This window comes from Podarcis cretensis, assembly GCF_951804945.1.
Source record: "Podarcis cretensis genome assembly, chromosome: 1".
Classification (NCBI taxonomy): Eukaryota; Metazoa; Chordata; class Lepidosauria; order Squamata; family Lacertidae; genus Podarcis; species Podarcis cretensis.
The window spans coordinates 85,972,762-86,214,973 of NC_137170.1; the positions used below are offsets into that span (position 1 = coordinate 85,972,762).

At 46.3% G+C, this 242,212-nt stretch overlaps 11 protein-coding genes and 2 long non-coding RNA genes across 32 annotated transcripts; 6 read left to right on the plus strand and 7 right to left on the minus strand.

The window, feature by feature from the left end:
• Window positions 1-11,996: 11,996 nt before the first annotated feature.
• On the plus strand, window positions 11,997-21,900 carry RAD9A (RAD9 checkpoint clamp component A). 3 transcript variants are annotated; one of them, XM_079996154.1, is made up of 12 exons: window positions 11,997-12,162; window positions 13,958-14,129; window positions 14,746-14,816; window positions 15,330-15,470; window positions 16,618-16,732; window positions 18,071-18,170; window positions 18,487-18,596; window positions 18,860-18,966; window positions 19,051-19,115; window positions 19,545-19,634; window positions 20,207-20,408; window positions 21,444-21,900. In XM_079996154.1, exons 2-12 carry the CDS (start codon window positions 14,096-14,098, stop codon window positions 21,546-21,548), a joined length of 1,140 nt encoding a protein of 379 aa, XP_079852280.1. In that variant the 5' UTR covers window positions 11,997-12,162; window positions 13,958-14,095; the 3' UTR covers window positions 21,549-21,900. The 3 variants fall into 3 exon arrangements, with proteins under 3 accessions (XP_079852280.1, XP_079852278.1, XP_079852279.1); XM_079996152.1 differs by having other exon boundaries at window positions 11,999-12,162; window positions 19,545-19,640; window positions 20,210-20,408; XM_079996153.1 differs by lacking the exon at window positions 11,997-12,162 and adding an exon at window positions 12,244-12,621 and having other exon boundaries at window positions 19,545-19,640; window positions 20,210-20,408.
• Window positions 21,901-23,798: 1,898 nt separating this feature from the next.
• On the minus strand, window positions 23,799-32,848 carry PPP1CA (protein phosphatase 1 catalytic subunit alpha). The gene is made up of 7 exons (XM_079996189.1): window positions 32,626-32,848; window positions 29,811-29,942; window positions 28,640-28,870; window positions 28,256-28,360; window positions 25,550-25,773; window positions 25,198-25,332; window positions 23,799-24,201 (listed from the first exon to the last, which is right to left on the minus strand). The coding sequence occupies exons 1-7, from the start codon at window positions 32,678-32,680 to the stop codon at window positions 24,091-24,093; spliced, it is 993 nt and encodes a 330-aa protein (XP_079852315.1). The 5' UTR covers window positions 32,681-32,848; the 3' UTR covers window positions 23,799-24,090.
• A 170-nt stretch (window positions 32,849-33,018) lies between these two features.
• On the plus strand, window positions 33,019-51,765 carry TBC1D10C (TBC1 domain family member 10C). 2 transcript variants are annotated; one of them, XM_079996133.1, is made up of 10 exons: window positions 33,019-33,111; window positions 35,393-35,646; window positions 40,474-40,573; window positions 41,447-41,554; window positions 42,393-42,499; window positions 46,372-46,486; window positions 46,878-46,943; window positions 47,628-47,817; window positions 48,355-48,509; window positions 49,656-51,765. In XM_079996133.1, exons 2-10 carry the CDS (start codon window positions 35,456-35,458, stop codon window positions 50,076-50,078), a joined length of 1,455 nt encoding a protein of 484 aa, XP_079852259.1. In that variant the 5' UTR covers window positions 33,019-33,111; window positions 35,393-35,455; the 3' UTR covers window positions 50,079-51,765. The 2 variants fall into 2 exon arrangements, with proteins under 2 accessions (XP_079852259.1, XP_079852260.1); XM_079996134.1 differs by lacking the exon at window positions 33,019-33,111 and adding an exon at window positions 35,106-35,124.
• A 35,314-nt stretch (window positions 51,766-87,079) lies between these two features.
• Window positions 87,080-120,172, plus strand: CARNS1 (carnosine synthase 1). The gene is made up of 10 exons (XM_079986561.1): window positions 87,080-87,405; window positions 99,086-99,105; window positions 100,063-100,315; window positions 100,624-100,713; window positions 109,043-109,530; window positions 109,802-110,003; window positions 110,767-110,852; window positions 111,369-111,600; window positions 114,622-114,893; window positions 117,051-120,172. The coding sequence occupies exons 2-10, from the start codon at window positions 99,100-99,102 to the stop codon at window positions 118,281-118,283; spliced, it is 2,862 nt and encodes a 953-aa protein (XP_079842687.1). The 5' UTR covers window positions 87,080-87,405; window positions 99,086-99,099; the 3' UTR covers window positions 118,284-120,172.
• On the minus strand, window positions 107,705-114,641 carry LOC307221894. Its single transcript, XR_013841586.1, has 3 exons — window positions 114,523-114,641; window positions 109,738-109,912; window positions 107,705-108,213 (listed from the first exon to the last, which is right to left on the minus strand). It is a non-coding gene; the product is annotated as an uncharacterized lncRNA (long non-coding RNA).
• LOC307221886 lies at window positions 118,148-128,757 on the minus strand. The gene is made up of 3 exons (XR_013841582.1): window positions 128,173-128,757; window positions 118,344-122,152; window positions 118,148-118,284 (listed from the first exon to the last, which is right to left on the minus strand). It is a non-coding gene; the product is annotated as an uncharacterized lncRNA (long non-coding RNA).
• Window positions 128,758-131,352: 2,595 nt separating this feature from the next.
• RPS6KB2 (ribosomal protein S6 kinase B2) lies at window positions 131,353-145,210 on the plus strand. 4 transcript variants are annotated; one of them, XM_079986570.1, is made up of 15 exons: window positions 131,353-131,505; window positions 131,857-131,891; window positions 133,744-133,867; window positions 135,973-136,041; window positions 136,131-136,278; window positions 136,422-136,479; window positions 138,490-138,590; window positions 138,952-139,042; window positions 139,183-139,273; window positions 139,783-139,890; window positions 141,080-141,142; window positions 142,548-142,625; window positions 143,740-143,847; window positions 143,987-144,099; window positions 144,360-145,210. In XM_079986570.1, the coding sequence occupies exons 1-15, from the start codon at window positions 131,431-131,433 to the stop codon at window positions 144,523-144,525; spliced, it is 1,428 nt and encodes a 475-aa protein (XP_079842696.1). In that variant the 5' UTR covers window positions 131,353-131,430; the 3' UTR covers window positions 144,526-145,210. The 4 variants fall into 4 exon arrangements, with proteins under 4 accessions (XP_079842696.1, XP_079842695.1, XP_079842697.1 ...); XM_079986569.1 differs by having other exon boundaries at window positions 131,394-131,505; window positions 136,131-136,245; XM_079986571.1 differs by lacking the exon at window positions 131,353-131,505 and adding an exon at window positions 131,542-131,615.
• A 175-nt stretch (window positions 145,211-145,385) lies between these two features.
• On the minus strand, window positions 145,386-151,240 carry PTPRCAP (protein tyrosine phosphatase receptor type C associated protein). Its single transcript, XM_079986597.1, has 3 exons — window positions 151,157-151,240; window positions 150,751-150,885; window positions 145,386-146,229 (listed from the first exon to the last, which is right to left on the minus strand). The coding sequence occupies exons 1-3, from the start codon at window positions 151,223-151,225 to the stop codon at window positions 145,621-145,623; spliced, it is 813 nt and encodes a 270-aa protein (XP_079842723.1). The 5' UTR covers window positions 151,226-151,240; the 3' UTR covers window positions 145,386-145,620.
• A 2,856-nt stretch (window positions 151,241-154,096) lies between these two features.
• Window positions 154,097-168,801, minus strand: CORO1B (coronin 1B). Of its 2 annotated transcripts, none has more exons than XM_079986022.1 (11): window positions 168,556-168,801; window positions 165,945-166,147; window positions 164,808-164,930; window positions 163,909-164,038; window positions 163,567-163,748; window positions 159,115-159,234; window positions 158,606-158,710; window positions 157,667-157,812; window positions 157,489-157,546; window positions 156,224-156,505; window positions 154,097-154,996 (listed from the first exon to the last, which is right to left on the minus strand). In XM_079986022.1, the coding sequence occupies exons 2-11, from the start codon at window positions 166,143-166,145 to the stop codon at window positions 154,868-154,870; spliced, it is 1,476 nt and encodes a 491-aa protein (XP_079842148.1). In that variant the 5' UTR covers window positions 166,146-166,147; window positions 168,556-168,801; the 3' UTR covers window positions 154,097-154,867. The 2 variants fall into 2 exon arrangements, with proteins under 2 accessions (XP_079842148.1, XP_079842149.1); XM_079986023.1 differs by lacking the exon at window positions 168,556-168,801 and adding an exon at window positions 168,263-168,401.
• A 3,439-nt stretch (window positions 168,802-172,240) lies between these two features.
• Window positions 172,241-187,116, plus strand: CABP4 (calcium binding protein 4). 2 transcript variants are annotated; one of them, XM_079986204.1, is made up of 7 exons: window positions 172,241-172,538; window positions 179,432-179,462; window positions 181,139-181,282; window positions 183,234-183,343; window positions 185,103-185,250; window positions 185,430-185,475; window positions 185,568-187,116. In XM_079986204.1, the coding sequence occupies exons 1-6, from the start codon at window positions 172,305-172,307 to the stop codon at window positions 185,456-185,458; spliced, it is 696 nt and encodes a 231-aa protein (XP_079842330.1). In that variant the 5' UTR covers window positions 172,241-172,304; the 3' UTR covers window positions 185,459-185,475; window positions 185,568-187,116. The 2 variants fall into 2 exon arrangements, with proteins under 2 accessions (XP_079842330.1, XP_079842329.1); XM_079986203.1 differs by having other exon boundaries at window positions 185,430-187,116.
• Window positions 187,117-187,571: 455 nt separating this feature from the next.
• On the minus strand, window positions 187,572-197,071 carry ACY3 (aminoacylase 3). 7 transcript variants are annotated; one of them, XM_079986097.1, is made up of 8 exons: window positions 196,339-197,071; window positions 195,573-195,736; window positions 192,344-192,596; window positions 191,748-191,943; window positions 191,546-191,663; window positions 190,496-190,603; window positions 188,498-188,607; window positions 187,572-187,912 (listed from the first exon to the last, which is right to left on the minus strand). In XM_079986097.1, exons 3-8 carry the CDS (start codon window positions 192,574-192,576, stop codon window positions 187,718-187,720), a joined length of 960 nt encoding a protein of 319 aa, XP_079842223.1. In that variant the 5' UTR covers window positions 192,577-192,596; window positions 195,573-195,736; window positions 196,339-197,071; the 3' UTR covers window positions 187,572-187,717. The 7 variants fall into 7 exon arrangements, with proteins under 7 accessions (XP_079842223.1, XP_079842222.1, XP_079842218.1 ...); XM_079986096.1 differs by having other exon boundaries at window positions 196,280-197,071; XM_079986092.1 differs by lacking the exon at window positions 195,573-195,736 and having other exon boundaries at window positions 191,546-191,639.
• Window positions 197,072-201,313: 4,242 nt separating this feature from the next.
• On the plus strand, window positions 201,314-214,424 carry TBX10 (T-box transcription factor 10). Its single transcript, XM_079986076.1, has 8 exons — window positions 201,314-201,555; window positions 205,654-205,915; window positions 206,880-206,981; window positions 209,129-209,300; window positions 209,788-209,943; window positions 210,680-210,747; window positions 211,672-211,760; window positions 213,188-214,424. The coding sequence occupies exons 1-8, from the start codon at window positions 201,498-201,500 to the stop codon at window positions 213,460-213,462; spliced, it is 1,182 nt and encodes a 393-aa protein (XP_079842202.1). The 5' UTR covers window positions 201,314-201,497; the 3' UTR covers window positions 213,463-214,424.
• Window positions 214,009-237,736, minus strand: TCIRG1 (T cell immune regulator 1, ATPase H+ transporting V0 subunit a3). 6 transcript variants are annotated; one of them, XM_079985948.1, is made up of 21 exons: window positions 237,619-237,736; window positions 234,257-234,594; window positions 233,544-233,694; window positions 232,791-232,869; window positions 229,168-229,397; window positions 228,218-228,315; window positions 226,911-227,037; window positions 226,586-226,668; window positions 225,567-225,660; window positions 224,990-225,202; window positions 223,869-224,019; window positions 223,121-223,260; window positions 222,464-222,621; window positions 222,275-222,365; window positions 221,163-221,281; window positions 220,520-220,733; window positions 218,888-219,001; window positions 218,431-218,547; window positions 216,788-216,905; window positions 215,870-216,041; window positions 214,009-215,464 (listed from the first exon to the last, which is right to left on the minus strand). In XM_079985948.1, exons 3-21 carry the CDS (start codon window positions 233,658-233,660, stop codon window positions 215,383-215,385), a joined length of 2,517 nt encoding a protein of 838 aa, XP_079842074.1. In that variant the 5' UTR covers window positions 233,661-233,694; window positions 234,257-234,594; window positions 237,619-237,736; the 3' UTR covers window positions 214,009-215,382. The 6 variants fall into 6 exon arrangements, with proteins under 6 accessions (XP_079842074.1, XP_079842076.1, XP_079842075.1 ...); XM_079985950.1 differs by lacking the exon at window positions 237,619-237,736 and adding an exon at window positions 237,294-237,590; XM_079985949.1 differs by lacking the exon at window positions 237,619-237,736 and adding an exon at window positions 237,284-237,590.
• Window positions 237,737-242,212: the final 4,476 nt, after the last annotated feature.

Sequence of the window (242,212 nt, forward strand, 5' to 3'; positions counted from 1 at the left end):
TTAAGATTCATGCCCTGATTAGTAGTAGTTCTTACACAGCATTGTCTTGTGTTCAGCACTTGGAATTCCCTTACTACACCCTAGGATCTCAAACAGTGGAGCAAATGTCTTCGGGATTTATGCAGGAAGCCTGTGAAGAGGAGGGCAAGAGTTCCCTCACTACTTACATACACAGATGCACAACCTTTAACATTCTTGTGTCCCATTCTGCAGACCCTCCTTTGTAGCTTTCTATACAGTAGTACCTCAGTTTAAGAACAGTCCTGTTTAAGAAAGAGTCGGTTTACAAACTCCACAAAACCGGAAATAGTGTCTCAGTTTGCAAACTTACCTCGGTCTAAGAACGGAATCCGAATGATGGAAGGGCACTGGCAGTGGGAGGCCTCATTACGGAAACGATTTTGGTTTAAGAACGGATTTCCAGAATGGATTAAGTTTGTAAACCGAGGTACCACTGCATGTACATTTGTGTGCCCAAGGATTCCTATGAACAAGTTGTGAGCAAATTGTTGATAACTTGCTTGGAACCTTGCACGTCTTAACATATAAAGCGTCTGTGAGCCGTGAGTTATGCATCAGTGGGGAACAAACAGTTAGTCATCACAAAACTTCGCAGTCATGTGGGTTATGCACCTAGCAAGATAATTTGACTAGTCTTTCATTTCAACTATGGCCAAGGCAAGTTCCGTTTTTGCATACAAACAAGGCAGGTGTTCTTAAAAGGTAACAGCCTCAGCTCCTGCAACAAAAAGTATTTGCTCTGAGTACAATATTGATGTGGAATGAACAAACTACATCATGGAAAAGCTAGCATGAAATTACATAACGAAAACTAGGTGTGTGCAGACACACCTCAAAACAGGAGTGGGCGGGTACGTTTTTATCTCCTGCCAGGCTTACTTCCACATTCATCTTGCAATTTAGGATGTGTTTGCTTCCTTTTCCAGTGCTGATTTAGGCTTCATGTCCTACTCTTTCTTTCTTTCTATCCTCCCCCCCCCCCCATGTTAGCAGGGCTGTCCTTTTTATGTTTTAAAGAACAACTTGTACAGTTATGCAATTAAAAGCTCACTTGGTGCTTAAAATAAATAAATTAAAATCTGCTCTCATGAAAGGCGGTTGTTTCTTGGTGATAACATAGATACTAGCCTATAAGCCCCAGCCACCAAACACTTCTAAAGGAAACTCCTTGGATCTTGATCTTGAAGAAAGGCTTGTGTGCCTGATCAAAATGGTGTGAGTGCCCTTCTTCCTTCTTTGGACTCCACTTGTTCTTAGGCACACCTGTTTACACCTGGCGTCATCTTAGTATATATTGACAAAGAGACAGAGGTAAATTGCACCAAATCTCTGCCATTGCCATTGAAGGTCTGAGCAGGCAAACGTATTTCAGAAGAAGGGTGCTTTTTATTAGATTTTTAAATGACATTTTGTGAGATCATGGGATTCACAACTGTTATTGGTTTGGCCCAAAACAGTATTTCAGTTCTTTGAAAGGTGAATTTTAATCCCACTCTAGGAAGGCAGGTTCATTCCTCCAAAGAAGCCATAGCTCATCTGTAGAACACAGGGCACGTATCCCAGCTCACTGTCTGGCACAGCAAGTTCCGAGTATCAGGCCTTGGACAGGCATTGCAGTAAGGTGAGCTGCTTGAGCCAATGGCATGATGAGACTGTGGTGAAGCAGCCATGAGATTTCTTCAGAATACTGTACATGTTGCTTGCAGCTGCTCATTTTATTATGCCATTGCAAAAACTCCCCAAAGTGGACTGAGCAACAGCACAGTAAGTGTGAAGAAAGTTGGATGGGGAACACATGCGTGACTGTTGAATCCACTACATGGATTCATCCGACCTACACAAATGCCAAATTAATCACGGAAATTAACATATAGGCAATTTTTCAATGGGTTTCTCAGTGTGATGGGAATCTAGAATTCCCTTTTGTATCCCAGGGTTGCTTCCATACTAGAGTGCTGCCAAGGCATTGCTTTTCCATAGTTAATTGGAAGGCAGCAGAATTAAATTAGCAGTTCTACACAAGGATTATATTATCCAGCAGTGCCCTTCTCCATGGCCAAGATCTTGCTGTAATGTTTACTTAGAATTAAAGGTTCCCAGCAACATTAATTATAAGTGCAACCCTATGCTCAGAAGCCCCATTGAGTTTGATGGAACTTCTCAGATAAGTATTAGAGTTTTGCAATCCAGGTTTCCTGTTTGAAGGTTTTGCTTGTTCCATGACTTTCTGAGGACTGGTAATAAATGACCCTTCAGTAGCCAAGTTATGTTTCTGTATGGAGTGAGAAGCATTATTTACTTAAGCCATCATTCTTTTGCTTCCATATATGCAAAATATTATTTCAATTAAAGATTGGGAGGGGAAGTATTTTAGTAACTCTTGTTACCTTCTAAACTCCTGAAATGGAAGAAGTAAAAGGAAATTTGGTGCTAATTGCCCATCTTCAATCAACAGGAAGCCATAAAACAGGTAGAACTTTCAAACAGAAAATTTTAATGAAAAGTACAGAAGCTCATTTTTTAAAAAACTGCCACATGTCATCCTCCCCCCGGCCATCCATGAACTGACAACAGAAAATACTGAAATGCAGTGAGCTAATAAAAGATGTATGGATGCTCCATAAAAAATCTAATGAAAAGGTTAAGTGGGGAAGTAGTCTCTGATCTGTGGTGGTTTTAGAACCTTAATCTATATAGTGACCATTGCTTTTTCCTTAACCTTGCATTCTTCTCATTGATCCTATCAACTCTTAGCATATCAAAATATCATGTATTCCTACTGTGGCTAAAGAAATAAGACAGTGCCTTTAATAATCTGTTTATTGTTACCCATGTGTTTTAACCTTTCTTGGAAATAATTATACATACCAGACAAGATGTTGAATTCCTAGAGACCACCTACTCCACTGGATACCATCTTCATTTATAATGTACAATAGAGATTGAGAACTTGTGACCCGCCCTCCAAGGTGTTGTGGGACTCACCCCCAGGCAGCATGGCCAAAAAGATGGAAGTTGTAATCTATAGGAGGGTCACAGGCTCCCCATCCCTGATATACAACGAGAATGGTAACCAACCTCCATAGAGACATTTTGGCAAAGGAGTTGCTGCAGTCAGTCCTAAGTTAATTGGGAATCGGTCAGTTGTGATGAAACCAACATAAGGATAGGACAATGGCAGTACGGCATTTGCAACCAGCCACTTATTTCAACTGGAAACAGCCATTAAAAAAGGGACAGTTTTTCATCATGATGTGATCTGCCTACACAAACCTCTTCTTCACATTGCTGCCAGTCAGATTTTAGCTGACACTGTCTAGGATGCAATTTGGATAAGACAGTTTCAGCCACCTTAGCCTAATAACAACAGTACCAAGAATTTATAGGGTGTGTCTCAAGCACTTTACATCTCAACAGTTTTTACAGCCATCTGATAAAGCAGTTCAGTAGTATGATATCGCTGAGGAAAGAGACACAATGACTTGCAACTTTGGGTGGGTGCTCCCCCTAAAAAAAAGTTCAAGTTCCAGCACCTCTTTTTCTAGGGAAAAAAAGCCCTGGATTCTACCCTTCACAGCCAGCAGGAGGAATCCTGCAAACAGCAAGATGCTCCCTGCTTGTTGGCACTGCAGCACCCCCTGGCGGTCAGGAAACACACCTCTGTGTGGATTTCCCTCAGACTTCCCATCCGATTGCTGGCTCGCTCAGAGTGCAGACAACTTGGCAATCTCTTCTGCCAAGTTCTTAAAAGTCTCTGCTAAGCATGCATAAGCTGCAATGTTTTGGAGGCTTCCAATCTGGCCAAATGTGGGCAGATTTTCCTGAGGCCGACAAAAGAAGGCTCTTGCGTAACACCAAAGTGAGACCTGTCTGTTGCCAAATTTCAAGTCCTTGCTCCAAAGCACAGAGGTGCTGGAATTTCTCAATGAAAACATCGGAAGAACTAGGCTTGGGGTTTTTTAAAAAACAAAAACACACACACATGCATTTTGTGCCTCGGGCCCATCATTCCCATTATGACTGCAACTTTTTCTTTTTAAAAAATCAGCCCAAGGGAAACACTGGTGACTGCACAGCTTTTGCATTGATGGTTATAATTGGGCAAAGATATGAGGAACTGGAAATGGTCTTATAGCGGAAAGTTAAGCAACCTCAATAGACGTCATTGGCAGCTTCAGTTTGAATGAAAGCCGAGTTGGAACATCTAATGTTACAGTTTTCCAAACTTTTTTTTAATGGTTTGCCCCCTCATTTCTATGGTTACTATATACAAATTCCTCAAATCTTGGCAACATAACATCTGTATGGTGTAAATCAAGTTTGTATACTCTGTGTATCAAGTTTACCACCTAGTTAACCTGTCTGAATAACTTCCAGCAGGTTATCTCTTGCTCTCTTTCATATTGCCAGAAGGAGCAAAGGAAAGGGCAGTGTGGAGTGATAGCTAGTGAACTAGCTTTGGAATGTTCTTATCCCTACTTGGCTTTAAAGCTTTGAGCAACATGTTCTCATCACTGACAGGATGGTTGTTAGAGAAAGCAAAGGAATAAGAAAGCATGTAATAAATCCATTAATTATAAGAAAAAGCGGAATGAAATAGCTTACCTAATTTTCACTAACAAAGAAAAGGAACTTCTCACATCAGTCCTAATTCTTTTCTTCAAAATTCTCATTACCGCCATCCTTTCTCCCTGTGCATTTAAAAGTACGAAGGACTCATCCACACGGGATCTTAGATATGAAGCTGCTTGTGCATCTTTTTGTGGCATCCACACAACATCCTCCTCACCCTGCTAAATTCAGATTTTCTGATCTGCAGATAATCTAATAAGAGAAGAAAATCCAGTAAGAAATTGCAAGTTGTCCAACTGTGGACACACAAAAACATGTTATGTGAGCAGGTTTTTTTACAGGTGTGCTGGCATTTTGCTGTATGTCAACCCTGTTGTTTTTTTTGCCTACTATGCAAATTTTTCAATGTGTTCAGTTCTACAATTATTAATATTTATGACTGTACAGAATAGCATTGACATTGGCTTTCCATCTCATCAATAAATGCTATTTTGCCCAGTAACCACTACTCCTGGAAAAAAATTGGATACTTATTACTTACAGTGGTACCTCAGGTTAAGTACTTAATTCGTTCTGGAGGTCCATTCTTAACCTGAAACTGTTCTTAACCTGAAGCACCACTTTCGCTAATGGGGCCTCCTGCTGCTGCCGCGCAACCGGAGCCTGATTTCTGTTCTTATCCTGAAGCAAAGTTCTTAACCTGAAGCACTATTTCTGGGTTAGCAGAGTGTGTAACCTGAAGCGTATGTAACCTGAGGTACCACTGTACATACTTTTACTCAGAAAAAGTTGCACTTTCTTCAGTGGGATTTGGTTCTGAATTAGAGTACAATCCTTAGTATTTAAATAAGTGATCCTGCTCTTTTCCTTGCATGTATATATGCTCACCTATAAGCAGACATAATTCTACAGCACAAAAGGTATGTGAGTTGCACAGTCAAAGATTTTGACTATCTCTCTTGGCCTCTCTTTTCCCAAGTTGATCCCAAGTACTCAGGAGAAGTACGAAGTTTTCAAGTAATGGGTGCAGATTGCCCCCTACTGTCCAAGGAAAGCGGGGAAAACAACAAACTTCATACCAAAAAGCCTTCCAATTAAGAAGTAGCCAATAATGGATGCTTCCAGACTGTCACTATTTTGGGGTGGAATTCAGTCACATACCAGCAAATTCAGACTGGACTTTGCAATAAGGAAAGTGATGGTGAAATGCAATGGAAAGTGTGGAATAATGCTTGATACAACATTATCTAACCTCCCTGCAAACAAATCAATATGAATGCTCATTAAATAGCCCCTGTCGTCAAATCTCCCCACAAACAAATCAGGATAAATAATAAACAGGTCATCAGAAGCACCCCAATATGTTTTTAAATAAGAATAGAATGGACAATCATTTTGCTCTGAAAGCGGTATAGTAGCATATACCTTGTAGCCAATCAAATTGACAAAAGTAATTACAGTCGTACCTTGGAAGTCAAATAGCCTAGTTCTCGAACATTTTGGCTCCTGAACTATCAAAACCCAGAAGTGACTGTTCCGGTTTTTGAACCTGCTTTTGGAAGCTGAACATCCGATGGGGCTTCCACAGCTTCCAATTGGCTGAAGGAGCTTCCTGAAGCCAATCAAAAGCCGTGCTTTGGTTTTGGAAGTCGAACGGACTTCCAAAACAGATTCCATTTGACTTCCAAGATACGACTGTATTTATAGCCTGTTCTACAATTGCACTCGGAGCAGCCCTCATTAAAAAATATCATGCAAGTGCATTTTGAAACAATTAAAAATTAAAAGAAGAAAATACAAACCAACTTTAAAAACAAAACAAAACCCTAAGTTAGTTTTAAACAGTTAGGAATATTTTTATTGTGTGCAACCAATGACCATTACAATGAAACTCACAAAAAGCAAACAATCCTATCTAAGAGTAAGTTCTTAAAACATACAGTTCTCATAATCATTTAGATTAAAACAATCACCTTGGCAGTTAAGATTGTGTTGGGTCAAAAATGTAGCCCATAAGTTTCTCATTGCTAGTAAATGAAAAGCTGTAGTAGAAAACAAAATGAACTACTCAGCCAGCAACGATCTAATTTCGCAGAGAAGTTTTTAATTGGTCGATTACAAGCTACCTTTTCAGCTCCTGTCTAAAGGAGCTTAGAGAAGAGACCAAGCAGATCTCAACTGCAAGGGCATTCTGGAGCCAATCCCTTTATTTATGCCATGACTATAGAATAAGTTCAGATGGACACACACACCTATTCACAGTATATATACTCATCTGAAAATGTATTTGAGTGTTTGATGGGGTTATAACATTTCAATCGGACATTTGCCAAATTTACAATAAATTGTTGATGTCTTTACAAGTCTTCAGGTCATCTCTTGAAGTGGGTCAAATCACAAATAAGGAACGCAGAGCCCTCCAGTTGTTGCTGGACTACAATTCCCATCATCCTTGGCCACTGACCTTGGTGGCTGAAGCTGGAGTGCTACAGGTTCACAATCCTTGTTCTAAAGGATACGTTTGTTTTGTGCTGTAGTTAATAAAGATGTATTCGTTTTCTTTTAGAGGAGGGATTGGGAACCTGAAGCCCTCCAGAAATTGTCGGACTCCCAACTCCCAACAGCCCCATTGCACAAGCTGGTCTCACATGATGTTGGATATCTCCTATTATTCAGAACTTTAAACTATGACACTCAGGCTGTGTACACACTAACCCATTTCTAGCAAAATAATAATAATAAAAATATAGATTTTCTCTCTAGAATTGTTCATGATCATCCTCAACATGTTGCTTTCAATCTAGATTGATTCTAGATCCTGCCATCCAGAAGAGTCAGTGTGGTTACCTGAAAAATCCTCCCCTTGATTATTCCCTGCACATACCCCACATAAATGAAGAAAGAAATGGTGATTGTGATCTTTGTATACCCCCCCCCAAAAAAAAGCAACATTGGACAAGTGTAGATACACCTCTGCATTTCTGGGACCACCTACATCTGTTTTCAAGTGGACACATATCTGCAGTGAGCTTTTATTTTCAAAATGAAAACAGTTTCCCAAGAAGGGCTTTTTCTGAGGCAGAAAAATATATAGACCTGGACTGTGTGTGAACTATGTAAAAAAACAACAAGGTACTCAGTTTCCACTGATTCTAGAAGTAAAGTGTCATGTGTATGCAAACCTCAGACAACCAAGTTAAGTAAAGATCTGTGTGACAGACCTTGACTATTCCAAACAATTTATGCAGAAAGCATAGTTGACAGCTACAAAAGAAGACACAGTTACTTGAGCATGGACAGAGAAGGATAAGAAAAATAAAACCTAACATTCAACATAAATATCTTTTTAACATGTATACATAAATATTGGCACCACCTATATGATGTACCAGCTAGCCAGAACAAACAGACTGTAGCATATAAGAGAATGAAAAACAGAGACTTTTTCGACTGTAATACTTCCTTAAGTAAACAAAATGAAGGACCAAATGTTTTTTTTTTAGTACTGATCCCCCCCTCCAAAGTGTTTTCCTTTGTAAATACTGTGGATTTTGCCCACCTATGTACCATCACTGTAACTTGTCCCCCACTTCCCAAGTAAGGCTGAAAGAACAGCTTCAGGGGAAGCCATTTCTATTGTGGCACAAAGTGGCAGGGGGAGGTTAACCCCCCCCCTTCATCTAGTACCATTGCCTAAATCTAGTCCTCGCCCCAAAGAGCTGCTTGTAAAGAAAGATTAAGGAGAGGGGAAAGAGCCAATCATGGATTTCCCATGTCAAGTCTGTTTTGGCACTCACAAGAATTACTTTGGGCGCTCCCAGCAGACTTCTGATTTGTTTCGAGAAACCAAAAATCATCAACCACAAATTTCTTTTAAAGCTCCCCTGAGTTTCGGAAAGTGTTTGCTATGCAGTATTGGGAGCAGCTGCTGGAGAAACACAAGACCAAAGCCCCCACTGGGCAACCAGAGTTATTCACAGGGTTCCCTGGACTGTGGCCAACTCAGTTTAACAGCCTGATTCATAATGCATTTATTTAAGACAAAATACTTGGATTTCTTAATCCCATTGTGTAACTGGGACTCAGTCAGGTTAAATCCAAAGAATTCAGCTTGCCTTGATTGTGGACTACAGTTAGTATTAGGGGGCAATTAAGTTTCAGATGCTTTAGAGATATTCCTGGCCTTGATTATTCTAGACCACTAATTGTCCAGGCTGAGCAGTCGAGAGAGTTGGATTTTTGCAACTGGTTTTTATTGAAGAGGTTTATTTTTACTAATGTATATACCCTGTAGTTGATTAAATTGGGCCTGGATGCAATGAGGTCATAGGTTTACCTTTCAGTTCTGTTTTGCAGTATCCGGGTGCCAAGTTTATCCCCAGGTGCTCACTTAAAGCAGGCAAATATTGCCCTCTCCTGTTTTTTAAAATATATATATGTCAGTTTCTGCTGCCAAGAGATTTTTGTTTCAGAAAGGAAATCTATTTGAATTTTATGGATTTTTAGGTATGGGTTCAGGGATGCTATTTTTTGTTTCTAGGGAGTGAAAAGGGGAAGGAAAGGGTCAATTTTCAGCAAAGACTGAAGGTGCTGCTTTTGAGGTTGTTTAAAGCTAAAATGTAAAATGTGTTTGTTTTTAGGGGTTTTTTCTTCCCATGTTTTATAGCACGTTAATTACTGTAAAAGTAACAAGAAACAGGCAACCACTGAAGCAAAGCAAATTTACATCTTTTAGCATGCAGATGCAGTACTGGACACAATACAATTCAGAATACAAAAAATAAAGTTACAGCAATTTCCCAAACAGCAGTGTCATGCAATGAAGCTAATAAAGTGGTACCTCGGGTTAAGAACTTAATTCGTTCTGGAGGTCCGTTCTTAACTTGAAACTGTTCTTAACCTGAGGTACCACTTTAGCTAATGGGGCCTCCCGCTGCTGCTGCGTCACGTGATTTCTGTTCTCATCCTGAAGCAAAGTTCTTAACCCGAGGTACTATTTCTGGGTTAGCGGAGTCTGTAACCTGAAGCGTCTGTAACCTGAGGTACCACTGTATTGAAATGTTGAATACTGCTGCTAATACCTCAGCTAAGAAAAAAAAGCTTAATGCAATCCTTTGTATGCCTTTTTAGAAGGGACTTTCTGCCAGAGAAATGTTCATAGGATTGCAACCTTAATCTCTCTCTCAGGCCCACTTGTCCTCATAAATCTTATTTGAACAAAACTCTCAGTTTCAAGTTCAGATATATGTTAATTTCAGGTGGTCACATGGCCACATGGTAACTTTGTACATGGTGGTCCTTACACATCTTATTCACTTAAGGGTTGTATAATGAGAACTAATGTGAAGATGTGGTTATAATGTTGGACCAAGGCCTGGGAAATCAGGGTTCTAGTCTTCACCTTGGGCCAGTCACTGTACCTCAGTCTAACATACCTCACAGAGTTGGTTGTGATGATAAAATGGGTAGCGGGAAAAGCAAGTACGCCAGTTTTTGCTCCTTGGAGGAAAGGTGGGATATAAATGTAGTAAATAACAGAACTAAGCAGAGCGCTTCAGGACAGAAAGGAAATGAAATGTTGGGATGGGGGGGGGGGTAGGGGGCCTCCATGTTCTCCCTGCAGTTTGCCCAGGGCAAAGTGGTGTGTGAGCTCATGCAAAACTCAATGTAAGATCTTACCCCTAATTTAGAGCCACCTAGTGCTTTGTCTTTATGAAACTAGGGATAATGTCAATAAATAAGCAACTGTATGAGGAAGTCTGGGTGCCTCCAGACTGTATTTTATAGGCAGGCTGCAAGTGCATGCCACAATATCAAGCTTATGTGTTTAAATAGGATTTAAGCACTTGCTTGCCCTAACACAATCAATGCACCTTTTAAAAAAATCAAGTTCTTGATGTTTAGAAAACGATAGGGAAATGCAGAGTGTGAGATGAACAAATTACAGGAAGACGTCTAAACGCCCCACAAGCAAATGAGTATATGAATGTGGATTGTCATGTAGTAGCCCCACAAACAAATCAGAATGGATGTTCAACTAAGACTGGATATAATAGAACCCCCACATTAGCTTTGTGTAAAACAAATCAGGATGAATGCTCAGTCATCTCCAGGGGTCGTTTTGTTATTTATTCCAGATTTCTTCAGCAGCATTGTTAGAGATGAAATAGTTCTACCTATGCTACCCTTTCTATGTGACATTTCATCGAAGTGTACTAGCATACAAATAGCTGGGACCCAAATACCTAAAGAAAGATGTGCATCCTTTCTGATGCTGGAGGCCCAGACCATGCAAAACATTATAGGTCAGAATCAGCCCCTGGATTCATGCATGCGACAACGGCCGTGAGAGTTCTGATAGCACAAGGATGGAAGACTGAATAAACCCCAGCTAAAGAATCATGGCAAGAAAAATTGATGGACTATGTGGAACTGGCAAAATTGGCATATAAGCTATGGGACAAGGATAACTGTGACTTTAAAGATGAATGGGAACCCTTTACAAAGTATTTGAAGACGCAACAAAGCGAACTGGACTCCTTGGCTGGCTTTGAATAAACATTCACAAACTTTTATATTGATGACAATCAGCTAAATAGTTTGAGGATCTATACAACTGTGTAACGTGCAGAAAACAGCATTCTTAGAGAAATCAAAGACGAACTAAGGGAAGCCGGTGGGTGGGTTTTGTGTGGGAGGGTGGGAGGAAAAATGGGGGAAAAATAAGGATGATATGTTTCTGGATATGTTTTAATTTTGAATAAAAAAGTTTTTTTTAAAAAAAAAAAATCAGCCTCTGGAACTGGGCTTGGAAGCCCAAGTGCAAACAGCAGGCGAGAGTCGAGGGCGCAATAGTTCCCGAAGAGTCCGCACTGTCAAGCACAGCCTATGAATGCTCGGCTGTCTTAAAGGCCCTCCCGGTCCAACGTGGCAGGAAAACACAACCACTAAGGGCAAGAACAACTGCTAGCTCTGGGAGCTTAGCGGTGTGGCCTCTTCTCTCCTGGCAAACCAGGTCCCTGACGTCCGTTTGCCGCGTTAAGAACGTAAGCTCGACGGGTGACAAAAGAGCGAGAAGGACAACTCGGTGCAGCGCGGCAGGAAGGCGACAGAAACGCATTTGGACTGCAAGGAAAGATCCGTATGTAAGCCGCCTCCTCACACCAAGCGCCCCCACCCGGCTGCATTAACTGGTGCAGGAGCGCATCGTTGCTCCGGCATCGCCATAACATAGCGCGTGCGCAGTTGCGCTCGTCTCTATTCCTCCCGCCTTCCTAGAAGAAGGCGGTGTGAGAGGCTGAAGCGGGGGCGGGGCTTCCAGAGGATCCTACGCGAGAGCCCAGCCCCAACTTCGCCGACTGGGAGGAGCGTGAGCTTGCTTCCTCCACTCTTGTTGGATCACGTGAACGGAAGTAGGGATCGATCCTTTGCCCCGACACGCCCGTGCTTGCGTTCTGCTCTCCTGGAAGATGACAGCTACGCTGTCCAATGAGAAGGCAGAGTGGGGCGCGCGGAGGTGGGCGGCCTGAGAGCGCGAGTTCGGAACTTTGGTTTGGCTTTGGTGGGGAGGTAAGAGGAGCCTCCTGCGGGGCGGGGGGGCGGCTGTAGCTCCTTAAAGCAACCGACCGCGTATCTAAGGGCGCTTGAGGCCGCCGTAGGGGGTTGGGAATTAACCGTTAAAGACGTGCTTCTGTCGGTATGCCAAGGCGTTCTTGGGAACTCCGATGAGGCATTTCCTTCCTCCAACTTTGGGTTGCCAACGTCGGCCCTTCTGGAATGCGCCTGTGCCTCTGGAACGCGCAGTGTGGCAAGGTCACCAGCTGCAGCTTCTGTCCTGAGGCGCTCTTATTTTGTCCAGGGACAAGAACCCTTCCCCTCTTGCACGCGCTCTTCAAACTGTTACCCTCTTTCTGGACGCCCGCACCCCCAGGGCCAAATCAGTCTGCCTAGGGAACACTGTTTGTCCCATGCACAGTTGCCAACGCAGAGATGAGAAAGGTTTCTCGAAAGTGTTAAGCCAGTTGCTAGGTGAATGGACTGACAAACCTACTTCTCAGTATCTTTTCTAGGCATTTTGCTGCATCAATGAAAAGCACTCAAGCTTGGAGTGCTCCAACTCTGTCATAGAATTGTAGAGGTGGAAGGGACCCTGAGGGTCATCTAGTCCAACCCCCTGTCATTGGGGGGCTCAGTGGCTAGGAGTGCCTTTTGCAAACTTTGGACAGTTCAGTGGTGGGCTGAGTTCAAGATGCTGTTCTTGGTATATAAAGCCCATAAGTCCTTCTGATCAGTTTACTTAGCCAGTATGTGTGAACTGCATTCCTTTGATCTTCAGAATCGGCACTTCTAATGCACAGGTGTTGCCATGCAAAAGGAATGACTCCTTGCAAAGTCCGCATGGGCATAGCCAGGATTTTTTTGGGTGGGGGACAGCTGTCCCCCTGCCCCTCCTTGGCCCCCAAAGCTTTTAGCATGCAATAAAATTGTAAGACTGTCATGATGCTGGCAGTGGGATGGGGAGCAAAGGAGAACACTGGCTGCTGATCTGGGAAGGAGAGAACAGCAGCCAAGATCTCTCTGTCATCATCATCATCATCATCATCATCACCACCACTGGTGGTGCTGGGCGGGGAGGGGAGAAAGTCTGAAGTGCAAGGTGTGAGGGGATGGGGCCTGGGTGAACTGTAAAGGAAGAAGGAGGGACAGGGTGAGTTGTAAAGAGGAGGGGTTAACTGGGATGGTGAGCAACACAAGCAGGGGCATAGGTAAGAAAAGATTAAACAAGGGGTCACCAACCAAAGGCCCATGGGCCAGAAGCAGCAGGTGGAGGTTGTTTGACCAGCCCACGAGCCGCCCCCAAACTGAGCTGCCCGCTTGTGCGCTGCGCTAAGGGTGTATATTTTCCCTCATAGGGCGAATAGCACCTTCTGGGGGAGATGGTTTTAATTTTCAGAATGGCATAGCGCAGTCCAAATCCTCCAGCCTTGCAATTTAAATTCTACCTATAGTTCCTATAAACCCTTTAAAAGTATGTCTCATTTAGCTTTTATGTTAATGGGGTAGAGGGGGAATGAATTTTTAACCTATTGGGGATCTTACAATACATCTGTGTCAGAAAATGATAAATTTATTTATTTATTTACAAACTGTTAGATTAGAACTTTGCTTTGGAAGGCAACTGGAAAAAATAGGAAATAAAAACTCCAGTCGCAATGGGTTATACTTGATTTCAAAGTCTTCTGATGATCGCAATACTAGTGGAGCTTATCCTTGGTCTGTAGAAGCAGTCTAAGAAATGGTTAGTTGTAACAATGTATGTGTGATGTATGTGTACATATACATTCTCTTTCTCCTCGCCCCTCAGCATCTACTTGGAGTTCTGGGGAGTTCCTTCCATTAGAAAACAGAGCTGGCCACAGTGTACTTGGTGAATACATCAGATGTTTAGTTCCCCCCACCTTGTGTCTGGTGTGGGGGAACTTTGAGGCTTCTCTGCCTTGGCATGAAGTGCACAATTACTGGGGGCAATGTGAAAGGTGAGGCAAGATTAACTATTTGGATTTGGGGTACTCAGCGGTGGGCAAAGTTGACTATTGCTTGATGTTTCACCGGGAAAGGGGCTTGTGTATGGTTACAGGAAGAAGGGAAGCCTCCTGAAATGAGCTTCTAAACCTGTGAAGGCAGGAGTAGGGAACCTGTCATTCTCTAGTTGGATTTCAGTTCCCATCAGAACCAGCAAGGTCATCTGTCAGGGATGATGGGAGTTGTAGTCCAGCAGCGCATGGACTACAGCTTCTCTAGCCCTGTTATAAGGGGACTTTCCTGATGAGACGATAGTAAGAGTAGCAAGTGAGAATGAGTGTGTGTGTGTGTGTGTGTGTGTGTGTGCATGCACACATTTGTGTGTGTGTGGAGGGTGGGGTTATGATACCTGTATGGGAGTGTGACATGAGAAGAATGACGCACGTTTTGGCATGTCTGGGGCTTCTGAGTAAATAATAGGCCCAGGTGGTTATTTAATAGAAGAGGGATTCTGCAGGGGATGGTCTCTGCCTGCACAAAGAGGCAGGCTAAGGTAGAATGCAAGATCAGACATCAGAAGAGGCTTATGTTGATCCATACCTGCTCAGTGTTCTTTTGTCTCTTGTGCAGCCCTGGGGAAAGCGGTGCACTCTCTTTCCCGTGTCGGAGATGAAATCTACATTGAGCCTCTTCAAGAAGGGGTAAGATGGCAGGCTGGGAGGAGTAGGGAGGGTCTGTCTTTTGTGTTTATTGCTTATAACTCTCAGAATGGAATGTTTAGCAGTGAGACATGATCTGTGAGCTAAGTGAAAGGAGTCTCTGTTGCAGAACAGCAACACTATCCTGGTATTGCAATCACTCTGCATGGCTGGGGATGGGGTATGCGGCCTTGGACTTGGACTGCCAGCTCCCACTTGTCCTGGCCAGCACATCCAGGGGTCAGGGAAGATGGGGGTTGTAGTCCCTCAGCATCCAGAGAGCCACAGGTTCCTCTGGCCTAAGCCATTGCAGCTGCCTCATTGATCAGCATGTTGTATGTGCTGGGAGCTGTTTGATGATGCAGGTTTGTCCTGTTTTGGAGGCAGCAATGCTGTGTCTTTAGAAAGCAGGATTTGAACTACTTAGGACAAGGACAAAGAAGCTAAGAGGGGTGTGGGGAATCTTCTCTGTGACAATGATGGAGTTAATGACACTTCCCATCCTTGTTTCCCCAGCTCTCCTTGCGTACGGTCAATGCGTCCCGCTCGGCCTACGCCTGCTTCCTGTTTGCCCCGCTCTTCTTCCAGCTTTACGAGCCAGGAGAATCGGAATCTGACTTGGATGCAGGTGGTTTCCGGTGCAAAGTGCTCATGAAGGTGAGGGGCCCACATGGGGCTGTTGAAAGGTCAGGATGGGGCAATGCAGGCTTTTATCAGAAGACCAATGAACTCCAACCTGATACTTGTTGCCTATAGTTCTCTTTGCAAGCACCAATGATGGCCTGGTCTGCAGAAACACCCCATTTGAACCACTTTGTACTGCAGGTGATAGTGATGAAAAATCACTGCATAGTTGCAAAAATGGCATGTCAGAGAAGAGGCTTGGCTAAGGAATTCTCTGACATTTAGTTATTTTTTCCGCATGCACTATTGTTTTTTTAAGCAAAGCACTCAGTGGGTTGAGTGGTTGAAATGTGTTCCATATTGTGCTGCATAGATCCTTCCAAGTCAAGGATTTTCTGTCTCCCTGAGTTCTGTTCTGATAAGATGGTGAAGTAATAGGTGTCTCAGTAAGTATTAGACATGATGCTGAATGGAACTTCCAGGTTGAGGAGCAATATACCTCTGAGTAACAATGCTAAGGGGGAAAAACTAAAGGACATTGCCTTAATGCCCTGCTTGCTAGCTTCTCAGAAGCATCTAGATGACCATGGTCATTGGAACGCTGCTTTAGATGGATGCTTGGCCTGATTCAGCAGTGCAAGGATAGGTAGAAAAATGTTTTTTGGTGTTTGTGTGTTTCAGGGTGGAGGAGAGCTTTCAATATACAGGTTATTTTTATAAGCCACTGTGATTTTTCACCCTCTGTGCACCCTCTGTTGATTGCCACAAATACTTTTCAAGGCTGAATTGTTTTTACTCCTCCTGGAAGTAACTCTGCCAGAATCAGAGCACCCCAGCTCAGTTCTCTGAGACAAAGTTAGTGGCTTCAGCAGTAGAGTGTTTCTCTCCCCCCCCCCCCCATTACATTCATTATATCCCATCTTTCCTCTCTGTGGCATAGGTGGTCTCTGTTTCCCCTCAGGTTTATCCTCATGACAAACCTGTGAGGTAGAACAAGCCTAGAGATAGTGTCTGGCCCAAGATGACACATTGAAGCTAAGTGGAGATATGAACCTGAGTCTTCTTAGGCCTAGTCAGACACTAACCACTGCCCCACACGGGTTCTGACTTTCCCTTTTGAGGAGGGTCTTTGAGGAAAACACATGCACAGAACTCTGGCTTTCCTTCTTGTTCCCTCCAGTCTTTCCTGGCTATCTTCCGCTCACTCCCCTCATTGGAGAAGACGGTGGAGAAATGCGTCATCTCGCTCAGTTCCCATGCTAGCCGGTTCCGTGTGAAGCTGTACTGCAAATATGGTGAGCGTTGGGGGTGGGGAAGAGGAGGAACCCTACTTGGGTGTGCAGAGTGATACCCTGGAAGATGTAGAATCCTTGAAATGTAGTCTGGGAAGGGACCCAAAGGGTTATTTAGTCTAACCCCCTGCAGTGCAGGAATCACAGCTAATATGGTAGGAATAAATATGGCTGAAAGTGTGGCCTTTAGTGCCATCTCCAGTGCAGTCCATCAGGCTGCCGGTACTGAGTTAGGAGACAGGGCCATGAGATGGGGAGAAAATAATACAACCAAAAAAGGGAGAATCCAGTGAAAATCAGTTTTGTGAGTCATGAGCCCTCTGCCTCACTTAATCCTGAGGAGCAAAGAGATGCAGAGAATCCACAACCCTGAGTAAGGATCCTAGCTGGTTTCTGCAAAAAAGCATAATTGAAGATCATGGTCCTGTTCTAATGCGGGCAGAGGGTAGGGACACAGCGGTGACTGATGTCTCCCAAAGGTGAGGGTTTTCACCAGTGGTGGCTAGTGCCCGTTGAGACTGGCAGGCCAGAAGGCAGAGAGGCCAGCAGGAGGAGAAGCCAGAGCCAATGGTAGGCAAAGCCCACTAATTCTAGCTTTATTCGTTCTTCTTTTATTGTATCTGCTTTTATCTTTCTCTATCCCAGTGAACAGCATTTCCATTGAAAACGCTAGCATAAGCTTATTTCATTTAATCAGAATCCTCATTTGAAATCCCTCTGCACTTTTGCTTTAAACTTCATGGGAAAAAGAAAGGTTCGTATGAATAGAAACAAGCTTCTCAGTTCTTTTACACGGCAATTTGGTGGTTCAACCACTGATCAGCCCGTTTCACTTAATGCAGAAGATGGAGGAATCTTGAGATGCATGAGAAGCAAGAGGAGATGGAGGCTGTGCTGTGTGAAAGCTTTGCTTCCACCCTACAGGAGCAGTGTGCCTGGCAGACTTCCAGATTGGGACATTTAACCTGAAGGTGTCTTGGCATTCTGCAACAATCAAAAGCACTTTTCCAGCGACAGCTGTTGCTCGTGCAGTAATCCAGTCACTATCTATGCATCTTGAATCTAAAGATTTGTAGCAACATGAACTGGCTGTAACAATTCCATTTTAAAACAAGGCTTTAAAAAGTATTTCGAAAGAAAGAAAGAAAATACTTCATTATAGTTTTTCCTCCATCCCCTATGTCTTGTGGCGGCTGTTCTTTTCCATTTTAGGCCTTGGGTGGAGTAGACCATTGCTGCCTTCTCCTTATGTCTGCTCCTTGCGTTGCTCAGAGTCTTCTGGGAGACAGAATGCCCTGGAGCCATTTCCCACTGTGGCACTCTTTATCTATGTCTCTGCAGGTGTCATCAAGACCCATGACTTGTCATTCCAGGACTGTGAATCCCTGCAGGCAGTCTTTGACACAGGGCAGTGTGCTCATGCTCTTCATGCCCCTCCCAGGTGGGATCATGGTATGGTTGAGAGAGATTGCAGTATAGGGAGAAGGGAATGGGATGGATGAAGCTTCTTGCAATTGATGTGCATAGACCAGTCTACTTATACTAAAGATGCATCAACTGCAGCGTGGAAGGAATGAGGAACATGGGTTGCTATTGGGTCTGGGAATCAACGGATGCTTTGTGTGGGCTGATGCTGTGCCATGGTTCTTTAATTAGGGCAAAGAGTATTATATGCAGAAGGAAAGTGGGGATGTTCAGCCATGAAAGCCACTTCCCCCTCTCAGCCCCTTTCTCTGCCCCTCCTTCATCTATTTCAGGTTATTGGTGGATGCTGTGGTGCATTTTCCATTGACACAGGCTGAGGTGACCCTGGGTGCCAGCCCTTCTGGGAAGGTGACCTTGCGCAGCTACCTGGAAGAAGAGACAGGTGAGTTGTCCACCGTGACCCGGCTTCCATCTTATCCCCAGAGCCCATCAAAGGAGGTGATACTTAATTTGCCCAGCTCAAGAACATATAGATGAGGGCATCCTATATGTGCAACTGGGGATGATAGGAGGTGGAGAGTTCCTGCAGGGTCCCTGGCCTGCCTTTATGTGGCTAGCAGTTTCTCCTAGCAGTTTTCTTGTGGGAAGCGTTGACCGTGGTAGCTGTCAAACGAGGGCCTTCTTTGATCCCCACCTCTCCCTCAGAGCCCAGCCGGATGATGGTGACTGAGCTCTGTTTGAGCGAGGACGAGTTCCAGGCCTTCCATGTCAAGGAAGAGACGCAAGTCACTTTCTGCCTCAAGGAATTCCGCGTGAGTTTGCTTCCCCTCTCCTTGCCCTCATTTGAAATGGGTGGCCTTGTGCTCTTTCCAACCCGTTTCACTTCTCTCTAACAGGGCCTCCTGAGCTTTGCTGAGTCCTCAAATCTCCCCCTCAACATCCACTTTGACATCCCTGGCAGGTAGGCCTTCACGAGGGACGTTCTGGGGGGGGGGGGGGAAGCACCTTTGTGGCTAAATGAAACTCCCTTCTGCAGGAGGCAGTAGGCGACTGAATGCCAGCTGCTGGGAAACATCTGCATGGGGGGGGGTAGTTGCCATCATGCTTGTGAGCTTCCTAGGAGGACCCGGTTGGCCACTGCGGAAGCGAGAGTGCTGGACCAGATGGTCCTTTGGTCTGATCTTGTAAGGTTGTCCAGAAGAGCAGCCCTGGTTTGTTGCCAGTCCTGTAACAGCCAGCAGCCAGACTTCGTTTGCTTCATTGCAAGAGTAGGGTCCTTGGCTCCATTAGCTGCAGCTTTCTCTGCTGCCACCCCCCCCCCCCTTGATTCCCCTTTAGCCCCCAAGCCTGTGCCTTGAGAATCCTGCTCTCACCAGTTCTCTCCTCACAGGCCAGCTATCTTCACCCTGGAGGACCCTGTGCTCAACGTGCACCTGGTCTTAGCCACTCTGGCTGAGAGAGAGAGTTCACAGAAGAACAACAACAGGTAAGCAGGGTTGAAGCTCCTGCACCACAAAATCTGGCACGCCCTGAAGTGGAGCAGGGTGCAGGGAGGATCCGAGAGGACAATGACATATTTGGTAGGAGCACCATCTCTGCTTGGCACATAGAAAGGATTAATTCTGTGCTCTTGGCATCATTTTGGCATAGGTGTTTTTATAGCATAGTGAACAGATCTGCCTGTCCTGACCTGAGGTACCATCTTAGCAGCTATATACGGTTGCCTTGGTTACTCTTGGAACAGCTCAGTATCTCAGCTTTCTGTTAAGCATTTTGTCATTTTTAGCCTTTTAAACTTAGGTAGTTTGTGTCAGTGTGTTTGGAACTGGGGCTTGCTTAAATGGATAAGGATGTGAGAGATGAAGGCCTTATGAAGTCCCTTCCAACCTTATGATTTTCTTCTAGCTTATTGAATTTCTCTCTTGGAACTCTCTTGTCAGTAAAACAAACACCTTAGTCATGAACCCCCCAAAAGAAACCATTTCTATTTGTTGGGGTGTCTCTTCACAGAAAGTGCTTCCTCACAGCTCTGCTTCTTTATCTCTCTCATGCCAGCACATCCAAGCCTGCTTACGATTTCGCCGGTGATGACATCGATGCCTACATGATAGCCATGGAAACCACCTGCGATGGCACAGAGGGGGCAGAAGCCCCTCCCAGCCCCACCTTCCCCTCAAGACGCACCTTTTCTGATACAAGGGAGTTGGAAAGCGATCCTGAGGGAACTGTGCCTGGCACACCACCACAAAAAAGGGTACGTGCAGAGGGATCAGAGCATGAATGTGTAGTGGAAATTGTGAGGCATTGTGGCCCTGCAGGTCTCTTGACCACTTTACAGTTCTAGTGGGTGTGCATTCAGTGGGTCAGAATGTACCCATAATGCAGGAGGCAAAAAAAGGTGGAATCTGTTTTCAGTACAGGAAGGCATGATAGGCATAGTCTGTTTCAGCAGTGTGCATCCACACAGTACAGGTCACAAGAGGGTGCATGTTGAGCCTTGGAATATGTACCTGCTAGCGCTGTAATATGTTGCACATCCCTTACTTGATTCAGTTAAAGTTCATTGAAACTAGACTTCCATGGAAAGCAAAGAGGCTGCAGTCACTTAACAGCTTGCTTGTTCATTGGCCCTTAATCATGACTATCTGTAGCTGGAGCAGAGCCATAGAATTCCAGTGGCAGCAGTCAAGCTTTGGTAATGGCACGATTGCAAAATCTGGGTTTTTTAAGACAGTGGAAGGGAATCGGTAGGGTGTGGTAGAAACTACACTTAAGAGATGCTGTTAGCTTGGGAGTGGTTTGGAGGCACATGGAAACTAGCTGAACACTCAGGTCGTGACCACAACATGCCCCCCACTGAATGTCATATGCTTATTTTCAAGTATCGTATTTTTTGCTCTATAAGACTTCACTTTTTCCCTCCTAAAAAGTAAGGGGAAATGTGTGTGCGTCTTATGGAGCGAATGCAGGCTGCTCAACTATCCCAGAAGCCAGAACAGCAAGAGGGATCGCTGCTTTCACTGCACAGCGATCCGTCTTGCTGTTCTTGTTTCTGGGATTCAGAATTTTTTTTTTCTTCTTGTTTTCCTCCTCCAAAAACTATGGTCTTATGGTCTGGTGCGTCTTATAGAGCGAAAAATACGGTATATTTCTATGGCTTTCTTAACCTAATACATTTTTAATATTATCAACCTTGCAAGATTCTGGTATATCAACAGCGTACTATTTCTAGATCTCTTGCAAACCTGCACCAAGACATGTCTTTGCCCTGCTTTTGTTTCATTTGCAGTTCCGCTCCTTGTTCTTTGGGTCGGTCCTCAGCCCATCACAGCCCTTGGTCCACTCATGTACAAGCCAAGAGGTATTGGCAGAAGACAGTGAGGGAGAAACGTGAGAGGTCCCCCAGCTACTGGTGCATGATACCTCTACTGCTAGAAATGAGATGTTTCAAGCTAAGCAGCTTGAGCCCTCTTTTGGGCTGGATCCCAGGCTGCCCCTCTTCAGCTCTCCTGCTGCTCCCCAGAGAATCAGCACTGAATTGTGTGGTTCTTCCATCATGGAGAAAAAACCTTCTGTAGATAGAACCACACTGAGACAGACACATAGATCTACCTTCTTTGCTAAAGTATTACTGCACGTCTTTGAAAGGGAGGCGGCTGCGAGAGATTAGACCTTCCTCCAGTGGGTTCGTGGCTAACATCCATAGACGTAGAATACTTATTTTCTAATAAATTTTTTTAAGATGTTTTGGCTGTGGTGTGAATTGTTGCTGTGGTTATCCATCAGTTGCTGTAGCCTTCCTTTTACTGCCTTCCATTCCACGCCTCTTGAGCCAGCCTTCTCTTCCTCCCTTGTAATTAACCTGTTTCATTGCTAAACCTATAATTTAGCTGTCGGGCAGATGGGAATTGAAGGCTGATTACAGGAAAGGGATCTGTAGCAGTCAGGGTGGTATTAGTAAACTGCAGTACTGTGTAAAGCACAGGAGGTAGCAAAGGAGAGCATTGCTATTTCCTCTTTCCTTCTGCAGGCAGGTGAATATATTTCAGCCCTAACTACAAGCATCAGAATCATTGGCAAACATACTTTGTTATCCTCTGTTGCCACAATATAAAGGCACTTTAACAAGTCCGTCCCTCTGGTAAAACAACAGTGCCCATCCACAGTGCAGGCCTGATGTCTTTTCCAGATGGACTCCAGGGGAGGAAGTCAGCATTGTGCTCTTATCGCATTTTGGCTTGCCAGGTAGAACAATCCTCATCCTGTGCTGCTCTAGGGGTTCTCCTAACACGTCCCAGAGCTTATTTTGCAATGGGGGAACCAAGCGGAAAACCTTGTGCAATTTCCACTGGTGGGATTCATCAGCTGAATCCCACTCCTAATGCAGAATCAATCCCCACCCTGTCAGTGTAGCTCAAAATGCTGTTAGCTATCTAATAAGAACTCTTGCCTTTCCTAGCCCAAAATATATGTCCTTAGTAGGCCTCTAGTTCTATTCTACTGGCTAGGCACAGCTTCCTGTGTCCTGCCTTGCTTTTTGCTTAAGTCCCGCAGGATTGCCTTGGCTGAAGACCACAGCTAATTCCTACAAACTGCTGATAACTGTGCTGTGGCTTGGGATTTAACTAGAGATTAAGCAAGCAACAACGGACCAATTCACATTAAGAAGGCAAGGGAAAAGGCTCCATTAAACAGCTTACGGCGAGGAGGTGGTGTTACATAACCCTGTTAGGAGTGTCATGTGTTAGAAGTATCATAGGAGCTTTCAGGACAGCCCTACTGGAATCTAAACTGGGTGCATTAGTACACAGTATTTTACCGATTCCCAATCCACTGGTCTGTGTGAGCTAATGGATATAGAAGAATCTAAAATAAGGACCTTGTCTGCATCTTTAGGGTCCCTTGCGCAGCCCATGCTATTCATGCCACATACACTTATGCTCTTCAGAGCTAGGAAGCCTTCATGCCTCTACGAAAGGGGCTGTCTTACCACATAGTGCCACTGCACAGCTCAGCTTCTCTATTCCATTTAAAGCTTGCAGGCAATGCAGGTAGGTGAGGAGAGTAAGATGGACTACAGAGATACCGAAGCAAGCCAGTTTTTCAACATGAAAGTCTTAAAACTGGTAAGCAGAGGAACCTGAAAAGGTAGTCACAAATGGCTCCATGTCAGCCAAAGTGCAAAGGGATTTTAGCAGGCGAAATATGGAAAGGTAATTGGGGACAGAGGGAAAGATGTCTTTTAAGATGCTTCGTCTTGATCATGTAACTTGCTCCCATTTCTAAGAATGTGTGTGCAGCCTTGCTGCACCAAAGCCCCATCTGTCCCAGCATCCCATAACTGCACTCTCTCCCTACTTTAAGATTCCCAACAGCTGGTATTGCTATCAGGCCCTACCCTCCATGAATTTGCCTAATCCCTTTTTCAAGCCATCAAAGCTGTTGGCCATCACTACATCTAATGGAAGCAAGCTCCACCGTTTAGCTAGGCACTGTCGAAGGAGGACTTCATTTTATCTGTCCTGAATCTTCCAACATCCTCTCCTCCACACCTCCTAAGGAGAGCTTGTTTCATCCTCCAAGCCGCATCATGCAGCCCCATTCATTTTATTCTCCCCAAACAGTCGACAAAGGAGCAGCTACATAAGAATCTTACATGTTTATTCAAAAAGATGTAGTAACCCCCCATGGGGGAAAGGGAGGAGCACACATCAGGACAAAGTTGGCAAAAAAGTCAATCAAAAATACCCCCAAAAATAAAGACATCCCCAATCCCAGGGGAGCAGAATTTTTGGTATTGAATTCTTATTCAGCCGTTTTCTTTAAAAAAATTACATGGCTGGGCCCTGGGGAGGTAAGCAGCCGCTGTACAGTGTAACCGCTACGCAAGACAGCCTGGGCCCCACACCTACAGCTAGGGGGGCAGGCAGGGCTAGTTACTTCTTGGCTTTGGCAGAGTTGCGTGGCGGAGTGATTGGGCGCCCACCAGGGTTCAATCCACTGAACTGGCCATATTTGCCCTTATTCTTGTCAGCCGGTTTCAAGATCTGTAGAATTCAAGAAATGAGGGGTGGGGAAGGGGATAGGAGAGAAAAGATTAGTTTCAGGGTAAAAGTTTAGTGTCTCATTGCAACCCACAACCCCATTTTACCTCTCGTTCAGATGCTAAATAATCAAAACAACAAAACAAGGACTGAAACCCTCTAAGTCAGATTTTTAGCACTTAAATCCAGGTCTTTAAACAGGCCTTAAGACCTAATCTATTTCAATACATGTTTTCTTTCTTGGTAGCTTTTTGATACTGCTAATTCTGGCATAATTTTTAAATCTTTTAAGCTAAAATACAGTGTTAATTCTTCTATTTATTGTTCTTTTAATTGTTTCATGATCACTTTTATACTTTCATTTTAAGGTAATTGTATTTCATGTACATAAATAAATAAAATGTACTGTAAAAGCTGCCTCAGCGGTGTTTTTATATCCCATTTTCCCTTCTCCCCTCAATACAGCTCCTAGGGGTGTTTGTGTTGATGGAATGATCAGAAGAGTGCAACACTGAATTTCTTCCATACATATTATCACCCTGTGGCTTTGGGATTTTTTTCCTAGTTAAAAATAGCACAGAGCTCTAGATGAGCACTGGGCAAAAGCTAACTGGAAGAGCTCCCAATGGAAGAATGTAAACAAGTTTCACATTTTTTAAAAAAAATTACTGTAGCCCCAGAAGGCTGGTTATTTGGGCATCCCAGTTCACGTTTGTACAGAAACATATCCTGTTAAATGATTTAGCATACAGAAAACAATTTTGAAATAGGACAGATAATTTATATGATACATTTAAAATCAAAAGAGGAATGTTCATATCCTGAGATCCCACACATCTTATGTGGCATCCAGCATCAGGAGAGTGGATCACCAAAAAATCTGCCTCTATTTTTTTTTTTTTTTAGGCTTCTATCCTCCTTTACAACCTACACACTATCAGAAAGGGTAGAGTACTGGCAACAGGAAAAGAGGAAACTGCTATGCTCAATAGTCTTTACCTGGAAGGAGCACATAAGAGTCTCGTCAACACTCATCATTGCACCTGCATTATCAAACTCCCCACAGTAGTTTGGGGCAGAAAAGAGGGTCACCAGCTGCCGTTTGGCAAAAAACTCATAGCCGTCTTCTACCACCTATTGGAGGGGAAAGGCAAAGAGAAACAGAGGGAGGGGACAGAGAATTAACCGTGAAGCAGGCATAAATATGTACATATTCCCCACGTCCTGCTTGTGGGCTTCCCCTTGGCCAGGCTAGATGGGTCCTTGATTGACGCAGCAGGGCTGTTCTCCTGTTCCCACTCCCACAGCCCAGACACCCTCCCCTCTTCCAGGGCGGCCTCAGTGCCCCAACCTGGTGCGCTCGGCAGATCAAGTCCAGATCATGCTTGTGAAGGAATTTGGCGACAACTTCTGAGCCAAAGGTGAAGGAGACCCCGCGGTCATTCTCGCCCCAGCCCTGCACGTCTTTGTCAGGATCGGACCAGAGCAAGTCACAGAGCAGGCCCTGGTCAGGGACATCCGTGGGCCTCATGATCCGCCGAATCTGTTCCATGGACTGGAGGTCAGGCGAGAGCCCTGGAAAACAAGGTATACATACCGTCAATACTGCCAAGGGACAGCAGGTGGAGAGGGGAGTTGTGCCAAATTTACACCCTCTGCCAGGGTCAGCTCAAGCCATTTTGCTGCCTGAGGCAGAGCAGCGAATGGCACCCACCCCCTCCTTGAGTCAAGGCATATAGTACCCAAGGCCAGCCAAGTTATTCTGGCGTCCAAGGGAGAAAAATTACACAAACCTCTCCTACAGTTAAAAATATTAATAAAGCAAAGCAGCCATTTGCTGCCCTTTTACATCACCCAGTATCATCTCCCCATGGCAGCCTCCTGACTCCGCCTAATGGTAGGGCTGGGCCTGCCCCTCTACGCATACTCTTTCCTTAACTAACCCCAACTGCTACTTTATGTCTTGACACACTGCAAGAAGGAAAAAAGAAGCAGTATCAGGAAATTACAGAGAAAGAAAAGCTAAATGGAATTAAGTATTCTACAGCATGAGTGCGCAGAAGGTAGCCTGGTAAATTTTTGGATGATTTGTAAGGATCAATCGTGGTTTCCGATTCCTCATTATTTACAAATGGCACCAAAAAAGAGAGAGAGAAATCTAAATTGGAAACAGAATTGTTAGAACCCAATACTAAGAATTTATCAAAAATGTATAACTTGCTGCTGAAATGGAATACGCAGGATGAAACAGTTAAATCAGCTATGATCAAGTGGGCGCAAGATATTGGTCACAACATTTTGTTTGCTGACTGGGAAAGGTTGTGGACCACCGGAATGAAATTTACGGCGTGTAATGCCCTGAGAGAAAATATTATGAAAATGATCTATAGGTGGTACATGACCCCAGTCAAGCTTGCAAATATTTACCACTTGCCAGATAACAAATGTTGGAAGTGTAAGGAAAATGAAGGTTCATTCTTTCACCTCTGGTGGACGTGCCCAAGGATAAAGGCTTTCTGGGAAATGATATATAATGAAATGAAAAAGATGTTTAAATACACTTTCCTGAAGAAACCAGAGGCCTTTCTCCTGGGTATGGTCAGCCATGTGGTGTTAAAGAAGGATAGAACTTTGTTTTTATATGCAACAGCAGCAGCAAGGATCCTTATTGCAAAGTATTGGAAGACATCAGATCTACCCACGCTGGAAGAATGGCAGATGAAGATGGCAGACTACATGGGACTTGCAGAGATGACGGGCAGAATCCGAGACCAGGAGAAAGAGACAGTGGAAGAAGAGTGGAAGAAATTCAAGGACTACCTTAACAAATATTATAAGATTAAAGAATGTTAGATTGACATGGATTTAAAAATATTGTGGTTTTCAGAGATATCAGAGTAAGAAAAGGAATGGAATTTATAAAAAATTTGGGGAAATAAGGGAATGGAGTTGCTGATGGGATAATGAAACTAGAATACAAGACGGTGAGGTATGAGGAAGTCGGGGAAATTAGGTTATGAAAATAAGTTTTAAAATTATACTTGTTGTTTTCTTTTTGCTTGTTTGTGTTTGTTTTTATTGTAGCTGTTTTGTATTTGTATGTTTTTATTGGAAAGTTTAATAAATATCATTTAAAAAAAAAAAGAGAGAGAGAGAGAGAGGCTGCAGCCGCTTGCAAACCTACATGCCTGATCCATGGACAAGTTGTAAATATTTCAGCTGCAGCAATCCTTAGCTCAGTGGTAGGTAGAGCACCAGGTTCAATCCTTGGCATCCTATTTCCCTAAATATGCTTAGGATTGCACACAGTTTCTTAAAGTTGCAAGTTCTTCTTTTTAAGTCTCCTCCGTGCCTGGCCTTCTACTAATTGCTAGTCTCTCAGCCTCCGTGCTCCTCACCTATAGAATATAAGTAATAACTGGTTGCCATCAACCAGGTCTGTGCAGCTCTGTTGGATGGTTTTAAACCTGAGTATTGGACTCCCTTATCTGGAGCAACCTAGCTGCAAATGTGTACTTGTCTACACAGGTCACTTGCTGGGTAGAGGAGGCAGCTGCCTCTGCCAGCAGCCACTATTGTCCACCTGCCTCCAGTTACTGAATGTTATGGTGCCGATAAACAAACAAAACAAATCCTGCAAACCTGAATCCAGTCCACCCCTGCCAAACACGCGCTGAGCTGATGCTCTCCCAGTGGGCCAAAAGAGACCTGGGGAAAGCCTTCGCTCCAAACTCCGCAGTAAAAACAAATGAATAAATGATGAAACCCTTGTAAAAAGTCTTGACCTTCTTCCCATTCGTGTAAACATTTCCCCAGGCTTTTATTCTGCCCGCCCCCCGAGGAAGAGCGCCAGCTCACCATGTGCCAAGGCACCTAATTCCAAGGTAGGTTGCTCCCACGGCCTGTGGCTGCAGCAGCTTTTTGCCAGAGACACTGCTGGTTGCAAACCACCTAGGACAGGCCACGCAAACACAGTCGCCAGTACCTGCCACCAGGCAGGAGGAGCAGCATTTTCTCCCCCCCAACCCAATCCCCATCTTTTCTGGGGCTGGCCCACCTCCATGGCAGCAGAAGATCTTCTCATCAACAATGGCAGCGATAGGCAGGCAGTTGAAGCAGTCCGTGAAGGTCTTCCACAGTTTGATGTTATAGCGCCTTTTACCTGCAAAAAGTGGGGGAATCGGGAAACATTAGCAAGGAAAGAGAGAGAAAGCAGGGGGTCTATTTTGAGAAGCCATGCTCCTGCAATGTAGGGGGCCAGGGTCAGGGGGAAGGGAGAAAAAGAAGAGCATCCCAGTAAGGACAGACAGATGCTGGGGGGCCAGACTGACAGGTTAGGAGGGCCACATTTAGACCCCGTTCCTCTGGTTCCCCATCCCTATCCTCTCTCCACCCTCCACACTTGCACACCCACAGTTCCAAATAGGAGCCTTGCACTCACATTCATCATAAAAGCCATAGATGCGGTTGATGCTGGCACACTCGTGGTTCCCCCGCAGCAGGAAGAAGTTCTCAGGGTATTTAATCTTGTAGGCCAAGAGCAGGCAGATTGTCTCCAGCGACTGCTTCCCTCGGTCCACGTAGTCACCCAAGAAGAGGTAGTTGCTCTCGGGGGGGAAGCCCCCGTATTCAAAGAGTCGGAGCAGGTCATAGTACTGCCCGTGGATGTCACCTGGAAAAGGGGAGGGGGCAGTTGATAACAGAAGAGGAGCGCTGATGGAACTGTTGGAAATGTATGACGGATCATAACACAGCTCTCTCTTGTTCTGAGCATGGGAGAGAGCAAGAGACCAAGAAGGGAACAAATGCAGATGATCCTCTTTCCTCCTCTCAGCTGCAAGGGTCTGATGTGCTTCTAAGGAAGAGGCGGCGGCACAGGTCCAGGTCCAGGTTACTGAGGTCTTATGCACAGGGTCCCAGTGAACCCCTTTGTCCTCTCCATGTCCTCATGCCCCACCCCTTCTCCGCTCTTGGCCCCACCCCTTACCTCTTCCTCTCTGCTTCTTTACGTTCTCAAATATTACTGTCCTCCTTTCTTCATCTTCTCCCCTCCTTCTACTTCCTTTCACCTGCTGATATTGCCTGTCTCCCTCTCACTTTCCTTTACATTTTGCTCACTTTCTTCTGACTTCTGCCACTTTTAATTTGCTCCTCCCTGTGACTTCTGCCCCTTCCTACTGTCAACTTGCCTGAAACCAAAATGAACAGGGAATCAGATGAAGGTTCATCACGGGCAGACAGTGGCGAGGTTAAGTGACCTACAGAGTGAGCAGGCAGATTGCAGTCTTAGAGGGGAGGTCTGTGGGCCTCTCAAACCACCTGGGCCATGGGCCAGTGCCCCACTAGCATAGGACCTGGGCTGAGGCAGCAACAATAGCATTAACTTACCACCCATCTCCACAAACAGTACAGATGTAGCAGAACTTAACAAATACATTCATACATGAATGTAAATGCCACAGATTGAATAAAAGTATGATGAACAAAAGCCGCTCGTGGGGAGGGGGATATAGGTATTCCCAGTTTACCAAAATATTGAGATGCATTTCAGATTTATCCCTCTTGAGCAATTATAGGCTGATGGCTGTACTAAACAGCAGGTCGAAACTTACCGCAAATCTTAAGCGGGGCTTCCAGCTCCAACAGGATGGGCTGGCTCAAGAAGATTTCTCGCGACTTCAGGCACAGGCCCCGAATTTCGTTTTCGGTCAGCTGCACATTCTTGCCCGGGCGCGAGCCTTGCACTGGAAAACCAAAACATGCCAGCTGACATCTGCAACACATGCCGCCCCATCCTTCGTACACGCCAGTCTTCCCCACTCGCACCTCCTTCACAGAGACATTCCCAGTGATCTCCTCTCTGGAAACAGTCCTGGTGCCCTGTTCAAATTTACTTCCTCTCCATGCCATGGAGATTGTCACATCACCAGAGGCAGAGCTGCATTCTTGACTTTGGGATGGCGAGGAGAGTTGGGCAGGACATGCGAAGCCAGCTCCCTTGAAGTCCACCAATGTATAAGTGCCTCAAGAGGCTAGTACTGGAAATCTTCGCTTATCACATTAGAAGCTGCACCACACCTGCATTATTTACTTTAGCACGACTTCTGTTCCAGCACCTACGTTACTCATTGCCAGACATGAGGCTGGTAGTTTTCCTGCCCCCCCCCCCCCCCCCCGCGGCAAGTCTGTTGCCAGTCTGACCTATACCCTCTGGCACAGAAGCATTACAAGATGCTACGAGGAGTCCAAAAATCTCAAAAATGCAGGTGGCTACTTCTGTTTAAAGGAATTCACCACCTTTAGCCATGCTCATGGGGACAAGAGCAGCAGAGCAAAACAAGCAGGATCAGTACACGGCGCTGGCATGTGAAAACCTAGAGCTTTGGAATTGCAGCTATGCTACCAGGAAGCCCCACCACCATCTGGAATAGGCTGGTGCAGAGAACTCAATTTTATAATAGTTACAAAGCAACTTTCATAAGGCCACCAGTAACAAGGACTGGATCCCAAATATTAGGCAGACTTGGAAGGTTTTTGTTTTTAAATACTTCTGTTTACTAAATGCAAGTAAATAAACATGCTGTTTAAAGGCATCTAGAAATGTCCTGATGCGGTTTTTCCTAATATGCGCAGTGTGTGTGCAACATTTTTAATTTTATTTTTCTCATTAAACCCACATCGCAAGCAGAGCATCAGCTTTGATTGCAAAAGATCCCATGTTCAACTCCTGGCATCTCCAGGGAACCCAAAAGAGCCGCTTCCAGTCGGTGGAGACAATCTGAGAGCTAGATGAACTGATGGTCTGACTCCATAGAAGGCAGTTTCTTGTGTTCCTATGAGTAACCAATGCTGACTAATACTAGTATGCCAGGTGAAGGCCTGATGGGCAAATCCAAGCAAGCTTAACTCTGACTGCCTGTTCTCTGTACACTGCTGCTTTCTTTCAGCTTCTATCCTCTAGTTGGGCAATAGGAACAGAAGCGTCCTACCTTACAAGGAAGTGGTTCAGGATAGTCCCAGCCAAACTGAAATCTCATCGCACCAGCAGAGGTGTACATCTAGCTGGCCAGGAAAAACACAGCACCTTCCCTGGAGTGGTTACAACCCCAGTCTTCCCCAACTGCTGAACAGAGTGGGCCCTACTCTCAAGTAAATATGCTGAGGCTTGGGGCCCTTAGTTTCTTCCTGGGGCGTTTTGCCAGCGCAATGCCCCGTCTAGCTTCTTGGCCAGATCCACCTGCGAAGTGGAGAGGTTTGCTAGGGACAAGCCCCTTTCGGGGGCCTCTGATCGCGGATCCAAGGCTACAGCCGCCTGCGAGAGCGGACAGGAATCCGCCCCGTCCCGCCGGGCTCCACTCCCAGGTCCTGACCGTCGCCCAGGCGGAGGTGGGCCGACACCTGCGCTCCAGCCCGCCCACAAAGCCGAGCCAAAAAGCAACGCTATTTCCCCGTAAAGAGGAACAGCGCCTCTCTCTCCCCTCGCCGGCGCCTGCGGAGCATCGGGGCGGCTCGGTTCCCACGCTCGCCATGCTTGCCCAATCGCTCAATAGGGTTCCATCGCCGTCATTGTTCGCATTACGTCGCGAGGGGCGCTCCCCCGCCCGACACGCGGGCGCAAGGAAATCCCACGGGCGTCGACACGCCCTTCTGGAGGCGCCGCCGCCCCCAATTCCCCTCGCCGAGCCTCCATCCTGCTAGTTGCCCGCTTCGGATTCAGAAATCCGCCGTCCTTATCCAGGCCTCGCCTAGCGGGATGCCGCGAGGAGGGAGCCGCACCCGGCAAAAAGAGGGCAACAGCGATTTCGCGGAGCAGGGAAGCTCCGAGTTGAGTCCGAGGGCGCCCACGCGAGATCACGTCTGTCTTAACTGCATTTAGTTCTAGTAACCCAACCCTCCCTGCGGCGCGTTAACAGCGCCGCTTCCTCCACGGAAATTCACGCCAGAGCCTCACTTTATGGGGGGGGGGGGAGAGCAGCTTGAGTTGCGAGTTTCACAGGAGTGGACTGGGGGGGAGGAAGCGTGAGGAGCACTGAATCCACGCAAAACTTACCCTGGTGATATACCTAATGGGAACCTCCCCCCCCAAAAAAAAATAGACAAAGGAGAATGGTTCAGCTCACACACTCACACCACCCCCTCCCCCGCAAAAGTGGTTGTTGCGTGCGTGGGTGCAAAGCTAGTGCAGGGGTCTGCGCGGATTTCTCGCCGCCACGCGCGTTCGCGGTGGAGGCTGAAGCAGCAGCGTGAGCGGGGGCGCCTCCTCCTCCGCACATTCCAGCGCGGGGAGGGGAGCAGGAGGGCGATCGGGAATCTCCAGCAGCCCAGTCCAGCCCCGCGCGCAATTCTCCTCGCGGGGCGGCGGCGCCGCAGCCAATGGCAAGGGTCCCCCCCCCCAGCCCCGCTGCGCGCCCGGCCCCCGCGGCTCACCTTCCAGGAGGCGCCCGATGATGGAATCCAAATTGAGCTTCTCGCCGTCCGACATGGCGGCCCGCTTGGAGAGAGGAAGCTGCGCTGCCTGGGCTCCGCTCTCTCTCTCTCCCTCCGCCGCTCTCTCTTTCCGCGCCCCCTCCCGCCGGCCCGACTCGGTGGTCCCAGCGCAGGCGAAGAACAAGGGGCAGCGCCGGCTTGGCTCTTCTTCTACCTCTTCGCCGAGGAGCCTCCGCCGAAAGAAGCAGCGAGCAGGAAGGGCAGACGCGAGCGCACAGGCCCTGGCGGCCGCCCTCGCCGCCACCACCACCTACAGGCTGGAGGGATCAGCGCGCGCCCCGGAGCCGGCGAGCTGCGACTGCGCGGGCCGTGGCCTCTCCCCACAAAAAGGGAGGCGGCGGCCTTTCTCGCTTGCAGCCCCAGAGCCTTCCCTAAGGCGACTGAGGAAACGGCGTCCCAAGTGCCCGGAACGCTGAGCTTCCCAAAGTACTTATTTCCATGAGAATACGTATACTGTATCTATGTAAAAGAAAACATGAGCGACGCTTTAACGTGTTCATTTCCACGACTAACCTGTGAGGTCAGTCCCCATCTCCCACCACACCCCACCCATTTTACAGATAGGAAGATTAACCCTCCAACATTCCTCAGAAAATAGGGACATTCTACTGATGTAGAATAGTGTCCCTGTTTTCTGAGGATTGGAGTCAAGAGACCCAACATTGATGTGGTGCACCACTGTAGTAGGATATAAACCCACTAAAGTAGAAATTTGCATTTGGCCTCTCTCCAGCTGCTTTTTCTGAGAATCTGCTAGAGTGGAAATTTCCGTTCCACTTCCAGGTTGTAGTTTCCCCAATTCTGAGGAACGGAAAGTAGCTGGAGCCATATGCCAAGAGAGGAGGGCAAGCCTGAGTCTATACTTCTTAATAGCTTTCCTTGAGTATAGGCCAGGCTGCAGCTTCACAGATTACAAAATAAGCACATGGAAGGCATTTATTTGTTTAGCCGTTTATGTGCACATGTGACATTTATACCTTTTTCATTCTCTATTCACTAGATTGAGGAGCTATGATGTATGCTGCATGAAAAAATGCACCCAAATTTGTGATCCTTTGATCTACATGTGCCTATACAGTGGTACCTCGGGTTAAGTACTTAATTCGCTCCGGAGGCCCGTACTTAACCTGAAACTGTTCTTAACCTGAAGCACCACTTTAGCTAATGGGGCCTCCTGCTGCTGCCGCGCCACCAGAGCACGATTTCTTTTCTCATCCTGAAGCAAAGTTCTTAACCTGAAGCACTATTTCTGGGTTAGCGAAGTCTGTAACCTGAAGCGTATGTAACCCGAGGTAGCACTGTAGATAACTGCCTTCCATTTGGAAATGTGTGAAGCTGGCATAGGAGGGCTTTTCCAAGTCCAGTTGAAATATATACCGCAAACCCCAGATTCAGTAAGTATTACAGGGAAATCATGGCTCCTAGAGAGCAGTGCCTATGCTGCTGCAGCACTAAACAGGGCAGTAACTCTGTGGTTTCCAGATGCTGGACTCCCAACTCCCTTCATTCTTGACCACTGGCTATGTTGACAGGCTGATGGGAGTTGCAGTCTAACAATATCTGGAGGGCACCACCTGGTATGACTAGCCCTGGTATGGAAGAAGAACTCTTAACCCTCTTAACCAAAGCGGGTGGGGTGAGGGAGGCTTGGTCAGAGAACTTGAAGCTATTGTTTTCAGCATCTTCTAGCCAATAATGTTGTGCTGGGTGGTTGTTTATGCAGTCAGTGACTCAAGCCAGTGACTTTCCAAATCATGACGCCACACGCACACCACTGGGAACTATGTCTGTAAACACAGCCTTCCCCAGAGATTGCAGCCTCATTTGTTTGGCTGAGTGGTTGCAGCTAAGGCAGGAGTAGCACACACTTGTTTCTGACTGATCTCTAAATGATCCAGACTAGCTGGATTCTTTCACGTGCCCCACTGGGTCCATTTTGTATACCAACCAGTGGTTTTGTCATAAATTCAGTGGAAGCTGGTCCTTTTGGGTGCAACCTCAGCCACCTCAGTCTGTCCTCAGCCTACCTGCCTCCTTACACCCAGCCCAGGGAGGGTAGGAATATCTGTCAGCTTCCTCTTCTTTATCATCAGTGTTGCTCTTATAGAACTCAGCAGGAATGAATATGGGAGCAAAACTAGATTCAATTAGCTCCACCCGACATTGACTCTGGCTCCACCTACTGTTGGGCTCCCAGCCTTCTGCCCTACCAGTCTCAATGAGCATCAGCCACCACTGCATATATAAGTGTTCACTTTAACCACACATTTTTCAACATAGTGGTATAGTGACTGCAGTGCCAGACCTAGGATTGGGAAAACCCAGGCTGAGAACACATTGAACTCAGTTGCCAGTCAGTTTAGAGTGTACTAAGTAACATGGCCAACAGCCTGACTTGGAGTAAGGCTATGTTTGTACATGGGGAGCAGGTGAAAGAAGGTAAGGCCATTCACTGGGGGTGTTGGCTACCTTCCAAGTCTCCCTGTAGGAAGCTGTTTAGCTTCCCACATATTTTCAGATCCCCACATTTCTCTCTCTCCCCGCCCCCTTTGCCTTGTTCACTTTGCAAAGCTCTGGGTGCTGTCAGTTGCATCAGGAAATGGTTGTGGGAGGAAATAGCTTACAGAGCTTTGTGGGGAACTAGAGTCACAGGAGTACTGAGAAGGGGCCCAATCATAGACGCAGCTCCATGTTTCTCATTATTCAGATGTGAAGTCAAGGGTGCAGTAGCAACTAGCCTGAGATAAGGGTGCTGTTCTCGGACAGAAGGATGTCGGACCTCACTCTTTCCAAAGAGCTCCCTGATGTGAGCCAAGCTGCGGCTGAATTGCCAGATGCCTTTGATTTATCCCTGAACGATGATGCCAGCTCTCTGGGCTCCGACTCCGAGCTGAATGGGATGCCTCCATATCGCCAAGCTGATCGCTATGGCTTCATCGGGGGCAGTAGCCTCCAGAATGGGTAAGGCAGGCCTTCTGTTGCAAAGACCATGGGGAAAAGGGGGAGGAAGCTTTGGGAGAGGGTGAAGCAGCACTTTTTGGAAGATGACATTGAATACCTCTGCATGGTAGCAGTTTTCAAGATGGTGGGACACATTATGCCCCAGAATTATCATTTCTAGATCCTTGCTTGCTGGTCCAGTTTGTAAAGGCAGGTACAGGTTTCTGGAATGTGATGAGCATCATCCTGAAGGATACTCTCATTCTCATCTGGGTCCACAGATCCCAGAATAATAATCCTTAATTTCATTAGCAAGAAATGTGATTTAAAACCAAGGAGAAGAAACATATAATTATTGCTTCCAGTTTTGTTTAGGTAGCTCTAAAACACATATTGATAACTGTGAAATGAAAAAGAAGAAGAATGGATCAGGGAATGTAATCCACTCTCATATTTAATTTAAGTGAATTGTGGCTGTTTGGGATACTAGGAATGGGTTTTATTTATGGAGAAGATGAAAAGGGGTCAAGATCCCTGGTACTTAGTTCTAAACCTTCCTTCATCTTTCCATTCCTAGTCTTCCCTTTTCTACAGAAAGAAATTCACAACACATAATAGATGACGATGACAATAATAATTACAACAACAACAACAACAACAACAATAATAATAATAATAATAATAATAATAAGCCACCCATCTGACTGGATTGCTCCAGCCACTCTGGGTGACTCCCAACAAAATATTAAAGACACAATAAACCTATAGTGTGGTCCCAGGTTTATTACGTAGGAACATGTGGCTCTCCAGATGCTGTTGACTCCAATCCATGAGTGCCAATGGTTAGGGTTGGATTCCAGTAACATCTGGAGGGCCATAAGCTTCCTGTCCCTGATGTAGGAGGACAGAAATCTTGGCTCAGCTCAAACAATCCATAGAACTAGCAAAAATGCATCCAGTCAGATCAGTGGGGCTTCCCTAACCATTGTGACAGACATGCTCTTCTCATCTGCATCTTTGCTAACTGGGAACATGGAGGCCTGTTTCCATATGTATATATCATTTGCTGAAGCAGGACAGTGGCTATCGCCTTGCCTGGGGAAACAGATAATTATCACAGATTCAAAATTTGGTACCTGTTAACACTTCTACAATTCAGCATATTTACATGAATAACATATTGGCCAATTGTACAACTGGTGTCATCAATTCGTCTCATTATCTAGTTATTTCTTTATGAATTTTTCTTGTTATATAATTACATACGATCCTCCTGGCTCTCTGCTGCAGACATTGGTCATAGCCCAACGTATTCAAAGTATTATATGACCCTGTATCACCCCAAATAATTTTTTCCCAAACTTTATTCAGCATTCTGTGTGTTACTTTGACCTTCCTTGGTGAAGCTATACTAACTGCGACAGACTGGAGATGTACCTGCTTCATGTGTACTCTAATGGCAATCTTGAGGCAATCTGAAATCTCATTTCTTGCAAAAACTCCCTTCTTGTGTTGAAATTGATAAGGTCTTATTCAATAGTTAACTTATTCAAGGTTGAATTCTTCATAGAATGCTAATTCTATGAATGCTAATTCTATGAATTCTCACTAATGCTTAACAGGAAAACCCCAGGGGATGGTTGGGAAACTAAAGAATTCTGGGCACTGTAAATAGCTAAGTGGTCCTGGGAATTGTAACTGTGAAGGGTAAACTATAGTGCCCAGAATTCTTTGAGGGAAAGAATGTGCTTCAAATGTGCTTTAAATACGGTATATAATTTGTTTGCAGTCATATAGAAACAAGCCCATGTGTTGTTGTTTTCCGCCTGGTCAGTTGCCTTCCTTAAATCACCATCAAAACCCTATCTTTATTTTATTACAGTTATTTGCAATGGGGAAATGGCTGCAGTAGGTAAGGTTGATAGATGCTGTTGATTGGGATGGTATAATTTGAAACAAGGACTTCTAAGATGTAGAGGGGATGCAGTCCATAAGCTTCATTTGTCAAGCTTCAATACTCCAGGAATATTTTCAGTGCAGGGTTAAAACTGCTTAGCAAAGTGGTTGCATGTATTGGAAAAGACAGAAAGCGGTGCAGGGGAAATTAAAAAGCAATCCAGATTGACTTTTTGCATAATGGAACTCAAGAGAAATTGACCCAATCATTGTTGCTTGCAGTCTAGAATTTAGGTAGCTAGTAGAGAGTGGGGAGATTAAGTCTTGGTGGAAACAGATTGCCCACCTCCCTCCCTTACTTCTACATAGCTCACCCTTTAATGTTTGTCCCATTTTCTGTGGTTTGTTTTAAGGTACACCACTTAGATACGTAAATGATTACGTGGTATACAAGTGTGATAAATAGATAAATGAAACAATGCAATGCAAAGTCGAGCTCTCTGTGATATTACTCATGTATGCATATTAATACTAGATAGATTCTCTAGCTGGCTTGAAGTCCAACTTGTAACAGGGCTATAAAGACTGGGCTGGAATGAGCAATGGACTGAATGTTAAGATTTACTGTAAGGTAGAAGAAGAAGCCTCCATAGGAAAATGTCTCTGCCTACCTATGAACTAACACTTCCTGTTATAGCAATCATGAGTGGCCACATCCTCTCACTGTGTCCATGACAACTTGTGCGCCATGGCAACAGGGGTGGTTACAGTGGTTAGTGACAAGGTTTCTTCAACTTGCCTGCGTGCAAGGCGTACTGCACAGGAGATTCAGAAGCCCTGCAAATCTACATCAGTTTGACACCTACACTGCAAATCTGCATCAGTTTCAGTGCAACTTAATATAACTTTAGCTTTCATAACTTCCCCCAAGGATCATAGAAAACTGGAGTTTAGTGAGATGCTGAGACTTACCTGTTAAAGATAAAAAGTTTTTCCCTTCTTCATGGCCAATGTACAATCTTCTTCCTGGGAAAGAGAGCATGAAAGTCAAATTTATGAAAAGGCTGCTCCTGACCATCTATATTTATTGAACATTCATCCTGATTTGCCTGCACAAAGCTTACGCGGAAGTTAGATAATATCCAGCCTTTATTTAACATTCTTTCTGATTTGTTTAGTTACAATGACAGTGATGCTTCATCCTGATTTGCTTGCAGGATGCTAACATGTCTTCCCGTTTTTCATTCCACAATTCTCAGTGCATTTCTCTGTCACTCAAGGAACATGACACATAAAAACAGGGATGTAAGGAGCCATGCTGTGTTTCTGGATCTACAAAACTGAATATTTCTCTAGAGGGGTGGGGGAGAAACCAAGTAGCCAACCCCCCAAACGTATTTTAAGATTTATTCAGTGTTTACGTGCTCATTACACCATTTGTTTAGGGCTGCTCTGTATTTGCTTACTAATTACAGTTAGAACTTAAACCGAGAGGGCAGAAAGTAGATCGGGATCAACTGGTAGATCTCTGGCTAATCTGCAGTAGATCAGCAACAGCTGGTTAGGCTGCTGAAAAAGAAAAGCAGGGGAAGGAAATGGGAACAGCTTTTTGTGCAAAGGGATATGTGAAGTTAGTTCTCCTACTGCTCACAAGTTCCTATGCTGAGCATGTGCTCAGAAACATCCTGCTTCTTAATTCTTAGCATATGCCTGCCTGCCTGAGTCACTATTTGGCACCGAGTTCCAGCTGATGGGCCTCGGGGTTCTAAGAGAAAAACCCAAACTGGATCCCACAGACCTGAAGTGCATGGGGCTGCCTTTGACTGTTTGGAAATCACAAACAGAGCAGAGCATGGTGGCTAGATCCATAACTGGGACAAGAAGATGTGAATATATAGCACTGGCAGAGCCGTCTTTCCCATTGGTCTTAGTGGTTCGTTGTGCCAGGGCGCGGCCTCTCAGGGGCGCCCAAACGAGTGGGGGAGCTGTGCAGCTTTGCTGGCAGCCTCCCCTTTCCCTGCACGCCCGCCATTTGCGCCCCACCAACTATATGGCTGGCATGCGTGCGGCTTCCTTCCCAAGCCTCCGCAGGAGGAGAGCAATCCCCACAGAGGCTTAGGATGGAAGCTGCGCACGGCTTCCCTCCCAAGCCTCTGCATCTGCTAAAGATGGCCCTGCTTCCGGTCGTTGTCCTCCTCCTCCTTCCTGGTGAAAGGCGGTGTACAGCCTTCCTGGGCTGCCTTCTCTGGTGCCCCAACGCCGGAGAGCACATCCGCCAGCATGTTTTCCTGCTTGATCGCTGCCACCATGCCGGGGATCAGGGCAGTGGGGGAGGTAGAGGACATTTTCCACCGCCCCCTCCCTTGTTTTGGAGTTGCTGGGGGGGGGCGCCAAAGGGATCTTTGCACCACGGCGCTGGATATGCTTAAGACGACCCTGAGCACTGGTTCTCACATTACTATGTTAGCTGCTGATTTGTTTCCAGGCCCAATTAAAAGTGCTGTTTTTTTACTTTTAAGGTCTTATATCGCTCAGGACCGCTAAATCCACAGGAAGCTGCCCAGAACCCAAAATCATCAACATCCTGAGACCTGTGGGTGGCAATGAGTGTGCTTTTTCTGAAGTAGCTCCCTGTAGTAGTGGCCATTTTTGCATTTGCACCTCAAAGGAAAGTGGTTCTGAGGTGGATCTGAAGGAATGACAACTTGCCTCATTTTTACATTAGTATTATTTGATTTGTTTGTTGCCTAATACATAGCAGCCTCTAGATTAATTGCAAATAATTTTAAAATGCATTAAAAAAATTTTAAGCAGCCCTCAATAAATTAAACATTGTAAGATTGGCTAGGTGCATCTAAAGAGACATGATGGATGCGTTAAAAAAGAAAGTGGCAAATAAGTGAGGGAAGAGGAAGATGTCCTCAGCCTTGTTCTTGTTTCTCCCACATATAGCCTAGGGCAGCCCACAGTTGAGCTCATCCGGCACCGTGAGACCAAGTGGCTGGAGATGACAAGTCATTGGGAGAAAACCATGGCCCGGCGTTACAGAAAGGTAAGAGGAAATTGGAGATAATTTGCTTTATTGTTGATACTGCTATCCTCTTTAAATGGAGCATTTGATGAGTCCCATTAGGATCAGAAAATAATGTTCACAAGGAGTTTCTCTCACTGACTCATAGACAAAGAACAACAGTCCATATTCTGCCTACACAATGAGAATTTGCTCCACGTTTTTGGAGATATGCTCATCCCCTAGCAAGGGCATTCACCAGCATTTTTAAATCCACCCTCCCTGATCTTCCTTCAAATACTAGCACAGTGAGAAGAGATCATGGCAGAACCATGGTTCAGCTTGGTGGAAGTTGTAGTCTAGCAACATAAGCGGTCCCTATTTATCTACTTGCACCCGGAGGTGCTTTCGAACTGCTAGGTTGGCAGGCGCTGGGACCGAGCAGCGGGAGCGCACCCCGCCGCAGGGATTCGAACCGCCGACCTTTCGATCGGCAAGTCCTAGGCGCTGAGGCTTTAACCCACAGCGCCACCTGCGTCCCTATGAAATGACAATATATACTCTCAAAATAAATGAATCCAATATATACTCTCAAAATAAATGATTCCAGTCCATTACTGGTCCCAGACGCCAATCTAGCATTTATGCAGCCTCAACAAAATGAAATGTAAAGGAGAAACAGAGCTGGGAATCATCATCAACCACATACCGATGACACCTTGCCCTAAATCTGCACTTGACCCTCATTCAGGGGTTTTGTGTGGATGTTAAAAGGCATGGGAAACAAAATGGACACCTGCCAGCTATCTCTGGCCCCAGCCTTGACTGGCTCTATGATGGGCCTGCATTTGGGTCCACCTTATGATGGAGCATTGTACAGGATCACTGTTTTGCTGATGAGGTCTGTTGGCTCAGGTAAAGCTGCTATGCCGGAAGGGGATCCCTTCATCCTTACGTGTCCGCTGTTGGCCTCTGCTGTGTGGAGGACAAGCCAAAATGATGAGGAACCCCGGAAAGTACCAGGTAAGGTCACATCTCGTGCAGCTGTACTTGCACTCTGACATTCCTGTAGGTCTCTGCTTGTTTCAGTTTCTGCCATTACTCACCTCCTCATCCTCTTCTTCCATGTCCTCTTCCTGTAAACCCTCATTTCATTTCATGGTTCGTTGGGCAACCCATCACCTTGTTCTTACTGGCTGAGATTGCTGATTTGGATATTTTACATTATCATCTGGTGGCTGCCCAGACATAGTTATGGCTAGAGCAGTTCTCATAGCAAGTAAGGAATGCTGTGCAGTGCAGTATAATGCTACAAACAATTACCTTGAAGTAAGTCTCCTTTAAGATAATGGGATTTAAGTCAACATTCATAGGATTCGGCTGTTAAACTTGCTGTTCTTCATTCTGGCTGGAAGGAAACCTTGACCTTGCCATTGTTTATTCCTTTGCATGTTTCCACGTATTTAATCAACTCATATACTGCCTTTCAGGGCAAAGCTTTCTCAAGGCAGCTCACAAACAATCTATGGAAAAACAATCTGAAACAATGTTTAAATACATCCAAAACCACCCAATTACAAAACTAAAACAGCAGCAGATGAAAAGCCCAGCAATTTTGGTAAAATGTAGTTTGAAACAACAACAAAAGTTTTCTAGGTCTGTTTGCGGCTAAAAAAGTTGGAACCATATATACTTCCTTCAGTAATAGTCTGTGTCTTCAGCATCTGTGTATCTCTCTCTCTCTCTCTCTCTCTCTCTCTCTCTCTCTGTGTGTGTGTGTGTGTGCGCGCGTGTGTGTGATCTCTCCTGAATCTAGTAACCCTTCTATCCAGGTTATTCTGAAAGTAGTTTGTTGTTGTAGGAGCTGCAGGAGATACCTGGTGATCCTCAATGGGTGGAGACCATCAGAAAGGACATTCATCGCCAGTTCCCTTTCCATGAGATGTTTCTGTCCCCTGAAGGGCCTGGGTAAGTGAAGGGCTAATAATGTGAACAGGAGAGGCAGATTAATTTCTGAATAGACAACCACAGGGTTTAAAAGATGTGGAGTTGAATGGAGGGTCTTTCAGCAAGTCAAGTTTCCTGAATGCTGCGTAAGAGACACTTTTAAAATAAAATGTAAACATGCTTCTTCTGTAAGCCATATGAAAGTGAAAGAAGGCTAGGCTGGCTGTGCTTCTTCACTTAATGTGGAGGTTTCATGGAATCTTGCTGTAGAACTTGAACAGGGGAGCACACATCCAAACTTTAAATGAAAACAAAACTCGACAAATACTAGTAAATGGGCTTCTGACACTCATTCCCACAACAAAACAGTTTTGGTGTTCCTTTTCCTTTTATATTTAAACAGAATTCTTGAACGGGTGTACTCTACCATTCTCCAGTTGCCTAGATGCAGACATGGGGTTGTATTCAGTGTAACACTCAAGTGAATTTCTCCATGTGCAAAGGGACATTCTTGCCCCTTTGGTCCCTCTGTGCACTCCCTAAGTCTGTTCTAGGGCTTCCTCCAACCCTTCAGAGCAGATCTGGAGATGGCCGGGGGCAGGGGGAGGAGGAATCCCTTTGTACTTAGTGGTCATCCCTGTGCGCACATGCAACTATTTTGTTGAACACTGCCCACAATCTCCCTGTTTGAGAAAGGAACCATAGCTCAGCGGCAGAGTATGCAGCAGGTCTCTGGTTCAACCCTTGGCATCTCCAGTTAAAAAGCATTAGGTAGCAGGTAATAGAAGAGATATTTGCTTGAGAACCAGGAGAACTGCTGCCTGTCAAAGTGGACAATACTGGGCTGGATGGGCAAGCAGCCTGATGTGATGCATGGCAGCTTACTATGTTCCTATTACAGTTTCATTTCTCTGGCTTTGAGAGCAGGGAAGTGAAATGCGCAAGTTTCCAAGCCTGAAGTTCTAGCACATGTTGTGAATTACAGAAGAGCCTCACGAAGGAAAGCAAACCTGTGGCTGGAGGCAGGGGCAGAGGAAGGGGGGTGCGGTGGATGCGGCCCACCCCGGGTGTCACCACTGGGGGTGACAAAATGCCGGGCAGCACTCACCACGGAGCCTGCAGCGCACCCAAGCCATGCATCTTGCCTGGGAAAGACGTGGTGGCTTGGGCACGTGCAGGCCCCGCACTGCCCAAACGGTCCACCTGCTGCCTCCCCCCAGCTGTAGGGCAGCAGAGTGGGAGGAGGCAGGCAGACCCCAGAGGCCCCATGGTCCGCCCCACCCCTTTGGGCAGCTCACCCCGCCCCAGGCGCCCAAGCAGCTTCATCCACCGCTGGCTGGAGCACACTTTACACACACAGTCTTGTGAATGAGGACTCTGTCCATGAGATCACAACCTGGAAGGCCTTGCCAACAGCAGCCAAGTTGCCTAAGTTCCCTCCAGAGACAAAGCAGCAAATTGTATCTGTATTGCCTTTCTAAACATGGCTGCAAAAGACACACTCTTACCCCATTAATATTAATGGAGACACACAAGAGGGAATCGTCAGCACGCTGATGCCCTGCTTGTGAGTTTTCAGGGGGGTCTGGCAGACCTGCGGCAGAGACAGAAGGCTGGAGGAGAGGAACATGAATTAGCAGCAAGGCAGTCCTGATGTTCGTAATGGATATTTATTTACCTGTAGGCATCCAGGGAAGGTGGGTTGCACTCGAGAGCACGTCCAGTACAATTTGAATCTCCCAGAAACCTTGAAGACAGAACACAAACAAAACAAATATCAAAATTATTAAAGCATTAGAGTATAATTATTTCAGCCACAGTTAAATACTTGCACACAATCTATCACCCTGTAGCTGCGGGGCAGGGAAGCTGGTGCCCTCCAGATGTTGTTGGGCGACAACTCCCACTATATGACCCTTGACCCAAGCCATGCTGGCTAGGGCTGGTGAGTTTTGAAAGTCAAACCACATATGGATGGCCACAGATTCCCTGTCAGGCTAACAGTGCAATCCTATACATGTCTACGCAGAAGCAAGCCTCACTGAGTCCAAATAGGATTTCAGCCTCAGAGTACCTAATCTGTACTGCACTGCTATCTGTGCTAGCATAGCGCTCTCCCTCTCCTCCTCACAGGTAACATGAACTTGTTTCCTTTTGGATATATTGGCATGTGATCAGAGGCAGGGGGAAGGTTGCATATGGGAAGCCCTGTTTCATTGTCTTCTGAAACAGACTGAAGCTTTCTATGAAGTACAGGTTGCGATTTCCGCTTGGAACAAGGGGACCGTGTGACGCTATCGTAACCAACCCAAGGAAGCCCTGCTTTTCTTTTTGTTTCATTTCCTCTAGGGGGAGCCAAAGAGCCTTTATTCCTACATGCAGCTGACATAGTTCAACCCATACTAGTTCAAACTTCTTTTTACTTTTATTTTTTTGTTTCCTCTTTGTTTTTTGTTTCCTCTTACGTCATTTTGTTTCCTCTTGTCATTTTAGCTACCTTGTTTCATCATTATCATTTTAGTACTATCTAATGTACTACGACTGGGTTCTTATTTTTCTCTGATGCTGCTGGCATAGAAAACTGCTTTAGCCCAAGTCAGATTCTTTGCCCCATCTAGCCCACTGATTGCTAGTCTGGCTGTTGTGACAACAGAAGGACCCAGCTGTTGTGGAGGAATCTAAGGAGTCATCCAAAATAGTTTTTTCAGACCTGGGACCCACCTTTAACCCAGGCATGCATTTGGGAACCCATTTCTTCTTGTGTTTTTACTATATATTTGCCTGGTGGCAGTGCTGCTATTCCGACCCACCTCAGTTCAGGCTGGAACTCAGTAGTGGGTTCTGACCCAGCTCCCTTTGAAGACCAGTGATCTGAAACACTCTTCCTGCATTGCCAGAACGTGGCCAAACAGACAGTGTGCATGCCCTGGGACTATAATAAACAAATCAGTAATCCAGATTCTGCACACAGAACACCAGCTATATATGCATACACTTATTTCCTTTTCATAATTAATTTAGGCTTTAGTTTTTCAAACAAATTGGAATGATCTAGCAAGGATTGGGATGGAAGAGATTAGAAAACAAAAGTGTTTGGGGAGAAAAGGACATCAAATGTGGTAATAGGTGGGCAGAGGGACAAAAGAATAATAGCTGTGGCAGAAGGAGAGGAGTGGGGGGAACCACTTTTAAAAACCACGAAAAACAAGGAGGAAATAGAGCGGGAAGGAAGGAAGATTGATGGGGTGGGTGAACAGGGTAGCTTCAAAAGCTGTTGGTGTATACATGAAATGAGGTCAGGCTATGGGTTGTACTATTTCACTGACCACTTGGAAGAGACGCTTAACGCTGCATTCATTTTTTCATTTTCCTCCTTCCCCCCTCTCCTCCACAAGCATGAGAGCTGGCAATTGAGGGTTGCTTGTTTCTAAATGACATTCTTTAGGATGCCCAATTCCAAGGCAGCTGACTCTGTTTATTCATTTATTTATTGGCAGTATTTATAAGCTATTTAATATTCAAATGTCTAAAGCAGTTTGTACACATAGGGCTGTATCCAAAGGAAGGCTGAGTAATGTGTCTCATCAGTGCAAGTGATTCCCCCCTCTCCTACCCTGTGTATCTCCTAAATCTGCTCTAGGGGTTCCCCCAACCCTCCAGAGCAGATTTGGGGAGAGTGGAGGTGAGAAAGCCCTGCTGTGCTACTGGAAGTCCTTGCATGGGCTTCCACTAACAGGACCAGTTCATTGAATCTGGCCTGTGGTCTAATGTAGGACAACAGGAAAGTGGAGCAGGTTTGCTTTTTCTGTCTGGATTGATTGGATGGGTGTAACTTAATGTAAGGCTGTGTCTATGAATTCCGGTCTTCTCTCTAAGCCTCTGTTCCTTTACAGGCAGCAAGGACTCCTGCAACTACTGAAAGCCTACACGGTGTATCGGCCCCAGGAGGGTTACTGTCAGGCCCAGGGACCACTGGGTGCTCTGCTGCTCATGCACATGCCTGCAGAGGTGAGTCTCATGCCAAGTTACACATACTGTCTGACTTTTTCTGACCCAAAACCAAGCTTGTGTGCCTTCTAGGGCATGCTCTCACCCCAAAAAAGCATGGGGTGTGTGTGTGCAGCGTGAGAGCATGCAAGATCACAACACCCAAAATGGCCACCAAGATATTGCACAAAAAGAATGGGATGTCTGGGATTTTCCATGGCACTTGGAGGGAATGCCCTTTGTTCCTATTGGTATCATGATTCCTTCCTCTTCTTTATTAGCATCATTTCTCTCATTCTTCCCATCGCACTCCTTTCCCTTCCCTCCTTCCTCCACCCCTGCCCCCCACCCCCCCGCCGCAGTTCCCATTTGCCTGACTGTTTCACTAATTCAGCCTACTTGTCCTTTCCAGCAAGCCTTCTGGTGCCTGGTGCAGATCTGCGACTGCTACCTGCCTGGCTACTACAGCCCCAAGATGGTAATAGACTGGGGGAAAGAGGAGAGTCCTTCCTGGGGCAACAGGAAGTGGGCACTTGTGACGCTGAGTCAGGGACATTTCCCACTGAGGGCAGAGCTGTGTAGAAACCCCTAAACTTATCTTCTGAGAGCTGTTGTCAGATAATTTGGGGGAGGGTGGAGGTGCTGTTGGACTACAACTCCCATCAGCGCCACCCAACATGGCCACTTGTGAGGCGTCCAACAACATCTGAAAGACACCAGGTTGGGGAAGATTGATCTAGGATTATTGTGGATGTGGGCTGACTTGGTGGGAGGAAAGAAAGGTCTGATTTGTAGGGTCTCAATCTCAAGTACTAGTAGGGTCACCACCATTTTGAAGATATGGCGTTTGCACGTTTGAATAGCTGAATAAAAGACAGGGATTCAAGAGCTGCAGCTTTCAACAGCGATGACTGTGAGGGAACCTTCAGCAGTTGCTTTTTGGCCTGTCCCACAGCTGCTGAGGTGCAAGAGTTCTGCCAGATAAAATGAGCAACATAGACTCCGGAAACAGTTTCTGGCAAATTAGAAAGCCATTCATTTTGAAAGATGCGAAAGGTGGAGTTTGTGGGTTATGACGGGATGAAGTCCTTCGGGACAGAATCTGAGAGCATGTGACCCACCATATATTTAACCACGACATTTTCTCTCCCTTCTCCTGCAGGAAGCGCTGTTGCTGGACAGCGAAGTGTTTGTTGCCCTTCTGCGCCGGGTGTGCCCCAAGGCGCTTAAGCACTTGCAGAAGCATGGCGTGGGCCCTCTGCTCTACATGCCAGAGTGGTTTCTGTGCCTCTTTACCCGCAGCCTGCCCTTTCCCACAGTGCTGAGGGTGTGGGATGCCTTTCTCAGTGAGGGTGAGTGGCTGTCATGGATTTAAGGAACTGTGGGCCTATTCAAAGAGTGGAGGAAGAGAGAATCTGTGGGCGAAACATCACAAGGCCTCAATGAGGCCTAGGTGGGGAATGTTTGTTTTGGAGCATAGAAACATAGGAACCTGCCTTTTACTGAGTCAGGTCATTCATCCATCTAGCTCAGTTTTGCCTACAATGGCTGGCAATGGCCCTTCAGGGTTTCACACAGATGTCTCTCCCCAGCCCTACCTGGAGATGCCAGGGATTGAACTTGGGACCCTCTGTGTACAAGGCGAATTGTCTACCTCTAAGCTATGTGTTACACCAAAGGTCCCACCTCTAGCTGAAAAGGTCAGGTAGCCGGTGATTTAGAAGGTGTTCTCTGGCCAAGACTCTGCCAAGAAGAAGAGACATTTCTGAGACAGATAAGCAAGTAGCCTGGCCTAGTATAAGGGAGTTTCTGACCATATCTGAGTGCCCTAAACTGAGTGCCCTAAATCTGAGTGCCCTAAACTGAGTGCCCCGATTTTTCTTCTGCAGGGATCAAGGTGCTGTTTCGTGTGGGGATGCTGTTGATCCGCTTAGCCCTGGGCTCCTCAGAGAAACTACGTGACTGCGCAGGGGTGGTGGAGACCCTGGAGAAGCTGCGCAGTATCCCAGCTCACCTCCTGCAAGAAGACACATTCATGGCTGAGGTAGAAACCACTGGAACTCCTCTTCCTGGGACTTTTACCCAGTCTACTGAATTGCCATCAGCAGCAACAGGAGATCATCCTGCACCTGGGGTCGGGGACCTGTGGCCCCTCAGATGTTGTTAGACTCCAACTCCCATTAATGCCCCCGCCCTGCCAGCATGCCCAGTGGCCAGGGGTGATGAGAGCTGTTGTCCAGCAACAACAGGAGAGCCCCAGATTCCTTATCCCTGCCCTACATTTAAATTACCTGCAGCTCCCTTTCTTGTTTCTGTCTGCATCAGATACAGCAGGCTCCCTCTGTGTGTGTTAGGATTGCCAAAAAACCTGCTCTTATGCCTTTCACAGAATCCTGATGTGCAAAAATAAGCAGGCAAAGCTTTTCATGACATAGAATCATTGAATTGTAGAGCTGGAAGACATGAAGAAGTGTGTTCACCTGTTAATGACTGCAGGTCCTGCCTAGGAGCAAGAGGTGATTAAGAAAATTGGCAGCCCCAGTGAGGGTGATCATGGGGAAGAAATAATTGTCAAGCTTCAGTTAAACTTTCATCTAGGCACCCCTCAACTGCATAGTCCATGGGACGATTGCCCTGTAGCTTATATGCTCACACCTTTTGAGTCCCCTTCCAACTCTGTGATCCTATGACAGGGAGCCATGGCCAAGCTTGGCTGCAAGATGAACATGCTACATGTGCTTGTGAATGTGTGTGCCATGCTCCCAAATTTTATTTTTATGTATATGGTTACCTATAAAAACAACAGAATAATGGGGAAAGGGCCGTCTGAAAACAACCTTTCCCCAGCCAAGCTTTCTCGGGGCCAACACCAGCTGAACACATTGCCTCAAGGAGCTCTGCTCACAACCACTAGTCTGTGTACAAACACACACACAAGTGTCAGCTGCCAGATCTGCTTGGCTCTGCTGTCTCAGACTGGGCAGCCTCTGCCCAACAAGCTTTCAGTTTATCGGCTGCTATTCTTCTGCTTCTCCCTTCCTCACTTTCTATCTGTTGATAGATTCCTAACATTATGCCAGCCATTCCAGATTGCCTTCTTGGGAATCCCCTTTCCTTAGGCAGCAGGCCCCAAATCCCAAGTTACAGGTTTGAGGCCTCAGATCCTAAAAGCTTTCCTTGTATCTGGCAGGTACATGACGTGCCCATCTCAGACCGTGATCTGGAACGTGAATGCAGAGCCCAACTGAAGAAGCTGCGCGCATCTCGGCCTGACTTCCAGTACAGCCCAGAACTTCGGCTGTCTGGCTCAAAGGCCATCTTTGATGCACAGCAGCTGGAGTACACGCAGAATGACAAGGAGGATCCTGGAAGCCGCACGCATACATTTACCATCCCCCAGATCACGGTTGATCCTCCTCCTCCATCCCCCAATGAGAAGAAGAAGCTGGAGAAGGCCTCTGAAGCACCAGGCCAGAAGAAAATGAAGACGAGAAAGAAGCCGGATACACGAGGGAAGACCTTTCACTTCATGCCACGTCCCACCAGCAGAACAGAGGGAAGGCTGGAGCCAGACATTGTAGGAAGGAAGTCTTCCTTCTATGTAGATACATGATTCTGAACGTGGATCTGAAGAGGTTCTGAACAGAGCTAGGCCTCTGCAGAGGAAACAAAATCCAAGCCTCTATCACTGCCCTGGTTTCATTGTGCATGTGATCATCTGTAGCACATGATGCCTTGAAGCCTCTGCTCAGTTTTTAAAAAGAAAGACTCAACACTTCCTCATTCAGGAGCCCTGCTCCTTAAGCCCTCATGTGTGGCAGTGCATGGAGGGAGATTCCATTCTTCCTACCCTTGGCGGCAGACGTTTTACCTACAGATTTAGGAGGTGGGTATTATTTGGCTAAAAGGGGTAGGGGTTAGGGTTAGGGTAATGTGGATTTCATTGAGGGGGGCCCCTCTACCTTTCTCCTGGACGTGTGGAAACTGGCACTCACCATATAGCTAATGATAAATCTATGCCAGGTGAGACAACGGCACCTCATCAGTTCAGACCTCAAAATGATTGCAAAGCCACTGTGTGACAAGAGAGTGTTAAAAGTCAATGGAAAACAGCAGCTGGGAAAACCAGGACTGCTGGAAACAAGAGCCAGGAATTCCAGCTATGGAAATGGTTTGGGCCAATCATCATCTGCATTCTCAGGAACTGGGTGAGCAAATGGTGTTACTATCAGAGAAAAGGCCTGGTGTGCAAATGCATATACACACACATGTGTCATTCAGACTCATGCAGCCAGGTGGCCCCTGTTGCCAGTCAAGAGAAGAAAGTGGCAGTGTTATAACTAAAATCACACACACTATGTTTCCCCCAATCCTTAGTTTCTCATACTAATAAGATACACATCACTGCACACAAGGATTTCCCCACTCAGGCAGCAGGCATAAGAGCTAGTGGGGAGGGGAGGTTCTGGAAAACAGTGTCAACTTTTATCAAGGCTAGCTCGCATGCAGAATGTAGCTTTAATAGAGTATCTCATTTTGTTTTTAAAAAGATGTAGCCCCCAACAGCATGGCAAAAATTCTTTTAGTTCCTCCTGTGAGCAGTAGTACACACACGCCTGAATAATGACACCACAGGGGAGAAACTTGCCATGGCCTGGGCAATTCCATCACCCCACCCGCACCCCTGATAAATGTTATCGTCCTTGCTAGTGGTAACTTGTTTAGTCCCTTGTCAGATTATGTGGAGAGAGACAGCAGAGCACCTGCAGGGATGTCTTCCCAGCTAATCCCCTCCTCAACCTGGCCTGACGCCTGCACCTGTTCGGCTCCCCCCAGCATTAGTGCTCAAACAGGATTAAGTCCACCCTGCAAATTGCACGAGGTTTGGAAGTCTCTCCCTATGACAAGGCATAGGCCTGAGAGTAGATGAATGTACTGAGCGAGCCACAGATGTGATCCGGTCCCAGGCCATTATGAGGAAAGGTTACAACATTGATATCTTTTAGACAGTTTAAGTCAAAACGGAAGCTGTCCAGCTTGTGTGAGTCTACACTTTTTAAAAAGATATATGAGTCCTCCTAACTCCTAGCTATGGGGTGGGGCCAATTTGTATTTCTTGGTCTTCAATCTGTCTCCCGTGTAGCGGTGGCAGGCTGTAAGACTTCCAGCCAGGCCTCTACTGTTGCGCACTCATGGGTTTGCGCGAGGGTCCTTCCAAGTTGCCCTAGTCACCCCCCTGAATCTTAAGAAAATGAGGGAGGCGGGGGCACATTTATTTGGCCTGCACCAGAACCAGGGACAATCCCTCCATCTTAGGCTGAGATTGTATATATGTGTAAATAAACCATACTATATATCATTGAGACACCACAGTCTCCACTGTCCCCCATTCCAAGGAAACTGAACCCGGGGCCTAGAACCCCTGAAATCTCGCACCACTCGCAGGGTGGGGTGGGATGCAACAATACAACTACTGGGGCCTAGGAGCATAAGGCCAAAAGCAAAGCACAAATGCAGGTTCTAGCAGGGATAACTGGAAATGGGTGTGGCATTTATAGGGGGAGAGGCCAATCAGGAACTAGCTCAGTATCAGCTGACTTGCCTAATCGGATGAGCAGGAATGGTTGGCAGAGCACAGTGCATGGAATGAATGTAAACAGTGAAATTTGGCTCATTATTTTACACTGAGTGACAAATTCCAGAGGGGTAAAAGCCGTGTTGGTCTGTTGCAGCAAAAACAACAGTGACAAAACTTACTAATTGCCAGCCAGGGACATACACAAGTTATTAAAATGGGAATATATAAATCGACCACAAGGTGTCTCTGTGTTGTGTAGAAATAGTGCAAGTTGTGGTTTAATTGGGCAGGGATCTGTTTGATTTCAGTCTGTAGCTCTTTGCCTTACAAGGACTTTCTGCACCTTGCTCCTCTCCATTCTCAGTGGCGATGGCATGGCATTGTGCTGCCAAAGGAGAAATAGATAATTAGGATCCCAACTTGCCTATTGAGGGACCCATTTCAGCTGTGAGACAAACAGGTTTCAGGTTACATACAAGGAATGAGGCTCTCCTTTGAACAGTGAAGCAGATCATGGATTGACATGTGCAGAACTTTCTGCATGTTTACAGATGCCTTGTAATAATACAGCTCACAACATCTTAAACCATTTTTTAAATTTTACTATTATTTTTTGGCGGAAGGGAAAGAATAATCACCTGGTTGTCTGGAGTTCTACTCCACTATCTGTATAAGCTGATAAGAAGCAAAATCCTTTACCTAGAATACTGCCTCTAGTTCAGCTTACACTTCTTCTAAGTTGTCCATCCTGACTTCTCAGGAATCCCAGAACTCTTATGGAATACCGAATGAAAACTGCCACTGTGGTCTTAGTTGAAGAGATTGAAAAAGAGAGCCTTTTCACCCCACTGCAGTTCTGGAAGGTGGCGTGCTTTTTTTCCTCCCCAGGGGAAGGGCCCAACTACACACAGGCCCAACTACAGACTTATAGAAGCCTTCAGCAAAGTGCACCATGGTGGGGCCCCTTTTTAGTCAGAGCTCCCCACCCCAGCCATGGGATCACCTGGCAGTGGCAGCAGTGGACAGCCATTTAAATTCCCCACCCACCCCAAGATATAACATTGCCCCAGGGCATTGTGGGAAATTAAAATGGTCACCTGCAACTGCCAAGTAAGCCAATAGCCAGGTGCCCAGGGTGGGGGATGTTACTTTGAAAACTCTGGAAATACAGGTGTGTTTTATTTATTTTGTTACATTTATACTAGTTGCAGAAAAGTTCAGGAAGGGAGAGTGCTGCTGCACTCAAGTCCTGCTTGTGGGCTTCCCACAAGCGTCTGGCCGGCCACTGTGACAATAGGACGTTGGACTAGATGGGCCATTAGCCTGACCCAGAAGGGCTCTTCTTATGTTCTTATGGCCTGTGCTTTCTCCAAGGATTTCAGAGCAACGTACAGAATTTCACACACTCCTTCACACATACAACATATCCTTATAACAGCCCTATGATGTAGGCTAGACTGAGAAAGAGCTGCTGGCCCAAGGTCAACCAGTGAGATTTGTGGTAGAGTGGGGATCTGAACTTGGGAATCTCTAGCCCCACCATCTAACTACTGTCACCACACTTGGTGATGAAAGCAGAACTTTCATTGTCCCTAGTCACATGCATAATTTCAAGGGATGATGTGGCTATGTAAACTCCGAACTGGTGTAAGTAGGGAGTCAGGTGTCCTCAGAGTGGACTGACTCAGCTGCTCTTCCCAACTGTCACAAATTCCTTGTGCAACCTTGGGGAGGTCACATTCGTGTCAATGAGCATCAGGTTAGAGCTTCGTCTGTTGAGTAGGGATAATCCCTTGCCTGAACACCAGCTTGAAATGCTCTGCCACTCTGATGAGAGATGCTACACTTCAGCAATGATGGGGGGGGGGGCGTACTGGACATTTTTTAAAAATTGAGAGCATTCCATACCATATTGCAATGACATAAATAAAGCGGTATCTGATTTAGCATGCTTACTTGACTTAGTAACCGAAACATTGGAAAGTGCAGCCATGTTAATTTTACATGCCTACTTGTTTGTTTGTTTGTTTGTTTGTTTGTTTGAAAATGTATAATCTGCTCTTTCATAAAATATAACAAGGCACTTACACTTGAAACACGATAAGATCAGTCTATATGTATAGACTTCTTTAGTCTATACTTCTTCTTTAGTCTATATGTATAGACTAAAGCTTAGCTTAAAACAGCAACAAAACATCCATAGATTCCAGTTTCAAGGAAAAATCATATTGTGGAGGCTATCTAAACGGTGTTTTCAGAAGACATTTGAAAGAAGGCAGGGAACCTCCACTGGTAGGAAATTCCACAGGGCAGGGCCTAGTACACTAAAGACTCAGTCCCTCGTGAAGGCCAACCGAAACTCGGGCGAGGAGGGAGCCACCAGAAGTTTCCCATCAGAAGGACACTGACCAGCTAGCTGCTGACCAGCAGCAGCAGTGACCAAGATGCTCTCAAGATGCCATGTTTTCTTCTCTCCCCTGGACTAAATGCATATAGAATTCTAGCAAACAGTGATATTTCCCAGATCGAGCATGGATTGTGAAATACTATTTCAACTGAGAACATTCAAGTGCCTGTAAGTTGTTTTGGGCTAGCTACGTTAGATGTGCACTGCCCCATATGAAGTAAGCCCTAGATCTGTATGCAGCTCACCCGTGTGAGGAGCCTTTTAATTGCAGGAGGCATCTTCTCAGTGAAGTACCTTCAGGCCCTGGGCTGACTATAGGCTGCCTACCCGGTAGTTCTACACAGGAAGGTGTATAATAAGGCTCAGTCCAACTACACATCCTGTTTTGTGGAGTGGGGCCTGCTTTGTGCACTCAGTCCTAGGACAGCATGCAGATTCTACCTCAAGGGTCTGGAATTTCTCTCTGTGGTGGATGGAAGTTGCCATCAAGGATTCTTGGGTCAACTTTCTGGTGACTTGGTGGCCATTGTCCATTAAGGTGGGGCTTCTACCCATTTTACATCCTACTTTGGTTATCACTCTTAGACCATACTCCTAAAGCTGGGATGGGGAGTCCACCTTACTCTAAGCCAGGCTTCCCCAGGCTAGTGCCATCCACTGTCTCAACCAGGGGTCAGCAAACTTTTTCAGCAGGGGGCCGGTCCACTGTCCCTCAGACCTTGTGGGGGGCCAGACTATATTTTGGAAAAAATAATAATGAACGAATTCCTATGCTCCACAAATAACCCAAATATGCATTTTAAATAAAAGGACACATTCTACTCAGGTAAAAACATGCTGATTCCTTCCTGGACCATCCGCAGGCCAGATTTAGAAGGCGATTGGGACGGAGCCTGGTCTTAGTTTGCCTACCCATGGTCTCAACCATGCACTGAGGCTCCTCAGTTCTGCCTGTTTAGCTGGTCCTGTACATGGAACAGGTGGTATTTCAAATAGAAGTTACTTTGAATAAACAGGTAGAGCCTAGGTGAATGCAAATAGTTTAAAAACTCCAACGGACTGTGAAAGCACACTGTTCCCACACAAAAACTCCGGGGAGATAACCAACACCCAATGTTGTTTGCAGTACCCACACCCACCCAGCTCCCCCTGTCTCTCTCTCATTCTCAAATTTCAGTCTATTCTTTGCACACACAGAAACACCTTGCACCGCCCCCCTAGTTAGCGGGAGGAGAGGAGTCTGGATAAGTACTCTCTTCTGATCTTCATCTGGTCATATTAGCTCCCATGGAGCAGTGGCGGAGGAACCCTCTCTGGCACCCAGGGTGGGACGCCGAAGGGCGGGGCAAACCGCCCGGTGGTGCACATGCAACGTCTATACAGACTGTGCACATGCGGCACCCCATACGGTCTGCCGTGGTCTGCCATGCGTGCAAACTCTGTACAGGATGCCGCACATGCGTAGTCCGTACGGGCTGCCACTCTCGCACCCTGTCTCTACGGGCTGCCGTGCGAGCGGCATCCCGTACGGACTGTGTATGTGCAGCATCCCGTATGGAGTGCGCATGCGCGGCAGCCTGTACAGTCGCCATGCAAGAGGCAGCCCATACGGACGCTGCCCGCCCTCGGCCACTCTGCAGCTGGGGGGAGGCAGGGGCCATCTTGTCACACACACCCCGAGAGTGGCATCTGGGACAGCCTGCCCCCTCTTCCCCTCATTTCGTACGCCCCTGCCAAGGAAATACGTATTATGTATTGCCTTACACTTGCTTACATTGAATAGCATTTGCCATTTGCCCATTCACCTGACAAAGTCCTCCTGGAGTTCCTCACAATCCTTTTTGCTGTTGTTTCAACCATCATCAGCAAACTTTGCCACCTCACTTCTCGCCAGTAGCTCTAGATAATTTATGGACAGAGATTTGCTTTTTTCCTTTTTCTCTCTGCAAAGGCTCGAGTCTTTCTTCTTCTTTTAAGGAAGCCCACAGTTTGGAACTTCTGGCTAGCAGGCCTAGCAGGTTTGCTTATATGAGCAGCTGATTTCCTCAGAGCAACACATGCTGGTAGCCACTTTCACAAAAAGGACTCCAGAGTTGCCAGAAATCAGGGCTCCTGAGTCCTTTTCCCCACCTCAAGGAGTGGTCTGCTGTCAGAACATGGCAATGTTTGGTGGTCTTGGGGCAGTGGTTTTGGCATCAGTGGACCTGGCTCCCTCAGCCGTGCCCTCCTTTAATCTAGAAGGGGTGTGTGTGCAAACTGAGACTTAACTCATGGCCTACCTCTGACCTTGGGTGCTCTTTGCAAAGTGAGAAAGGCATTGCTGTTTCAGCAGTGGTTTGTTTTTTAGTTTTTTTACAGTGGTTTTATTGCACCATTTGCAACGAGTTTTTGCAAGGACACAAACACTTTCTCCCAATGTTTTTTATTTATTTATTTATTTCAGGAATGTCACGTTTTCCTATCACATGTGCTTTCTCTGTGTAATCTACCTTATGAAATGTGAGAGTACTAGCGCACAGAGCCCTAAATGGCTTGGGACACAAGTACCTAAAAGAGTGCCTTTCTTAATATCAACCATCTTGGACCCTACAATTGGCAGGTGAGACCTGGCTGGTGGTGCTGTAACTGTGCAATGCCTGCCTGGCGTTGACCCGTCTCAGGGCCTGCCTCCCTTATTGTATCTGCCTCCTTTATTACTGACTTTTAGGAGGAAGTTTAAAGCATTCCTGGTTACCCAGACATGTGATGACTGAAATATACTGTTCCTGGCAACCTTGAAATCATTGGTTGAATGTTTTTAGAATATTTTATAATTGTTTTTATTACTTATAGGTTTGCCACCCTGAGCTCCTTTGGAAAGAAGGGCAGGATAAATATTGGTTTCAGTGGTTCTCAACCTGTGGGTCCCCAGATGTTGTTGGACTACAACTCCCATCATCCCTGAGCTCTGGCCTTGCTAGCTAGGGGTGATGGGAGTTGTAGTTCAACAACATCTGGGGACCCACAGGTTGAAAAAGGCTGGACCGTTAAGTGCTCAGTGCTGAATCATTGGAGCACAGCAGAATTCATGTGGCCTGTAAAATTAAAAGACAGTCATCACTAGCAAGTCTTCCTCAGCCTTTACCTGCTTCCCTGTATCAATGTCTTGCTATTTTGTGAAGCTTTCTATCTTTGGCTGCCTGCAGCCCCTCTCCAGCACTATGTATCTTGCTTGTGAAAGGGAGGAGAAAATAACAAGCAGGCCGTTTCCTCCACAGAATAGCTCTCTCTTCCGCATCAAGCTTTCCCCACCGACACATCATGGTATGAGGTTGATGATGCAGGATTGGAGTGCAAACACCTGGGAAACTGCAGCCTACAGTGAGCGTTTACCCCTTTCCACCCTTCAGATACTTATCTGGAGTTGTTTCCACAGAGGTGTGAACTTAAAGGCCTCTCAGCTGGTGAATCATTGTTTACTTGAGGGATCTCTGCTGGCCTTGTGCTTGGTGCATTTCAATGAGAAGAACCATCTGCTTAAGATTCTTTACAGATATTTCTTCTGCTACAAGCATTTATGAGCACGGACGGTCCTACCCTTAGGCAGAGTGAGGTGGCTGCCTCAGGCAACAGATTATGGGGTGCGAGGTGGAGCAGTGCCATTCCTCCTGAGCATCCTAGCTTGTTCACTATGTTGGAGGACAGCCTATGTGCACCACACAGCCTGCTCTGTGCCCCACGTTAGCCTGCTCCCCTCAGGTGTGGTGGAAGGCAATGTTCTGTTGACACTACTGAGGTAAGGCGTCAATTTCCAGGCCAGTCATCTTCTGTGTCAGGGATTGGCAAGGCACTGAGGAGTGGGTGGCGGCAGTTGTGGGGCCAGAGACTGACCTAGGGGAAGGGAGCAGTGGGTTTTGGGGTTTTGCGCATCCTGCAAGGTCGGAGCCAGAGCTGGAGGGAGGGGAAGAGTCTGAGCAGGAGGAGGCAGGGGAGGGGGTGCAAGACAGGAGTCATGCTGGAGAAAAGGCAGCATGTGCCAGGAGTGGAGGATGAGATGGTGCCTGAGGGGTGGTGGTGATAGAATCCCCTATATCCCCTCTTCTGCTGTCCCCCAGGGCCAGGAAGAGCTTGAAGAGACAGTCACCATGACAATTTCTGTACAGGAGAAGTCTCAGGCTGCTTGCGGGTTTGCCATCAGACAAGGGTACTTAAGTTTGAGTGGAGGCATGGTTACGCTGTCGTTCTGACCGTCTGGCTCAGAGCACAAGCCTGGGGAGGGGATGCCAGCTACTTAGTTGTCTGAAGCGTGCTACGCGTGTGCTTTGTCAACTACCAGCCATTTGTCCTCCTTGGGCAGGGCATGCTCAGGACATTCTGCATGTGGAATGGAGGGGGAGGCCATCTTGCCCTTTGCCTCAGGCAGCAGAATGTCTTGGACTGGCGCTGGTTAAATATGAGGAAGTACTGCAAATGCTTCTAGAGACCCAGACCTTCAGAGTGGAGAAATAATCTCTTGAATGCATGAGACGCCTCCCCCATTTTTTCACTTTTACTTGGCCCTCGCCCACTCCTTCAGGCTTTAACCTAAGAAGCCATGGTTCTTACCAGATAGGTGTACAGAATCTTTGGGATTGCACACCTGTTACTGAGTATATTCTTCTAACAGGTTGGAAAGGGCAGCTGAAAATTACTCAGTATTTCACGCTTATGGTATGACGACTAATGTAGTGGTACATTTAGCAGGACTAAATGTCAGATTTTATTGGAGTAGTGACCCAAGGCTCTTCTCAGATGACATAATCCATAATGCATTACAAAAGAAAGAAAGAGGCACTTACATGGGAGTGCTGGTTTTTATTTTTATTTTTTTGGCATCCCTCTCACGCCCCCCACCCACAACTGGCAACCTCTCTGGAAAATCTTCTCCATTTCCAAAACGAAAGTGGATATTCAGAACTGACATTTACCAGCCCCAAACCTGGGAGTGCTTGTAGAGTCAGCTAAGATAGGTAAAGACAACCAGAAGACACGGTGATGGATGTTAGCAGGGGGCGGGGAGGGCTGTTCCAGTTCCAGGGAGGCCAGCTGAGCCAGGTTTTGAAAGGGGAAGAAGCCAGAGTCTGGGAAGATTGAGAGTGGTTAAAGTGTCAGCCCATCCATCCAGCTGGTGGGGAAACAACTGCGTGAGGAAAGATGATGAGGACATTCTGTAAAGGAGAGTTCCCTCCTGCGTGGTACTGTACATTCTTTTTTTATATACTGGTGGTGGCGTGCATTGTGTCACACAGGAATGGAATACATTCTCCTATCTCTGCTGCTCCCTTTTTTACTTCCCCAGGATAAATCACCCCTGAGAAAGAAAGTAGGTCGAAGGGGAGAGGATGTGTGTTGAGAGAGAGCAAAGCAACTTACAGAGGAGTGTCAATAGTCTCTCTCCCACTCCCAGGGGTACTTTCAGATAACTCGAAATGGAGCAGGGTTAGGATGTAGGACCCTTATCACATGTCAGTCATGCTGAACTTGACCTGTTTATTCAGCATTCATCCTGAACTGCTTGCACAAAGCTTATGTGGTTTTTGGACTATATGCTCCTCCAGACGTCCTTTTTATTGAGCAGTCAGGATGATTTGTGCTCGTGGTATTTGGGTGATTATACACATTCAGGCTTTCAATACTGTCTGCACCTACAAAAATTTCAGTGAAAATGTTCCGGTTTGTTTCCATACAGTGAGTGTCAAGTAGTTTTTTGATGAAATTCTGTAACTTTTCAAACCACAAATGTTCTTGGTTTGTTTACTTTTGTTTCTTCTCCAAATGCAGCAATGTGGGAAATGTGCAGCATATACCTACAAAACAAAACAAAACAAAACAAAACAAAACAAAACAAAACAAAACAAAACAAAACAAAACAAAACAAAACAAAACAACAGACACCAACCTGCAAAGGCCCTAAATCTAGATTTGTTTGTGAGGTGGTTTTTAATTAGATATTTTCTGTTGCTGAAGGGATGTTCGCTCACTACTGTTGATCCTAGCTATGACACATGCAAGTGACTTAACAGTATTGGCTTCTACACTTGAAAACTAGCCACGGCCACATCTGCACATTAAAAATACTTGCACCCCAGGGCTAAATAGCTGCTCGCTTCATTGACTTCAGAAAAGCGTTTGACTGCCTGGCACTCAGCAGCTGCCCTTAAATAGATACAAAGTGGAACAGAGGGGAAACGTACGACCTTAAACTGAAAGTACCAAACCCTATTCAAGGCAGGATTTCAAAACAAATGCCATGCAAAATGAGTCCCATGAAAAAACAAAGAGGAGTAAAATTAGAACCTAATCTCTGTCTAACCATTTCCAACATACATTTCAATGACCTACCAGGTTGGCTGCAACAGTATTCCCCCTCCTCCAAAAGGCATACTTGGGGTTAAGCTTCATTGAACTCACTGGGATTTTATTGCTAGGGAACATGTGTAAGGATGGACTACACAAAAGCAGAATGAGAAAGGCCTCTTAAGAAGGGGTGGAGAATGTAAGGATAGCAGGAACCAAAGTATTCCAGGTGCATGGAGGGAAGCAATTTTGTGGAACACCAGTGGAGAGCTGAAACCTATGGTAGAAGCTGTTTTGATTTTGGTTGTAGTAAAAGTAAGTCAATGTTTCTTCTTTCTACAGCTCAGTCTCCTGTTGTATAATTTTACAAAGTTTGTACTAGCATATTACATTGAGTTTCCCACTGCCTAAAGCCCTGTGCCCCGCAAATGAATCTGAAAATTCAGATTGTAGGAAATGACATTTCTACTTAGGTAATCAATAATGCTTGAGTTACTGCTGGAAGAGTTCAACGTGATTGTTTTCAGGTGACCATGAAAACTGGCATGGCAAATTTTGTATACTGGTATAGTAACCAGAGTCCTATGCTTTTCTTTTGGCTGATATGACTTTAACTCTGTAAGATCAAATTCATAGATGAAGTGAAAAACAGCCAGGCCAGAACTTGCTGTCTTGGGGCACCTGTGGGGACCCACTGCTATTTGCCACCATTTTAATTTCCCTCAGCATCTCTGAGGAATTGTGGGAAATGTAAGGACAGGGTAGACCTATCCCTCTAATTCTGTTCAAAGTCCTATCACCACAGCGAGATAAGCCCTGACAAAGGAGAGGCCTCACAACCCAGTATTTTGCTAGGGCCACCTCAAACTTGAACCTTGCTTTGTTGGAGGGTCTATTAATTTTGAACATGTCTTTGTTTCTTCAAGTTGTTTGGAAGGAGAAGAAACTACCCAGCTTGATTATAAATAATAAGTTCCAAAGAAGAGAGAGCGAGAGAGAAGTTTCAAATATGAAATGAATAACAATCAAATACCACCCCAACTATTTTGAGGTTGACAAACTCTGAACATCTCTACTATGGCATAATGCAAATCAAACACTTTTTTGCAAAGCTTGAGATTTATTGGGACCCATGTACATCTATGGGCTTGTCCAGCCCTAATGACTCATTTATTTGAGCCTCTGCCTTCGAAAATTTGTATTACATCATTCATGAAATTTTCAAACTTCTTGTTTTGCTTCTAGACTGTCGCTATTTTAGGGTGGGATTCAATCACATACTGGAAAATCCAGGCTGCACAATTATAGATTGGGAAGTCATTTGCAATCATTCCACTTCTGCAAAATATCAGACTTTCTGTGATAAGCAACGTTATGGGGAAGTATACTGAAAAGGGTGGGAAAGCACTTACTTCCCATTAAATAGCCAAAGCAATCTAATCTCCCTGGAAATAAATCAGGATGATGCCCATAAAACATGTAGTCTAACTTTCTAGTGAAATTGGCAGACAAAGCAATACCTAACCTACTCTTTTAACAAGCTTGTTTCTGACTATTAATTCGTTTTTTTGTGGTCCAGAGTGTGCCTAGAGAAAGGACCCACCCAGCTGAGATTTCAGCAGCAAAATATCCTTCGCTGATTCCAAATTCAAATGTAAAATTATGATGATGATTGCATCCAAGAGTTGATGGGATTAAATTGAGCCCAAATGAGGTAGAATCTTACTAAGGAAAAAAATCCCAGGCATTTGGGAAAGTCAGTAATATGCCTTAATCATCTTTTCTTTAAAAAGTGATGTTATGATAAAATTATGCCTATCACTTAAAACACATATTTCTATCCAGACACTAGATTTGAGTGTGAATCGGTGACTGTGTATGGTTGTGTGTATGTAAGCTTTCTGATGCTGCCTTTGTGAGCATAAGGCCATTGTTTGTCCATTGTTTGTTTGTTGTAGAATGGCCTTGGACAATCCACACCATCCTGAACTGTTGCTGATTGATTGTACCCTTTCCCTGTTCACAGCAGTGAGCAGATCATGCTGGGATGTGTTTGTAATAAAAAGAGCTCTTCCACTGCCCTCCTCATCACTCTCACCACTCAGAACTATTTGTGGTTGCTGAGATGTAGGCAGGCATAGACCTGTGTGCACTTATTTTATTTCTATTTTAAATTCCACTAGAAACCTCAAAATTCTGATTTGCCGTGGTCGGTCGTCCCCTCCCCTTACCAATGGTTCTTTCTTTGTAATCATATTGGCTTGTGTTCCATGTTAGTCCTACTTAGAGTAGACCCATTAAAAAATAATAATTAGGCATGACTCATTTAGATCCATTTATTTCAGTGGTCCTACTTCGAGTATGCATGCAACCCACCGGCCCTAGCAAATTGCATAAGTCTTCATCTAACTTTGTACAGAAGAAAATGCCAACTAGAAGAGAAAGGCATAGGAAGATATCTAATGGAGAACTGAGGACATAGACAGGCTTTGTAATGCAGGACCACCATTTGCTAGACTTTGCTGTGTTATGAAGGGAAGTGCTGCCCTACCCATCTGGTGTTGCCTTTTTGTATTTTGAAATTAAGGCATTTCAGCATTCTGTAAACCTTTCCTTTTTGTTGTAAAAATGGGTTCCAGCTTGCCAAGAAAGAAGTTAAGTTTTCTGCTGGCACATGCTAATTAGCATTATATGAATGAAAAACATGGCCTAAGTGTTCCATATAAAGACACAGGTTAAATGTAATTGCCAGATACCACCTCACTTTAAGGTCAGAATCATTTATAGTGGTGGATTGTTATAAATAGATACCAGAATTATTGAAGACCTTCAATTTAATGTTTTAAAAAATTTAAGCAACAAGCTGTAGCAACATGTCCACATTCACTATTTGGAGGTTCTGAGCTTCGGAACTATTATTTGTACAAATACAGTAAAAGAAATGGCAGGCTGAAGCAAAATGGTTTGGGTGCAATCAAGTGAGGAGCAACCAGAAGAGGAAAGTTACCCAGAATGTCACTGCTCCCTAGGGATGGAGGAGAAATGCGATTCAGTTCACATTTAACGGTGAACCTGCCTAATTCCCACTTTCCAGAACAATACATGAACTGAAACAGAGGCATCCTTCAAAATGTCAAAACAAAAAATTCCTTCCAGTAGCACCTTAAAGACCAACTAAGTTAGTTCTAGGTATGAGCTTTCGTGTGCATGCACACTTCTTCAGATACACTGAAACAGAAGTCACCAGACCCTTCTATATAGTGAGAAGGTGGGGAGGGGTATTACTCAGAAGGGTGGTGGGAATGGGTGATAGGCAGATAGCTGTGATGAGCCTGTTGACGACTCTTAACGACTGCAATAGGTCTTACAGGAAAAAGCAAGGGGTGAGAAGGTGAAAAATGGCTTTGTCATGTATAATGAGATAAGAATCCAATGTCTTTGTTCAGACCAGGTCTCTCCATGGTTTTAAGTTTGGTAATAAGTTGCAATTAAAATGAGGCTACATTTTAATATTTTAATGTTCCATTATTTTAATGCTGTATTTTATTTTTGTTTTTAAGTTGTAATCATTCTTCTTGTTTTTATTATTGTTTGTAAGCCGCTCTGAGCCCGGCCTTGGCTGGGGAGGGCGGGGTATAAATAAAAAATTATTATTATTATTATTATTATTATTATTATTATTATTCAGCAGCTTCTCTTTCCAGTCTATTTCTGAAATTCCTTTGTAATAGAACAGCTACTTTGAGATCTTGTATAGAATGTCCTGGGAGATTGAAGTGTTCTACTAGTGTATCTCTGAATTTTGTAAGGCAGTTCTCCAGACAAGTAATGTGCAAAAATTAAATTAGGGGAAATTGCTTTGCAAGAATGTGTACGTTAGGAGAAATTTATGGTAAAATGCTGGTAAATTTTCATGAAGATTTTTTTTTTAATATTGTAAACTGATGTGAGAATGGAGAAGTGATGTCTGGAGAAATGAGATACTGAGAGAAACCAAAATTGACATACCGATTTCACCCGTCCCTTCTGCCCATGTCAAAACCACACCCTCCTAAAGCTAAGGGATGAAAGTGCAAAGAAACATCTGCACCTTTTTGTGATGCTGTCCCAAACCTTTTACAAAATTTGGATTTTCCAAGTTTGCTGAAGAAATGGGTGAAAGGAAGCAGGGACATGGGTTGATTGCAAAAGGCTGATGGTGTCATGAACATGGCCGGGGGCGGGCGGGTGGGACTAAGAAACTTTGTGGAGACAATGTTTTAAAACAGCCATCTGAAAACACCCTAGATCTCTGCACTGAAGAAAAGTTGAAATGCTTGTAGGGGGGTGACTATGGCTACGTACACAGTATGCCTTTAGAGCACATTGGAAGCACATTCTTTCCCTCAAATAATTATGGGGGATCTATCTGCCTCAGACCTCTGCTTATCGCTTCTCCCAAGTTTGTCCAGAAGTTGGACTGGACTGCTGTTAAAGCCGTTTCCCAGCACAGATTTGGCAGGCTAAGGCCTTTGTATATCAGACCTGCTGGAAACGTGGTTCATAGACTCGTGGCCTGATCTGTGTTTTGTTGGCTCCTTCTTTTCTCCCCACTCCTGCTGTGGGCACAACTGCTTTGTCATTTAAGGCTTCTGTATTCCCTTAATCAAGCTCTGTGTTGTTAAACCTTTTATACTGTATTTGCTGAGGCAGAAGCAAGGGGTGGGGGCGGAATTGCAAGTTACACAACCAGTTTGGTTTTGTTTAACTCTATTGAAAAGCCTGAAATCGGATCAGAAGAATCAGATTGTGGCTTATAGACAAAGCTACTTTCTTTGGGCTTTTTCATTTGCTTCCTGGCGTGATTGTTCGCAATCTTTATAGAAAGAAAACAAAAGAAAAGAAACCAGAAAAATGGATGAGAAATAATCTCCAGGATAGGCCTGTGACTGTTCTATGTGTAGAATTTACGATAATTTCAGATGGCTGGCATATAAATGAGTGGAGAAATGTTAATGTACACCTGTTGTGCCAGTTGTCTCCAGGTAAGGACTGGCTAATGACCTTGCCTAGCACCATGTGACCAGGCTGAGTCTTGCCTCACAATGTAATAGCATAGTCTGTCTTCAGACGCCATTCTCTGCTGCCCAACCCACTGCATTCTCCCGGGGGGCAGGGGGCATGGAAAGCTCATGGTCTCTTTCAGCTCTTTGGTTCCATGGTTATTACTTGCATTCTGCTTAAAGATGTTACCATTGTCATAATAGTTTTGGAAACATTTGCTCTGGCTGCTGGTCCATTTCCAAAGACACTTCCCTTTGAAGCCCACAACTGCATGTGATGTGCGTACCTACAGGAAGGCCTTTTCCCACATATCCCTGCCCGTGCATTAAGATAATTGGAGGCAAGGTAGCCATGTGTGTTCTGCTGTGCAGAGGTAAGCCATCTTTTTGAAGGGCTGTCTGATCCAAGCCTGGTTTAAAAATGTGTAAGAAGGGAAAGCTGCCATCCACAGTTAGACTGCTGTCTGAGCAGGCACACAGCTCACCTGGCCAGAGCTTTCCCCACTATGGTGAGATGTACTTTATTTATATTTAAAAGGTAAAGGTAAAGGACCCCTGACACTTAAGTCCAGTCACGAACTACTCTGGGGTTGTGGTGCTCATCTCTCTTTACTGGCCGAGGGAGCTGATGTTTGTCCGCAGACAGTTTTTCCGGGTCGTGTGGCCAGCATGACTAAGCTGCTTCTGGCGAAACCAGAGCAGTGCATGGAAACACCATTTACCTTCCCGCCAGAGCGGTACCTGTTTATCTACTTGCACTTTGATGTGCTTTCAAACTGCTAGGTTGGCAGGAGCAGGGACCGAGCAACGGGAGCTCACCCAGTCACAGGGATTCGAACCGCCGACCTTCTGATCGGCAAGCCCTAGGCTCAGTGGTTTAGACCACAGCGCCACCCACGTACCGTATTTCTATTTAAATAATAGCAATTATGCACCTATGATTTCACGCACACTTCATATGTGGATTTAATGCACATGTGTGCTCTCTTTTTGACCCCCATTTTGGCGACGTGATTCCTCCTTTCCTGAATGATGCATAAGCGCCCCCACTCCCGGATTGGAGGCCTTTCTGCAAATGCTCCCACTCTCTGAAATTAGGCGGGAAGGGTATTTGCACTCGTTTGGGAAGGCTCTCCCCAGAGAGTTCTTGTAAGGATTACTGAGGCAATGTTTTCAGGCTTGTTGAACATGCTTAAACCTCTGTGTAAATGCTAAGTATTCGCTTGTTGTTGTTGTTGTCTGAAGAGTTGGCCTGTTGTCTCCCAATGGGATTGTGCCAGTGGTCATGTGGACAGGGGCAGCCCAGTTCTATTTCATTGGGTATGCTGTGCAGGGAAGACGGTGGGGCCATCCCCTGCAAGGGTTTCCTAATCCATTTACTTGTTTACAAAGTGAGAGTGGGGAGAGAGCACACAAAAGAAAGAAAGGAACACAGGCCGCCAGAGCAGGGCCTGGTGCGTGAAGAAACAAATGACAAGTGTTCCTCTAAACAAAGGATAAAGGCAATTCCCAGCCAATGGGGCCCACAGAGCTGCCTTTGTCTGCAGGGCCTCAGGTGCCCCCGCACCACCGCAGCGGCCGGGTGCCTGCATGCCAAGAAAGAGAGGTAATGAGAGGGGGAGGTGGTGGTCCAGGAGGAGCCTGGCCTGCCAAAGCCCCTGGGGATATTTAGGGAAAAAGCTCCACTCAGGGAGGCAGAAGCAGGGAGGACGGGTGTCAGGAAGAATCAGGAAGAATGGCTGGTTTGGAATGTATGGGGCATTAACGCTATTACCTATTAAAGGGAATGGATTAGCTGCATGTTTCACATATCGTGAGAGACAACTATTTCCACAATATGCTTCTACTTATATTGTTGTTGTTGCTCACCTACATAAAGTGATTTCCCCCCCTCAGAGTTGTATAGATATTGAAAAAAAGTTAAGACTGTGTGCAGGCTCGCAATCTAATAGACACAATGAAAAAGCAATGGGGTGGGAACAGGAAATCAAGCCCTGGAACAGAATTATTTCAGGCAGGAAGCGGGAAAGCTGCTCATTTTCTGGCCAATGGATGGGGCCAGACTGATCTTCCCCTGCTATGATGTTTTTTGTGGGTGGCAGCAGGAGTAGCCTCCCGGTGATCCATGGTCCCTTGACTGGTGGCATCGGCCAGAGTGTGTGCCTTATCTTTCTGCTTTGTAAGCCCAGGGCAACTGGCAGGAAGCAAACTGTGACTAGTTAAATATATAGTATTGTTGTGAGTTTGTGGGTGTTAAATTCCTGGGATCAGTAAATGTTAGAATTTAATTAAAGATTGTGTGTTAAAACTGTATCAGACCCTCAAGTGTTAGAATGTACTCAATTCCCATGTATATGTGTGTTGGACACTTTTCATCCTCTGGAATTAATATTTTAATATCAATTTAAAAACTAATTAAGCCAGGCAACTTCCTAAACTGTGTATTTGACACTTCTAAATCTGAAGGACTCAACATGTGTTAAGAAGCTAATAAAGTCAGACTAATTTCCTTGGAGGTGATAGCAGGCGGGGCAGGGATGAACCATTCAGACAACGCATAGGCTCAAAGTGCGAAAAAACAATTGAATGGGGACCCCCTTGCTTTGCAGATAAAAGGCAGCAGTTTAAAATAGAGAGTTAGATGTAATGTATACAGAAGCTTAAAGACATGAGATATGTGACAAGGAGAAAGCAGAAGGCAGACAAATGTCTGGGGGCTGTTTGCATCCAGGACTGTGGCTATGGAAGAAGCTAGACGAGTTTTGAGGCTGGGACTCCATTCTGTCAGTTGTGAGGGAATTTCTGACAGGCCCATGGGATTGACTTTATCCTCACTCTTCTAGATCAGTCACGTAGGTTTGCCACTGTGCACTGAGGTAACCCCATCCCTCGATGGGGGATTATTCTTATTTATCAGAAACACATAGCTCAGCCCAAGGGAATCTTGTTACCAAATCTCCTTGTATCTCTACCCATCCAGTGCATCTGCCCAATTGGTTCCCTTGCATGTATACTGTACATACTGAAAGCAATCAACAATGGCAAACTGGTGGCTGTGGTGAATATGAATTAAACCAGGAGGAAAACATTGGGACCTTTCTTGTGCTGACCGATCCAACAACCCTGCATCCTGTTCTCAGAGAGACAGTGTGGTTTGAGAGCCAGTGTGGTGTAGTGGTTAAGAGCGCTAGACTCGTAATCTGGTGAACTGGGTTGGTGTCTCTGCTCCTCCACATGCTGGGTGACCTTGGGTCAGTCACACTTCTCTGAAGTCTCTCAGCCTCACTCACCTCACAGAGTGTTTGTTGTGGGGGAGGAAGGGAAAGGAGAATGTTAGCTGCTTTGAGACTCCTTCGGGTAGTGATAAAGCGGGATATTAAATCCAAACTCTTCTTCTCCTTCTCACATTGGCAACCCCAAACACCTATAGGAAGCCCAAAGCAGGACCTGAATGAAAAAGCACTCTCCCCACTTGCTATTCCCAGCAAGTGGTATTCTGAGGCATCCTTCCTCTGCCAGTAGAGGTAGAACACAGCCATCCTGGCTAGTAGTCAGCCGATAACCTTATCCTCCATTAATTTGTCTAAAACTCTTTTAAAGAGATCCAAGTTGGTGGCTGTCCATACCTCTTGTGGAAGTAAGTTCCATAGTTCAAGTATGTACTGCATGAAGAAGTACTTCCTTTCGTCTGTCCTGAACCTTCCAACCTTAAGTTTCACTGGATGTCCATGAGTTCTGGCATTATAAGAGGAGAACAACTTTCCTGGTTCCACTTTCTCCGCACTGTGTATAAATTTATACACTTCAATCATGCCTCCTCTTGTTCACATTTTCTCTCAACTAAAAGCCCCAAATGATGTAACCCTTCTTTCAAAGGGGAGTTGCTCTACCCTCTTTGTTCATTTTGGTTCCCTGTTTCCGAACTTTTCCCAGCTTCATGTCCCCCTCCTTTTTTCCCTCCCCATCTGCTTTTATTTTATTCAGCATCTTGCTTGATGAAGAGTTCTGGAGTACTCACAGTTCTGTGATATTTAGTTGATTCTATTAAGGAATTACAGTACCTGTGACTGTTGAGGGAGTTTTTCTTTTTTGTTGTTGCTGTTATTTATTTTTTTAATTTTCAAAACAGAAACAAGCACAACAAAACAATACAATACAATACAAACTAAATCATAATAAATCAAGGCCGTGAGTCCTATGTGTACAAGGGAGCAGGAGTGGGGAATTGCTAGTGGTCCAAACCAGCTGACTGTTAGACATTCAAACAAATAGAACTGTATAAGGAGTCCAAATATTAGAGAATGTTCTATCTTTCTTATGTTTATGGAAAGTCACCTTATTTGTTGCCGCCTGAGTCATGTCCTCTGTCCACTGCACAATTGCAGCATGGGGGGAAGACTTCTGCTTCCAGTACTGAAGCATTAAGACATTTAGCCATCTCAGGGAGTTATATCATGATGCGGTGGGTCTGACCTGACTAAAAGAATAGATCAAATTAGATGACTCGGATGTATTGGATTTAGAGGGAGTAGAGACAAGATTTGGATGGCATGCCTATCTAATAGATGGAAAAGTCAAAGTGCATAAAGGCTTCCTAGGTCATATAGTTAGAAAGTCTATATATAAAATATGGGAGAAATATAAAAGACTTCTAGAACCGAAAACTCCTTGGTGGGCATCGCCAGCAGAAATTGTCGCAGTGAAAAAATTAAATATGAAAGAAAACTGGGCTACCTATAAAATGGTATTAAAAGAAGAAAACGGAGAATTGGAATTAAAGGATTATACAGCAATTAAAGCTCATATTAGTGATTGGTTTCAATATATTCAAATTAAGTACAGATTAGCAAAAGACAAAAAGTTAGGATTTGAAAAAGAAATATCAAAATTCGATAAATATTTAATACAAGAAAAATCAAAAAATATATCTAAATTGTATAATTTGATCTTAGAGTGGGAAACAAAGGATGAATTGGTTAAAGCATCAATGATCAAATGGGCGCAGGATATTGGGGAAAATATTATGTTTGAACAATGGGAAAAATTGTGGAAGGGAGATATGAAATTCACTATGTGTTATATATTGAAAGAAAATTATCTCAAAATGCAACACGATGGTATTTAACACCTGAAAGAATAGCAAAAATGAATAAAAATTGTAGCGATGTCTGCTGGCGATGCAACACTGGAAAAGGTACTATGATACATATATGGTGGAATTGTTTAAACATCAAACAATTTTGGGAAACAGTATATAACGAAATGAAAAAAATGTTCAGATATTCATTTAGGAAAACACCAGAAGGTTTTTTATTGGGAATAGTACCAGGAAGCCTAAAGGAAGAAGACAAGACCTTATATTTATACGCCACAGTAGCCGCAAGGCTATTGATTGCGAAAAATTGGAAAAGTGGTACTGTACCAACAAAGACAGAGTGGCTTGCCAAATTATTGGAGTACTACAATATATCTAAAACAATGGGAGAAATTGGAAGGATCTCAAAAGAGAAGGCAGACAGGGACTGGAAGGTGTTTAAAAGATACTTGCAAAACTATATCGAAAAATCAGAACTCCTGTTAGAATAAACAAGTTTCGTTTCAAATATTGGAATACTAAATAAGATGGATAACAATGTGTAATAGAAAAAGAAGTATGAAATTAGGTTAAAGCTGTGTGAAAGAAAGTAATAGAAGTGGAAAGAAATTGCAATTGAGTAGATTGGAAGTCTAACACAAAGGGTGAGGGGTGGTGGATGGTGATGGGAATTATCTGTGGGATTGAGTGTAGGTATGTTGTATGTATGTAGGTATGTTGTATGAAATGTATGTTTGTATGTATGTATGTGTATTAATGTTGAATTATTTTAACAATAATAAAAAAAGACATTTAGCCATCATAAGTGTTCTTAGAAGCCAGTCAAATTGTCTGAGCATTAGCATCTGTAAATCTCAAGGAGGTATCCAAAACCACATTTATGCAGCGGATGACCTCTCACCAAAAGGCTGTGACTCTAGTTCAGGACCAAATCATGTGACAGGGCACTGTGTGGGGGACACAACAAAGTCAGCACTAACATGGCTGTCTTGAATTTTTGATTGTACAGACTCTCATGGATCAGAACATGTCTAATGGGATTGGATCAACCACGTAGTTTTTGCCATGGGTTTCTGATGGGGCAGTACTTAGATCTTACTGGACTGGTCAAGCTCTTAACTAGCAAGGAAGCAAGGAATCCCAGTGTGTACATGGGGAATACAGTTTTTGGCGCAACCTCTACTTCCCAGTGACAAAGTTTCCTCCCTTGGTCCAGTACAGAAATGCCTATGGGAGCTCATTACATTTGCAGGCAAGCAGTGGGGATGAGGCTGCCGGTGGTTGCTGCTGCTTGCTTTGACACTGTTTCTATGGCTGCAGCATCTCTAGGGTTGCCATGTTTTTCTGGCAGAGCTCTTGGTGCCTTTACTAGCAGATTATTGTATTTATGATTTTAGTATGTTGTTGTTTTAAAGTTTCAAACTGCCCTGGAATTTGATAATGAAGGGTGGTACATCAAGGCTTTAAGTAACAGCTGTGGGACAGACAGAAGTTTGACAGTCTTTCCTGGCATGGTGCGTATGCTATGGCTGTTGAATTTTTGTCTCCCACGCAGCTCTTAAAGGCACAGGAGCCCTGCCACAGAAAAGCATGGCAACTTGAAACATGAAGCTCTTGCAGCCCAATCCTCAGCATGTAAAGTGTGCTCACTGTGTGACTTCTTTCCAAGAGAAGAAATTACTTTGCTTGCAGAAGCCTATTTGGTTGTTGCTCCCCTTGAGTAAATTACTCGATACTATTTCACCCTGCTTGCAGTCCCTTTCATGAAACATGAACAAAAGTGTCATTACCCCATGGACCGCTGTGATGACTCATTAGCATGATGTTTGTGCACAGCTTAGAAGACAGTGCTGTGTTAATCATTCTTTAATAATTATTGCTTTTCCCCAAATAGGGAGAAGAGATGGTATGATGGTGCTGCAATCTTGATGCATTTGTGTTGTTGCTGTTGTTTAGAAATGCTTTCTCTCCATTCTGGCAGTGAGTTAGAAAGAAAAAGAGTTAGAAAGAAAAAGAGCAAAATGAGGTGCTTTAGAATCCTGGCTCCTGAATGGCTCCATTCAGTTTTACAGAAAACTGATAGCAATAAAGGGTTCGTAAAGGAAAAGTCAGTTCACAGTTTTCATGGCACAACTCCATCCCCAATTCCCAGAGAAAAACAGAGTTAGGTAGGACAATGACACTCACTAATTCTCCAGATAGTCTTATGTCCTTGAAATTGGAAATACCTAGCCAATCAGAATGCAGCTATTTGCTGAGGTTTGCATAAAGAGATCTTCTTCTTCTCTGGCCATCTCTCATAGTCGAGTAAGATTGTCTTCCATGAACATGGTCTTAACAGTGAGTCTGTAAGTGACTGTGGAGGCCAGTTCTGGATCCACATGTCCTTCCACAGTGGGGACATAGGTTTCCAGGCGGGAGCTGATCATGGTGAGGGTTTGCCAAACCTCTTAGCACATTTCTCCCATTCATCCTGAGTTCGAGCATCTTCATGACACCTTTGGTAAAGGCTGTTCTCCAGTTGGAGCACTCACAGGCCAGTGTTTCCCAATTGTTGGTGTTAAGCCTATATTTTTTAAAATTTGCCTTGAGAGTCTTTAAACCTCTTTTGTTGAGCATCACACTTTCCATTGTTAAGTTCGGAATAGAGTAGTTGCTTTGGAAGACGATAATCAGGCATCCGAACAACATGACCAGTCCAACGAAGTTGATGTTAAAGAATCATTGCTTCAACACTGGTGATCTTTGCTTCTCCAGTACACTGGCATTAGTTCGTCTGTCTTCCCAAGTGATATGTAGAATTTTTCGGAGACTCCATTGATGGAATCTTTCAAGGAGTTGGAGATGGTGTTTATAAGTGGTCCATGTTTCACAAGCATACAGTAAGGTTGGTAGTACAATAGCTTTGTAAATATGCGTTTAGTTTCCCTGTGAATGCCCCAGTCCTCAAACACTCTTCACTTCAATCAGGAGAAAGCTGCACTCGCAGAGCTCAGGCAATGCTGGATTTCGGCATCAATGTCAGCCCTTGTGGAAAGGTAACTGCTGAGGTAGGAGAAGTGATCAGCACTTTCCAACGTTACATCATTGAGTTGGATTTGTAGCGTTGCAGAGGTGCAGCATTTTGTTTTTTGGATGTTGAACAATAGGCCAAGCTTTTTGTAAGCTTCTGCAAAGATATTTAGGATGGTTTGGAGGTCATCCTCTGAGTGTGCACATGCTACATTGACATCAGCAGACTGAAGCTTTATGACAGAAGTTATGGTAACCTTACTCTTTGCTTTCAGCCTACTCAGATTAAAGAGCTTTCCATCTGTTCTACTCTGATGGGAAGTTTCCCTTCAACAATGTGTAAGATCATGGCAATGAAAATAATAAATAGAGTTGGAGCGATAACACAACACCTGATCCCACTGTGAATGGTTCACTTTGAGAACCATCATTATCTGTGATTGTTGCTGTCATATTATCATGGAGGAACCAAAGGATGTTCACAAATTTATCTGAGCAGCTGATTATCAGAAGGACAGTCCACAGGGCATTACAATTTAGTGTTGAAGGCCTTAGTCAGGTCAATAAATGCCAAATACAGGGGTTAGTTTTGCTCTCTGCATTTTTCTTGAAGCTGTGGAGCAGTGAAAATCATGTCTGCTGTCCCCCTAGAAAGTCAAAAACATTTTGAAATTTAGGAAGTGTAGCCTCGGATATAGTTAGGAGATAGATTGCTGAGATCCTTTCAATAATTTTGCTGGCCGCAGCTACTAAATAGATGCCTCAATAGTTTCTGCAATGCGTTCTATCACCTTTTTTTTAAGAGATTGATAATTTTGGCATCCCTAAAGTCTGCTGGGATCTTTCCCATCTTTTTTCGATGAGCTTTTGAAGTTGTTGTGTAAGTTCAATTCTGCCCACTCTGAAGACTTCATCAGGTATCTCATCAGGTCTGCTGGCTTTGTTGTTTTTCATTTGGTTAATAGTTGTACACAGCTCTCCCAGATCTGGAGATACTGCAAGCTCATCTCTAATTTGTTTTTGCAGAATTTGTGAGAGGAACTCAGCAGCTACGGGGGAGTTGAGGTTTAGGAGATGCTGGTAATATTCTTTCCAGCACAGTGCAATAGCTTCTTTATCTTTTAGAAGTGTGGCACCGTCTGTTGAGCGTAGTGAACATGTGCCATGATTTATTGACCCTTTGTGGCTTTAAAGAAACTCTGTGAATCATGAGTGTTGGCTAAGTGCTGGATCTCTTGAGCTTTTTTTAAATAAATAATAATAATAAATCCACCAGATGTTCTTTAGTTCTCTGATTCTTCTTTGAACCTCAGCCTTAGCATTGGCATAGGGATTTTTTCTTAGTGGCGCAGTTTCTATCTCTTTGCCAGATCTGAAAGGCCTTCCTTTTCTTGCCAATAATACATTCAATCTCACTATCATTCTTATCAAACCAGTCCTGGTGTTTCATGGTTTGGTATCCAATAGTTTGTTCACAGGCTGTAATAATTGATGTTTTTAGCTTGGTCCAGTGTTCCTTGATGTTATCAGGGAACTCTGAAACCAGATGGTCCTTAAGAGTCGTTTGGAAGCAATCCCGCTTAATAGGATCTTGAAGGGCTTGAGTGTTCATTTTGTGCCTTGATTTCCTTCCTTGAAGCCTGTGTTGAGGTATAATCTTGATAACCATTGTGGACTGTATTAATCAGTGATCTGTCCAGCAGTTGTCGGCACTGATAAGGAGCACATCACGGCGATCTTCAGCTTGGACAATTACATAATCTAAGACAGGCTTCCTCAACCTCGGCCTTCCAGATATTTTTGGCCTAGAACTCCTATCTAGCAGGACCAGTGATCAGGGATGCTGGGAATTGTAGTCTCAAAACATATGGAGTGCCGAGGTTGAGGAAGCCTGGTCTTAAGAGGTGCCAGTGGCCTCCATGATGTTTTAAATTTATATTTTTGTCGAAAGAGTGTATTGGTAATAACAAGGTTGTGCACTGCACATAAAGTCAAAAGTAAGATTCTGTTCTGGTTGCTGTTGCCAATTCCTTCTTTCCCAATAGTCCCAGGCCACAGATCGAAATCTTGTCCAACTTTTGCACTGAAATCACCCAGGAGAATAATTTTGTCCTCCTTAGGTATCTCTGATAGGATGGCATCCAGCTGAGAATAAAATTATTCTTCAGTGTCTTCCTTGGCATCCAGTATTGGTGCATAAGCGCTTAGAATAGTAGCCTGTTGGTTTTTGGTGAGTTTTATTAGAAGGGTTAAAAGCCGCTCATTAAGTAGGGACTTCTGACAAGAGCTTCACAAGATGGTTTTTGATAGCAAAACCTACTCCATGTATTTGATGTTCTTGTTCAGGTAGACCTTTCCAGAAGAATGTGTAGCCTCCTTTTTCTTCCTTCAGTTGTCCTTCTCCGAGTTTCTTGAAGCACTGCAATATTGATGTTAAAACATTGCAACTCTCTTGCAATGATGGCAGTTCTGCATTAGGGATGCTCTTTATCTGTGTTATCCAATAAAGTCTGTATATTCCATGTTCCAAAGTTCAATTGTCTTTTACAACCACTGGGTGGTGACCCCACTGGGTGCGGTAATCCAGTCAGGGGAAAAGGGAGGCAGACTATGTTTAGGGCACCTTTTCTAGCCCCTCCCCCTTTTCGGGGTGAGTAGAGTGGATTCTAAATAGGACTGCTCAGTCATGGATACAGCTGCCAAGCTACTCAACTGCCTCATTCCTTGAGTCAGAACGACTGAATCTGTATCCACCGCCCATGACTACGGGCTTCCAGATTTCACAGTCATGCCCCCTTTCAGTGCTTTTTTTCTAAAAAAAATGTTTAGGGGTACTCTCATTTTTATTCAAGAAAATCACCATTTTATAGTTCAAACCGGGAACAATAAATACAGTAAATGGACAAAAGTGCAAAGAGTCACAAAACATTTAGGGGTATACATACCCCCCCCCTGAAAAAAGCACTGCCCCGGGGGCCACTAGGGGGCGCATCGGAAGATGGCTGACAATAACATCTTTCCAACCCACACGAGGCAATTTGGAGGCTATTATGGGAGTAATTAGCCTCCCTACCCCCCCCGGATGGTGGGGGGGGACTGCCTTGCCTGCTGTGCCCTATACCACCCCCGAATTTGTGGGGATGGGGGCACTAGGCACAAAGCCCTCCTGTGGGATTCCGGTGCTCCTGGACGCCGTCCCTGATCCGCGCCACTAGCTGCAAGAACTTCAAAAGAAACAATTTGGATGAAGGAATGCACATATCTCGAGGAAGAAGGGGGAGTAAAGACTGCTAACAGAAGAGATCTCTGATAAAATAAGACGAGTCGGAGGAACAAGAGAAATCATGAGAAGATATGCCAAGACTCGGTATGGCAAATGACTGAAGGGGGAGGGAAAAAAACCTTTCCTTTGTTTCCTTATGTGATTAAACAAGAATCCCCTCCCCTCACGAGTCAGAAATGTCGTTTTAAGGACTTAAGCTGTGGATTTAAGGCTGTGTGGAGATAAACTTTCGAACCAAAGCATGTTTTAAGAAGAGCGTGGAATGTATAAGAGCTTTGGAATGACGCAGTTAAAAATGCCGTCGCCATATTGGGAAGTTCTGTCGGAGGACTTAAGTCTGAGAGGAGAAATAGAGAAATAGAGCTGTTTTTATATTGTGGGTGAAACTCCTCAGTGGGACTTAAGAGCGACAGTTTTGCGAGATTAATGATGGAAAGAGCGATGTTATCTATGAAGGCGATGATATATGGAAACCATCTCAATTTGAGGATTGGAAGAACGGAAAAATTCACACAGGATTATTATTGGTGTTTATCGGCTTAAGGAGACTATCAGAAGAGATCATAAAGAAAAAAGAGAAAATATATGAACAAGATGTGATGTGGAAACAGCAAGATAAGACTGGATAGAATTATGAACTCTGTTTGGATTGATTTGGACTGATTTGGACATTAACGCAGTAGCAAGAAGATGATCAGAATCCCCCTTCGGATCTTGAAATATGGGTCCCCCCAACAAAATTTAAAATTCGGCTTTGTAATTTGGAATTTATGTGATTTAATTTCATTCGATTGGCCGGTTAATAAAAATTATTTAAAAAAAGAAAAGAAAAAAGCACTGCTCCCATTACCATTTGCCAATCGCCATGGGACTTTTTTGGGTTTGGGTTGGGTTTTTGGAAGACACCTGTGCGTGAATTTGTTTCATGTGTCAGGACAAAGCGCTACCTTTCAGAAATCCCCCTCCTGTCAATTCTGTTTTGAAATCCCAGTAATGTCTGGGGAAATCCGGACATTTGGCAGCCTAGCTCATTCCTTAACACTTAGTTTTAATATAGTGTCTAGTTGTTGAGTTGCTTCTTACTCCTGTTTCATTAGGAAACCATTGAATAGAACTTGCTTCTACACTTCAGTTAATCTAACCTGGGCATAAGCGTGGTGTTCCAGTGTGGTGTAGTGGCTGAAGTGTTATGACTAGCACTGGGGAGATCCAGGTTCAAATCTTAACTCAGCCATTAAGCTCACTGAGGCGACCTTGGGCCAGTCACCATCTTTCAGCCTAACCTCTCTCAAAAGGGGATGCAAGAACCATGAAAGCTGACCTGAGCCCATTGGAGGAATGGCAGAGTCTCAGTTCTCACAGAAAGCTTAATGGTTGTGTGAACATTCCTCACCACTGTATCTTCATGCTGAAGAAAATCTGAATGTTGAATTTCTGCATGCCAGGCAGCTGTTAAGGCATAGGAGCCCTGCAGAATGGGCAGAGGTGGCAACCCTCTGACATCCCAGTCACATCTTTCCTAAACCTGCTTTCTACGTCTGTAGGCAATGGTAAAAGGAAGCTGTTTCTGTGTGCAGTTCAGGGCCTGCTGAATTTGGGCCAGTTTCCTTAAAGCTACAATAACCAACATGGTGCCCTTGAGATGTTGCAGACTACAGTTCCAATAATTAATGGCCATTAGCTATACTAGCTGGGGCTGATAAGAGTTGTAGTCTATTACAGTGGTACCTCAGGTTAAGTACTTAATTTGTTATGGAGGTCCGTTCTTAACCTGAAACTGTTCTTAACCTGAAGCACCACTTTAGCTAATGGGGCCTCGCACTGCCATCGTGCGATTTCTGTTCTCATCCTGAAGCAAAGTTCTTAACCCGAGGTACTATTTCTGGGTTAACGGAGCCTGTAACCTGAAGCGTATATAACCCGAGGTACCACTGTATATCTGAAATACACCACATTGGTTAACCTTCCCTTAAGGATGGATTCTTGGTCTTTGATTTCTCTGTTTTGGCAAATGATTTATTTGTTTAGATTTGATCAGGAGCAACAAGATATGCCTGAGCCTTTTGACATGAAGGATCTTAACTCATAAAGTGTTTCCTGATCCTCGCCTTACATTTACAAGAACTGAACAGAGGGCATGTTCAAGGTTGTTGCACATGGAGACAGAAAAAGAGTCTAATCTCCTGAGCCGGATCCTGAAACGGAATTCCATTGCTTACAGAGCCAGACTCCACCACACCCCCTTATGCCAGGAATAGAGCAAAGGGAGCCTGATGCATAGCACCTCTGATATCATCCATCTGAAAGTGGAACCCTGTGCCCTTCATCTCTTAACCCCATTGACATCCCCTCAACCACTGGGTCTTGTTTGGTCCTCAGAAGTATCACTTGCAGCATTAATGATTCTGGAACACCCAGATCTGTAACGGGAAGGCGTTGTGCTTTTCCTCTTTTCGGCATCCAAGGCTGCCACCTGATATCCAGCCTAGTTAAATTCCTGGTGCCCCAGCGCACCAGGGAGTCCTGGAGGACGTATCTTGCCAACATTCTGATCTGTGTGGATGCTGGCAATTTCCTATACGGCACCTGTCAATCTGCCCCCCTCTGGCAATCATTCAGTACAGGAAGAAAATGTGCCCAAAATTGTCCTAATAACTTGCTACTTAGGCGCAAGAGTCATCTTATGCATGCAGTTGCAGCTGAGGCAGGCAGACAGTTTTATGGCAGATCTGGGCATGCTTCCTCTCTGCATAGTGCTGGCCCTCCATTCTCCCAGAGCAGGGGTCTGCAAACCTTTTTGCAGGGGGCCAGTCCACTGTCTCTCAGACTTTGTGGGGGGCCGAGCTATATGTTTTTTTTTGGGGGGGGGAGAGAATGAATTCCTATGCCCCACAAATAACCCAGAGATGCATTTTAAATAAAAGGACACATTCTACTCATGTAAAAACATGCTGATTTAGAAGGCGATTGTGCCGGATCTGGCCCCCGGGCCTTAGTTTGCCTACCCATGTCCCAGAATGTTTTCTCTCTACTCTTCCATGACCTGATGCAAATGATTAGAGCTGTTTGGGAAAGGGGTTGTGCAAACAGAGGCGGCGTACACCACTATACATTCAAAGCACACCCACCCCACCCAAAAGAATCCTGGGAACTAGTTTACCTTTCACGGAGCTACAGTTCTCAGCACCCTTAACAAACTATAGTTTCCAGGATTCAGGGGGGTATGCTTTAAATGCATGGCAATTGTGGACATTGGGCTTTCCAATAGCAGTGGCACCCTTTGTGACTCCAAAATACAGCACCCCCTGCCTCTTGCCTTCCATTCTAAGTCATTGCTGCAGTGCCTTCTCAGCTCGGCACCCAGTGTGGATGAACCAGCCATGCTCCCCTAAATCTGCCTCTGTTGATCCTAAAATACAGGAAGCTTTGGTTACGATCCTATACAGCTAAATGCAGAGGCTAGGGAGAGGCAGGTGTACATGAAGTCTGAGGTATGAAGGCATTCACCACAGCTGATTGGGTAAGCTACTATTTCTTATCTTTTATCTGCTAATTTTGTCTGCCTCTAGTGAGTGTTAGAGTGACCTTCCTGTGTGTGATTCCATTTTGCTCTCATAAACAAGTCTCTGTGGTAGGCTGGCATGCCAACTCCTAGGGGTGGAGGGGTATTCGGCCCCCTCAGTGTTGAGGGGGCCAAGTGTGAGAGGGTTCAATGGCTGGCTCCTCCCAAGCATGAGAGAGGAAGCCGCACTGTGCAGGACTCCCTGCTCGGCCTCCTCCCGACCATGCCCCCCCCCCCAAATCTTGGGTGCAAGTTGGTTCCTCTTGTGGTAGGTGAGAGTGAGATGGACGATTAGCCAAAGATGACCCAGTGAGCTTCATGGCTGAACAAGGAATGGAACTCAGGTCTCTCCCCAGAATGGCTTCTTTAAAGCTGGCTTGCTTTTTCAACCGAGTGAGCGCTGGTACTACAGTGAAATCATGTCCCGCTGTGCATTATTCTCTTCTTCCTGAGCAATGGTATTTTCTCTCCAACAGTATAAAGTCTCAGGACTTGACCATTTCTCAACACAAAGATGGAATTTGTGTTGTCTTTCCTTCCTGGGGCTAAAAGTATGAAATGAAATCATCCATTCATTTTCTGTTTTCAAGGGGATTCAGAGTCTTTTCCTACCCAGTCTGAAAAAGTAGTACAACTCCTCTTCATTCTGGCCAGACTTCCTTTATTATGGGTGCAAATCTGGCATTGGACAGACAAGTTCCTTTCCCAGGCCACGTGGCAGAAAGTCCCTGGTACAGCTTAGCAATTCCTGCTGGCTTCCCAAATCTACCTGTGTCTGACCCCCTCCATGTGGCTTACATAAGTAGGCCGTTGCTGAAGCTGAAGTCTTTAGTACCATGGTTTTGCATGCATGTGTTTGCCTTCATGTGGATTATCTCCTGCCTTGAGAAAACACTGGCCCCTAAAATTTCCATTTCCTCACAAGGAGTCTCTTGTGATCTCTGTATTATTGGATGTTCAGACTCTTTTTGTTGTTCAGGAGCCCCAAAGCAAGTGCAGATGAATGTGGACTGGAGACGATCCAACTTTGTGCAAAGGCAGAATGCAGCTTGTAAATCCCTAAGCCTTATTCCCATGGCCAAAATCTCTAGGGTGTTATATTAAGGGTCATTTTTGGACAGTAATCCTTTGAACTCTGAGAGCTGCCCATACTGGCCCATCTACTCAGTATCGCATCTCTAGTCCTCCTGGCCAATGATGGACATTACAGTAGAAGTGCCCAACAGCACAAGGTAACTGTGATACCATCCTGATTATGGTGTGATGAATACTGTAAATTAATCTGACTGGCAACTTTTGGGAACAAAAGAGGGCTGATTTGCTGAACCTGGTCTTTTCTTGTGTCCCTTTGCCATGTATACACTCCTGACAACATTAGTGGTTTGCTCTTGCAGTTATAATTCCCATTCAGCAAGGATTTTGTAGAAATGTGGGGATGGAAGGAAGCCTCAGGTGCCATCTGGACAACCCCCTGCAAGCACCCAACATGGGGCTTGAACCCAGGGCTCTGAGATTAAGAGTCTCTTGCTCTACCGAATGAGCTATTCACTATTGTCCTGGAATAATTGTTGGGTATACAGTATAAAAGTGGGCTACTGGAGTACAGGCCTCGGGAGAGGCTGCTGATCCTGCAAGCCATATCTGAGTCCTAGAATGGCATATTCCTGTTTCTGCAGGATATTTTTTTCAAATGAAGCATACCGCTGGTTGCCCAGTTTGGGGGACGAAACCTAGAGGAAGGCTTCGTCCCTCATGCCCTGCCCCCGAGAGTGTCTAAAATGCACCTGGCTGGTTGATATTGGTGACAGAGGCCACAATCCAAAGTGTTACTCTGATGAGCTCACCATGCCTACGACAGGACTGCTGACAACTGGGGAGGGAGCAGTAGGACCTTGTGCAGTACTTCAGGGTTTCCCCCCACCCATCTGGCTCAGCCAATCAGAGTTTTTTGGATTTTGGCTAGCCTTCTGAAATAGACTTAGACCTTGATCCAGTGAAGCAGTTAAGTTATTATGAGGTCTACTTGTGTAAGAAGACAAGTTTGACCTTCAGCTATGCATTTCTTGGATGTTTTTTTTATTCTGGCAAAGGTGGGAGTACAGCAATTTTAGATGCTCTACGTAGGTTTTTTGGGGGGTGTGTGTGGCATAATCCAGTGAAGGGATTTAGCTATGATTAAGCCTTGTATTCCACAGTATTTTACAAAATCCAAGTAAGGGAATAATGCTGGAAAGCTAGTAAGATACTTAGGAGGTAGAAACTATCCATCTGTTTGGATCTAACCATTGCAACTGTAGACTAAAAATCATTTTCAAATATTGGAACACAGGAAGCTCCCTTATCCTGAGTCAGACCATTGGTCCATCTGGTTCAGCACTGTCTACCGTGACCGGCAGTGGCTTTCCAGGGTTCCAGGTGGAAGTCTCCCCCAGCCGTACCTGGAGGCATGGAATTTGGGGCCTTCTTCATGCAAGACAGCTGCTCTACCACTGAGCTATGGCTCTCCCCCAATGGTTTCATGGGATTTTGTTGTTTCAGAAGATAAAAATACTTCAGAACAATTTGCAAAAGTATATGTGGTAGGTATCCAGTCATAAACTAAAGTGGGGATCTGAGGTCATATAATCATTAAGATCAGTGGTTCCCTTTAGGGTAGCTTTTGTTAAGTGAATGGTGCCCCAGACCCCCTGGATGGGTTATGCGGACTCCCAGTTGGGAACCACTGACCTTAGATAAACAGGAGCAGAGCAATGCCCTCGCTAACCTGTACTTATTATGGACATCTGCTTATACTAAACAAAAGCAGCCGCAAATTCTCATATATGGCCATGGTTAAAGCTATTGCTTATACTCTCTACCACTTGTTTTGTGCAGTTATATTTGATGCCAAACACATTAAAAAGAGGATTCAGGCTGTTCCTGAAGAATTATGGGAATTGCAGACTTATCTGGATGCTGAGAGCTGTTAGAATATCCCAAGCACGTTTAGAGAATTGCATTTCATTGAGTTATTTATGAACGTAGCGGATGTTGTAACAGTTAAAAGTGTTTAGGTTATAGCACAGAAATGTTGCCATTCTGTCTGCAGAAATCTAACCCATTATGCCTGCATATGAGAGATTACAATATTGACCATTGCCACATGCAGCCTAATCCTATGGCTGTCTATTCAGAAATAAGGCTTACTGAATCCAGTGGGTTTTACTCCCAAGTAGGGATTGAGGGGGGATTCAATTTGCATTTGAAGGTGAACCTACCTAATTCACACTTTCTTGAATAGTATGGAGACTGAAAGGGAGCCATCCTTTCAAATTTGCATTTCTCTGAATTTTGCAATGCAGTTCCACAACCAAGCAATGTCTACAAAATAAAGTGCCCATATACAGGCATATATTAGTGAAAATAGACCGACAAAACACATTGCATTAGGGGAAATGACTTTGCATTAGGGGAAATGTGTATTGTCCAACAGTACTGTGCAACAGTACATGCACAAATGTGTATATTAGGACACATTTGCAACAAAAAGCTGATGCTTTTTCATGAGGACCTTTTATAAAAATCACAGACTGAAGTTGAGATGTTGAGAACTGAAATTCATTTAAAAATGAGAAACTGAAACAGACAGATTTGCCCACACGCAGATTTGGCATTATATTGCGTATGAAACTGTGTGTCAAGAAACAATGGAAAACAGAAAGGAAGGAAGGAGGGAAGGAAGAAGGAAAGAAAGAAAAGGAAGTTGTCTGTCATAATGTCATTACCAGTACACAGTGCTGATGATGTGAGGGATGTTCCTAGACTCTGGACAGACAGAAATTGGGAGTAAGCAGTGGAGTGAAATACTCCTTTACGATCCTCTTCTCTAACATCTAATCCTTGGCTACAATTCACATGAAGATGGGCAGATAATTTGAACACCTCATCATCAACACCATAATTTTATTATTTATACCCTGCCCATCTGGCTGGATTGCCCCAGCCACATGTGATAGATAGGTTGATTCCATAGTTGGTAGCCTTTGGAGGTGGTTGGAAGATGAGTGACAAAGAATGGGAGCACAATGCCACGATTTATGCTTCCCCTCTAGGAGGCGAGAAGTAGGACTGAGATGGCGAGGCTTTCCTTGCTGAACAGCTATGGGGAGTTTGGTATGTGACCTGCAGGGCATTGTGATATGGAGCCTCTTGTCCCAGCCAACTCCAAGGAAGATTCCTCCAAATGCTGAAGATACACCTCTTTAGCCTAGCGTTTGGCACATGAGAAATATGCTTTCAGGGCTCACTCTTTTCCTGGTAACAGTTTTAACTGTTACCATTACTATTTATTAAATTTGTATACCACCCTTCATTTGAAGATCCCAGGGCAGTTCACACCATAAAAATACAAAATACATAATAAAACAAAAATGAAAACAAACTAATAACCCCACTCAATAAATAAATGCCCCCTTATCCCCAAACCCTTAAAATATGTATACTTCCATTGCTGCTCACAGTGCTAAACATACTCCTGCAGAAGATGAGCAGAAATAAAATTTTGCCAGCATTCTGAATACACCACATGCATGGGAATTTGAAGCACCATGCAGGTACTAGAAAGATGGAGCAGCCTAGACTGGTCTTAGCAAAAATAATACCTGCTTTTTTTCTCTCTAACCCAGGTTTCCCCAAACTAGTTTTGAATTTTAAATCGTTGTAATATGCACTGGCACCTGCTGCTGAAGGATGGGTAATAAATTCAGTCATCACCATTGTATGGGCATATGTTTTGAAATGTCCACCTTTTCATTTTCAGGGATTCTTAACAAAAGCAGCAGACTATTTATCTAATATAGTGCAGTATAGTGCAGTCCAGTGCAATAGGCTGGCTGTAGTGCAGAGTCTCAAGTCTCACTGTCCCAGTGTGACCCCACCTCAGCTTGTCTGTCCCTTCCTGTGCTGCGCACACATTTGCTGCAGCACACTCAGGCCCTATCGCAGCCCATGCTCCAGGGACACGCTGTGTAGCCGTGGAATCCATGATACTATTTATGAAGCATGTTTCCAACTTCCAGGCAGCATTTCCTAGATGTTCAAACTGCACTCAGGACAAAGTTGCAAACAACAACCCCATATTCAGTTGGATGTACTTGGGGAAGTATATTCCCACCACCCTTCTGAGTAATACCCCTCCCCACCTTCTCACTATATAGAAGGGTCTGGTGACTTCTGTTTCAGTGTATCTGAAGAAGTGTGCATGCACACGAAAGCTCATACCAAGAACTAACTTAGTTGGTCTTTAAGGTGCTACTGGAAGGAATTTATTTTGTTTTGACTATGGCAGACCAACATGGCTACCTATCTGTAATTGGGGAAGTATATAAGTTACACGGTATGTAGCTTATATACATACATAGAAATTGTTGCTCTGCTTTATTAATGCATGCTAAGATGGCAGTAGCGCAACCAAGTTCAGTTTTTCCTTGCTGCATTTAGGTGATAGCTGGATCTGCTCACATGCTCAGATGTTTAAAACCCTTAAGTTGTTATCAGTTCACTAATGTATGGGTAATCCACATTTATCTAAGACAAAGTGATTTATTGCGGCAGACACTCTTGTGAACTAGAACCCGCTACACCGGGTTCAAGGTGTGCTAGCTGTATACACCAGGGACCAGGTGGTGAAAGATAAAACTGTGAAGCCAAAAAGGTCATGAAATGCAAGAGGAACCTCCTGTAACATTTCTGTGCAAAACTGGAACGTCCAGCCTCGAATTTGGTTTTTAGCCACCCACCAGGGGTTGGGGAACAGGTGACCTTGGGTGTTTTTGTTCCTCCTTTTCTTATGCATGTCACTGTGGTGGTTTCTAATCTCCTGGGTCAACCATGAGTAAATTGCTAAGCCGCTCCTTCCATCCATTGTTGTGCGGCTAACACCCTCCTTGGAGGAAGGGAGCACAAAGGTTATAAAGGAATAAATAATAAAAACGTGTGCTTTACAGAGTTCTGGGAGCAGCGCCCCCCACCCCAGCCTTTAGGAAAGCCACTTCGGTTGCCCATCTGTAAAATGGGCATAATAAGGTTTGCTTAACCCAGCGAGAGTGAACGGGCTCCTCACCAAGAAAGCACTTGGCGTTCGTTAGAGGAGGGCTACAAAATGGTTAGCAACAGCCCCGCGTGTATCTGCCGCACGTCATGGGAGCGGATGGGCTCTTTCAGCAAGAAATTCCTCGGCTCCGGACCCCCCCCCCGCCCACCTCTCCCCTCCCCCGGGTGGAACCCCTCCCACCTCCGCTTTGCATAGCACTCCTCCGCCACCTCTGCGAGGCGCTGCCAGCCCCCTCGCGCCCATTACGCTCCCGCGCACACCCACCCCGGCGCTCACTCGCTCCCAGCCCCCGGGAGCGCCTATCTGCTTCGGTCAATGGCTGTGGGTGTCTCCGGCGCTGGCGAGTGCCTGCCCGCCTTGCCCCGATGCTCGATAAGCTGGCTCGCCTTACTGGGCATGCCCGCTTCGTTTCTATATAAAACCCGCCGGAGTTAATCCCTGGACATTCCCCGGCTCCTTCCACCCCGCCCCTCGCCATCGGATTGCGCTGGATCGCGCCGCTCGCCCAGCCTCAGCATCGCCCGCAGATCTGCACGAGAGCTGCGCTGCAACAAGGTAACGGGGGCGGGGGGCGGCGGGGGTGGACGTTGGGTTTCTCCCCCAGCCCCGGGTGAGTCTCGGGCGCCTTTCCCGCCCGGAGTGAGGCCCGGATCGGGGGGTTGGGGGAGGGGGCGGCGCTGGCGCCCGGGGGTCGCGCGAGCGCAGCCTGTTGCTGGAGAGGACGGGGAAGAAAGGGGGTCGGCCGGGACCACGTGTGTGTGTGTGTGTGTGTGTGTGCGCGTGTGTGTGCGCGCGGCTCGCTTGAAGAATTGCGGTGCGCCTGGTGAGCAGGACGGACGGAGCGGGAGTCATGCCATTCCCCTTCTCATGTAAGTCTCCCCTCGGTTACAATGGGCCACCTGGAATTGGTGCAACCTGTTTTTATTATGCCTGCTGCTGCGAGAAGCGCGCGGATCGCCCTGCAGGTCGCGGAGGGAGACGGGAGGCGGGTTGCGGGAAGCACAAAGCTGAGGGACGTGCAGTAAGGCTGCTGCTCTTCTGCCTGGCGGTGGGGGGCAGGGAAAGGGGCTTCTCGAGCGCCTGGCGGGGTCCCTGCTTGACCCGAAGTCCCGCCCACACGGGCCGTCTCCGCCAATCACCCTGCTCCTGGGCGTCCCCCCCCTCCTTTCCTTTTCTTTTTTAGAATTGGCTGGGGAATAAAAGCATCAAGTTCCTATGGACAAAAAAGGTTGGGCAAGGCTAGGATCCCCAGCTGATGCAACTGGGCACTGGCTTCAAGGGAGCCTGCGGGCATCTTGATGCTTACACTGGTGTAGGAATATCGGCACGCGAAATCGTCGCCTGAATTTTTTTCTCTTTTTCCTCGATTAAAACGGTCTGGAGTACCTCGCCCCCCCCCCACCGCCCCACGCCTGTTCTCACCTCCTCTTGCAGACTGGACGCACTATTTCTCCTGCACATAAGCAGGAGCTGAAATGGGGGGGGGGGAGGGTGGTATACATTCAAAGCCCTCCCTCTTCCTCCTTGGTGTGTGCTAACAAAAGGAAGGTGGTGCTGGGAAGCGCCAAGGGCTTAGGCTGAGAACATAGATGGCAGGCAACTTTCTGCATTCCCCATGGGAGTCTTGGAAAGCTTCTTTTGGCATTAAGTGAGATACACACACAGAAAGATAATTTAACACAAATACACACATATTATACACACAGAGAAAAATTTGAAACAACCCTGGAATTCTTCCCCCTTACCAGTAATAGGAAGCCAGATGTGCAGACTTTGTGCCATGTACAAGGGCCCCACAGTCGTCCTCCACCATGTGGCTAAGTGGACTTAGGGTAGGGGACCAGAAGCCCTGCATATGAGCCATTTGATCCATGCCACAGCCCAAGCTCCATGAAAGATGTGCCCTTGCCGTAATTCTTCCTCGGTGAATTTGACAATGTACAGGTATTTCTGTTTACCGTTTTCCCCATGCCTGTGGCCTAATTTTCCCCAACCAGATCAAATAGTTATGAGACATCTTCACCCTTCCAGCTGGTGAGCTGAAGACCTGCCAAGTGAGCTCTTATCTGTGAGTCTCCAGGCTTGTGGCAGTGGGTGCTGGGGGCAGCGTGGCACAAGAAATTAAGGCAGCCGTGAGCTTGGAGAGAAGGCTGGGAAAGCGCAGTGGGTGGGGAGAGCTGCTGCTTTGCATGCCAAAGTCCCAGGTTAAATCCCTGGCTTCTCCAGGTAGATCAGGGAGAAACCCTGAAAGATGCAGAGTTGCTGTTGGTCAGTTCTGAGACAGTTCTGAGCTAGACAAACCCAAAGTCTGACTTGGTAAAAGGCAGCACCTTATGTCCCTAGATGCAGCCCCTGCATAAAAGTCCTAAAGAACAGGAGCACTCTATGGGTGTCTCTCCTCAGTGAAGCTGTTGGGTCTGCAGGTAATGATTGATTAATTATATTACCTTGCAGTTGCCAACTGTGGGGAAGCCATTCCACTGTTTATATGTAAACCATTGGCTGTAAAGTATCCCGTGTGGAATAAACTTAACACAATAGGGATCTCTGTCTTTCTTCTTTGGCGATCACTCCTAGCCGAGTAAGATTGTCTTCCATGAACTTGGTCTCTGATGGACTTGTTAACAGCATTCAGGAAGTGATAGAAGTTTGTTTATTTAGGGGCTTTATATCCTTCTCTTCACCACATGGTCTCAGGGCAAGTTGCTGATCGCTATACAGAGCCTGGCGTGCTCTGGTCCATGGGGTCACGAAGAGTCGGACATGACTAAACAACTAAAAAACAATGAGTAAATTTTTTTTTTTAAAAAATCACACTATACAAGTTCCTTTATTAGATGAACACAATGCCACTACTGTGATTTGAGGGCTTCAACATCTGTGAACCCTGAAATTGGGGTCCCCTCCAGACCTTTTGTATGGTTTTGTAAGGCAAACTCTGTGTTTTGTAGGGCCCCCCAAACTGAGAAATTGATACATCAATCCGGAGTTTGTGGTTAACACCCAGAAATCCAACACTGTCCACTTCACACTCAAATTTCAGGGTTCATAGTTAAATGAATTTTGCTTTGAGGTCCCCAGCATTGGTGCCCATTGCATCTCAAGTTCTCTCACCATGGAGAACCTTCTGATATTATCTTGGGGGGGCAAATGAAATGGTGCCTTGTGGTTACCACACCCAAAGGAATATGTAATCTCAGGTGAGAAAATATATTAAACTTTGGGTGGTGGCACTTTTGCATCCTGGAAAGGTAATATTGGGATGACACTCCCAAAAAGGGTTTTAGTCAGTTGACCCCCGTCAAATATTTTCAAGGAATGGTAAAGTATATTTAAAGCACTAACTTCATTAGAACAACTAATGAACAACTAATTTCCTGTTACTGTGAAACAATGAAAATAACATAAAAAACCAGTTACAACATATTGCTATAAATTTTAAGAATGGTAGCAAAGGGTCCTATAATAGTGAATAATTCACATTCCCTTTGGTGGTAATCCTGCTACCTCAGTCAGCCTGCAGCTGTACCTTAAACAAAAGTAAAACAGAAATAAAGTAGAAGTAACTATAAAAGAAAAATGCTGTCAAAAGTCAGTTTCTAAAGGAAGCTGTGCTAAGTAGGCAGCAGACCAGATCTTCAAGCATCAACTCTGATTCTTAAGGCAAGCAAGATGGAGTCATGGACCGTCTTAGGTAGCAACTGTTGCTAATATTTGGAGATGCCTGCAGTTCTAGCTGGTGGCCAACAGGAGGAGCTTGGCTTTGCTGCAAGGCTTGTCCAACACAGTACTGTACTGCTTCCAGGGGTTTTATCTGGGGGAGGGGGGTTAGGCATCGTCCTTTCAGTGGGTCCCCCTCAATGCACCTGCCCCCTCCTCTCTATTATTGCTGGCACCCATTAGTTTGCCTCTCCCTTTGGCTCCTAGTGCACACCATCACATGGAGAGGGAAGACAAAGCATGTTCCTGCCCTTTTTTCTCACTGCTTGCCTGGAGAGGGCAAGTGAACAGGCAGCAGCACAGCAGAGGAGCTGGGCTGTAAAGCTCCAGGGATTGGCAAGGGGCTCCCACACCTGACCGTGGCCCTGGGTTTGGCCCCAGGAACTTCTGCGTGATCAAAGGCAACCTACCCTTCACTCTTGCTCTTGCTAAGAAACGACACCCTAATGAAATTTAAAAAAAGAAGGTTCAGTGGCATTCTTGACTTCATGAAATAGTTGATGGCAATCAGATAATAGACACTCAATCCAGTGCCATTCCACGTCCTAGATGTAGGCTTGAAGAGTGAATGATTTTGCAAGTGGAGCTGAAATAAAGAATGGTCTTTCAAATAATTGAAATCCAAAGTTATTTTTCCTCGGACAAGTACTCGGACTTTTACTGAATCTACATTACTCATCACATGATAGCTGCAGCCAACACTTTACACAAAGTTGTTGAATGATCGCAGATCATTCCCTGCTTTCACTTTAGATAGGAGCCAAACAATTGAGAAAGCTGCTGATAAGCCACTGGTTGGGAGCAGCGACTTACCCCTTGTCTGTGGCAAGCATGAGGCACCTCCAGGTAGTGTAGCTTTTTGGAAGTCATAAAAAAATGGTCTCCTTTTTCATTCAGACAATTTCCAGAGGGGAAGTTGGGTTAGTCTGTTGGAGCAAAATCAACAAAGAACACTGTGGTGCCTTAAAGACTAATCAGTCTATTGTGGCATATGCTTTCGTGAACTAGAGATGAGCAGATACATAGTATTTAAGAGTGTCAGTTTAGGATGGGGAGAGACCCAGGTTCAAATCCCCCTCAGTGGACAGCTTTGGGGCAGTCACAGTTTCTTAGGCTAAAATATGTGTGTGGGGGGGGGGGGAACCAAGTACTCCATCTTGAGCTTAAAGAAGGAAAGATGGAATAGAAATGTCATAAATAAATCTCCTAAACATGGCACGGGGCGGGGGGAGATGCAAATATATACGCACTATACCTTTAAAGCACTTTTGAAGCACATTCCTTTCCTCAAAGGATTCTGGGAACTGTAGTTTGTTACGGGTTGCTGAGAATTGTACCTCTGTGAGGAGTGAACTGCATTACCCAGAATTCTTTGAGGGAAGTAAGGTATTCTAAATGTGCTTACAGATACAGTGTGTACACATCCCTAGTGGTAAGGAGTGGGAAAGCAGGTGACAGAGAGAGAGAGAGAAAGGAGTGACCCTACCCACTTTGACTCTCACTCTGCCTACTGCCATTATGTGACCCTTGTCAGATCACACTGAGGGAATGCAGCCCTGGAAAGGAGACAAAAAGGGTTGCCCACCCCTGATGGAACAGGCTCAAGCTGCATAAGCATAGGAAGCTGCTTTGTGGAGTCAGGTGTTAACCTCAGTTTGTTTATCCAGTTCTTACTTGGGATTCATTTGATTTGAAGTAAACCTTTGTTTCCAGCCGCACTGCAGATGTGACATACATGCCACCAACCACCAAGTTGCATCAGCACATTACTCAACACCAGTTTCCCAAACAACAATTTATGAATTAGGTTTTCATAACAATGAAACGGCAAGCTAAAACTTCTGATATGAATGTTTTCCATTTTAAGGAGAGATGCAAACACATCCCCAGATGGTTTGGGGAAACCATTCAGTCTCCTGGTGATCATTTAAACTTTACTTAGCTCGATAAAGTAGGCTTAGGGCAGTTCGGGACTAAAAGCACACTTTGCCTTTGGTAAAGTGAGTCAATATGTGTGGTTTGTCACCCAAACTCAGAGATGCCAATGGACAAGGAAAGCTGGCCTCATCTCCTCTTCGCAGCAGGTTGAGCAACAGGGGGAAAAGAGGGAAATAAATTTTTAAGACCTGGAGATCTCATCATGATCACCTGCTAATGTCAAAAGCTTTGTGGGGCCAGTAAAAAAACTGTCAGCCTTGCTGCCAAGATCATTTGCAACCCATCCAGTTTAATATGCCTGGCAGGAAAATAGTAGATGATGATTTATCACACTCTGTCTCATACAGGGAGAGTACATAAATCCTAAATACCATTTCTGCATAAATCCTAAATACCATTTCCTGCCGTGAGCAGGTGCTTGCTCACCTAGGCTGCATTACGGTGGTACCTCGGGTTAAGTACTTAATTCGTTCCGGAGGTCCGTACTTAACCTGAAACTGTTCTTAACCTGAAGCACCACTTTAGTTAATGGGGCCTCTTGCTGCCGCCGCGCCGCCAGAGCACGATTTCTGTTCTCATCCTGAAGCAAAGTTCTTAACCTGAAGCACTATTTCTGGGTTGGCGGAGTCTGTAACCTGAAGCGTATGTAACCTGAGGTACCACTGTATTGGGAATGGCTACTCACTGTGGTGGAAGGCAGCACACTACTTGCTACATCAACCCAGTAAGGTAGTTCCCTAGTAACAGGTGACATTCCTTCCTCCCTCCCCTCCCCTCCCTCTCTGCTTGTCACCTAGGGCAAGGGAATTCTCACTGCCTCAAGGTGGTCTATTCAGGAGTAAAGGAACAACCAGCTGAATTCCAGCTCTCCTGCTTGGCCACCTCAGCCCACCTCCTCTTCAGATATTCCAGGTACTTTAAGAACTAATAGCCTAACCGAGAAGGTTTAACCAATGCAGGGGGGGGAGGCAGGGGACAGCCAGCTCTTGAGTGTGTCCAGAAATTCACAAATCCAAAACAGCGAGTGTCCAGAATCAAAATGAAAATTAAACAGCATACCAGGATGTTGGTCTAACCCTACACCAGGCAAAGCTAACAGAACAATGGTCTGGCGTTGGTGGCAAGAGGGGCAACAGACCACATGGACCATGCATTTATGGTCTTTTATGCTAAGGTGGCTTTGAGTGACAGGTTGCTATGCCCAGCCAATAATAGGATGGCCATGCACTTCAGGAAGGTGTGCTTCACACTTCTGGGAAAGTTGAGAGGTGGGCAGTTAACTGCTGCCGGATTTGCCCACTTCTGCTGTGAGGTGACACTGATGTGCCTTGGAAGAGGAGATGTAACTTTTCCGCCTGGATGTAATAAAGAACTGGGCAATCCCAAAGTGACAGGATGGGGTGGGCAGAGCCACACCGTTCAACCATTTCTGTTTGAAGGGAAGCATGTGATGGCACAGCCCTAAAATAACCTGCACCACCCATTTTAACACAGGGATGTTTGTGCTACTGCAAGAACTTCCAGTGGGAAATAAATTGGAGTTAACACCAAACGTCTGCCAGGTAATGTGTAAACTGCAAATCACCTCTCTTAGTAAGTTCTGCAGCAGCAAAGCAGCTGCGCAGTCCTGGCAGAAATGCAGGTGGCATTTTCCCCAAAGAAAGGGAGCTGTCCCTTAAAACAAATGAAGCCTGACTGCATGCTCCCTTGCCTCACCTAAAAAAGGTAAAGGGGCCCCTGACCATTAGGTCCAGTCGTGGCCGACTCTGGGGTTGCAGCGCTCATCTCGCTTTATTGGCCGAGGGAGCCGGCGTACAGCTTCCAGGTCATGTGGCCAGATGACTAAGCCACTTCTGGCAAACCAGAGCAGCAGACGGAAACGCTGTTTACCTTCCCGCTGGAGCGGTATCTATTTATCTACTTGCACTTTGATGTGCTTTCAAACTGCTAGGTTGGCAGGAGCAGGGACCGAGCAACGGGAGCTCACCCCGTTGCGAGGATTCAAACTGCCGACCTTCTGATTGGCAAGTCCTAGGCTCTGTGGTTTAACCCACAGCGCCACCTGCGTCCCTTGCCTCATCTAGTGAACTGTTAATTAACCTTTGGGCTTTCAGTGATTATTTAGCAGCCAATTCAAACTGATATTCTTTGTAGTAGATAACAGGTTCTCTTGACAAAAATCATACAGGCAGAATTACTTCTTCCTTTGTAGATTAAGTTCAATGTGTGTGTATGTACATGGATTACAACTGTGCTTTTGCCACCAAGTACCCATTTCACATAGTTCAGTTTAGATTAAAATCTTACTAATGGGCCCCAATTTTTTTAAAAAAACTTATTAATGGATTTACTGATGAATTAATTACTTGAGTTATTGAAGACTCAAGTAATCCTTTCTACCCTAGCTAGACTTCGAAGCAAGATTTTGCCAAATTTAGAGCACTAAGTAGGTAGAGCTTCAATCCTTAATTGATTAATTGGTGAGATTAATCAACTAAAGCTTTAATCACAGATTAAAAATTGATCCCTGATTCATCAGTGGGACTCACAGCAAGTGAAGACTCAGGGATTTAGGATTTAAAAGACTTGCTGCTGTAGAGACTGTATTGGGGTGCTCCTGCTTTTCTCGTTGCTGGTGATTGTTGCCATTACTAAGCTCCGCAGACCAAACGTCATAGCAGTACAGTAGTACCTCTGGTTACATACGCTTCAGGTTACAGACTCCACTAACCCAGAAATAGTACCTCGGGTTAAGAACTTTGCTTCAGGATGAGAACAGAAATCGTGCTCCAGCGGTGCAGCGGCAGCAGGAGGCCCCATTAGCTAAAGTGGTGCTTCAGGTTAAGAACAGTTTCAGGTTAAGAATGGACCTCCAGAACGAATTAAGTACTTAACCCGAGGTACCACTGTACTAAGTTCCGCAGACCAAATGTCATAGCAGTACAGTCTAGATTGTGTATAGGTTTTGAACATGTCCATTTTAAAGCTATAATTATACTGTCACTTGGGAGAATTCCATATCCACAGATTTGATGGTGAGCACATGAAAGGAATCGTCTACTGTCAGATCAGTGGTAATTTTGTTCATTAAATTCCAGGGTACCAGCCCTGCTGTATAACAGTGCATAGCGTCATGTTGCCAATCTGGGGAAGGGTGTGGCAGCAGTATGGCACACCAGGCATCCCTAACCTGGGATGCTCCAGATGTTCTCGACTACAATTCCCATCATCCCCAACCAGCACAATTTCACTCATGCTGTTGGAATTCAAGTATCCTGTGAACAGGACTGCAGCCAATACCTTTATGGTTGTGTGAGATTCATCCTTGCAGAGATACGATTGCCTCTGGCTTATAAGAAACCTTGGAGCTAGAGTTGATGTTTTTATTGGTGGAAATAACCCTATATGTTTGTTAATATTCTTCCAGATTCTGACTGTTTCCCAGGTACTTCTCTAACATATCTGGATGTATGGGAGTAGCATCCAAGACTAGACGGGGTGAAGAGGGAAAGTGATGCGTTACAGACTAGGGGAAAGTGTAGTGGGCTGAGAGCCAGGAGGTACTTTCCCACCTGCATGCTGTTTCAGCTCACACCTTCAGTGGCTCTCATGTTACCTGCAAAGGGAATGGGGATAAGTGCCTAATAAGAATTCATATACAGAATGTGGCAAAGAATGGGAAAGTCTAGCTGTTAAAACCCCTTGATCACAGCAAGCCCATCTGTTAGGGAATGGTTAGGGAATGGCATTAATGGTCGGTTGTTTCAGTAGTTATTTAAATCAAGGGTTCTCAGTCTCTTGGGACCTGAAGACATATTAGTAACTGCTGTGGGTGCCGCAGGTGATGCTCAGACCCCACCTCCCTCCAAACAGGTAAAACTGCCTCCCCAAAATACAAATAAAATGGGAGGGTTAAGGGCACCACATTGGAGATAAACTAATGAAAAGTAGATAAGCTGTACAAACTTTGTTGTTGTTGTTGTTAAATGACATGCTTTTATTTTATATTTGAATCATTGCTTTGGAATAGGAAATTCAAATGGCTTCTGGAGACTTTAGCGTTTAGAAAAAAAATTGGAACTAATATCCAAGAAAGTGGTTTCATCAGATCATTTCAAGATGAAGCTCAAATTGTATATAGTAGCTGGGTTTTGTTTGAATGGTGATGTTGCCTCAAATGGGTGTGTCAGAGGAGCTTATCTAGAACCTCTGAGAGCCAGGAAACAAATGCAGGAATCCTGCCTTAAATATGTTTGTCTTGTTGCTTGGCCCATAACAGTATTGGTTGCTATCCTTCCTATGAATCAGGAGGAGAAAGTTACTCTGCACCAGAATGACTTAACCAGTGCCTTTCCCCTCATGGACCATTTGAAGATTGCTATGACACTTACATATTGCTTAGTCACACACATTTCTAAGGGTGCCATAGAATTCAAATTGTAATACAATAAAATGCAACATAAGAAATAAAAATACAATTAAAAAACAAAATAACTACATAACGTGGACATGCCTTGGACCACCTGAATGAAGCTCATGGGCCAGACAGTTACTTCAGAGGATGCAAGAAACACTGTGGCTTAACTAAAAGCATATATATATATATATATATATATATATATATAATCTGTATCTGTATCTATATATCTCTATCTACCTATCTATGTATTTTTGTGCTTATTGTTCTTATTGTTAGCCACGTTGATTTCTTTTTGAAGCTAAAGGGGGATATATGTTCCTTAAACAAACAACGTGTAGCTACACAATGCCTTTGTGAGACAGGTTAGGCTTCTGTGCAAAGGCAGTCCTGGAGAGCGAGAAGCTGCAGCTGCTCAAACACCCTTGTCTTCAAAAGTATTAAAGGCACAGGAACCTTGTAATATATTGAAGTTCTGGGTTGGTGCTACTGCCAGTTACCAGCAAGTGTATAAAGGTGACGACTGTGTTTGTTGCACAAAAAGGACTAGATAACCTTGGCACCATGATGCAGTCTTGCAGGAAAGCATCATGGAGGGTTAGAGGCCAAGATGAAGCTTGCCTTTCTGTAATAATGTATTGCTGCTGCTGCTGCTGATATACATTAGGGAAATGGAGAAACTTGCATCAAGTTAACTTTCATTTGCATACTTCATTTGCAGAGCATTTGTGCGCAAGCACCATACTTTTCCATCTATAAGACGCCCTCATGTATAAGACACCCCCCCCCCCCGGGTTTGGGGGACTCAATTTTAAGAAAATGAGGGGAGATGGCCCAAAGTTGTTGACCTTCTCCCCCCACGCAGCTGTGAGCAAGAAACACGCCCTAGATCGTTTCCTGCACGCAGCAGCAACAGGGAAAGTTGTGCTCCCGCTGGCTAGCGGGCACGCCGCTTCTCCCCTCCATGCCACTATCTGTGTATTGGATGACCCCGTTTTTTTGACACAATTTTTGAGTCAAAAAACATCATCTAATACACGGAAAAATACAGTATGTAGAGATGGGTAGGCAATAAGGCACATTGAATTTTTCAAATTCCAAGAAATGAGGGGTGCTAAAAAGTTGCACCATGACATGGGAATTTAAAATATATTTTGGTTAAATTAATATAATTTATTTTTGTTTGCCAAGTAAAATGTGTGTTAAATTGCATATAAGTAGTTAAAAACAATTGCCAAGTACTTGCAGTAAACCTGCCATGTCCCCCCCCCCCCCCCGTTGTCCTTTCTGGCAGCCGGGCAGCCTTCTCTTGGGTCCTGGGGCAATTGTTATCTAGTGGGACAGGAAAGCCACTGACAGACCAGATAAAATGGAGGCCTTGCATGAACCTTCTGAGCTAGCAGTAGTAGACTGAGGAGGAAGGGTGGGTGAGCATGTTAGTTTAATCCTAACCTTATCCCATGCCCCCTTAATCTTCTTGAATAACTGGGAATTTCACAGCTCACTGATCCCCAGGGCACTGCTCAGAAAACAGCCTGGCCTGTATACACAGAGCAGGGCACTTGCCTGGCACCAAAACACACCCAAAAGCCCAGCACAGAGCCCCAGGCACATACCAGCTGCAAGTGTTTTCTAACTGTCCTCTCTGTGCCAACCTTCATTGTGGAATAGGGATGAGCACAGCACTGTTTGATTGCTGTCAGTGCTGGTCAGCTGCAATCCTCAACACACTTACTAGGGAGTAAACCCTGTTGAATGCAGTGGGAAGCATACATGGGGTTGCCTTGCTTAAAACTTACAGCCTTTGTTCTTTGATATGTGCACACGCAAGACAAAAATGGGCATTGAAAAATCATGTAACAGATTGTCAGTTCTTAAGTAATTTAATGTTCTCTTTTCTGTATGGACTAAAGAAGCATGATTGATTTCAAGATGGCAAGTTAAAAGCCAGATATCCTCTTGCTCATGGGTGTAGTGAGGGCAGCAAATCGGGCAGTGTAGTTCCATTGTAGCGTCTCCTTGGCCCTTGCACCTTCACAGCCGAGCACAATAAAGTGTGTCATTTCACCATTCATAACCCCACTTGGAGATGGGACAGCCCTGGGTCACAAGCAGTACAAGAATATATTCACATATCTCTTTTTTCTTCTTTCCTTGCAGCATCGTCACCTGGAATGATGGTGAGTCTAGCCTTTCTTTGGCTTTCTTCTCCTCGCACCTTATATAGCTCCCATTTGGACCCTATGGTCCCTCTTTGGGGAAATTCAAAACAACAGTAATTCGAAAATGCAGCATATCTGAATTACTGTTCTGTAGAATTACTGACCCAGTAGAGTACAAAACACATTGGTTCAGTAGGCCTTTTTCTTGTCTGCTCCGCTTGGGGTGTTTTTGGTTTTGTTTCCAGGTACTTGTTCGTATGACCCATTTTTGTTGAACTCCCTCTGTTCTGGCCAAAATAGCCTCCTTTTTTTGTCTCTCATTGAGACATGTTTATTTTTGTAGCGGTTAAACAACATGAAGAAAAAAAACCTGTTAGATGTAGTCTGGGCAACACCAGAACTTGGCTAGTACCATCTTGCCTTTCTATGTGAAAATTATTCAGTTCTCCCATGGGTTCCCAGCCTCTTTAGTCCTCCATGACACTGAGGATAAGCTACTCAGCCAGCCAGTGCCACATTGCAGCAACAGACCCTTGAGCACTGTTGTTGTTAAAATGTCTATACTTCATCTGTGGATCATAGGGCAGTTTTCTCTCTCTCTCTCTCTCAATATAATGTAACATAATAGTAGATAGAAACAATAACCCCCCACAGTTTAAAAGATCATAGATCAGTGATGGCCAAACTTGGCCCTCCAGCTGTTTTGGGACTACAACTCCCATCATCCCTAGCTAACAGGACCAGTGGTCAGGGATGATGGGAATTATAGTCCCAAAACAGCTGGAGGTCCGAGTTTGGCCATCACTGCCATATATAATTTAACTAGCCAAAGGCCTGGGAAAAGACCAATGTTCTCCACTGGCTACTGGCAGGAATGATCTTCTCCCCGTTTCTCTGGTGGGATCTGTGCTGTGGCTAAGTTCCTTCTCCTTTTCCAGGCCTATTTCCCAACCCTTTGTCTTTCTCTTTCTGTAGCTGTCTCTGGACCAGATCCACACAGAGCCACCTCCAACTCCCAAGGAACTGGATTGGGCAGAACAGGGGTTTCTACCACCCCTGAGCCCCTTGCGCTGTGCCTGGCGCCGGGATGTGCCTCTGGACTGCAAGATCAGCCCTGAGGATGCACAGGCCCGGGCCTGGACAGCTTACTACTATGACCTGCTGCAGTGCACTTTGCAGCAGGAGGGGCTCCCAGAGACAATTGACCACACAAAGGAGCCTCGAACAGGTGAGTCCTTCTTTGGCTGGATGGCTGCTGTTTCTCTCCTTTAACCTGGAATGTGTCAGAGCATCTGCATTAATGGTAAATGTGATAGGTGGATCACATGGTGGCATCATCACCATTTCCACCTCAGTGCTTCATCTGAATCCATCTGTAGAATGACTCTAGGATATGGGCTGTGGCTAAAAGAGCAGAGTTAATTACCGTGATTCTATCTTCAAATCCCAGCATGTGGAGTTCATGGAGCTGGGACATTAGGATTCCCAGATCTAGTATGAGAATCAGGTCACCAACTCATTTCTTTTCTTTCCCAGGGTTTGGACCATCAGACATAACCATCTGTGTCTTGGGCTCTCCCACTTCATACTTGTCTGTGCTTCTGGAAGGTGGCAACCAGTGTCCTGGTGAGTTCCATCCTAATGCCATAGCCAAAAGCATTAGGTCGTCTCTTTGCCTTGGCTCTGCTGGGTGACTCATTCATCCTTACTCATGGCTGGTGAAGCACTGAGGAGTCCAGTGGTGTCCCACCTCACCTCACCCAGCAGGACCACAGGCAGTCAATGAATTTCCAAAGCTTTGCCTCCCACTAAAGCATCTTGCCAGTAAGAGGCAACTAGCTTTATTCCCTTCCTCCTCAATAGAGGAACTGAGCAGTGCTTTCCTCTAGAGGCAGACCAGGAAATCTGGAGAGGGAAGGAGAGAAGGGGCTGCCTTTTTGCTTCCTTGCCACACAGGTCCTTAAAATCCAATGGAGATGGTCTCCCAAGGTGACACCATTTAGCATTTTTGAAGGTCACTCTGGTGAGTCACACCCCATTTTTGTACATTCTCCTTAAAGGGAAGGAGGCTAAATGTCATTATCTTTGGTAACCAGGCACCATTAAACTCCAAATTGGGGGAAAGCTATCTGTGAGGGGCTGCCTAAAAAGGTTGCTTGAATCCTCAAGTCTTGACTGGCTGCTGGCTGGGATACTTCCTACTATTTTGTTTCTGAAACAGAAGCTGTGCAGCTTGAATTGTATTGAACCAGAGCTGCTTACCGTTTTGAGTTACCATACAGAGTTCCACCCCAGCTGGTGTCTGCAACTGAATTTATCCACTTCCTTTGGGGTTGATTCTTTTCTTTTAGCTTAAATTTCATCTTCAGGAACTTTTATCTCACTGGATTGCTTCACTTACCTGTATGCCAGCTGAAGGCACCTGGAATTAACTTTTGACACAGCAAGCAGTTGTATATACCTGCTAGGGCTGGGCAATAACTGGTTTTCAATATTGCGATATATCACCAGCTGAACATTGTGATATATCAATATATCATGATATCTGAAATAAGGAAATACACAGAGGTGAACAGGACAATGTCCTGGCAACTGCTACTACTTAAGGGTCTAAAACTGATAAATGATGATACTATCAATCACCTCATGGTCACTTTCAGCAGCAGGCAAGCCAAAATGCATCCAAATGACACTTTTGGTTTTGGGCTTGGCTACCAAATGGTGGTATTCAGGACAATCCAAACTACTGCGATGAGTCATATTGAATACAAATCTGCTAGGTGGCAGCAGCAGCAGCAGCCTGGCAGTGGCAGAATCAACAATGGGGCGTGGGGGGGGGGGAGCAGCGGCAGCCTCGCAGCAGGGGCACAATAATCAGCAGCCTGTGAAGCCTCGTTATGGCTGTGGGCAGGGGGTGGCAGAAGTGGCAGCAGCCTGCAAGGCCTTGTTATGGCGGTTGCAGTAGTGGCGGCAGGAGTGGCAGAAGCAGAGGTGGCCTGCAAGGCCTTGCTGAGGCGGGCTGCCACACCTTCTGCCAACACCTCCCACTACCTCCAGGAGGACTTGCAGACCACTGTCAACTTCTTGCCACCATGGTGAGACCTTGCCACCATGATGAGACCTTGCAAGCCCCACTGCTTGTGTCGCTACTTGCAGGCTGCCACTGCTATTGCCGCCATCTCCCACTGCTGCTGTAAGGCCTCGCAGGATGCCACTACTGCTGTCACCTCCTGTCACTGCCCTGAGTCCCTGCAGGCCACCTCTGCTTCTGCTGCCAAATCCTGTCACCACTGCGAGGCCTTGCAGGCCAGTGCCATTACTGCTACTACTTTCCATCACCACCATGAGACCTCACAGGCCGCCACCTCCTGCTGTCACCTCAAGGCCTTACAGGCTGCTGTCACTAATGCCACCACCTCCCAATAACTGCTGTGAGTCCTTGCAGGTGGCCACCACTCCTGCCACTGCCTCCCATCTCTTCCTCGAGTCCTCACAGTCTGCCGCCCCTAGTGCCGTCACTATCACCACCGCAAGGCCTTGCAGTCCACTGCTGTTTCTGCTGCTGCTGCTGCAAGGCCTTGCAGGCTGCCACCACTACTGCCACCGTTGTTGTTTTTTGCTGTTGTGAGGCTGTCCCGTTTGCCTCTGTATAGTTCAATCCTTATTTCAGACATTGTGGTAGATTGCAATATTTAGCTGGTGATAACACTGCAACATTGAGCAGGTGATATTATGAGATTTAGCTGGTGATATTGTGAGCTTTAGCTGCTGAAAACATTTAGCTGGTGAGTTATCGCGACGAAAACCAGGTATCGCCTAGCCCTTAAACACATTGTGATTCGCGATATATTGCCAGCTCAAATACTATGAAGCAATTATCACAATGTGAACTTCAAACCAGTTTTGGACAATGCTTAATTCTTCATGTTTTGTCAATTTATTATGGAAAAGTTGCATGTGTTTAACACAATTATTTCCTCAAAACCGTACACTGGTTCAAACTGACCGGCTACATTATGAAGGTACTTTAAGTCCCAATGATTGTGACAGACGAGCCATAATCATATGCAAATAGTGAACTGGGGTGTTGACTATGTAGCTGAAATAGGACTACTGAGAGATAAGAAGGGAGTGTCAGCATGCTCAGAGCAAGCCCAAGGTTTGCTGAAATAGAAAGAGAAACTTCAGGGGAGGAAACCCTAAGGGGACAAAAAATGCATTCAGCCCAGTGAGGACTCTGTATGCTCAGTAGCCCTTCTGAGTGTCTGGGTGTGGATAGGGTGGAAAACCAGAATGAGGAACCATGGAATGGAGTAGCTTGAAAGAAGGCCTGGCTGGTTGGCTGCCTGGAACACTGAACAGCAGCACTTCACACAGCAGCATTTTGTCGCAGGTCACAGTTGTATGTATTTTATTTCTTTGATTGCAGTAGTCTGGTTAAAAGGGACAGAAGTGGGGTTTTTTTATAATAATAAAAAAAAAATAACAGGAATTAAACTTTGCTCCCTCCCGTCAATAAGCTCTGTCCCTTCAGGCACATTTCTCTCCCCTTTGGCTCACTTGCAGCATATGAGCTGGGCTAGAAGGAAATAGTCTCAAACAATGGAGTAAAGCAAGTTAAGACAAGGGAAATGTTTTTGCTTTAAAAATAGACTTTCTTAATAGTTCAGGGAGACATCCGAATAAAATACCAGTGGATCTCTTGTCGCATCTAGTTTGGCTCAGACTGTGGACTCAAGCCATATAGATCAACAGTATATTATTTGTCCCCAACCTTATGCTGCCAACTGTCATCTGTAATAAAGGGTTACAGTTTTAATATGTCACAACCTTTTGTTCAATACTGCCTATTTCACCAGAAGCATGCTGAGGTCTGGAAAGTGTGTGTTTGCTTACACACACGAACACAACCCACACACCGATGAAAAGGAGTCTTAAAAAGCAAGGCAAAGAAAATAGAAAAGATGCAATACATTATCAGGAAGACAGGTAGTAGTTTTTTTCAGAGGGATGAAGGTAGTTGCTTGAGATCTCCACTTAAAAGTATGTACACTTATCACAATTCTGCCACTGGTAAGCAAGTTTTATACCAGTTTTGAAAACTTTTATAGCAAAATTTTCTTGTTTCAACCACAGAGTTTATACAGGTGTAAATAACATTCTGTAGCCAAGGGATCAGTGCCCCTTTCCCAAGCTTCAATTTTATTTGGAACTATGGCATGTGGGGAAATGGTTAAATATTCTTTCCTCCTCCCCTGGCTGCATCTCCAGTCACGATTGCCTTCCCCCTCCTCAATTGCAGTTTAGGGTGGAAAATAAAATAAATGGGTATAAAGGCAGCGCCATTTGGAAAAGGGAGGGTTGATTAAACTGATAAGAGTGGGTTCCTAGAGAGGGGAGATGGACCATAGAGAAGGAGATGGTTAGAGCACAATCTATGGAGGCCATTACCAAACTGTAGGCTGGAAGAGCTGGATTATGGGTTACCTATGCCTGAGGAAACGGTGCAGCTGTTCCATTGTGAGAAAAAGTAATGGAAGCTGACTTTTTGATCAGTGGCATGCAAAAGCCTTGTTAAAAACAAGTCAACTCTATGCTCAGCATAGAGGCAGTTCCAGAAGATGAGGAATTTGCTATCACAATTCCTATACAAACAAAACAGGCAACTTGATAGATAAAAACAAACTATTGCTCTCTCAGCCTTATTGAAGTGACATGTGCACTGGATTGGATCTTTTTCCCCAACCCAGTGAAATTGGATTCAGTCATGACAAATTTTGATTTATATATCTGAGCCTGCAATATAATTATTGTATTTACAAGTACATTGTAACAGACCACTTCATTACAAACCCAGTGCCTGAAATTCATCAGAATGCTGTCTCTAGCTGCAATCCTGTCTCAACCAAGCTATCTGGCTGTGCATGCTTCTTAGAGACTCTCTTGGGCAGCTGCTGCGCTGTTTTCCTGGCATTCTTCCCGTCTCTTCTCAGAGGCCGAGACGGGCTGGTGGTAACCAGAGCTCTTGTGGCAGCTGAGCTGCTCAGATTTCCCGCTGGCTAAAGTGCATATAGAAGAACAGGGCTGGAATAAACCAGAAGGTCAACTCTCCAACCTCCCACACCAAGGCACAATCCCTCCACCCTTCAGCCTCCCATAGAGCTTGGCAACTCTTTGTTCGGATCAGTGAATGCTCTGGCACTATTTCTGCTGGGATTCCGAGGGCTAATTCACACTTTAAAAGTGCCGGATTCTCAATGGCAGAATACACATGCAACATTGGGTTCTGGGAAAGGATCAGGTACCATTTCTGTGTTCAGGGCATGGAAATCCAGCCTCTAAAATGCACAATCTGCTTGCAATTAAGACTTCATCATATTTTTATGTTGCTGTTTAAACTAGAATTGTGTGTGTGAGAGAAAGAGAGAGAGAGATCGTTCAAAAGGTGACCTCTTTTGAAGCCAGACTGGACAGCTCCCAGCTGCAGGGAAAATTAAAGGTGTGGTTTTAGAGCAGGGCGTATCCAAATAATGCCCCCCTCCTTTTTTTATGTTCTGAAAGTGCTGTGATTTCCTAGAGCTAATAACTAGCCCAACCTATGAGCACTTGTAGAAAAGAAATTATTCAGTCTCTTTCCCAGCTGACAGATACAAGAGTGGCTTCTGTGGCCTCGTAGCTTTCAATCATCTATCTGCTAAGGTGGCAAGGAAATGAGTCTTAATAATGGAAAGGTCTGCACCCGAAAGTCTTCTGGTCCTGCAGTCCAGCTTGATGTCCAGAGCCCTCCATAGTCACTGTGTGATGAGAGGGCTCCTTCCTACTTTACCTCCACTTCTCCCTCTGTGTCTTAATTCCGTGTGGTTCGATTCTGCAAGTATTGTCATGGTATGGGAACGTGGTGACCTCTGTACAAAGACAAGGTCTTTTGTGCTGTCCGACACATATACGTTTAGAAATAGATTTGCCCAGCATAGCCACTAATTTTGGTACCAGCTAAAATAGCAGTTCCCAACATGGCTGGTGAATCTCAAGCGTAAGCGTGTGACACGGGTGGGAATAGCTTTTTCCTTCTCTAGTGCAGTTGTTGCCCCGACTGTTAGGGGAGGGTTCTGCATGTGCTGCTTCCCTACAGCAGCAGAGTATGAGGAAAGGGTTCCCCCCCTCTGTTTAGGTCTTCTGACAGACTACAGTGCATGTACAAAGAAAGTAGGGTTGCATATGCTGTCCCCATTCAGCCTCTCTGTGTTAGGCTGACTGTACAGATTCTACAAATGCTGAACATACACACAGCTCCCTCCCTGCAACTATCGGGAATCCTGAGGTTCCACGTGATCAGTTTGGGAGACTGAGAGTAGGGACTGCTCTTTGGAAGGCTCAGTGGCTAGAGCATCTGCTTTGCATGATCCTTGAACCCACGTTGAATCCCCAGCATCTTCAGGTAGGGCTGGGAATGTCCCCTGTCTGAATCTTAAAGAGCTATTGGCAGTCAGTGTTGTGACAATTTTGAGTTAGATGTAACAGTGGCCGGGCTTGGTATAAAGCTACTTCCTGTGTTCCATCTGAAAATGCCCAACGTCTAGAGGTAAAGTGAGGGCTGCATGCCTCTCGGAGTGCTGCTGACGAAGGAAGTGGAAAAGGGCAAAGTTTCCCTAAGGCCACATTCACACCAAACATTTAAAGCACTATGATGCCACTTTAAATAGTCATGGCTTGCTTCCCCCAAAGAATTCTTGGAGGTGTCATTTGCTAAGGCCCGCAGGCATGGCCAAACTTGGCCCTCCAGCTGTTTTGGGACTACAATTCCCATCGTCCCTGACCACTGGTCCTGTTAGCTAGGAATGATGGGAGTTGTAGTCCCAAAACAGCTGGAGGGCCAAGTTTGGCCATGACTAGCTAAGGGTGCTGAGGGTTGCTAGGATGTCCCACTCCCCTCCCAGAGCTACAATTCCCAGAGTGGTTAAACTATAGATCCCTCTTCACAGGGAACTCTGGCATTGTAGCTCTGGGAGGGGAATGGGTTCTCCTCTCAAAACCCATAACAAACTACAGCTCCCAGAATTCTTTTGGGGAAGCCACTTCTGATTAACATGGCATCAAAATGCTTCAAATGTATGGTGTGAATGCGGCCTAAGAGAATTAAGAACTCTGCATCCCTTTAAATTAGATTAGGTATGAGGGACAGTGGATATGCCTCAGGTTACTGCTGCCCGAGGTGAGACATTTCTGAAGGATGGAGCAGCTGCGTTACTGCAAGGCACTTCAGTGGAGGTGAAGTGGCTTATAGTGCTGCTGTGTGAGGGAAGGTTTTTTCCTCTTTGCCTCCCTGCTGCCAGAGTATGAGAATTTGGTTACAAAACTGGAGGATTTTGAAACTCTGTCTTAATGGACCAAAACTGATAATCTGACAGCTCAGTTCCAGGTATGGCTGGCTTAGAAGATAAGAAGTGCTTCTCCCCGCCCCCAGTGCTGTGGGTTAACACACACATAATATCTCAGTAAGGGAGTGTGTGATGGTGAAGAGTTTCTCTTAGTTTACTTTTACTTTGCATGATGAATATCTTTTCTGTGGGTCAAAGGAAATGCCTCACCCTTCCATCTGTTGCCGTGGAACTGGAGGTAAACAAAAGGGTGTGGGTTTAGTTTCAGATAGCCAATGCATAAAATGAGAAACCAAAACAAAGAAGCATATATATATCCACACAGAGGCAATAACCTTCAGCTTTGTAAAGTAATGCATTTATAGTTGAAGGTTTTGTCTTATCTAAGTATATCTTCTATATTTGGGGCATGCTCCCCTCCTCAACTTTGGATTGAATACCACATTACTCACTAGTTTCGGACGGGGGGGACGGACCCCTGAAAGATTAAAATGCATTAAAGATTTAAAAGATTAAAATTGGGTTGTGTTCCAAAGAGGGTGACCAGAATGGTGAAGGCTGGTGGAGAAGGCTGGGTGTATTTTGCCTGGAGAAGATTAAGGGGAGACATGATAGCAGTTTTCAAATACCTTGAGGGCTGTCACACAGAAGATGGAGTAGACATGTTCTCTGTTGCTCCAGAGGGTGGAAATTGCAAGGAAGCAGACTTCAGCTAAGCATTAGGAGACATGTCCTGATGCAGTAAAAGCTGTTGGGACAGTGGAGCAGACTTGTCTTGGGAGATGGTGGACTCTTTCTTCACTGGAGGTATTTAAGCAGAGGTTGGACAGCCATCGGCCAGACTCTGCAGTGGGGTGCACTAGAAGTCCTCCAAGTTCCCTGCCAAGCCTGTGGCTCTAGAGCAGACTGGACAACCTCTGTGGCCCTCCAGAGGGTTGCTGGGACTTCAAATCCCATCACTCCCAGTCTGCATTGCTAACAGAGGTGATGGGCATTGTACTTCAGCAACATCTGGAGAGCCACTGGTTCCCCCATGCCTATTCTAGAGGGTAAAATTTGACTTGTCACCTCGGTAAGCCCTAAAAGCACTGCCATTATGAACAGACCAGTTTTGCTAATGTGATATAAATGGAGCATTAGTGCCACTGGCTACTGTTGGGGAGGAAATGTAGAAGAGGTGCTAATGATGTCACAACAGATGATTCCATTTCCTTTCCCCTGTTCAATCTCTCTCCATTCATAGGTGACTTATGGGGAAGCGTGACAGAGTAACACTTTCCAGAGAGCCAGAATAAGATATACTCCCGCTTAGTTGGCTCCAAGGCAGTTGTTGGGGCAGATAATCAGGGTGTTGACTGCACCGAGAGCATGTAAGGCGCCAAGTCTCCCAGCTGCTGCTGATTACTCTGACGCGACTGTCGCACAGGCTGCCGCATTTTGGCAACCCCTCCCAGAACCTTTAGTAGGGGAGAGATTTTTGCCACCCTGGTCCAGCTCAGGGCACGTTTCTCTGCTGTGTGAGTCTTATCTTGCACACACTCATGGGCTGGGTTTGCCCTCTGCCTTCTCCTCCCCAGGTAACATGCTGCTCTGCCTGTCGCCAGCCTGGCTCTCAAAGGCACCATCAGAATCCCACCCGGGAGAGTCGTCCTTGCTGGTCTTCAAGGCCGTGACCTTTGAACTCGGTGGCCGCACAACCCTGGAAGAGTTTGCGCCCCCGCGCCGTGTCACCTACTTTACTGGCTGCTTTGGGCCCTGCAAGGTGCAGGGCCAGTCGGCAGCAGAACTGGCCCGAGACCTCGACTGCCCCACGGGGGGCTCAGGAGAGCTAGCTCGCCTGCTGGAGGACAAGCTCCTGACCCGCCAGCTGATGGACCAGCAGGCATGCGTGGCTGTGCCCCCCACCCTGGCCTTCACCTTCAAGCGCCCGCTGCCTCTACGAAGTGTGACAGAGGAGCAGCGTGTCCGCATGGTGGAGCTGAGCGGCCGTGAGGGGCAGGACAACCTGCTGCAGGAGGAAATAGCAGCCTTCCTGCAGAGTGGCGCCATGGAGTCCTATAGCCAGGTGAGGAGCCCTGAACCTGAGATGGAAAGCTACAAACAGGAGGTTTGGAAAGGTGCGTTATTATATGGCAAGAGCAGTGCACTTCCTGTATCCGGGACAGGGGTCGCCAACTGATGGCCCTCCCATCAGCCCCAACTAGCATGGCCAGTGGTCAGGGTGGGTGCAACTTACAGTAAAGCAACATGTGGAGGGCCTCAGGTTCCTCACTCCTGGAGTTTGAGCCAAGATAATCCTCTGAGCCTAAGTGTTGTCTCTATTGTGCTTCCTATAGGTGGTGGTAAAACCATCAGGCTGGCGCTGGAACGGAGCCCAAGCTGTGTCATTCCATGCTAAGTCAGAACAGGGATGTGTCCTTCAAGCTGTCCTCACGCTGCTGGAGACCCTGGAAGAGGAAGAGAGCATTTTGCTGGAGGCCTTCATTCCCACTGCTCATGTGGTCCGGCCTGGCCCTCCTGACACGAACGGCTCCCCATGTAAGGGATATATTTTCATCCCTTCTCACTGAGGTCGGTCCACATAATGAACTGTCCTCCAAATTAGCACCCACAATTATGATAGTTTACTCCATAAGTGAGTCTCTCCCATTGACTGCTTCATGTCATCTCTTGCCCACTCAAGAGCATTTGAAAGAGTTGCCTCGCACCAGCTATTTCCTGACGGGATCTAAGTGGGCAAAAGATGGCATGGGCAGATTGGGGAAGCTACCATATTGGAATCTGATAATTCTTCAGGAGCATGTTGCATTGCTGATTTTACTCCAGACTCTGGGCCTCTTCTGATGACCTGTTTACTGAACATTCATCCCAAATTGCTTGCGCAAAGCTTATGCAGAGGTTTGATTACATCTGGTCTTTATTGACAAGTGTTCTGAGTTGTTTATGGGGTGGTTATACATCAAGGGCAATTTGTCCTGCATTCATCCCCAATTGGCATTTGGGGTATATACATGTCTTTCCACCGGTCATTTGTTTATCCCGCACTGTCACTTTCCAAACCACAGAAAGTATTTCTTTTAAAAGTGCCTTTGTTGTGCTAAGCCAATAGAGCCCTTTGGTACCTTGTAAACGTGCAAGGCTAAAGTTCCAGCATGCACTTGAATCCCTCCTGCAAAATGATGACACTCTGGAGGCACCCCTTCTTCTTTTCACTCCCCTCCACATGCCCCACTCCTATCAATTTGCCTCTCTGATATATTCTATCTCCCTCTCCCTCCCTCTCCTACATCTCCGATTCCAGGCAATTCATCTCCACAGACCAATCTAGCAGTCCGAATATGTGCTGTTGTCTGCAGATCCCGAAAAGACCAGCCTCTACTGAGCAAGGTAACCAAAGCCCAGAGCTCCACTACAGATTGGGGGAAGAAATCCCAAGGAATCCTCACTGGCAGAAAAATTGTAGCCCTGTACTGTAGTCCGTTCCTCTTACCTGTTTTCAGGGGAACAAATTGTTGGTTGAGGGCAAGGAAATAAGTGGCTGTGCCCAGTTTTAAACTGTTTTGTGAGGAAGACACACAAACACTGATTGGTATTGGTAGATTTGGGTGATCTTTTGACTCCAAAATAATGTCTTGTTTGGAACCAGGCTAGCTTATTTTATCAACTGTCCCACTCACAGTCTCTAACCTTCACCTGGAAAGACTCCAGAAATCATAGATCACGGCACAAAATCCCACAGACACCTTGCATGCACACAGCCATAACCCACTGTATGAACAGAAGAAAGTAGAGAAATTCCAATTTGGACTGTTGGTATGGAGATGTTAAGACTAACTGGAGGAACAGATGCTTGAATGTCAGCAGCCCAGAGAGACTGCATGCATTTTTTGGGTTCTCTTTCAGGTGGTGTGTGGTGTGGGCCGGGCAGATAAGCCCCTGAAGCACCAGGCCACTGTGCCCCAGACTTTGGAGAGCAGCCTGCGTCAGTGGGGACTAAAGGATGAGGCCCAGATTGCAGCCATTCATGCCCAGATAAAGCAGAAGGCTGAAGCAGCCATGAAGGCCTTCATGGACATGGAAGCTGGCCTGTCAGTTGAGCAACGAGGTGGTCGCCGAGCACAAACCGACATCATTGGTGAGTTGCCCTGTCAAGTCATTATGGGGCCCTGCACTTTCGATGCCCAGAATAGCATGAGGCTATCAGCATTCCTCAAGCCCAGGCTCCATCAGCTGTGGGGCAGCAGTGCAAAGCAGCTGCACTTAGCTATGCACCAGCAAGCAAAACTCAATTTTAATCAGCTATGGGGAAGTCCTTGCCAAGCCCTTGTTGTGTTCAGAAATCCTTGCACTGGCAGAATGATTGGCAAAGTGTGGTGCTGAATTCCTCCTTTTGAACCAGTGGCAGGTTGGGACCCTGAAATCCCACAACCCCAGAGATGCATACACCTTTTTGTCCCGGCCTCTGATGTGGACATGAAACTGTCTTAAGTAATGATTCCCCAATATCTTCAGTGTATGTTTCTGGCAGTGCAAGAACCAATCCCTTAAGTTTCTGCAGCAGAGTGATGGAGCCTGAGTTGCTATTGTGGAAACTTCTGCTGTAATGCCTTTTGTGAACTCTTTGCCTCAGTAAAATTCTTGAGCAACAGATTCCTATGGCAATCATTCTTCCTAAAACCAAACAAAAAAATGACAAACCCAGTTGCCGCCCCTTAGTTATGTTTTGATCTCATTGACCAGCTTATCAGAAACCATTAATTCTCATTTAGATTTATTTCCCACTGTATGACGTGTACTGTACTAAACTTTTTCATCCTCTCTCACTCACTGCCTAATGGCAGTGGCCTGCAGATGTACAAAAGCTGCATGCACACTCTTCTCCCCTTGCTTATTTTATTTATTGATTTCTCACCCCTTGACCATTCTGACTGGGGCTAATGGGAGTTGGAGTCTAACAACATCTGGAGGACCACAGGTTCCCCATACTTGGATTAATCCACTGTTCTTAGTGCACCTTTGAGGTTTCTTCTCTTTCATTCCTTTTCTGTCTTTATGACACATTTGGCCCAATAGTTCATTTCGATGAGAGGTGTTCTCCATTGGCCCAATGTCTAATCCTCCAGCCTTTACGGAATGAGGGGCTGGTCCAGCTGCTCCTGGGAAGAGGGTTGTTTCCCGCTGCCAACCTCTAAGGCAAGAGAGCCAGGAGCAGCTGCAAATTTGGCCTGACAGCAGGCAAGGAAACTGGCGGGGCGAGAGGTACAGCAGCAGTGGCACAACTTCTCAGTGTGTGCAGCAGTACAGTGGTACCTCGGGTTAAGTACTTAATTCGTTCCAGAGGTCCGTACTTAACCTGAAACTGTTCTTAACCTGAGGCACCACTTTAGCTAATGGGGCCTCCTGCTGCTGCCACGCCGCCAGAGCACAATTTCTGTTCTCTCTTTTTTTTATATAAATAATTTTTATTAACAGGCCAATCACATCACATTATCCAAATCACATTAGTTCCATATTATACAGCCAAATTTTAAATTTTGTTGGGGGTACCCGTACATCAAGTTCCGCACGAGTCCAAAACTCCGGACAAGTCCAAGCATCACTTATATTACTGCTTTAATTAGACAGTTCTATCCAGTTCGATCCGGATAGTCCTTTATTACTTTCTTTCTCTTCTTGTTGTTATCGTATATTCCTTTCTTTGCGATCTCTGATGATTTTCACAAGCAGATTGAAAACAGGCGTCTCTGTGTGGGTTTTGTACTCCTCAAAGATCATATCGCTCAGGAACAGCCTCTGTTCAACACTTCCATAAACAAAATTAATCTTCGGTCTGTCCTTTATTTTTCTCAGGCTTGCCAAATAAATCAAATGAGTGAGTCAGGGGGCTCTGTCAGGTCAAGTTTGCGTTCCAACATTCCTTCTCTTTCGAACGATCCTGATTCTCTCCCCCTGTCCTTCTTTCTCCAGCAAGCCTGTCTTGGCAAGTTGCCATTTTTTAACTGCGTCATAAAAATTTTCCTCTTTCTCACTGTTCAATCCTCTATCCTGTTATAATCCATCCCACACAGTTCTTGGATTCCTGCTTGTGTTTAATAAAAACTCAATGATCTTATTTCTATCTGGGGTGAAGAGTTATTAATATAATATCGTGCAAAGAGAAAAAAAGTTTTTTCCTCCACCCCCCCCCCTTCGTTCCATACATACAGTCTCCTAGTGGTGATTCATCAGAAGATTTACTTATCCATCCGTCACTCCCGGTCACAGAGATCCATTAATCAGCAGTCTTATCCTCGAGCATTACTTGATGTATGTGCTTCAGCTTCATTTCCAATCATTTGTTTCCAATTATAATTCCGAGCTGAAGCAACCAGCACGCGCTAATTGGAATCGGCGTCAGGAAGATCTGACTCCACCGAGGGCTCGTGCCAAGTGTTCAGCACCCCCATCTCACGGATCTGGGGGTGCATTGTGAACACCGCTGGCAAGGCAGTGCCCCCTCATCTCCTGGGGGGGGGGAGGAAGACTGCATACTTCCCATAGCAGCCCCTTAATTACCTCGTATGGGTCAGAGAGATGTTATTGTCGGCCATCTTCCAACGCGCCACCTGGTGGCCCCCCTCTGTTCTCATCCTGAAGCAAAGTTCTTAACCTGAAGCACTATTTCTGGATTAGCAGAGTCTGTAACCTGAAGCGTATGTAACCTGAAGCGTATGTAACCCAAGGTACCACTGTAGTGAAAAGTGCAAATTCCACATTAGGAATTATTAGGGAAGGAATTAAAAATAAAATAAATTTTTGGAGGCTAATTCTGTCATGTTGGCCCTGTAAAAAGACCATGTTCAGAAAGCAGGGTGGGATGCTCAGTTATCAGATCCTAGTGGGTGACAGAAGAGTACTGCTGCCTTGATGGTTTCCTGTGGGGAGGCGTGTGGTTGGCAATCCATGTGAAATGGGATGCTGGATGAGGTGGACCTTTTGAGCAGATCCTACCAGGGCTGCTCATACGTATAATGAAGGAGCTCTTACTTCAGTGGGGTTATTTGTTCCATCAACTCACCCTTGGGATTCGGCTAATGGTTGAGCTGACCAGAAGTTCAGTGATCTTCAGCCACATGTTCTTGATTGACAGGGCCTCCTTTGCTTCTCCTTTCTCCAGGTGTGGATTTTCTCCTAAGCTCAGAGGAACAGGTGCTGCAGCTGGTGGCCCTGGAGATGAACGCGCAGCTGTGCCTAGAGACCTGCTCCGTCTTCGAGTCCATGGGCCGGGTGGTGGGGGCTCCAGCGGGCGAGGCAGCACGCCCCCTGGTGGAGACGATGATGCGTCGTGCGCAGTGCCACCTGATGGAGGGCAAACACGTGTTGGTCATTGGGGCCGGCGGAGTCAGCAAAAAGTTCGTCTGGGAGGCAGCCAGGGACTACGGGCTAAAAGTAAGATGCGGAAACCGGAGCCATGCAGCCCCCCACAGGCTGCAGGATGGACTAACTAGAGCAGCACCCCCCTAAAGCCCCCGTCCATATAATATAAACTTTATGGGTGCCATCTAAGCACAGAGAGGGGAGAAAGGCACAGTCCCCCTGCCAATCAAAAGGGCTCACCATTGTGCTATGCATTTACGCCAGTGGAGCTGGCCTGCTTGCTGCATTGCTGCTCCCCGGTCATGCTATTCTTGAGGCTGGCCATCTTATCAGGATTACTTCGAGCAGGGCATCGGACAGCCCAGTCTGGAACCAAGTTTTAAGTTGGACGAGTCACTGGGGATGGAAGTGAGTTCTTGAGGATTTCAGGCGTAGCCAGGTCTGCTTCTTTTTAATCACATCTTGCCTCCATTTAAAAATGGTAGGAAGCAAACATGAGGCACGACTGTTGTGCGGGTTCTGGATCCCCAAGATCCCAGTCTGCCAAGCAGCACTTGCTTTCTTGTTCCTAGCCTTATATAGCAGCCAGGAGGCTTCAGAGGCTTAAGCTTCTTCTGTCACTGCTTCTCCACCACAGTGTGCAGCTGTTTAAAGTCACAGGCTAAAGGAAATGGGATGGAAGCCTTACAGCTGAGGCAGCAGGGATACATAAAAAGAGCTTTTTCAATGAAATACCCCTGCTTTGCCTCTCCCATCCCTTGTATCATTATTTATTAGACTTATTAGTCACTTGTTAACTAAAGGTCTCCAAGTGACTTTCATTCTTACCTTTCTAAACATTGTAGTTTTGTGGCTTCTCCAAACTCAGAAGAGAAACCCTGTTCCGTTCTGGGTGCTGGGACATAACTGTGCTGGTTATTGTCTGCTTTGGAGGACATGGGTGTACAGTGCAGTTTCAAGAATGAACTGGGTTATCCTGTTTCCAGGACCTCTAGATTACCTTTGGAGCCACAAAGGGGGCCCCCTCTCAATAGGCAGGAGACTGACAAGCAGAATAGATATGGGGATAGCATGTGTGGGGAGGGGTGGTGGTAATGTTGTAATGAAATGAAAACTAAATTGGTAGGAGACAGCTGGCGGTTTAGCCAGCAGCAACTAGTCCCATTTTTCTTTCAAAAGCCCAAGTGCCTTGATGCCACTTTATTCCTCTGAGGGCTGAATTTGCCCCTGTTGGAGTCTTGCTGCCATTTTGCAGTTCAGACCCTGAACAAAACATGTTGACCAGAGACTATGTCAACAGCTACGGTCTTCACAATGAGACAGTCTGTATGCTTTACTCTCCTGGAAAATGGCTGTGCTCCGGAGTTACTTTAAAGTGGTGGGGGGGGGGGAGCCTGCTTCTTGGATGTCCCCATGTCTCTGGAGTTGCTATATGTCCCTGTTAAAATCATCAGCAGTGAAACTGTTAAGGCTGCCTTTCCCATCCACTTGGCTTATTTTTTGTTTAGTTATTTACATAAGCTATTTATATTAAGTGGTGTAACATAAGACTTAAAGGCACACAGTGGATATGCTTATGGCTCACAAAGCCCAATGAGCTGAATGGAGGCACCTCCCTGATGCAAACTGAATCCAGTTTAAGGAGGCACAGTGGACACGCAGAGCAGAAGAGTGACTCCCTTTTGCACACACACCCATGCAACCACCTGGCTCAGCTTTTTGTTTCCGCCCTCTTGCCAGCCATGGTCCTTCCCCAGCACCACCTCCTACTACACCTAGAGGACAATGTCTCCTCATTCTAAATTCTCTTGTTGCTGAAGCAGGCATGTAGAGAATGATCAGATCCTGTCTCCCTCCCCTGCCACCAAACCTGTGGGTTCCAATGGAAGCTGTCCCACTAAGAGCACAAATGGGATGCCTGCAAGATGGGGAGTTGCTGCCCATAGATTGGAGCCTACTTCCCAGGGGGCTGTTGTGCCGTGCCTGGTCCCAAGGAGCTGTCCTTCTCTGGTACTGTCAGTAGTGATGCATCTCTGATTTTTCTCCCATCTTCTCTGCATCTCTGCCCTTCTGTGTCTGCCCTTCCTTATTCCCCATCCCTGCTCCCACTCCTACCTCTCTCCTACCCCCCTCTCTCTCTCTCTCTCTCTCTCTCTCTCTCTCTCTTCCCATCTCCACCCCACCCCCCTCTTTCTTTCTCGCTCTCTTTCTGATCTTTCCCATCCCCAGATCCACCTGGTGGAGTCCGACCCCAACCACTTTGCCTCCCAGCTGGTGCAGACCTTCATCCACTATGACACCACAGACCACAAGAGGGATGAAGAGCATGCCCAGAGGCTGCTGGGGCTTGTGCAGGAGCGGGGCTTGCATCTGGACGGCTGCCTCTCCTACTGGGACGACTGCATGGTCCTGACGGCACTGGTGTGCGAAGGGCTGGGCCTGCGCTGCAGCTCCCCGACAGCCATGCGCGTGGCCAAGCAGAAGAGCCGCACTCACCTGCACTTGCTGCGCCGTCGCAAAGAGGGGGCTCGCTGGCCCTCGGCAGCGCTCTATGCCGTGCCCTGCTGCCACCTAGAGAGCCACACGGATGTGGAGCGGGCTGCGAGCCACATCAGCTTCCCTGGGGTCATGAAGCTAGAGTACGGGGCCGGGGCTGTGGGGGTCAAGCTGGTGGAGGATGCACAGCAGTGCCACCTGCACTTTGACAAGATCTCCAGGGACCTGCAGGATGATTCAGACCACCCGGGCATCGGGCTGGGCTGGGGCAACGCCATGCTATTGATGGAGTACGTCTCCGGCACTGAGCACGACGTGGATCTGGTGATGTACGAAGGGCGGATGCTGGGGGCTTTTGTCTCTGACAACGGGCCCACCCGGGTGCCCAACTTCACTGAAACGGCAGCCTGCATGCCCACCTGTCTGCCCCCTGACCGTGAGGCGCAGCTCATCCGCGCTGCCTACCAGTGCTGCTTAGGCTGCGGCCTCACCGACGGCGTGTTCAACGTGGAGCTGAAGCTGACCGCGTCCGGCCCCAAGCTCATCGAGATCAACCCCCGCATGGGCGGCTTCTACCTCCGCGACTGGATCCAGGAGATCTACGGTGTGGACATCATGCTGGCCTCCGTCATGGTGGCCTGCGGGGTGGTCCCCCTCCTGCCTGCTCGCTCTCGCCCCCGCATGCACCTGGTGGGAGTGATGTGCTTGGTGTCGCAGCACCTGCAGGCCCTCAAGTCCACGGCCAGCCTGGAGACGCTCCAGGCCCTGCATGAGCGTGGCGTCATCCGCCTCAACCTGCTCGATGACGAGCTCGTGTCCAGCGAGTACGAGGAGCCCTACTGCAATGTGGCTTGTGCCAGCTCTAGCCGCCGCGAGGCCTGCCTCAAGCTGCTCGGCATCTGCCAGGTGCTGGGCATCGACTCCCCACACTACCCTGTGGCCCACTTCCTCTCGCATTTCAAATAGCCTTGGAGATATGGCTCCCTCCGTCTGGAGCTGAGCCTGGGCCTGCTCCGGAGAGGGAGCCTTGCCTGCCCCTGCTCCTAAATTAGCCTTCCCCTGCTCCCAACTCACCACTGGGGTTTGCATTATTACACAAACGCCCTATTTCCTACAGTCTTTCTCAAGTGGCTGCTGTCTCCCTCAGGAAGGAGCGTGGCACCATCTGGTGCCATCTCTGGTAAGTGCCACACACACACACCATTCACACCCTTGAATGGGCTCACATCCTCCTTTTGCGGGGGGGTCCTATTCAATGCAGAGTCCCACCCTTCTTGAAGTTATCTCCTCTTCCTTTATTTGCAGCTCTGCTTAATTCCCCAACTACAACCTTGGGTCCTACATTGTTCCTCCCCACCACCATACACAGAGGCAAGATCTCGCCTCTTCACTTTCCCTTTCTTCCGCTGGGGGAAAAGTTGTTGGCTCATGGCCAGGCATCCCCTGGAGAGATCCTACTTCATGCTTCCAAAATCAGTGGAAAGAGGGCTGGGGTCAAAAAATTCTTACAGTCCCCACCAGCCACAATACTTCAGTGATCCTGCAGAGCAAAATAGTGCAAATCTGACTCTGAGCATTCTCCCCCCCCCCCGCCCCAAATATTGAACCCCCGTATGCAAACGTCATCTACTTGCGGGAAAGTCCCGCAAACTCCTCTGCCAACCTACTGTAACAAAAGGACCATATGCAAGCCTGCAATAACAGATGTTTACAGAGCAGTAGAATGTAAGACATTAGCAAGCTAGTTCCACTGACTCAGCACTTGCAAACCCCCGCAGTAACATCCTAGCGCCGCGTGATCCTTTTAGGAGCTAATGAGCATGCACAATACTGTGCTCATAAAATGACCATAGAAATAACAGGAGGGCAAACAGTGATGCAGTGGCAATCTCTGACATGCATGCTTAGGTGCTAGGAGAAGCCGCCAACCAAGTTTTCAGTGCTTGCAAGAGAAACTGCTGTAACAATCTCCCTGCAGTGTCCCAAGAGAGACCCTACAGTAGGATATCACTGTGACAGCGCTTCTAAGCACCCACCAGTAACACATTAGCATATGAGAATCTCCAGTGAAAAACAGCACCAGCACTCCTGACTTACCTTAAAATAATAAGCCTTCCAACGGAAGCCCCTTCCAATGCCCCTGAAGACCCTACACTACTAAGAAACCATAGTGCCAGCATTCCTGAGTGTTTCTGCAATAACAAGCCACAACCTTGCCACCACTCTGAATTATGGTGAAGTAGTAATGCTTTGTGCATAGTCCTAGCATCCCCAAATAAGTGACGTTACCAATATAGTACCAGCATCCTTAAAAATGCCTATAACCAGCATAAAGGAAAAAGAAGCAAAAGCAGTTTTGACTGGCATGGTGGAAGAGCATCTCTTGTCTGTTTAGCACGCTAGTGGAAAACTCTGGCCCTCCAGAAGCGGTTGGATTACGACTTCTGTCAGCCCCAACCAGACATGGCCAATGATCAGAGATGACGGGAGCTGCAGTCCAACAGCATCTAGAGGGTCCATCAGCCTACCACACTTGTTTAATAGCTCATGGGTTTCCTGCAGCTTCTGAAAGAGCAGTTGCAGGATGGAGCACCTGAAGGGCCTGGGATGACATTCCAGAGCCTGTGAGGCTTAAAATGACAGGCATATTGATCCCGTTGGGGGAGAGGGGAGGCAGGAACTGAGAGATTCAGGGTGCCCATGATTGGGTGACTAACAGCAGGACCATTAGTTAAGTGTGCCCTCCTAACATGGGTTGGTGACCCTGCCTTCCTGCCTGCCTATCCTTCCCAACACTTCTGTAACCAGGCAGGCATAATAGTTCCTCCCCCACAATAAAATGCCGTGTAAAAACATCCAGACTGCAGAGGTGTTATTTGCACCTGCCCCAGAGCTCAATACCCAATTGCTTACTGGCTGGTGAAAGAAAACCTGGCAGAGAATGAAGATCCACTGAGAAGCAAGTGGACTTTGGAGGACTTCACTGGATGGATAAGTCTCTTCACAGCCACCACCACCCTCACCTCATGGACCTGTTCACTTCAGGGAGGCTTCCAGATGCTTCTATAAGAAGCTGCTCCCAAAGGGGGTGGGGGGTGGAAATAGCGTTCCAGAGTTTGGCTGTTCATCATCTTATGTGAAGAACAAAGACTGGCTTCATTCAGCACCCAGACCAGATGTTCTTTTCTGCACTGTTCTGCCCAAGGGTGTTCTCTCCTCTGACCTAGGGTGTTTAGAGCAGTTGAACCAGAATTTATCCCCTTCCCCGATTCCTGAAAGGAAAGAGCAGCTCTCCCTTTGTCTTAAGCACTTTGCAGGTTTAGGCAGAGCTACTCAGTTGAACTGTTCTCTAACCAAAATGACTGAGAGGAGGGGTTTGACATTCTCCAATAAGGAGGGTGAGGTAGGTGTAGCTCTCATTCTCTTACCTTGGTTCTGCTTTAACCAACCCCTCACCTACAATGACCTGTGAAAAATAGTCTTCTCTGCTGCTTTGGAATGAATACTGATACTTTTCAGGCCTTGCCATCGGAACCAAAGCTTCATTTGCTGGATCTACCCCACACATTTCCTGCCTTCTCTTCACAAAACAATCTTTGTACTTAACTAAGACCAGCGAGCTCGTGAATTCTAGATACAAAACGTACCATGAAGAAACCTAAGTACGTGACCGGAATGCAGTAGTCTCATTGAAGAGAGGGAAGGAGAAATGGGAAAAAAGCTCTGGCAAACTTTCTCAATTTGCATTAACTTCTGCTCATGAAGTAATTCCATAATGTCATGGAATTTGTAATGCTTTGGCAGTGATGTAGCATGAGAAAAGTGCTTCAGCAGGAATGTGCTGGAGGGTAAAAAGTCCAAAGCTGTAAAATGAAATGGGGTAAGGGGTGCTGTTGGCAGAGGGACAGAGCAGTGGAGAAAGGGAGAGGAAGTAACTGCCAAGCCACTTCTGTTCAGCCATGGAGAATGCACAAGTCCCAGGCATTTGACATTCTGTAGCCTTAACCATTCTACCAGGGATACTGGGAGAGCTCAGAACTCAGGGAGCCCGGTCTTTTGACATCTAATCCATGCTAGTTCTTCCCTCAAAATAAGTGCCAAGGGAAGAAAAACTTGGGGGGGGGGGAGAGAGAATGTCAAGAGCACATAAAAATATTTTATTGGGCCAGTGCTTTTGTGTTCTCTTGGTTACCAAACACATCAGTGTGCTTTGTAAACGGCTCTGAATAAGCAGGATGCTGTCAGGCCAGTTAAATCTTGCAGGTTTTTGTGCTGCCTTGAAATGCACTCTCCACTTTTTATCCTCTCTTCCGTTTGAGCCTTCTATTCTAGTTTTTCAACAGGAGTGCCAGCATGAAGGTCATTTGCTGACCACGTGGGTAGAAACAATGTTCACAATCTTGTGTGTCCTTCAGCATGTGTAACCCTATACCATAGAGGGCTTTAGCGGCAGAATACGGAGGGCTGATCAAGCTGCATGTTAACCTACATAGATGAAGAATATGAGGAAACTTACATCGGTCTTTATTAGTTAGGTAACATTTTAATGTATCCCCATGAGAGGATTACCCGTGTTAGAAAAATCCACGCTTCCATTGGCCTTTGAGCTGGGAGCCTACCAAACGTCTCAGATCACAATGTAACTTCTATAAATCTCTGGTGAATACCTAGTCTTCCTGCAGAACACTAAGAAGATCACAATGGGTGGCTGGCTAGGAGCCACCTCTCTAAAGGCAGGATTTGGCACAGGAGTCTGTAGTTGCTGACTTCTATAAAGCCATATGGCAATAGATGGACTGAGATACCACCAGAATGTTTAGAACTGGACAACATATCTGGAGTGCCAAACCAGAAAATGATTTTTATTAAGAAAAGAAGACAACAGCCACAGTGTCTCTATATTAATAAGTCTCAATGCCATAGTGAAGGACACAACAGAGGGCTTCTAGCATAGTGGAGGAGGTTCTCTACCAATGGTGCGGAGAACCTATCTTTGTAGAAAGATAGCCCACCCAACCTTACATCTAGAACTTATGGGGTCTCGGGTTTCTGCATGTCAGTTGCCCTCATGCTGCTAACCAATTAACTGCAGAATTAAAAACAACACATGCTAGTTAAAGAAACCACAGCTTGCTAAAGAGTAAGCAGTTAAACCAGTAAGTCTTACAGCTTTTTAAAAAGCAGAAAGGCCCTTCTCTTAGAAGCTGATGTTTGGACTTCATAAAGTGAAGATACAAGGGGTATTATTTATACCCCACCCATCTGGCTGGGTTTCCCCAGCCACTCTGGGCAGCTTACAGTGCATATAAAAGCATAGTAAAACAGCAAACTTAACAACTTCCTGATACAGGGCTGCCTTCAGATGTATTCCAGAAGTTATGTAGTTCTTTGTCTCCTTGACGTCTGATGGGAGGGCGCCACTGCCAAGATGGCCCTCTGCCTGGTTCCCTGTAACTTCTCAAAGTGTGGGAGCCGCTAGAAGACCCTCAGAGGAGGACTTCGGTGTCCAGACTGAGCAATGGGGGTGGAGATGCTCCTTCAGGTATACTGAACCAAGGCTCTTTATTGGATTGATGCAGGGAGAGATGGCTCCAAAGGCATGCCAAGTCTCAGGCCCTGAGGAGCTTTAAAGGTAAGTCCCATGAATTGGCCCTGGAAGCTAACAGAATGACAGTGCAGAGGCCACAAGACTAACTGAATATGCTAATGCCTCCCAGAGTCCATCAGGAGATGAGCAAGAACATATTCCTGCAGCTTCTTGATGATCTTAAATGGAAACACCACAGGCCACATTGTAGTAGTCAAGCTATAAAAGCATGCATAAACGTAGGGGAGTACCTCCAAAAAGCAGTCTATGTAACAGTCACCATTGGTAAAAGTTTCCTCTGGCTACCACCAATACTTCCTTATCCAGGAGTTGGATCCAGAACTATACCTAGATTACAAATGTATTCAAATCCTGATATCTCCACCACATCCATCATGGACACACTAATCACGTCCACAGCCTAGGTTTACCCCACCAGCAATATCTTGTCTGGATCCCTTTGGCTTTGCCCCTCTAGTTCACTCCTTCACAACCTCCAGACACTGGTTGCGTCAGCCTGTCAGTCCTGTCTGTTTAGCTAGTGATAGAGAATTCCAAGGCTGTCCCAGTGCCTTCATAGATGATGTAGACATTAAGCGGCATTAATAAGAAAAAGTCTTCTGGAACACCCCATGCCAAAGAGCATCACAAACGACAACTCGTTGAGGGTGGGAAAACAAAAAAGGAAAAATACTGAAAAGCCAGCTCCAAAAAGCTAGCTGTTCTTTCCATCTGATCCAAAGTATCAAAAGCCACTGAGAAGGCTAACAAGATCAACCGGGTAATAAAGAGGACTCTTGGAGGGTTGCCAAAACTACTATGGAAAAACCCAACAGTAAAGAGTCAAGGAAATAAGTTTCATCTCGAAATGTTTAGCTCAGAAGACAGGAGATGAGGGAATGGACTTGATTGTTTTCATAAGTGGCTAAAAAATGCCATAAAGAAGATTGAGTAAAGTAGTACAAGAAACACACAAAATAGATTACTTCTTCATAGCACACATACTTGAAAACTACTGAATTTGCTGCTAGGAAATGTACTGACCACTGACTTGCATGGCTTTAAAAGGGGTGTGCACAAATTAATGGAGGATAAGTCTCTCCATGGCTTCTAGCTACAATGGCTGTGTTACTTCTAGTAGAGGTAGTATGTCTATTAGATGCTGTGGAATACAAGTGGGGAGAGTGCTTTTCTGCTCTCATGTACTATTTGTGGGCATCCGTCAGCCATCCACTTGGCCACTGTGAGAACAGGATGCTAGGCTAGATGAGTTTTTGGCCTGATCCAGCTGTACCCCCCACGTTTGTGGGGGCCCATCTATACCTACAAGTCTTAACATCTTTGAAAACTCCCAACATCACAGTGCAGCTGTAATCAATGTACTGGTGATAACTGCTGAAGTACATGGGAGATGGTTTTTGAAATTTATAGACTGCTGGAAGTAATAGAAAGTCATTCCCGCCTCCCACTTGCTGATCATGTAAAGTTTACATATTTTCCCTCCTTTCTGGTTAGGTAAAAATTTTCCAAAAGCGGCAACAGGCATCAGAATTGATATGGCTGGTGGAATTCCTGCTGCTTATGCTTTACAGATGCACCCATGTGGAAGTTATCTTTCTGCAATACAATTCCACACGGTGTGTGAATTTTGCAACCACGTGGTCAGGGCAGATTATGTGGGGCCTTCCCCTGCAATCAGCAAACGACCCAAACTATCTGACTCACCCTCATATTTGCATAGGTTAATAAAATTGTAGAGTTGGAATGTTTCCCAAGGGTCATCTAGTCCAATTCCCCTGCGATGCAGGAATCTCAGCTTGTAGGTCCAAGCCACGTGACATTGCATCAGAGAACAGTGGCTTCCATGTGGAATTCAACCAATGTTATGGACGCCTCTTAACATCTATTAGCATCTGTGAAAGCAGGTGACAACCAATCTCATCATGTTACACTTCATTTGATGTCATGTTACAGTAAAAAAATATGTCTGATTCTAGTTCATCACCAATGGAGGCTTTGAGCTGCATATATGGGCTACCAGAAAGCAGCTACAGTAGTTCCTAATTCCACTTCTCTAGCACAATAATTAACTCTTCTCCACAGCAATATGTCAAAATCAAACCTTCTAAGCTTACTTGATCTCTAGAGGTAGACAGACCCATTAAAGTCCAGTCTGTCCCAGTACAGTGGTACCTTGGGTTACAGACGCTTCAGGTTACAGACTCCACTAACCCAGAAATAGTACCTCGGGTTAAGAACTTTGCTTCAGGATGAGAACAGAAATCGTGTGGCGGCGGTGCAGCAGCAGTGGGAGGCCCCCATTAGCTAAAGTGGTGCTTCAGGTTAAGAACAGTTTCAGGTTAAGAACAGACCTCTGGAACAAATTAAGTTCTTAACCCGAGGTACCACTGTACTACTTGGGGATGGGTCTAAGTCCATCCTGTCCTGTTCCCATGCAGATTTTAAAGTGTTTGCACATTGGTAGCCATGTTTCTGCTGTATAATTCACTCAGAGTGAGAGTGGCAAGAAGCCGTGCTAACCACTCCAGGCTGTAGATGGCTGGAAGACTTCCCTGGGTCTTAAAAAAAATGGGAACAGAGGAAGTACTGTAGCACTCAGACCATCTCATAAAGGAATCCATTGTAAAGTGGACTCCTGATTCTATCCAAATCTTGATTTTCCCAGATGAGATCCAGTAACTCCAATTTGGAATCTGAATTCTGTGGATTCCTCCCTGCTAAGAGCTTTCAACTGCACGTCTCTAGTTACACACCCAACTAATAAACTCCACATAGCGCTTAGTTGCAATCTCCTAATCCACAGGCACCATTTTAATGCAAACACCAAATTTATCCACTGTTTTTGCAATAGTAGCTTCCAGCTTAAAGTTTTATATACTCGGGAGCTGTTTAGAGCTAAGAGCTACTGCAGTAATAATCCTGTCTGTGTACACTCTACATGCTTTGTTTTTTGGAATCATAACCATTGTGGATTAAACCAAAATAGTGGTTTGAAGCCCTACAAAGCCAATGCAAATCACAGAAAGGCAAGTATTACGTGAAGGATCTTTTAAAGATGAATAACAAGGTTGTGTAACAGAAGGTAGATGTGCTTCCAGGGTATGGTCTGAAAGGAATATGATACAAAACCTTGTCAAACCTAAGTTGGTTTGGGTCTAGTCAGTACTTTGATGCAGTGTTTGAAACTCCCATTGTTCTAGGCACATTTTGCAACAGGGAATTTCATTAGTGCAAAGGTTCTGAGCTCTGGGTGCAGTACTACGCCTAAGATTTCAGATTAAAACTGCAGAGTGGAAGGAAAGGAGGACCTTTTTGCCTCCCCACTTCCAGCTACTCTGAAGACTGGAGAAGAGACCCTCTTAAGAATATTAGGGGGGTGGGCAGAGGAAGGACTAGAGTAGACCATGTGAAAAATGAATGTAATATTTTAACTGCAGTTCGTTCATTTTCAGCTTTGTATTCTTGTTATAAAAAAAGCTCGCCTAGACATTCCATTTTTGCGCCCATAACCTAGGTTTAAGGTGCCATTTAGCTCCTAGCTTTCATATTTCAGTTTCTAACACTGCTTTGATGGGAGATTGGACAAGAACCCCATGTACATTACACCCTGAACTCTGGGATGGAAGAAAGGTGGGGGTACAAACATAATATACGTTTAAAAAATTTAATTTAGAATTAGTCATGTTACTAACTCAAACATCGGCATATCCCAAATAAGCCATTACTCCTACTCCACAGTGGTCTAATTAGGAAGCCCATATCAGCACAAATGTTTTTGAAAACTGAAGAATAGATTGCTCTAGATTTCTATCCTAGGAGATTTAATTTACTGCCTTTTTCTAAAAACAAACCAACTCAAGAATGTGTTAAGCGCACTCTTACTAGGCTGCAATCTTAAGCATATTTACAATGCAATAGTTTCCACTGAACTCAGATGTATTTGGGTATGTCTAAGGCTGGTAGCTCCTACACAACCATTGCTCTACTATTGTAAGCTGCATGTGCAATTTTGTATGCTTGCAATTTTCAGATTTCAGGAGTGCAGCACTCTTTGTCCGTATACATTTTCACTATCTTCCCATTCTGGTGAGCTTGACATGGTCTTGTGTGTGGAGACAGCAAATTAGAAGTGTTTAATAGCAAATTAGAAGATGAGGTGGGAAAGAAACAGTACTAAAATGCTGCTCAATGGGAGGGGGGACCCCTGGATTTTGTTTTTAAAAATTGTGTTAAAGTGCTTTTTCATTTTGGTGCTGTGAAATTAAATTATTGTGTAAAAAAATAAGCATGCTGATTAAATGCTGCCCCTGGGAAAGGCAATGACAAATGTATGTCCAACCAGATGTGTGGTAATAGATTCACAACCACACTTTTTTTAAAAAAAGGTGGAATATTAGGTCCAAGGCAATCTGAGTTGCATTCAACAAAGCACCGGGGTTTACTTTAAGATTCTTGTCCCACTGAACAAGCAGCCAGTACACTGTTCTCCCCTGAACTTTTTGTAGCTGAAAGAACATGAAAGATAGAAGAAGAAAGTAAGAATTAACAGAGAGAGAGAGTAGGGAATAAAAAAAAAACAGAGAAGAAAGGAAACCTAGGAAATCTTGGGAAATGAAAAAAAGAGTGATGGAGCAAGAAAAATAGAGGTGAATATGAATGATGGAAGAATAAGGGGACCCCTCCCATTATTTTGGGGAAGAGATTACAGTGGTACCTTGGTTTACAACCATAACCCATTCCGGAGGTCCGGTTGTAAACCAATACAGGTTGTAACCCAAGGTGTGCTTTCGCCAATTGCCCCCCCCCCCCCCCCGAAAAAAGGGATTGTAATTTTAAAAAATGGATTGTAATCCTAAAAAAGGGACACACACTTCTGGGTTTGACGTGGTTGTAATCCAAAATGGTTGCAAACCAAGGTACTACTGTAGCTCACATTCTTGACATATAGTTGGGTTCTGAGACTCCCTTGTCACAGAAAGCAAAACTATGGATCTGAGCCCCCACACTAAGTTATAATTTTTGTGGCTAAAAGTTTTCCTGTTATAAATTGTTATCCCTGTAAAATATGTTGAAGATTATGTTTCTGTCTTTACCATTATGATATAGTAAGGGTTAACAGAGATCTTCACAAAATGGTTGCTCAAAACTAAATGTTTGTTGCCTCTAACACACATATTATTTACAACACTGTCTGGAATAAGGTCCAGGATGCAAATGAATTAATATCAAAAGTACCTCTTGGCCTACCTTGTTCAGTCTGCAAAGCCTAGCAATCTGTTGGGCCTTTCAGAGGGTGGCCTCCTCTCAACCTTGGAGTCGCTCTGAGATGTTGCCTTCTACAGAACAGAACTTTCCAGAAGTCTGGTCCTGTGATATGAGTCTTCTTTTCAACATTTAGTTCTCCAGGTCAGGAGCAAAGCTCCAGGAATCTGTTATAGTTGAGAAAAGCAAACCAGAGGGTTGGAGAAGGAAGGTCAAGGAGCCAGCACAAAGAGCTGAAAGGAAAGTTGGGGGCCTGTCCTGTGATTTGTTGAAAAGGCGAGAACTAAATGTGTTTTGGAGGCCTAAGTTTTACTGAAGAGCTGAAGCAGGAAGGAGTCACTTCAAAGCCTGAGCAGAACTCAGCTATGGCTGCTGGAGACTGCTTTAGGGCCACAGGTACCTGAACACTAAACTGCACCACTTTGCCTTTGTAAAGAGTTTATTGCTGGCTAGGACAAGCACAAAGTCTCAGGGTGAAATTCTAACATGCACCCCTACCTGTCCGAATAAAAGTTTGATCGTTTGATTTTCTTGTTTGTATTAGCCCTTAACCCGGAACATTATTTTGCACACCACATATCTCTCTAGCTCGATAAAGCACCATGGGAACATTGGATGAACTGTTGTTCCAAGGACTAGGGCCTTGATCCAGTTCTCTGTACAGGCAGCTCGTCGTATGTTACAACTGATGGGCCTGGATGCAGATGTACATCCTTCTGCACATTTAAAAAACACACACACATATCCACCCAGTTCAATGATGCTCATATGGTCAAAAACTTCGTGGACATCACAAACAAACCCACACTCCTAAAATGTTGAACATGTAAAACAAACCCTGAGGGCATGCTCACATAATTCTGAAATTGTTTCCAGTACATGCAGGAAAAGTATTCTGACAATCAAATATATATTTTGCAAAAGTGTCACACCTGTGAGTGGAAACTAGGCAGATGGAATGGAAAGATTGAATATCTTCTGTGTTCTTGGTGCTACAGCTTTTCACACCTAAGATTTACCAAGTGTTTATGCAAATAAACAACAGTCAGCAGATATGTTAAACATCTTTCATTTCGTCAGCATACCTTGTGATTTGTGCTGCAAGATTTGCTACCCTTGCCAATGCGGGCTATAGCTATGATCTATTAGCACATTAACCTACTGGCAGCATGGTGTCACAACTTGATCTAAGGTGTGTAACAACAGCTATACTACCCCCAAACAAATAAATGGTAGAAAAATTAAGAAGTGGATTCTCAAATGCATTCTTGGTTGACCTAAGATGGATTCTGGGTCTGAAAATACTGAAGAGTTCTGGTTCATTTCTGATCCATGTAAACGTAGAGGATAACATAGCAGTTCTTGGAACTATCACAAGAGGCCACTGTTGAACAACCTCACTCCATGGAAGAGAAGGTGGAATTTTTGCAGAGAAATTAAGAGTTGTGCAGATAGAAAAATATCAAATGACACACATAGCATAAACTTCTAGTAAAAGCAGAAAGCTGTCACCAGCCATGATTCCCTTATGGGCACCATGGCTTTGCGGTGTGATTCAGCTAACAACAAAGCCTGCAGGTTTAGCAACAAAGTTAAGGCTATCTTGAACTGGCTCAAACTCCACAAAGCATGAGAACCAGAAGCTAAGGCTGATGTCTTCACATACATGCCTCTTGATCACTAGTCAGGTTGTGCAATGACACGTGCTGACTTAAACTTACCCTCCATGCACCCACAGTTCTTGGCCTTTCAGGCCCAAATCTAGATGAGCATGGAGAGCAAAGATGCCCCAAGTTCTCCTGACCTTAAGGAGCATATAGTAAAGGTAAAGGTACCCCTGACTGTTAGGTCGAGTCGTGGACAACTCTGGGGTTGTGGCGCTCATCTCGCTTTACTGGCTGAGGGAGCCGACGTTTGTCCGCAGACAGCTTCCAGGTCATGTGGCCAGCATAACTAAGCCGCTTCTGGCGAACCAGAGTAGCGCACGGAAATGCCATTTACCTTCCCACTGGAGCGGTACCTATTTATCTACTTGAACTTTGATTTGCTTTCTAACTGCTAGGTTGGCAGGAGCAGGGAGAGAACAATGGGAGCTCACCCCATCACGGGGATTTAAACCTGTGTCCCTTAAGGAGCATATACGCCTTACTAAATACAAGCCTGAGAAGCAAGAAGGGCAGGGTAAGCTGGTTGTGGTCAAGTTTATTATTCTAGATTGGAAGCTGTAACATTCTGAATGAGAGGAAAATGTTAATTCACTATCATGTTGAGGTTTCCCCGAGCAGGTAAGACGTCTGGGGTGGCTTTAAAACCAAGCCAGATGGGTGGGGTATAAATAATAATTTATTTGTATTATCAGTGGCAGGGCATCTGTTTTGCCTCCAGGGCTCAAGTTCAACCTCCAATATCTCCAGTAGGGCTGGGACACACCCCAGGGGTGGTCTGTTTTTATTTTTATTATGTATTTTGTGGTTTTATATTTTGATTTTATTCTGTGAACTGCCCTGAGACCCCCAGGTATAGCGCGGTATATAAATTATTTTTAAAAACCCAAAAACCATGGAGAGGCGCTGCCAGTCGGTGTGCAGAATACTGAGCTAGTTGGACCCAATGGTCTTCTCAGTATAAACATTAGGAAGAACTTCCTGACAGTAAGAGCTGTTTGACAGTGGAATTTGCTGCCAAGGAGTGTGGTGGAGTCTCCTTCTCTGGAGGTCTTTAAGCAGAGGCTTGACAACCATATGTCAGGAGTGCTCTGATGGTGTTTCCTGCTTGGCAGGGGGTTGGACTCGATGGCCCTTGTGGTCTCTTCCAACTCTATGATTCTATGATAACGCTGCTTCCCGCGTTGCCTATGCAACCCGAGATGCTTGGTGGGGTTAAAACAGACTATAGTGCTACAATTGGAGCAACAAACGGAAGAGTTAAGCCCCTTCTGCCAACACACCACAAACGGCTGTGTGTGTGTAGAAAGGGGTGCGCGTGCAGGAAGGTGTTGCACTTCTCCCTCTTTATTCACAGTGTAAAATGGAGACGACCACTTCCCCCACACCCTTAAAACAGGAAACCGGGAGTGAGGTGCGAGTGCGGCCACTCTTCTCCCGCCTCTCTATGATACGCTCCCGCAGAAAGGGCGGAAGCCTCGGTCCCATGACGACGATAACACCCGCGTCGCTGGGGAGATGACGACACTCAGGGAGGCGGGGCCTGGAAGGCCGCGGGGGTAATCGGGGATCCCCTGCTATGGCCGGCGTCTTCGACATCGACCTGGAAACGGAGGAGGGGAGCGACGGGGAGGAGCCTGAACTGGGGGCCTTGGTGAGGCGGGTTAGAGACTGATAGAAGGGAAAAGGGGGTGGGCCTAGCAAGGAAGGCAGGAAGGCAGGCTGGGGAGTGGAAAGGAGGGAGGGAAGAAGCAAGTTAAGACAGTAAGTAAGAGCGCAATAGTATAGATCCTTACTCGGAAGTAAACCCCACGGAGCTCAAGGGGGGTTCCTTCAAGGCATGTTGGTATAGGATTGCAGCCCATCAGTGCGGTCCTGTGCATGTCTACTGAGAAGGCAGCAGCCTTAGTGCCTAATACGTCTCCCACTGGCTGGGACACTCCATTTTCCCTGGTACTGATTGACCTCTGCTTTGTCTCTCCATCTCCCCCCCCCTTTTTTTCAGGAGGTGGACCCAGATCTTCGCCACACAGGCTCTGAGTGAGTATAATACAAAGTCCTCCATTGCATCCCTGGGAGGATTTTGCTGTGCTTCTTTGACCACAACCAGCTTACCCTGTCCCTCTTGCCTCTCAGGCTTGTCTGGACTAGGTTTCTTGTCTGAGATATAGGCAGACTGGCAAGAATTGCAGTGGTGAGTCACTGGGGGCCCATCTGTAGTCCCAGCTAGTCATATGGTCTTGGCATCTAGTACTTAGAGGCTCCCCTAAGCCCAAAGGCATGTTGTCATTTTGTTATATGGTGCTGTCATTGTTACATGACAGCACTTCAAAGGAATGTGTAAGTCACATTACAGGCCCTGCCCTAAGGAGCTTACAGTCAGCCTTTTGATGGAAGGGTGGCAACAAAGGGATAGGATGGGAGAAGCAAAGCTAACCAGGATGCTACATGCAAAATTTATTAAAACTACCACCACTCGATTTCCACTGCTAATGCAATCCACTGTTTACCACTCTCATAGGGAATATGTTGGAGGTAATATAATTGCCTTGCTGAATTGGAGACTAAGGCCTGTGTAGCTGAGCATATATTTTTTCCAAAAAACAGCCAGCTAGATCAGATGCTTCAGGGCATTCACAAAGCAGGGCATGGAGGTGATGGTAGCAGTGTCTGACATTTAACAGGATACAGAGCTTCCATTTAGCCATCAGAGATAGCTTATATTTCTTTGGCAGTGGGTTCAGTGCTGACAATCTAGGAATTTTATGAGATCTTAAGTATGTGAACTTAGTCTTGTGCCTGTAGCTACAGTAACAAGACTTCAGGAAAGTGTGGACCACTGTATCCATACCCTTCAGTACCTTTTGCTATCAGAGAACCCTTATCTACTCTGTTTGCCTTAGTTTTCAACTTTTGTTCTGTTCCAGTGAGCAAGCAGCAGTTGCTGTATAGATTAGTCAGAATGTGACTAATGTGTTCTCACACAGTGTGAAAAAGCTATTCCTTTCCCACCTGTCAGGAAAGTCAATTCTCTAGTTAGACTTCAGCAAGGGTCCTGATTTTGCTTTTGAGGCCATTTACCCCAAACCATGACTACCTGCTTCACACCTGATGTCATTTGTGACATCAGGTGTGGGGCAGGTAAATATACAGCTGCAAAGGAGCAAATCAGGAGCCAAAAGTGTCCTTCGGGTTGTCCTTTGGCAAATGGCGCTCTCTGCAAGTAAGTCTCACTGGGATCACCTGGGCTAGAGAGTTCCTCACCAGCTATTTGGTGCCGAGAGCTAGCCTCATTAAAGTTTCCTGTTTGCAAGCATGATTTGGATTCAAACCACATCTGCAAAAAGACATTTTTCTTCTGCCATTTAGCAAAGAGGCTTGTTGTAACCCCTGATCAGCATTTATAGCTCTTTGAATGCACAGTCTCTTCACCTCTCAGAGTTGGCCTGCAGTGGGTGGAGGAGGTAAGGATCCAGTTGGCCTGCCCCTGATCTAGACTATCAGATTGCCAGAGGAGTAATGGTTTTCTTTCATTTCTAAACACTCTTTCCTTGTGTTCTAAGGTAACGTAATTTAAGGAACTTCACAGAAGGTAAATTTCCTGTTCCTGCCTCTCTACAATAATGCTCCATTCCGCATGGTTCAGGGAGGCCCTGCGTTAATCCAGTGAGGCTTTGCAGGGGGAAGGAGGAAATGGGAAATTAGCTTTCTGTAAACTTTCTTAAGTTAACTTATCTTGGAGTCCCTGCCTATACCTTTATAGAACACATATGACAATTTGTGGTTTCAGTGGTTCTCTTCACTCTTTTTATATATTTAACTGTCAGACTTCACTTTAAAGGACCTTCTCTGCTGTTCCTTTATTTCCCTTGTCCTTCTTTCCCTTCCACAGATTGGTGCAAGGTCATTATGAGGAAATTGAAATCTCTGAGAGTATTGTCAACAATGGCCCGGAGCGCATTGGGCCCCACTGCTTCGAATTGCTACGTGTTTTGGGCAAGGGTGGCTATGGCAAGGTGAGCAGTGCTTTGGGGTGGTGTGCATTGGGAGGGTGGGGAAAGTAGGGTAGTTACACTTCGGAATGTACATATCCCTGTCCCCTGTTGTTGAAAAAGAACAACAACTAATTAACAACAACAAAAACCAAAAAAAGCCAATCTGTTTTGTTGCTATTAATTAGTTGTTCTTTTTCAAAAAAAGTCAACTCAAAACAAATATTAAAAATAAGTGTGAAAGTGAGAGTAAAAACAACCTAAGATTCACAAATATTATATAAGAGCTGCCAGGCTGCTTAGTAGGATGTAAAGCTTTCTACCACTGTTTAAATATCTGCACTGACTCCCAATTGGCTACCACCCAAATTCAAAGTTTCCATGCTGACTTTTAAATCCTAAACAACTGGAGACCAGGATACCTGGCAGGTGGCCTCTCACTGGAAGTAGAAGCCAATCTTTACAATTTTCCATAAAGCCCCTGCTTGTCCTTCCATCACCAGCAAATGACCATTTGCTGAGCTATCCTCTAGGTTGCTCTCCCTTGGGTAATTTGTGAGGTGGAGGCAGTAGTGATCTTTAAACACCTCTTTAAAATTTATGTTTACCCAAGGTAAGTACTTTCCTGCAATTTGACTCCTAATTTTTTGTTGTGTACTCTGCTCAGTTTTATTTGTGATCATCATTTTTCGTGTTTATCTGGTTCTTAGGTAATTTCAGGCTTATGGAGGAAGTGAGATGGATGAAACAGGAAGAGAGACATGTAGGAGGCAGGGAGCGTTTGACTTATGCCAAAGTTGACCAGTTAAAATACAGGTTATTTTTAAGACCATGCCATGTTGATTAAGACTTTCTTTTGTTTTCCTTGAATCTGCTAAGGCAAATAGACTGGGAAACCATAACATGCCCACTTCTCCTTATCCTATAGTTTCATCGACTGTGTGGTATCTGACTATGACTGGGGACTGACCCTGGGCAGTCAGATGGGAGCTGAATCAGACATGCAGGCTGTGTATCTATCTATCTATCTATCTATCTATCTATCTATCTATCTATCTATCTCCCATTATTATTCATTATCACCATCATTACAGTCATACCTTGGATCCCAAATGCCTTGCTAGTTGAATGTTTTGGCTCCCAAACACCGCAAACCTGGAAGTGAGTGTTCGAGTTTGCGAACGTTCTTTGGAACCTGAATATCCAGTGCAGCTTCCGTGGCTTCCAGTTGAGTGCAGGAAGCTCCTGCAACCAATCGGAAGTTGCGCCTTGGTTGTCAAACGTTTTTGGAAGTTGAACGGGCTTCTGGAATGGATTCCATTCGACAAACAAGGTACGACTGTACTTTATTAAGGGCCTTTGACGCAGTCATCTCAAGGAGATGTACGACAAAAAACAGGTGCTTCTGTCATCCCTTCCCCAAAGGACTTCCTGCATGGTTGCACAGTTCATAGAAATGTACACACGCATCGTTGCATCATGGAGTTGCATCATGTTGAAGCAACCCTCATGCTGCAAGGTGGGCTTCCAGTTTTGTAGTTGACAGGATTGGGGCCTCTCTTGTTTAGTTTCCAGATATGTGGTTTTTTGAGTCCTTGACAGGATCGCCCTCCCTCTAGCCCAGCCTTCTCCAGCCTGGTGCTCTCGAGATGTTTGTCCTACAACGCCCAGCATCCTCAATCAATATGGCCAGTAGTCTGCAATGATGCAAAATTATCGTGCGAAACTTATCTGGAGGGCACCAGGTTGGGAAAAGCTGCTCTGCCCTTTGCCCCTTGAGTTCTGTAGCAGCCCCTGGGGAAGAAGGCGCAACGCTGTGAGTCATTGGCAGTGGCATCGCTAGATGCTTACTCTGAAGCAGGAGTGTGCAGAGTACCCAGGGCTATGTACTGAGGGCTGTGATATACCTGATCCATTCTGGATTTTTGCCAGCATGCTGTGCAATGAGTCTTGCTTGTTCCCTGTGCCATTCTCTTATAAAATGGAGATGAAGGTTGCAGAGACTGGACGGGGGAGTCAGAGCCAATGATACCTGGCAAAGCTAGAAAATGGGTGGGACCTCATGAGGCTCCTCTCTTCTGTCTGCCATGGGCCGCTCATCTTGCTTATTGCTTCTGTGCCCACTGTAGGTATTCCAGGTACGGAAGGTGCAGGGCACAAATGCTGGGAAAATATTTGCCATGAAAGTCCTAAAGAAGGTAAGCTGCCTGTCTCTTTGCAGTAGAGGGTATGTGTGCCGTTTCATCCTGTAGCAGGGACCTTCATTCTCTCTCGGTGTCTCCTGCAGGCCAAGATTGCCTGTAATGCCAAGGACACAGCCCACACAAGGGCAGAGAGAAATATCTTGGAGGCCATCAAGCACCCCTTCATTGTGGACCTCATCTATGCCTTCCAAACTGGTGGTAAACTCTACCTCATCCTGGAATGTCTCAGTGGTATGGAAACAAAGATCAGCCTCCGTCAGTGGAAAGGGGACTGTCCCAGTGGCTTGGTGCAACTCCCTGGGAGCCAACCCCTTCAACTCCAGGTGGATTTGGGGGTGTGGGCTGATGGTTTCTCTTCCTCCTGTGTTTTCTAGGTGGGGAGCTTTTCATGCAGCTGGAGCGAGAAGGCATCTTCCTGGAGGACACAGCCTGGTCAGTGCAAGCACCACTCTAGACTGAATGGGGGTAGTCGGGAGGACTGGAGTTAGCTGCAGGATCTCTCTCCTGCTTCGTACACTGGCCATATAATCTCTTATGTTAGGGGTAAGAAATCCGTGGCCACCCACATGGTCAGGGATTGTGGGAGTTGTAGCCCAACAACACCTGGAGGGGCCTAGGTGGCCCATCTCTGCTCTGTATCACTTGCAGCAGTTCTGTAGATAGGGTTTGAATGAATGGGTTTTCTGGATATGCCTTTCAAAACAAAACAAAGCCAAGACTGTTTGAAAATCCTAACCTAATCTATTGTTTGAACATGGGATGGTAAATTGGCCCAGATCCTTAACGGTGACAATTCAGTAGCTTTGTGCTCACTGAACAATGCAGGATAAATATAGGAAAATGACCCTGGTGTGGTTTCTTTAAAGCAAAACAAAAACCTTGTCTTCTAATGTGGCTCTCTTTTTTGAACTATCTGGATGACATTACTAAACTAATGTGCCATATGAGTAGTAGGTTGGACCATCTGGTTTTACTTGATACATGAAAAAAGAGAGATTTTGTTGTTTATCTTCTCAGGACAAACATCATAGGGTGCAGCCTGCCTTGCCTTTGTTCCATTGCTGACTCAATCCCCTGTGTGTTTACTTGGAAATAAATCCCAGTCTGCTGAGCATAGTTTACTGTTGTGTGTTTAGCAGTACTGCTTTAATCAGTGTCCTTTCCCTCATAAGAATTTTTGTTGCCTTCACCTGTAACAATTTATTCTAAAATAGATTGTATTGGTCTTTTTAAGCACCACTGTCAGTTGAACATCCACAGTGACTTGTATTACTATGTGGATTTTTTACAGCACACCTAATCTGACTTGAGTACCTATTAAAAATTACAGCTTCAGTCTCAGAGCTGTTTCTTTGGGGATTTAACCCTTGAGCAGCTACCGTATTCAAGGACTGGCAGCCCTCTGGGAAGAGTCCAGCGCATCAGGCAACACAAAATTGTCAGCTAGCCAGGGCAGTGATTTTGAGCTAACACCCCTTGTGACTGATCTTGCTCACATCATTGCGGGCTATTGAACATACATCTGCATAATAAGATGACCCCATGGAAAATTGTGCATGGTACAACTGCAAAAATTCACTTGAAATGACTCCTCCTGCAGCCACGGCATTGGTTTATCTCCTGCGTGCACTGTAACATCAAACAAGCTTGCTGTTTTAAAAATCCATAGTGCACACAGTGAGATAAACGCACAGTGGGATAAATGCAGATGCGACAGAAATTCAAAAGCACTTGCCAACCAGGGAAGAGGAGCAGATCGAGCATTCTCAAATAAGGCAGCTCTCCCCATTGTTGTCCAGTGAAAGAGGGTCATTGTATTTGTGTGCAGCGGCATGTTGCTGCTCCTCCCTCCGGCCTGACAGGAAGGAGTGCCCTATAAATGCGTGTAGCTGTTCTCAACCCTGATGATTCTTCTGTGGGGCTTCCAGAGCTTTAACTGTTGCTAGAAGTGGGTGGGCATGAGGTAATGCAATAAACACCAGCATAAAATACTGGATTGCTCAACCATGCTCTTGAGGCACGTTGGAGCAAACGACTCAATGACGTTCAGAAAGGATTCTTGGGAACTTGTAGGTCTTTAATGAAGAGTAAATTTTGGGTGCCTTGCCCCTGCTCATTAAAATTCCAGAAATCATCACATTCTTTCCACTTCCCCAAGCCAAAAGGAACCTTGACTTACCTGCACCAAACAGGTATTCCTGGCTGTACCGGGAGATGCAACTTCCCATCCAGCTGCTTTCTTAGCAATTGGGTCCCACAGATGGACTGAATTTTGTGGATTGCCCTCCCCTTTTGATTGACACCAGGCTTTCTGTTAGCAGTTTGCACTGCCTGTTGTTGGGACCCGTGATTCCTCAAATATTGACATGACAAGCCCATTCTGAACTGTTTGGGTGGCTTGTGTTCCTGCTGCTGACTGAGTACTTTTCCCTCTTCTTCCAGTTTCTATCTGAGTGAGATCACTCTGGCCCTTGGTCACCTGCACTCTAGTGGCATCATCTACCGGGATCTCAAGCCTGAGAACATCATGCTAAACAGCCAGGGTAGGCAGCAGCATTCCCAGTGTGCAAAAGGAGTGTGTGTGAATGGGGGGGGGGGTACCTTGGTTTCAGTATGCTCCTTTCCCTCAGTTTATTTATTACTCATAATGCTAATTTATTATCCACTCCTCACCCTTTGAATACAGAGCCCCTTCCCTGTTCTCTATCGGAGTCCCAACCACAAGTTTCAAGAACAAAAGATCTCTTCCCTTCTGTGGTTTCCAGCAAATGCATTTTGGACCACTTGAAGTTTCTAAGTTATCCTCAAGGGCATCCCCACACACAGCACATTAAAATAACCTAATCTCGAAGTTACTGCCAAGTCAGTAACCGGAACTCACTTTCCTGGTTTCCTCTTCTGCAGGGCACATTAAGCTGACGGACTTTGGCCTCTGTAAGGAGTCCATCCACGACGGCGCTGTCACTCACACCTTTTGTGGCACCATAGAATACATGTAGGTGACTTGGACTCTGGGCATTTTTGAGAAATCAGCACATGCTTTCTTCCAGTTCAGTTTGGGTGGGAAATATATGTGGGTGACTACCACCACAATATTATTTCTCCCTCTGCCCCCGCCCCCCACTTGCCTTCCAGGGCCCCAGAGATATTGCTGCGCAGCGGCCACAACCGAGCAGTGGATTGGTGGAGCCTCGGTGCTCTGATGTATGACATGCTCACTGGATCGGCAAGTCTCGCTCATGCTGTGTTTGAAGGCGGGGTTGGAAGCAACAGGGCACAGGGTGTCGACAGAAGGGATGCCACACGTAACTGAGGGAGGGAGGAATTGTAGATCGGTGGTTAATGATGGGTCGGGTTGCAGATAGCCTTGTATCTGGCTCAGCTGGCAGTGGTCTTAGATACTAAGCAACCAACTGAACAGGTTCTGGGGGGGGGGGAATGGCAACATCTCACTACTAGTACTGTCTAGTAAGGTGTTTGAAGGGGGGGGACTGCTGCTGCTTCCTTGTCTGTGTGTCTTCGTGTCTCTGTCCCAGGGCCTAGCACAACTTCATTGTCTCCAACTTCTATTCTCAAAGGGTTTGCACCGATGTTTTGCTGTTGGTTTCCATGCTGCACCCTTAGCCTTTCCTTCTCTGTTTCCCTTCTCCCCACCCTGGCCACCTGCACTTGCTTGAGCTGTCAAGCAGATTCTTCCTCCTCCTCTGCTGAACCCTCTGTGTCCCTGCCTTGCAGCCGCCATTTACAGCCGAAAACCGCAAAAAGACCATGGACAAGATCCTGAAAGGGAAGTTGGCGCTTCCACCCTACTTGACCCCCGATGCCCGTGACCTGATCAAGAAGGTACCAGCCCACCTGTCATTGAATTGGGTCCTGCAGATTGCATTTTGACTGTCTTGTTGCTTAGGTTGCTATCACACCTTCCTCCCCTGGGCATCTTGCAAATGCTGCTTATATGCTTTAATAAATGCATTACTTATGGGTATGGGTATGTAAGGGTAGGCAGGGCCAGCATACTTTGGCAGCCAAACCACTTGTGGTTGTTGAGAGAGATGGGGAGGGGAGAGTGTTTCTATTCAATGTGACACTCAGCTTTGGAGGTAGGAACCCCTGAGGTTCAGCACCAGCCCAGTGATTGCCCTTCAGAAGGGCTCTCCAGAGCAAAATCGTAGATCTGTATAGTTGGAAGGGATCCTGAGGGTTACCCAGTCCAACCCCCTGCAATGCTGACATCAACCAGAACTGCCCAGTACCTTTCAGTACATGACCTACCATTTCCTTCTTCCCAGAGCTGCTAGAACTGGGAAGTTTGTGTGTGTGAGTGTGCATGTGTGTGCATAGTTTGCATACCACCATGCAGACAATCATCTTCCTCCTAAGCTTGGAAATGGTGAAGCGGAAGGAGGGCTTGCCGTTCCTTTCTCTTGCCTGTGGCTGCTGTGTGACCACCTCTTCCCTTCCTGTAATCACCGGTCATGGTGGAGAGGCCAGCTGTCTCTCCAGTATGGCCTGTCCTCTATCTCTCAGCTTCAGGAAGTACTTGGTGCAGAAGCTGATGCTGCAGAGCATACAAGCTGAAATGGATGGGGATGTAGTGGGTGGAGGGCAGCAGCGCCTCTCACACCGAGTGCTCCATTGCCCCGAGAGGCAGTGAGGAGGGGCAGGCCGTGTGCCTGGTACTGGCTAGTGTTGGGGAGGGAAGCAGGTGGAAGCTTGTGCCTCCATGGATGGTGGTGATGACATGGCAGCATGGCCAGTTGTTTGCTGTTATGGAAACTCTAGTCCATAAGATCTGGAGGTGCCAGATGGGGGAAGGCTGTCATAGTTGATGTGTAGACTCCTGTTCATGTGAAAAGTGTTCTGATAATAGTGACTCAAACCTCATCCTGCGTTCTAGAGTCCTGAGTAGAATAAAACGGAGATTACTGTGGAAGTGCTATGCTTGTGAGTCCCATCTGCTTCAAGAGTCTGCTTCTGCCCTTTGAGCTTACCTGAGCAATATTTCTTCCATGCATTCTCTCTCTTTTCCCAGTTCCTCAAAAGGCATGCCAGCCAGAGGATCGGGGGCGGGCCAGGCGATGCTGCAGATGTACAGGTAAATTGGACGAGGGGACAGTGGCAGGCTGTGCTCTGGATGGAGATGGTGTTAGTGAACTCAAACAAAAGTGTAGCCCATTTCCAGGCCTACTGTGGCAGGAATGGAGCAAAGAATTCAGAATCCTGAGAATCTATACTTATAAGAATCTATAAAAGGCAAGTTTCTATCCTTTAAAAATATGTAAGCACTGCCTGGTGAAATTTGTGGAGTGGAGCAGGGAGGGATCTGTGCTCTGGGCAGCATTTCCAAATCTTCAGCAGCTTGCATAGTTCTTTGCCTCTTCCAATAATGATTTAAAGCAGGGTATATTTCTGCAAATGTGCTTAAACGAAACCATCTAGGTTGCAGAAGTCAGCTTTTCATGGTATAGGATTTCAATGAGGTACTTTCATTTCTTAAGTGCATCTGTCCTGAGTTCTTTGGATAGAACAGGCCAGATAGAAGCAGCCTGAAGTCCTTTCCAGGCTCCTGTCCTCTTCTCCCTTTATCCCCTCCCAAGGGTTTTTCTTCTTCTCAGCTCATAAAATTCTGCACTACTGATACCTGGTGATTCACCTGTATGCCAGTTTTAGTAGCTGAGAAGATTGTTGGAGAAAGCTTGTTGGGAAAACCAATGTTACGTTCTATGCCATTTGTGTAAGCAGTACCATGTTAAGGGGAGGGAAATCTGGCACACACAATGTGACTTTTGTGGTCTGTGCTTAGCCTTTTCACCACCATTTCTCAATAATTTTGTGACCACTGATTTTCATCCATAGCTGTATATGGTGTTCTGTTGTTCAAGTCACCCATTTAATTTGAAGTCAATCAGGACTGAGCTCTACATTCAGGAAAAAAGCGTGCAGTACAGCCCCCCATGGACTGCGGCACCAAGAATCTTCTCCTTGACATGCTAACTTTTATAGATAGGAAAATTTTGTTCTTGCAGGAAACACTCCAATCCCTGATCCAGTATTCACATTCTGAAGTGGCACCATCTTTAGAAGGCTGTACCTCTAATTCATTTTCTGAAACATGCAGATTGGGCCCCAATTCTGTACTTGAAAAGGCCTACATTTGTTGCCAAGTTGAAATGACCACAAATGGGAATTTTACAAGAGGAAGTCAGCTTTTTGTTTGGTGTTCGAGTGATGGGTAGCCACTGTGGTGTCTATGAGCACTGTAGCCATCCTGCTTCTCTGGCTTTTGTGCTTGATAGACAAGGAAACGGGGGTGGGGGGAGTTTTCCTGACACCATAACTATAAATCTATGGAGTGCAATTTTTCCACCTGGTTGTAGATGTGTCTGCCGTCTTGCAGGCATTATGAGAGCAGCCTCAAATTTTAGGATTTTGAGGGCTGCTTTGTTTCACGAACGTCAGATAGTTCTGGGTAGCAATAACTTCCCTGCCTTGCCTTTCAGAGACACCCATTTTTCCGACACATTAACTGGGATGACTTGCTGGCTAGGAGAGTTGACCCACCCTTCCGGCCATCACTGGTAGGACCCCACTCCTTTCTTCTTACCTAGGCCATATTTCAGCCCATGGCCTTCTTGGTTCTCAACACTTTAATCCTGCATTGTAGCTTATGAAACTGAAATAGTAATTGCATTCTGCGCCACACACCCTTTCCTTTGGCTGGCTAAAAGCCACGGTTCCTGTTAAACCCATGTGCTCTATGTCTCCCTCCCTCTGCATGGGAGCTCTGCTAAGGTGCTGTGTTGTTTTCCCCAGATCCTAGTGCCAGATTTATCCAAAGAGCCATTATCAGATCATTTCACTCTGTCCTTCTTAGCTTCACCCCTTGGGCAATTCCAGTATAGTTGTGGCTAACCTTGGTTGGTTAACTGTGTGGTTCCTGTGGAACAGACTCCCCAAACCTGAGGACCACCACATGCTTTGGACTGTAAGCCCTAGCCAGCATGGCCCAAGGGTCAGCAACAATGGGAATTGGAACCAAAATATCTGGAGGATGCCGGGTTTGGGAAAAGGTTTACCAGAACTACCACATGTTCTTTGTTACCTGGTCAAAATAGCAGCCCTTAGTTTGTGTAGGTAGTTGATAAAATGGGTGATAACTCTGTTTCCTCATAACCATGCATGGAATTGATGGCAGAGATCAAAGATGCAGTGTAAGAAAAACAGGATGGCTAAATGGATAATTAATCCATGTTGAGTGATCTTGACTTCAAGATGGTCCCCTGAGCTGTTGTAGGTGGGCTATAGTACCTCTGCATTCCATTCTTCCTGTACCAATTTGTCCTGCCTAGTCAGCCCAGAGGAGGGCGGTGTGGTGTCTCCCTGGAACTCCTACTAGTTCTCTTGCTCTCTGTACAGTGGTACCATGGTTCACAAACTTAATCCCTTCTGGGAGTCCGTTGGACTCCCAAAACCATTTGAAAACCAAGGCCTGGCTTCCGATTGGCTGCAGGAGCTTCCTGCACTCAATCAGAAGCTGCGTCGGACGTTCGGCTTCTGAAAAATGTTTGCAAACCGGAACACTTACTTCCGGGTTTGCAGCGTTCGGCAGCCAATTTGTTCAACAACTAAGCCGTTTGAGAACCAAGGTACCACTGTATACTGATCACCTCTTCCTCCCTTTCCCACCTGCAGCAATCCGAAGACGATGTCAGCCAGTTTGACACCCGCTTCACCCGGCAGACCCCCGTGGATAGTCCTGATGATGGCTTCCTCAGCGAGAGCGCCAACCAGGCCTTCTTGGTAAGGGACACACAGCAGTGTTTGCCTTTCCCTAGCGAAGGGGCTGCAGGGTTGCTGCTGCTTCTGAGTTAAACCAAATCCTGAGGTTCCAGTAGTGGCCCGGATCGTAGCCGTGTTGACCAGCTGTTTCCTTCTGCAGGGATTCACCTACGTAGCCCCATCAGTGTTGGAGAGCATCAAGGAAGGCTTTTCCTTCCAGCCCAAGCTGCGATCTCCCCGCCGTCTCAACAGCAGCCCCCGCACCCCTGTCAGGTAAGGGAGAGCCACGAGGTGGCCTAGATTCTAGAGTGCATTCCTCGTGGGACTAGGGCAAAAGCAGGGTGAGCTCAGGGCCTCGCTTACGACAATAAATGTTGTCTCCGGCATCCCTTCCCCAGGGGAACGGCTGCGCTGTCTGGGCCTTGGTCACTACGATACCTGTGGTTCTATGTGGAATGGGGGGCAGGAGAGGACAGGGAGGCATGTAAGTGGTGAAGTCAGGAACTGGCTTAACTCCAGCCCATGTTTTGCAGCCCATTGAAGTTCTCACCCTTTGAAGCCTTCAAGCCAAGCACAAGCACGGAACAGATGGAGCTGTCGCCGCCCTCGCTCATGCCGGTGCCAGAAGTCTCCGCTCCGCTGCCCATCAAAACCCCATCGGGCACCAAGAAGAAGAAGGGCCGGGGGCGGGCCCGGTAGCGGAGGCAGCAGTGAGATCCTTAGACCGTCCGCCTTGGCAGGGCGGAGCGCTCTGGTTGCCCAGGTGGACGGGGGCTCCGAGGTGGAGAGAGCTGTGCCACAGCAACGTCAAGCCCTGTTTGGGGAGCACCTTTTCTCCCCTGCTGCAAGGGGCCACCTTCCCTCCCAGCTGCAAAGGGTGGTGTGGTGTTGGTGCTTTTCCGTCATAGGGAACGATCCCTACGTGAGGTGCTTTCTTTTGAAATATATAGTGAAACGTGGTGGGAACGGAGGGAAGTTGAGACACACAAAGGATCGGTCAGAAGGCGCCTGCCTCAGGGCTGAGTACGCTGCCATCTTACTGGTGGTGCATTTTGCGTGAGTGTGAACTGGGGGTAGGGAGGACTTTGCTGTTAGGACATGCAGTCTGGCTCTCCTCGCTGCTGCCAGACCCGTGGCAATTAAAGCTTTAGGACTTGTAAAGCAAGGGGCGCAACTTTGACCAGATGGAAAGGATTGAGCGAATCCTACTGGGTGGAGTTGCACCCTCTCGCGAGAAACATCTGCACCCGTCTACTTTCCCTAGTGTGCACCAAGTGCCAAAAACTGATGCTGCTCCCTAAGTGGCCGTGGCCAGGTCAGTCTTTCCCCCGGGCTACTACCTATCTAGCAGTGCCTCTTTCTGTACCCTTGACTGTGAGTGAATCCTAGCGGTCTAGTTGCCGCCCAGACGATGGGCTGGTAAGTGGCAAGGATTTAACAGCTTGTTTCTGTGGACTGCTGCCACGATGCCCATGAAGCTTGGCCTTTGCCAAGTAGTGCAGTTATGGTAGGAGAGAGTCATGCTGTGCTTCAGTCCACAAGGAGACCACTACGGTGTCTCTTATCTCCCCTCTACTTTATTTGTCATAGGAAACTTTCAAAACAAAATGGAAACTCAGGCTGCATTTTTGGTGGGGCAGGCGATTGAGCAAGCTAGGTGCAAACAGGAAGGGGTCAAAAGGCAACACAGGGCAAAAGCAGCTTCTGCTATGTCCATGGGATGGGGCGGTGAACTGCCTTCAGTCTGTAGCTGTCTTTGCAGAGAGTGCTTCAGTGCCCTCTATCCTGCTGCTTCTAGAGGGCAGTGACATGCAGCTGTTTGCCTGGGTCCTCCCAGGCTGCTGTCCCAGAGAAAGAATGCAGATCACTCAGGAGAGCCCCTGCGCTGCTCTCGGTTGCCTTTGGGTCCCCTTCTTCCTCCGAGGCCTCCTGCACTGCTTTATCTTCTGCTGGCTCCGGATCGGCCTTCTCCTTGGATGCTTCTTGCTTTTCCTCCTCTTCCTCCTCCTCCTCCTCGTCTTCTCCTTGGAGGAGCTGCTGCTGCTCCCTCTCATCCCCCACATCAATGGGTTGCTCCTCCCCGGACTCTTCGTCTCCCAGCTTCTCGTCCTGGTGTCCCTGTAGCGGCTCTCCGGGGAGTTCCCCTCCCCAAAGCCCTTGCCATCGGAGCATCAGGCCCCTCAGCAGGCGCTGGGGGTGGTACCTTCCTCCTGAATTGCGGCTCAGCCGACGCCACGCCAGGAACAGCAAGAGGAGCAGCAGCAGCAGCAGGCAGACCAGGAAACTCACGACGATGTCATCGCTGCTCTTGCCGCGGCCGCCACCTCTCTCTGGAGCTGCTCCCATGGCTTTCCCTGGAAACAGCAGGAGCAGGGCAGAGAGCGCGTGGACGAACTGGGGCCTCTACAGAGAAAAAGGAGCCAGGATGAGTCCCTGCCCCAGCAATTTTAATATGACAAGGAGCCTGCTGTCTGCAGCTGTGGCGCTGTTCCCTGGGCTGTGTGGATCATGGAATCGTGCCCTAAAAACTCCCACTTGCACAGTGTTAATTGGACTCTGATGTAGATATTAAGGAGGGATCATGGTGAAAAGAGCAGGGCACTGCCATTGCTCGGAAGCTGTCTTAGTTTTTAAAATGTTCACCAGCAACTGCCTGCATATATATATATTTTTAACCTACATGCTGCAGCTAGGAGGGCTTGCAATTAAAGAAGACAAAAAAATGAGTTCCTGGCCTTGTGTGATGTTTGGGGATTTTACTGGGTGCTGCAGTAGATCTGCTCATGGGGGCTTTGCATCATCAGTGGTGGCTCACAGACCACTAGACATTTGCTGAAGCGCTATAATGTAAGAGGAGCAAGAGTGCGGGTGATTGTTTCCTAGCACAAGCTCCACTGATACAGTCATAAAGACATATCCAGGTGGCAGAGGAGAAACTACAGCCAATAAAAGCTTATAGCAAATTGACTATAAATTATGCAGGCTTAAGAAAATGTGCATGCATATATATATTTCTTGCATATTTCCCCTGCTATTTTTACATAATTTACTCTGCTGTTAGGGAGGGACAAGGAGCTATGTAGGGTCTTTGGAAGTCATCCTCAGTGACTATTGTGGTTTTGGAAATTCAGCAAGAATTTCTCATGCTTATGATTGTGAAGATATGATAAAGCATGTACTTTTAAATATAAAAGCTGTGATTCTTTAGAAAGCTGAACTCTGTATACAAAGCCACCCTCAATTTAATCTCAACCTTCGCTTCAGAAGGCAGAACCTCTATTTGGTGCTTTGGCCATTGGCAATTACTGTACTGTCTGCCCCAAATGACCTGAGACTCAGTATGTCAGGTGAGGGAAGAAGATATATTTTTGCTAAGCCAGCGTATGAAGGTAGACAGTGCCAATTATCAAGCTTTGTGGTTACCAAGAAAGAGCTGGTCCATTTAACTTGGGAAACATGGTGTTTCCACCCGGGAACGAACCGGGGACCTTTCGTATGTGAGGGGTCCATTTAACTTGGGCAGGTCTTGCTTCAGCTAATTTTACAGGGTGTATTTGTCAAATGGTGAATGTCCTATTAGACGTATGGAAGGAAGCGGGCTGTAGAAGCAGACTGCAGGGAGTTTCGGCTAACAGTTTTGGTTTAATTGGATGCTGCATAGCCACACCTCTGTGTTGCACTGGCGCTAATGGAATACAGGCTGGGCGACAAGTCTGTTCCTTTCTTTTTCCTCCATGTTACTGAAGCGAGGCCACTGAATATAATTCAGCAATGGAGGAAAAGGCTGATGCTATCAAGGAAAGGGTAATCTGGGAGAATATTAAGACTGAACATGCAGGGAAAGGGAAGTTCCAAATCAATCTTGGGAGACAGCCTGCATAACTAAGCTTTAACAACCTGGACTTTGGATATTTGTGGTCTTCTGTGACCTGAAAGTAGTGAAGTAAGAAGAAATAGTAGCATTAGGCAGAGAAAGCAGCAGCAAAGGAAACTAATGTTGAGGCAATGGGACAGGATAAGAAGTCTCTAGCAGCACAGGAACAGCAAAGTCTTTCCCCATGTTCCATGATACTAATCAGCAAGGTATCTTTACAGGAGATTTCCAGTCTACTAACAGGATTTTTTGTTTTTGTTTTGTTAGGGGGTGGTAGAGTAGAATAAAGTTAGGCTAGGAGATGAGAGTTTGATAGAGCTATCAACAGGTTTCTTACATTTTGAGGCTATTTTCTGTGGGTGCTGGATCTGTTTTCTGATCCGCTAAGTTCACACCTATACCAAAGCCAATGGTTGCCAACCCTTTCAATAGGCACACTTGGAATCTGGAGTGAGTGTCATGGGCATCAGTCACAAAATGGCTGCCACATCTAAAAAATGCAGAACCATAAAATGGTGCAGGTACCCCCCTCCCCAGTCAACGGGGAAAAAGCACAAATACCAGTCACAGGGAAGCCCTTTGCAGAAGAAAGAGTGCATGTCTAGTCCTAACCTCCAATGAAATGTGGGTATGTTTAAGGTTGTGTGCTAAGTGAAGGAGAGTCTAAGCCAATAAACACAGGAAATGCGAATTTTAGGGGGGTATTTCTAGAGACCTTTTGTGGGCATGTGCACTAGTGAAACCTCGGGGTTGTATTCAAAGTTGTGCCAAAGAGATCTATCCCATCAGCACAAGGATTTCTCATGTGACACAGCACTGTCCCACTCCTCTCTCTGTGCCCCGCATAAATCTAATATATTTAGTTGAATACCACCTCATGTGCCTGTGTGCCTTGCAGCCTTGGTACTCTCACTTCTAAGAACTTGTCCTCTGCATGTTTAGAAGAGAGCAGCCATTTGGCACCATCAAGTCCCACAAGCAGCACAACGTGAACATTAGCAAATGACTGCAGCAACAGCTTTCTCTGAAAGGTTGCAGGCCTTTGCAACCGGTTGCTTGCTCCTTTACACAGAGAAAGTAACTGTAAGAGCAAGAGCATCGAAAGGCCTGTGAGGGAGAAAGGAGGCCACAGGATAGACATTGCCACTAGGGTAGCCCCTGCAGCAAGGGTGGAGACCTTGTGACCCTTTAGCTTCCATTTTAGTTTGGGGGTCGGGAGGGAGTGGCCCCCCAGGATTCCAACTCCCATCAGCCCTAGGCAGCATAGCCAAAGGGCAGGAATCATGAGAGTCCAATGATAGCTGTAGAATCCCATCCCTGAGCTACACTAAATGGAAGCCGAATTCTACTCCACCCACCCTCCAAGCGAGATACCTTGTCAGAAGGCTATTTGCATATGTATTACAGGTGGGCCGTGGGGTTAGCCTTTATCACACTTTTAGCATTTTGAAGAAGTATCAGCTTGTTAAGACAACAAAGCCGATGCTTCTTCAAAATGCTAAAATAGTTACTGAGCGCTATTAGGAGACCACAGTTCTCTGTGACCCATTTTTTCTATAGAATCTGTACATCAGTCTCCTTCCTTGAAACAACTGGAACGGCAGCCAATGGGCCTATGCTACAGTATTTCTGAAGAATGCAGCAAGACACAAAGCACAGATGGGGATCTTGTGGCTCTCCTGCAGTGGGTAGACCACAGCTGACATAGGGCCATAGGTCAGTGGCAGAGCAAGTATCTGCTTTGCATACTGCAGGTTCCAGGTTCAAGTTCTAGAATCTCTAGGGCCAAACTTGGGTCTCCAGCTGTTTTTGGACTACAATTCCCATCATCCCTGACCACTGGTCTTGCTAGCTAGGGATGATGGGAGTTGTAGTTCAAAAATAGCTGAAGACCCAGTGTTGGGAAACACTGGTGTAGACAATACTGAACTAGATGGACCAATGTTCTGACTTAGTATAAGGCAGCTTCCTATGTTTCTATAGTCCCTGACCATTAGCCATGCTGGCTGAGGCTAATGGGAGTTGGAGTTCAATAATATCTGGTGAGCAACAGATTTCCTATCACTGCTATCTACTGCAGCAGAAAAGCCCTTTGCTCCATCCCATATTAAAGGAAACAGCTTTACCAACAAAGGATTGAAGGCGGCAAAAAGCCCAGTTTTCAACTACTCGCAAAGGCCATTAAAGAGGCTAGCATCAGAGCATAGGTTAACCATGGCGTTCTCTAACCCAAAAGCAGAAATGTCATCTGATGGAACAGAAGAACTTTAAGAGTTAAGGCAGAACATCAAAGGAAACAGAAGCGTCCAAGAAGCCAACGTGCCAGAGTAGTGCGCCTTATCAAAACTGCTCAGTGGAATAAGGAGGGAACACAGAACAAAGGACTATAAGCAATGAAAGAGAAGCCATTCCAGTGCTGCAGGTCCCGGGCTTTCATCACAGCAAAAGGGAAACCAGGCGCCATTGATACCTTTTAAGAGCTTTTGCCGCTTCCAAGTGGTTTCACACACAGGGAGGGAGAGAATGCGGCACCTCAAGGCATCTCTTGAATTATTTTACGATTTTCCGTGCAGCCTTTTCACTGAAGAAAACACCCAAGGGAGCACCTTCTCCTCCACTGCAGCAAAACAAATTATAGAGCAGCAGCAGCATGGCCGCTGCATTCCCCCCCCCCCCACCAGTGGGAGAAGAGAGGGGACAAAGTGGAGTCCCTCTGGCCAACTAGGGATGGCGATGGGCAGCATCTAATCAGCCTATGCCAACCCCCTCTCTTATTCTTCCTTATCTGCCTTGGTACCACTGCCTGCTCAACTTCTCCTGGAGAAAAGAGAGCCTGGCAGCTTGCAGAAGCCAAAGAACAGCAAATGGAAAGAGCCCAGTGAGAGGCTCAAAGCTTAACCAGGAAACATTCTGGTTTCTAAAAGCCTTGGCCACTACTGTCTCAAGTCCAGTAGGGTCGTGCAACTTTGCCGCTTCTTGCTCTCACACACACATGCCACCCTTCCAAATCCATCTTCTCCAGCCCTGTTGGGTTTACCCTTCTTTCTTACCATCGTCAGGAGTGGAGTGCTTTTTGCTCTGCTGCTCTGCATGTAGCCTGGAGGAAAATGAAACTTTGCAAGCAGTGGCCCTGTGTGTGCACTTTGGGGGTGGCGGAGAGATGCTTCCTGCCTCTGCTCTTCACCCTGCACAGAGAAAACACTGCAAAGCTATACTTAGCACCTGATGCAAAGAATCAACTATTTACCTCTTTTGGGTACTTCCAACCATTATCAGGCTTAAGCAGAACTTCCCCATTGCACTGATAAACATCTCTCATTGGGAAGAAAGCCAGAATTATTAACCAAATTTGTTTCTCATGCCAGTGTCTGTTCTGCTTAAATTTGGGGTGGGGAAGAGGGAGATATAAAATGTACCAAATCAAGTACTTTGGACAGCTATCAATGGTTGTCCCACCTTATTCACAAGGCTTTCAGAGCCTATGCTATGTACTGCAGCAGATTCCTGTGTTTGTTTGCTCCTCATCTGGGCTTGTACAACTGGATTAAGGACTCCTGATTGTAAAGGATAGTCCACTGCAGCTGATAGAGGAGTTTTTAAAAAAGTAAAGCACACTTCCACACCACCTACATCCCGGGAGGACAGTGGCGGGGCAAGGTGTGTAATATAGAAGATGTACAGAGGGTGCTCAAGAAAACTTTGCAGCTGTTTCCTTGCCCAGGAAAAGTAGAGCCAGGATGTGCTCTCTTCATTTCCACCACTTCATAGCCCTTGCAGTCGTATGGGAAAAGAGAGCAACCACTTTTCTATCCCGTCAGCAGCTTTTGTCTATGCAGAGAGCACAGATCACAAATTGGTACTGCAGCGTGGAGGCTTTTCATGCACGGTTTGCATTCACCTTACAACAACACTATTTCCTGCAGGCTCAGGCAGCAGAGGGCCTTAATTTAACAGTGCCAACCACAGGTTTCCTGCCATCCCACCCCCAGAACAGCTTCTGCTGCTTGGTCTAGGACAGGAAGAGAAGCACACCTGCCTCCCGCCACCTACACTCTTCCGGAGAACCTTAATGCACAGCGTGCATGCACTTTGGTAGAAATCATATTGGCTTCTCCAGCAGCCACAAAAGACGTTGCTAGGAGCTAGACGCCCCACAAGCCCAGGAGATATTCTCTCTCTGCACATTCAGTGTTTACTGTGGTGGGAGATTGAATGTTTCTGAATTACTTTGCTTTGAAAAAACCTTAAAACTGCTTTTCAGAAAAAGCTCCTAAGGGAGCATTCAATTCATTGTGGTATTTTTAAACAGTGGAAACAAACAATAGATTGTGTGTGCACATACACACACAGAGTAATGAATATAGCAGTTGATAGGACCGCATAAAAGGCAATCCGGCAGGAGCTAATTCAAACCAAAGGCCTGCCTGAACAATGTGGTCTTCAGCAGCTTGCAAAATGTCAAAGGGAGGAAGCTAGAGATGTATCTCTCACCCTTCTGAACTATGCTTCAATAGAGGGAGGTGGAACAGAAACACACACACCCTCCAGCAGATCTCCCAGGGTAAGCAGAATCAGCTATTACTTTAAACTCCCTGAACTGGGCTTGGTTGGAAATACACCAGAAACGAGTGCAGATTAAACAAAGGAGCCCCATGCCTCATGTCACAAGCTCCTGACATCAGCATCCTGCATTAGCTGCAGATTCCAAATGATCCAATGCAGCCCCACAACATTGCAGCAGTCCAAGCAGGATGTGACCCAGGCATGACTGTTGCAAAAGTGGTGCAAGAGTGTTTTACATCTATGATGTGGCTGTGACCTTGTATGCCTTGATGGGAGAACAGAGAAGAGATGTAGGAGGGAACTGTTGTTTTTGCTCCTGGCCCTGGCCCTGGCCCTTGGAAGTTTGCCTAGACGAGAATGTGACCCTCAGGCTTAAGAAGGTTCTCTGCCCCGTTCTGTCAAGATTTGCCACAAGTCATCAGCTCCACGGTCTCATTGCTCCCAGTTCCTTATCAAACCAAAGGCACTCAAAAAGGCATGTACCACTTTATGCACATTAGGCATGTGCCTGTGCACACAGCTGCAGAACACATTCCTTTTGCACATGCCCAAGGCTGGCTGTTCCAAGCTGAAAGGAGGGATGCACCACTGGAACAGAAGGAAGCAAAATTCCTTCATTGCCAAGGAGTTTCTTGCAACAAATACAAGCACTGAGCAAAAGCTCAGGCAGATGCCAGATCAAAAAGAAAGGGGAGGGAAGATGCAATGGGAGTTGCAGGAGAAGACAACATGAAACTTCTTACAGTCAAAGCACTGTAAACCAACTGAATATGAAAAGCCCCCTGGTGGAGAGTGCCAGAAAACCTTTCCTTTAGGGACCTATCCTTTTAAGGATACCAAGAGAGAGATTGCCAAACTAAACCCAGATCAAACTTGGCTCAGCAACTAAGATAGTGGGAAGTAGCAGAAACAAGAGGGAGCCTGACCTGCTCAAGTCAAAATGCAACCACGAAAGCAAGCCTGTTTCCCATACAATTACCTATCCCTCCTTGAGCAGGCATCTCACCAGGTAAATATCTAGGCTGGCATGTAGTAATTTGCTCTGTTTATGTGTGAGGGATAGCTCTACCTACATTCCTCTTTCTTCCAGAAGAGGGAGGCCTCATTTAACCTCCTGCCTCTATAGTGCACACTTCTCCAACCTTGTTCCTCTTTTTAAAAAAATGCAAGCTCCAGTGCTACACATACACACAAGGATTGTTCCAGTTACATTCAAAAGTAGCAGCAAGCATGCATTTTACCTTGCTTAAAAATCCAGATTATAAGTAACAGGAAATAAGCTTTGTTAGAATTCAAAACAAAAGTGGAGCAGCCAACAGGAAAAGGCCTGAATATTCACACATGTTCAGGGCATGCAAGACGCTCTGAAACCCAGTATAAACACAGAACAAGTGAAGCAATCTTCCCATTAAAAAAAAGTGAACATTAAAAGTTCAGGTTGGAAAGCCATTGCTTACTCACATAGACAGCCCTACCTTTCCATGTAAAATTTGGCTCCTATACCCCTGAAAGCTATATGGCACATGCAGACACCAGTCATTTCCTAACACTGATTTAGAAAGGCTGAAGTTTAAGTGAAGTGTTCTTGTTTTTCCTGCAAGCATCCAACATGACTTGTGTCCTCCTTGGTTTCTTTGGGCAGCTCTAGGTGAGCAGAAATGCCAGGGCTCTTGCCTGTTCCGCTGTGTTTTTCCACCACACGCTGAAAGTGAACCCACATAAAATGGTGGGAATAAAGCAAATGCTCCAGGAAAAGCCTGCACTTACCCTGAACTCCTCTGAATTCATCTGTGGAAAGAAGGGAGGCAACAGCAACAGACTCGTGCACAGAGCTGTGGCTTTATAAAGACTTTTATTTGGAATGAAAATATAGATTATTGAACCTGAACAGTTTCTTTTTGCCTCCAACACCCTCGTGTGTTTCGTCAGAACCTGCTTAGCATTTGAGGGCTGGAGGGAGGGAGAGAGGAGTGGTCCCAGAGACAAGAAACTTAAGGACTGTGACTAGATGGCAGATTTATTTCTTAGTCAAGCCTCAATGATCCCATCCATGGTCTCTTTGAAGTAAAATAAAATTCAGGCAAGGAAGCAGAAGAATCCTCAACAGGATTCTCAGTGGTCCTAGCAGGGAAAATGGGGAGAAGAGGCCTGGCCCACAGGAAGCACTGGCTTCCAATAAACCGCAAAATCCACCTGCTATGAGAGATTGGGAAGGGGAATCCCAGCCTTCTCTCCAGTGGAAAGCGTGGGCATGTCAGACTGTGCAGTTAGCTAGTCCTGATCCCCACAGGGGGACATACAAGCCAACCGCAGCCATGGGAAGGGGACAGGGCCAGAGGGATTCTGGCCAGAATAAGGCAAAGGGAAAGATGTGGGGAGACCAGCACATCACCCCTTGGGTAAAACAGGGTGCGGGAGAAGGAGGAGATTTGGTCCGAGACAAAACCCAAGAAACATTCCCAGTAGCAGCAAGAGAGGGCAAGTCCCTGTCTCACACCACAGGGCAGGATGAGGCAGTGTATAAAGGGATTACTGGCAGCTCAAAAAAAGGTGAAGCGTTTAAGAAGATCCATGTTGGTGAGGTCTCCTCCGCGGGGACCCCTCCTAGACATCGCCGTTCTCAATGCGGCTCAGCTGCTCCTCTAGCCGCCCAATGCGCTCGCCCTGCGCAGCCACAAGCATCCGCAGTGACGCCACTTCACGCAGCACTTCTTCAATGACCTGCCCGCCGTCCTGCAAGGAAGAAGAAAGTGTCATGCTGCTCTTCCCAACAGGATCCCAGCTGCTCAGCTCAAAACCACCCCATGACCTGTACTCCTGGGACCAGCAGGACTTGCGCCTCCTCCCCCAGTGCATGTATAAGAGGGAGTGCACCATGTCTGTGTGCACACACGTGTACGTGTGTGTGTGTGTGTACCCACACACATGTTGGGGGGAAGGAAGAAAGCAACACTGGCAAATGCTTGGTCAACACATGCACACACGCAGTGGAAAGAAGCAGGCTATTAGACATCCAAAGAAAGAAATCTTCAGCAGACTGACTGACTTCATAGGATCTGTTCAACTAGGAACAGCCTGGCATTCAGGTTAAAAATGCCCTAAAGCATCCTTTGTCCTTGACAAATTGTCTAGTAGCTGCAGACTGCCAGGAATTCCACACAGATGCCTGAGTGGGCTAGCGAAGAGCAGAGCATGGATCATCCTGTTCCTCCTCTGCCTGTCTGCTTAGAAGAAGGCATTTTCTTCTTCTTTTTTCGATCTGCCTCTGTTTCCAGGCTGGCTATGGAGGAGAGGACATCCTTTCCCTTGCAGATAGCATGGAAATGCAGATTGCTAGCTGATTAGCAGGCTTGTAGAATGTAAGGAAAGCTCTGCTGGATCCGGCCAAAGGGTCCATGTAGCATGGCTTCCTGTGGCCATGCAGATGCACAGGTGAAGCCTGAACACAAGAGTCCTCTCCTCTCTAGCAACTGGCATTCAGAGGCATCCTGTGCCTGAAGGTAGAATATAGCCTTACCCTCCATGAATTTGCCTAAAGCCTCTCACACTGGTAACCTTTGTAGGCTTATTTGCTCTCTGTGGCAAGGGTACTTTGCAGGGTATGGGAAGCCCACTTTCTAACCACAGCCTCTGGTCAAGCCCTACTGGCTTTTCTCCAACAACTGAAATTGGATGACTGCTCCAAAACTACAAAGGCTTTGCTTTATTATTGGAGAGAATGCTGGAGAGTCCCAGGATGCAGTGAATATTGGACATGCAGACCTTCTCCTCCGTTCTCCCTCCCCAAGGCACATCAGAATCCTGTTCTGCTCCTTGCACTTGGCTCTAACCCACATCCACCCACACCCACACCCCAGCTCAACCGCTCTGCAACCCTGCGAGGGATGACAGAGAAGCACCAATCAAACAACCCACCCACAGAATCCCCTGTTCCGGCGCAGGCGCCAGCCCTGCACATACCCCACTGGCAGCGCTGACGCTAATGGCAGGTGTGGCAGCAGACTGAGACATGGCACTGGGGTGTGTGGCACTCAGCCCGGCACTGGGGGCAGCAGCGGGGCGGCTATCTTGCAGCAAGCTCCTCCGGCTGACTTTGAGGTCACGCTGCTTGGTGGGCACGTAGGCTTCGCGCAGCGAGATCAGGATGGGGCCCGCTGTCTTCCCTGCCACCCATTCCTCGGCTTCCATGGTGGCTTCTGGCCCAGCTGTGTCTGGGTACAAATCATCTTGGAACAAATCTGACTGCAGAGAGAGAGAGAGAGAGGGCAGTGTTAAGAGCCTGGGACAATATGGAACAGTGCTGCTCTCCCCTCCCATGGGATGTACAAGGTAAAACACCCAACAAATTTGCTGTGTTTCAAAATTTCCAATTCTCAGTCTCCACTTTATATTGGCCTGTCTTACAGAGCAGTTTTAAAAGACGAAACAGGCAGCGTGCTTTGACTATCACGCTATTTAAGTGTCAAGCAGTAGCATTATTATTAAATCCACATAGTTTCAAAGCTAGACAGGGGCACAGATTCAGTTTATATGCATACAGGCATATGTATAAAGCTTGAGACCTGAACACTAGAGGGGGGGGAGGGATTTGCTTAATAATAAATAATAATAGGCACTCTGGGCGGCTTCCAACACATATAAAAACATAATAAAACTTCAAACATTAAAAACATCCCAATACAGACCTGCCTTCAAATGTCTGCTAAAAGTTGTATAGATATTTAATGCTTATGTAATGCTCAGCTTGGTTTAAAGGCAAGTAAAGCACACACAACAGTCATATGGGAAAAAATAAATGTTTCTGATCAGAGAAGGAACAGGGTTGAAATGGCAATGGTTTCAGCATATGACTTTAGAAGATCCTTCTGGACAGCTGGAAACCAGAGGGGAGAAAAGCGCTGGATGGAAATACCAAGCTACAAAGGGACACAACCACCTGTCCCAATGGACAGAACTGAAATACTCACAACCTTCCAGGGTATATGAGGTTATGTGTGAATCTCCTGTCAATTTGCTGTGTGAGCACAGCAGTGGCAACAGCCCCATGGATTAATGTTTCAAGATTCTAATGCAGAACCATCAAGCCATCCACAGACAGGTCATGGCTCATCTGCAGTTGCTTGGTCCCAAAACAGCAGCAAGGGAAGCCCCCCCTCCCCCGTGCCTTGTAGCTTAAGCAGCAGTTTCTTGAAAAAGTAGGCTAGCCCCCACTATCAAACACTCACCTTCCTTGGCACAGTCATGATAATGGGCTCACACTTGCGTTCGTGGAGTTTGTAAAACCTGCAGAAACGCACCAAGAGAGAAAGATTGATGCACAAGCAGCCAGTCAAGACTACCAGTTCTTTCACTGCTGTCTCTCTCTCTCACACACACGCCCAGCCCCAGCATTATTCAGAATACCTGGCAATCTCACACTTGTTGACATCCAGACCCCGCTTGGGCATCCATCCCATGCCACGCTGGGGTTCTTTGCTAGTGAATGTGTTCAGGAAGTGGATGTAGGGTGCTTCTGCCGTGATCTCGAAGTACCGGATGCTGGAGTCGCCCTGGAAGGGGGAGAGGGCAAAAAGGATGCACACAGTGTTACTAAGCCTATAGAGCAGTGTTTCCCAACCTTGGGCCTCCAGCTGTTTTTGAACTACAACTCCCATCATCCCTAGCTAGCAAGACCAGTGGTCAGGGATGATGGGAATTGTAGTTCAAAAACAGCTGGAGGCCCAAGGTTGGGAAACACTGCTATAGAGGACATTGTGATGCTTGGCATCCCTGAGTGGGCCACTTCCCCCCTGAGCACTTCGCTTTCAGTGGGACAGACAGACTGGTTGAGGAAGAGGGCCAAGGGAATGCCCACCTTGCATGGTATTCACTCCCACTTCAGAGAGAGGGTACTAACCCAGAGTTCTGGAACCCCAGAAAGAAGCCAGCTTTGCCCTTTAACCATCTTATACGGAGGTCAGACCCTGGAGTCCGCTTAGTTCAGTATTATCTACAGCAGCTTTCCCCCAACCTGACGCCCTCCAGACATTGGTAACACTCCAACTACCATCAGCCCCAGCCAGCATGGGATATGGTTAGGGATGATGGGAATTGTAGTCCAAAGCATCTGGAAAACACCAGGTTGGGGGCACCTGGCCTGCAGGGCCTGGCTGCAGGTGTCTTCTTTTGCCCTATTTGCAGATGCCAGGGACTGAAACTGGAACCTTTTCCATTTTTATTTTCCTTTATTTATTGGATTTATATACTGCCCTATACCCAAAGGTATATTAAACTGCAAGCTGTCAAATGCAGACTCTGATTTTAATTTAATTTCCCTAATTTCTGCTTAGTAGGAAAGCATACCTTGCCACAGACATACACCACGTTGGTGTCCGGGTCATAGAAGGGAAGAAGGGCCCCATTGCTTGAGTCCAGCTCTTGCAACGCCATGGGCTCCTCCAGATTCTCCTGCAAAAACAGAAAGGCACAGGTTACAGACCTCCTTGTTCAAATGCTATCCTTCACACCATCACAATCTTGATGTGATGATTCACCTGCCATCCATCCTGACACCATTCACTTGAGAGCAAGAGGGGAGCGTGCTCCATATGCCCATGAACCCTCCGAGATTGAAAACCCTGTGTGGTTAACACCCTAATTGAGGGGTAGGGACAAGTCTATGTGCACAAAGCAGTCTCTCTTCAGATGTTGCCTCTCACCTCTCAAACACATGGAGTTCAACAGGAGTTCTTTGCTCAGGACAAGAGACCCTGAACACACAGAGAGAGCTTACACACACACACACACACACACACCACCACCACCACCACATTCCACACACACCTCACTCCAAGATCCACCTTCCCACTCACCGGGTCCCAGAGTGCCAGCTGCCGTTCACTCATACGGCTGAAACCGGTCGTGAAGATCTTCCCATCCGCTAAGAATATGGCCCGCATAGGGCGCGCTCCCTCATGGGCTTTCTCCTTCTCCTGTGAAGCAAAAAAAAGGGTAAGATGTGGGGAATTCAAGAGGTGAAGCAGCAGGCAGGCTCTGCTATACTGCAGCACAAATACGGGTTTTGCTCCCATATCTGCTATGCTGGATCCGAACTACAACAGGAGAGTCACTCATCTGAGTTTACATTCCCCCTAAAATCATGAGCACCTTTCCCCATGATCAGACTGTGTTTGGCCCTCAGCAGCTCATTCCACCCCACTCCAGAGGAAGATAAGTGGAGGTGTCTTGTACGCAGAAGGGTCTGAGATTCAAATCTAGGGTCTGAGATTCAAATCTAGTTAGGAGGGCCTCTCACCGCAGGGCTGAGAGACTCGTTCTGAGAGCCACTGCTGTAGTCAGTGCAGGCAACATGGGGCTGTGCAGACAAAGGGTATGATCTGGAGTCTAAAAAGACATGGTGTTCAGATAGGCAAAGGCATTTGATGTGTCTGTGTGTTCCTTTAACAACAGCAGAATTTAAAAGCCTGGCAACCTCTCCCAAGTACCACATCTGTTAAAACTACTTACTGCCATGTTGCTATTGACAAAGCAATCCCACTCCAAAAAGGTCATAAGTTAGAAAGTCAAAACTTGTCTATCAAACCCAGATAACTTCCCAATATCATCTCCTCCACCCCCCCCAAAAAAAACCCCCCACTCAGAATCAATCCACTCTTGGTGCATTGTTATATATGGCTATACTGTTTATATGGGTTTATGCTGCGCTTGGGGCTGCTGCCTCAGCTCACTTTCCCCCCCAAACCCCACCTTCCCATCATCCCATTGCCCTTCCTTTACACCTCACCCCAACCCACCTGTCCCCAAATTCCCTTTACCACAGCCACCACTGGCAGTGGGGAGGGAATGAAGGAGAGAACGTTTTTCTCCTCTTCCGTTTCCCCCCCAGTCTCAGGCAGGACAAAGGAGCTTTCATTTTAAAATACAGGTTTCCTTCTCTCAGCAGCAACAGGTAGATGAAGAGGAGAAGGACTTTCCTCGCCTTCAGTTCCTTCCACCTGGCAAGTGGCTGTGGCGAAGGCAGAGGGAGGGAGGGTGTGCCTGGGCCACCTGCCCACTCTTTGTGCCAGCCTGCCCACTCAGGGCTTCTTGGGCTTCCTTCGCCCTGTTTTAACTTGAGTATTCATGTGCCCTCGTTCGCCAGCATGATGACAGATGAGTGCAAATATACCATAGAGATATGTTATTTTGAAATATTACTTCCTTCTTAAAATAACCTTTTTTATAATAATAAAATTAGCCCACTTTCATCCCTTCTTCAGATTCCAGATCAACCTCCGTAGGAGAGGGGAAAGGAAGGAAGGAAGAGGCTGGGCCTCAGAGGTCGCAACACATAAAATTACAGACAGGCCTGAGTCTCAGGCTAGGAACAGCAGGGAGATCTGGGGAAGCAATCTCACAGATAACACCAATTTAATCATTTACCAATCCTATACAGCATTGCCAATTTATATATAGTCACATACTAAAACTGGGGGCTTAGCTGGAAACACCTGTGAATTGATTTCTCAATAATATTACAGAAACACACCTGGGAAATGCTTATGCATTATCATTGACAGCATGATCAGATTCCTGAGACGCCTGACGAGAAGCCCTTATCAATTCTCATAAAAGGCTTGGGAGGGAGGGAAGAGAGGAAGAGATGGGTGAAGCCTTGGAGGGATCTGATGAGGATTCCAGAACAGGGATGGGGGACCAGTGGCTCTCCAGATGTTTCTGGATTACACCATCCCTGACTATCAGATGAGCTCTCGGGGGCTGAAGGGAATTCACCCTTGTTTCACAGCTTCTCTCTGCATAGATCCCCTGCTTCTGCTCCCCTATTTAGCATCACCTTATCCTTATTAAAAGGGTAAAATACCTGGGGGTAAATTTAACATCCAAGAATGTGAACTTATTTAAGGATAATTATGAAAAATGTTGGTCAGAAGTTAAAAAGGATCTGGAAATATGGTCAAGGTTGAAACTTTCCTTGTTAGGCCGAATTGCTACTATTAAGATGAATGTATTGCCTAGAATGCTGTTCTTATTCCAGACGTTGCAGATTGTGGACAAGATGGACTGTTTCAAGAAGTGGCAGAAAGACATATCAAAATTTGTCTGGCAGGGCAAAAAGCCCAGAATTAAATTTAAGATCTTAACTGATGCAAAGGATAGAGGGGGGTTTGCCCTGCCGGACTTAAGACTTTATTATGAATCAGCAGCTTTCTGCTGGTTGAAACACTGGCTACTTCTTGAGAACACTGACATTTTGGATCTGGAAGGGTACGACAATAGTTTTGGTTGGCATGCATACTTATGGTACGACAAGGTAAAGGTGTACAAAAGCTTTAAAAACCATATTGTAAGGAAAGCATTGTATAGCGTTTGGATTAGATACAAAGATTTGTTGGAAAGTAAAACCCCTAGGTGGGTGTCACCAATGGAAGCTAGGGAAGTAAAAAAACTTAATATGGATTCTAAATGGCCAAAATATCATGAGATTTTAGAATACGATGGCGAAAGGGTGAAACTTCAGAGTTATGAGAAACTAAAGCCTAAGGTTCGAGACTGGTTGCATTACCATCAGATAAATGAGACGTTTAAACAGGACAGGAAAATAGGATTTCAGAAAGAGAAGTCAAAACTAGAAACAGAATTGTTGGAATCCAATACTAAGAACTTATCAAAAATGTATAACTTGCTGTTAAAATGGAATACACAGGATGAAATGGTGAAATCAGCTATGATTAAATGGGCACAAGATATCGGTCATGATATTATGTTTGCTGACTGGGAACAGTTATGGACCACCGGTATTAAATTTACTGCATGTAATGCCTTAAAAGAAAATATTATGAAAATGATCTACCGATGGTACATGACCCCAGTCAAGCTTGCAAAAATATATCATTTGCCTAATAATAAGTGTTGGAAATGTAATGAGACTGAAGGCACTTTCTACCACCTTTGGTGGACCTGCCCAAAGGTTAAAGCTTTCTGGGAAATGATCTATAATGAAATTAAGAAGGTCCTTAAGTGGACTTTTCCTAAGAAACCAGAGGCTTTCCTCTTGGGCATGGTGGGCCAAATGGTGCCAAGGAAGGATAGGATTTTCTTTATGTATGCCACTACAGCAGCAAGAATTCTACTGGCAAAGTATTGGAAGACGCAAGAACTACCTACTCTGGAAGAATGGCAAACAAAGGTGATCGACTTTATGGGACTGGCCGAGATGACGGGCAGAATCCGGGACCAGGGGAAAGAGACAATGGAAGAGGACTGGAAGAAATTCAAAATATATCTTAAAAATAATTGTAAAATTGAGGAATGTTAAGATGTCAGGGGGTAAGAAGTAAAGAATTGCAGCAGTAAATAAAAAACTTAAGAAATTTTTGATGAAAGGGAATTAAGACAATGGACCTAAGGGTTGCTAAAGAATTATTAAATAAGGATGCAGGGTTGGGGAGGTATGGGGAAGTCAAAGAAAAAAGGGCATGAACCGATGAGCTTGAAGTTATACTGTTTTATATTGTTCTTTATTATTTGTGTGGAAAATTAATAAAAATTATTATAAAAAAAAAAAAATAGCATCACCTTATCAACCACATGCCTCCTTCCCTCCTGTATATTTTGCCATTAGCACAGTGTCCCCTGCGTAGCAAAGATGACACCGCCTTGAACTCTTGCTGATATGTGCACACACACATGTAAATTCATTTACTTCATCTGAAAATGTGCATAACTTGCTCTACTGAAAATGAAAGTGCAAAGTCTGGTTTTTGCCGGTTGTGAAATTTAGATTCATCATAAGCCAGCACCTCTGCCTAGAGCACATTCCATATGCAGTCTTCATCTTCAATTAAAATTAGGCTTTTCCAAGCACTACCCAATAAGCAATATAAACACTGCCACGCATCAGAGCCTATCTTATAGATAGCCCACTAACATACAAACTACATAAAGATCAGCACTGCTGAGCTAATTAACTCAGGAGGCAAAGCGTGAGCTTCCCATCACCAAATTACTGCACAGTCAAAGCAGCGCAGGTCACATCTCAAGCGTGAGCCTTGCAACCAAGCTAGAAAAGGGGACTAGGGAGGCACAAACCACAGAGAGATACCACCGCTCAGATAACAGGACAGGGAGGACCGACTGTGGCCCAAACACATCCCACTGCAACATTCCCAAAACACAAAGGAGAGTCCCTTTGACTTGCAGAATGGCCAGGAAGTAATAGATTGCCAAAGAGAGGGAACACTCATGTAAACAGGTCAAGAATGGCAGACCAAAACCAAAAAGCTTCAAAGGAGGGAAAAACATACCGCAACAACCTGCCCACGGCGGGGGTCAATGATGCGCACACTTTTATCCTTGCAGGCCGAGCAGAAGAGGCTGCCGTCACGGTTCCAGCTGACATTATAAATGAGGTCAGGATGCAGATCTTCCAGGCGGTAAAGCTCCTCAGTTGTGCCCACGTTCCAGACGATCACCACGTTGTCACAGCCTGGGGAAAAACGGTGCTCATTGGAAGAGGTTTGCCACAGAGTTCTGTGTTAGGCAGCCCTTAACTTTGGGTCTCAACCGCCCCAGCATGTAAGCTTGCAGCCAGATGTTCTCCACTTTTATTCTGCCTCTTACTCCACCACCAGCACCACAGATGGTACCTGCACTGAGGAGGACGTTGCGGGCAGTTGGATGCCAAGTGATGATGCCCACACGCTTAGAGTGCCCTTCTAGAACAACCACTGGCTCCGTCAGAGGCAGTGTCAATCCATTATCGGGGATCTGCCATACCTGGAGAGAAAGACAGGAGTGAAATGGCTCAACCGGCAAAGCATTTTCGTCTGCTCTGATCCTGTCACCAGTGGCACAGCCTCCCACAAAACCTCGCTCTCCCATCATCCTGACCCAAATGCCAAACAACATCCAGCCACCCGTGGGGGGGGGGGTACACTCTGGCTTTAGCTTGCTCCACACCAAAGGGTCATTCTCCTGATCCCATCATCCCACGTTCTGCAGATAGCATCTTGCTTCCCGTGTCTACAGCCCAGCTAACAGCTCCTCCGTCTGAATTCTTTGCCCTGTGCATTGTATTGTAACAAAACATATTTGCATATGCAAACTTAATTTGCCTAATATAGTCTGCCTCTGCTAAATAATCATGATAAGAGACCAAGCAGTATCTGGGGCAGTGAACAGGCCTCCCCGCCCTGCTGCTGAAACCTTGCTCAGCTATCCTGCCTGTATACACATACCAAACTTCAGAGAGTCTGTGCTTTCAAGATTCCACAATCTGAAGGACTAGAAACTTGCTTTAAAAATAGAATTTTCAAATGCACAGCATGCTCAATTTGCCACTCAATACTGACTGCTTGATTCAATATGTACAGCCCCAAACTTCTGTATATATTTAGCTGAGAGCATGGCTACAGGTGAGGGCCCCCCCCTCCTTCCTTCCTTCCTTCCTTCCTTCCTTCCTTCCTCTCTCTCTCTCTCTCTCTCTCTCTCTCTCTCTCACACACACACACACACACACACAGTCCTTTTACCAGCTGCCCCTCACCATAACAGTGCAATCCTCAGAGCCACTAGCGATGACGTTATCATTGTGCGGGCACCAGTCAATGTCCAAAACAGGTCCTGTGTGCCCACACACCGTAGGGTAAGACTTATCAATGCGTCCGGTCTGGGAAAAAATAACCAAAGGGGAGAAGAGTCATCAGGCAGTCCCTTCCAGGCTCCTCAAAGCCACTATCCTGTTTCCTGTCCCAGCTTTCCCTATTTGCCTCAGTACAACCCCTCTGTTCCATCCCTCAGCACCCATAAAATATTATGTGCTCGAAGACACAAAACACAAGATAGGAGAAGAAGCAAGGGGAGGAATGATATATTGAGACCCAAGTTAGAATGTTGCAAGATTCAGGACAGATAAAAGAAAGTACTTCTTCATGCAGTGCAGAATTAAACTATGGAACTCTCTCCCACATGAGGCAGTGGTGGCCACCAACCTGCATGACTTTAAGAAAGGATTAGACTAATTCAGGGAGGACAATGCTAAGAAGGGCTACTAGCAGTGATGGCTATGCTCTGCCTCCATAACCGCAAGAGGGGAAGAGTGCTCTTGTGCCTGGATCCTGCTTGCAGGTATCCCACAAGGCATCTGGTTGGCCACTGTGAGAACAGGATGCTGGACTAGATGAGTCCCTGGCCTGATCCAGGAAGCCTCTTCTTATGAGCTGAGAAATTATTGGGGCCAGTCAACCTTGTGCACATCTTCCCTATTCCTATTCCCATCCAGTGACATCCCCGGTACAGTGGTACCTCTAGTTATTAACTTAATTCGTTCCGGAGGTCCGTTCTTAACCTGAAACTGTTCTTAACTAGAGGCGTGCTTTCGCTAATGGGGCCTCTTGCTGCTGCTGGCACACGATTTCTGTTCTCATCCTGGGGCAAAGTTCTCACCTCGAGGTAATTCTTCCAGGTTAGCGGAGTTTGTAACCTGAGGCGTTTGTAACCTGAGGCGTTTGTAACTCGAGGTACCACTGTACTTAAGAGTGTTAGGGATGGGAGGGACTTCAAAGTGTCATCTAGTCTAACCTTCTGCTGACGCAGGAAATCTGTGGCTGGCACAACCCCCAGTTGCTTAAGAACCTCTAATGAAAGCGAGCCCAGTGTTTCCCAAGTCAGACTGTTCCCTCACCTTCTGTAGCGGGAGCACCATGAAGGCCCCTCCTCCACTGGCCTCTATAATCACAGCCACAAACTTGGGGTTGACAGCGCAGAAAGTGCTGTCCCAAGTGACGCGTGACACCCGGATGTCATCGTAGCACTGGTCATTCTTGACGGGCTGCCCAAAGACGTGGCGGAATTTGCTCTGGCGCACAACCTTTCGGAAGGACATGGCTGCAGAGGCAGAAGAGAAGAAAAGCGACACACCTTTATAATCTCGCAGGCTGGCTCACGCACAACGCTCCCCAGGGGCGATGCTGCAATATGATTTCTAATAGGATTGTAATAAGGTTGTTCAGAAATGTGGAGCAGGAATCAAAGGAATTCGGCAGAGCTGCCGCACAGATTGCAATCACTTCACTTGCTGAAGATGTTGCAAGTCCGACCTCTTTCGACAATGAGCAGGAAGCCTCGGGTGCTCTTGATCAAACTTGGACCCCCCCAAAAAACATTCATATTTCCCCCTATATACATAAATACCTCTGTACTCGGCAGCTCTACATTTTTGGCCTCCGTACAAATTTTTGCACTCCAGCTCATTTTATAATTGACAACTTGCATTTTCTCTGTGCTTTGCTTCTGTGTACAGGCAATAGTCACGTGCAGAGGCTCATTGATGACTCTGGCTGGATTATTTGCCACTTGTTGTCCTGTTTCTGTTTCAGTCGCTGCCAGTCTATCGTCTAATATCCAACCTCCTTTATTACGGGAGGGTGGGTTTCTACCTTGATTCGGCTCTATGCGGGTGGGAGGGAAACACAGCGGAAGAGGGAATTAGCAGCTTTCTCCTTTATGAATCCTGCAGTAGAATCCCAGCTTCATTCCAAACACTTTCAATAGATGCGTGCACACCGTAAATCAAAAGATACAGTGCTCTACACAATCTGGTACACAGGCTCTGCTATCCGATTTCTTTGGTTTACATGTGAAATGCCAGAAATGAAAATACACTTACAAGACCAGAGTACATACCCACCCCAATGTCACCCCTGAAAAGTGGCAGGCCAAAATCACTGAAGTTAAAACCCCTTAGTGTAATTAATCAAAAGGCCCCATCAAGGCCTATCTATGGATGACTGACGGCGGACCTTCAGCAGTCAGTCGCAAGAGAAGCAAAACGCACTGAACTTCCTGTAGCCTTATATAGACGTGTTTTTCATGGAAGCAGTGCCCACCAAAAGCAAAATTCAGCCTGCTGCGTCAACACCTGATCAGAGTGAGACCAAACAAAAACCTTTAAGGCTAGAAGCAAGCATTTAAAAGCTCTGCAACCACAGCCCACAACCCTTACAGTAAAGGGAATCAATCTATTTAAGCACAAGTTCTGATTCAAGCACACAGTCGTAAGACTTTTGGGGAGATGGGGTAGGAACTTCCGTCTTCAGGTTTCAGTGGCAGCCCCACCCACTACTCCAAACTGTAACCAGGTGTGACTCAAAGCCACAGGAGAAAAGTTCCCTTTGGGTGGTTCCTGTGAGAATGGCCGATGACAGAGAAGGACTCAAGAATGGGCAAGCCTTGTTTATTCTTCTGCGCAGCCAGGAAAACTTTGGAGGAAGACAGTAAGGTGCTGAAGAATTGGCCGGATGCTACCTAACATCAGCGAACCAGAACTTGGAACCCAGAAGTCTTCCTGTTTTGGAGTTTGGGGACCAAAAGGAGGTGGAGGGAGAAAACAACATAAAGCAAGAACTTGAGAAAAGCAACGAGTTCAGGGTTGTTGTGTACACACACACACACACACACACACACACACACACCCCCCTCTTTCCTCGGGAAAGGAAGTGTTTCCCGAAAACTCCTTTCCTGCAAGAAACAACCCCACAGGGAAATGGTTAAATCACAGCACAGTTGGTCCACTGAAGCCGCAGCCGGATGTGCAGCCGAACATTGTGCAACCAAAGCGCAGCTGTTACTATTGGACGAAAAGGGACCAGAAGAATCTGGCGCAAGGAAGGTGTGGCCGCACCAGCGCTTACCTGGAGCATACCCTACCTTCCTCCAAACTACAACATACCCTTTTAAGGGGCCAAGGCATTATACAAGCCTTGCTGGGGCGAGGGGAGTGACCTGACCGGGTACTTTTCCAATAGGGAAGAGCAACTCTGCTGGGGTTTAGCCCCAGAAACTACTGAATGCTAGCGGTCGAGCCCGATGGCACAGACACAGCCAAAGGGAGCCTCTGAGCACCTACAGAGTGCTTTCCCTCCCCCTGGCACCGAGGAACCGCTCCCTTATACATGCATTTTGGTTTGCATACAAGCAGCAAGCTCTAGATCTGGAAAGTACCGAAAGGGAAGCTGGGGAGGGGAACTTGCCGCTCCCTTCCCGTTCCCGGCACCGGAGAAGCAAAGGCACAGCAGCAGGGCGGGACTCTGGGGAGGCGGGGGCGCAGAGGAACAGCGACCGAGCTGGGTCTGGCGAAACCGACGCCTCCGCCTCCTTCGCCTCTTCCTCCTCGCTTTAGCCTGCCCGATTCCCCGCTCTTCCCGCCCGGGAAGCGCCTCCGGGCCCGGCTCTCTCCGCCTCCCCTCTCCCCACCCGCAATCCCCGCCGAGCTTCACCCGCCCACCGCCACTCACCGGCTGGGGAGGACGGGGGCGACCGCAGCAGCCTCTCCCTTGCGCGCTGCCCAGGGCGGTGCAGGCGGCTGCGGGGAGGGAGGGAGGGGGGGAGGGAGCAGAAGCAGGAGGAGGAGGACCCGGGCTGGGCTGGGCTCTCGGCGGCTACAGGAAGTGACAGCAGCAGCGGCGAGGGCAGGCCGAGGAAGCTTCCTTCCCCGCGCCCAGTTCACCTGCCTTCGGGGCTGGGAGAGGCGAGGCGAGGGGAAAGGCTGCCTCTGGGGTCAGCGGCCGGCCACGCACCCTGGCGCGCGCCAACTGCTGCCTGCCCGGGCAACACCCGCCGCGACGGGACGGGGGAGATGGGCCGGGCCGTCTCCGCCGCTTGTCTTGGCGCGCAATTTCCAGGCTGCGAGAGTGGCGCAAGAGGCTCTGCGCAGAACTCCGCCAGCCTGGCGTTTTTCGACGGCGGGGCCGTCCCCCGGCTCGAGTCGAGGAGAAAGTGCCTCTGAGCATGCGCCGAGTGCATTCCTGCTTTCCCTGCCGGGAACTAATGAGAGTAACCAAACTGAAGGGAAGGCGGGGATTTTTCAGGAGGTCTCCTTTGGCGGAATTGTGGGCGTCGGAACCGCTTTTCTTGATGAGAAACTTGCTCCTAGTGATGTGAAAGTTACCTTAGGGTGGTGGGAGGCTATAAAGCTTCTCAGGGCAGGGACGGAGCCGCCCTCTCATTCTGCGCATAATACAAGTGATTCTGAGATCGCACACACACCATTTCCTTTGACTCGCAGGGCGCAGACTTTTAAGCCTGCCAGTTCCGTGTCGGCCGGTGCGTGGAAGGTGCCTGAGCCCGCTAGTGTGGACTGTCCTGAACTGTACTTGGAAGGAGACACGCAACTGCTTCAAGGCAGGATGGGCTTGTTCAGAATTCATTGCAGTTCTTAACCCCCTCAATGTACATCAGGCATTAAGAAAGAAAACAGCAGAAAAAGTTCCCTGCCCCAAGGAGCTTACACTCGAATTTGAATGTGAAGCCAGTGGTTTTTGGTGTGGGAGTGTCATTGAACTCAGTCGGGCTTGCTTCTGAGTAGACACATAGGATTGCCCTGACAAGTGAAATGGGTCAACTAGGGAACAAATGGGAAGAAGGGGTGGATTTTGGACCCCATCCCAGTAGAGGTTGGCTATTAGGTAAGAGGGGCGTGTCTCCACCAACCTCAGACTGCTCTTAGCCAGCTCCCACCTGTCTGTCATCCTCCTTAGGACCTTTCAGGGAATGGCACAGCCTATCAACCTCCTCCTCTTCCTCCTCCTCCTCCTCTTTGGTCTCAGTGTTGCCTTTTGTAGAACTCAGCAGGGGGCAGGATGGGGACAAAGCTGGAATTAGTTGACTCAGCTTGTCCTTGACCCTGGGTTCCAGCCTTCTGCCCCATTAGTCCGAATAGGCACCAGGTCTTTGCAGATACAGTGGTACCTCGGGTTACAGATGCTTCAGGTTACAAACACTTCAGGTTACAGACTCCGCTAACCCAGATATAGTACCTCGGGTTAAGAACTTTGCTTCAGGATGAGAAAGAAATTGTGCAGCGACAGACGGAGGCCCCATTAGCTAAAGTGGTGCTTCAGGTCAAGAACAGTTTCAGATGAAGAACGGACTTCCAGAACGAATTAAGTTCTTAACCCGAGGTACCACTGTAATCCTGACCTTTGCAGGAACTGAAGACATTGATTGGGATTCAACTAAGTTTTGCTCAGAGTAGATGCATTGGAATTAATGTTCAATAGGTCTAACTTGCGTAAAAAAGTTATTGACTACCACTCTTGATCTCCCCAGGGCTCGGGATGTATGCTTGGGAAACTGCTTCCTCTGTGAATCTGTATGTTATCAGAGGTGGGTCAATTGTAAATACCACAAAACAATTTTAAGTTTATGACTGGGATCTCTGTTGCATGAATTAGAGCACAAACAATTTATGCATATTAAGCTTATATAGTGTTATGACAATTTTATGGTAATAGCCCTAGCGATAATGGGGAAGCTTCCTGTTTCTGGGAAGGCCTTATGTAAAAAAGTGAAATGTTTGATTAAATAACTAAATATCGAGTAAATCCAATTGAACACAGGGGGGCTTACTTCTGAGATGTTTGCAATGCATCTCTCTAGCATGTGTTACTTTAATAAGTTGAATGTAACAAAAATATAGAGGATTTAGCAAAGTCCTTATCAGCCATATAAGCTTCCTCAATTGGTTTAGTTCTTTTTTTGCAACAGTTTTTCATGCATTTGAGCTTCAAACTAGAGCATCCAGTTGCAGACATTTTTGGAAGTCTTTTGGAAATAATACAGATAATACAGATTGCAGTAGATTAGCTAATGTGTATTTGTGGAGCTCGCTCAGTTAACAATATGTTGCCATATTTTATACCATGTTCTGCCTAGAAGGAAATTTGATGAGAAAATGATGCAAAACAGGAATGGCCTATTTAAAAGAGTTCATCACCTATCCGACCAGGAGGGAAAAGGTTACACTGAAAGTTGCAAAGTTTTCGACGGCTCAGAAATGTAGGAGATTTGCTTTGTTGAAAGGCATTTGTATGTACTATCTTTCATTATCTTCCCTCTGCTGAAAGTGGTTTCACCTCTTTTGATTTTTACCTGTTTTATCTTCTGTCGTTTGTGATCTTTGAGATGACCTTGTTCATTTAACAATAAAGCAATAAACATAATTGAGATTGAGTTGTGTGTAAATTGAAAGCTGGCGTGTTGTTACACCACACATATAATGTAATCCAACTGCATAGAACATATTCCGTGCTTTGTTTTCATATACCCTGAGCCGCCTGTTAAATCCAGTTCTAAAGCAGGCACATCCAACTTCCAAGAGACTGCAATCTACTCCCACTATAAAAAAAGCTGACAGTGATCTACTCATTGGATTAACCAGAGTTGCTGATCTTTGACACGCGCCGATCGACTGGTAGATCGCGATCAATTTGTTAAACATCCCTGTTCTAAAGGGTGTGTGTTGCCAAGAGTTGTCAATAATTTCAGCGCAGTGCTTGGAGGAATCACCTTTTGCATATATCATATTCTTGTTTTCTTGAGGCTAATGAAACTATCCTGGCTTCCATCCCCCCAAAGTGAGTGTTGTTTCCAGGAAGACCCTGGCTGCATTTATGCAGACTAGGGTGTGAGTTACACTGAAGTCAGTGGGACTTGCTTGTGAATAATCATGCATAGTATCCTATGGTGTGGTGTCTTATGTCCAGAGTTGGAAAATCAGCCACTATGTGGAGCTAAAGGTACAGAAAAGTAGGGAAGGACTGCAAGTGCTATGGGCATGATGAGCACATTACAACCACTGTCTCGTGGTGACTTTATACCACTTGCAACCCTGGAAAGGCAGCACCTCTGGGACCTAATTCCTTGTCTCCTTTTGGCCACTGATGTCCTCATTTCCGCTGCTTGGGAGAGCTTAACTGGAGACAGCTAGCTCATGCTCAAGGCAATGTGCCTGGAAAAACATCAACACATGCTCTGCCACTTGGCAGCTATAGATGGGAGAGCTTGGAGATGGCTTTGTCCATGGGACAAAGGAGTTGGAAGCCAGCCCTGCCATCTCTACAATAATCCTCACTAATTGGCTTCCCCACCCCACCCTGCTCCTCCCTGGAGGTGGAGTATAAGAGGATTTCCTGGCTTCTTAAGCCCCCCCCCCCCATTTCTCAGTCTTCACAGGGTGCCTATCTCCAAGAGAGACACCTGTCCCATGCAACGCAAGCAGTCCGGAGAGGCAGAGGGCCCGGCCAAGGGCAAAGCGCAGGAAGGCGAGCAGCCCCCCAAGGAAGAAAGCGAGCCCAAGGGCAGCAAAAGCCCTGGCTCTGAATCAAGGCAAAGATCCAACTCCGGCCACGGGCGCAAACACAGCAAAAAGCATCAGGCTGACCCCCATGCAGCTGCCATTAAGACCTACTCCCCTTTCCTCAACACTGTCTTTGGCAAGGTGAGTTGCTGTCTGTAGCAGGAGGGGATGCAGAAGGGAGAAGTGGGGCTGAGAGGCGATGCGTCCTGGACATCAGTGGCAAACTCATGCTCCAAGGAGATCTTTGTGTAGCCAAAATGGAGCCATCCATGCACATGAAGGTGGTATCGGCAGGCTCGGGGGAAACCCAGGGTTTGCAGAAGTAGGGGGGAAATTAAAGAATATTAAGGGGAGACCCCTATAACAGTCAAATGAGGACTGAGCAGATTCAGTAGGCATGAGATGCTGGCTAATGGTTGAGAGGGCGTGGAATCAAATAGGGAGGTGGGCCTGGAAGTGTGCCTGGAAGTGTGACCCCTGCATTTCGTTGCAGGTCCCACATGGGGAATGCAGAAAAGGGAACTAGGAAAGCGGATCAGTAAGGGCTGAGTGGGCTCAGGAAGGACAATGCGGAAAGTGGTCTAGGATAAATGGCGATGCAGTACAAGCAACGTATTGTGCAGAGTTGCTGGGTGGGGGCAGGTAGCCCATTCAGTGTTGGCTCAAAGCTGAGGTGGTGTCCACATGTAACATGAGCACAGGAGTGGCAACAGAAGTATCTCCTGGGGTGGGAGTGAAATGAATGGGGCTTCCTCCCACCTTTGTAGTGTCAGTGATGGGCATAGTGGCCAGCTAGTTATCCTGGTACAATAGTTAGCTTTGCCACCTCTCCCAATATGCTTCCAATGTGTTGTCCCATTGTTAATTGTGTTTCTTTAGGATGTCATGTATTCAGCCGTTGAACTGTTTGCCATCTTGTTTACTTGTTGAGAAAAGTTTTGAAAAGAATTACAAAACTCATCCAGGGAAAGTGGGCAGGCTGGTTTTGTGACCTCGCAAGCACTAGCCAATCTTTGATGTACGCTGCTGGTTTTCCACTGCAAACCTGCAGAGCCAGGTTCCCCCTCAGATTTTGACCCTGGAAAGACAATGGTTTGCTTGAGCAGAGCATCATGGGGAGTGCACTTTGTGAGCAGCCCTGTTACCCAGTGCCGGATTTACGTATAAGCTAAACAAGCTATAGCTTAGGACCCCACTCTCTTGGGGGCCCCAAAAAAATTAAAGGAAAGAAACAACTGGATGTACATTTCCAAAATATAAGATAAAAAACACATAAAATAAAACCTACATACAGCAACAGTGGTTTGTGTTGTGTAGGCTCCTATGATGTAAGTAATGGGGCCCGCCTGCTATATAAAGGGCCCCATTACCTTCAGGAGCTTAGGGCCTCATCAAACCTAAATCCGGCCCTGCTGCTACCTGTTACATGACATTTCTCCACAGCCTAGCATCACATTAATGGAAGTTAGTTGTTCAGCAGAGTGTTTAAGTGTGATATCTTCACTGAAGAAGAGGGTATGTTACTGGCAGTGAGGCATGGATGGAATGCCTGGAGAGCAGGGATGGCAGTTTATTAGGATGGGAGCTTGCATGCTGAATTTTCCAAAGCACTATATTCCTACTGGGAAACTGAGATGTGTGCTTTTTCTGCGCACACACACACACACACACACACACACACACACATAGATATTTTGAGCTACCGGCAGAACTCCTGCTTTGCCTACAGAAGGCACCAAGCTCAGAATATCTAGTTAAAAAGATTGTGGGATGGAAAAGCCCTCTGCCTGAGATGCTGCCAGTCAAAGTGAACAATACTGGGGTAGATGGGCAAATGTAGCCTAATCTGCCAGCAGTACAACTCTGTAATACTGCTGCATCTGTATGCCTTATTCCAGCCTTTTCCAAGCTGGCGCCCCCAGATGTTTTACTTCCAGCATTAAAAGCCCTAAACAACTTGGGATCAGGATATCTACCTTGCCCACTATATTCCTGCCTGGCAACTGAGCTGCTCAGACAGGACTTCCGAGAGGATTGTATGCTCCAGAGATGTGCTTAGTCCATGCAAGAAACTGGGTTTTGAGTGCTGCAGCTCCAGCTCTTGGGAATTAATTACCAGCTGAAATCAGACAGGCACCTGGCATTATGGTGTTTAGGCACCTACTGAAGACATTTCTGTTTACCTGGTGGTGTTATTGTTTTAGAGTTTGCTGAATTTATTTTATTGTTCTTAAAGTTTGTGTTCCTGTGTTTTATTCTGGTTTTACCGCTTAGATAGCTATATGCCATCTATACAAGTGATCTATACATTTGTTTAACAACAACAGCAACTATCATCATCCCCAGCCTGCAAGGTTGTATGATGCTGGGGCTGATGGGAGCACAGCTGTGCTGGCTGGGGCTAACAGTCCAAAACATCTGGATGGCACCAGCCTTTTTTTCTACCATTACCTTGCCTGATGTAGGGGCCATTGATTTGTAGAGGTTTGGATAGCTCCGTGGTGCTTATTTCCTGACAAAGGTTTCCTTGCAGATGCAAAAGCTAGTCTTTAGTGCAGAGGCTGAGTGGGCTTCAGGAACCAGAACAGAGCAGATCCACTTGGACGCAGCAAGCAAGAGGGGTGGTGGAAGGCCTGTGAAGATTATAACTAGCCCTCTGCAACATCCTGACCCCAACTTGATTAGTTCATATAAATAGCTGGAGACTGAGGATGCCCTGCTGGGAGGGCAGGAAATCCCATTAGCCCTAGAGATAGGTGGGGAGAAGGGCTGAAGGAACTGTAGCCTAGCCCTTGGGGGTTTCCCAAGGCTCTCTTCTGGTTGGGAGTGTGTTGAGGGGTCCCATGGGGACACAGGCAGTCAGCTCCCTAAGAGCAGCAGCAGCACCAGCAACAGCTTTTAGTCAACCTCCCTGTGCTAGCAGCCTTCTTCTATCCACACAGGGATGGCAGAGAAAGGATCTGGTGAGTCAGTGATCTGCTCTTGACCTCCAATCCATTTAATCCAACCTTCAGCAGGTTAATTTGGGAAGCGATTTCTCAGTGGGGTGGAGGTGGGGAGGGTTGTTCTGAGCCTCAGTTTATTATGCAATCTTCCCTCCATGCTAATGAGCTGCCTTCCGAAGGACGGGGTGGAGGTGGGGACTTCTCAGAGGACACTGACAGGGAAATATTTGCTTAGCAGTAAAGATAGGCAGGTCCTGTAACAAAATGCTGCAGTGTGCACTGGGCGTTTCACAGCAAATGCATTCTGCATAAAGTTCTTGACACAGTGATAATGCATCAGAGGTGGGTTTATTCTGCTTATAGTTGCTCCTTGATGCTTTCCCAATGCTACCACGTTGTGGTCATCTAGAGGGGCTATAGCACGATAAAAGCAGGACAAAAATAAACCAGAACATTTGTGATATCAACAATTATAGAGGGGTCCTAAAACGTATGTTCCTGTTCAAGGTTCCAGCCAGTCAGTCGTGCAGAATACTCATATTGCATTTCCCCATTTTTCTAGTTTTCCTTCCCAAGCTGACATTCAGAATTCTGCACTGAGCATAATCGGTTCTCACTGGACTGTTTTGGGGGTTCCTTGCCCTTTAAGGCTCCCCCCATACTCCTGTATGCATTGGAGTTTCCCCCAACCAAACATGCTGATACCTCCCTCTTGTTCTTTCAGTCGCTATGTTTTGGCTTCATTCCTGTTGGCGCTCGCCATCGGAGTTTATTATTTGAGGAATAAATATGCTAAGAATATATATTGACTGACATAGACTGAATATATATTGACTGACGTAGGCTGGTTGGCTCAGTGAGAGCTATCAGCAACCCTGCTGATACAATAGGGACCCATCATATTTAGATACAGCCAGTGCTTTTTTTCTGGGGGGTATGCATACCCCTAAACATTTTGTGAATCTAAGTCTGGCCTCATTGAGGGGCAGTATTTCAACATGAGTAGGAAAATGAGAGTACCCCTAAATATTTTTTTATTTTATTTTTTAGAAAAAAGCACCAGATACAGAGAATCTATTTATTTTGGACAAAATTGTTCACTTTGTAATGTCCAGGTAATCAGGTATACTAGGGTGGCAGCATTAATTTCCTACTGTATGATTTTTTTTCTGAAAAATTGTTGAAAAGACAAGGAGGTCTACATTTCAGTTGCTACGGATATCCCCCCCCCCCCAATAAAACTCTGGGTAATAATAATGGTGAGCTTTGAGAACCAAATTATATACAAACATCATTCAGTCAGTAAGATATAAATCTTGATACAGTATGGGAGAAAGTGAAAATGAAACAATTTGGAGGGTAGTTCAATAAGAAACTTACTGAAGAAGATTGCTGTATACAGTACGTGTAAAGCTGAGTACAGTAGTACCTCGGGTTAAGTACGTAATTCGTTCTGGAGGTCTGTACTTAACCTGAAACTGTTCTTAACCTGAAGCACCACTTTAGCTAATGGGGCCTCCCGCTGCTGCCACGCTGCTGGAGCACAATTTCTGTTCTCAACCTGAAGCAAAGTTCTTAACCTGAAGCACTATTTCTGGGTTAGCAGAGTCTGTAACCTGAAGCGTATGTAACCTGAAGAATATGTAATCCGAGGTACCACTGTAAAACGCTTTTGTTTTTGTTATTTGGAAACTTTTTTAAACCTTTGTTTGACTACATAAAATGTACATTTGACTGAATACATGTTGCTGCTGCACTGTGAATTACAACTATTTCCTGCATAGAATAATAGAATTGTAGAGTTGTGAGGGATCCTGAGAGTCATTTAGTCCAAACCCACTGCAGGAATCTCAACACGCAGTTGCTTACCTTTGCAACAGGAGTGGAGCTTTGCAAATGTGCTGGCAATTTTATTGCTGCACCACTAGGAGGACATACCTGACAGAACTGTAATCACATGAAGGATTGTCTTTGAGGAAGAGGTGATATTTACTGGGACATATTATGTGGGACATATTAGGGGGCGCGGGTGGCGCTGTGGGTTAAACCACAGAGCCTAGGACTTGCTGATCAGAAGGTCGGCGGTTCGAATCCCTGCGATGGGGTGAGCTCCCGTTGCTCGGTCCCATCTCCTGCCAACCTAGCAGTTCAAAAGCACGTCAAAGTGCAAGTAGATAAATAGACACTGTTTCGGTGGGAAGGTAAATGGCGTTTCCATGTGCTACTCTGGTTCGCCGGAAGTGGCTTAGTCATGCTGGCCACATGACCCGGAAGCTGTACGCCGGCTCCCTCAGCCAGTAAAGCGAGATGAGCACCGCAACCCCAGTCGGTCACGACTGGACCTAATGGTCAGGGGTGCCTTAACCTTTACCTATTATGTGCCCTAACTTAGCAGCAAGACCAACTGAACTTAATTAAATCTTACTTCTGGGTAAACACATGTAAGACTGGGCTGCACAGATCCAATCTGGAATTTAATAACTGGAATACAAAACGCAAACAGATTCCAGGACAAATACATTAGGTCATGGGGGGAAATGCTGCACTGCACATATTAATAATCAGATGTATTACATAAAGTATGGTTAAGTCATGCAAGTATATTTTGAGCGTGGTTGGAAATAGATGGGTATTTCCTGAAATGCTTGAAAGGGGAACTGCATAGTGCAAGACCAGGCAGCTTTTACTTACCGTATTTTTCGTCCCATAGGACGCTCCGTCCCATAGGACGCACCTAGGTTTATTTTTTTGGGGGGGGAAATAAAGGAATTTTTTTCCCTTTATTCCCCCCCCCCCCAAAAAAAACCAGGTCAGGGAAACCAAACCAGGTCGAGGAACAGCGGGATGGTGGCGCTGCGCCTCCCTGCTGTCCCCCGAGCTTGTGGGGCTGGCTGATGTCTGCCCGGCGCGCGGGGCGCTCTGCTTCAGCGCGCCCTGCCCGCTGGGCAGCAGGCTGCTATCCACAGCGTGGGGAGCCCTGCGGGGAACTCCTGCAGGGCTCCCCACGCTGCGGATGTCTGCCTGGTGCGAGGGGCGCTCTGCTTCAGGGCGCCATTCGCGCCGGGTGGCAGGCTGCTATCCGCAGCCTAGACAGCCCTGCAGGAGTTCCCGCAGGGCTGCCTAGGCTGCAGATGTCTTCCTGAAGCCTGGAGAGCGAGAGGGGTCGGTGCGCACCGACCCCTCTCGCTCTCCAAGCTTCAGCGAAAGCCTGCATTCGCCCCATAGGACGCACCCAGATTTCCCCTTCATTTTTGGAGGGGGGAAATTGTGTCATATAGGGCGAAAAATACGGTACATAAATGAAAACATTGGAGAATATATGAAAAGTCCTTTTTTAAAAAAAGACAGCTGACAACCTGGTCAGGATCCTGCCATTGATGGTCCAGTAAGGAAAAGGGGGACCACAGCTGGAGACATACAACCCAGAAGTTAGATTGCAATCCTAACCCTACGTATGAGTAAACCCTAATGAATTCAGTGGGGCTTATGCATGAGGGGACATGGAAAGGATTGCCCTGCAAAATGCTGATACTAGTCTTTGAGTCTCGGCAGCCTATCCAAGTATAGGGTTGCCATATTTGGAAAAAAAAGTGAAAATCTGGACACAAAAGTTGTTGGCAAAGTTGTTTAGCTTTTCCTTTTTCAACAAAGTTGTTGAGCTTTTATTGCAGAAACTCAACACAAAAAAATGAGTTTTTGAGCTATTTTTTTATGGAAATCACCAAAATCATCACTACCGACATGGGCTGCCATATGTCTGCCATATTTTTTCCTGGACATTTCAGTGCTTTCCACCTGGACGCTGTTTAAGAGGGCTGAATACCTAGTATGTCTGGAAAATTCCAGACATATGACAACCCTAAAATAAATATTTTCCGCTAAAAGGTACATTCTCCTAATGCAGCTCCGTTGCTATGAAGATAAGGTAATTTAGAAAAAAAGGAAAGAGACAAATGTAGGAGTTCCCCGTTCTGATATTTCATCCACCCGCTTAACTCTGCTCATGATGCTTCACTTCTAGACAGAGTTTGCAAGAGACTTGGGCTCTAACTCTCTACTCTCCTTGTTTTTTGTCTCCCTTTTTGCCAGGAGAGGGAGCTTTCACCAGTGGAGCTGGATGGTGAGTTGGCATTGTTGAGAGAAGGTGCTGGGGAATTGGAGTCCAAACTTCATGGGGCACAGGAGAGGGGAAATGCAGTACGCTGTTTTTCACTACAGCAGACACAGTAAAAGGCCAGTGCACAGATGCCGTCACTTTCCCCAAATATCCCTGGGATAGTTCTTCAGCATCCTAGTTTGGAAGTGATGCCAAATGTATATTTTTAATCAGAGGAAAAGAGAGATCAATTTCCCACATTTCATTCAAAATGCTGTGGAGGAAAAATCACATGTACAACATGAAGATACGAAAATAAAATTGCTATGAATTATTTGGCACACCAACACTACAAACCATGAGCTAACCCAAATTGCCCTACAAACGATTAAACAAACCACGGCTTGTTTATCCAAAGTTTGGTTTGGTTTCCAGCTGCTCTTGCCTCATGACTTTGTAACTTAATGAACATCTCTGGGGTGGGGAATCGTGGCTAAGAAAGGGTGTTGGGTTAGCACGTAACATCAAGCCATTGTTAAAACACAAACCAAGAATCATAAGCCAACAACAAACCATGGCTTCAGATTGTGCTTTGTTGGGAGTGAACAAACCACAGTTAAGCCACTGGGCAGTGTTTGAATGATCAGACAAGCCAAGGATTAATGGTCCTTTAGCATTATATGCAAACTGGCCCTATGCTGCACAAAGGCCTTTCAAATTAAGAAGGTCAATAAAACAATAATTTTTACCTTCACTCCATCACCCATTTGCTATCTCAATTCTACAAAGCAAATGTAGCAAAATGTTTGCTCACTAAATGACTGTTGGCACCACATTTTCTGCCCCCAAACTAGGTGTTGTAATTTTCCTTGGGAACAACCTCTGCTCATCACACTGCTTTGAGGTTTGTTTGTTGTTACAATCAAGCAAAATATAAATTTTATGAAGTAAATAAATTGTGTAGCAAAGGATTCTCAGTAGATGAGATGAGCCAATAGGACACTGCTCCTCAACAGGCATCCCTCAACCAGATTAGTTTATCCTCTTTATTCCACCTTCCAAGGATCTGACCGTTCCCCAATCTTTTCCATCAGCATTACACATGTAATAGTTTTTTCCACTACCATGCATAGCTGCTAGCATCCTTTTCCTAGCTGTCGTGATTCTGGGGTTAGTGCATGAGACAGCAGTTCTGGGTTGGCACGGAAAGATGTGGGACATTCCCACTTGGCAATTTAATTTAGAGTTGCCACTAATTACGAACTATCCATTAGTTAGGCAAAATAAGTAATGTCAACAAGGGACTTACTAGGACCATGGCATAATCACTGTTGTCTGGTCACATCGTTACATTTCATAATTAAAAACATCAAGAGTTGGAAAACAGGACACCAGTGCCTAAATGGCCATTATAGTCCCACATAGCAATTTCATTTTTTGCAGTGCTTATCACAAACACAAAAGCTGTGCATTACATTTCTTCAAAAACAACTTGCCTTTATTAGTGTGAGAGACATCCAGCAACCCTTTGAAGTTTCATAACTAGAGCAACCCCTGAGGGCAAGTTTGTTCTTTCTGTTGTTCTCTTGTCTCCTCCATGACTGCATGGTCTTCCTGTGTCCCCAAGGTGAGGAGAGAGGAGGTCAAGGCAGGTATCATTGTCTCACTTCTGTGAAATGTCTTTTGGACTTTTCTTGCAGAACTGCTAGATGCCTTCAAGGAGTTTGACACTGACCAGGACGGCTACATCAGTTACAAGGACCTGGGAGAGTGCATGAGAACTATGGGCTACATGCCCACCGAGATGGAGCTGATTGAGATCTCCCAACACATCAAAATGCGCAGTGAGTTGCGGGTGCAGGTGGGGATATGTACCCAAAATCTGCTTCAGGAAGTGCTGCCTTGTTCCTTACAGCCTGAAGGCTTCTGGCTGAATGCCCTCACCCCAGAATTGCAGTTTCAGTGGTTCCTATCACCAGGGGTAGACTTTCTGATATTCAGAATTGTCTTTAGGGACAATTAAAAAAAAAGAAGCAGCAGCAGACATTTTACAGGCTTCAACTCCTCCCCCATAGTCTCTAGAAGTTCTGACTGGCCAATGGAGAATGGATGCATCTTCTCCATTACACATGATATAAAGGTGCATAGGTGAGCACCAAGGATGCAGGAGAATTTTGATTCAGTTTTCATTTAAAGGAGAATCTACCACATTTGCACTAACCGAAACAATACGCAAACCAAAACGCAGCTACTCTTTGGAACTCGCACTGTGGTTTTCCAGCCAAATAATGTTTACAAAAATGCACATAGTATGGGAAAGCATGCATAAAAATGAATGTATTTGGGAAAATAGCATGCCAAATTTATTATAGCAAATTTATTATAGCAGGGGAAATTGCTTCCAAAAAAATGTGTACATCGGTCAAAATTGCATACAGAAATGTGTTTATTAAGAGATGTTCTCTCATATATATATGTATGTGTGTGTGTGTGCGTGCGTGCGCGCGCGTGCGTGTGTGCGTGCATGCTATAAAAATGTGGAAACAGAATTTAAGAATGGAAAAATGAGAAATGAAGAGAACCGAATTCTCTCCATCCCTAGTGAACATATATTGTAGACCCATACCTACCTTATAAAATATTAGCATATTTAGCTGTTCAAAATGAATCTTACCAGCTGCAGTCTGTGATATGTCAAATGGTACACAAAGCTGACATGCAGTGTACCAGCAGCTAAAATGCTAACAAACGTTCTGCAATATATATTTACCATAACTAAATAAACAAGCAGCCTCCTTGCTTTTGAACAATATGATTAGACTCAGGCTGTAGATAAGGTGGTTCATTGTTGCTTGCTTAAATGCAAGACACCAGTGCTCTGCTCTCCTTTCTTCACCACCATAACATTTTACTCCTGAGAAAGTAACTCGTTCTCTCTATTTCCAGCGTTCAGCTGTGAGTGCTGCTGCTTACGTACCCAAAACAGAACTGTCCGTGCACAAAAGGGAGGTGGTATCAGCAGATCTGGTAGAACCTCAAGGCTTGTGGAAGTACAAAAAATGTGGGGGTGGCAGCAAGGGAATACCAATGAGGACTGAACATGCTCAGTAGCCACATAATGAAGTATGACTGTTGGGTGAGGGGGGAGCAGTAAATCAGCTGGGAATGGGATAGAGCAGGGAGGTCCAACTTTTCATACCAACTGGGTAGCAAGAGTACTTGCACACGGAACCTACAGGCCATTCACTGCCTTGTCATGAAGAAGAGGGGAGCGAGACCAAAATTTTATGCCCCTTCCCAGCCCTCATGCTGCCTTCCCAAAGCTGATAAATTAAATGAGGCTCTGGCAGAGTACTAGAGTCCTCCCAGCTCCTTCCCAAAGCTGGGAAAGGGCTAACTAGGCCTTTGGAAGGAGGTAGGATGATGCTAGGACCTTGTCAGAACTCTCACACCTCTTTTCCAAAGCCCAGCACCTCTCTTACCTGGCTTTGGGAAGGTAGCACAGAGGGCTGTGGTGGGGCTGGGTGTGTGTTGTCAAATGTTGCTGAGGGCCGCCAAAAAAGAGCTTGATGCCTCAGGCCACATGTTGGACAGCCCTGGGATAGAGAATTATGCAAAAGAAGGGCATGGTGGACTGACTAGAACAATGAACAGGAACTCTCCATGCTGCAATATTATGCTGCAGGTTCCATTTGTGTTACTGAGTGTGCTGCAGTCATTCTGTAAAAAGTGCAACTACCTTCTCTGCCCAGTCCTTGGGAAGCTGACTTTTTCTCTCCTTCTCTTTCCTCATAGTGGGAGGTCGTGTAGACTTTGAGGACTTCGTAGAGATGATGGGCCCAAAGTTGCGTGAGGAGACTGCTCACATGGTGGGCGTGAGGGAGCTGAAAATTGCCTTCCGTGAGGTAATGATGGGAAGCCAATCAGCGGGAGGGAAGCAGGGAATTGTGATATTCCTCAAACCATATTCCATGTAATGCTTTAGATACAACTGCACATTATATTTCTATAAGCCCTGACATTGTAAGGGATTCATCCCTGATGAATTGTAAGACACACAGAAGTATGTAGGTTCAGGCTAGAAATGTGGGTGGCAACTAGCCAGGGAATCATCTTGGCCCTCCAGATGTTGTAGAACTACATTTCCCAATATACTTGGCCGTTGGCTGTGCTTTCTGTGGCTGATGAGAGTTGTAGCTCAGCAGCTCCTGGAGGGCCAAAGGCTCCTCACATCTGGGCTAAGACATTCATAGTTACCCTGTCCTCTCACTACTGGAATCAAGTTATATTGTTTATCAATTATTATGGGTCAAAAAAGTAACTGATTCTCAGCAATCCACAAAACAAGGTAACTTACTAGCACTAGATCAGGCTTCCTCACCCTCGGCCCTCCAGATGTTTTGATACTACAGTTCCCATCATCCCTGACCACTGGCCCTGCTAGCTAGGGATCATGGGAGCTGTAGGCCAAAAACATCTGGAGAGCCGAGGTTGAGGAAGCCTGCACTAGATAATGTATTTTTCATTGTTGTTTTTAAACTGCAAGCTTTTTGAAGACCCCATAGGGCTAGCCATATGGCATATACATTTCAGAAATAAATATGAAAGTTCTTCCAGCCTTTTCAGGGTCTTGGATAGTGCTCTGTGTGTGCAGAATAGCTCTGTGTTTGCCACATTAGTCTGTAAAACGTATCAACCATAATCTTGGCTTATTTTGGTTGGAGTGCTTGGTAGTCCTACTGGCTCCACAGATTAGAGATGACAGTTGGAAGAATGGTTGGCTGCCCATGATGGATCTTACTATAGCCAAATAAATTAGATGAAGTATTAATACATTGCCCTCTGGCGGCTGTCTGTGTGAATAACAAAATTTCTTGGCAGGTGGAACATTTCAGCCTATGCAGGAGAACGTGTTTCTATGTTATGCAAGCTCCTAGGGGGCAAGTAGTATGTCTTAGATATGGCTAACGTGTTCAAAAGCATATCTCCTGTCTTAGGGCTGGTTCTGTGATGTCTCTTCATTGAGCTGCTATGTGCACATAAGATGAACCAAGACAAGAGGTGCCTGATAGGTTTCTCTTGATGCTATGGAACAAGGAGCGGCTTCTAAAATAAGCTAAAACAACCTTACCTTAGTAGGGCTGCAAGCAGCTGTGTTAGACCCGGCAAATGTAAATGGTATATGAGCTTGCTTCTCACACCCACAGCGGTGAGAGACAGCTGCTTCTCTCTGGGGCAATTGCACACTATGTATGTATAAAGGAGTGGAGCCAATGGCCTTTGGCACTACATGAGGAGGTAACATACTAGATGAATGAGAAAGACACCTGCAACTGTCTCTCACTAGATGGATACTTCATTTGTTCATTCATTCGTTCATTCACTCATTCATTCATTTACACAACACCCCACACATTCCTGAAGGGCATGATATCACAGGGAAACAACTCCTTTGCTGCTGCAGGTGGATGTGTGAAGGGGACCAAAACTACTAGTAAATGCTTTCCAGCTTAGGACAGAGGAGCCGAGGTGGAGTGGGGTGACCAGGATTGGGGATCATGGGGGTAAGCATGAAAAGAGGAGGATCTTGGAGGATTTGAGGGTAAAGGAAACCGAAGTGTCTGAGCTGGAGGTAACATTGTGCATGTGCCCTTCTTTCTGAAGTTTGACACAGATGGGGATGGAGCAATCAGTGGGGCAGAGCTGCGCCAGGCCGTGACTGTACTCCTGGGGGAGCAACTCAATGGCCAGGAAGTGGATGAGATCCTGCAGGACATGGACCTCAATGGGGATGGAAGAGTGGACTTTGATGGTGAGAGAACAGAGCACCTTCCCTATTAACCGTCTTCTCTAAATGCAACAGGGGTTAGGGGGGATAGATACAGAATAGACGTGGATTGTGGCTAATGTCATGTGTATGACATGGGGGATGCAGAGGGTGCACGCAGTGGCTATCGCGGGGACTGATTCTCCTCTTCCCACCTGTTTCAGAGTTTGTGATGATGCTGTCAAGCAGGTAACAAGATCCAAAGGGGAAGTGAGTATTTTCTTACTTCCAGAATTACTGCCCTTTCCCCCTGATAGCCAGAGGGAGCTGGCTGCCCTTTGATGTCTCTTCACCTCTTGGAGATAGTGGGGCAACACGCACAGAAGGCTGCAGTATCTCCTCCAGTTCTGGGTCCTTCAGTGAAAACCCATGCACACCCAACTACCAGCTGACTCCACCTTCACATGGTGCAAGATATCTCAGGGGGAAAACTCTGGCCCAGGGGAGCTATCCTGCAGCTGGGCTCCTGAAGAGGCCTCCTCTCTCCTCTGGATATGGAAGATCGTTCCGAACTATGGATCAGATCTGAAGCTTTGGGTGATCTTCCTGTATCCAAGCTTTCTGCACAGTATTTTTCTATTTTATTCTTTCATTTCTATATCACAAACCAATCTAATATCTGTCTGTCTGTCTAGTATACAAAATCTCAGTTAAAAGCAAAACACTATAACAGATAATATCAAAGCAAAATACATTCAGTTTGGGGCTTCATCTATGAGCCCAGAATTCCTGGAGAATGCCACCAAAATCAGGAAGTTGATCCGAGCAAAATTTCATACTTCACTCCCCCTTGGGATGTCAGTATTCTCCTGAATTTGAATGGTGGTATCCATATATCTCCAGGGCAAAACAAATATATGAATGAAAGGCCTTTTTGCAGAGGCCTTAAGATGGAAAGGGAAGAAATAAACCTTAGTGTGCTTCTGTCCATCCCCACTAGGCTACATTACTGGGGGTGCGTGTGCACTGTCTTGTTAAATCAATACAACAAAACTCAGGCCTAGCCAGCAGCAAACTGGAAGAACCAGCCCATTGCTATGTATTTCCAGAAAATGTGAAGTGCTCCCCAAGGACTACCTTGCTGAAGCCTCAACTTTGTATTTTTTGTAGTGCAACAGTTTAAGCCACAGTTCAAGTCCTTTCTCTCTCCTATGCCAAGAGCTGGCAGGAGCCTGTACTGCAAAATAAAAGGGTTTGTAGAGCATAGCTCATTGTTAGAGCAAATATCCCACGTTCTAAAGTTCCCAGGCTGCATCACCAGCGTTTTGACCAAGAGGTAGGGTAGCTGCAGGAAGGTTAGGAAAGCCCCACTGAATGAAACCCCAGAGAGTTACCACCAGGTAGAGCAGACAGTGCTGGGTCTTGACTAGGTGGCCCAACTGAGTATGGGGCAACCTCATAGGTAGCATATTGGGGGGAAATGGAAAAGCAGCATTGTATGCAACAAGCAGTGGGGCAGATCCAATACCGTTAACAATTAGGCACCCAGAATCATAAGACTGTGAGCTCTGGGTAACCTTTCATTCATAAGATTATGTATCTATTTTAGAAGTGAGAGAGAATCCTTCTTCCCTTCTCCCACACACCCATCGGATAACACTGCCATTATCTCATTGGTCATTCCCAACAGTGTCACCACTGAGAGGGAAAGGGTGGCCACCTGCTTTACCTTACAGGGGACAGTCCTCTCATTGGAAGGTCATCTCTAACTGAAGGGCAATCCAGTCCAAGTCCATTTTAAAGATAAAGAACCATAAGAAGGAAGGGCAGGGGCCTTGTATATGAGAGAGCTGGATCCTTGAAGTTTCCCATTCACAGCACGGGGCAGGAGACTGAGCTGGCACACAAGTCACCTGGTCACAGTCTTTCCCAGTATAGTGAGATGTTTTGCACTTTCATTTAAATTATAAACATTTTCAAAATTTGCAATGATACACGTAAAATTGGATTATGCAAATAAGCATCCTTTTATTTTTGTGGCCACCCTCATGAAGAAGGACATTTGGGGGGTAGGGCAGCTGAGCCTGAGCTAAAATGGCTCAGGCAGTCCTGACTAGATCACAGGATTTGAATCTAGACTCACACCTTGTATTCATGCTAACTCTAACCGTATTAGAACACAGTGATCCACTCCAACAGAACAGTTCCACCCCACAGATATTAAAAGGCAATCAATAAAACTTGCAGGGGGACTGGCCCAGTGCAAATTCTTTGGATGAAAAGGCAATGAACTACTGTTTTAGAGAATGATGTTATCGTATCCTATAAGCACGAGATAGAGCTGTCTCCAGTAATAAACTATGAAATTATACAAGGACTCTTTAGTTTTTGTGCAAATATACGGTGCCTAGGGGAGGGATACTACAGAGGCTTCTTAGACGATACAAAATGTATTCATTTGAACTGGCTTCTGGTGATGTCTGGTTTGTTCCCGGGATTAAACGTAACTTATTTAAAGCTCCTTCTGCAGTGCAGGTTGGGCGAATGTGCGTTTCTCCATCTTGACGAAGGCCACTTTCTTCTCATAGTAGGCTGCCTCATTGATGAAGGCTGGGTAGGTGATGCTGTCTCCCTCATACAGAATCACATCTCCACTGAGCGTCTGGAAAATGGGGTCCCCGGGCTTCAGGGGCTGGAAATCTTTATCCTAAAGAGAGAGGATTTGATTATAAGCTAAAGGCAGAACAGACAGAAGCATCACCTGGAGCAAGCATTCCTACATCTTCTCTGCATGGGAGTGGCAAGAGCAACTCTCACAGAAGCTGGAATAGATGCAGCAAGGGTTTTTCCACACTGCTGCCTGCAGGATGATGGGTGATAAGATGTAGTAGAAAGTGACAGCTAAGACACTTACAACAATTGTGCATGGGAAAGAATTTTGGCAGTTGCAGGTTTGGCAGGTTCCTCTCTTTTGTAACACCTACCAACATTCTCATTTCTACACACTTTTAAAAGATGTAGGAGCCTAGTCCTTTAACACATTGTGTAGGACAGGCATGGCCAAACTCAGCCCTCCAGATGTTTTGGGACTACAATTCCCATCATCCCTGACCACTGGTCCTGTTAGCTAGGGATGATGGGAGTTGTAGGCCAACAAGATCTGTAGAGCCAAGTTTGGTGTAGGAGAAGCAGCAGCTGCTACAAAGATGCATACAGATTACATTTTTTACACACACAGAAAGGGGGGGAGAGGAGCCTGCTCCCCCTTCTTTCCTTTTCCCTCCATACTCACCTGCAGATTGGGATGTATCACAGCAGAGATCTCGCCATCAGGATAGCGGGGAAAGTCCACACGTTCAACCACCTTGTATGCTTCAGTCTCAAAGGCTGGGAACAATGTGCCTGACAAGAGGAGATGGAAAGACATCCAGACCATAGAAAGGGAGAGTGCCTCACTTAATGGCCAATGGTCCATTAAAGTAAAGGTAGAGGGACCCCTGACCATTAGGTCCAGTCGTGACCGACTGAGGGGTTGCAGCGCTCATCTCGCTTTATTGGCCGAGGGAGGCGACGTACAGCTTCCGGGTCATGTGGCCAGCATAACTAAGCTGCTTCTAGCGAACCAGAGCAGCAAACAAAAATGCCGTTTACCTTCCCACCAGAGTGGTGCCTATTTATCTACTTGCACTTTGAGGTGCTTTCGAACTGCTAGGTTGGCAGGAGCAGGGACCGAGCAACGGGTGCTCACCCTGTCACGGGGATTCGAACCGCCGACCTTCTGATCAGCAAGTCCTAGGCTCTGTGGTTTAACCCACAGCGCCACCACCCGCATCCCTAATGGTCCATTAGGGCAGAAGAAAATGTGGGGTCCCCACCCCACTCCTGATCCACAATCACTATGTGGCAAGTGGCACCTGAGCGTTGGTCAAGGCTTCATGCCAAAATTCATTTAAAAACAACAACAGAGCTTTTTAATAGATGGATATCATAAATCACACAGTGGAAGTATATATCATAAAACATGAATTATATCATCAGAATGATTTCTGAGTAATGTATGATGGTTGTTTGATAGGCCAGACACACACTATCTACTTCTGTCTATATACTCACAAGAGAAAAATGTGTGCGTAGGAGGGGAAAGACTGTCAACATTCACCACTAAAACTAAAAAGGCAACGCCAACTATCGAAGGGCTCACTCACACTTTCCTTTGTCCTTCAATTTCTTCTGTTTTTCCTGTGATTTCTCTGAGAGGGTTTTGTGGGTTTTTTGGTCCTGTCACCTTCTCTGGGAAAACTCGCTGTTTACTGCTGAATCAGAACAAGCGTCAATTTGCAGAAAACCCTATTGACATTTGTTCTGATTCAGCAATAAACAGAAGGTTTCCCAGGGAAAACAGCAAGGCAAAAGAAAAGCTCTTGGACCCATGCCAGTCACATCCATTTAGCTCAAGGGTGGAGGCCAAATGTGGCTTCCTAGGGGATCTTTGTAGGGACGCAGGTGGCGCTGTGGGTTAAAGCCTCAGCGCCTAGGACTTGCCGATCGAAAGGTCGGCGGTTCGAATCCCTGCGGCGGGGTGCGCTCCCGCTGCTCGGTCCCAGCGCCTGCCAACCTAGCAGTTCGAAAGCACCTCCGGGTGCAAGTAGATAAATAGGGACCGCTTACCAGCGGGAAGGTAAACGGCGTTTCCGTGTGCGGCTCTGGCTCGCCAGATGCAGCTTTGTCACGCTGGCCACGTGACCCGGAAGTGTCTCCGGACAGCGCTGGCCCCTGGCCTCTTAAGTGAGATGGGCGCACAACCCCAGAGTCTGTCAAGACTGGCCCGTATGGGCAGGGGTACCTTTACCTTTAGGGGATCTTTATCAGGCCCTCATGCCTCTCCCCAGACCATACCCCTTCCCTAGACCACACAGGCCCTGCTCTGAGATTTCATCAGGTGCTTTTGCCTGGCTGGAATTTGCCCTTCAGCAGCAACAATGCCTCTCACTTGGCCGGATGGAAGATGAAGAGGAGTGTGTTTGTCAAAACCTCTGACCTTTGCATGGCTGGAATGGCACCTACTGTGCAAAGGGAAGTCTCTCACCCATGGCTCCGCCCATTTTGCCACTGGCTCTGCCCCACCCACTTTTGTCTCTAGGCCTGGGCACCACTGTCACAAGGCCTCCTAGGAGGAGGCTCCTAGTGAGGGAATGCAGTCCCTGAGGGTGAAAAGAGTTCCCACCTCTGATTTTGCCCAGCTCCAAATCCCAAGAATCAGTACAGAACGAGGAATGATGGGATAGGTCACCTTTGTTGAAAAGCTCAATGAAGTCCAGAGCACAGGCCATGATGGATCTCATCTGAGCAAGGCAGTCTGCTCGCGCCACTCCTTGGGGCTGAGGACCCAGCTCTAACCCTGCAGGGGAATAACAGAGAAGTGATTATGGAATTATCCCAGCAGAGTCCCTCTGCCTATCTTACGTAAAGCATGAGCTTCCTAAAAGCCTTTTGCATAACTGGCACAGCGGTGGTCTGATCCTGTGCATTTCACTCCCTTGCTTTGGTAATTTTTTAAGCACAGCATGCCATTACCTTTGGGTCAAACACCTGCTGTTAGTACACCTATATGAAACACATTTCCACCCTAGCCCTGGTCAGTATCAGAACCAGTGTGGTATAGCATCGTTGTTGAGAGTGTTGGATTTGGAGGACAGTAGCCTGGGTTCAAATCCCCCCCTCACCCACAAAACGTATTGGAAGGTCTTGGACCACTCACTGCCTCTTAGCTTATTCTTCCTCCCAGGGTTATTGTGAGTGTAAAGGGGAGGGAAAACATGTCTCCTACCCTGAGCTCCTCTGGGGAGCATGATACACAATTATACGATGACTGACAGGTGAGTGGCCCTGCCCCTCCTGTCAAAGTTGACCTAGAACGGATAGTTCTTGTTATGTACTGAGTTGAATAGGATCCAAACTGCAGCAGTCTGATTGGTCCTAGAACAATAGGATCCAAAATGCAGCAGTCTGATTGGTCCTAGAACAATAGGATTCAGAATGCAGCAGTCTGATTGGTCCTAGAACAATGCAGCAGTAGGATTGGTTGGCAGGAACCACCCAATCATGCTCCAGATAGAAGTGAATCCACAACCTGATTGGCTTACAGTAGAATTCTGGAATTAGCCAATCATGTGCAGCCCATTGTGTAAATAATGTATATAAAGCAGATACTTTGAGGGGACTTTCATTCATTCCTCCTCACCACTATGAGCTGAATAAAGAGCATGAAATCACTTTGCGACTCTGAGTATATTTCAGTTCTCTGCCATCAGGAATGCCCAGGCTGATTATCACTCCCTACCCATTCCAGCTTTGGCCACTGAAGTGAGGTAAAGAGTCTCCTCTCCTGGCTTCTGATAAAGGAAGATGGTGCAGGGCCCCACTGAATAATGCTTCTGTGGAGAAAAGAACAGAAGTAGCTTTTAAGGGGAAACTTCAGCTTTACTTCCCTGAAAAAGCTGGAGAAATGAGATTTTCAGGAGATCCCAGGATCATGGGCTTACCTGAATGTAGTGACACATGTGCATGGGCAACAGGCAGTGCTCAGTGGCCACGAAAAGGCAGGCGCCCATGTTGGCTGTGGTGTTATGTAGGTCAAACATAAAGTCATAGGCCTGAGATGAACCCCTGGGTCCAAAACTCTGGTTGATCTCCTGAGCACGTTGAACTTCATAGTGGTCTATGTCAGAGTCCTTGGAGCTAAGAAACAGATGAGCAAAACAAAGGTGATGACAAATTGGCAGATTCCTGGGCCAAAAGAGGGATTTCAACCAGGACTGAAGGTGAGATGACATTTTCCCATGGAGGTCTTCCAGATGTTTCTGAACTACAACTCCCATCAGCCCTAGCGAGCCTGGTCAATGGCCTGGGATGAGAGGAGTTGCAGTTCAGAAACATCAAGAGAGCCAAATGTTCTCCACCCCAGCCTTATGCAGCAAAATCCAGCCTTGAGTGATGATTTAGCACTCCACCACATCCTCAGATCTAGCTGAGAGGAACGCAAACCAAAGCAGTTGCTCTTCCCCAGTAGCAGGAGTGGCATAACCCTTGCCTTTCCTAGGGAAGCTCTGCAGAGCAACACACAGGGTCACAGACTCACGTGAGAAATTCATTGAGGAAAGCCCGATTAAGATCCCTCCCAATGTAGCGCACACATTGCTCAACTGCCCGTGGGTTGCCCAGGAAGGGCGTAGCTTGGAAGGTGCCGCGTTGCAACTCAGAGGGGTCCCTGAGCCAGTGCTTGGCCAGGTAAACTCCCGACATCTCATTCCCATGAGTGCCCCCAGAAACAGCCACTCGTTTCAAGGAGGGAAGACGTTGAAGTTCCGCCATGACTGCGGTAGTTTTGGCCCCTGTTAGGAGAAAGAAAGCCAAGAAATGACTGTTGCCCTTTTGGAAACATCAGAGAAAAGAATTCCCTCCATTTGCACCAAGCCAAACCATTTCTGTCCCCCAAAGCCCTCCTTAATAGACACTTCTGCAACGCCTTTGTTTGTCATAACATTTATATGCTGCTTGATTGTAAAAAAAAATTCAAAGCGGTTTACAAAAGATAAAACGGTAAAATTTCAACCCTATTTTAAAACATACAGACGTTAAAATCCTAAAACAGATTAAAATTACTTCCTAAGCATCAGGGTGGGCTTGCCTAAACAAGAATGTATCTAGCAGGCACCAAAAAGAGTGCGATGAAGATCCCTCTTGATCTCAAGAGGCAGGGAGTTCCAAAGTGTAGGAGCTGCCACACTAAATGATTGAGTTCTTACAAATACAGAACAGGTATTATGTGGCACCTATTATGTAGTGCCAATTTCGCCAATCGAAATGGCCGAGGGGGCACGTGGAGGGTAAGGTGATCTCATACATAAACCGGTCCCCAGTTCTTAAGGGCTTTATATCCTAACAGTGACACCTTAAACTTGGCTCGGCAGCAAATCAGCAACCAGTGCAAATCTCTGAGAACAGGTGTTATATGCTGACAAGGCCTCACTCCTGCCAGCAATCATGCTGCAGCATTTTGTACTAACTGCAGTTTCCGGATCAAGCAAGGGGGAACCCCACATAGAGTACATTGCAGTAAATCCACAGCATTGAAAATTCATGAACTACTGTGGCAAGGCTTTCCCAGTCCAGGAATGACTGTTGCTGTTGAATCAGTCGCAGCTGGCCAAAGGAACTTCTAGCCACAGTGCCTCCTGTGACCAAGCTGGACCAGAAGCAACCCCCCCCCCAAACTGTGAACCAGCTCCTTCAGAGGGAGTGCAGCCCCATCCAGGGTAGGCGACTGACCAATTTCTCAGACATGGGAGCTACTCACCCCCAGCGCCTCTGTCTTGCCAGGATACAAGCTCAGCTTGTTTTAGCTCATCCATTTCACAGCTGCATCCAGGCAATGGCCCAGGAACTGCGCAGCAGCCTCTTTTGATTCAATGATTAAGGAGAAATAACCATTAGCACCTTGCTCCCAAACTCCTAATGACCACTCCCAGCGACTTCATGCAGAATGATATTAAACAGCAGTGGAGATAAGACAGTCCCCTGCAGCACCCCCATAAGAGCCACCAGGGGGCACTCTCCCAATGCTACTCTCTGGACTTGGTTCTGAAGGCAGGATTGGGACCACTGTAATACCGTGCTCCCAATTCCCATTTTCTGAAGCCAGTCCAGGACTTTCAAAGCCTCATGCATCCTGCAGTGTCTTCAAATAGTTAACTTTCTGCTACTTCCATTTCTCCACCTCATCAGGCCTTGGCAACCTTCCTTCACCCTGGCATGACTCGAAAGCATAGGTGCTATTTGGAGAGACCAGCAGAGGGAGTTTGCATCTAAAGTGACTATTATCTCAAACATTTAAATGGTTTGCATGTTATTGGTATGCATATGCAAAAAACCACAAATCTCCTGTTTAAAATACAAGTGCACACCCACCCACATGACTTTAATTATTATGAGATTTAAATAATAAAAAATAGGGAGGAGGGAGAAGCACTCATGTTCTCAAGTTTCATCTCTCATAACATCATGAATTTGGACATCTTGATAATGGGGAACGCCCAGCTGATGAGCGGCCAGGGACGTTAACAAAAGAACTGCTGTAGTCATTAATAACAATATGTTTTTCTGATAGTTGGGAATCTGGCAGCCTTTAGAATGCAACACCCAGGAGCATTTGGGAACACGACATTCCTCATATCTAAGCTGAGGGGCCAAGAAGCAGTTTGTCACCAGCTTTCAATTAGGAAAGGATCAGAGAGAGGCTTTGTTAAGACAATTGGACATAGTTTTCACCCTCCATCAACTCCTTGAACCTTATGGAGAGACACTTTCGTTTGATTGCCTTTCTTGGAACGTCTAAAACTACAACCATCAGCCGCTATTTTGCATTCTTTTCTGTACAGCTACTAAGCTCTGTAATCTTTGTACGGATATGTTTCGTTACTTGAAATTAAAAATAAATTGCAAAAATTAAAAGAAGTAGACGAAAGGACCAGGAGACATTTGGAGGCAGCATATGGAGCTATGAGTTGGCTGGTTGTGGAGTACCATGGGGTGCAGGGGTTCTCCTTGGAATCTGATGCCCACTTAAATTTGCCGTCTGCTACAGAGGCTATCCCTTCCACAGTTACCACCACCTCTAGGGGAAAACCTTTGCCATCCCCTTCTCTTTCAAACATGGCATGGTTGCTTGTGATTGTTGCTGTGCACACTATGGATTTTCTGCCTCAGGCACCAAAATGCCATAGGTTGTTGCCTCTGCAGCATCTCTGTTGTTGGGATTTTTTTGTTTTTGTTTTGCAATATGCCTTTCTGTCTGCCAGTGCGCCTGCCTGATTCTAACCATGAAGACAGACTTCATGGGAGGGAGCTAGACAGCTGATGTGTGCGCCTCCTGAATCCTAGCTGCTGGAAAGCTCCGTTGGTAGAGCAGAAGTCTTTTATAATAATAATACTAATAATAATAATAATAATAATTTATTATTTGTACCCCGCCCATCTGGCTGGGTTTCCCGAGCCACTCTGGGCGGCTTCCAACGAAGATGAAAAATACACTAAAATGTCACATATTAAAAACTTCCCTGAACAGGGCTGCCTTCAGATGTCTTCTGAATGTCAGGTAGTTGTTTATCGCTTTGACATCTGATGGGAGGGCGTTCCACAGGGTGGGCGCCACTACCGAGAAGGCCCTCTGCCTGGTTCCCTGTAACTTGGCCTCTCGCAGTGAGGGAACCGCCAGAAGGCCCTCGGTGCTGGACCTCAGTGTCCGGGCAGAATGATGGGGGAGGAGACGCTCCTTCAGATAATCTCAGGGTTGTGGGCTCAAGACTCACGTCGGGCAAAAGAGTCCTGCACTGCAGGGGGTTGGACTAGATGACCCTCATGGACCCTTCCAGCTCTACAATTCTATGAAGACAAGACTGTGACTCTTCTATAGGACTGCACAGAGGTGGACAGGTGAATGGAAGCTGCAATGTAGACCCCTTGCTCCTTCTGCCTGCCAGGTTAAACAGTGAAATAGCAGAGATAAGTTTCAGTTAGAGTGGCCACTCAGCACACCACTAAAATGAGGACATGCAACACCAGCAAAAAGGAAAAAAATAAAAATAAAAAGACATTTATTTGCATATGCTAATTGATACGGATGCAAGTTTACAAACAATATCTATAACATCTTTTTTTCTTTTACAGAAAGATAGGACCACACAATTAATAAAACATGTATAAAACAAAATGTAACTATGGTTAATTCACATGTGGACCTATTGTTTTGCAGGAAAGCCCCTGAAGAAGGCCTTTTGGGGCTGAACACATGGGGCATTTTAACAACAACAACAACAACAATAATAACAATAACAATAACAATAATACTCTTCAGCATCTTTGACCCTTCTCTTTTTTATATATTTCCAGTGGGAAGCTTCAAATCCTCTGTTTTCCCAACTAAAACAACAGGAAAAATGGGCCCTGTCAGTGTCACCAAGATGCTGACATGGTGCATGATGGGGCCAAGTTCAGCAAAGGGGAAATTCTAGCTTACCTTAAAATGCTCCGAAAAGAGCTAGCTGCTGAAATTGAAAATGGCAGCTAGAGACTTACAATTATGCCTGGAGAAGCAGGAGAACATGCAGGGTAAAATCTTATGTTCAGATCTGGGCCTTCTGGAGAGAGGAATGGGAGGGCCTCGCGTCATTTATATTGCACTGGTTCCAGGACTTGAAATTGCCAGTAGAAGTGACCTGGCAGGACACTGAACAAGCTTATGGGGCCCTAGTCCAAGGGAGCCAAACAGCGGTGAAGTGAGAGATCTAGTGATAAGATTTAAGAGGTTTACAATTAAAGAAGCTGTGCTTAAGACGTTGCACAATTTCCACGTGCTGAAACATGAGGAAGTGAAAGTTCAGCGTGTTAAGATCTATTTTTGAAACCCTGGGACAGCAGCAGAGCTTCAACCTATAATGGAGAAACTGCAGAAAGCTAGGATTGCAGTATTGTTGGGGATTTCATCTTCAAGTTGGCTGGCAATTTTTACTCTGCATCCATCCTGCCAGAAGTGGGAGGGCTGCTAGCTGATCTGCAGCTAGAAACCTCTGAGGGGGTGCAAACAGAGGAAGCAGATGATGCAAGTGGCAGCCAGGATTCTTTCTAGGAACAGCAGCAGAAGAAATCCAGAAATGGCTGCCTTCAGGGGAACACGATAAGGAAATTGGAGCCACTGGGAGAAAACAGGGCAAGGAGTTAGTTGAATACTACCGATGAGATACAACTAAATCTCTTGAGAGGGGTCAATGTAGAAAAACAGCTACAATGCTCAAAAGGGCCAAGCTGAATGCAAATAATGCTCTGATGGTAGGAACAGCTGATCTGCAGAGAGAAAGAGCACAAGGCATTGTGACTGAGGCACCACTGACACTTGGCCCTCCGTTGAACTTTAAAGTTTAGCAGACACAAACTTTCAACAATGTTTGCCATGGTGGTAGCAAAATGGCAGTGGTGACCACCCTCTCTGTGACTACCATAACTGCCATACCTTGCTCTGAGGAAGGGCCTCTTCCTTGCAGTGTGATACTGAGCTGCAAAGATGCTGCAAGGATGTCCTTGCACTGGAGGCAGTGGCAGAGGGAAGAGGAGCAGCAGCAGAAAAGTAGTGGAAGGCAGCAAGAGGAGAGGGGGGAAGATGGTGTCGGCAACAAGGGTCACGGCGAAGGGGAGGGAAAGCAGCAAGCAGCAACCACGACCTACATCGGCACAGCGTACTGTGTTGTGCTTTTTTCGGTGGGGGGCACGCAGGGGTACGCACCCCCCTAAACATTTTGTGAATTTAAGTTTGGCCTCATTGAGGGGCAGTATTTCAATACGAGTAGGAAGAGTACCCCTAAACATTTTTATTTTAGAAAAAAGCACTGCTTTTGCCCATCTTTTATGGCTCTATAATTGGATTTCAACTCCTATCACCCTTGATCATTAGCCATGCTGGCTGGGCCTGAAAGGAGCTCCAAAAGCATCTGCAGGGCCACATGTTCCCCATTCTTAAAGTAGGAAGTGACCTGAAAAGCAGAAAGTTGAGAAAACAATGGCTGGGTGCAATTGGAGAAAGAAAGAGCCATGTAGGACTGAGCAAAGTTATACGTAAGACATACAGATAGGAGGAGCTGTACACTGTGGGCAAGGAGGAAGCTGGCAAGAGAGCACAGTTTGTAGACTGGAGTCTAGATCAGACAGCATTTATGCTACCATTTATGAATGAAATAGGAGGGCAACTCTTCCAGTTGTGGTTTCCACCGTCACTTCAGCATTGTGACCAAACAACCCTAAGAGGGTGAGAAGGGCCATAGTACTAAATGTCCCATATTAATTTGAATTAAGCAGCTCATTATTTGGCTGCCAGTTTCTAATCTGTACAAATCCACATACCTGCAGCTGGAGAGTCCACAAACTTGCAAGTATCTTGTGAAGACTTCGCAGAACTGGCAGAAGGACAACTCTGAGGAAATCCAAAGATATCTGGAAGAAGGGCTTATGAGAAGAATAGGAAACATTTGTGCCCCATAAGATGATTTAGTTTACCAAAGTTTATGGAAAAATGTAAATGAACACAGTCCTGCTATCCAGAGTAAGCTCTTGGCCTTCACGATGTTCGGTGGGAAAATAACAGAAGTTGAGAACACTTACCCGTCAGAGGACTTAAATTAATATGGGTTCTTAGCTCAGGACAGCTCCTGTCGCCTCAGTGTACTTGAGCTGTTAGAGTCACAGTGAGGCTGGAAAGCGAACATTTAACCTTTAGCTCTAGCTGTTTGGAGCCTGGTGAATTATTTTCTTGTTGCAATTGCCAGTGACCTATGGACCACACTGCATCTACACCAAAATGTTGCCCTGTCTTAAGTTCTGAGTCAAAGAACCCAAACTGGTTAAGAAATTAAGAATAATTGCTAGGGATTAAGTATGAAATCACCCCAGCCTGAGTGGTTGGGTTCACACTTGCAGGACATTTGCAGACTATTGCTATTTTCAGGTGGGATTCAATCACGTAGTGGCAAATTCAGGTTGCACAATGCCAGTTGATTGGGAGGTTTTGCAAAAGAAGCCCACTCATTAACTAGCTGACATTGCCTATCCACCCTGTAAACAAATCAGGATGAATGCTCAGTAATCATGTTGCCTGGGAGCACCCTGAGTTGTGCACTCCAGCCCCCTAGAATCTAGTCCTAGACAAAGGATAAGACATAATACTGTCTAGTCGACAGTTTGAGGTCCATGGATAATGATGGTCAGTGCTTTTTTTCTTAAAAAATGTTTGGGGTACTCTCATTTTGACTCAAGAAAACCACCATTTTATAGATCAAATCGAGGAAAATAAATACAGTAAATGGACAAAAGTACAAAGATTCACAAAATGTTAAGGGGTATGCGTACACCTGCGTCCCCCCCAGAAATAAAGCACTGATGATGATGTTCCAAAACTGGATGCAGCTTTGGGGCTCACACTGTTTACAACTGCTCTGCCTTCTTATTAATGAACAGATATTTCTAAACACTCTTGCATGCTCCCTCACTTCCTTGAGCAATGAGAAGTTGCATGGGCAGCACTGCCAGAGAAAGATGCCTTGCACCCCAAAGTACATTCAGCAAGCATAGCTCTCTTTTTGTCTCACTCCAGACTCCACAAATGCCTTTTTCTTCTCCCTCACACACAAATGCACCCACTTTACAATATCCCCTCCACTAGCTTTGAGTCTCCTGCTTCAAGTTCTGATTCCTATCTCCTTCAAATGACGGAACAAGATTTCTAGGTAGCTACCAACCATGAGCTCCCATTGAGAAACATCATTGTGCTCTTAGCTACTATCACTCCTAGCAAAAGAATTGTCTTCTAGCCACAGATTTGAGTCATTAGTGGAATTTTCTACCATTTGATTGGGAAGCACAAAACAATGTCATGTGGAAGATCTCCATGTAGGGTAACAGTGTCATGTAGGAAAGAGTCTGTGTTCTTACCAGCTACAGGACTGGTCCAAGACATTTTGCTACTTGAAACAAAGGACAAGATAGTGCCTTCCCTCATTTCCACATATAGAAGCTAACCAGTTTAATTTTACTTCAACACTGGCAATGGGACAGCGTCCTCCACAGCACCTGAGGGGGTGTAGGGCAAACTATGTGGCAAACAAACACAACTATGTCTTCTAACGCCTCACCTCCAGTCCCTGTCCCTCTAGCATTTGCTGTCTGAGGCAGCTGCCTCACTCCACCTAGTGGTAGGGCTGACCCTGTCAAGGTAAGTGTGAATAGGATTGTGTGGCTATTGGCTGGCGCCACAGGGTATGCTAATTGGGTGAATCCCTGTCTCCCGCGAGGCTGACGCCAGCCTCGCGAGAGCGAGTGTGGGCGGGGTCATGATCCCACAACCCCCCCTCCTCCTGAAGATCGGAAGGGGCATTGTGTGGCTATTCCCTCCCCCCCACAGGTGGAATAAATGAAGACAACGGACACAGAGTTTTAGGTTAATGGGCGAAAATGGCCACAACTTTATTGATTACAGGAAAGAAGGGTATTGGCTTTAGGCATTGGCCCTAACCGACTATCCGGTCTGACCGGGAAGGGTTAAACACCAACAGGGGGAGCCACCCGAGATGCATATCCCTAGGCGCTCCCCGAGGGGTTACCGCTCGGGGGCGCGCTTTAGGCCCTAGCCTCCGTAGGTTTCGGACGAGGCGTCGCCCCTCGGAGTCCTTTAACGAACTACCCTTCAAGCATTGGGGGAGGTGATGGCGTTCCTCCCCCCCAACCTCATCTGCATGATAATACCCCGGCCAATGCCTACCGCCACCGAGCCGCAAGCCGGCTCGCCGCCAATACCCTCAGACCTGTAACCAATCCCTAACGCCTTGCAAAATATCTGCCAACCAAATATCATTGCCAGCATCAGATAGATGCACGCCATCCCAGCGATAAAGCATTTCCTTGTCAAACCGTATGCATGGGTGCTGAATGACCCGACCGCCCCATGCGGCCACTCTACGAGCCACCGTGCGCTCCACAATCCTCCTAGCTTTGTTCACGGCCACAGGTTTCTCTGCATCCCGCCAACACTTCCCGCTGGTAAGCGGTCCCTATTTATCTACTTGCACCCGGAGGTGCTTTCGAACTGCTAGGTTGGCAGGCGCTGGGACCGAGCAGCGGGAGTGCACCCCGCCGCAGGGATTCGAACCGCCGACCTTCGATTGGCAAGCCCTAGGCGCTGAGGCTTTAACCCACAGCGCCACCTGCGTCCCCACTCAAAAGCCATAGACCAGCTCAAATTTATAGCGATATAAATAGGTAGAATTGACACTTGCACCCTATTCTTCTGCAGGATAGGACTCCTGGAGAAACCACTGACTCTTTTGGGTCTGTGATGAATAGAATCCATTCCATCCTTCATGTTATTTTCTCTCTCCCTGCAAAATACCTCAGTAAGGACTTCTCTTGCCTGCTGCTCTCTGGGAGCCATCCTTCCCTCTCTCATGCTAAAAGTACCATCACACCCACCCCAGATCTGGCCTCCCTCACGGTCTCATTGCCGAGGGGGCACCCTTCTCAGCTACTACCCATTTATCTCCTTCTGTCACCAGCAGTGGCAGCTCTAATAACTCCCCGGCAGGTATTGAGCGGCAAGATGAGGAGGTGTGAGAAGGCACAAGGAGCAGCTGTCGCCAGCTTGGCAGGAGGAAGATGGATGGAGGGGAAGACCATGGCCCTGTGCCTGAGGGCTGAGCATGGAGAGGAGGAGAGGAAGGGAAGATGGCTCCCTCACTAGCCTACTGAGCCTCTTGTGTAAGTCTTCATGCCTTGCTTGATCTGGGATGGCTACTTGAAGAATGCAAGCCGCCCCTCGATGTTGCATGCACATGTGGGTTCACTCACTGTCTGCCGCCTGAGCAAGCCCACCTCTTTGCCACTCCTGCCACTGCCCAACCACTTTCCCTCTCCCTCTGGGCCCAGCAGGAGAGGGCAAGGGAAATGGAGGCAGCTGCTGCTCTTGCATCCTTATTTACATGCTTGGAGAGGACAAGTGGGGAGCTTTGTGTGTTAGTAGTGGGCACCCATGGGGGGGAGACAATAGGGGACAGTTGCACCTCCCGGAGGAAACAATCTCCAGATCCCCAGCTTTCATTAAAAAAGTACGTTTGTAGCAATGGCAGAGTCTTTAAAAAAAACAAACATTATTAAACAATTTCAACATAACAACTTATCAGTCCAAATAATCAATTACATTATTTTTCCCCTTTCCCCCCACCTCTCCCACTCCCCCCCCACCAAAGACTTCCCTCAGCTCCCCTCTCTGATTTCTTTGCACATATTGTTCTCTGCATGTTATAAAATTGTACATATCTTTACATTATCTATCAAATGTTCAACTAATACATTTGTGGATGTTTATTCTGTAGCACTGGCAGAGTCTGATATATGAGACAAAATGTACAGATACTATTCTTATTTTTTGCAAGTTGTTACCCCTGCTTTGCTCCACCTGCCAACCCTGCTGCCAACCTCTCTTCCCCCACACCTGTCCAACTCTTCCTTGCTTTACACCTCACAGCTTGATCCCAGCCCCTCTCCTCACAGCTTCCCCACCCTGCAACATGCTTCCCCTCTCAGCTCATTAAACAGCCCCTTTAAAGGAGGGGGAGGCATCTCAGAGACCATTTTCCACAGTGGTTTGACAAGCTGCCTCCATCAAACAGTTCATCCTGTGCTCCTGAAGATGGTGGGAGTTCCTGTGCCCTAAACAGATACACAGAAGGGGAATTTAGCAGGGGCATCTCATCGTGTCATTAAAACTCCAGCAGTAAGAAAAGCTGCACTGCCAAAAAAACACAACCCTTCTCTATACAACTTGACCCGGAGCCCTGTCCCCTCTTGTCTATATGCTACAGACTTTGACCCTTCTGTCACTCAAGACCTCCACCTTGGTTTTTATGAGGATCACTGAGGAACACTAACAACAAATTAAAGCTGTTGCACCCACTATCCTTTTTAACCCTCCGGCTTCAGCAATATTGTCTCAGCCCAGGATGTGGTCCCAGGGTTGCTGCTCTCAGCCACCTGCTCATCCTACTCATTAATCGCTGTGCATTTTATTTGCTGCATGTACGTGTAGCTACTCAAATGCCTCCAGCATGCGCTGTTGGTCTTGCCATGTCACCCAACGAAGCCTCTCCCCCATCCACCCATTTCCCCATCTTGCTTCCCATTGGAGGGAGTGGAAGTCTTGGCTGACGTGGGTCCACCTCCTGCCCCCCAACACTGTTATGAAGGAAAATAAAATCGCTCACACCATCCCAGAGATTCAACTCAGAACATTGCAAAGGGGGACGTGGCGAGACGGAGAGAGACGAGCCAAACTGAACAGCCTGAAGTCATCTCAGCATCGCGGGCAATGTCAGGTAAAGCCTGCTTGGCACTGCAGGAGTCAGGCATGCACCCATCGGTGCTCTGGACCCTGTTACTTTTCTCTTTGGGCATTTTATGACATCTGTAGAGACCTCTTGATTCCTTAAAGTGGGTTAGGAGCTTTGCATTCATGGCTCTTTTGCCTTGCCATTCAACACAGCTGAAGAGCTGCATCTTCTCAGGTAAATTTTCCACGAGCTGCTCTCCAGCTAAGAACTTGGATCATGAAGCTGGTGGTTCTTTGGCACCCTAGGTGGGAAGCAAGGTGGATGCTGTGGTGGTTAGGATGTGTGTGACTTGTGGGTTGAAATCTCTCCCCCCCCCCAGTAGTTCCCAGGAGGAATGTCTCTTTGCCTCTTATCCAGACCTGTAAGAATACTACCAGATTTAAGGGAGAGAATGGGTCTAATGGTTGGGAATTATTGAGAAATGCCAGAAGTTCAAGTGGGACTTCTAGAATGTCATAGGGATTTCCTCTAATGACATGGCTGTGACTATGGATGGACTACAGATCAGATCCAGCTCAGCTATTTCTGTATTATTATTGGGTTTGGTGGTTGGGCCAAATGACCCCTCAAGGTCCCTTCCAAATGTGTGATTCTGTAATTGCAAAGAAGGGTTGCACCCAGTTGGATAATTTTAGCCAGGTTATAAGGACTGGGCTGCTGGCTCTCAATAGCTGATCCTAAGCATAGCTAAGAAAATACATGAGGAAGTATTCTCTCCCTCCTTCCAGCTCCCGTTCAGCAAAGGAGCCTGTGCGGAAAGGACAGCATATAATTTGGAGTTTTCAAAGCAACCTGAGGACAGAGACAGAACTGAGGTTTAGCTGTGGAGCATCTTAGTGTGCAGGCTAGTCCACTGGGAGAGCAGTGGTTGCCCACTGGAGTGTTAAGCTATGGGTCTCCACAAATTGCCATAAGCCTCCTGTGGACCTCATGCCAACCCAGGTAAGCACTGCAGCCAGCAGCAGTGGACAGGGTAGTGAGGCTGTGCCACTCGCCTGATCTTCCTCTGGCTGAGCTGCTGCAGCATACCAAGATGGTGAGGGGCAGAGACAATGCCCGGGTGGTATAGATGCTTTGGCAGGAGTGCCAGATGGGCTCCACTGGCATGTTTGTGCTGATATTCTCTTGACCCAGCCAGAGAGGTTAATGAGTGGCATAGCCCCATTACATTGATTGCCGCAGACAGCAGTCCTGTAGCAATATTATTAAGTGCAGACCCAAGACATTTTGCTGCCTGAAGTTGAACCCCACCAACACCAGTCCCTGTTATATGGGAGGGCTGGCCTTGGTAGTGAGTTACAGGACCAAACTAGATGTCAGGTGGGGTGTCAGTGGGGTGGAGCGTTAGATTACTGGACTCTGGTGTCCTCTCTAAACTGCCTAGACTCTAGAGCATTCAGGACAGCCATACTCTTCTCTCATGCCACTGGAAAGCAGGTACTAGCCATGGGTCTGAGGAGACACGGTATGGGTGCATGGGAGCTTCTAAGCCAGGCAGAATTAAGGTTCATCCGCATTCTCTTTTGTGTCACGTTTCTAGGCACAGGTCTGAGTTTTCCCGGTCTTTGTCTGAGCAGGGTTTTGTTTGGTTTGCTTTGCTTTTTGTCCTGGTGTTTTACCAATGAATTGGAGCAAACAGTAACTGGGTTTTCCGTGGCTTTCTGTTTGCTCCAATTCAGTGGCAAAGCACAGGTTTTCCTGGGGAAAGGGCCAGGACAAGAAAACCCAGCTGCTCAGAGATCGACTTGGAAAGCCCCGACAAGTGCCTAGAAAGCACGGAGCAAAGGAAAGCATGGATGAGTCCTTACTCTAGGGAGGCCGGTCAGCCATCTTCCGCCACCCCTCTTGCAGACGGGGAAGAAGGAAAGAGTTGAGCTCAAAGACAGTCCGCGCATGTGGACCTTCTGGTGTGATACCTCTGAGCCCAGTTCTCTTCCCGAATAGTCATTTGGGGGGCGGCTGAGCCCTCATTGTATCCCTGAAGCCAGGATGAAACTAAACTTTATTTCATCCCAGTTTGGCACCCCCCAACACATACACATTTGCATACACACACAGGCTGGGAGCCTCAATGGCACCCCTCTGGATGCTTCACCCAGGGAAAAGAACCTAGCTAGTGCTCCCCGCCATACCTATGGCTCTGCCTGAAGCAACTGTAGGGAAGGAGTAGCCTCAGAGTCAGCATCCTCCTTTGGCAGACAGTTCCTGAGCTACAGTCATTCATGTCAGAGCTGAAGGGGCATAGCTCTGTGGTAGAGCATCTGTTTTGCATGCCAACGGCTCACAGGAACAATCCCCGGCGTTTCCAGTTGGGGCTAAGAATGTCCCCTTGTTTGAAATCTAATAAAGCTGCTTTCAGTCTGTGCTGACAACATGGAGCAAAGGTCTGACTCATTGTAAGGCAGCCTCCTGTGTTCATACATAGCCATAATATAGTCATTATGCCAGTTGTCCTTCTCTCCATCCCCAGCATTCATCGCCGCAAGCTTGAGTGTGCTGACGTCGGATGGCTGCCCCTTCTCACCAAGCCCTGTGGGAGCACCATGCCTGCTGGCGACAACACCAGAGTTTGAGCAGTATGAAGTGGAGGGAGCAGCAAAGCAAGGGGTCAGCTCCCAGTTGGCCAGGAAAAACCAGTGTGTCTCTGGCGTCACTGTGCAACTGGAGATGAGGAGTCTCTGGGAGGAGTTCAATAGCCTTGGCACTGAGATGATTGTCACCAAGGCAGGGCGGTAGGTATAATGTTCTTTGGTCCAAGGATTTAGGATTAAAAACACAGCTTTGATCTATAAAGCGACTAAACAGGAACTACAATAATCCTTATTAGCTTTTACTAGTCTAACATTAAGGAGCAACACCAAATTACAATGACCTTAATAATGTGCCCTATATAATGGAATACCCATTCATTCAGGCATTTGGCATTGTTTTTATTTACCTGCCCTTCACCTTAAGGTACACACCAAAATGAGATGTTTAAACTATATATTTCAAGTGTCAAAGGTCAGGGTAAAGAGGTGCCTCTTCAGCATTTGCTGAAAATTGTATAGCCGAACTGCCAGGCTCACCTATATGAGGAGGTAGCTACACAACCTAGGGGCTGCTGCAGAGAATGCCCTCTCCTGGACCATCTCCACCCTGAGTTTCTGAGGGCAGCAGAACAGCCTCTGCTGTTCTTAATGTCCAGGAGTGTTTGTAGGGAAGGAGATTATCTTTCAGACAACTCCCAGGACCACAGCCCAAAACAATGTGCAGGTCTGCTATTTAAATGGAGCAAACTCCTACAGTTACAAAGTGTACCACAACTCTCTGTGTACCATCAGGGAAAGTGTGATCCAAGGGTGTTTATTGTGCCCCCTACAACAAAGCCTGAGGTGGGCTTCCCACCACAATGGGCAAGAAACCATGAGCCATTGCTCTAAGGACTGCAGCCCCTCCCTACCCTGCCTCAAGCTGTTGTAGCCTGTTGCAAAAGGCCCTGGGCATCTCCCTCAGCAGTAGCCAATGTGATGTTCTCCAGATGTTGCCAGTCTCCAACATCACTGACCGCTGGCTATTCTGGCTGGGGCTGAGGAGAGTCCAACAGCATCTAGAAGACACACAGCTGGCTACCTCTACCCTACCCTGGGTAAGATGGAGGTTAGCGGGCAGTGGGAAAGCAGAATCACCCGGCAAACTCCTTTCTCCCTGTGGCAGGAGGATGTTCCCCACCTTCCAGGTGAAGATATCCGGCATGGATCCCTTGGCTGACTATGTGCTGCTCATGGACTTCGTGCCTTTGGACGACAAGAGATACCGGTATGGCCTGGGCCTGGCTCTGGGACAATGAGTTTGGAGCCATTTCTGCTAGTTAGCCAGTCAGCGAGAGCAACCTAGGTGCCAGTGAGACTCAAAAGGCATGGCGTGTGGCTAGGCCTGAGAAGTGTTAATGGAAGGATTTCTACAAATTCAGAGGTAGGAGCAGGGAGTTCTGAACTGAGGCACCCTGACTTTTTAAACCTGCAGGAGATGTGTTGATTTATTACATGGAGCTGCTCGTTGCTGTTTTGTTGTTTTCCAGATATGTACAGGTTCCTATGTTGATCAAATGAATGGAATAATATAAAAAAATCTGTGCCCTTTGTGTAGAGTGTTAATTGAATCAAGCCTTAAATTGAGCTGAGATTCTGTTCCAGAATCAAGTTTCAAATCTTGCCCTGGAATGTAGTAATAACGGAAATATCAAAATTAAAAGGCACTACTTCCCTCATCACTAACTTACCCCACAGTAACCCCTTGACCCCATCAGAGTTATGAGAAGTAGCTTCCAGGTGGGATTTAACTGTACAAATTAACCACTATCCCTAATGGGAACTAAGTGCTATTTAGACCATTTAGAAGGGGTAGAGAGCAGCCTAATAATGGAATATAGTCAATGTCGGAATCTCTGTTCTACCAAGCCACTCCTCCGGTCGAGTCTCCGGAACCCCTTCTGACGATTATTAATGACCTAAGCCTTTGATGAGGCTCCAGGCACGTTCCCATTACGCAGAGTATTCAAGCAGCAGCTGAAGGACGAGAAAGTAGGAGCTACATTGCTAAGAGTTTTATTTCTAACTACGCAGACAGAAAAGAGTATACATCCTCTCTCTGTGAAAGCAGAGAGGCAACTGGAACAAAGGAACAGGAAACCAGTAATATCAACTTCCATCTCCCATCTCCCATGAGACTTCCAACAGTCTGGAATCCCTGGAATGTAAACAGAGTCTTATGACTCCAAGCACTGCACAGTGGCACAAACAGAAACCTAACAGTCAACTCCACCCTTGCACTGAGCCAGGACACATCTGTTTCGTACACAAAAAGATGTAGAGATTTGGAGTAGACATCACACACACACACACACACACACACAGAGACAGAGAGAGAGAGAGAGAGAGAGAGAGAGAGAGAGAGAGAGATTTCCTCCCCATCCTTCACCGTAAGGTCCCAGGGTGGCTTGCAACAGCATAAAAAGACTAATATCAGTTAAAGCAACTTAATTATTTGATGGAGGTTTAAAATTAATTTTACCATCTTTAACAGTGCCATGGTTGATTTATTTATTTATTTTATTTCTCTTTCTCGTATTGTTTGGAGTTTGAAAGTGTGTAGTGAGTTTAAGAGTTGGTGAGTGAAGATGTGTGAGATTGGAGGGGAGAGGAAACTACAGAGGGAACGCAGAAGGGTTTCAAGCCAGAAGAAAACCCCGATAAACCATTAACAACACACAAAACAGCCCAGCGGTTTTCTGCACCGCTTAATATGTAGAAGGGATTTGCACGTGGAAAGTTTCTGCAGGAAAACAGCATGCATTCTTGCATTAACGCCCTGACCAGGTTTGGCTCTCTCTTGCCAATCCCAGAGGCACTTGGCATCAGACCACTTTGGGTGAGGGAAGTACGGTTCGTCAGTGTGACGTCTTGCCAGTATTAGTTGCCCACCAAGAACATACAGGGGATTGGGCTGGAATTAGTTAATGGTGGCCGAGATGGTCTCTGAACTTATGATGCACATGAAGGATAAAATGCAGTATGTTATATGCAGTACTGCATGTGAAGATTCCAATTTCCCTCTGTTTATTTTCCTTTTTCGCTATTCTGACCTTCCAGCTTCTGTTGTTCCCTGCACTGAAAATGCTTGCTCTGAAATTTTCATGGATGTTAAGCCTCTCAATCTGAATGTTTGCTATACGTGAATCCTGCCTCTTGTTTTACCTTGCTGTAGAATGCCCCATAAAAATATGCTTGAATTCTATATACAGAACAAAACAAACTGGAATTCCCCCCCCCCTTAACTGTAGTTTGGGATTATATATAGCAGCTGCACACCAAGGCAAGCGTAGTAGACCCACACAAACTCTTGCAGGTCCTCAATCAGGTAGGGAAGGAAGGGGCCTGCCTCAACAGAATCCCTTTCCCCTGCAGATACGCGTTCCACAGCTCCGCTTGGCTGGTAGCTGGCAAGGCAGATCCTGCTACACCTGGCCGGGTTCACTTCCACCCTGACTCCCCTGCCAAGGGAGGCCAGTGGATGAGGCAAATTGTCTCCTTTGACAAGCTCAAGCTCACCAACAACTTGATGGATGACAATGGCCATGTAAGTTAATTGTGCAGTCTTTGCAGATAGTGTCATTATACAGTTTAGTCACCTGGTGGCACTGTACTTAGTTGTACCTGAAGGGAGGGAAACCAAATCAGGGTTAACACTGCTTCCCTGCAAGTTTTCCTATCTCAGAAAAATGGGAGGGAGCATAAAAATATGCATCATATGTAACATAATAAATGTAACCTGGTGGTATTTATAAGTTCAGTCCCTGGCATCTCCAGGTAGGGCTTGAAGACTCCCTTTTAAGGCAGCTTCCTATGTTCCTACTACTTAAAATGAAAACAACTTGCAAGAGTGTGAGTGTATTTATGGGACTTCCCACTTACACTGTGCACCATTCAGGGGATACAATTGCATGTGGAATACGCATGGGGTGTGGGAGTCGTTTGATGTTCCTGGGTGTGTAAACAAGAGTTGTTAAATGAGAGCCCATTTATTGAACAGCCATCTGAAATGTCGCTTTGTCTTGATCAAACAGATCATCCTGAACTCCATGCACAGGTACCAGCCACGCTTCCATGTGGTGGTGGTAGATCCACGGCCAGATAGCGAGCGCTACGCCCAGGAGAATTTCAAGTCCTTCATTTTCACGGAGACTCAGTTCATAGCAGTGACAGCCTATCAGAACCACCGGGTGAGAGAACACGCATGCACAGCCCTCTGGTGACACTGGTCAGTATCACATGGGAGAGCTGGCCTATTGGACAGAATCAGGATTGGGACAGGACTAAGTGTGGCTGGTGGAGGCCGGCAAACAGATCTATACATACACTGACACCTTTTGCTGTGCAATCCAAGCTGTGCAGCATTCCTAATGCATCTTTCACGGTGCCGTAATAATTGCCTTTAATTGTTTAATGTGGTGTAATGTTTAGAGATAGCTGTGAATTGAAAAGGCATTATCTGTAAAACTACACAGTGCATTGGGTAGCCTTAAGTCACCAACATAACCTATATCACTGGATTGTTGTAAGGATAAAAAGCGAACATACATGGAGAAATCAATGTACCAATATCCATTTTGCTTTTGTACATCCCACCTATATCCCTCATAGAATCCAAAGTGGCAAGCTTGTAGTGCCCAGATCGTCTCCCATCCAGGTACTAATCACACCCAGACCTGCTTAGCTTCAACGCTATGTCCTGGGATTGAATGCTAAATATATGTATCCTGCTCTTCTTTCAAAGAGCTCCCAGCAGTGTGCTTAAGTTTCATAGGGTCATGACATAGATCGGGATGCACCATAGTAGTAACATCATGGCTGGTGTTGCTTTCTCAGGCAGTAGTTAGAGCAACAGCTCCACTATAGCAAGAGAGGGAGCGGCAGGGGAAATGTGTGTACTTGAAAACTCATTCACTCTCTCGGCAGATCACACAGCTGAAAATTGCTAGCAACCCCTTCGCAAAAGGGTTCCGGGAGTGTGAGCCAGATGACTGGTAAGTCTCTGCACATGGCACTGCCTTCTCAAACACAGGTGGAGGGATAAGCCTCTTATGTGATGTAGCTGCAAACAGAGCAAATTCCATTCTCAGGCTGCAATCCTATACACATCAGCCTTGTAAATAAGCCCACAAAAGTTACTAGCTTCTAAATGGCTAAGACCAGCAGCCTTTGTTTCCCATTTGGCTGTTCCTCCAAAGCCTTTTAAGCAGGCTTGTAAAATCAAAGTTGTCTTCTACCAAACAGGCGAATAGAACTCAGGGATAGATTTCCCTTCCTCCACAGGAAGCATGGAAACCAAGCAGACTAGCAATGGAAGTGAGAGGTCCATCCCTCCACCAGCCCACCCACCCACTCACTTATATGACATTGCTGGTCACTTATGGCAAGCTATACACAACTGCGATGCCTGGCTACTCAAAAGCAAGCCCCACTGAATACAATGGTGCTTTCTACCAGGTAAGTTTATATAAGATTGTACCTTTAGAGAAGTATTACTCTGAGTGGGGAAGACAGGCAGAAGATGCATTTTAGAAACAAACGCTGGGTTGGAAATTCTCGGCCAGTATGTGACAATCTGTGTGCCACCTGAATAGCTAGGGTGGCCACATGCCAGGGAAAACAAGGCTTATGGCCCATTAATGTATGCATAGAAGAGGGAATTCTGGTATGCATAGCAACCTGCACAGGCTGAAATTCCTTCTTCTGCACAGCTATTAAACAAAGGTGCTGGAGCCCTGTCCTCTTTTGCATCCAGCTACTCTACCGAGTGGAGCAAAAGGAGATGGGAGGGATAATGGTAGTAAGAACAGAAGCAGCCAAGTCTGGGACTGCTCCCAATAACAACTTCTATAGCTCTGCCTGTCCTATTTCCACAAAGTCCATCACCAATGAAGTGCATGTCTTGTTTTTCTGCCTAGGCCTGGCTCACCAGGAAAACTATTAGGCTGCTTATCTCGGAATGGGGGTGCGGCTCCCTTAGCCCAGCTTCAAGAAACCACAGAAAAGGGTAAGGTGAAAAAAGCAAATGGTAAGTAAGCCCTGCCTGTAGAGAAGTCCATGGGAAGGTACAGGGCCTGGTGGGGCTAGGGAGAGATGGCAGGGTCTCCTCCTTGACTTTGGTCACTATCATGACTTGGGTGCAGATTTTTCTCAGGCACAAACTTAAATGTTTGATGCTAATAATCTCCCTCGAGTTTCCGGTGCTTATGTGTGCAAAAATTAGCTAAGAATCATACATGCAATTATTTCTAATGAGAGGGAATGCTGCAAAGTAAGGGCTTCCAGTGACTAGGAAGCAGCTTCTCAGTGCTCTTTGTATCTTTTGACATCTCTTTTATTTTAATTTTATTTAAATTATTTTTATTTCTATACCACCTTTTATCCGAGGATAACAAGGTGGTTTACAATACAGAAACACAAAAATACGTAGTATAACATCTTGGAGATGTCTGAAATATTAGATGGTGTAAAAATGCTATTAACAAACAAATAATATCTCCCTTGCTCACCCTATGATATTCTGGATATTTTGCTCACTACAGTGGTGCCTCGCAAGACGAAATTAATCCGTTCCGTGAGGCTCTTCGTATAGCGGTTTTTTCGTCTTGCGAAGCAAGCCCATTGACAGCTTAGCGGATTAGCGCTATTAGCGGTTTAGCGGCTTTTAGCGGATCAGCTGTTAAGCGGCTTATCAGCGGATCAGCTGATAAGTGGCTTAGCGGCTTAGGAAAAGGGGGGAAAGGGGGGGGGAACCCGCAAGACATTTCGTCTTGTGAAGCAAGCCCATAGGGAAATTCGTTTTGCGAAGCACCTCCAAAACGGAAAACCCTTTCGTCTAGCGGGTTTTCCGTCTTGCGAGGCGTTCGTCTTGCGGGGCACCACTGTATGCCTTTCTTCATATGCAGTTTGGTTTCTTTGCTTTCCTAACTGCAGTGTAGTCATATTCATGCAGTTCTCTGTGAGATCTCAGTAGAGCATGCGAGTAGCAATTACACTGTTCAGCAAGGTGGCATGGTCACCTTCTAAACAAGTGCCACATCTGCACTGAGAGAACCACTGGTATAGAAACCAACCACATGACCTAGCCAAACCACGCAGTTAGTGTATGTGTACGGTATTGCTACAAATATGGAGCCACAACCACCCAAGAGAAGCTTTTCAGCTGCCGCCATGGTATAGTATAAGCCATGGCATAGTCTGCAGAGATTCTGGGCTCTTAGTGAGATTGAATGGAGGTAAACCACAGGGGTGGAAGTTTGGAGCAAATTTATCAGTCACTCGTGGCTTAGCCTTCTCCATTCTGATTAACAGAATGGATCCAGTTGGCAGGATGAGAAAAAGAAGTGGCAGACTTAAATATTTCCAGGAGTGAGTCATGCTGACTTTGGTTGGCCAGGGAAGTCATTCAGCTCTAAGCTCCTTCTCTTTTTCTAGGGTTTGCCAGCAATCATCACCTCCCTCCTTCCCTCTTCAGAGACGCCTCCCAGCTGCAGCACCCACCCCTGGTCACACCCGCCACCCTCCCAGACATGTGCCTTACTCGACGACCCTTGAGTGAAGCATCAGGGGCCCTGCCCTACAAGCACCTCTCCTATCACAGCATCTACGTGGGAGCCCGCTCCCGGGCAACGCCCTACGCCCTCCCCAGCAGCCGGGCCACCAGCTTCCACGCTCTCAACATCTACACTGCCGGGGACTATGAACAGTGAAGGAAGAGAGACCCGGTGGACAGATCAGGCAGTTCCCTCCTCTCTCCCCCCAACCTACCCCAAGGCTGAACCTATCTTCCAGGGACTCGCCTCAGGTCCACCTTCTCCTCATGCAGCATCCATCGCTGCACGGCCTGCTAAGGAGGTCTAGTCCATTCCTCTGTTTACCTTCCAGGGCACTTTGTGGATGGTACCTTCAAGCCCTGGTACCCTTCCCTCTTCCCCACCCAAGGCAAACGTAATTTCTAACTTATTGTCCCCTAGTATATGGACAATTAAACAGTTAACAGAGGCTGGGTACAGTATCCGTCTCCTTTGAGAGGGGTGCAGAGTCCAAGCTGAAGTTTGGTGAGGTGTAAGAAACATACTTGGCTGAGATACTGGCCATTTCCTAACTGCTTCTGCTCCTCAGCTCGTTGTAAAGCAATTCATCCCCCAATTCCAAAACCCCACAGCACTGAAAAAATGGCTGAAAACCCAATTCTACAAATCAGAAATCCTAAATCAGCTTTGCATCAAAAATAAACTCAGAGGAGAGTATTAAAATGCAGGGAAGGTTAAGAATCTTGTCTTTATTGTGGGATTTGGTAGCTACGGCGACAAAGAGTTCATGAGGGCTTTTAAAGCACAGAATTCTCAGCAGTCTGCACACAAGCATTGTCTTTCTGTTAAATGGCAGCGTGAGTCTTGAGTCCTGCCCATGACATGCTGTGCCTTCAGTACGAAGGAAGTTTGTTCTGCAATCCAGGCAGGGGAGCCCCAGGTTGGGCCCCAGGTTATGGATACCCAGTGCTTGTGACATCATGACGTCACATGCGGCATGACATGATGTCACACACACCCTCTGGCCTCAGAAAGTGACTTCCGGTGGCACTGGAAGTCAGGTTCCGGGGCCTCATGAGACCTCCTTGTGAGACCTCAGAAGTTGAGTGGAGGGCCCTGCAGTGTGGATCCCCACAAAATATTTGCTGTGGGGGCTCTGGGTGTCTGAGCATAGTAGGCCCCTCTGAATCCAGGGCAGGAGCCCCTCTCTTGCCCTTGGCAATTTAAGTCTCTGTGTTCCACCTGTACAGAGCTATTGTCCCCAGCTGTTGGTGGATTTTGCTAGCAGTTGGTAAAACAGCATGAATGAGGAAAAGACAGGTACTAGCTTGCTAGCACAGGTAGAGTCCTTTCAAAAACATGCATGCACTGAGGGCTTGGCTCTAATGTGCAGCCCCACACCATGCATTGGATGATGCAATGTCAACTCCAGGCTCTCCATCAGGGAAACAAGAGAGTCTCAGACCTGGATGACAACACCAACTGCAACTGAATGTAAATTTAGAAAAAGCAGAAGGCCCAAGTGCCTGAGGCCAGGCCTCTTGTCCTCTGATGTGCATCAGAAAGGCTGCACCCCAGCAAACAGGGATGAAGCAAGAAGAGAGAGAGCGCCACCTAGCAGCCCTGTAAAAACACCTATATAGTGAGTGGTATCCATATTCTGGTGTTCCTTAAGGCCGCTTCCCATTCTTTCCCAGAAGCAACTCTTAACGGCTATAGAGATGTGCACAAGGCAGGCTGGTTCAGCTGCAAGTCATAAGGATTGAGAACTGGAAGGAACATGGCTTGATAAACCCTGAATTCCAGAACTCCATTCTAAATACTGTTATCCTGGCAGTGAGGCAGCGAAGGACCTCACTTTAATTGTAGCAAGACAGACGGGGACAGAGCAGGTAGTTCCTTCCCCAAGAAAGGTGCGTGTCAGGGGAGTTAAAGAAGTTCTGCCACACCTTCCAGTCAGACACAAGGCACAAGTGGTAGAAAGAAGGAAGCAAGAGACAGTCGTTCATGTAAAAAAAAAGCACACAGCATAAGCCAATTGGCTCATGAGGGCACACAGTACATCTGCTCTCTGGGAAGAAAGAAGTCCTTTCTCTCTTAGTCCCAGATGTCTGTAGTGAAGGTGAACGGGGTGAACCGGTACCCAGAGCCTGTGTAGAATTTGTTCTGGAATTCCACCCTGAAAAACAACAGCACAAGAGTGGTCAAGTTGAGATCCGGAAGCACTGCTCTCAGCTTGCAACACTAATCGCAGTAGTAACACAAGCCCTGAAACAGGCAGGTCCCGGCCGGATTCACAGTTGGTTGGAGGAAGGAGAAATAAACTCTGCCACTCCAGGTCCCTCCCTCTCACACAGAACAATTTTCCTGACCTCATGAGGAGGAGAGTCCTCTATCACCCTCACCCCTAACCCCACCTGGGTCTCAGTGCTCAGAGTGGAAGCACCTGGCAGTCTTATTGATTAACTGGATTTATCTCCTGCATTCCCGCCCCAAAGAGCCCACGGCAGCAAGCCAAGTGAGAGAGCGGCTCTCGCACAGGATTCACTGACAGAAAGAGGGTATATACATGTGTGTCTCTCACCAGTGCAGACGCAGGGCATGCAGGAAAGCTGACAGCCCCTCCATCACCAGCAGGATTGCCACAGTCAGTACTGCAAAGAAGGCAAAAACCGGGACGAGGAGGACCCCACCTTTGTAGCCCGTAAAATGGAGGCCGTTCCTCATCACCATGGTCCACAGGACTTCTGAGAGCTCTGCGGAGAAGGATGGGTGCAGGACTTGTCAGGGAGCACTAGAGCAGCCAAACAGCCTTTCCCCTCCCTTACAAACCACCCAAGGTGGGATCCAACTGAGGAGATGCACTAATGGGAACCAGTACAATGAGTCCTGCTAGTGCTATGGGGCTTCCCCCAGCCCCAAAAGCAGCTGGGGGGGCTTGGGAAAAGAAGATTGTTCCATCTGACAAGCAGAAATGCTTGCACTGACAGAACAATCACTGAATTCCACCCTTAGTACTGTTGTAAAGCCCCAACCGCTAACACGCTAACACACACCCACACACACACACACACACACACACACTTCCTGTTCCCTATAGGCCTTGAATACATCCACCAGTCAAAAATGCATTTCTTTATTTTAAAAACACATATCCCACCTAATGTTCAAAAGACACTCAAGGCAGCTAACAAATGCAAGCACCCCACAATCACAATACACATTGCTAGCTCCAGTCTGAAGACTAAGATATTGCCATAAAAAAAATCTAAACCACATCACAAACATGCTGGGGCAGAGAGAGTCCCTCAAAAGCTTTTAGAAGTGGCTGCAAAGGAGCCTCCAACAGTGCAGGAATGGGGCCTGATGCCTGTATCATGTGGTGAGGTCTCCAAAAAACATCTTGCCCACCGGCCTCCCCCAGGTCTGTATGGCCGAATCGCTTGCCGTGCTTCCTGCTTCCTGCTTTCTGCTCGTTCCTCTCCCAGCCCCTGAAACTCACGTGCATGGGCCAAGCTGAGAGCCCAGAGCCGGAGGTAGGAGGCTGTGTTTGAGATGCAGCCCAGGCAGTACTCGATGGTGTGGATTGCCTGATGCATGAACACATCGGAGTAGTCAAACTGAAGGGGGGAAAGGCAAGAATCAGTGGGGTGGCAAGGATTAGTCCAGGGGTCAGCAAACTTTTTCAGCAGGGGGACGGTCCACTGTTCCTCAGACCTTGTAGGGGGCTGGACTATATTTTTTTGGAGGGGGGGGGAATGAATGAATTTCTATGCCCCACAAATATCCCAGAGATGCATTTTAAATAAAAGCACAGATTCTACTCATGTAAAAACACGCTGATTCCCAGACTGTCCACAAGCCAGATTTAGAAGGCGACTGGGCCGGATCCAGCCTTAGTTTGCCTACCCATGGATTAGTCTAATACTGTAAACCAGCATAGGGACTCAAATGAAAGCCCACTCCTCCATGAGCTGCTTCCAGAGTGTAAGGCAGGGGGTTGGGAAACCCTGTGGCCCTCCAGCTCCCATCAGCCCTCAGGCAGCACAGCCAATAGTTCCCAAAGGATGATGGGAACTGTAGTTCAGCAGCATCTGGAGGACAACAGGTTCTTCAGCCCTGGTCTAAGGCTAAGGACTTGGTGGAGAGGATATGTAGACTCTATTTAAGAACTTTCTGCAAATGGGAAGAACTTTTCACCTTAAACATGTTCCTAAGGAAAACCAGACTCCCAAGCCGGATTCTGAACATTTTTCTTGGTAACTTGTTTTTGTTTTTAAAAACAGCAACCAGTGCCTTTTCTGTACACTCAAAGAACCTGCAAAAAGTGCCATGGGAGATCCTAGCCTTTTATGCCAGTGAAGCGCTGCTTGGCTCAACATTATTTCCATATGATGGCAATCTGAGATGCCACGACAAGTTGGAGGTTTTCAGCCAAGTTTAGTTTTTTTAAATACCCTGAACAGCAGCAAAGAAAGGGCCTGCAGTTCTGAGCAGAGTCCATGCAGGAGTCTCTTAGAGGTCATCCCCTCTAACCTCACCCAGACAAGCTCCAATAATTCACCTGTGTAGCCTCTCTCAACAACAGAGGTCTTTAGAAGGTGCTATCATGAATAGTCCCTGCAAAGGCACAATATTTGAGGACTTCAAGCTCTTGTTCTTAGGAAGAACAAGCCTAACTGTTTCTGAACGTGGCCTTTTCTAACTCCTTCCATTTGCCCCCCAGCTGGATTTATTGTTCATTCCTTGGGATCTTTTTTCTTTTAGGGTCAGTCTTTGAAGGTGTGAATGAATGAGAAATGGGGATGGGGCTCTTGAGCATATGAAGAGTGTATTTGCTTCACCACCAACTCACTCCAACCTTTCAAGTCAAGCCAAGGTGTAGCTTCCAGGCCCATGTACCTCTCCTTTTTTAGCAACTGAACCAGCGCCAGCCCCCAATCTTCTGTGCTTATTGCCTCCCTTACTCCACACATTTCAAACTTTCCTTTTATCCCCATACCTTTTTTTTACAAAATGATTCTAAATTTACACAGAAACAACAACAAACAAAAAAACCACTCGCATTCAGCAGCAACTTCTGCATTTACTTGGTGAAAATGGGAGTCATGTCCCAGAATCCTGACCTGCTGGACATAAAGTTACCTCCAACTCCTGTTTGGATTTGGCACAATCCACATCGTCCTCAGCAACATTCACGGATCTGCTCGGCTCCTGAGAGTTTAGCAGAGGCTGGCGCTCTTCTGCGCTGGAGGGATTGTGCTGCAAGCATCCCAGAAACACATTGGTCAGTGGGGGGGGGGGAATTGGACAGCCTTGCACACAGAAAGGCTTCAAGCATCACAATCCTGAACCCACAAGGTTAAAAGTGACACTGTTCCTCCACAGAATCCTTCCCATGACACACAGCTTCACTTGTGGCATCTAGGTGGCCATCTGAGATCATCCTCAAACTCAGTCCTCGAGCTTTAGTGCCCCACTCCTAATGGTACCAGGACCTCAATGCATATCTGCACAGACCCTGACCCAACAAGGGGGCTGGGATATAGAAAGGCAGGTGTGGACAGCAGCCCCAGGCCCAGTCATATAGAGGGGGTCTTACCCTGGACAAAGAGGCCTTCTGTCGGTGCTGGCTCCAGAGGTACAAGGGGGTCCCCAGCAGCAGGACAGGCACACAGGCCAGGGCTACCACCACCAACACTGTCTGCACCAGGGCCTGGAGTGAAAGAGAAAGATCTTGCAAGTCAGAACAGCCAGAAGAAAGGCAAGCTGGGAGCGAGCCAAATACATTTTTATTTAGTTTTCTAAACTGATATGACACCTTTCTATATTAGTGCATTTAAGGTAGTTTGCAACCCACAGAAATGGGGTGGGGGTGGGAAATCACACCGAAACCACACTGTCACCTTGAACACTTCAAAACATTGGACAGTTCAAAATAGAACAGAAACAAAAACCCAGCAAAATTCAGGAATCCATTTTGGATGTAGTATTATGAGATAATATCAAGACATCAGCAAGAAAGTACCCCAGTCAATTGCAACAAATCATTAAATAACCACACAGAAACATCATCACAATCAGCCACAGTACAAAGCCACAGACCACGCCTGATCTCACTGGGCAGAAAGGAAACACTGATTGCAAGCCCAGTCTTAAAAACTGGGACTTGGGCCACTCGGAAAAGGGATGTGCCTATGGTGTCCATTTCTCCCACCATCTCCTCTCCCTGTTCTGCCTCAGCTCCCATCCTATAGGGCTTTGGTTGGTGAGGATCCTTCCTGCTTCCCAATCAGTCTTCAGCTATGACGCAGTCTTGCCAATAAAATTACAACTGAGCAAACCAAAATGTGACACCTAAGTGCCTTGTCAGCTGGAAACAAAGGAAACAAACCTGGTAATTTGTCCCAAGGCGCCCAACTCCCCACCCACCCAAAATGATGTGACTAGCACTATGTATTTCAATGAGGCACTGCTCAGTAAAGCTCAAGAATGCAGTCCCTTGTAATATTTGGACTACTCCATGCAACTTTAAATTGCTTGTGTAGGCAAACAACAACATCAAAGTACAGCAAATGCAATAAAAAATACCACAGAAAGCCTTCAGACATAAAATGGACTTGGGATTTTGAACACAGAGGAAATTCTCAGGAGACAGGTAAATGACATTTTCAGGGAACCCTCAGCAGTTGGGTTTTGTTTTTGTGTTCAGGTTTGCAACTGATCACTGTGTTCAAGGCCAGAAAGGAATAACCCCCCAGGCCCAACTGGCTGGTGACCTTGTGGGTCTGTGCCTCTTTGCAGAGGGCTGATTCACACATGCATGTTCATCACTCAGTGGCTACATCAAGTGATGACTTGCCTTTGTGAAGCACCTATCAGAGATCAAGCCCCCCACGTCAATGAAACCTTCACATTAGAGCACAGTGTATTTCAACTAAGACAATTCTCAGATTCAGCAGCATTTCACCAAATGGGAGGCTACTGAGCCCAATTTTCCTCTAACCCCTCCCACCACTGGCATGTCCAGAAGGAGATGTGTCTCCCAGCCTGCAAAAGATTCCCCGCCCCTTGATTACTGGATCTGCTCCATCTCAGCCAACCTTACAAGTCCTGAACATTTCCCTCCCCACAGCAGGATTGGGGGAGGAGCATGGGAAGCAACACTCGAGGAGCTGGACGTCAACACCCGTCAGACACCCAACAGATAAAGCACAGCGCCACAAGATGTTACCTGGTGGTTAAAGAGTGGGACGTTATCGGCATCGTTTGAGAACATGAACATATTAATGAAGTGGATAAGGATGCTGGGCGCAGACTGGGAATCAGAGACGTCATACGCCAGCCATTTGTAAAAGATCAGGATTACAAGGTAGCCGAAGAGCCCCAGTAGGAAGACGATCTCTGGAACGAAAACCAGGAGAATCTTGTAGTAGTTCTTGAAGTGGCTGTAAAAAGGAAATGAGCAAACAACAGAGGGAGCGTGAGAATAAATGTGTCAGGATCATAAGAAGATCCCTGCTGGGCCAGGCCAGAGGTCCATGCAGTGCATCATCCTGCTTGCAGAGTTACTATCCAGATGCCTATGGGAAGACCACACACAGGAGCCAAGTGCAACAGCCCTTTGCACACTTAGGGACACTCAAGGAACTACATTTACAGAGGCTTCCCACCTCCAACAATGAACGTAGCATACAGTCATCATGGCTAGTAGCCACTGGTAGTTTTATTTTCCATGAATTTGTCTAATCTCCTTTTTGAATTCCTAGCTGTTGGCTGAAAGCAAGACAGGATTCCTTTGGGTAAAATGGCACCAGAGTGGTCCTTCGAATCCCTCGCAGGAGCAGCTGCAGGTGGAGGACCAGCCCAGTACTTACATGTAGTTGAAGATGCCAAGGCAGACCCCAAAGCTCATGTGCACAATGCCCAGGATCACAGACATCTTCATCTTGAAGGAGTTCAAGAAGGTGAGATGGTTGATGGCCAGGCTCCAGATCTGAGTCACAGGCATGGAAGGGAAGAATCAAGAACACGCATACATGATAAGCCAGCCTCCCCCAACCTGGTACCTGCCAGATATTTTGGACTACAAGTCCCATCAGCCCTGACCACTGGACATGCTGACTAAGGGCAGATGGGAATTGTAGTCCAAAACTACACCAGGTTGCAGAAGGTTGCACTCAGTACACAGTGTGAACCTCTTTTAGAAGAGGGGATGAGGAGAGAACACCTCCTCGTAACTGCTGCCTCCCATGTTGTTGCCCAGACAACAAGACCCCCTCTCAGTCTCACTGATGTGCTCTGAAGAAAAGCAGAGTGATACAGTTTGGCACCAGTTGGCTGCAGGAGTTGCCAGAAGGAGACGTACAAGACATCATCCTACCGCCTTTGAGACTCCACTCTGGATTTGTGTAGGGTTTGCTCCTTAGCCTTTTCTTCTCCTGAAGATATCCCAAGGCAATGGTGATTAAGGATCAGCTTTCCTTCTCCTAGATGGGCTACCTTCCCAGGTTGATAAGCCCGATCTGCCCCCATTACCCTCTATAGCACGTGCAGAAACAGTCTTCCTTATGCTATTGGTCTCATCTGCTCAATTTTCTGGATTCGCATGCAGGGGACAAACAAGTCCCCAGCCCACTGAGGGTTTGAGACTCACTGGCTACCCTCATGTGGTTCAGCCGTTACCCGGGGTGTGGCCACTGTCACATGTCAACAGCTTCTAGGAGCCACAGGTGAGAGCTGAGTGCAGGGTGGGGACCAATGGTGGATGAACTACTTGATGACACTGCCCCTCCCCTAACACCCCACAGAACACCCTTATCTGACCTTCACACATCAAACAGCAATTACCAGGGGTCCCGCACTGCTAAAAAAGTTAAAGCAGCCCCACATAATCTGATGCCCTCATGGGCACTGCAAATCATGAAGGGCATCAGCCTGGGGAAAGCTGAGAAACAGCTTAGCACCGGTGTGCTCTTGCAATACTTACCGGATCTATCCCAAAAGGGTAGGGACCTTTGAAAACTCCCGTGACATTGGGGTTCAGAGCAAGAACAGGGTTTCCAGCTAAAAACTCCTCGCTGTAAGGAGAAGGAATTGCTTCAGCACATGAGAATGATGCAGCCGTCATGAAAGAAGAGACCGCCAGCATTGCTTTGGGTCATGGGCTAGTCAGTACCTCCAATTTGATTGGTTGGCCATGGTAGCGATGCTCCAGGCAGAGGGGAAGATGTTGTTGGCCTTGCTGAAGCACTCGTTGTAGATGAAGCCAGTGTAGATAGAGAAGGCGCCCATCAGGAGGATGAGGTAGCGGCCCTCAAAGAACATCTGCCAGATCTGGGGGCAGGAAGACAAGGGTATGTTTGGTGAGATGGTAAATCTCTGGTGTGGTTAGTGTGACTGATCAGAACCTGGATTAGACCCAGGTTCAAATCCCCAGCTGGTCATGAATCTCATTGGGTGACCTTGGGCCTGTCGCTATCTCTAAGCCTACCTCACAGGGTTGCTTGCAAGGGTAAAATGGGGCAAAGGAGAACCAGGGCTTTTTTCTCAGCCAGAACTCAGTTCCAGCACCTCTCAGGTAGGCGCCATTGCCATTATAAGAGAACAAGGGAAGTGTTCATGGTGAGTTCCAGCACCTCTTTTTCTAGAGAAACAGGACTGGGGAGAATCATACATGCTGCTCTCAGCTCCTTGGTGAAGAAGTGGGAGATAAAGGTACTAAATAAAATAAAAACATATCCCGAGGTGTATTGCAGAAAGCATGTGATCCTTTTCCATCCACCCAAAGCGTATTCCCTCCCACCCGCTGCCTCTTCTGCAATCTGGGGCTCACCTCATTCTGCACCTTCTTCATGCTGGGGCGGTTCTCAGCCAGCACCATCCAAAGGGCAAAGAGGAACATCAGCAGCCCATGGCCAACATCCCCAAACATGACAGCGAACAGGAAAGGGAAGGTGATGATGGTATAGGGAGCTGCAAAGCAGGTCTAGCGTCAGATAGGAAGTCCAGACAAACACCCCCATTTGCAACCCCCACAAGAAAACCCATGGAGTCAATTGCCATTTCACCTAACCTAGCCCCAAATCAAAAACCTCTCCTTTCTTTGAACTGCAAAGCATCTAATCTAATGATACTAATCAAGTAGGATATAAAAAATATATAATCCACTCTCGCCCTGCTCTGCTTGAATTACAGCAGGGGCGAGGAACCTGTGCAACTCAAGACATCGTTGGACTCCAACTCCCATCAGTGCAGCCAGCATGGCCACTGGTCAGGGTTGATAGGAACTGTAGTTCAGTGGCATCGGGTGGGGGGGGTGGGAGAGACAAAATCTCCACTCCTGGCCAACTGTGAAGACAATTCCACCCACACGACCCATTCTAGTTTTCCTCCTTCTTCTCTCTGTCCCATAGCCAGAAAGCCCAGAAAACACACAGCCTTCCTTTATTGGGAGCAATCTCTCAAAGGTCAGTGCGCAATGCCCTGGTGCCCTCCCTCTTTCGCCGAAAAGAGGATGTTCCACTGAGCAACTGTGCATGCCCCTTGCAAGTTCAAGAGCAGGAAGTGGCAAATCTGCTCACCTGGGTTCACCTCCTGATAGCTGGATACCCCGTAGGCGTCAACAATGCTCTGGAAGCCGGCAGTGAACTTGTTGGTGCGAATGAGGGTCGGGGGGCTCTCAGTGCAGGGAATCTGATGAACAAAGCACTCCACCCCAGAACCGCTGCGGTGCTGTAAGGGGAAGAGAGGGTCAAACTGGGCAGTTCAGGAGCATCAAGTACATTGGTTTGCCCAGGAGCTCTGAAAAAGGAGAGAGGCATTCATACAGCTGGGTGTGGTCCTAGCTAGTGGGGGGTGGGGAAAGGGAGATAGAGAGGGAGGGAGGGAGGGAGAAGGGAGGGGGAGGGAGAAGAACATTGCCATATCCTAAATTTGTCTCAATATATTACCAATGTACAGTTGTACCTCGGAAGTAGAACGGAATCCGTTCTGGAAGTCCTTTTGACTTCCAAAACGTTCGGAAACCAAGATGTGGCTTCCGATTGGCTGCAGGAAGCTCCTGCAGCCAATCGGAAGCCGCGCCAGATGTTCGGGTTCCAAAGAACATTTGCAAACCGGAACATTCACTTCCGGGTTTGCGGCATACGGGAGCAAAAACGTACGAGTGCCAAGGCGTTTGGCTTCCAAGGTACAACTGTATTGCCCAGAGCTGGCCCTACCATTAGGCGAGCCAAGGTAGCAGCCTCAGGCAAAAAATCCTAGGGAGCAAGAGAGCAATGGCAGCTCCACCCTACTGTTCTCACAGAGCCCCAGAAGCTACTCTGGTCCTGTACTCCCTAAGCTACCCTGCTGCCTTCAGGCACAATGGAGGACACTGTCCTATAACCAGTGTTGAAGGACGAGTCAACCTGTCAGCAAGGTGGACTTTTGTGTATGGAATGGGAGAGAGTACCATCTTGTCCTTTGCATCAGGCAGCAAAATCTCTTGGCCCTTGCCCTGCTGGGAGCCCTATTTGCCTTCCTTTGGCCCAACCCATGGGGAGTGGGGAGGACAAAGCACATGTATCAACCCCTGACTCAAAATATTTTGCTCTTTACTTGTGCAAACAGGTAGGTGTACAAAAAGAAGGGGGAGGGGGACATGAAATGGAAGGTACACCGAAGGAGAAGCAGAAGGGAGCCGATATTCTGCAGCACATACCGATCCCTCACGCAGAGCCTGCTGCACAGCAGGAAGGTCGCGGACGGGGCACCAGACTTCCCCGATGAGGCACTTGTTGGTGATGTTGAAGCTGCACTGGTTGAGGATGAAGTAGATGGCCTTCATCTTCTGTATCCGCACTTGCCAAGCCGGCAGTTCCAAGAGCACCTTCTGCAGCAGCTGGTCCAGGTATTGCTCCGTCTTGCCCAAGACCTGTTTTCTCATAAGGAGTGTGAAGCAGAACTGAGGGAGACGGTAGAAGACTTGGAGCAAAAGGGGGAATTTAGGAGGGAAAGTACTTCATTTTTTAAGGAATCAGTTGAGCAATGGAATGTGCTGCTTAGAGCTGCTAGTCTGGAAATGTGGCTGCACACGGGGCCACAGGAAGTACAGAGTGTGGTTGCAGCTTTGAAATGTGACACTCTGCATGAAGTGCTCTGCATGAAGCTTTGGAGAGGATCCATGGTTTCCTATCCCAGAACTATAAACCATGGATCCTCTCCAAAGCTCTCAGACAGTATTTCCCGGATTTCAAGCCCGCCCTGTGTACTACCCTAAGCAGCCCTTATCACCTTACCGTGGTCAGATCTTCAATCTGAGTGCGCAGTTTATACAGTGTCTCCAAGCGCTCCGCCTCCTTGTCGGCGTAAGGATACAGGTGGCAGTGAAAGCTTTGGAGGGACACAACACAGAGTGAATACACACAGGCACATGCACACATACTGGTGGGTGGAGGTGGCGGGAGGCAACACAGAGGAGCAGAGGGAGCAATTTGTTTAAAGATGGTGGGCATATGGATATAGATTTGAATTTCTTTTTTTATAATTTTGCATTGTAAAATCAAATAAAAATGATTTCAAAAGAAAAGAAAAGATGATAAGATGAGATGAGATGAGATGAGATGAGATGAGATGAGATGAGATGAGATGAGATGAGATGAGATGAGATGAGATGGGATGGTGGGTAGCTTGGCCAGTGTGTGAAGATAGGCAGAGCTGTCTTAGGGAATAAGGAATATAGTCGGTGTCTGACTTTTTCCTCAGCCTCATGGTCTGTCAGACACCACTGGAACAAGGCACAGGGGGAAATTTATAACTTATCTTAAAGACCATTGTAAACAGTTAAAATTGTTAGCAGGATTGGAATATAACTTGTAGTTTAATGGTGAATTTTGGAGAGATAAAAGATTTGGATAAAAGATGCAGGAGGAAATGATTAAAAATAGAACCCACAAAGGGGAGGAGGGAAGTCCAAGAGATTCATTGGAATCTTGTTCTTATGTTGTATGTTAGATATGTGACTGTAAAATCTCAATCTGAAAAACCAAATAAATAAATTTAAATGCAAGGCACATATCACAGGAATTGATTTGGAGGGTGGGTGGGTGCAGGCCTCTTGAGGAGGTAAAAAGGCATGTCATGTGTCAAACAGGGTGAAACATTGCAGGGCCTGTGATTTGCTGGACCTTTGGGATGTTATGGCACCAGGGCAGGAAAATTATAAACAGCAAGCAGAAGGAGACCAAGCAGGCGGATGAGGGGTGTTATTCAGCATCAGTAGACATCAGAGGGAACACGCACCACCCACAGCACTCACCAGTCAGCAATCTTGCGGATTTTCTGCCCGATCTGGTCCCCCCAGAAGGAGATGAGAAAGATGACCCAGGTGATGCTCTCACCCTACACACGAAGGAACAGGTTGCTCAGAAACCTCTGGACTTGAGAGGAGCAGGAGAAGGACCATTTGGGCCTTCGGCCTAAGCCACATGACAGAGTGTACTTGCAGCCTCCTAAGCTGTGCCACACCCTGCTCCACCCAAGCTCAGGCCTTGAATTTCACCCCCCCCCCTCTACATTGCCTGCCACCCCTCACAGGCAGTCATCTTACACCCCACCCACCCGTTTTCTTCATTTCGTCTCACCGTGGCTGGGTTTTCCATGGGCTCCGGCATCTCAGTGAAGTTGGCCACAAGGTAGCCACGGCATGCGCGCCACAGCAGCCGTTCAAACACATTCACCCGCCATGGGTGGATCACGCCTGCGATAAAGCTTGAGAGCAAAGGGGAGAGCATACAAAATGCACACTGAAACTGCACATGAGGCTGAGCACACAGTGCCCTGCGGCAACATAACAAGCCCTTAGCATCTAGATACTGCATTTGTAGTCTACCAAGTGCCTCATAAACATTATCATAGTAATCCCTATAACAACCCTTGAAGCTAGATGAGCATTCACCTTAGGTAACCAAGGTCAATTTCAGATGACCTTCTTCAGATGCCCCCATCACCTGAGGAAAGGGCCTTCTTAGTGGTGGCACTCCAGTTACAGAATCCCCTCCTGAAAGTCTTGACATACTTTCCATGCTGTTATACTGCCTGCTGACAAAAATTTCATTCTGGATTTTGGTTACTTTTAATACTGGACGGTGTCCAACTGAACAGTTTTGCTAGCGCAAGGCACTTTGGGCTGTGCAATGGAACACCTCCCCCTTCTCCTCTCTTTGCCCTGAAACAGTGTGCATTAAGGGGCCCTGTGTGCTAAAGCTGTTGTGGGTTTCCCCTCAACCTTCAGGAGCAGATTTAGGGGGCACTGAGGGAGAGGACAGGTATGGGAAATTCCTGAAGAGCTTTCCCTAGCAGAACTGCCCACTGCAATTATCATTATTGACTATTACACAATTATTATTAATACTGTGGTTATTACTGAAAATTATTCAAATCCTGTGGTACCTCGGGTTACATATGCTTCAGGTCACATATGCTTCAGGTTACATACGCTTCAGGTTACAGACTCCGCTAACCCAGAAATAGTACCCCGGGTTAAGAATTTTGCTTCAGGATGAGAAAAGATATCAAGCTCTGGCGGCGTGGCGGCAGCAGGAGGCCCCATTAGCTAAAGTGGTGCTTCAGGTTAAGAACAGTTTCATGTTAAAAACGGACCTCCAGAACGACTTAAGTACTTAACCCGAGGTACCACTGTATTAATAATATTGGGGTCATTATTAGTATTTAAATAGTGGCTTATGCAAGGCCACATACAGTTTGTGACACTGACATTTTTATTTTTTTAAATTGAACTGAGGATGTCCTGCCTCATGTTCTTAACCAGTAGGCTACATCAGCTCTCACTTCAGGAACAATGGCTTTGGTTTACTTGACAAGCTTCATCTCTCATACAGAAGGGTTACCCTGTCAACCTGAATGACCCGCCCGCCCCCTCACAACTCACTTTACTTTGAGGTCAAGCCGCTGTGCCATGGATGGGTCAAGCAGAGGTTCTCTGTCAGAGAAGGCTCGTGGGCGAGCTGGTGATGCTAATGGCACCTGCTGATGGGAAAACAGCCTGTGAGAGAAAGGCCTGCTACCAACCTAGGACTCGTGAGCTCCCTCTCAGATGTCCCAGGACCACCTTCAGTGTTCAACAACATAATATTCTTAAATTTGATAGGCTGCAGTAATAAAATCCAGGGTCAAGTTAAATGCAACAGGGACAGCCAGAGTTGTTCTTCATGTATTTGCTCATTCAAGTAAAAAAAAAAGTCACGGGCGGAGGACTCAAGGTGATTTTTTAACAAAAAGTTTAAAACATGCAGGCAAGGTGAGGCTCTCCACTCCTAACCGGGCTGTGCTCCACCATGTAAAGTAGTTTTTCTCTTCAGTCAAGCTCATTTGCTCTACCAGAATCTGGCTAGGAGAAAACTGCTTCAAGTGACAGAGTCCAGGGAGGGAGGGAGTAGAGAGTGCCAGGCACTGACAGGTCAGTTTGTGTTTTTTTGAGCAACAGGCCACTCAGATATTGTCAAATAATATTCAAATAGTTTTAAAGCAAAGAAGAAAATCACCAGCAGGCTTGATACTCTATGCCTATTATTATTATTAGTAGTAGTAGTAGTAGTAGCTGTCACTGTGAAACATGACACCCTTTTTTTGTGGGGGGGAAATGATTTTCTTTTTAGCATATTTTTATTCCGTATTGCCTCAAGGATCTCATTTCTGTTATTGTATTTCATTCTTGCTGCAAATTGCTTTAAGCCGCCCCCCCCCCATGGGAAGCAATGTACAATTTCAGCAAGCCTAATCTAACTTTCAGCCAATTAGCTGAAGTTGCATCCCTTTCTCCTCCAAGCGCACCAGAGAGTCTTGATGGAGCAGGAAGCGGAAGGGGCGGAACTCACTTACCAGTTGGCCAGTGAAACGCTGTCCCTCCTGCAGCACCTGAATGTGCTCCCGCAGCTCCTGCAGCCGACCAACCAGCTTCTCGCGGTTGTGGCTCACCTCCCTCAGCTCCTGCGCCAGCCGCTCAGACTGCTCCTGGATCTGCAGGGCATCCCGAGCCAGAGGAGCCGGCAGGTTCTCCTCAGGGGGTGTCAGTGTCAGGCCTGCCTTCCACACTTGCTGTGCTAAGAAAGCTGGAGAGGGAGATTAGAGACATGAGGAGGAAGGGCAGAGCCTGGGACTGTCCTCTGTTCCCAAGGCCCAGAAAACATCCAGCTGCAAGAGTTTGCAATGAGTAAATCCTTCCTCAAAGATCCAGAACATGGGAGATGGGAAGAAGATAAAGTCCCGACCAGAGACAAATGGCTGATGAAGATGATGGACTATGCCAAAATGGCGAAATTGACCGCGAAAATCAGAAACCAGGAGGAGAGGAACTTTAAGAAGAAATGGGGAAAATTTACAATATACCTAAGAGAACACTGTAAACAACCAAAAACTTTGGCAAGATCCAAGTAACGCTTGTAATGTATGAAAAGCTAAGGTAAAACTGTACTATTTTAGAAAAAGATTGAAAATATGTGAAGCAGTGGGAAAAAGATTGAAAATGGTAACCATGGAAGGATGGAGGGGAGTCAAAGGATTCAGGGAATCCTAAATGATGATGATGTTTAATTTTTGAATTTAAATTAGTAATGTAAAACTCAACAAAAAAGATTTATAAATAAATAAAAAGATCCAGAACATGGGACACAGTTGATTCTACCTGTACTCAACCTCTCCTACGTTAAACAGAAATCTCTTAAGCATGCCCAAATTTTATTAGATGCCAGGATTGGACACTCACCCTCTCATCTGTTTTGAACACAGGAGAGGTGCAAGGACTGTTTCTCTGCGACTGAAAGGGGCTGGTGCAGATGCCTTTCCCCCCATTGATGGGGGGGGGCTGATGAGAAGAGGCACACTGACACCATTTTGTGATGCTGTCGCCTTTTCCTGCTCTTTCAGATGCAGCAGCCATTTTGTGTTACGCCGTGTCCTTATGGCACCCATTTTGGGACAGGAGATCGCGGCACTTTCTCAAAATGGGCCCACTGGCCCCAAAAGGTTGCTAACCCTGGTATAGCTGGATTTGGCTGGATGTTGTACAAGCCTGCCAAAGATGCATCACACAGCATATATTTAAACTTTGGAATTTGCTACTCCCAAGGTGTAGCAACGGCCACCAACTTGTATAGCTCTAAAAGATAGCTTTGAAAGATTTTTCAGAGGATAGCGAAATAGCTCCATTGGTAAAGCATGAGACTCTTAATCTCAAGATTGTGGGTTCAAGAATGTCTACTAGTCACGACGGCTCTGTTCAGTGCCAGAGGCACAATGCTCTGAACAGCATTTGCTAGGGAGCACAAGCGAGGAGAGTGCTGTTTCGCTCATGTCCTCCTGCTTGTGTGCTTCCCATTTACGTCTCATTGGCCCCTGTGAGAGCAAGATGCTGGAGCAGATGGGCCTTTGGCTTGATTCAGCCAAATACTTAAGTAATTCTCAGGCTTTAGACAGGCTTGTGAAAGTCAGGAATTTCCTAAATACGCTAGCTTCTGCAATTACGAGAATTACATTGTTATGAAATTGTGAGAGCTTCCACTTCCAGAAAGAAGTGGGCCTTTGGCTCTTCTAAGCTGAGCACAGGATGTCAGAAATAAACACTATAATTTTCGTTTGCTGCAACTGAATCCAGGAGGCACAGTAGGTGGTGACCAGAGCATCTAAATCATAAACAGCACTGTGAATTTGCAGAGTACACTGTAGCCAGGGATGTAAGCAGGCATATTTTTCCTAAAGTAAGAAAAAAAAGGTTTCCTCTGCTTTGTTCCACTGGGGAAAAGGCTTATTTTACAAAAGTGGATTGCTTCCTAAAATTACAAACACTGTATTGTTTGTATAAATTGTTTAAACATTTTGATGTTTGCTGCTCGGAGCTCTGCTGGGAAGAAGGACAGGATAGAAATTTTATCATTCATCACCATCATCCAATAGTAAAGGGGGCCTTTACTATTAGTCCCCACCCTGCTCCTTCCTCAACTTCTGTGCTAGCTACTCTTCTTCCCCAACCAGTACAGCCTGGTAAGAATCAGGATCCTGCTGCATGGGAATAAGGAGGCTTTAATTCTTTATCCCTTGCTTCAGCGCTGAACCAAAATGGAGAGGGGCACACTGGCAATTTGCAGCACCCAAAAAGAGCTGTTCAGACAAATTGATCCTTTTTTGGCAATGCAGACTGCACTTGTGCAGCCCCCAATCTGGATTGAGACTACAGTGGGCTGCAAAGGAATAAAGCCCCCTCCCCCAGTGCCAGACTTCCAATCTGGATTGGGCCCAAGTGGTTCCCATTTGCACTGGGGAAATTTTCCCCTTTGCTACAAACAAGCCCCCCCCCCAGCAAATTGCACAATTTGCAAGTTTGTGTGTGTGTGTGTGTGTGTGTGTGTGTGAGAGAGAGAGAGAGAGAGAGAGAGAGAGAGAGAGATGCAGCCCCCATTATCTCCCAGGAAATATGGCTGACTAGGGAAGGTAACCCAGCAAACAATACACATGAGGACTTTTAAACTCTTGAAAGCACCATACACATGCTTAATATTAGTAGCAGCAGCAAATGTGCTTTACTGGATTTCCCCCAAATCAAATATTTCACATTAACGACTTTTGACTACTGGAAAAACTTTTTGTGATACGTTTGTTCCATGTACAGTGGTACCTCGGGTTACATATGCTTCAGGTTAAATATGCTTCAGGTTACATACTCCGCTAACCCAGAAATAGTGCTTCAGGTTAAGAACTGTGCTTCAGGTTGAGAACAGAAATCGTGCTCCGGCGGTGCAGCAGCAGCAGGAGGCCCCATTAGCTAAAGTGGTGCTTCAGATTAAGAACAGTTTCAGGTTAAGTACGGACCTCCGGAACGAATTAAGTACTTAACCCGAGGTACCACTGTAATAGTAACATGATGTGCTTTTCAAAATGCCCTTAGTGCTTTCCCAAAACGTTCTGAGTGCCGAAAAAAGTCAGACATGTTAAATGAAATCTTAATTAGAGGACATTAGAAAAGAAAAATATGGAATATGCAAACCACCCTCAAATGCTACAGACTGATGATAGAGGAAGAAGAAACAGGAAGTCACAACAGGCAGGTGGAGGGCAGGAAGTGCAAATTATATCAGCCAGCTATCACAGATGGCCAATGCACCAACTGACTAACCCCTTCTCCATTTTTACAGATGCTTCAGTTTGAACAAGGACAGTAAAAACAGGCCGAGAGGGGAAGTGCCACTATCCTCAGCCAGAAACCAGAAATTACATCTAAAATGTTGCATTGTTTGCAAAAGTCTCATGATTTCCTAATGCAATTTCAACGCCCAGAAACTTGGCCCCGTCTTTTGACTGCTCTTGGCAGTGTGTCAGGCAGTTTTGTGTCAACATGGCTGGCCTGGGCGCGTCTTCAGAAGATTTGTGTCACCGACCTGATGGCAAGGTCATCATCCAAGCCACCCAGCAGAGGACAGCCCTCCCCCTCCCACTACAGGAGTGCCACTCACTGAAGGATTTCTCCATATCTTCACACCGCCGGATCTCCCCCACAAAACGTCGCTGGAAGGCGCTGACATGGGGGTTCAGCTGGAAAGAAAAGAAGCACATTACTAGTGAAGAGCCTGCCAAAGATTGCGCAAATAACACTGCAAACCAGGCAGCCCAATTTTCCATTGCTTGCTGACCAATTCTTAAGGCTTACATGGCATCAAGACCCTTTCCCCAGGTATAAAACATCCATTTCTCTATCTCACCCCAATTCTACCATCTTCTCCAGGTTTCCCTGACCATTTTATTAGGGCTCATCCATAGGGAACTTAAAAGCAAAGACCTGTCATTACATTTCTGTCTTAAATTTCTGATGTTCAATTTGTTTTTTAAAATTTGTATATTATGTCTTTTTACTGTCGTAAGACTTTTTGAGACTTAGATGGTGGAAAAACAATCCCAATCTATAAAATCATCACAATGACCAAGGGCACTGGAATTGGAATTTAGGGTGGATTTTAAATGTACTCTTTGTAAGAAAATTTGTATTTTATTTATTCATTTTATAATTTCTGTAAACTGCTTAGGGATTCCCCCCTACAAAACAAAACAAAACAAAACAAAACACCTTAAGCAGTATATAAATCATTTAAATAAATAAGCAGTAAAAGTCAGGGAAATCTTGAATCCCTTTGTCTATGAAAACGGCTACAACATGCTTGTTTGGTGTCCCCACCCCCCAAAAAAGGTTCCCCAAACCCTCTTGCACGTACATCACGGAATTCCACAAGTCCTTGCTCGCCTAATTCGCTGATGCAACTGTATGCCGAAGCCGATTGCAAGAAGAGCTGGGCCAGGCAAATCTCTTCGCTGCGGAACATGGAGCCCATGTTTGCTGGAGGAGACTAAGGTGGAATCTGGAATCTACACAAATATTTAAAACACTGTGAAAATGCTTTTTTTAAAAAAAGTTTTGAAAAATACATTGAATTTGGCATAGCCCACTTTCGCCATCTATTGTCACATTTGTATATTGCACTTTACAACACATTTAAAAGGTTTTATTTGCAGCTGCATAGGTGAGTCCTAAAAGGGAGAGGAGAACAGAGTTGATGAGACCCAAAGGGAACTAACATGCACATCACCTCCCTTGACAGGCTAATGTTCATTTGTACTGGGACCAGGAAGGCAAAGAAGGATTTGGCATGTCCTCCCCTTATTAACAAGTGTCCTACTACAATGAATTGATGACTGGGAATAGGAACAGGATTGTGCAGAGGAAAGAATATGCCTTCAGGGACAGTGAAGGGGACAGGTTGCCCATTGGAGGAGAAATAACAGACCAGCAAAAAGAGGCTCAGGAAGGAGGGCACAGACAACCTGCAGAAGGTCATCACTAAGAATGTAGGAAGAGTCTACATGAAGCTCAGGTGCAGTAGCAGTGAAAGCCCCCTAAGTCTACTTGGCAAAAAGGGTTCTCCCTTACCTCTAGGTGTTTCACAAAGTGGAAAGACAGCAGGAAGATGGGGCCAATCCTGCAGGAGCTCCACAGGCAGCAACTTTCCAGTTGTGTCTTTTGCAGCTCCGAGGGGCTGACTGCTTGCAGCTGGCGCCCAGACTCTGCTGACTCACATGGGATTTTCTGAGCTCTGGGATTGCGACACAATTTCCAGGACAAGACCTGGCCTCCCGTTTCACAACGGGCACCTGACTCAGAACTCCCAAGTTGCTCACTGTGAGGTCAAAATGTCCCGAGGTGGCAGAGCACCGCGGTTCTCAGGTTGGACAAAACAGGGGAGAGATCTTTGCAGTCATGAGCCAGGCCTGAGGAGAAGCAGAAGCAATAGGCAAGATCTGGTGGTCAGTCAAAAAATCGCATTTCCCCCTCAAATCTTCATTCTCAATTTCTCTTCTCCATATTGTTAGAAGTGCCTGAGAAGTAACCTCAGTGGTGGATCACTTCTGCTGAGAGAAAGCTAATCTCCCCTGCAAAGAGACAGCAATAGCAATAGCTGAAGAACGGCACCTCCCACAACTCTCTGCTTCTCTGGAGAAACTACGAAGACTTACCAACAGTCAAAATACAGTACATACAGAGATATGTGTCTAGACCACAAACACCACTGCAAGGCCACGGTTAAATAGAATATCTGGTATTCCAGGTCAGCAAACTGCATAAGGCCATTTCTTGCTACAGAAGCTACATATTCATAGCAGGGCACCCTTCCATGGGTGTCCAGGGGAATGGGTGTTCTCTGGACTCCTGTCCCCATGAACCATAATCCCCAGATTCCTAGTTCTCTCCCCCTCCCTCTTTTCGTAAGAATAAATTGCTAGCATTTATGGAACCCAAGTTATGAGGTAAAATGTGCAGCCACTATTCTTCCCATTTTTTCCCTGAGAAACTTGCTGGCTCACCGCTTTCAGTGTCTCGCTCCCACCCATGTACCCTGCAATCCATAAGCTGGTCTCCGACTGTAATAAACTATCTATCTATCTACCCTGCAATCCCCTCAAAGCATCACCTCCAAGACATGTAGGCCTAAGTTTCACCCAAAGCACCTATCTGCTACTTTGAAGATCCCCTTGACTCCAGGCTGATTACTGTTTGGATGTTACTGAAGGGGGATGCACCTTATATGAGGACAGGCATGGAAAACTTATGGCACTCCTGATATTTATGAACTACAACTCCCATCATCCCTGAGCGCTGACTATGCTGGCTGCGGCCGATGGGAGTTGGAGCCTCAGCAATATCTGGCGGGCACAGGTTCCCCATCCTTGTATTAGCACTTGACATATTTAGTTAAGAACAAGTCTTCTATTCCTTTAAGGGTCTGGTCAAGAAGTGCCATAGGTGCAAATTTATTCCGTTACAATTCTGCAGTGGCAAGAGAGAATATGTGCACACAATGAACACTGCCTTTCTGCAGAGCTCCCAAAAGGAAGGAATCCTGCCCCAGAGGGGATCTATTAATTTACTGGCAGAAGACCTAGGCACTCCCTGCTGCATATTAGACCTTGTGAAGTCCTGTGTAGAGTCTCCAGAGGTGTCTAAGAAGCACATTTCTCTCCCTGTGTCGGTCTCTCTCTCAGAACTTTGTGTTCCCACACTACACAGAAAAAACACTGAGCAACATAACAAGACTTAAAATGAAGGAACTCTGGATCATGAATGCCAGACGACTATGCCACTACCTGAACATTTTATTTCTGATTATGGATTGCAAGTACAAATTCATGCATTATTTTCCCCATCTTTGTGCTGTGTTAGTCCCAGAGAACAAAATATATAAGCAAAGTGGTGTTTTTTATTTGATGAACATGGAAATGTACAGGTGTGCCTCCTCCAAATTGTACAGTCCACAGAACAGATACTTTAAAGAAGTAACATTCTAAACAGTCATGGTTAGCCCCAAGAATCCTGGGAACTGTAATTTGTTGAGGGTGCTGTGAGGTGCCTCTGTTTTCCTCACAGAGCTACAATTCAGAGTGGTCAACAATCAACCTCTCTTCTGTGACAATCCTGGGAACCATAGAATCATATAAAAATAAAAAGAAGAGGGAATGGAAAAGTGAAAAATAAGTGCTGCAACCTTTTCCCCCAAGGGTCATGCCTCTAATCAATGTTATTTTCAGGGGGTACTCAAGGGTACGAAGTACTGGCACCTCCTCTCCTTTTTTGGTTCTTTAAAAGTGTGGCACTTACTATAATAACTTCATGGTTGAAAAAAAGCACTGCCTTTAATATTTTTTATTCTGAGTGAGGAAGTTGTAAAAAAACAAGGGAGGTTCTGTGAGGTCACCATCACTTCCACAGAGGACCCTCAGCATCAGAAGAACATACCCTAAGAAAAAGATACCACTTCACCTACTTGTTATCTCTAGGATTTGGAGGTGGGGGTGAGGGCGAGGGGAATATAGTAGCCATAACCTGTATTTGAAAAAGTTTGGCATATGGATACGGAATTTAAAGCACATACCCCTATACAGCACACTGAACTACACAAACTACACTTCCCACGATTCTTTTTTGTGGGGGGGGGGGGAATATTGTATATGCAGTTGACTACCCCCACCCAGAAGATCTAGAACCAGATCACTGTAGATTCCTCTCGATTCTCAATCCGGCTATAGAACTGCGTTTGGAAGCCCACCAAAAAGCAGAGGCTGGCTGCTCCTTTCACCCTCACCGCCACCCTCAAAGAACAGCCGCACACGAGCGCGGCCATTGTGAAGGCAGGACGGCATTTCCGGAAGGAAACCACCTTTTCCCCCGACTTGCTCAGGCACGTGGGTGGATGAGGAAACCCAGCACTATCGCACCACAGGAAGGAAAACAGGGGCCCGGCTAGATGTGCTCCCCGACCCCGGCTCAAATAAACGCAGATGGGGGGAGCCCAAGAGATCCCCTCCGCGAACCACCCACCAACCTCCTTCTCCAGCAACCCCACAACTCCCACCCCATAAGATCACCAACCAATCCACGCTCTCGCCCCTAACCATTACCTACTCTCCCCCACCGGCAGCCACAACTGGTTGCGCGCACTGCGCCGCTGCCTCCGGATCTGCGGCTGATCCACTGCGGGAAGCCCCCTAAACCGAGCGCCGCCTCCTTCCGTCCCTCCCAGGAACAAAGAGCAGCGGGGTGGGGTGGGAGACCAGTCCCGGCGGGGGAAGGAGGCGCAACGGGGGAAAGCTGCTTTCCTGGGGAGACCTGAGGCTGGTTTCGAGGCAGCGGATGCAGCGAGAAGAAAGAGCAGCCCGGCATGGAGGAGGAAGGCGGGCGGAGGCCGCTCGGAGGAAGTAGGGCACGGGTGGGGCCGGCCGGCAAGGCGCCGTACCAACCTCGCGATGCGGCGGAAGAAGCAAGCGGGCGCCTGGGAGCGCGGTCCTGAGAGCGCGGAACAGGCGCTTGGCCTCCTTCCAAGAAGGACCGAGATCTGTCCCGCCCCAAGAGGATTCCCCGCACGCGCTTCCGAGGAACTTCCTGCTGCTCCGGCGAGGCCGGGGGTGGGGGGGAGAGAGGAGATGGAGGAGGTCGGTGGCCTGGTTCCCTTTCGCCTCCCCAGCAGATGAGGGGAAGGCACTTTCCTCCCCTCCAACAGAATGGAGTCTGATCTGTTTCCCTCCTTGGAGTAAATCCCACGTTCAGCCCCGAGCCTGCACCTTTTATTCAGCGGGGCTTACTCCCAGGAAAATGTGGCTAGACAAAGCGATGCCCCAAAGGACGTGATAGTGCACGAGGGCCTGATGGCCACCCAGACAAGGACACCCACCTCGGATGCCCACCACCTCCTTGACATGGCAAGGGTTTGGTTATGTGCTTGACAACCTGCGGCGCACCAGAACCAGCAATGGCAAAAACTGCAGGAATCTCTGGCCTGCCTGGACTGGGCACCTGTGGGCATGGATGTGGCATGGAGGGAGGCTTATGCTCTTGCCTGCCTGCAACACTCAATTCAACTATGTAGAAGCAAATCAACAAACCAGTGGAAGCTGCATGTGTAATGCTAGAGGGCCAGCTATTTATTAATTGAATTTAATTGTGCATTTGTAACCCCCTTTTCCTTTAAAAGGGAAGTCCAAAGCGGCTAGCATCACACCACAGACACAGTATTAAAAGACGGGGCTTTTTACCCCAGCCGGAACTCAGTTCTAGCACCTCTCAGGTGGGCGCCATTGAGAACAAGAGAGGCATTCATGGTGAGTTCCGGCTCCTCTTTTTCTAGAAAAATAGCACTGTCAAGAGAGATATTTGACAGCTGGTGTGGGACTAAGAGACCAGGGTTCAAAACCCCACACTGGGTGACCTTGGGCCAGTCATTCACTCTCAGGGTTGTTGCAGGAATAAAATGGGGATGATATACACCGTCCATGAAGGAAAGATGAGGTATAAACATAAAAATAATACAAAAAAGGCAGCCAAACAATATGAAAAATCCCTCAAGCAGCTTTCCACAAAGTGGCAGACATTGAACTAATGACTTGCTGTGCACAAGGGATGTTCCCTGTCCAGAGATATGGTGTCAGGAAGTTTTCCAACCCCATTAAATATGCCTTTTAATTTCAATTCTGTATTTCTCTTTGTGGTCTGGTATTTTGAATAGCTCAGATAAAGGTGCTGTTTAGCCTGGGATCTTATGCCACGGTGGAGTGGGCTACAATCTTTTATTAGTAGCTTTTATTCATAACCTAATGAATCAGCTGATGCACAATGAAAGGGAAGGGTGTTAATTCTGAATTTTTACCAGTGCTACACCTGATTATTACATGGTTTCAGGGGGAAACAACCTCACTGGCCAAATGGCAAATTCTACTGGGCCAAGTCTGGCCTGCAGGCTGGAGATTCCCAGCCAGTCCTAGTTGATATTGCAATTATTAGCAACATGGGGGGGGGGGATAGTATACTAACACGTGTTGCAGGACTATTCCATTTATGATAGAACGTAGGTGAAGCTCTTTGAATACCATACAGCAAGAATGAAGCTCTGGCATGCTAAAAAATAAAGGACAGATCCTTTTATCGACTGGTAATTGGTCAAACAGAACCACAGCACATGAATATAAGAAATAGATCTCTCCAAGAACCAATATCGGTAATTCAACATACATAAATTATCTGGAGTTCAGGAGTGAGCAGCAAGATGGCCAAGTTTGCTGACAACATCACATTACAGTGGTGCCTCGCAAGACGAAATTAATCCGTTCCGTGAGGCTCTTCGTATAGCGGTTTTTTCGTCTTGCGAAGCAAGCCCATTGACAGCTTAGCGGATTAGCGATATTAGCGGTTTAGCGGCTTATCAGCGGATCAGCCGATAAGCGGCTTAGGAAAAGGGGGAAAAAAGGGGGGGGAACCCGCAGGAACTCGCAAGACATCTCGTCTTGCGAAGCAAGCCCATAGGGAAATTCGTTTTGCGAAGCGCCTCCAAAACGGAAAACCCTTTCATCTAGCGGGTTTTCCGTCTTGCGAGGCGTTCGTCTTGCGGGGCACCACTGTATTCAGAATGAGGGACTATAAAATGAATGAAAGCTCCAAAGGATCTGTCTAAAGTGGATAGACAGTAATATGGTAAATGCAGCTTAATGTTAAGTGTAAAGCAGTGCACACTGGTGCTAAACGGCTTCACATATACACTGATGAGGGCTGAGCTGGCAATAACCTAAGAGAAGAGGGCTATTGGAGCCATACTCAAATAAAAATGTTGACTCTGTTTGGAGCAATTATATACAGATGCTGTTCTGCACCCTAATTTGTTTTACAATAAGCAGATGCCTCAGGTGTCTGTTAAGAAGTGTGCACAACTTAACAACATGCCCCACTGAACTAGGGTTGTGCTACTGTAGCCCCGAGCTATTCATCAGCAGCTTTTGTGACAACTAGCCCCCTCCACCTTATTATAAATAAGCAACACACTACTGTCCACTTCCGTCATAACAATCCTTTATCCTCCTTTATACAATGACATATACATGTTCAAACCAAGGTAGTTCAACTGAACTTTGCTCTAAATACAATTCACGCTACGTTAAGAGATTATATGGTCATTTTGATTTGAAAAGCTACACATGTGGAAATGGCAGCTTGCTTGAGGACTTATTCATCACCAACTGCCCGGTTTACAAGTTTCATTTTCTCCAATGGAAAAGCATTTGACTCCCTCTTAGTTCCCTTTTTCCCATGACATGTCTCAAATACTATTTCAGGTTTGGTTATACATACTGATTCATCCTCACTAAAAATGTATCAGTGGAAATACAGTATAGGAAATGTTTGCCACTAATCAGATAGCTTCTCATACTTATTGGAGGTACACAACCACAATTTTATACACTGCTATCTACCTTTTCCTGCCTGGAATGTGGTGGCAACTAACTTCCCACTCCCAGCATTCAGTCTTCTCCCTCCCCCAGCCTCATAGTGGCACCCTTCAACTGTCCAGTGTTTCAAGCTTTCTGTCCTGTACAAGAGATGGTGTGTATATTAATGAGAAGAGAAAACATTTAGGAAGAATCTTAAGCAGGTTACTATAGACTGAACTAGCAGGTCATGCAGACCTTATTGGATAGAACTGATTGAAACAGTAGTATGCAGATAGGAGGCTATTGTTCCTCCTGGCGATGATCAGTGCATCAGGAGGAGCCAGCCCTGTGATAAACAATTGTATGCAGATCTTGGTGTACTTTTGAGATGAAATGCTTATCAATAGTAAATTGTTATCAACACGCTTACAATGTTTGTAAGTAGGGATTTTTTTCTCTTTGCACCAGTACTGCTTTATTTCAACCTTCCCCATTCCTACTCATAATTTATATCTTTGTTTTCTAAGTGCTGATAGTTTTAAAGATGCTGTTGGTAGAAGAAAATTACAGAATTTTCCCATCTATAAGACACCCCCATGTATAAGGCGCCCCCAATTTTTGGGGACTCAGATTTAAGAAAATGGGGGGAGATGGCCCAGAGTATAAGATGCCCCCTAATTTTTGACATTATTTTTTAGGGGGGGAACCTAGTCTTATACACGAAAATTTACGGTATATAGGCTACTGATCCACAGGGCCAGTGACACAACCCTGAGCTTCCAGAATTTAGGGTGGGTGCTCTGTCACAACAGAAATAAAAGCTACGTGACAACACTGCATCAGAACAGGAATTCAAAAATGTGCAACACAACTCAGATCATGTTCCAACAGCAGAAGAAATTGGCTCCATCCTTAAGAGAGGATGGGGGTGGGAGAGAAAGAATATTTTTGTTTTTCAAGACTGCTTAAATTATCAGAGTTCAGAGATAATGCAACCCAACTCCTGAGAGGCCTGCTGGAACTCCCGTAAGTATGGTATAGACCAGTAGAGGTGGAAATCAATGTGAACAAAAGAAAACTATTCTTTCTGCATGGAGTACAGGGTTTCTAGGACTGAACAAAATACAAGAGGCAGATAAGAATTCTCCCTCTCATGGACAATAAGCAGCTAAACAGCTGAAGGTTGTGCCTGCTTCTCAAAGCAAGACTTTTATGAGTTGAGTGCATGTCCCTCCTTTATCCACTCAGGCATATCTTAAACAAGCAAGTACTGACAAAGCTTTCACTGCAGAATAGAGAGATAAGAATGCTTTGAGCTGTAGCTATCTTAGTACAAAAAGTTTTTTCAACTCTATTCAGAACCAATTCACATATTCTGAAAAAAAGCATGCAGTATAGGATTCCCACAACTGCACCAAACTGAATGCACCTAGGTGGAGGGAGCTAAGTTACCTCTTTAAAATTCTCTCTCATGTGAGAAAACATACTTTATGAGGAAAGGTATTCTGTCAGTGGGGAAGGTTCTTGCTTAGCCCACATTGGAGAAAGGTAGCTTTCTGCCTGCATCATGTTTCTAACCTTGATGGAACCCTTAACAAGTTTTCCAGAATATCTGCATTGATTCCACAATGTTCTGAAT

Excerpts from the sequence above, each read along its gene's own strand:
- RAD9A (XM_079996152.1), top strand. The coding sequence starts at position 14,096 with ATGAAGTGCACAATTACTGGGGGCAATGTGAAAG. Across the intron at positions 16,733-18,070 it reads GAAGCTGTACTGCAAATATG|GTGTCATCAAGACCCATGAC; the intron begins GTGAGCGTTGGG and ends ATGTCTCTGCAG. Across the intron at positions 18,171-18,486 it reads GCTCTTCATGCCCCTCCCAG|GTTATTGGTGGATGCTGTGG; the intron begins GTGGGATCATGG and ends CATCTATTTCAG.
- TBX10 (XM_079986076.1), top strand. The coding sequence starts at position 201,498 with ATGGAGAGGAGGAGAGGAAGGGAAGATGGCTCCCTCACTAGCCTACTG. Across the intron at positions 209,944-210,679 it reads CAGCCTATCAGAACCACCGG|ATCACACAGCTGAAAATTGC; the intron begins GTGAGAGAACAC and ends CTCTCTCGGCAG. Across the intron at positions 210,748-211,671 it reads GAGTGTGAGCCAGATGACTG|GCCTGGCTCACCAGGAAAAC; the intron begins GTAAGTCTCTGC and ends TTTTCTGCCTAG.
- RPS6KB2 (XM_079986570.1), top strand. The coding sequence starts at position 131,431 with ATGGCCGGCGTCTTCGACATCGACCTGGAAACGGAGGAGGGGAGCGAC. Across the intron at positions 136,279-136,421 it reads CATCCTGGAATGTCTCAGTG|GTGGGGAGCTTTTCATGCAG; the intron begins GTATGGAAACAA and ends TGTGTTTTCTAG. Across the intron at positions 139,274-139,782 it reads ATGACATGCTCACTGGATCG|CCGCCATTTACAGCCGAAAA; the intron begins GCAAGTCTCGCT and ends CCTGCCTTGCAG.
- CORO1B (XM_079986022.1), bottom strand. The coding sequence starts at position 166,145 with ATGTCCTTCCGAAAGGTTGTGCGCCAGAGCAAATTCCGCCACGTCTTT. Across the intron at positions 164,039-164,807 it reads CTGAGGATTGCACTGTTATG|GTATGGCAGATCCCCGATAA; the intron begins GTGAGGGGCAGC and ends CTTTCTCTCCAG. Across the intron at positions 159,235-163,566 it reads GCCGTGGGCAGGTTGTTGCG|GAGAAGGAGAAAGCCCATGA; the intron begins GTATGTTTTTCC and ends TTTGCTTCACAG.
- PTPRCAP (XM_079986597.1), bottom strand. The coding sequence starts at position 151,225 with ATGAGGAGCAAACAAACACAGGAATCTGCTGCAGTACATAGCATAGGC. Across the intron at positions 150,886-151,156 it reads CTGAAAGCCTTGTGAATAAG|GGTGAAGAGCAGAGGCAGGA; the intron begins GTGGGACAACCA and ends TTCTCTGTGCAG. Across the intron at positions 146,230-150,750 it reads GCACTCCACTCCTGACGATG|AGGCCCCAGTTCGTCCACGC; the intron begins GTAAGAAAGAAG and ends TTTTCTCTGTAG.
- TCIRG1 (XM_079985948.1), bottom strand. The coding sequence starts at position 233,660 with ATGGGCTCCATGTTCCGCAGCGAAGAGATTTGCCTGGCCCAGCTCTTC. Across the intron at positions 222,366-222,463 it reads GCCAACCAATCAAATTGGAG|CGAGGAGTTTTTAGCTGGAA; the intron begins GTACTGACTAGC and ends TTCTCCTTACAG. Across the intron at positions 218,548-218,887 it reads AGAAGGCCTCTTTGTCCAGG|CACAATCCCTCCAGCGCAGA; the intron begins GTAAGACCCCCT and ends GGATGCTTGCAG.
- ACY3 (XM_079986091.1), bottom strand. The coding sequence starts at position 196,432 with ATGACGCGAGGCCCTCCCATTCCTCTCTCCAGAAGGCCCAGATCTGAA. Across the intron at positions 191,944-192,343 it reads TTCCTCAATGAATTTCTCAC|CTCCAAGGACTCTGACATAG; the intron begins GTGAGTCTGTGA and ends TCTGTTTCTTAG. Across the intron at positions 191,664-191,747 it reads ACATGTGTCACTACATTCAG|CTACTTCTGTTCTTTTCTCC; the intron begins GTAAGCCCATGA and ends TCCCCTTAAAAG.
- CABP4 (XM_079986203.1), top strand. The coding sequence starts at position 172,305 with ATGCAACGCAAGCAGTCCGGAGAGGCAGAGGGCCCGGCCAAGGGCAAA. Across the intron at positions 172,539-179,431 it reads TCAACACTGTCTTTGGCAAG|GAGAGGGAGCTTTCACCAGT; the intron begins GTGAGTTGCTGT and ends CCTTTTTGCCAG. Across the intron at positions 183,344-185,102 it reads TGAAAATTGCCTTCCGTGAG|TTTGACACAGATGGGGATGG; the intron begins GTAATGATGGGA and ends TTCTTTCTGAAG.
- PPP1CA (XM_079996189.1), bottom strand. The coding sequence starts at position 32,680 with ATGTCGGACGGCGAGAAGCTCAATTTGGATTCCATCATCGGGCGCCTC. Across the intron at positions 29,943-32,625 it reads CATCGGGCGCCTCCTGGAAG|TGCAAGGCTCGCGCCCGGGC; the intron begins GTGAGCCGCGGG and ends TTGGTTTTCCAG. Across the intron at positions 28,871-29,810 it reads AGCCCCGCTTAAGATTTGCG|GTGACATCCACGGGCAGTAC; the intron begins GTAAGTTTCGAC and ends CCCCTTTTCCAG.
- TBC1D10C (XM_079996133.1), top strand. The coding sequence starts at position 35,456 with ATGTCGGACCTCACTCTTTCCAAAGAGCTCCCTGATGTGAGCCAAGCT. Across the intron at positions 40,574-41,446 it reads TGGCCCGGCGTTACAGAAAG|GTAAAGCTGCTATGCCGGAA; the intron begins GTAAGAGGAAAT and ends CTGTTGGCTCAG. Across the intron at positions 47,818-48,354 it reads GGATGCCTTTCTCAGTGAGG|GGATCAAGGTGCTGTTTCGT; the intron begins GTGAGTGGCTGT and ends TTTCTTCTGCAG.
- CARNS1 (XM_079986561.1), top strand. Across the intron at positions 110,853-111,368 it reads ACCAGCCTCTACTGAGCAAG|GTGGTGTGTGGTGTGGGCCG; the intron begins GTAACCAAAGCC and ends GTTCTCTTTCAG. Across the intron at positions 114,894-117,050 it reads CCAGGGACTACGGGCTAAAA|ATCCACCTGGTGGAGTCCGA; the intron begins GTAAGATGCGGA and ends TCCCATCCCCAG.